At 41.6% G+C, this 288,358-nt stretch overlaps 2 protein-coding genes and 2 long non-coding RNA genes across 7 annotated transcripts; 3 read left to right on the top strand and 1 right to left on the bottom strand.

Annotated features, from left to right (window-relative positions):
* The first annotated feature begins 61,519 nt into the window (after positions 1–61,519).
* On the top strand, positions 61,520–207,050 carry GRB10 (growth factor receptor bound protein 10). 4 transcript variants are annotated; one of them, XM_065629873.1, is made up of 18 exons: positions 61,520–61,671; positions 77,706–77,861; positions 98,556–98,653; positions 121,654–121,747; positions 148,881–149,097; positions 152,182–152,323; positions 181,357–181,513; positions 187,284–187,399; positions 190,203–190,277; positions 192,743–192,880; positions 193,481–193,591; positions 194,659–194,757; positions 197,662–197,739; positions 198,406–198,522; positions 199,400–199,466; positions 200,455–200,542; positions 203,050–203,143; positions 203,941–207,050. In XM_065629873.1, exons 3-18 carry the CDS (start codon positions 98,603–98,605, stop codon positions 204,085–204,087), a joined length of 1,791 nt encoding a protein of 596 aa, XP_065485945.1. In that variant the 5' UTR covers positions 61,520–61,671; positions 77,706–77,861; positions 98,556–98,602; the 3' UTR covers positions 204,088–207,050. The 4 variants fall into 4 exon arrangements, with proteins under 4 accessions (XP_065485945.1, XP_065485946.1, XP_065485948.1 ...); XM_065629874.1 differs by lacking the exon at positions 77,706–77,861; XM_065629876.1 differs by lacking the exon at positions 190,203–190,277.
* Positions 173,389–174,851, top strand: LOC135986101 (uncharacterized). The gene is made up of 2 exons (XR_010605845.1): positions 173,389–173,770; positions 174,155–174,851. It is a non-coding gene; the product is annotated as an uncharacterized LOC135986101 (long non-coding RNA).
* LOC135986102 (uncharacterized) lies at positions 175,796–179,886 on the bottom strand. Its single transcript, XR_010605846.1, has 3 exons — positions 179,652–179,886; positions 178,116–179,167; positions 175,796–177,882 (listed from the first exon to the last, which is right to left on the bottom strand). It is a non-coding gene; the product is annotated as an uncharacterized LOC135986102 (long non-coding RNA).
* Positions 207,051–230,842: 23,792 nt separating the features above from the next.
* Positions 230,843–274,050, top strand: LOC135985228 (aromatic-L-amino-acid decarboxylase-like). Its single transcript, XM_065628324.1, is given in 13 exon segments — positions 230,843–231,058; positions 238,154–238,267; positions 238,599–238,718; positions 244,721–244,855; positions 249,069–249,212; positions 255,528–255,594; positions 257,449–257,543; positions 259,034–259,105; positions 262,797–262,872; positions 266,222–266,241; positions 266,937–267,035; positions 269,675–269,776; positions 273,838–274,050. Coding segments are annotated over 13 exon segments (1,458 nt in total). The 5' UTR covers positions 230,843–230,857.
* The last annotated feature ends 14,308 nt before the right edge of the window (positions 274,051–288,358 follow it).

Below are 288,358 nucleotides of genomic sequence, written 5' to 3'. Positions count from 1 at the left end.
ATGAGCTGTCGTTCCCCTTCGCCAGGTCTTGCCTATGTGTTTATCATTAGCCTGTGAGCTTCCTGAAGCAGAATTTCCCATGGGGATATAAAGCTAGAAAGGGTCATTTCACTCCGCTGCTGCAAGTCACACTTACTGTTACCCCATTCACAGATCATCGCTTTTCTAGCACTAAGGTTTGGAACCCTAATAGCAGCTGAAAGACTCAGTCCCTCCTTCCCTTGTTTAAGCCCAGTCAACATGTGCTCACGGGCAGCTTATATCACTTACACCCTTGGGAAATGTTGGAGAAATGCTGCAAAACTTGTGAGTTGGAAAAAGGGCTACACATTGACTTTCTCTGACTTCGTCTTTACCCACAGTGAGCTCCCAGGGGTGGCTCTGCCTCTCCTCTGCAAGTTCAAACCTTATCCCTATGGCAGGCAGCTGCTGCAGCAGGACTGAAGAGGTTCCTTACACCGAGATCTGAGCTCACTTGCAGCTACGTAGCTGAGAAGCGTATTTGTGCAGCGGAATAGCTGGTAGCTATTGTGGTAGGAATGGGCTCTGTAGTCTGCTCAGCCTTACAGGTAAGTACCTGCCTGCTTAACAAGCTGTTGCTTTGGAGCAATGTTTAGGATCATCTTGTATTACAATAGTCCAGGCTTAGAAGCTTTGATGTCTCTGTGATAGAAACTTCTACTCAAGACAGGTTTTTTTCCCCTCTGTTTTTATTTTAAAAGTGCATGAAGAAATCCTAAAAGGTTTGGTTGTTTGTTTCGGTTTTTTAATTTTTTCAGTCTGTAAGGTAGTTTTATGACACCCTTGTTCATGCCTGCTGAGAGGACTAGTGAAGTGGACTGGGAGCTTTCTCTACCATTTGCTGAAGAGGCAAGGTCATATATTTTTTAAGAAAGCTTCTCTCTCAGCTGCTGGGAGTTCAATGTGTATGAACAAGGAGGTGGGCACATTTGGGTTCACCCGCATGATTGCTTTGCTAGTGGTAGATGTACTCCACAGGCTCTCCTGCTACAGGGCACAGGTAGTTGGCTTTCCTCAAATCCTCAGTGCTCACATCAAGTATGCCAGAAAGAAGCATGCCTGAGAGTCTGAGCTGGAAGGAAAAAAAAAAAAAAAAAAGGCTTCTGAGCTACAGTTTAAAGAAAAGAGGTAAACAGCTTCCCTATCTTTTATGAGATGAGAGAAGCAGTCAGGTAGACTGGATTTTTTGTTATGGTTTTCTTTAAGGCCTTAAAGGAGTTGAATAAAAAGCACAATCTCATATCTTTCTTTTCTAAGGACGCTGAGTATAATAAGTGGTTTTCTCTGATTAAAGAACCAAAATCCTGACAGAAGGGGAAAAGAAAGAATGCTCCCTGATGGCTTGCTTAGCTCCTGCACCAGGCTGTTTGCCTTTGGACATGATAAACTCTGTGACCTCCTCGTGGGAATTAAAGGTGGTTTGATTTTTTTTCTTTTTTTTTTTTTTCCTTACTTCTCCAAGTGATATGAACCTCTGCTGGAGATATTAAAGGAAGTTAAATTACTTGGTTTCCAGAGCTTACTTTCCTTTTTAGAAGGACTGCTTCTCTTTTTTTTTTTAGCTGGATAATTTGTTGCTTCAGTCTGGAGAAAGGTCAGGCTTGCTCACATTGTACAGCATTTCTTTCAGATTCCTGGCTATTTTCTTAGATGGGAAAAAGCTCAGTGCTGGCACCCTCCATGCTGTACAGGTTCTGTCTTGCACTGAATATTGGGAAAACTTCTCCTAGTTGCACTAATAGGATTGAAGTCCATTTGTAGAGGCAAATTGCTCTGTAGAGCGTTTGCAGTGGTGATTGCTGTTTCAAATAGAGATGACATCTTAATCGCCAAGTGCCAACAAATCCTCTTCTTCGACAGTAGAGGCAGCCCCTGCTGAGTCAGCATTCGTAGCTTTCCTGTCCTGACCTGAACACAACAGCCTGAACTTCTCTCTCTAATATACTTCATCAATTATACATATGATACTGGCTAAGCTGAAGCATGAGCTCTTTCTAGGTGGAGGGAGCAGTGTGATAGCTTGGGTCCTTTCCTTCTAACACTGAATAAGGAATTGCATCAGAAGAAGGAAAACTATGGTTCCCGCAAACTTGCCGGTTCCCTGCAGGGCTGGAGTACCAGAGCTTTCCCGGCTTTTTTTCTATCCCTTCTATCCCTTACACTTATTTTTAACTCATATCTGCAAGGTAGGCTTTTTAACGTATCTTCAGCGTGCCACATCTGTGGCCATGCTGGTTACAGCAAGGGGCTTCATGAAGCACGGTGGGTTTTTCCACAAGCTCTTGTGTCACCGCAGCAAAGCCTTGTTCTCTCACGCGATTTGTCCATGCGGTGCAGTAGCCCATGCCTCTGTGGAGCAGCTCTGCACGAGGAGCATAGCCACCTGCAAAGCCCCAGTGTCCACAGCCTCCTTGCTGTGATACCATGTTAGCTCTACAGCTAGCTGTAGTTTAGAAAGGCAGAGAGACCAGGGTTATTTTCTTAGGAGACCGTGAAGAAGAGGCAGGGATAGGAACAACTGTTCCATATATGTTCCCATAAGAACCTTGGTCAGGAGCTTGCACCCAGGTCTGGGGAAGAGGCACATCCTGACCCAGAAGTGGATGAGCACTTTTAATCCACCAGATCGCTCTATGTCTGTGATACCAAGCAATGGTATCAATCAAACCGTTTTGGACATAATCATAAATGAAGATCTCTATACCCTTACATCTTCTAAGCCACCCTCATCCAGTGCCTGCTTGTGACATCCTGGATGCCAGCATTGCTGGTGGGACACCCAGTGTGCCCAGCTGCGTGCAGGCCAAGGGTACAACACAGATCTGCTGCCAGCATCTCCTGGGATCCTGCAATTACTGTGCTTTAAAGGACATCATCTGTTTTACCGCACAGTCCCACTGATCAGTGCAGGCTTCTGCCCTATTCCAGATGCCTTAGTATCCATCTCCACAGTAGCTCAGGTGCATCCCAAAAGACCATCAGGTATTATATTTGTTTAAGCAAGGTGCAATGTGCCTGAAGGCCAGCCGATGCTGCTGACAGGGCCAGCTAGCTGAGCAGCACAGCCAGGGCTGCCGTGGGTTGCTCTGCACTTCCCAGCCCGGCTCAGCACTGTGAGATGCCCTGTCAGTCCCATGGCTCTCGGGAGATCACAGGGTTCAGAAAGGGCTTTGCCCAACCTGACACCAATTTTTAGCATAGATTGATCCTAGGAGGTGTGATCCTATGAGGGAAGGGCTGGATAATCGTATGTCTCTTCCTGTCCCAGATACCACATCAGTTCTTACAGCTATGGCACTGTTTGTTCTAGGGTATATTGACTCTTTCTTCCACCTCCTTCAGACAATGTCCCCTATCTGCCTACCTTTCCCATTTCATCAGCCTGTGCCCACCCCTGCTCTAACAACTTGCATTGATCACTCCCGTCAGCCAAGCCGACAGAGGTCCCTGCCCGATGCATCAATAAACCCTCCTTATTTAAAGCAGCACAACAAAACCACTGGCTTTTTCCTGGAGTCTCTGGCACGTAGCTGCTAAGAAAGAGGCTTTTGCCACTTTCCTTCCCTCAATACTCAAGGTAAGACACTTCCCCCGTGTGATGTCCAGCATGTGGGGACACGCTCCCTTGCAAATCCACAACTCCTGCCACACGCACATGCACACCACACAAATGTTGTGCCACTGCACAGCCACCCTCAGCTCCCTGTCCTCTGTACAAGCCTCAGGGCTTGCCACAGGGATGTGTCCTCAAGTCCACCCATTGCAAAGCTCCTGTCCGTGGCTGCCCTGGTGGCTGGGCCACCTCTCACCAGCATGCCCTGACTCCTCCCCTCCCACTTTCCCCAGGATTGCTGGAATGGCATTTCCAGTGATTCTGGATGAATACTGGCATTTAGAATCATAGAATCATAGAGTCGTTTCAGTTGGAAGAGACCCTCAGGATCATCGAGTCCAACCATAACCTAACTCTGGTACTAAACCATGTCCCTAAGAACCTCATCTAAACGCCTTTTAAACACCTCCAGGGATGGTGACTCCACCACTTCCCTGGGCAGCCTGTTCCAACGCCTGACAACCCTTTCCATGAAGAATTTTTTCCTAATATCCAATCTAAACCTCTCCTGGCGCAACTTGAAGCCATTTTCTCTTGTCCTATCACTTGCTACTTGGGAGAAGAGACCAACATGATTCTTGCATGATTAAATCATATCAGGAAAATACTTGAGCTTCTGGTACAAGATTGAGAGGTACACTTCATCGCAGCAGCCCAAGTGATTAAAAAGTACATTGGGTTATCCTCCTAAATTAATGAGCCTTATTTAAACTGCTGTGATTTTTAAAGTATGTATTTTAGTTTCTCTGTTTCTTTCCTAGTTTTGAAGTCCTTTCAGGGCAGTCAGGATGACTTAGAACTACCATTTCAAAAATGAAAGTTGTGTTTCAAATGATATTACTTGGTCCAGGAGATGCACTGAGCACACAAAAAGAAAAACAAACAAACAAATCAAAAAACACAATGCAAAACCCATTATAAGATCCTGAGCTGTCAACATCGAATACCTCAATCTAAGTAGAAGACCAGACATGTCTAGCCCAAATGGATATTTGATTTACAGCATACCATCACAAATATATACTCACGGGTTTTTTTAATCACTGTTTCTGAAGCAAGGTAGAGTCAGTAGTAACTGCAGGCAAGCTTACTGCCTTCTAGAGATGGGGATGGGGTTGGGAATAGGGACCCCTCTCTTTTCGTTGACTTTGGCTTTCAACAGAGAAGCCACCAGGGAGCACAATGGGAGTCGGGAATTCTTGTTCCCATCACCTTTCACTGGCACTTGTCACATCTTTGGTAACCAAATGACCATGTGGCCAAGCTCTTTGCAGCACTCGTGTGCTGAAGCATTTTGGGTGGGCCTCGCTGTTGGGTGTAGCCTGTGCATAAGTACAAGGAATGGTGGTCGTGCTGGAGCTCCTTTGCATGAAGCTTCTGCCCAGACTCACTCCTCATGGTGGGATCACACAGTTTGCAAGCAGAAATTGAAAAGAAGTCACCACACGAGAAACACAGACTTCTGTGGCATTCGTACCTGCTTGGTTTTGATCCCAGCTCTGCTCAACTGCCCCTTCTTCAAGCCCGTGAAGAGCAGGGAGATGCTCTGGGGTAGATGGGGCATGTCTGCATTAGAATGAAGCTGGAGGCATGGGCAGGGGCTGGGCATGCTGTGTGGGAGAGGGCTTGGAGTCAGGCACAGGGGCTAAAATAAGTAGGAAGAAGGTTTCCCCCCCCGCCCCAAGACAGTTAAGTGAGAAATTAAACCCCCACGTGAGCTGAGGAAGAGTGGAGAGATGCTGGGCTGGGACAGGACTGGGAAGTCACTGGTTGTACCCCAGCCCTGGGCAAGATCCCTTTTCCCCCCAGGGAAATGCAGGGAGGGGATGGGGAAGGGACCAGCAGGTTTGGTGCTGCATCTGCCCTCTGTCCCTGGCAGTTGTGTCTCGGGGGGAAGCAGGCAGCAGCTCCAGCCCGAGGGGGCAGTGGGGGAGCCAGGGGAAAGTGCTGGGAGGGCAGAGGTTCTGGCAAGGGCAGTGGGAGGGAGGCAAGCCCCAGCAAAGCACGCTTTTCAGTCTGTAGTGTCAGGCAGGATCTGTTCAGGGGCAATATATTTCCCCACCGTGACAGCTCTGGCAGACGGTGCAAGCGTGGCTGGTCCAACGCCCTGCTCAGGGGCTCACTTCCTAATTAGGAAGAGAATTTAGGACGAATTCCTGAATTTTTGTTGCTGTTTACCAACACCCTGGTGGTCACCTTGCTAGGGCAGAGCAGTTCTGCAACCTGGAGACCTTTGTTAAAAACTCGCCAGAGGAAAGCTGATGGAGAAAGCATGCGTGGTACAAAAGGTCACACAAAGAAAATGTTTGCACACCAAGGGATGCACAGGCCCAAAGCTGACAAAGGAAACAAACAAGCAATGATTTCTGAAGATGTATTTAAAGCAGAATAATGAGCCTTACAGAGGAAGTAGCCATACTCAGAGTGCAGGAACAGGAGAGACCCAAGCAGATTAGGAGGCAAATGTAAGTAAAATATAGTTCTTTTAAGCAAGGTGCTTTAGACACAACCAGTAATTAACTTGTGGAACTTTTAGCTGCCTCAGCTGCTATTATTGAGGTCGGCAAAGAAATAAGATTTTTAAAGGCCCATGAATAATAAAAAAACACCAAGCATTGCACTCAGTAGAATAACAAATTACAGGGGATATAAATCACCATGCTTTAGATCATAAATAACAATAAGTTGCCCAGTGATTAGAAGGCAACTTTTGCTAGGGGCAGGTTCTTTAGTAATTGCTCATTTTAGCACTTCTTGCCCTTTTTTCCTCTGAACATGTGGTGCTGGCCACTGCCTCAACAAGAGAAATAGGTTTAGATGGCAAGCAGGCATTTTCTGTGCACAGTGTCTTTCAATAAAGAAATTCAGCTTCTTCTCTTATATAAGAACTATTGAAGAGGGAGTTTCCCTTACAGAAACAGAATGGTAGCAGCTGGAAACCTGCAGTATGCTATCGTAATCTGTTATGTTGGGGAAAAAGATTAAAATAAATACATTTTGAATTATTTTCATAGTTTTAGCCTTCCCAGGCTAGCCTTTGTCATAATTTTGTTTATTCGTTTGTTTTGGGCTTTTTAAAGTAAGTTGTAAAATGATTTCCAGATAAACGCTGTGCTTAGACTATTGTATTTTTGTGGCACTTACTTTTGGCTGATTTGTCAGACAAGCTGATTTAGAGATTGGATAAATGCATGTTGCTTCGGTTGACACACCAGAAAGCCTAGACTTGAGCTGTTTAGATTCCAAGTCCTTGCTAATAGATATTAATATAGTTCCCTGAGTTAACATTTAATTCCTAGGCTGCCAAAAAGTAAGTAATTTGAAGCAGCTAAGAGACAGTCGTGGAGCTGAGCTGGGTACAAATTGAATTAAGGCTTTCAGAGCTCCTCTCGCTGAAGCGTTGCTCCCTGGCTCGCTTCCTAGCAGGACGCAGGGCGATGTTACTGGCACGGGCCCTCTACAAAGACTGTTTGTGCTGTATCCCCATCCTGAGCTTTTCCGTATGCTTTCTCCATGCTCGGTCATTAAGTGGGACTCAGGTGGCAGCACGCAGCTGCCATCGGGATGAGGAACATCTGCTTGGGTCAGCTTGTAGCGTAGATCTGTCTGTATAATGGGTCAGACTGGACCAGTGAATATTTCGGTGCCTCTCAGCTCGGCAGGGCTTCTCTATAGGTATTTTAGCCTTTCAGGATGCATAGACTGCAGTCCTTCATATAAACAAGTTTGGGTTTTTTCCTATAATGATTCGTTACTGCCTTCATCTTATTTTCAAAAAAGGTTCTGTTTGAGCAGCAGTTCCATTACTTCTCTGTCTCTCCTCCAGCACTCCCTGAAATGCAGCACTTCACCCTCCTGAGTATCTCTAACCCTTTCCTCAAGCTCAGCTTGCCACCAGAGCAGGGCATGGCCAGCTGAAACCAAACTTGGCCATTTCCCCTCCACTGGGCAGCCAGATTGTTCGAACAGTGGAAACCAGACCTCTGTGCGACACCAAAGCTGCTCCTAAACTGCGCCTGGCTGTTCTCTCCGTGGGAAAGCGTGATCAGTCCTGCCTCAGAGGGAGAAACTAATAATACAGCCTCCACTGTTTTGGACCAGCTGCTTTCCTAAAATTAAATGCACTGGAGTGCCTGGCGTTTCTTCTGAGGAAGTGTTTATAAATGTTAGACGAGGACTTTACACCATGAGTTATCATTTTGCAGGATGTGCTAATAAGGCAATGTGCAACAAAGCACATATATCACTCGTACTGCACAAGCAAAACTAGTGGCAACATTCGTCTCCTCAGAGGGAAAAGAGTGAACAACCTGGCGAGTTAACATTCAGATAATGAAGGAACTAGAAAAATGTACTTACACTGAAGGCAGCCTGCATCTTAACTCTGTACTGAGGACAAACTTTTCAGTTTTTCCGTAGTATTTTTCACACCTGCCCTATTTTCCATACACAAACACACACGCACACACGTATTTACTGTTATGAAAGGTGGGATAGTCATGATCCTTTAATGACTCTTTGCAATTCAGGCCAATGTGGTACAGTACTCTCCTAGCACAGCCCTGGCCAAAGTCAGCAGCTGGCTCCAGAGGTCTCAGTGGGAAGGGGACACAAAGGGGAACGGCTCTGCCCATGCATGGTGACCTCCCGGTGCCACCTTATGAATGGACAGCGTGTGGCCACATGGTATTTACCTGTGAACACAAATGTTTAGCAAGAGGCTTTGGTTTGCTTTATGTAACGTTTCTCTGTCACCACGGGGCACTTATCAGCATTTACCTGATTGTTCGGTGTCAAATAATGGTGTCAAATGGTTCTGCTAACTTTATTCAGCTGGGTTCTTCTCAGGGAAGGACGCCTGTTCCCATCCACCGAGTCCTTGGGACAGCAGTTAAGTCAGCACAATCCAGCCTTTTTTCTGGGCCTCCAGATAATGGGAAAGTAGATGAAAAATAATAGAGCCTTGAGACCAAAGGGACAAGACGATTATCGAGGTTAATGATGTCTTGGATTGAATCGACACAATTTCAGCAGGTCACAGGAGGAATTTATGGTACTCGGAGATGAGACTCTGCACCCACACAGACAACTGGGCATTCCTCCCACGACAACATTATTCGGCCTGCTGCATGTAGCACGTAAATCCACCACTGCTTTTCCATGCAAGGCATCCCACGTAGTACCAAAAAGGCTTGTGGCGGTCATTTCCCTGGCCAGCTCCTCCTTGTCCGAGATCCTCAGCTCTCAGTGGCACTGGTGAGGCGTGGGGGACCCTGGGGGTGCACGAGTGCCCCCCTCTGAGGACCCGCAGTGCCACAGGGAAGAAGTGGAGGATGGAGAGGTGGAAGGCGTAGAGGTTCTGTCTCAAATGCTTCCTGGGGCCTCTCTCCTCCTCTGCCACTGCTTTTCACTTCAGCTCAAGAAAATCTGACTTTTCGCTGTTGGCTGAATGTTATTAGGAATATTGTAGCATTGACAGTTACTGTGAAAATAAACCCTTCCCATATGGCACTGCAAACCAAGTTAGAGAACAAAACACCATCCACAAATCAAGTAAAGTAGATAGTTTCAAATGAGACAATTTTTTTTCCTAACTGTTTTTAAATGAGCTTTTCTCCATGACAGAGTTTCACTGGAAAAGAGCTCGCTTCAGCTATTGATTGCAAACAGATTACCCAAAAATGCTCATTTATTTGTTTGTTTGCAGAGAGAACCTTGTTCCCCCTCTAGAGACTGGGTAAACTGGCAAACCGCTCAAAATGACTATTTGCTCATCCTCATTTAAGGCCTGTAATTGATACACTAAACGACACTACGTTTCTATTCCCTTGGTGCTGTGATTAGACAGCTGTATCTTTTTTCAACAGAAGAATAATGAAATAATGACTAGTGAATAATAAATCCTTGTTTGCATGCTAATACTCTGTTGCATATCAGGTGTGGTATAAAAAGTGGCTATTCCCCAAACAATTTGCTCAAACAAAACCCTTGTTCTGAATTCAAACACTGTTTCTGCCATATCCAGTCATCTGTAGCCGGAGGCTTCGCAGAGAAAGTGCATTTCAAGGAATGATTTAAATGAAAATGGGCGGCTGCTTGGATCATAAAAGAGGGAAGGAGTTCCAAGAATGAGAAACAGTGCAGAAAAAGGGCCAAAATAATAAAATGTAAATTGTGCTTTTAGGAATCGTTCACTACTTTTCAGATAAAAGGAAGCGCTTATCCTTCACTCACTGGGAAGCGTGTCCCTGGCTCTGGGAGGAAAGGAGGTTGTGAGTTTGATGGGAAGCTGATCCATACGGTACAGGGGGAGGTCCCCCCTGAGCACATTCTGCCTCTTCATCGCTGGGTTCAGGCCACGTGGGGCTGTGCCGGAGCCCCGTGCTGCTGGTAGGACAAGAAGATGCTCCAGTGCAAGCCCAAAGGCTTTTGCCTCTTGAGCAGAAGGACACGAATTCTGCACCAGCGTGCCCTGTGATGATGTCATTGCCGATGTTATGGTGGAGATTAAGGAGGAGCGTGACTTTTAAAAAGTATTACAGAATACATACGCATGCATGAGCACCACACATGTGGGTAGCTGCCACAATGTGCCCATGGAATGTGGGTGCATGTGTCTGTGTGCGTGTGTTTGAAGCATCAGATTGACAATTGAAGTTTGTTTCTAAGAAACAGTTTGCTTCTGACACGGTTTGGTGATGTGATAAGTATGACTGTTTGCTGAGGCTGAAGAGTTAAAATGGTCGCATGCAGTGCAAACGATTTTTATATCATTATATTAATGTTAAATTAATTTTAATAACTTTATTAGATTTACTTAGGTATCTGCTTTGTTTTCCAGATTGGATTACCCATTACGAGGACTAGATTTCCTTCAAATGTGGCAATTCGCACGTTGCTATAGCTACCCCGGTTCTGGCTATTTTTTTACGTAAAGCAGTAGTTCTGAACAGCCTTCCTGTTCCAGCATCTGAAACGGTTCACCTATAATTTTTGTATTCATGTGTATCTTGCATTTAAGACTTCAGAAGTTTGTTTTTCATTCTCCTCTTGAGAAATAGTAAGGACCTTCATCCGAGGACATTTAAACTTCACTGAGGTATAAGAGGGGACAAAATGAGTTCGAAGAACACATTTGAAATAAGAATTCACAGAAGGGACAGTACAGAAACCTTGGGGAAGGAGAAGTAAAAGCCTTCCTCTGCAAGAAATAACTAGTGGGAAAGTAAAGAGGAAAGGCCAAAAACTAAAATGCTGCAGAGTTGTAAAAGTTCAGCAGTCAGACAATTTTCTATAAGGTGCCATCCTTTCTATAATGTGCCATCCACTAGGAAATCCTAGAGATGGGGGGAAACACATACAGCCGTTTATGGACATCACTGGAGCTTGTTTCCTATCAGGACCAGGGGACAAATCTGACCTGAGGTGCAATTTCTCCATGCGAAGCCTCACCAGAAAAAATCCTCTGGAGATGTTCTCTGAATTCCAAAGGTCTAACACTGTCTGTCCAGAGTAGTCCAGATGCACACTGCAGTCTGCACTCATCAGCACCCCTCTGACACTTGTACTCAGGTGAGACTGTAAGGGAGAACCCAGAGCCATGCAGGCAGGTGGGTGAAGGAAGGTGTGAGGAAGATGTTTTGTGACTATTATGCAGACAGGGCAGATGAAATTTTCCTGCCTTGGCAACGACCATCTGCCCTTGTGGCCACAAATCCTGTCTAAGCAATCATTCTTCCATGGCTCCTGATGTTGCTTCACCTAGAAGCAAACATAATTTATAGCTCAGAGTTTCTTATGCAATGTGGATACCAACCAGCTGACTGAGAAATATTGCAGAGTCGGTGGCACAAATGCAGAGTGTGGGGTCAGGGGGTGCACCAGACTTTCCCTATTTGTGCTTGACAAGCTGTGTAGACATAGCCTAGAATTATCACCGTCCTCTACTCCATCGACATCTCTGGTATTTCCTCCAAGCTCTGCAACTGGCAGCACTGGATTCTTATTTTACCTGGCATCTGTTGTTTCCTCCAGACCAAATGGTAGCCAGCGTGTCTCATACACTTTAATATCATATTAGCAAAGCCCCAAAATATGTTTGAACACTGAGAATGTGGTTTCCTAAGGTTACACGTTGTCAAGATTTTCAAAGTGCAATTCAAGGTTTTTGAGTCAGGTAAACAAAATAGGGAGGAGAAAAAGTTTCTACCCAAGTAGGAGTACAGTCTGCCTGAAAATCCTTGAAGTTGGTTCAATGAAAGAGTTGGCTCAGTGAGGCACACCCTACCCACTTAAAGTGATCGACTGCCTCACCTCAATCAGCCCCAACTGTTTAGACTGAAGAACTGACATTTAACCTTGATTTCACATTTCGTGGAATGCCAAGTCCAAAGGCTTTTATTATTCAACAGTTCGTCTAAGCAGAAGGGTGTGACTCTGCAGAAACTGAGATTTCAGACTTGATGAGTGTCAAGTTACACCCTTATCGCCCACTGAATTACTTTACGATTTCTAACAGCACAAGGTAGACTTCTTGGGATGTGCAGTAAAATCTCACCATTCCTCAGCAAATACCATAAATGTGACCTTATGTTCCTCGAATGAGCTGTAGATGCAGTTCACGTTTCCCTGACCCAATTTGTCACCCATCTCACCTCTCCTGAGACCTCTCCCAGCTCCCTAAGGGCACCCTTTCCAAGAAACAGGCAGGTCCCTTCACTTCTTTCTCGGTTAAGAGTTAATGATCTCATTACATCTGTCTCCAGGCTATATCTTCATGCCAGCTGAGCATGATGCTCACCCTTTACATGCTGTTGGACCTCCACCTGGAATTCGACTTACGCTTCGGGCAGGCATAACTCAAACAGCCTGCTTCCCTGGAGAGCCCAGTTAGACTTTGGGCTCAGGCTCTCGGTGTGCCTGCTTTTGCAAGTGACAATTTCCTCTCTTCAGTCCTCCAGGCCCTTAGCAGATCACTGTCTTCCAGTTGCTCTCCTCTAAGCTTTGGCAAACAACCCTGCTGTGGGGAGAGCAGCACCGACTGAAAAGTCACCTTGAAGCTGTAAATCTGTTTGAGGGGATGCTGATTAATTAGGGCACTGTTTTGATCTTTCCTGCACCCTTTTTTAGCAACCACGCATGATCTAATGTTAATCATTCAGATAAGGATACTCTGCAACACACATACACTGAGGTTATATAATATGCAAATAAGTAATACATATTAAAGTTCAAACTTTGTGCTGAGAAGCTAATAATCAAGTTACCCACGTCAAGGACACCTTGATCCAGTAACCTAATAGAGACAGCTTCCCTTTTACCATGGGCACAATGCAGACAGCTGTGCTCATGTGCCAGTGCCTAATAACCTTAAAGCAGTGCTTTGCCCAGGGAACATTATTTCTCCTTGATGGCCTTCAGGCACAATCTTGGTCATTGCCCACCGCTCTACTTAAGTCAAATGACTTCTGGATATCAAGAATAAAGTATAAGGGATATGCATCAAAAACCAGTATGCTGCTAAAATGCAGCCGAGACTGACTTCTGTGATCCTTTCTTTATCCATGATAATTTCATGTTTGCTTCTTTCCTCCTCTCCCCCATTGGCATAATTTCCTTTGAAACCAGTTGATCCCACTGTTACCACCTTCTCGTTTTTTCTTGCACATGCATCTTTATAGTACAGAGTACCTTACCTCTCTTTCGTGCTCAGAAAAGAATCCTTGAATAAGAAAGGATTAAAAAGCCTGAGCTTCTGTTTCTCTGGCTCCATGGATTTAAAACTTTCTATTAGTGGGGTCTCCAGCATAACTTATCTGCTTTGTGTTCAAAGACTTTGCTCATCTTGGTCCTCACTTGGTAATCTGAATTTTGAGAATGAGCACTTTGATGCTATCAAGAGACTTTGCTTTAACAGAGAAATATGATTTATTTTCAACTTCATCAGTATGGGGTATTCAGCACTAAACTGTTTAAGAGTGAATTTGTTGACCTTGATTTTTAAAAACAAATTTATTCTTCATATTTTCACTGAACTCCCAGCACACTTGTTTAATCAAAAGTAATGTTGTATCTGCAGAAGTTTTTTAACAATGTGTTACGACTACAGCATGTCATATAATAGGTTATTAAACACAATTGAGAAAGCAATATAAAAACATCTGTTCTGTAGGACAGTGATATTTAACACAAATATCTTTGTGTATTACCAGCCTGCTACAGAAAATGAAAAAAGATAATAAATAAGACTGAATTATCTAATGTTTTATCTCCTTCTAATTTCAAATTTGGCTTTGGCATCTTTCAACTTTCAACCACTGACTGCTCAGCATGGTATTTAAGTTACCCAAAGACATATTATATAATTTATTTATATAATTGGTTCCAGCAATATGCTGAGTGTTGTTTGAAGCACGGTGATAAAAACAGCTCTTGCTGCAAATTATTTACAGTCTACATAGAGGCATGGTCCAATTCCCTCACAGCTTAAAATTTCAAGGCATAGCCTTTAAAACTGTTAAGGCTCATGCCAGTTTCCAGAAATTTCATCCAGTACTAGCAAGCTGACCACGTGCCTTTTGCCCAAGGTCTCTATGGTGGACAGCAGTGTTACATGGGGTTACATTCCACTCTGTCTTTCTGAATCCTTCAGGCACCCTCAGTCTCTTGCTGACGGGCTCCAGCGCTGGACAAAAGCGATTTTGGTTGTAATCCACCTCACGTCCAGAGTGCAGGAGTTCGAGTGCTCAGGAGACACGCGAGGGACCTCCTCCGCTCCTTACGCCAGTGAGGAAAAACTTGTGTAAACCATGAGGGGAAGGGATGGTCCCTGCCTCAGAAAAGGAGTCTTCTGATAAGCGTGGTGAATCATATAAAACACGGTAATGTGGTGGTCATTAATTAAACCATTATGCAAAAATGGGTTGCTTCAGCAATTTACTGGCATCAGGCATTTCTAAAATATTTGCTGTCCCACCCAGATTCTTCATGACCTGTAATCTTGGGACATGTCTTGATCACCAGCTGTGCAGGGGTGACAGCATTTGTCATGCGGTGAATCAGAAGCAGACGAGATGGAGATGATTCCTGCAAGGCAGCTTAAACAGGTTATGGTACCTCATGCTGCACCACAAGAGAGCCTAATCACAAGCAGAGCCTTGCATGAAGCAAAGCTTCAGGATTGCTGCTGTCTTATTCTTACATGAACCAAGCATCATCCAGCACTCACCAGCTATCTCTCTCTCTGAACAATGTTTAATTTATTGAATTATTTCATTTATCACAACCACATGGCTGCTTTAAAGCTTGGAACATATTATGTCACTAAGAAATGCATACCCAGAGAGGCTGAACTCTCCTGCTGTTGCTGTCATTACTATGGGCGTCAAATGAGATGGTCGGAGTTTTAATTGTTCTCCTAATAGTTGCATCATATCTTGTTTGGGTTAGGGCAAAATGCTTTATGGGCTAGTCACCATTCCAAAAAGTGTCAGAAATTAATCATCTGCTGTCTCATTGTGGTCTGTGGATGCTGACCCTAAGGAAAACAAACCACAAATCACCTCTACATCAACGAGCAAGGCTGCTGAGCTGTATGGCTCTGATTCCTCATGTGCTCATAGGAGAATTGGGCCTGACACCACTAGCATTACTAGGAGTGTCCTCTACCTTGGAAAGACTGATAAACACATAACCCAGATGTCTGCCCCTTGTTGTCTTCCCACCAGGAAAGAGGACCCAAAGAAAAGGCTGGTTTTCTTGAGGGCACTGCCCAAAAGCTGAAAACAAGACCATATCGGTTTTAGAATGTAGCTTTCCAGAAGGAATCGGCATGGGTTTTTAACTGGCCAACTGCCTCAAAATGAGTTGCTCTAAATTAGTCCCCAGGAATTCAGGCAATGTAAACCTTTCCTGTCCCCAGCACATGCCAGCATTCACAGCTGCTGAGATGTGGGCATACTCCTGCATCCCAAAAATAAATTGTGACCATAGCCGATATACCCAGCCCTGCACCCGGGGCTGCAACTGTCTTAGAGGCCAGCTGTGGAGAATGCAAGGCACTTAGACAATTAGGAAACACTGGCTATAGAAGGGAAGAGAACACGGCAAAATGTTTTTCATAACTTGAGAATTGAGAAGCCATGGAGACAATAGATTCAAGTTAAGATGGGGCAAGAGCTGAAGTGGACAGAATAAAAGGGATTTGGAGGGCAGAAAGCACTGATACATTGAGCCATCCTCTCCAAACCATTGGCCATGTCTTCTCTGGGTGTCTTTGATGGGGCTACGCTGAATTACACCACCCAAAAGCTCTGACCCAATGGGCTGGGTTGGCTGAGAAGGTAATAATTTCTTAGTCCTTAGGAAAGCAGAGAGAATGGGAGAGTGGCACCTTGCTGCAGCCAAGCAAAGTGCCAGATAATGTAAATGCCCACTGGAGTGTCCCATCACCTCTAATGTGGTGGATGGTCTAGTGACTTCAATTGCTGAGTCATTGGAACTTAGGAAAAATGAAAAGGTAGTGAATAGTGATTTTAAAAGGAGAAGGTTCAAACTATGAATGTGGTAGATACTGCCTTGTATCTCAAAGAACATACCAGCTGCAGAAAAAAGGATTCATGCCCACAGCTCAGTGTTCAGCCCTTTCTGTCCTTCTGATTCCAAGAGGTGGGATGGTTGACAGACTGCCATTTTATACTGGTAAGGGCTGAAGCTGCTCAGCACCTCACAGAGGCAGATCCTGTGCCTATTTCTGAGGAACATATGCATTTAGTGATGATCTTAACCACTAGCTGAAAGGACACTGCAGTCTGCCATAGTCCCAAATGCACCAGATAAAAATGTTAGTAAAAGTTGATTTGCATTTAAATACTTTGTTCTCCAACAGAAAGGAAATCTGCATGAAATACAGCTTATAAAAAAAATATAACCTACAGGAATAGCCTAGACACCTTTTGTAAAAGACAAATCACTTCATTATAAACTGATGTTGCTCAGAGCGCATTCTCCCATCTTTACTGCGATGGTTCTTGGAGCTAAGGGCTTGTGGTTACTCTTTTTAATTTTCATTCTGGGTGGAAGATAACTCTGTTCAGAAAGAAAACAGAAAAGAAATGAGATCAGGAAATTTGAGGGAAGACATCACACAACAGCTTCCCTCCTCCTCCCGATCGCAAAATAAATTAAGTGATAGCTCCTCTACACTCAGTGTTCACCTTTCAGAGTTGGGGATGAGGATTACACAGACAAGACCACGGGAAACTCTGTCTTCCTCTAAAGTAAAGAAAATGACAGGGCAGGTTGTGAATTGCTGACACAGGCCGTAACTTGCTGCTCTGAAAAAAAAGACATGGTTGAAATGTGCTGGATAGAGATCATTGAAAGGATGATCAGCCAGTTCATGAACTGCCTGAAATCTAAACACCGTGTTCAATTATGTGCCCTTTTTCATGCCTGCCCTTTTGTCTGACTTTTCCTGCTGTCTAACCAGATAAAGTACTGCTTCTTTCCCCCCCCCACACACACCTACAGTATATTGGCAGTCAGTAAAAACTTCCTGAAAAAATAAAGCCAATCTCCATTGGACTAAGAACCATCAAGCATGACTGAGGATCCTGAGAGAAGAATATAATTTCATTGTGTATGCCTAAACCCATAGTCTGTTTAAAACATGACTTTTAACCACAAAAGTAAACTTTAAAATATTTTTATGTGGGAAGACCCAGATCCTAGTATTATATGTACCAATGGACTGTGTCACTTGTGATGTGATATGTGGAGTTACTTGTACATTTGGAAATCAAGTATGGATCAGGAAAAACTGAGCCATTCAAATTAACAGTAGCATCTGCCTACCTACCTGACTATGTTAGCAGTGTGCACTGTAAAGGAACTGCTCAGTTCACTGCTGCTCAAAGACTACAGCACCTTGACTTATGTTTGGTATTGTCAATAACTTTGAGTTCACCCTTTCTGTATCTCAATTTGCCTACTAGAAAATCTGAAATGATTATGCACAGTCACTGCATACATTCAAGCAAATGATAGAAATGTGATACTTCATAATATTTAGGGAAAGACATCAAGCAAAACCTCAGGGTCCAGCCATGCTGACACTCCACAGAGGATTTTCTTTTCTTTCTGTTTTCGTTTATGTATTCCACTTTCTGCCTTATCTGCCAGTCTCATACACTTTTGACACCCCTGCCAGTGCATGACATCTCTCCTCTACCAGCCCCAGATGGGACCTGAGCATACGGACTTGGCCACCCCTTGGGTGCACAGCAGCCACCCATTGAGGTGCTGAGACCCGGCTGCCTCCTTTCCTTCCATGACCATCCACTAGAATTCCTCAAAATAATAAGATAATTACACTGAGAAGGAAATTCTGGCAGAGATGCTACCTTTTTTACTATATCCTAATAAAAGGACCATTTGGTGCTCAGCCACATTGTGTGACTAAATCAGTCCCCATCAGACCTAGCGTGTCTATTTCTGCAGGGCCTGTTTGGCTACTCATTTAGTTTTCTGCTGGAAGGTTGTCTTGGACTCATCATGACCAGCATTATAACAGGCAGATAGGAACTACTTGATGATAGAAAGGCTGACCACAAAAAAAAAAAAAAGGCTGGCCTTCTGCACCTCTGGGTTTTCTTGGAGGATGCACAACTTCTTCAGACTCCTACCGACTTTTAATGAGGTTCCTTCAGGAGGGATTCATTCACTGAAACACCTTTTACCAGGAGATAACAAATCAGGCTAACCAGCTCTGTCCGACACGGAGAAAAGACGGTAACATTGCCTGTGCATAACATACTGTGCAGGCTGAAATGTAAGCACAAAGCAGGAGGACATACTGTGAGTCTTCTGTTCACATGTAACATAGGATTATATCACCATAAATTTTTATCGCTTTCTTTTTTATAGTTCTGACAGATATAGAAACGTGTACACAGGACAACGTGGGTCACTGAGTTTCTTTGCATTTATATGCCATATATGTCCAGCTCTGAAATGTCCAAAGATTATCCGTTTCCTCTTAGACCATCTGCAACATCCTAGAACAAACACAAAAGCCTTTTAGTTAAAACTATGCTGCAAGATGCTGCAAACTATGCTGCAAGATGCTGCAAGAGGCAAAACGAAGACAATTCCGATCATGGCGTTGAATTTCTAGCAAAGATACTCGTATTTGCTTCATTTCGGGAAGTGCTGAGTCTACCATGCGATTAGGCAAACTCTTACACATCATGTCCCAGCACTGGAACTCTACTAACTTGTTTCAAATGTGGAAGATGCTCTGACCCTGTGGTCCAGCAGTCTCCTTCACGCTGAACAAAACTAAAGCATGGCACTTTTCTCATTTTCCCTGCTCTAGATTTAGGAAAGATGAATTTTGAAGTGGACAAGAGTAAACAGCACCATTTCATTCTTCCTCTAGATCTGGTAGCCGCTCTTTGCTTCTGTGCAATTAGCAGCTGAAGTCTCATGGGGTAGTTTCTGAGACATAGAATCTGGGAGCTGAACACAGCAAACTGGATTGGCAGGAAGCTTGGGAGATTTTGCCCTTTCCTAAACTGGGATAACATTGGAGAATACAATAGACATCCTATTTCCCTTAGCAATAATCACGTTCCCATGTAGGGACAAAACTATTCAGCCCTTCAGCATTCATCGTTTATTCAGTCAATAAGTGTATTATTGCCTTATAAAATAGGACACCTGTCTCATTGTCTGTTAAATATTAACAGCAGCACCATAGAAATGCACTGTAATAGTTTCATTACAGCAGTGTTCTGGGTAAATCTTATTACAGCGTAGTGTGGATGTCAACAAACAGAAAGAAATTATGAAAACATGGATTTTATAGGAAAATTGCAGACCGATATGATTTAGATGTAACTGCATCCTTCTGGCACAGGTAACAGTATTAGGTGCTCCTCCATCTTTCAGTGCTGCCCTATAGAAATGGTAACGCTTATCGCTTCTGAAGGATCTTCTTTATCAGTAGATACCGAAGCATTTGTCTAGGACTGCAAAAGGCCTCTGTATCCTGCTTCTGTAGCAGAGGAAACCAAGGTACAGACAGCGCCTGGAACCGGTTGCATCAGCCTCAAGAAAACGGGTGCAGAAATAGGTCTGGCACCCTGATGCCCGCTCCCCAGCACCCTCTTTTATCCACTTAACACCGCTTGCTATAAAAGGGACAGCACACCACGTCTACCGGCGATTTATATCCCATGCAAAGCTCATTATGTCTGCTGCCCAGCTCCTGGACTTTAGCAGCAGAGCACACCAAATTGGGGGGTCTGAGAGAGCTTTGCTTAAAAAAGCCACGTACTTTACGCTTCCCCGCTTCAGCCCAGGCAGGAAGCAGCAGTACAGAAATACCACGCCAAAGGCTATTCCAAGCCTGACCCTCAACACCCTTGTTCCTTGCGGATAAAGCTCCAGAAGGACTTGGGCGTCTCCAGAGTCCAGGCTTCCTTGGGGGCTTTCCAGTCGGTCCCGGGTTTAGCTGAGCTGGGAAATCTGCAAGAATAGCTTTTGTCCTACCGCTGCTTTATTCCTGTTTCCCAGCCTCACTGAAACAAAAGAGGCACAGGCAACATTTTTGGTGTTGCAGATGAATAAGATTTTCCTGGAACGAATAAAAAGGTCAAATTTGGTTCCCGTCACAACTCCTGCACATTTCTAGCTCATAAGCCCTTGCCTAGGCACAGCCGCTTTGTGCTCAAAACTCAGCCATTGCCTTTCCTCCCAGTTTTAGTCCTTTGTACAGTAATTTCTCTAAACACTCAAGCAAATAAATTATTTAAGTTAATTTTATGGATCCAAATCAGTGATTAATGCCATAGATGTGAAATAAAACCACTGAAGACTCAGTTTTTGGGGTTTCTTCACATTTCTCAAATAATTTGAGAAAGCAAAGCTTTCAGATTAAAGTAGGGGGAGATATAATAAGCCAGGTTTAGCTGTCCTTAATGTGCTCTGCTCACTCCGGTGGTATCCAAATGGTGCAGCCTGGAATATAGTAAAAATTGAGCTGGGAAATGGTCACTTCAGTTGAAATTTGAAAGTCTGTTAGTCTGTCAGTAAAAGACAAACTACCCCAAATACTTGGCAATAAAATCTTGCCTATAGAGTACCTTCATACACTCTCTGTGTGCTATTTCATTAAGAAAAAAAGGCATCAGATAATCATATAATTCAGAGAAGACTTTTTAATATTAGTTCTATTTTTCATGTGACTTAGTCTGTATTAAGGTCAGACTCCTGTCATACTATGCATCTGTCGTACAGACCTTGAGGGGGGAAAAAAAATCCTGATGAGTAAGTTCTGGAAACACAAAAGCTGCCTGCAGTAGGTTTTCCATACATAAATAACAGTCCTTAAAGCAAAGGAGTTTGAGAAGGAATATGTAACTGTCTAGTCTCTATTTCTTGCCTTGCTAGAGTTTACACCTGGGTATAGTCCTAGACTAAACAGTGTGTGGGAATTGAAGGGAGAGAGGGAATTGCACCTTAAGGATGGGCAGGTTTTGTAGAGATTAGGGGGGATGGCGGGGGTTGGGGAGGGGAAGTTAACAACACTTGGTGTTTGAAGCTCATCAGGGGCTTGTCAGAGCCAGTTCCAGGACAGATGCTCAAAGATTTTTACAATTGTAAGTGCTTGATAAACATTTGGGACTATCCTGGGAGCTGGCTGAATGATGAGGAGGAGATTTACAAATGCATGTGTGAATAAATAACCTTACAGCTGCTTGTAGGGCAGCAGCTTTTCTTACTAGAGCTGTTTGTAGGGTCACAGTATTTGTTCCTTTAAAGTATTTATCTGACCTGAAATTGTAAGAGGTGGTTGGTTTACTGGCGGGTAGTTTGTTTTTTTTTTTCTAATTGCTCTTGAACATTATCCTGTTAAACTTTTCAGTCATCTAGTCCAGGTGCTACAATTATGCTGTATAACCCAGCATGATAGAGCCAGTAAATAACCAGAGCAAACAACTTGCAAAGTAACCATGGGTAGACATGCCACATTCTATACCTTACAGAATTTATATTCCATTATTAAAAAACTGTATTCATGGATACTCCAGTGTTTCAGATGATAAAGTTCAATTCTGCATTAATGAACAGCATGCATCAATGTTATATTATACTTGAATAGACAAATTTTAAAGGATATTCTTTCCGCACAAGATCAGTGTCACATTTAATGCCACAAAGGCCTCACACAGGTATCAAAAATGAACGTCTTTAATTTCTGAAAAGGCTGTTACTTAATAAGTTATTTTTACATAGTTAAGAAGGAAAAAATGGAGAATAGGGAGCTGAGTCCTATGTAACTTCTCTCTGGCTGAAAAATGTAAACAAATAAAAAAATAGAAGCAATAATTCTGTTCAGTTGTGTCTAATGGCAGATAGTGTTGGTGATAAATACTGTAATATGTTCGGCCTTCTTATCTGGAAAGACCACAAATAATGACTAACTACTGATAAAAATAACAATTCCCTTCACAGACTCACTTTTTCCCCCTCCAACTATGTACGGACTCAGTGAACAAGAGCCCTGTGATGGTGACGACTTCTGAGTAACTTACTTGTTGTCTTGGAATAATTTTTTAATTTATGACTCCGTTGATTACCCTCACTGAAGGGGAAAATCTTGGAGCTCCCAAACCCCCACCTCCTCTGCTTTTTCATCCTCCGATGTTTTATTTTCCCAGCAGTCCAGCTGCACTCTCATACTGTGTGTATTGTCAGGATTATCTTCAGCAATGTGAACTATAAACACGGCTCAGTGCAGCCCAGCTAACGGAGTGGCAGAGGGCCAAGAAGGAAAGCTGTCCTCTTCGTCTGAGAGGCATCTGGAAAACAAACCCAGGAAGGGTCTTTCCCTCACTCTACTGGAAGACCTCTGACACCACTCAACGCACACCAGCGCTGTCTCCTCTCAGCCACGGCGTGCTCCACAGGGGATATTTTCAGTAGAAGATGACTTCTGAGTTTCAATCTTATTTTAAAGCTCATTGGTAATGTTTGAGAAATCATCCTTGCCTTGCTATTTAGCTTCTGGAGCAGTTGATTTGGAACATTGTCAAAGGGTGTTTTGACTTTGTGAGTGACAATGACAAAGTAAAGCCCCAAAATAATGGAGCACTTGTTTCGAGGTGAAGGAACACTTCTGGGTAATCATGATGACCACAAGGATTTCTACTTCTTCTTCCTCTTTTTTTTTTTTTTAATTTTGAGGAAAAGAAAGACTTCTCCAAATTTTCCACCAGAGGTAGGGATGTTCTTCAGCCATATTTTCAGAGACCAAAGAGCAGAACTTGAGGCACTCAGTTTCCAATTGCTATAAATTTGGGTAGCGCAGTTCCTCTGTGTCCCATATTACTCACATGTAAACATGGGAAGTAAATCCTCCCACTGGTCTGTAATGTTTTCTCATAGCTGTAATGTCCAGTGCTGAGCATACTGCTATGAAGTATTTTATTTTATTGAAGTCTATCTCAAGAGCAACGATAAGGTCCACAAAGGTTTGAAATCACGTAACACTCCTGTGGAAAACGAATTCCCTTCAAAATTATTGGGTAGTAGAGAACAAAGTGGGAATTAAGAATATAAAGAGTTCTCTGTATCTGTGTCTGTGGTTCTACTGATATAACAAGGCGTACCAGAGCTAGTCCCTAATTAAAAGAGAATAGTTGTCTGATTAATGGGCAGCACCAGATGGCATCAACGGAGGTGCCTTTTTTAGCTTCACTTAGCCATTCTTCAAAAAATGCTTATTTCATGCTGTGGAGAAATTCTGTTCAGTGGGGTATCACCTATAAATGTACGCTTCCTCCGCAAATTCCTCAAGTGCCTGGGAAGCAGAGTTCAGAGTAGGGCAGCTCATCAGCCTTAACAGGAGCTGTCATCAATGCTCAAACTGTATTTTTACATCCTTACATCACATGCAGTTACTTTACAGTTTGGTGAAGGCGAGGGAGGGCCTTCATCTCCAGCCCCAGTTACTGATATGCTGGAGAGCCACACAGACGCTGGAGTCAGCAGCGTTGGAGCACGGGTGTGAGTCCTATCTCCAACAACCCCTGGCATGGATTTAAACTTTAGACTAGATCGAAGGTCAAACTTTTCTTCTGTCTTTTTTTGACTCGGAGAGCCAATGTCCTTGGACAAGCAAGCTATTATGTTTTATTTCATCAGTTAGTGGAAAGCAGCTGTATTGCTTAGCATAATTAACGAGGGGGTCAGACAGTAATGCTTTGTATACAATAGTGTTATATGAAGCACTTGGGCAAGTAATTGCCCATAAAAATGGTATCTTGTAAAAAGGGAGAGAAAAATCCATCTCTCTCGTGGAAAAATTTAGGAGCACAGTACTTCTTTTTGGTCATCACAACATTCCCCCTTCAGGTCCTTCAAAGCCAGAAAAATCATTTACCAAAAATATCCAGGAAGTAACCCACAGCAATATTCACTACTGTTTACTAAAAGTTTGCAACTGACTTTTGTAGTTATACATGAATAACGTCCATGTAAAAGGAAGGCAATTGCACACAGTGCTGTATTTACGACCCATCCTGGTGTGTCCAAAGGTAGTTTAAAAGATAACGCAAGTTGATGTTCCCCATAGTTTCCTGTAAGTTCTGTTGCGGATGGCTTTTGTTCAGCTCTTCTTTGACTGCAAAATAATAGATTTCTCCAGACAGATAGGAGAAAAGCCAGTGGTACATGCTCATTGATGATAAAATGTCTGTTTCGCTCCTACTGAAGCCAACCAAGGCAAGAGCAGGAGGCACACTTTCAGATGTACTGAACAAGCTAACCCAACACTAGCTTATACTGAGTTGCTCATCAGAAAACTGAGAATGCTGGAGAAAATGGCAGCACAAATAGTGTCCCTCTCAAGCTAAATTTCACTGCTTAATTTGTCTTCGATCTTTTTTGATAGAAATGCAGGGTGGCTTCTGAAGAGCCCAAAGGTGCTAAAATTCAGCATTCATGAGCAGCTGCCTGATTCACTCCACTGAAGACGTGAGATTCAGGTCCAGTGAAAGGCCTCTGGCTCGCTACCCTGAATATCTTCTTACAGTAACATCAGACCTTAACATAAAGTGTTTCTCAGATGTCCCTTTACTTAAGAAAGCTGCTTCTGTCTTTGCTGTAAACCAGTGACACCTGAAGACTGTTCTGGCAGACTTTCTCATGCTGACTAGTAACCTGCCTGTGCACAAAATTATTCAACAGGACTGGAGGATGCCAGAATCACAATACGTATTGTGTAGGTTGCAGCATGTACACAAAAATTCTGTATGGACCCTTGCTCTATGTGAACCCTGTGGACCGTATGCCAGGCAGCACCTTACTCCATTTAGAGTTTCACTAATTTTGGTGAGGATGTTCCCAGTGCCATATTGATCAGCGCAGCAGATCTGAACAGATCTGGTCCTGTATTAAAATGTTAGGTCTCCATATAAGAAGGGGTATTAATGTACGAATTCCTCTGGAATAGTCCATTTTGTACAGTTTGTTTGTATGTATTAGGTGGTACTAATTGCATGTGACCCAACCTGTCTAAAAGTTAAGAATCTAGTCCCATCTAGTTTGTAGGGAAGGTCATCCCATCCTAAGGACCTCGTTGACTATAGATGCAATTTAGACAGTCACTTTGGATTAGACACCTAAACTTTGGGTGGCCAAAGCTGGTTGAGATAAATCCTCTCTATCCTCTCAGTAATATTTCACACGCCTCCCCACAAATTTACATATGTAGATATGTTATATATTTTTAAAAATATATTTATGTTATGTATATCTTAGATATCTATGTCAGCATTACTGAAATCCATACAACAAGCTATTTCCCATGTAGTATGTTATTGCAAGTATGGATATACATGGCAAAACTTGTAACACGCTCTTAATGGTGTTCTACATTTTTTTTCCTGATTCTTCTTTTGATCTATGGAAAGTTACCTAGTTCTTAGAACTAAAAGGAAAAAAAAAAAGTTAACTAGTGCTGACTGGCTTTGCAGTGGGCTGCAAAGATGTAAACCATACAGTACAGAGGCAGGATGGTTACTGCCTCCCTCTCGTTTCCCTTCCATCTCTCCCCAGTGCAGGGAAGGTGTCTCCCCCTGGACTTCTGCTCACCATGGCTGGGACACTAGCTCGAACGAAAGGAGCGTCTGGTAGGAAACACACTTGTCATGATGTGCTCTGTGAAAATTTTATGTTGAAAAGACACTTTTATTTCACAGCTGCTTGGGCATGTCAGTGACTAACTTAAGGACTATAGAATGAAGCTAGAGCTTGGGTTGTGGGTGCTTTTTTTTGTTGAAGCTTAGAACATTAGGTAAAATCTCCAGGCATATTTTTCAGTGCACTGAAGAGGCATGCTAATATTTTAACCTAAGACATAATGTTAATAATATCCTTATGGCTGGCTCTTGGACTCCCTCCTCACAGAGACAAATGCTACCCACACATTCCTTCGCCTGATACACAGACAGTCATAACTTGGATATTAGCATGGTTCCAAGGCCTACTGAAATAAATCAGAGAGAAGCGCCACATTGCTTTATATAGACTAATAACTGAAAGCAAGTTAGGAATGCAGCAAAAGCCATAGGAAGGGATATTTCTAATGAGGAGCTCTCTGTCAAAGATAACAGCAAGGAGCACAAGTGACGGATGGCACAAGTAGAGGGTGGAACGCAGGAGAACCACGGAGGAATCTGAAGCCTAAACAGCCAAAGATATAAAGGCAATTTGTAAATTCTCAGCTGATTCTGCCATCTCTGAGATGTGACTAATGCGGAGACAACGACAGCATGTGGATGTCTCAGGGAGAAAGAAAATGGTGCAGGGAGAAGCAGCAGAGTCTATAATTCCTAAACTGAAAGACAGCAGTGTCTATTTCTTTTTTTAAATTAAGCATCATTAACAGAAGGACATCACTGATTTTCAGAAGCAAGTACTCTCCTGGGAGTCGCAAAAATTGGTGTAACATATGAGCAGTGTCCCTGCAAAAAAGCACAATTACCACATAGGAAAAAAATGAAAAATCAAAGCATTCATTTGGCCCTTGCAGGACAGCTGAACACATGAAAAGGATAGTTAAATGTCTTCAAGTATAGAATAAAATGGAGTTGCATTTTGACTCATTTGCAATAAGGCAAGACTAACAAAAAGAGGAAAGAGAAGTGTTGACTTTATAGAGAGTTTTTATATTTTGTTTGTATCCATACTGATTTGAAGGATTTTCTGCTAGTTTTTCTCTTCTCAAAAACTAGCACGTATAAAACACTGCCTGTAGATATATTCTGATTGCTGCTTCATTGATTCAAAGCTGAAATAATGTACCCTCCAAAACCACTAATATTTCTATTGTGACCAGACTTGTCCAGAGTTTTACAATCCTAATTAGTTTCACAGTTGTCTTGTTGTTTTCCTGTACTCCCCCTCTGTCTGCTCATCACCATCTGCTGTCGTCCACAGTAAGATCTTAAAGGAAGGACCATTGCTTTGTTCTGCCTTTACACAGCACTTCACAGAAATAGCTCATTATTGGAACACAGGGCTGAAATTCCTAAACAACACGGCAATAAACGTAGTGGACAGGAAAAACAAAGCGCCTCAGAAACAGTGGAGAAATGCCCAACTCCTGGCTTTTGGGTAGCATCTCCTGCTTTCGGACTCTGTCCCTTGTTCCAGTGCCATTTCTGCCCTACCCATCATAGGAATTGCTGGAAGAAGGAGTGAGACAAGAACACAGAGCTTGGTTGCAATGCAAGAGCGATTTGGGAGGAAAAGGCAGTGACGGATGTGGGAAAAGTGAACATCAGAAACAGTCCTTTATCAAATTCACATCAGGGCAACAGGGAAACCACCTTCATCTGTACCTGTATTTCTGACTCTCTGTTTGGGGGTTTTGTTCTCTTCTTAGCAAGTCAGAAATACTTAAATGAAGACACATTAGATGTCAGCCTGTCTCAATACTGACTTTTGGTGGACAATCAGTGGCTGTGTACTAAAATTGAGCTTTAGCCCTAAGGATAAGCTCTCCTCCTCCTTCAGTAGCTCCTTCTCTCATCTCTCCAAAAGCAGACAGTAGCTCGGCATAATATTCAGTGGATGCTTCCTACTTACTGCTCTTCCGTCCCCCCATCTACCACATGAACTTTATGTTTTGTCATTTTTATGTATTAATACTAAGAACAAAATACTCTGGATCATTGAGTAACTGAAAGAACTGATTCCATAGGAACAACAAAACAAAAATATAATTTCTGCTGCTAAGTGAAAGGGTGACCAGAACTGATACTCTTGCAATTTAGCTTGCTTGTAAATTCTTGTGTTTGAGATCAGGGAGCTTGCTTAGATTTTTGATGAACGATATGGAAAATCTGAAAGAAATGCATATTTTTCACTACCGCTTAATAGAAAAGCCTAAACACAGCGAAGGCAGGTTAGTTCAAAGGCCTTGTTTGGATTGGGTGTGAAATGTGGTCGAATTACTCCCCAAATCTGAGGTTTGTGTATATTAGATATACAACTGTTTGGGAGACAGTGTCTTGAACCTAAATGAATGGGTTTCAGTACTTGAACAAGTCAACATAAAATGGTGAATCTAAATGTTCAGAATTCCTTAAGAGACATGCATTTTCATAGCTGTTCATCTTAAATTGTGGTCCATGGTATTCAGTTGCTTATAAAACCTTTCTAAAGGAAATTGTGTTTTGAAATAAGGCTGAGCTTCCTATTTATAAAGGTTTATTAAATTAGTTCAATTAATCAATTGTTACAAAGTTCGTCAAGTCTGAATGTCGATTACACCCACGGTTCATGCCCATTTTCAGCATTCTCTCATAAAGTACTTATCCTACACAGTACTATAATTTATAGGACCATCATGTCAAGCCTGTAATATTCTTTTAACTGTATAAAAAAATTCTAAATGTATCATTACAATAAAATATCACCTTGATAGGTATTTATTTTTAATGTTTTGGATATTAACTTTTTAAATTAGTATACAAGTCTGTCCTATTATTTTAAAATTATATGACTGATGAAGTAAGTCAAGGCCCTGTTTTAAAGAACTAGATATTATCTCTGCAATACATGCAGTCTATGTTAATCTAGGAAATTGCAAGGTGATTAAGCGAATGCTTAAGTCACACTATTTAGTTGTTTAGGGTGACTTAAAAAGACCAAGATGACTACTCAGAAGATGACAGTGTTCCCAGGGTAGTCCCTAGCAGGGGTAACAGAGCAGTCCATTGTGCAGGGCAGCAATTAGGAGTGCCAGTGCTGATTGGGATCCTGGGGCACATTGTTCTTCCTGATTTTCAGGTCATTCCACCCAATGGGCAGATGCTGGGGAAGTCATAATAGAGATTATCAGTTTGGGGATGCCACTTTAACAGACGACCATGGATAAGTGTGGGGTTTTCACTCATCTGGACTCTTTGCTGGAGGAAATAGCTGCATCTGAGAGAAGAGGGGAAGCTAACTACAGTGAACACTGAGTATTTGGTGTTGTGGTTTTGGAGGTAATTGCCAGTGTGCCTCTGGCACCTTCGGGGAGCCATCCGGGCTCACATTCCTTTCCCTCCTGACACCCTGTAATCACTGGGGTAAAGACTTTCATTACCTGCTCCCTGCAGAAGAGTTCCCAGGACAGGTCAACCACTGCACCTAAAGCCTAGGCATACCTGAAAAACTTCAGGGGAGCAGTAAATGGCCTAGAAAACGCTTGCGAGCAGTCTGGCAAAGCTAGCTTCAGGCAGATTTCTGGGGAGCTGAACACCTTGAGTACCCCCTGGTCTGTGCTGGTGATGCTCAGAGGTCAACGCGGTGCTATCAGTGGCATGTGAGAAAGTAGGAATCGGAAGGGAAAGGCCTCCAAGTTCTGCCACAGAGAAACCGGTTGGTAAAACTGATCTTTTGCATGAAGTGGGGCCCCAGGGCAAGAGCAGTCAATGGTTAGCGTCCCTTATTGAAACGCTCCTTGGGGAGCAAGTTTTTTGAGCGATATCGTTGTGTTCCAGACTAGGAGTAGTGGCACACTGCTAACAGCTAACCTGACCGCATCTCCAAGTGTGATGTTGCTGTTAAGAAGGCACATAAGAGTGGATGAGAGAGCTGAGGGACACGGAGCTGGAGCAGGGAAGAGAGGTTCTTGTGGCTGCCTGAGGCAATACAAAGACTGCGGCTGAAAGGCTGAGGATTTACACTAGAAAAAGGACACTGAAAAGTTGGAAAAGGTCAGAAAAGGGTAACAAGAATGGCTCGGAAGGCTTTGCCTTATAGCAAATGACATAAGGATGCTGATCTGTCTAACTATTTAACAGTGAATGTAATTAATTGTTGGTGCAATTTACTGAAGAACATGGTAAAATCTAAATCACCTGATGTCCTTAAATCAAGCTGTCTGTCAAAAATATGAGAGAGCTGAAAAATGACTTGAAACAATGAAATAACATTGGGTAATCCAGAAATGTTTATACTGGCATCTCAGAGCCACTCTGTATCTTCATTAAGCACAACATATCGTTCTTAGCTAAACCAGTACCTGCGAGCTGAGCAAATTCCTTATGCTTATAAGAAAATACTTCTAATTTCAAGCCAAAGCTTTTTTTTTTCGTGCCTATGTTTTGCAATTTTTTCCACTTGCTGTGCAATAGGTCATGAAGAGGCAGGAAAATTTGTGATCAGGTTTCTATATGGGTGTATAACTGTGCGGTGGTAATGTATTTACTTGCAGCAGATGGAATGAATATGGGAGAACATCTAATGTGGTAATTGACGCTAAAATCCAAGGCATTAATTAAATGTGTATTCTACTTAAGGAGTCAACTGAATGATGAGTGACAATTAAAAACGATGTCTTTATAATTATTCCAATTCCTATTTATGAAAGTAGAGTGTGACTGCATATTAAAATATGATTGAAGGTTTTATGACTCCTTATTCTTTCACAGTTAAAACGTTTGCAATTATTTCTCCCTCAGATTAGAGCAATGCATAGCAATGCAAAGTAAAACAGCGTAGGCTTGATTCTCCAGTCGCTTAACACAGGTTTTACATTGGCATATGGTGACTCCCTTAAGCAGAGCACTCCTCAGTTAGGGTGATTTGAATGGACAATTAAGCTTAGCATGCTGAATACCGCAAATTCAATATGAACATCTGGGGATGTATGTACAGATCAATGATTCTTTTTTTAAAATAATATTTGGTCAGGTTTGGAAAGTCTGCTGCAGCTGTATGGGTGGAGATTTCTCATTCCAGACGAAGCAGTGGGAAAAATCCCTTTCCTTCGCAGGGAGCAAGATTAGCCCATTCATAGAAGTCAGGGTTCTTTTCCTCAATCTGCGTGTGTCTAATATATTTCTTTGAGAATTCTTAATTAGTATAGCAGATTAAAACTTTGCAAAAGGGCTGCATACAGCTTGCTTTGGATTAGGTTAGCTCAAAGTTGTAATTGGTTGTAATACTAAGAGATGTTCTCAACCGAAATCTCCCACACTTCCACAATGACTCCCTAAGACATCAGGCAGTGGAAAACTCCCTTCTCTCACCAAGTTTTTGAAAACTTCTCACAACTGCAGGCAGAATTATTTTTTTTTCTTGCCCATTATGTAACCATTAAGAGTCCTCATTTTCAATTATTTTTCAGAAGTTGTATTGCAAATATTTTTATCCAGGAAGAGAAGTTTGATTTTTATATTACGGCCAAGAATTTCAGGGTAGAGAAAATAGGTCCTTCCTTTATTTGATTTTTTAAAATTTATTTCTACTGTGCATATTTTTTAGCCTTCCTTTCAGCCTCAGTACTTGTTGTGGATGTGCCACAGAACCACCGGTGCATATCTTTGAGAAGACAGCTACCTCAAAGATAGTTGGCAATGCCGTTGATTATTTTTACTGCAACTCTGAAAAGAAAGAGAACAAATAGTGTGTGTATGTGTATATATCTACACGTTTATATACACACCCACTAAAGATAAATATTCACTGAAGCTTTAAACCCAGTGCCAAGGTTGAGGAGCTGGTTTTTGTACAGGAGTCTTTCCTAGCACCCAAGGCAAAGGACTCTCTACCCTTGGCTGCAGAGCAGCAGTGGGGCGTCTTTGCAGCTCCTGCAGTTGCTGCTCTCTGGGTTGGTCAAAAGCCCCACTTCATCTGTCTGCTTTTCTTCCTCCGGTACCATTACCAAGCTTCTCTTTCCAGTCTCCATGGCTCTCACCTCTTCTCCTATTTAAATGTGCTCAGTATTTTGCAATAAAAAAGCCACCATTTCTCTTCTTAGCATCTTTGCTGGCTCCCCCGCCCTGCTAGATACTGGTGTCTTCTCCTGAGTGCTGCTGCAAAACACCCTCGCTGCCTGCCCTGAGTCTTACACCTTGCTCAGTTCTCCTTACTCTTTCCAGGTGCTACACAAGCATTTCTACATTTCCATGTTGTATTTCTGTCCGGAAAACATCTCTCTTCCAATTCATCAGCAGGCCTCAGATATCCCTTTTCTTGTTGATTCCCCAGTCACTTGGTGCATTGCAATAGATCAGCTTTTCTATTTACCTTGTTCGATTAGTTTTTATTCTGCTCCGAATTGGATTTTAGCAGCCCATAATTTGTGAGTATTTAGAATTAGATATATTTTTGTGAGCCATTTGAAAAACAAGGATATCAAGCTTCCAGATGGCATAAAATACTGGTTTCTGGATTTAGTACTTCTCAAGATAGAATCTGTTAAAATCATGCCTGACTGGAAGGGTGGAAAAAAAAGTGAGAGGGCAGTTCAAGTACCATGCTTCTGTTTTGTTGTTTTGGTTTGGTTTTGGTTTTTTTTTTTCATTTTCTTCTTTTTCTTCCAAGTGGGCCTGTTACAGGTGCCAGCTACATGGAAATAAACAGAGATGAGCAGGACAATCCAATCCCATATGCAGAAGATGTGTCTAGAAGGTGTTTGGGACATGCCTGAGAACCTAAACAGATGCTCAGAGACTTCAATTAGTGACACTAGTTTTATTCACATCACAATACAAATTCACTAGTATAATGCTATTAATGACAAACATCTGTATGGTTTAGGATTTTTTTATTTCAATACATGTTAATGCTGCAAATTATAAAATCAAAAGCCTATGTCCTGAAATAAGGTGATTTTTGAGGTCAACTCTCCACAACCCATTCAACCCTTAAAACAAATCTTTATTTTTCATTAATGCCAATCCATTTAGCTTTTTTCCTTCTTCTAGCTTCCTTCTTACGTTATAAAGCTACTGCTCATCAGCTTATCTCCCCTGCAAGGCTCCCCACACCTTTAATCTGTTTAGCCCACGTGTCATGGACTTTCTCCTTTTTTAACTGGTGGAATTCAAATATTCTCACTGACAGCCTATCTTTCTCTGAGAAGATTAGATTATCTCAGGTCTTATAGGCAGAATTATGAATCAGGCACAAAATCCACATCACAGCTTGCTCCTGCTGTGGAGACTTTCCAAGTGGTGCTCCTTGAAGATCTCTTTGTCCCAAAGCAAAGGGCTAGGAACCTTGCCTGGCTTTCCTCCAGCAGAAGACAATTGATGAAACAATATGGGAAAGAAAAGCCTAATTGGAAAGTTCCTATCTGGGGAGGGGAAGAGCACTTCTACCACATATGGCAGGCTTCCAGAGGAAGGCAGGTCTTGAGAAATATGAAAAAGAGTAAAGCTGCAGGATTTTGGACACAGCAGAGAGTAAATGCCAGGAAAAGTCCATCCCTTGGCCACAATACGACTGTGCATGGAGGAGAGAAAACCACTGACTGGCGATCCCATTGAGCAAATGTCCTACAAGAGAAAGTCCTTTATCTCAGCACCTGCTGCACCAAAAACTCTTCTGACAGCTCAGCACTGAATCCCCACAGAAAGAATCACAAGTATATAAATTTGTACGTTTCCCTAACATCAATATCTGCCCATCCACTGTGCATACACCATGCTACATGTGAGCTGCTTCCCAAAAGCCCCAGAATATTGTGCATGAGCTATACACTCCCAGAACCATGTGTTGCAGCACAGCTGGCAAACCCAGGTGTATGGCAGTCTTTCATTCAGCAATCTTATTTTATAATGTTGACAGAGAAATCTCTCCATGTTTGTTTGCAGATCTTCTGTCAGTATTGGGGTATTTATATTATAGATGCTTTTACGTAATATTTATGTATTGGTATTGTTTTCTTTAACCAGTTTTCCTATCTGGCAGTTGGCAATGAGGCTGGCACCTGGTAATTGTAGATTTAAGTGGAACTGTTGTGCTCTTTGTGGCAACAGGTACATACATCTTTGGTGGATGAAAAGGCCAGGTAGTAAGGCTAAGTATGTGGTAGTTATGCTTATTTATCCATGCCTACCTACCAGGCTAAGACAATCTTAACAAGTTTAAAAACATATAATGCTTCATTTTTCTGTCTGATGACAAGTCAGAGTATCACTAGCTTTGAGTACAGACTTACCCCTTCCACAAGTTAGACATACTGACAAATTACTGCTCTAAACTAATAGCAGTGTTGAAGACCTCTCTGCTAACACTATCAGATAAATACATCTACAATCTCTGCTTCCCACATTTGACACTTCTTAAGGGCTTGCCTACACAACAAAGTTGTTCTTACATCGATTTTTAAAAATGTCATTTGGTTTATGAGTGATTTAGTTCAACCTAGTTTAAATAGATTCTTTTGAAAAATATGTGTTTATATAAAACATTGCATGTATGCAAGTGTAAAAGCTCTGCAAAACCCCACACCATCCAGTCCTGGCTTGGATAGAAATTGAATTGTAGTACAATTTCCAGTCTTGGACTCAGATGAAGGTTTGTGCTTGTTTTTTCCTTTTTTTTTTTTGGTTTGGTTTGGTTTTTTGTTTGGGTTTTTTGTTTTTGTTTTTAATAATGATGTCTCCAGGCATTCTAAATTAATGTTAAATTAAAATAAATATGATTCATATATATATGTGTGTATGTAAAACCTCATACATATATAGATCCATATATATATACACACATCTTCTATTGGCATAACTGATGCTTTTATTTAGATGTCCTCATCTGTTTAGAGGCACTGTCACTGAATAAAATGAAAATGAGTATGTGCTATCTGAGACACTCTCTCATATAATCCTATTATTTCTAGACTGAAATGCTTTCCTCTGCGAAATATGGAATCTTTAACAATTCCTTCTCATTGATATGGTTGTAACTGATGTGACACATCCTTTCTCTGTTGCCCACCCAATGTTCTAGCACCAAAATTAAATAAGAATTTGCCCAAGTGGGATTCGTCTTGTTCTGTGATGTAGAAGAATAGCCAGTCATGGTTTGTATAAATTACTTCATAGTCACAGTTATATATTATATAGTTTCCTAATGAGGCCAATTCCCTAGGCAACAGCCCAACCCTGTAAATGTCGAAGCACTGGAATACAGCCAGCAGGATGTCTAATTTAGTTGAATTCAATGGAGATGATTCGGTGCTCATAATCACCTCACCTCCAGGAGCTGTATGCCTGTTCTAAGTAATGTGTTCAGAAAGAACAAGGTATTTAAATACTTCTTCTCAAGTGAATTATTTCAAAACCTCCTCATTTTCCCTGTGTATTCTACTATCCATGTTTTGAAAAATGGTTTCTCTCCTGAAATTCAAAACAAAACAATCTTCAAGAAAAACAGCTAAGAAATTATACTGAAGAAGCTCTAAGTACATCTAACACAATGTCTTGTGGTTTGAGTAACCAAGGAAGTCTACTTGTGAGCATTTTATGTTCCCCAAATAAAAATAAGTTTCAGCCTTTCAAATCACAGGTCACAAACTGATCTGCTTTCCTTTTGGCTTGCCTCTCCATCATTCCATCTCTTCTCCCCCACATCTCTATTCATCTGTGTGCAAAGCAGTGTAAAAATACTTTCGTTGCAAATCAGTGGGGTTTTTTGTATTGTTAGTTCTTGTAGGCAACTTCACATGCATTTTTGCATGTCGCAACAGATGCATGTATTGCACCTCGATCAAAAGTTAGGCTTAATTAATTTCTTACAAGAAAGCTGAACACTAATGAGGTAACTACACATGGTGATGATTTAGCTCATTTTATATGCACTGTATGTCTGTGGCAGCACGAAGTTTGCCTGTGTCCTGACAATATCCACAAACCTGAAATCCGCCATCCACTGGAGCTGATAATTACCAGTGTAGGTCACTACAGTGTTATCGTGAAGACCTGTGTGAAATGACCCCAAGATGGAAGAAAAATAGACTTTGAAGTTATTAACACTGCCTCTCGGTTGTACTTAGTGCTGCTCAGCCCGTCTGTGTCCAGGAACCTGGTGGTCAGAACAGCTTTGCAAGGCTAATAAAAAAAAGGATCAATTTTTACTCCTCCTAGAGGACAATGAAACGTATGTATGCCTCAAAACCAGGATTAAAATAGAGGAGACAGTGTGAGGGTTTTACTAGGTCATAAATGTGTGATTCATTATAACCTGGCTTGTGTGATATGATCGAGCTCACCTATATGTTTGTTGCACTTTCGTTCCCAATGAACTCGCTGCACCATGTAATATTAAACTGCTAGACACACTAATGAAGAGAAGCTTGAGGAACGTACGGGTACGTTGCTCCCTATCTGTCAGAAAACTGCCTAGGGAAATGAGGTCAGCTATCTGCTCAGAAATTGTGCTTGAGCATGAGGGAGCCTAGATTTATTTCTGTAAATTACAGGGGTTTTGGCCTTGCTTCCACCAAAAGTGAAGGAAAATTCCTCATGCACTTTCATTAGAGTCAGCAGCTTTATAAAGTACAAGGATGCAAGAAGCGTAGGGACTTGCTATTTGAGCTGAATACTAAAGTTTCTTTTAACTGTATGTAGCGTTCAGTTGTGTAGTGGTAAAGGAAACACTCACCTCTTTGGTTTTGCCTGATTTTTTCTTCCACTGCCTTGCATTTACCTTTGATTATCCTTACTGCCAAAATCATATGATCCAGTGGAGAGATATTATCCGATATAGACAGATGTCATCAGGAATAAAGAAAAAAGTACTTTCCTTTAGTTGTCTAGGGGGACTGGTAAGGTTTTATGCTCAGAGTTTTGGTATCATCTTGAATTTCCTATTCTGGAGATTTTATTTTCTGCTTGGGTAGATTTGAACCGCCTTTCAGTAACAGGGGAGAATGTCCTCCTAGCTGTGGCTGTTGTCTCTGCTGGACCACTCATTTTGTACATGGAGTGCTTTTAGCTCATTTTAAGCTAGGGATAAAAATAAATACCTGTTGAAAAAGCCTCTATGCTTATGTCTGTTCGGAACCAGGACCTGCTCTCTCCTGTGCAATGTGCTAAAAGACTTGCAATTTGCTTGCCCTTCTAACTCCTACAAAGATAAGAAGAAAATAAAGTCTGTTGTTTCACATTAAATTCAATAGGGTAGGTTAGGGAGAGTTTTCCAGCACATACAAATCGAAGAGTCTTTTTAGGGAATGCCCTTCCACCTAAAAGCCTTTAGTGAGAAGTTCCTAAAAATTGCTACAGAATCTAGATGACTAATTACTGAGGTTGTTTGAGGACTTAACCGCAACACAATACAAACTTGTAAAGTCTGCCGGGCCTATGAATCGTCATACAAGGAAGAAACTGTTTTCCATTTCCCCTGCTTAGCTTTTTCAAGTAGTCTGCCACTGAACTGTGCGCTCGCCTGGAAAGCTGGGACTCTTCCATCTCTCATGTCTAAAGTCTTGCTGTCCAGCTCTGGATTTGGGTGGAGAATGAAGTCTCTCATTCTGGGGCCACTCATTGACGGCTGGAAGACATTAGAGCTGTTGACATCTGTAAAGAATTTCAGAAATTATGAGGATATATAGTGATGAGCAACACAGAGGCCACATCAGACCAGAGCTTCATGGTCACCCAGGAGTTGTGTAATTGAAGAAAATACATGGATTCTTTCCAGAAGACGTCAAATCTAGTCCATCTGCACTGAAGCAGGGATGATGTGTACTGTGTTCAGGCATCCATTCAAGCAAAAACTCAGTCAGAATTTCCATTTTACAGCTCTGTCTGATGTGTAATTCTGCCTTTACTCTAATGGGCTTCTTTACATGTGTATAGAAGCACATTTCTCCTCGATGTCTTTAACAAGGACAGACTTAAATCCACCTATTAAATCCCACGTTCCTTGCCTGGATTCTCTTATTATTGTATTTGCATTCCTCCACGGCATTCTCCTGCATTTGACTTTGTCCTCTTCCCTAGGCAGGTGGGAGAGCTAATTAATTAATATCCTTATTGTTGCGAGTAGCTCAACATGTAGTTGAAAACGAGGGCCATTACAGGTACTCAGATGAGGTATTGTAGGGACTGGGTGGAAAATGCTTAATCAGAAGCCTGGGACCTCATAGGTTTCAGGCAACAACAGTTTCATCCTTGGGTCCTGCCGTTCCAACCTCTGCAGCAGTTACTCACTGGATGTCTGATCCCCCATGGGGATCATAGGGGGATTCTCTGTTCTGGGTTTGCAGAAGCCTGTGCTGTTCTGCAGCATAATGGAAGGCTTTTTGTATGCTGAGCTGCTACGCTTCATACCACATTTTGATTGCATCTCACTTCTTTCCTGCCCCTGCCCCATGCACCGATGTGTTGATTGCAAAGCTACCATTGCAGCTTGCCTGGTGGTTTATATCTGTGTAAACGAGGCACAAAATCCCAGCAAAACAGGCTGCCATAAATTTGTCCATGTCTGATGAACACATTGATGGCCGTGGGTAACCAAGGCGGAAGAGAACAGTGAAGGAGACTGGAGAAAGCTCACAGAGGCTGATGTTCCACAGGTGCTAATTGTGATGGCATGCTTTGATTGTAGAGAACATTATGTTTTCTCTTTCTATCATTATATTATAGTAAACAGTTTCCACCTCTCCCTCCATGCTTCTTGCATTTTTGTAAGATGTTCTTCTTTGCCATAGGTCCTCTTTTTGTACATAAAAGGCATCAACTAGAAATTAAATTCCTTTTTTTCTTCAAAGAGTGAACTAGAAATATGACCACCTGCAAACCCATCCAGTTTTTTGAGGGCGGGGATTACAATCATACTTGCCTGTCTTTCTACATTTGGAGTTTTTTTACACACTGTCATGAATAGCACTTGCACAAACAAGGAAAACCGACTAACTAAAGAGTAAGGAAACTTAAACTATCAAGAGAGCTGTCAAATGTAGTGAGTAAGTGGGGAGGAGCAGAAATTTTCTTCTAATCTCTTTCAGCTATTGTAAACACATCTCACTTGCAACAGCACATCTTATCAACAGATGTTGGCTGTTCTTGTCTCTAATTGCTGCTGTCACTTTAGCTTCTAGCAGTTCCTACTGCTGCGGCTCAGTCATTAAAAGGACACTTCTCCACTAAGTTCTTATTGTTCCGTTATCCTGCCACCCCCTTCTTGGGGGGGGTTGTGTGTGAGGGGTGTGGGTATGGGGGGGGATGTGTGTGTTTGTGTCTGTGTGCCTGTGCGTGCATTCTTTGCAGCTTTCCCTCTCTGCTGCCGTGCTTGCACGGTGGTGCGGGTGCGTGTGGGTGGCTGGCGGTGTAATCCCTCCTTGCTCGGACGGCACCTCTGACTCGAGGGATGAAAACTGTCGTCTCCCGTATGGTCCCCATCCTGGGAGGCCGCAGGAGAACGGTGTGGCAGGTGCTACTTAAAGAAAGCTCTTTGCATGCTCAGACAGGATCCCCTTTTTATCTTACTGCATAAACAGCGGCAAAGTATTTCTCTCCACATCATCCTCTCAATTCCTCCCTCTTTGCTGCTCGTCTTTTCCTACCCCCACCACTGCCTTTTCTTGCACCCATGGGACTGGCAGAATCTCAGAGGAAATAAGTAAAGCTTTCCTAATATAGAAGATCATGTTCTCTGAAACCACTTCTCATTCTGTTAATGGAGTTCTGGAAATGTTTCAGTTCTCTCCCTACACTAATACTTTATTCTTTTCCACTGATAGCTGTCCAAGCACAAGTGTCATCAGTTTTCTTAGCTTTATTAGCTTGTTTTGCAAAGAAATGCACAGGCAGTCTAACAAAATAATAATAAAAAATTGGCTGGGGAGTTTTATAGCTATGTAGTCTCTTTTAAAAAATAAATATGGATCTAGAGACATCTTTCTGAGGCCATTCCTTTACTGGGGTTTTACACTTCACAAATATGTGTGCTCTACATTCAAATATCAATGGAAGATAACCCAGGATGCATAATAGATTTACATACATTCCTTCCCCCTTCCTCTCTTACCTTGATGTATGTTTGATCCAGGGCTCTTCCTTCAGAGCCTTTCCACCTTTGTAGATGTGACATCACTGCTGAATATTTGCAAATCCACTCTTAAAATTTTATATAACAAAAGCATGAAGTGCCTGTAAATCCTCCGTGTGGCAGGGAGTGCTTTTTCTGTGCCTCCCTCCCCCACAGTTACACTTGTTCTGGGGAGAAGCAAGGGAAGCACAGAGCAGCAGACGTGGAAACACTCTTGTTCTGCAATGAGAATAGAGTTTTCCACCAGGGAGAAGATGTGGGTTAGTACTGGGGGACAGGTGGATCTGCCGTGCCCAGCACTGGTTCTGCAGGGGTGCAGCAGAAGATGGAGGGAAGCTCAGGTACCCCTCCTGACCCCTCAGAACCCCAACTTCAAGATGGGAGAGAGGGGGTTGAGCAGGGAGCCTTCCGCTCTCAAAATAGAAATTGTGGGGAGGAAGAATGTGCTAAGGAGGAATGCTTGGGAGGGTGGGAAGTAAGTGGGAAGAGAAGTTCTTCAGAAAAGTGGCATCTGAGGAGGGTATGACTGAACGCAGGAATTATGGGTGGCCAGTAATAGGAAAAATGCTTGCAGTCACCCTCAGAGAGAACTGGTTATACGGAGCATATGAAGCAGGCTCGGTAAGCGCATGCTCGAAATACTCCACCTGCATTTTGGAGGCATCCATAACCACCAGCTACCTCCCTTGTGCCTCACTGCAGTTGCCCAGGGCATGCTTCCTGCCTCTCCTTTTCCAGACACAACACAGGCAAAAATAGGAACCGATTGAGATAAGCACCATGCAAAACACGGACAATTGCTGGCAGGCAGCGCCCTGTCTAAATGGCTTCTCCCAAATGCACAGGAGGTGGGATAGGAAAAGAGTCACCTGGGATGGGCTTCCTTTTCACACAACCTCTTCCAGCGAAGACTAACAAGTGACCCCGTCAGAGGGTGCCCCCGACCAGCACATGCAGAGTTTCCAGGCAGGGTGTAGCACCTGGTCTTGTGGGTATCCTGTCCCTTCATGGCCCATGAAGATGTCAACCAGACAGTTGCTTATCTATGGTAGGGTCTACCCAAAACTGAAAGTGAGGGCAAGAAAAAGGAACTGGATCCCTGCTAGCTCCGTTTGGTTGTATAAAGTTTAATTCGCGAGTTGAATTGGTCTTGATTAAGGCTAGCTATGCTAGCCTCGGAAATTTGAAGTGCGGATTTGGTGATAGCTGTGTGCACAGAGTGCGGAGACAGGAAAAATCTGAGCCAAAAAAGTGTGCTTTCCAGCAGGAACACAGAATTAAGGTGCTACTTTTATGCTGCATTTTTATTAGTGGCATCTCAAAAATATCACTTTCAGCATGCCTTTTTCACTTCTCCCACAGAAGCATGAAAATTAACAACAGCTAACAAAATTTTCTATTGCTCTGGAGGAAATGTTGAGAGTTGTTTATACATTACTTGTCTCATTTGCCTTTTTTTTTTACTTTATCTAAGTCCGGTCGTAACAAAATGCTGGGGTGGTTTTGGTTGGTTGGTTGGTTTTTGGTTTGTTTTTTGTTTTGTTTTGTTTTGTTTTTTAATTTTAAGGCATAATTTAATTATTTCTCACCTCCCAGAGTTTAAGACACACACATACCTCAACAAACAAAACACAAGACCCTTCATACAGAATCATTTCCCATCAAATTTCATGCTGGGCATGATATGCCAGCCCAGGTAAAGTACAGAAGTGAAAGCCACATGCTCTGGCACACAGCTCCCAGGTACAGACAGCAAGCTTGCCCCCTGGATGGTTTGAGAGCGTCTTCACTGATTGGGTTCTTCCACACGCAGAATAACTCATGGAGGCGAGGTGTGGTCACATTTCGAGGTTGCAATTCATTCCCTACGTGTCCTTCATGCCAAGAGAGAGGTGTTTGAGCTCATGCCTTCTTCTGGCTGCTGCTGTGCCACCTGGAGAGGTCAGAAAGGGCCTGCTCCCACCATCTCTCACCTTACCTTTCCCCCCAGCGCCTCTCTTTCCAATGCAAATGGGCTGAGGAGACATTGCAACTGCACATCCAGGTGCACACACCTCTGCAGCTAGCATGGGAGGAGAAGGCACAGCCAAGTCCTGAGCTTTTGTAGCCCTTTCCCTGCTCACCAGAAGCCCAGGACACCACACTTTCCTGTCTTCACCCAGTCTGTAGCTGCACAGAAGCAACAACTAGTTGTTTTCCCCCAGGCTGAAGTGCTACCACTTACAGGTAGCTTATGCAATCTCGTACGTGAGTTAGATCTGCTTCAAGCAGGAACCTAATCAGAATGAAGGTCAGTTCCTGTGAAAATATCCTATGCTGCTCTTGGTCTATCATTCAAATTACTCAAGGTCAGTTTTTATTTAATCATGCTTCCTTCTATGAATTTTTCCCTTCAATATTAAAAAAAAAAAAATTAGATAACGAAGCATATATAACTTGTTTTCTTGGATTATTTCTCAGCTTTTTCCTAAATCGTCACTGCCCCTTTGGACTTTGGCAATGGACTGGGTGCCAGGTTTCCACAGAGATGCAAAACAAATTTTATGCAATAAAATATCATCTCTACATAATTTAAGCCCCAAATGTACATGGTGACAGTTTTATGTTTGAATAATATGAAAATCCAAGATACTGGATGTGAGCATAATTTAGGATTGAGAGCTGCAAATATTTCTGTGCCCTGGAATCCAGTTAAAACGCACTGTTGCACATGCTGTGTTTCGGTGGTGAAGTATTGCTTGCTTCTGATTGCTGCAGGGTAAGAGCTTTATTTTCCTAACTCATGATTTAGTGCTTTTCACCCCCTGTAAAGTGTAACTAACAATGCCCTCTATGTGAGCTCTGGTAGCTGAGGGGACAAGGGGGACATGGCTGCAGCAGGGAGAGGGAAAGCAGGGGAGAACAGAAGGGGGGAAAAAAGGGATGTCTGCAATGGGTAAACACATCCACAACTTGCCTTCTTGAAGAGTTGAAGGCTGGTATTGGGCAAAAACCCCAATTAGATTGTGGCAGTGGAGCTACACTGATTTTGAAGGAGCTGAGCCAGTCTGAACCAGCTGAGAAGCTGGCCTCCACTCTTGCATTTGGTGCCCAAACTGGTCGGAGCAAGGGAGATTTGAAACTGTACTCCTCACGTATCATGGAGGGGCTTGTAGGAATAATGTTTGCTTTGGCATGGAAGTAGGTTAGTGTAGACCTAGCAGGTCCTGCAGTGAAAGGCTCCTTTCTGCTCTGAGTGATGGTAACTTCCATAAAGAGAGCAAATTCATTCGGAGATACGGCTTAACCCGCATGCCTCTTTAATTCAGAGGTCCTTGTGCAGTGCAGACCTCAAGGCAAATCCATGTGGATACTCTTGTCCCTGTTTTCATCCCTGGACGTCCTGTGTTTCCCTGCAGGACACAGATCTTGCGGCATTTTCCCTGGATACCTGTTCCAGACTCCCTCTTTAGGTAGCCATGAGCAGAGAGAGAGTCCGTGTCAGGAGCTGATGAACTCTGATGTGTTTGCAGTGCCTCTTTCCACAGCCGTGGCTCTGGGTTAGGGAAAAGGAGCTGCTGAATTTCTCCATCTTCCCTTTGCCATGCAGAAAGCCCTTAACAGGGGGTCTGTGGGTCTGTGCTAAGATTTTCCCATTTCCGGCATGCTTTCTGAAATCTATTCTCTTCTTCCCTCCTGTCCTCTTCTCTTTTCCCTTAATACCTGATCTGGCTCTGGCTGGTTACAAAGATTATCTTGTCCCAACATGTGAACCTAAGAAGTAGCTGCGAGGAAAAACCGGAGGTAGATAAGAGGCTTCTCTCACCATGGTCAGCCCAGTGCAAAATCTTTCAAGCAGTGCAGGAAAGCCCAAATGACTGAGGGATGCAACAGAGCTAACGTCTCAGGATCCAGCCCACGAAGGCCGCCTTCTTTCAAAGGCATGACTAACAGGGAGAGGACAGACAGACAGGAAATGGTGCCTGATTTATTTTCTGATATAATAACCAGAGGATATAAAAAAATAATAGTAGGCAACAGGTTTAAAATAGACAGAGATACCATGTTATGCAACCCATAAGAAGTAGTTCCACGGTTTAATCACAGAATTTCAGGAAGACCAAAAAATTGTATGGGTTCAAAAAGCGATTGGCAAGTACATTAAACTAAAAGAAAATAACTCTGATGCAGGGAATCCCTGAGGCACAAAATCTGGAGAACAGGGAACTACTGAAGGAAATACCACTTTGTGTTTGCGCTGCTGCTATGGTCTCCCATAAGCATCTACATACTGGCCATCTTCACAGGTAGGACACAGGGCTGGTGGACCTTGGTCCGATCCAGTACCACCACTGGTATGTTCAAAGGCTCAGTCGGCCAGGTGCTACATGCCACCAGACCTTCAGCACTGTTCTCTTGAAGGACTCTGAAAATAGCAGGCTAGTTCAACTTTCTAACAAGACCAAATACTGCCATGGAGTTGTCAATTCCAGCTTCTCTGTCCAGAAACTCTGAAAGCATTTTCCTTCCAGGCAGAGGAAAATGAATGCCCATGATATATACTGACTGTATGTATCAATGAAAATGCATCTAGTTGATGCATATTTGCTACAAGAGAATCCTTACACCGACTCAATTCAATGGTAAAATGGATATGCTGCCGATCCTAGAGAGATATGCAAATAATTCCTTGTTCACTTCATCTGGGTTCATTCTGGCTGATATTCCTCACCTGACTACAGCCATGGAAAAACATCACAGGTGAGAAAAATAAGGCATTTTGAAAACCAGCACTGGATGGATTTTATGTGGCAGAACTCCAAAGACATTATTTTCCCATTAGCAATTCAGAGGGGTAGTGTTGGTACGTATGAAGGACGCATACTTGCTGTGTTCAGGAATGGATGCTGATCCCTGAATGACAGTACTGTTTACTTCTGATGGCATATTATCTCTCTTCTAACATTATTACAACAGAAATCCTAGAAATCCCAACCCAGGACATGTGTCCATTGTCTCGTGGAGGCATTCTGCAGTACCTTGGGTTTGTTGCAGGCCAGTAAATGGTAATCCCATATCAACTGATATTTGGCAATATGTTAAACGTGGCAACTTGAGCAAGACTCTGGGCTCTCAGTCAGAAATGCCAAAGGAGTTACTTTATTCAGGTTGGCTGTTATGTCCCAGCACACCACACCATGATACTGAAATGGTGCTATTCAGGCTTCTCGGGATCTTAGGGATGTAAGTAATATTTACCATTTAAGACCATGCTAGTAATGTGTCTGGTTTTTTGGCAGTTAGCAAAACCTCTGCATTTCTGCTTTACAAGTATCTAGGATTAATTTTTAACAAATGCAGAGCAGATGCCACAGCTTACTACTTACAATTTCTTCTAAATTATAGAATATATGTCATAATGTCAAGTCTGCTTGTTAGGAATAATTGGAATATCTCACTGCTATCTGTCTGGAATAAACATCTTATGTTCTGAATGCCCTGGTGTCAGCTAAGGAATATATTAATATTGAACATGTGAATTTATTAATTCCCTGCTGAATGAGGATTTATGGCCTGATAGCACTTAACAGTGGAACAGATCATTCATCACAACAAACTGATTATGAGCATTTGTAGGAAAATGGGGCAGCATACGCAAATTCTAGATCCGGCCACCCTTCCTCACATCAAACCCTCCCTTGGTGAGTGGCTGTAACACCTCCTGCCTTCCAGAGCTACTCCAGGCGCAGGGATTGCTCAGTGGAGGAGCAGTAGCATATTTACAAACAGGGGACCAAGGAGTGTTTCTTCCACTCCCCAAATTCTCTTGCTTCAGGTCCCTGGTTCTGACTACATAACACAAAATAGAAGCCATATTAATCCCAATTCAGCATGTTTGAATTGGCAAAGGTTCTGTGATATCTGAACTATGAGATGTTGCTTTAGGTTTTCGCAGGACCTACCTAATGGTTCCTGAAGCTAATGGACATGAGGAAGGAAAAATATTTTCTTTCAATGGATTTTATGTGATTGATTTCAATAGGATCTGTAGAGATTCAGTTCACACTACTTGCGAATTCACACTACTGCATGAAGAAACATCAGACACATAGGAAAAATGTATTACTGAATTAACGTATTTATTTAGTGGGTCTCAGTTTGGTGTTGAGGTCTGTTTAATTAAAGTACATTTTCTCCCTTCATCCTGTTTTCTGGTTATTACTAATTGTTTGTCACACACAGAATCACAGAATCATGGAATGGTTGGGGCTGGAAGGGACCTCTGGAGATCATCTAGTCCAACCCACCTGCTAAAGCAGGTTCACCCAGAGCAGATCACACAGGAATGTGTCCAGGTGGGTTTTGAATGTCTCCGGAGAAGGAGACTCCACAGCCTCTCTGGGCAGCCTGTTCCAGTGCTCTGGCACCCTCAAAGTAAGGAAGTTTCTCCTCATATTCAGATGGAACCTCCTATACTTCAGTCTGTGACCATTGCCCCTCATCCTATCATTGGGCACCACTGAAAGGAGTCTGGTCCCATCCTCTTGACATCTACCCTTGAGATATTTATAAACATTGATGAGATCCCCTCTCAGCCTTCTCTTCTCCAGACTGAACAGCCACCTCAAGATAATATCTCCAGGATATTTAAAAGACAAGTAAAAAGCATGTACTAGTGAAGATCCTACAGCTATCTTACCCGTCCAGCTTTTCTTTCCATCTGAGTTTTTTTCATCCTTTCTCTTTTTCATCTCTTTGAGAATGTGTGGAAGGTGGGGAGCAGAAAACTTCCTGTGGTAGAAAGAAGAACCAATTCTGTGCCACCTATTGTCTTTGATCTCCTGCTGGCTGGTCACTCATCGCAACTGCTAATACTACACCACATATCTGTCCTTCTGCCCTTTCTTGTCCTGGTCTACTGTTCTTCACAATGGCAAAGTGCCATACCCTCCATATACCATCTCTTCCACCTTTTCAGCTCACTCTGGTTACCTTCCTTTCTTTCTGACATAGCTTTGTGGCTTGACTATGCACATTGTTATTTCCTGTAGAAGCACAAATTGATGGGTATGGTCTACCATGTGTTTACACTGACTTCAGAGATTTTTGGATGTAATCCCCTGCCTGCAAAGCAATATGTTATTTCTTCCTTGTTGGTTCTAGAGCGTTCCATGTAATACTGCAAACTCAGTCCTCGTCTTGCACACAGCATTCAGAAAGTTGCTGAATGTTGCTTCTGTGCTGTACATTTATTGACTGAAATATTTGAGTTGTTGCTTTTCACACTGGTAATTTTAGAGCGCAGATGCCTAGCATGTTTACTCACATACCAGGGCTCACATTTAATGAGCAAAATGTCAAGTATATTGTTATCCACCATAAAAACTGTGAAAAATATCCTTGCCATCTGCAGTGTGCCTTCTGCTTCAGCGTAGAAGACTTTTACAAGCAACTACATGAAATTAACATTAAAGTCAATATTTATAAATGGAACCACCTCTAAAAGGCGGGATCTTCTCCCCTCCCACACCCCTGTTCCTCTGGGAGTTAATGAGCTGGGGAAGAGGCTGGGTGCAGGAAAGGGGAACCAAATCACGCTTGGCTCCTGGGTGCCATCAGTCCGAATAATCCCTCTGCGTGAAGGAAGAAGCAGAAAGAGTGGCACTAAGTGGCACTGACAGTGTCTGAGGGCCAGATCCCACGCTGATGTAGTTGGCGTGACTTCGTTGTCTTCACTGAAGTGACACAGCAAGCACCGGTCAGCACAGATCAGCTGATTTACGTAGCATGATGTTCGACTTGTGCCAGCTGAGGATGGAGCTGGAAAATAACATTCATGAAATAGATGGTGGATAGCAAAACTGACACTGAGATTTGATAGACTGTCACAAAACAAGCTAGCATCTTTTACAAAAATGTTTTCTATTTCTCCACCAAATATAAGTTTCTCTGGGACAAGAATCAGCTATTTTTTTCTGACTTTTTATGATGTTGAGGACAATGGAGAACTTATCTGCCACTAAAGCTTCCATCTTGTCCTGCAAGAATAATAAAATGAATAACTGCTCCTAAATGTCCTTCTCCAGACAGGCCATGGCCTTTTAATTTTGCTCTTGCAAAGCCTTCAATCCCAGAATGATTAGTGCATTGCAGGACCAAGATCTAAGCACATTTTGAAAAAATGCTGTTGCCCACTGCTGTTATCCCAACATCCAGAAGCAGCTGAAATTCCAGCCGGACCTTTATGGGGCAGAGCTGACAAACCAAAGCTGGAACATGCTCCCTCATAGATACGAGGAAAGATAATTTTTGCCATTTGTTCCAGCTGTTCTGCCAAGTCACCCGCATACCCTCGGCTCCACCAAGCTCATCTGAACTGCAGTCTAGCACAAGCATCGTGAAAGCTGGTCACTCCCACAACTGGAGGCTAATGAAACAGAGAAAGGTAGCATAATTGTATAATTGACACTGCCTTGCCTTGTTCCTTGTACACATGTTGAACAAGAGGATCAGGAGAAAAGTGCTGCAGTAATTAGCAAACATAGCATAAATATTTATTGAGGAAACTCCAGGTCAAATGGATTTAAAAAATTTTATTTAGAGTTGTTTAGATGTAAACATATTTCCTTAATTGGACTTCAAGAAGGGCACTCACATGTTTCCTTTTGAGCGTTTCTAATATAATCATTGCTTGGGCAATTAGGCCACTCGCTAAGCCATAAATCTTATCTTTCACACTGGTGAGTCATAAATAAGGACTGAGTCACAAATAGACCAGACAGACAAATGGTGGTAGGAAGGAAATAAGATTGGCTGTGAATATATTTAGGCTGGAAATTAAAAGATGGCTACAGACTACCTGAGGAGTGCAATATTGATACAGTTTTCTAATTGGGAGGAATTCAGGGGAGACAAGTAACTTAAACTGCTTTATCATTTAGCTTGATAAGCTCGTGAAAGGGATTGTGCCCTAAGTATGAGAATTTCTTAAGACTGAATTAGATGATAGGAGTCCTTCAAGTACTCACAGTTAATGGCTGCCATGACTACCTGCAATTAGAGGGTTAGTGGCCTGATTACTGAAGTTGTCCCAGCCATTTCTGTTGCTATCAGTGGTCCTTAGCTCTTACGCAGCAGAGGCAGATTGCACAAAGACAACTATGCCAGTGTCATACATTCAAGGCTCTATTTAATGCAGGATTTAGGGTTTGCAGCAGTGCGGCTATGTTGCAAAACCTTCCTGTTAGGCAAAGTGAGAACAGCTTGACTTCATATGATGGCATTCAAGGTCAAGTTCAATTATGGGGTATTCAATAATGGGGTGCACCTAATAAGATGGAGATCAGCTAATAGCTCTATCAGCTAATGAAATGTTTTCCACTGTTTGACCAACACAATGACTTTCTGTCATGCAATCAGAGTTCCTGGGAACTGCTGTAATACAAATAATGGGACTTAGGATGTTTGGCTTCTGTATTTTTCAAGGAGAAAGGGAGACTGGAATTTTTGCTGGTCATGGAAGACAATTCACTAACTTCCTTTGTGTAAGTAACACTGAATATGCTGATGTAGCAAATAATATAGGCTGGAAGGATAAGTATGCGAATGTTATCTATTAAATGAACAAAGTCCCATGTCTGTGAAAGCATGGATTTCACAGTGCCTTCCAGTTCCACATCAGCTCTGTTCTGCACCAGCAGCCTTGACTTTAAATGTGATCCTTGCTTTGCTGTGACATGATGTGACTCCAAAATGTTGTGCTTTTAGTCAGTCCCTAGATCGTGGATGCACATACTGTACCATATTGGCTGCATCGAGTGTTTTTACCAGTATATCTAGGGCACAGCCTGCTCCCTCTTGTTCCCTTTCCTGCATGCCCTTTGGTCTCTGTCCTATCATATGATACAGGTACTGGTGTTTCCCAGAGATATTCATGCTTGGTTATGCAGCAGGACTGCGTATGATGTGATGTTGAAATTACATAGCCATGTGATACCAGATGCCTGCATTTTCTTATGATGAGGGCCATGTTCTCCAGCCAGTGCTTTACGCATCTGAATGAAAGGATCATGTAAAGGATGTATGGAAGGAAAGAATGTAAATATCAGGGCTCGCTGGCCACAAGGTTCAGCACTAGCATTTTAGGGTCAGTTACTGCATGTTTGCTGCAAACTTACAATTAGGTAGTGTTTTACTAACCTGGAGAAATACTTGTATCTCTTACTGTTTCTTCACATGTGGTAATTCCACACCTGGCAATAGAAAGGTGCCCTACCTCATTGCCTCAGTATGTGGGAAGGTTTTAAGTAGACAAAAATATAAAGACCTTAATGAATCCCACTTCAATTTCCTAGAAATAAAGAACAATTAAAATATTAGTGTGGAAACAGTTAAAATTAAAAGTGACTTTTAGCTATACAATATGTGTTGCAGACTTTAGAGATGAAGAAATCAAGTCTAACTTGAGCTTGCACTTCGACCTCACTGCGACCAGAATTGCATCTTACTATATAATACAGCCTGCTTTCCTGAAAAGTAGCCTCTCAGGGTATGTGTCAGCACTGAAATACATTCAGATTAATATGCTAATTAAATTCTGTAAAGTAAAACACATAAAATGAAGTATATTTGTTTTTTGCATACTAATTTTCTAAACTGCTAGATGAAAAAAGGGATTTGCCTCTCCAGAAACTTGTATTTTTTTTGTCTCCTATGTGGTTTGCCATTGGTTCAGCATTCTTTTTCTCCTCTGCTAACCTACATGGTGAAGATCATTATAAAAGGATTTCTGTTTTGAAAGAGTCAACTTTCAAAGAGCCCTGAGAAACCATCCTTCCATAAGTACAAAATAAAATCTTTGTGAGCTGAACCCCCACTTCAAATCACACCAAAGTTCCGAAATCTACCTAAATGTTATTTTGAGCTTTGCAAACCATGCCAGGTATTTCATACAACATAGACCTGAAGATAACGTTTGGCTGATACATGTTTTTCTAGCTCCACTTCTATAGAGAGTTTATGCCCACTTAAGGTCTGCTGTTGCGGGTATGAACTGTAATTTACAGCAGAGTTGTTTGCTGTGTGCCCAAAGTTGTTCATGCTTGAGGGTTTTCCTTTTGACCTCACTACATGTAGAATAAGGTCTGAGAAGCAAGCTTTCTCCCACTCTCAAATTAACTTATTTATACCATCCCCCAACATTTGGGCTGAAATTCTTCACATTTCAGTATCATTACTCTATTGGTTACTGCATCAGTGCAAGAAGTAGGAAAATCTTTCTTCTTTTTCCATTGTAAAAATGTCTCTTTCATTACCAAAGAGTTGGCTTGGCCCTGATGAGGGAAGCATACTGACCGCCTGTTTGTGGAGAGTTTCACCATCTCAGCAGGTTCCCTGTATCCATCTATGCTGCAGGGTATAACGCCTAGCTGGTATTTGCTTTCAGAATTTCGGTTCCACTTTAAAAAGTGCTTAACTTGTCAAAGAGGTGCTTTGTGTTGGCAAGTAGTTTCAGGAGCAGCCAGGTACTCCCCGTGGCCTCACGGCCAGAGCCTACACAGCACAACCCTGCACTGAGCCATTCTGGGTCCTGTTCCTGCTACGTGCTTCCATCGGGGACTTGGGAAAGTTTCTTTTTGCCAGTGGCTTTGCCTGTAATTAGCATCCCTTAATTTCACGTGCTTGATATTTGGGTGCCAAGCTTGTGGCAGAATGCTGGCATTTTAGAGACGCTGATGCTTCTTTGGATGGAGAATGGGATCTCTTGGAAAACTGTGGGCATGGGAATGATGTAAACTTCCACTTGCATGGGTTCCCCCACATGCTAAGGCAGTGAAATCCTACTCCCTGTGCTACTGGGGCACTATAACATTACACTTGTTACTGTTTGTAAAAGGCAGCAGGTTTCTTAGATCAATACCACTACTGAAGTACAAAGTAATAGTACTTCTCAAGGAGGAAGAGGATTGCCTTTTGAGTTGCCATCTGCTCCTGGCCTGACTCCAATTGCTTCCTGGTGAGTAATCTGAAAGCAATTTTTTAGAATCAATTTTGTATCACATTTACACAACATGACACATGTAGCTCTAGGTCTTACAGAGGGAGGAACAATCCACCAGTAGTCTGCCTCCCACTGCAGAAGAAAATCCTTTACATTAGAGGAGAGTAATTAGATAGATTCATTGATTTGCTGTAAATATCCTTGCTGTATCATCACTCCATTCTGGTTCACAGAATGAAGTATTTTCTTTTTTTTTATATGGCATTTTCTAAATGATCTCATCCCTGAGGCACGGGTGAAATAAAGGTCAGTTCAAATGCTTCCCAAACAATAACCAGTGTAAAAGGATCACCAAATCTTTGGAGGGAGGAGGGAGAACCTACAAAACAATTAATGTAAGACCAGAAATGTCATCTGACATCTTAGAACAAGGGCTGCATGGAACAGAACCTGCGCCCTTGAAGTGGGCATGCACTCACAGATGAGCCACATTCCTGCTTCAAGGAATCCTCCTCGCTGGAGCCCCAGTCCTGCTGAGGCCTTTTAGTCACCCAGCAGCACATCTGTATCTTCATGGGGTAGTGTATGTTAGAAAGGTGCTTGATCAATGAGAAAGAACTGACCTTGCCTGGTAGCTGTAATTGTCCTGAAAGTCTTTTCTGCAAAGATATTTTCTGTTTGCTTTCACTGATCTTAGAATCATAGAATAGTTTGGGTTGGAAGGGGCCTTCAAAGGTCATCTACTCCAACGCACCTCCAATGAGCAGGGACATCTTCAACCGGATCAGGTTGCTCAGAGCCCCATCCAGCCTGGCCTTGAATGTTTCCAAGGATGGGGCATCTACCATCTCTCTGGGCAACCTAGGTCAGTATTTTACCACCCTCATTGTAAAAAATTTCTTCCTCATGTCTAGCCTGAATCTCCCCTCCTTTAGTTTAAAACCATTACCCCTTGTCCTATCATAACAGGCCTTGCTAAAAAGTCTGTCCCCATCTTTCTTATAGACCCCTTTTAAGTACTGAAAGGCCACAATAAGTTCTCCCCAGAGCCTTCTCTTCTCCAGGCTGAACAAGCCCAACTCCTCAGCCTGTCCTCATAGGAGAGCTGTTCCAGCCCTCTCATCATTTTTGTGGCCTCCTCTGGACCTTCTCCAACAGGTCCATGTCTTTCCTGTTCTGAGGGCTCCAGAACTGGACACAGAACTCCAGGTGGGGTGTCACCAGAGCAGAGGGGCAGAATCACCTCCCTCGACCTGCTGGCCACGCTCCTTTCGATGCAGCCCAAGATACGATTGGCCTTTTGGGCTGCAAGCCCACATTGCCAGCTCATGTCCAGTCTTCCATCCACCAGAACCTCCAAGTCCTTCTCCACAGGGCTGCTCTCAATCCTTTCATCCCCCAGCCTGTATTGATACCAGGGGTTGCCTCGACCCAGGTGCAGGATCTTGCACTTGGCCTTGTTGAACCTCATGACATTTCACGGCCCCACTTCTCGAGCTTGTCCATGTCCCTCTGGCTGGCACCCTGTCCTTCAGGTGTGTCAACTGCACCACTCAGCTTGCTGTCATCCATAAACTTGCTGAGGGTGCACTCAATCCCAGTGTCTATGTTATCGATGAAGATATTAAACAGTACTAGTCCCAGTATGGGCCCCTGAGGGACACCACTCATCACTGGTGTCCATCCAGACATTGTGCCATTGACCACTACTCTCTGGGTGTGACCATCCAGCCAGTTCCTCATCCACTGAACAGTCCACCCATGAAATCCATACCTCTCCAATTTAGAGGGAAGGATGTTGTGGGGGACCACGTCAAATGCTTCACAGAAATCCAGAGAGACGATATCTGTAGTCCTTCCTTTGTCCACTGCTGTAGTTACTCCATCGTCAAAATCCCCTCAGTTAGTCAGGCAGGACTCACCCTTGAGGCAAGACTTTTTGAGGTCCAAATGGCTTATGGTATTATATACTTTCATGCTACTCGGTTTAGAAAAATAGAATAAATAATAGCTAAATCTTGGGTTATGGGTGACAAGCCTTCCTGCCCCAAACTTCCAGTTATGGACAGTGAGAACTTCCTGACGAGCACCAGTAGATTTCTTCTCAGCTGCTACAGTAGCTCCTGCAAGGCTCCTTCAGACTTCTCACTGACTGTCATCCTTCTTGGACCTATAGTACTGCTGAAGATGAACGTCTGGGCTACTATGTTGTACCATGCCTTTGTTTTCCTACTTCATGTCTGATAAAGCATCAGAAGAAAACAATTAGGGGCAACTTGACCTTAACAACTTTAATTACCTTCTTTGATAGCCAAAGGAACAATCCCCAAAAATTTACTTCTCAAGAATGCGACAAATGACACTAGGAATATATGCAGATTATTTGCGTACATCTGACAATCACAGAAAGGATGTCATCTGACAAAAACCAGCCTTCGCAGTTTGAGAAGAGAGGAGATCTGCATTTTGTCAGGACAGCAACTACAGAGCAGTCCTTTCTGTTTTGAAAGATTGCTCTCTTAACAAAGCATGTATATCACAAGGAACAATTTGTCCTCCAAGTTTTTCTCTGTAATAAAGATACAGTAAACGCCTACTTCTGGCCAGGCAATCTGAAGTGCAAGTCCCATCAAGATTTGCAAGTTAGGAATGTGGCCTCTGCTGACTGAGGCCTTCTCTGAGCACACCTACCAGATTCAGCCTAGTACAGATATAGGGAAAATATGACAGATCTGGCCATTCTCTTCTTATGATTAGATTAGATGAACCGTACCAGGTGGAGAAAATACAGTTTAAAATGTCTTTTTTGCTTGAAGTGAGATACACCTTTCCAAAGAAACCGATCCACTCACCAGGCTGGGTGATATTCTGGCAAGAATTTCTTTCAGTCTGTCTTTTGTAAATAGCATTGAATTAAATCATTAACTGAGAAAAGCAGGAAGAATTAGAACAGAATGAGACAGTTGAAAAAGTACATAGTAAACCTTTCTTACATTGGAGAGTGAAAGTTGGGTCTCTCCTGTCCTAGGGAGTGTGCTAACTGCTAAGCCTGGGGGTCATTTTCATGCCCTCTCCTTGGCTGATTAAATATTTTTCCATACAAAAGGGAATATTTCAAATGGGAGAATGACTTCTTTCTCCTCTCATATAGTCAAACCAATAGACAAGACCTGTAGAAAATATAATCTTGAATCACCACAGACACAACTTGTATTTTAATCTAAGTTCGCAATCCTCTGTGTAAACAGCCTACCCACTGTTTGCTATGGATGGAGTAGAAGAGTCTCATCCAGCTAGATGATTTCTGAGAGGTTTGGCTTCATAAGCTAAGGAGAGTTTGTAAGGGATTACAAGTTTATGACATGAGATTAATTTAGATGATAATGCAGTGTACATTTGTTTTGGTTTGGGATTTTTTTTTTGGTAATTCCTGCATCATGAAAGCAAAATATGACTTCCTTTGGAAATGTCTAAATAGAAGAAGTCCAGTCCAGACTTGAATTGACTATCAGACATATGTGTTTTGACCACTTAAAGCAAGTGATGGGAATGCTCTCAAAACTTCACAAAGCCTGCGCTGCAGAGCATCACGAGATGTGAACTGGCTGCTGTGGAGACTGATGGTACCCACGGGGCACAGGGAGAACCTGTGAAATGCATCCTCAGCTCTGCACCCCTACCCTACAAGCCGAGAAAAGGCATGCTGACACTTTGCAAGGCTGTATTGTACAGAGGCATATTTTAATTCAGAGGATGCTGGGATCTGCACACAGCTCAGTGCACAAATCGAGGGAAGATCTGGTTTGGGTCCAGTACAGCTGGATTACTGCGTCTCTTCTCTCAGCTTGGTAAAAATCTACCTCTATATAATCCCTTCTTGTTTACATTGACAAAACATTTCTGGTTTTTGGATGGCACTAGCTGGAAGATCCTCCTACAGCGGTGGTAAACATATGCTCCTAAAAGCTTCAGCATGTGGGGCAAGTTATGGCATTAGAGATTACCTGTTTTGTCTTTATTTTAATTTTATTTTTCACCCCAGGAACCAAGAAAAGACTTGAGATGAAAACACAGTCGCGCTAAGCTCCCGAAGAGTTTTGCCATTGACTGTAGCATGGCTAGATTTCATTCTGAGTCACAGCTCTTCTTGTGTTCTCTCCTCCTCTGTGGCAAAGCTGTGAATGAGCGCTACACGTTTTGAATAAATCCTGATTTCTCATGTCAAAAATCAGAATATGTAGTATAGCTTGAACTGAATCTCCTCCTATTGCAGTACAATTTTGGTTTTTTTCTTCCCATCTAGTGTTATCTGGCATCCTAGTTGAAAACTTATTATGCATCTGGAAAGCTGCTGACTTTGATTTGGAAAAAGCAAAACACTTTTAACATGTAATTTCACTTAACATCTTTGGTGTCCAAAAGTACCCATTTTCTTTATCACTTTATTGGAACTGAGAGAATATGGCAATTTTTAGCTATTAATGTTGAATCAGTCAATGTGTTAATTGTGGGGCTAGTACTGGGAACAGATGCGTTTTTTGTAGAAGGGTGGGCTGAATGTATTCATCTTTTTAATGCTGTTGCTGTTTGGATCATCAGTATTTCTTAAAATTCCCTTCTCTCAACCACCTCGTGTAACTGCCCTATTTTGCACAGCCCAGAAAGAGCACATCTCTCTCACTGGAGCTTAGGACTCCCTCTCAAATTACAAAATGTCCCTGACTATTCAGCCTTTTGAAGAAGCTGTAAATAGAGATATAACTTACCTAGCAACAAAAAGTAGATCTCCACAATGTAGTCTATGAACACAGTGAGTTTATTCAGGTATGGTCATGCCGTAGCTCTTGTTTTTCTGTCGCTAGTCTTTTGGAGACAGACTACAGAAAAAATCTTTTCTATACTCAGATAATGTTAAGCAATCCTCTTGACAACAACTAGGCAGAAAATGAACTATCTAAACTTCTGAAATTAATGTGGCTGGTAGAGTTTCTGCTGGGTCAGGTAAAAACAGAATTGAGTGAATACTGGGGGAAAAACATATAAAGTTCTAAAAACATCAGTCTTTTGGTGAATATTGAAGTACAATCTGTATCCTTTAGCTCATACGGCTATATTTAGTGAATGTTTTTATGAACATATTTAGTTTCTTTCTTAGCGCTTTCCTTTCCCCTTTCAGCTTTCAATCTCTGCCACACAGTGACAAAATAAGTATCATGGAATAATGGAAAAGGATATAGACAGAAAGGAAGGAGAATGGGTTTTTACCCTCATCTTAATATCAAAAAGATTTCTTTTTTTCTTGATAGCTTTACAAAATATTTGAAATATTTGTTTCAACTAAAAGCACAAGCAACAGGAATGTTATTTATTTATTTATCTATTTATTTTCCCCAGATCAAGCCTTATTAAAATTCTAATGTGTTAGAAGACTTCCCGTCTATTTAAGGTGAAAAGCCTTATCCATGACAAAAGAAACTTATTACCATTTCAAAGGTTGGTCAGCATTTTTGCCTATATACCTACTAGGTCATAATGATCATGTTGACCCTTTTTTGATCACTGAAGTCTTTTATCAGTGCATTCATACTAGTTAAAGATGATCCTCAATGCTGACTTTCATATAGTGCTTTCATGAAAGTGCCTTTGAGAATGAAAGCAGTGGCCAGATTCCAATCTCTCCTCTTCAGATCTTCTGCTACTGGATTTTCATTTCCTAAATCGACATAATAGAAGAGAAAATTATGCTCGTTCTCTGAATATATATGAAATCTAAGAATGTTTCTATAGAAAACATCGTATCTACCAGACAGTTTTCATCAGTCAATTTAATAAAACTTTAAAATGACCTTTTTCTGTCTTGGAGCTAACTGAATTGTAGAGCTCAATGTCCTTTGGATAAGTTCCAAAAAGGAAAGTCACCCTGCAGAGTTCAAGTCTCAGTGGAAAGCAAACCAAGACCACTGTACTTGAACTCTTAACTGCCATGTATTATTAGGTCTTGAGTCTTTAATGTAGTGGTAAATAGATAGAGAATGCCTATATTCCAGTTATATTTTGGGCATGTTTCTGAAGCTTTAACACACGAGCAACTTATGTTACTGCAAATTTTGTGAGGAGTAAAAATGTCAAAGAGGGCATTTTCTGATATTTCGAGAATGGTAAATTGGAGAATAAAAGGACGGCCTAAGCCCAGCTGTACCACAGGCCCTGAGCTCGGCAGCCACGAAGCAGCAAGACCCTCTCCAGCTAGGGGAGGACTGCCCGCTCCATCCTCTGCTCCCCCAGCACCCTCGATCCTCTCATTAGTTCTTCCATCAGAGGTCAGTGCAATTTGTCTTCTCTGACCTCAACCTTAACCCCTGCAAAGAAGAAGAAAAGAGGGAGTTGGGATGAACTTCTCTTGGATACAATTCCCTTGCACAGAAGTCCCAAAGGCACCAAGGCTTCCGTGCTGATGTTTGCCTTTACTTCTTGGACTGTCCTCGAGTAGGAATAATGTTTACACAGTTGCAGAACGTTATTGCCATCATAATTTCTTGTGCGGTTTTTCTTGCAGAAAATGACAACATTTTTTTGCGTTAGATAAAATAATTGGCATTTTAGGCTGTTATTTTCATGATACGGCTTACTGTAGGTTTTCGTCAGAGATTCGTTAGTTAAGGGAAAAGAAGATGATTATCATAAGTACGTCCTTCACTGCCATTGAAAGGATGCATTGCTACTTCTGCACTTAACAGTTTTAATGGTGCTATTTTGGATAAACAATTTTATGACAGTATAGTTTTGTCTTGAACGACACAGCTGTAGCCTAGGAAACTAAACATGTCTTTCCTAACGTTTTTATTTGTCATAGGAGCACTTTCAATACTCATGTGTATCTATTTTTTTAACCCATCACAAAATGAAAAATATTATACTACTAAGACTTGCGCAGTCTCTTATTTTTGTATGTATTAGAAAGAAATTTAAGTACAGACACATGCTTAATAATAATCCAATTGAACATTTTATCATTGTCAAAGGCATTTGTAGAGGAATCCATCAACTCTTCTGATTTCCATACAATTCAATTTACTGTCTTCAAAATGTAACGTTAATGGCACTCAGTGTACACACTGTAATCCTTTAAACTAATGTACATGGCAAACGGATATGTTCTCATGCATTAATAATTTAAAAGTTAATTTTAGGTACTTACTCAATATGATTAACTGATGGATCAGCAGTCTTATATAGAGAAACAGTGAGCACACTTAAAGAAAGAGCACGCTGGAAGACAGCCAGGTAGTTTTCTGCGTGATGGTTCAAAAATACCTGGGCTTTATCCCTCCAGGTTCCCCTCAGTGTTGGATTGTGGCACATCGTGCTTGTGAGGGCGGTCTCTGGTTTTAAGGTTAAATGTGTGAAGTGCCTTTGAGGCTGGGCCAGTAGGACTTTTGGGGCAGAAGGGGGATGTTTTGGAAGGTGGGAATCCCCGCAATGCAATCCTGGCAGTGGCTGGCTGGCTCTGCAGCGCCTGCCCAGTTATATAACTTCTCTCCTTTTACTTCTCACTTTTTGAGGACACCGTGTAACGCTGGGCTGTAAACTGATATTCTAGGGTGGAAATACTATGGATGACAAAGTATAACCATCTCATTGCGCAGCTAAAGAATGTACCAGGGCAAATACCATTAAAGTGTGTAGAAGAGGCGTGTATTGAAGCCCTTGGCCCTGCCAGTGGCAGCGGGTTCTGCAAAAGCAGCAAGAACCCGAACATCTGTTGTACAAAAACTGGTCAAATCGTACAGGTACAGCTACAGAGAGGACAGAGGCTTTCTTTTTACAAGGAGCCACAGGGAGCAGACAAGGGGTAAAAGGTACAAGTTGCAGCAACAAATGTTTCATGTTGATGTAAGAAATAAATTGTTTACAATGAGAACAATCATCCACTGGAACGATGTCCCCAGTGGTGTGGTGGAGTCCCCATCACTGGAGGTTTTCAAGATGCGATTGCACAAGGTGCCAGATAATCCCACCTAGGCTTCTTTTCCCATGAAAGTTTGGACCAGACGATCTTTGGAGGTCCCTTCCAAGCTGGGCTGCTCTGCTTTTCTACGATCCACACGTGCAGAAATTTCCTTTTGTAAGCATGAGCAGGGTTGAATGATGCCTCGCAGCAAGTCAGGGCAGAGCGGCTGGGCAGTGGGAGGAGAGGGGTGAACTAGGGGCTGAGAAGCAGCAGCACATGGAGCAAGCTCCCGAAGGGCCAGGCTGGGCTGGGACAAACGCTAGAGGTGCTGACAGGTTGAAGAGCAACGCTCGGCACCGCGTCAAAGGGAGACGGCCGAGGGAAGCGTGGTCCTGGGGAGAGGCCCGGAGGCTGGTGGCATGAGGAGGGTGGGCAGCAGAGCGGCACGTGCCTCTGAGAGGCTGAGGTGACACAGACGAGGAAACCAGAGAGGTTATTTGAGGAGTCGAACAGGGAGAGCGAGTGGTGAGGACAGAGTGAGATGGGAGCAGGGCTGGAAGCACAGGGATGGCTGATAACAAAAACATTCCTTTAAATACAGAAAAGCAGAGCCACGGAGGAAGAAAGAGCAAGAGCAAGGAAGGTATCATGTTACATTTCAAAATACATTCAGCTCGGATGCTCAGCCGCAATACTCCCTGTGGGTGTACACGCAACTGTCTTCGGAGGAAAAGCCCAGAGATTTCTCCCGCTCCTCCTTGATTTCCTTTTATAGTGCTGACCACTTACGAGAGGTGTTTTTGCATCTGGCGAACAGACTATTCCTCTCCTCCTGCAGTACAGTGGCTTGCGTTGAAGTCTATACACTTCAAAACAGTAGCTCTTAGGGGAGCGTGCAGCTTCACGTCTAAAAGAGCTTTTTGCAGTCCAAGCTATTTGCAAGCTACTTGTGAGTAGGATTGCTTGGAGCTATGGTAAAGCCCTGGTGATCCACCCAGCAAAATAGCAAAGATCGCGCTGTGCAGAAGTTACAAGCGGCAGTCTGGTGGCAGCCTGAGGATCCAGGGAGATAAGGGTGTTTTAGAACATACAAGAGCTCTGGGGTAGTCCACCTTCCTGCTCGGTGTTAGTGGAAAGCAGGAAGGACAGTCGAGCAACCTTCCCTGGGCAGTCTTGAGGGGAAAAAAATGTGAGAACAGGGCGGGCAGAAGAAGTTAAAGTCCACGCATGAATGCCTCGCGTTTGCAGATGGCCCTGGCTTTATTTTCAAGGGAAAACAGCCCTCCTCCCCCCAGCAAAAGCACGCGGCGGTACCACCTGTTGGTGAGCTTTTGCGGGAGAGTGGGGGGACCCCTAACAGCCTTCTAACCTGCTGCCCCCAGCCTCTCTCACCCCGGAGACGCTCCGCGGCCGGGCCGCGCCGCCCCGCCGACGCTGGGACTCCCGGCCGCCCCCTGCCCTCGGCGGGGCGGCGGCGGCAGCGGCGGGCGCGGGCCGGGGCTGCGGCTGCGTGCGGCGGGAGCGGGGCGGGAGCGGGGCGGGAGCGGGGCGGGAGCGGGGCGGGAGCGGGGCGGGAGCGGGGCGGGGCGCCGCCGGGACTCAGCTGGGCGCGGGGCGAGAGCGCGGCGCCCTCAGCACCGGGAGCTGCCGGCGGTGGCGGCAGCAGCGGCAGCAGCAGCGCGGGCCGGTAGAAGTTTTCTCCGCAGATCCCTCCCGCAGCCTGGGGTCGTCTTGCGGAGGCGCCAACGTCCCCGTTGGGTGTGTTTTGCCTTTTTTTTTTGTTTGTTTGCTTGCTTGCTTAATTGCTTTTTAATTTTTTTTTTTTTATTTGTTGCTTTTGAGCCGCGTGGCTCCGGGGGCTTGCCCTCCCCCGCCTGTGTCACCTCCACCCCGCTGCCCGGAGGACCCGCACTCCTCCCGCCCTCCCGTCTCCACCGCCGCGCACGACCCCTTCCCCCGACCCCCTTACGCCCGCCCGAAAGTTGGCGGGTGCGCGGCGCCTGGCGGGGAGGGTGCCGGCCGGCCGCCCAGCAGGTAAGGGGGCGGTGTGGGGTGCGCAGGGGGGGCGGCCGCGGCTGCCCCTGGGGAGCCACAGCGCGGGGAGGAGGGGGGTCTTGCCGGCTCCTCGGTGGCGGGGGCCGGTGGGAGGAGGAGGACGAGAGCAAACTTCCTTTTCCTGGGGCCGCCGGCGAGCCCCCCGTCCCCGCGGGGAGCGGCTCCCGCGCACCTCCCGCCGCCCGGCGGGCAGCCCCCGAGGCCGGGCGGGGGGCGGCCGGCGGCTGCTCTCCGCGGGGCTCGGGGAAGCGGCCCTTTCCCCCGGCTCGGGGCTTCCTTGCCGCGTTTTGTTTGCTTGCCCGCTTCGTGCCTCTCCCCAGCGGCGCCGGCAGCCGGGCTTCCCGTCGCCCCGCGCTGGAAGTGTGCGAAGAGCTGCCCCGCCGGCCGTGCTGCCGACACTTCCCCGCGTCCCCCCACCTTGCTCGGTGCTTGCGGGAGGGCTGGCGGACGGGCACTTCGCAGAAGTGCCACCGCGGAGTGCTGCCACCTTCCTGCTCCTCCGCTGTGCGGAGCCGCGGCGGCAGCCGGGGGAGCCGCGTGTGTGCGGAGAGCAGCCCTGCGCCCCGCAGCGCGCCGCCGCCCCCCCGGAGAACCCCGCGCCGCCCCCGGGGACCCGACATCGGGAGGGAGGTACTGGGTTTCTTCTGCCCCTGCTCCCCGCCGGGGAGAGCCGCTCACACACGGCTCTCTCTCGTTGTATAACTGTGGTACTGCAAGCTGAAACCGTGGCATCTTTATAAGAACAGTTTGCAGTTAATTGGTTTGGCAGATGAACTCCTGCAAAATCCTCTTGCCCACTTCTGTTGCTTAAGTGCCAGCGCGCTCCCCCCGCCCCTTCCCCCTTTTCCCCTCGCTTTCCTTTGAAGCGTCGCATAAATCTGTGTTGCCAGCAGGATGGAAAGTGCTGATTCAGCAGTCTGGAGCCCCACTCCATCTGAAGTGGTGGTCTGCCTGAAATGTTCCCATTTGTTGAAATGGGAACATGTGTTGCTAATATGTCAAAACAGCATTGATCAGGTTTTCTAAAACAGCCCCTGAGAATGTGGTTTGCTTTTCCCTTCGCTAAAAAAGAATGAACTTGGGGTTGAGGGGGAAGTGAGAGTGGGATAGGAGAGACGCAGCTAGCTACCACCTTAAATTATACTTCTAAGGGACAGTTGAAATTGTGTTGCCTTGTAAAGGTGCTGAGCAATTGCTCATTCTAACAGAGATTTTGTAGGATGTGTAGCAGTGATGTGTTACCACTCCAACTGAGTGTATTCCTGTGTCTACAGACTAGTTGTTCTTAAAGCTCTAGAAAAGGTATGGAGAAGGGCAATGAGGCTAATCCAAGGATTAAAAGGAGTGAGTTATGAGGACGGGTTAAAAAAAACCATTGCAAACATATGGAGATTAGAAAACCTGCATGGAAAAAGGAAATACACTTGAAACTTTAAATGGCAGCTCTGGCTGTGCTTCATGATCATTTTAGGGCTAGGGAGAGGTGCAGGGGTTCAGCAGGATGCTCCTCATGTGGTGTGCCAATCTTTCTGGAGGGCTTATCTCACAGTGGAGCAGAAGGGGAAGAGCTGTTCTAGAGCCATATTCCTTTGGCTATCTTTGTATTGCTAGATGCTAATATCAAGGCTGTTTGGGTTTTCTTTCTCCAAAGCAGAACCCTTTAAAAATTCAGCACAATGTAGAACAAACAACAAAGCCTGAAGAGCAATGTTTGGTAGCCTTATTGCAAATGGTAAACTGATGGAGCAGCAGACCCTGACGCTTGCCTCCAGTAGTCATTTTACCATGTTATACTTTGATTTATTTTCTTCACTTGGACTTTATTTGTTTTTAAAGTAGGTCTTGTTTGCCCTGGCTATGTATTAAAGATCTTGTGGTACTTCCATGGTTTTCCTTGGTTTTGTTAATCAAAATGTCCCCTCCCTTACCACTGTGTGAGTTGGCTTGCTTTCTCAGATTCTGCCACACCTGGGTTTCAGTGGTGTATTCCTGTGTTCTTTATTGTGTACTCCAAAAGTGCTCCCTAAATGCAAAATGGATCTCTGCATTTCAGTTCTGCTGAAGCATATGCCACGCACTCTGTGAATAAAACAAATATTTGCAGCCCTCTATCTTGCGAGCACTTAAATGACTCCAGCAAGAATTGTCACAAAGGTTTTTTTAGAAATCTTTGGTCGTGTTCTCAGCTGCGCTCGGGGTGTAAATGGGCGAAAAGTATTTGGATCGCTCTGGTGAAGGGATCCTTCCAAGGCGGGGAGTTCCCAGCTGGCAGAGGAGAGGCATAGCTGGGTCATGCGCTGCTTCTGCCAGCAGCATGGGAGTGTTGCGCCGGGAGTTTGTTTTCTGACAGCACCAAGCTAACAGATGTCCCTCTAGACTGTGAGGCACCGTCAGCTTCCCTGGGTGTGTGTAGCGGTGGCAGCGGGCTAGCCGGGGGGCTGCCAAGTGGTGTCACACCGGGTGGGACTGTGCTGTTGCTCCTCTCCTCCCTTCTACCATGCCCCTGTGTGCGTGGTTATGGGCGTTTATGGTGATAATGCTAAATGAGGCCAGATTTCCAGGCAAAACTTTTCCTTAGACCAGCTGAGCTCTGTCTTTGGAGGTGTACTTGCGGGGAAATGCGCTCGGGTGCTTCTTCAGAGACCTGGAAACTAGAGAGGGGGGAGAGATGAAGGAGGTGCCTTTTGATGACCAGGGGTATGCGTTTTTAGGATGCACTTAAACATTTGCTTAGGTAGAAATCTCACTGGTTACAGCAAACACTGGCACAAAAACCTTACCAGTTTCTACTGGCTAAACCTCTACATGAACCTTATTGGTAAGGATGAGGGAAATGCTTTTCTTCATTTTAAGCCAGCACTTCTGTCCAAACTAAGACTAAAGAAGCCTGCTTTTCTTTGGATTTGTCTCAACTATGAGGGTGTTGATGCTGGTTCACAGTGCTGCGTTTCTTGCATGTGCCCACCTGGTCTGGTGTTTTTGCAAACAAGGAAGATAACTCTTGAGACCTCTGCCTCTGTCAGGCTTGCATGAAGCTTGCCAAATGGCTTGGCTACAGTGTGATTGCATAAGCCTCCTTCTGTAGGAAAGCAGACTAAGAAGTTAGGATTGTTTTTCTTGGAAACTGGACCTGCTCCTGGGCATGCCCAAAATATGCCAGTTGTGACTCCTCACCTAGGGAAATCTAGGAATGGAGATCCTTTTTCTAAAAGGTGAAACTCCAGAATCTTTTTAGGAATTATGAGGAATGAGGTTGCCAAGGAATCCTTTTTATAAGTCTTGAACTTAATTTGCAGGTTTGCTATCCTTGCACTGCCTGCTGGTCAGGAGAGTACTTTGCAACCTGAACTTGCATGTGACAAAGTAGTCTTGTTTCCTTGTTTCATTTTTTCTCCCAAACCAGTGGTTGTTGTGAAACATAATACTGTCAAGTAAACAGATGTCACCTCATCGAATTCTCTTTCTTTATAGTTGTTGAGCTGTGCACTTCTAAATTAGTCTTGTGCCAGGTCTTTCCTATTCTCATGCCATCTGTTGAATCAGATAATCTTTTTGAGCAGCAGTTCTCCCCTTAGCTCAGTATGGCTCCTCTGTTGCGTTGGGGATGTGGAGAGGACTATCCAAGGGAGCCAGATTCCACTGTGAGTGCAGCGTAAAAGAAAATTGTTGATCAGCGTGAGGCATCCTGTCTACAAACTATTAATCTCTTCAGTGATGAAACAACCAGAATAGCCTGACTTTATGAGATGTGGTTGGATATACGCTACAATCCCTTTGCTGGCATGCTTTATTCCCCTGGGTACTGTCTCTTCACCAGATACCTGATGTGAGAGACAGGCACTACATTTTTCATGCAGGTATGCTAATCTTAAAGTGATAGTGTTTGTCGTTTCTATCAGCTTTTGGAATGTGCATAGGAGCACTGAAGACTGAAGGATTCATTGAGTCACCACCAGTGCCAAGTTATCATGAAACTCTAATTCTAAGTGATCTTCACATTCACACTGATGTGCATCTGTTGGCTGAAAACTCATCTCCCTCTTTGCTTTCTTAAAGTCTTTCATAAGTTGCAGATCGATCAGTTTGTGCAGAGTGAATGGACATGGTTATCAGGACTGAAGATATTGCAAGTTCAAGCTCTACTTTAGAGTAGTGTGCCCTTGTGAATAGTTCTGTCTTTCCTGGACTCTAACTGAAAGTATCAGCAATTTCGGTTTAATGGTGGAGAGCCAGTGCTGCGAATGAACTTGAAAACTTGTTGGAAGACACTCTCATGAAAGTGTGAGGTTTTGAGCACTGGGTGAGTCATCTTCTGTGAGTAGAAGGTGGTGATGGCTACGTGGCTGCTTGGGTTTTTACAGGCAAACTACCCATAGTGAAAAGGACCAGGAACAAAGACTCAAGTGTGGATTGAACAAAAGTATAGACAGGATGAATCAGGTGGGTTCTTCAAAACACAAAATGAATGCTTGTTTATAAGCCAAGAGAGCTTTTAATGAAATCTGCTAGTTACATCCTAATTAGTTAACCCAGAGGCAGATGAAGATAGCTACTCCTGAATGGCTACAGCAAAATCTGGCCGTCATGAAGACTGGTTTTTCTAAGTGGGTGATCTTTTTAGCAGAGTAGACCTTCTCCAGCAGCATGGATAATACAGCACATGACTAATACTGTGTTAGTGTGAGGGACCTTTTCCTTCTCAAAGCCTTTCAGAAACCTTTGACTACCTTTTGGCTAGTCATTAGATCTTTGGGTATCAAGTGATAGCTTTAGAGCGAGGAAAATGTATAGTTCTGTGATGTATGGTATAAAGTAAAATTACAGGTTGTATCAAGCTTGTAGATTGCTAGACTAGATCTGGCATAATCTAGGCTCATGATGTTAAAGTCTGCCTCATAGGTACTGAGAGAGGTGAAGCGTGTCCCTCTTGGAGCTCTTTGCAGCTTTCAAGACTGGTTCAGGTATGGTGGGATAAGGCCAGTTTGACCTGTTCTTGGAGAATGGATCAGAAGCGAGAAATTTCCCCTTTAAAACGTGAAGGTAGGACAGACCCTGCTGCTTCTTTTGTGGAGGGAGAATTGCGGAAAGGGTGAGAGGAGCTGCAAGTTTTAGTTATACTGTGCATTGTATTTCTGAGAAGAGCTTTGGGACTATGGTGGTAGTCATGGTCCTTGGGTGCAGAGGTGATGAGTGCCCTAGACAAGTTTGCTGGGAACACTGCGCCATCCTTGCATTCTCTTTTTGTAGGCAGATACTGTAGAGCATCTGAGAAGGAAACGCAGTGTTCTGTTGCTGTTGTACTCTTTTGTTGGACTCCAGGAGAAGACTGCAAGAGGTTTTGTCATTATCGTACCCTCCTGCTGCTAAGCTGTCATCCGTAGGCCAACAGCAACAAGTTCAGCAGCTGTGTTGATCTTAATGCCCAACAGTTGCATTAATGATTACAGTATTAACTATTGGACAGTCTTGTTGCTCCAGCAGTGCTATTCAAACAATGTATTTCTTAGGGAGTCTGTTTCAGCTCTTTTGGAGGCCAAACCCAAGGAACATGGGCAAATTCCAAAAAGGCAGTTTTACACGGGCAGGTCACGATGAATGGGGTAATTGTAAACACATGTTTGGTTAAACCACTAGCAAACCAGTCTCTGATTCTTCCCAACCTCCATCAATGCCAGCTTCTACTAGTTCTCAACAGGACAAAAATAGGAAATTACTTTCCTGGCAGGCAAACTGTAGAGGAAATGCCATGCCATCCTGTTGGAATAAACCTATGGCCGGGTGGGAAGGAACTCTGCTGCTGAGCAGCGGTGGGGATTTCTACATTTGTTCACAAAGTAAAACTTCAGAGCGCGGTCCTTGTGCTCCCTTCACGCTTACTGCTGCAGAATTTGTGTCAACAGAGAAATTGGAGAAACCGAGCGGCCGCTGTGAAGCTGAGCTTGTGGTCGCTGAAGGCTGCGCCTAAGTAAGGGTGGATAATACTCCATGACACCAGTATCATTCTTCCATTATGCATCCCTGGTGAGAAAATCAGTAAGCAGAGAGAATCTCTAAGTCTGTAGACTTTTCATGGTGGAGATTAGCACTTGATGAACACTTGGAAAGTTGTTTCAATGCCTGGGATTTGAATTCTGCTATTCTGATGACTTGATCAAGTGGCTGCTGCTCTGCTCTAACTCCTGTTGTTGGTTTGTAGTAAAGGCATAAGTTTTCTGAAGCTCTTTTTTACCTTCAATTAGCTTTATTTCTAGGTCATCTTCAGATGCTAATTTTTGTTTTGAAACCATGGGAAAGGGAATCCTCGGAATGTCACCCAAATCTCTTTCACTGCAGATGCTCCCATTACAGAACGATTTGACACTTGGACATATTCTTGGTCAGGGAGTTGCAGCTGGGCTCTGTGCATGCTTCATGTGTTTTTAGGGTGCTTTAGATTTCAAAACTCACTGGCATCGGGAATTTAGATCCTTTAGAAAAGGACATACTGTTAGAAATTTTTTCCAGGCCTTGGTTTTGATGGAGGACAGTGGGACAAAGTAGTTAGATATTAGAAAGGATCAGACCAGAGGCTTTCAAGAGCTGAAAAAAAAATGTGGAAGAATGGGGAAGTGATTTTCCACCCCCCTCCCGCCCCTTTCCTTCTTTCCAGTGATGTTCATCACTGCCAGCCTACTAGGTACAGATTCAGATAGAACATTCTCTTTTCTTAAATGAGAATTGGGAGGGGGGCGCAGAGGCCTAGAGGAAAGTAAAATCTGTAGGTTGATTTTGCTTAGTGTACTGTTAGAGCTCTAAGCATCCTTGGGAGGGAATGAAGAGCTTTTATTGTATCGAAGCACAAGTGTGGAATTAAACTTCAAGGAACTGGAAAAGCTAAAAATTCAGAAGCTTGCGATATTTTTGTCTTGTGCCAAAGCCTTTCCTAAAAGGCCTGTTTTCCCTTTTGGCTCAAATGTATTAAAGTCCATTTAGGAGAATGTTAAGGGAGAAATATGTATTACGAGGGTATTGATTCTTGCCGAATTAGAGTCTTGTGGATGATCATTCTTCATTCTAATAGCCGCTCATGGTGACATCACCCGAGATGTCAGGCGATTGTCAGAATTCAAGCCTTGATATTTTGCAGAACAATGGCTCGAGCGCTGGCAGACGCTTTCTTGGTGGGTCAGGTTGCTTTTGTTTTTCCTGTCCAGCTCGAACTGTGATGTTCCAGTTACTTGGTCACAGCAAGGAGTATAATAAACAAAATTTCCAAGAGAAAGATATCAGTGCAGCACTATTGTGAGGACAAAATACTACTTGCTGCTAAATCTTATGCTAGAGGCAGATTTGCTATTAGTGTCTATAATCTAGACACAGAAATGCATGCATTTTTAACACATTATGAAAGAGCTCACCAATTTTCAAATCTCTTGTTTGTTTGTTTTGTTTTCTGCTGTGATGAAATATTTAATTCCAGGAACCCTGAAGTCCAAAAAGTTGATGCCGAAAGTTTCTTTTTTTCTCTCTTTTTATGTTTTGTTTTGTTTTTCTTCCCTGGCTGCTGGGTACCTACCTTTGTTTTTTGTTTTTAAATGATGATTCCTAATGAGGGCTCTCTGAGGCAAAAGCAATCAAAATAGCCTGTTATTGTGCTCTAGAAATTATCAAAATAGAATGTCACAGATTATACATGATTTTCAAGAACTGATAGCTTTTGATGTTCTTTACTGGTAGGCTATTATAGCATTACACATAGTCATGACATTTAACATTTGAAAGGTTACAGAAGAGGCATTGGGGTATTTTTCTAAAAGGCTTCAGGAGAACTGAGCAAGGGGGCTACGACATGAGCTGTGGGAGCGCAGAGCAAATGCTGTTTGGGTTGCTGGCATCTCTGACTTATGCTCAAGTTTGTTTTGCATTCAGCATGTTTTTTTTTTTTTTTTTTTTTTTTGTTCTAGAGCTAATGCTAGAAAGGTCAGGAAAAATCTCTGTGGAGTTCCTTGCTAGCAAAGGTGGATTGCATTGTTAACACATGGAAAGTCAGAGGAACATTGCAAAGAACGTTGCAGGTGATGCTGCGTATGACAGGATGACTTCAGGTGTGTGATGATGCTTGCAACACTTGGGTGAGTTGTGGTCTGGTGACTTCCCCCTCCCTCTGTTTTCTCCCAGTGTCCTTTGGAAAATAGTCCTGCTGATACAGTCTTTGGTAGGAGAATGACAATACAAGATGCTTTGCTAGTCTTAACCTGAGCTAATTTTGCTAAGGGTGTAATTTATCCTGGTTTACTTGTTCAACTCCTTTTCCCATCAGTGGGAGAAGTTCTCCTGGGTGTTTGGGAAACAGGCGATTTTGAAAAGCAAAGTGAATGAAGGGGTCCTGTGCTCTTAACAGCCTGACTTGCAGTTTTTCTTGTATTTGTCCCTGAGAACTTTTAGGGACCTTCATGTCCAACAGTCCAGCTCTTCCTTATGAGGTTTGTTCCCCTGATCTGTCTCATTTAAAATTCAGATGAGCTAAGGTGACATTTCTGTAGGTGACCTAAAGTAGCCTATCGGGTCAATTTGGCAGCTCTTGGTAGAATTTCAGGGAGGCAGCTAGTGTGCAGCCATCAGTGATACAAGTCACTTTTTCCATTCTTAGTATGCTGAAATGCAAATTTCTGTTGTGAAATATCTGCAATGTGAATAGATTAAGCTTTTCACCTGGAAGATAGTTCTTCATTTCTCAGAAGATGTGGGCCATGCTAAGAGCTCACTACTGCTGAAAGGTGTTTTTGTAAGAGTGTTTAGGTCTCTTTCCTTGCGCTACTTTGTTCGTTTACTACACATGTTCATGGCCGACTCTAACCGAATAGAAAGGTGTCCTGTGTACTTGTTTTTTCTGGGACTGGTTTTCTTCTGTATTAGAGGATGGGACCAGCTCTTGGAAGCATGCGATGGGGTAGCTGAGATGAGATGCCCTTCCAGGTAAAGGAAGGGAAAGAAATGGGCAAGAGAAGAATGGGTCCCCTCTCCTTTTGGTGGTAGCAAACTGCTGGGTCAGCTTGGCCAGGGAAGCCTAGTGATTCTTCTGAAGACCTAACACAGGGTTTTTCTCTGAGTTCAAAGAAATGTTAAGGAGCTATTCAAGCAAAGAAGCTAAAGACTAGACCTGTCTTTGCAGAATGTCTCCAGAGCCTGCCTGTATTTGCAAGGTTTACCTGTTGAAGGGAGGGTTTAGGGAAAAGAACTGGTGTTAACCTTGCATCTAATCCTTATGCTGCCCTGAAATGTGAATCTAAGTGATGATGTCTTTATTAATGTGTGTGTTTTTTTTTTTTTTAAATTTTTGGGGTTTTTCTTAGGAAAACAGACGTGTTGCTGAGTTGTTTTCTTAAAATGAACAAGAAATGTGTCAGTGCTAGGTGGAGTTTTTTATTGAGCAACTCAACCATAACAAAAATGTTAGTATTGCTCTTGTACATATAAAAAAGATAAAAATATCACCTTCACAGCTTCAAAACATTATGTAAAGTATGTGTAGCTGTATTTTATTATATGATCATCATAAACCAGAGCAACTGAGGAAGTAACTGGTAACAAATCCATCAATATTCATATTATGAGAAATACTGAGCATAACAGCTATTCATACTTATGACAGTGCTGTGAGGAACACTGGAGGTTTGGTTGACTTGCCCTGAAATGTTGTGGTAAAACATACTTGTTTCAGGCCAGTTACCGGCTGAAATGTGTTTTTCCTGGAACATCTTGACAATTCCCAGTCTCATGATCCCAGAGCTGCCTGTGAGCTGGTTCCGCCGCTCTGCTCTGACTAAGAAGGGCTTCTATAGCCAAATGGAGGCACTAGAGGTGTCTGCTCTTATGTCTACTAGGAAATAGTCTTGGTGGCTGTTGGGCAGATCTTGCCCATAAACTCCTATGACTCTTGAGGGGCTGCCTTGGGCAGAGCTGCAAATTTCTCGCCCTTGCTAAAGATAGTAGTCTTTAGCCTGAAAAAAAAAAACCCAAACAACAAACCCAAAACCAACCAAACAAAACACCACCAAAAAACCAACACACCCCAAACCAAACAACACAAACAGCAACAACAAAACCCCAAACAAAACAACAAAAAACTACCCTGCAAACTGAAAACCAAAATAAGTTCTTCAGTAATTTTGGTTATTATTCTTGCCTGCGGTAGAAGTGGTATCATTTTGGGGGCAAGGTGACATATCACAGCTTTCCTTTGTTTTACTAAACAGAGTTTGGGAAGACCTGGAGTTCAGGTTCTTGGGTTCTGGATTGCACAGCAGTGACCGGCATTTCTCTTAAGAAACATTTCTAGTTGGCTTTTTCCATAATTGTAATACACAAAAAGGTTGAGCTAAACTGACTAGTTCAGTCTTTCTGGCTGGGTACCACCTCCATTGTATGTGAACTCTTGGATGGACTGAGGAAGACATCTTTTCTGAGCCTTTGTTACAGGGGTCAGCCTCCATCTAGAAGCAGTTTCTGTCTTTTGCAAAGGTATTTGGAGAGTGACAAGACGTATTAGATGTTTTCCCCATCCTCTTTGTTTTACTTTGAACACTCTATACCAGCTGCTGAATGAAGTTCAGGTTTTATAACAAATGCTACTCATAATGCTTCAATCTCTTTGCACAGCTGTATTAGGTTTTTGGGCTGTTGAGATGAAGGAAGTAATGAATGAGAAGTAATTTTATGGGCATGCTACATGCCCATTTATACAACATAGTTGCATACAAATGCCAAGTTTCTTCCTTTTTTCAGGATATCTGGCCAACTTGTATGCTTGACTTCAGCCATGTCATATATGTACTGACTTGGGCAGTGATTCAGAGAAGACTCATCCAGCCAGAGGAGCATCCATGGGACAACTTTTTTTTTTTCCATTTTATTTATTTTTTTTAAAGTGTGTGAGGACTGAAGCTTTCTTACTGTGCGCAACTGTGGCTTGTCTGAAGCCGATCTGTTGAGTATGGTGGATTTATGTTCAAGTTGTGTGGTCAGAGTGAATTTTTGCCTAAACCTATGGTTGAGCTATGAATCATTGCACTGTGTGGGCAGTGATGCTTTCATCCAGTAGCTGGTCTTAGCTCCCCCCTTCTACCAGTATTCTCTAACTCTGCAATCGTAACTCTGTGAAAGCAAGCAGGGAAGCATGTTCTTTGTGTGAGGAGCTTGTGAACTTTTCTAAATCCTGGCTTGCTATGCAGAAGGAGCAGATGTTCCCAAAATGACTTTCTCTGCTCCTCCTCTTGTCCTGCGGCCAGGGCTGCCTCCCTGCAGCTCCTTCTTCAGCAGTATCATCATCTGCTTCCAGCAGTCTTGTGGCCATGCTGTCTCCCCTCCTGGCTACCCAAATACCCCATTTCTCTCTTGGGGTTGGGTGGAGTGAGTGCATCTCAGGGCTCACCTGAAGTCCCTAGTGGTGAGATACAGGGAGCTGGAGTTGTTGGTGAGCACCGGTGTGGTAAAGCAGAAGAGGAACCATCTCAAATGTACCAAGAGGGAGACGATATAACAGTAAGAGCAGTTTGCCCTGTGTGCTTTGGACTGTGTGAATGTGCTGTGTCGATGCTGTGAGTTAAAGCAGGTTTTTGTGGTAGAGATTGTGTTGGTGCTAGAGAGTTTCTGGAATATCTTTGGGATATTGAAGACTTGCTTATGGAGGATCTTTGAGCACTGATGTAGTTCAGTGATATGCTGGAGTTTGGTATAGGCCTTACAATTCATCTGTAGATAAATCTGACTATTTACATGGTGTGGGAAGATGAGGGAAAAGGTGAAAGGAAGAATGTGTTGCTTCTCGTAGTCAGGGTGACAAACATCCTTCCGCAGGTCAGGATTAGGGCATCATCAGCATGGTTCCAGTTGAAACTTACTGGTTTAGTGAGCAGAGTATGTACTCTGAACATATTTACTGTATTATACAGCCCCTTTATGATGCCTGAGTGGAACATATCTCCTCTGCAGGCTCTTAAAAACACCCAGGGTTTCCATGCTGCATCTCACACACATTAAACACTTTGTTGGTGTCCCTGGGACCTTACAACGAAGCCTTTCAGCAACGTGATGTGCGCAGGGCTGGTTCTTGTCAGAGCGTGCCATGGGAGCTGTAGTTCCAAACTGGGCTTGGGGATGTTTGGCACGGTGACACTGTGGAAGCTTTTCAGCGTTGCGGCCATGTGTGGAGCTGAGGGGCTTGGAGGAAAGAGCTTCGGGTTGTGTCTTCCTACCGCCTTCTGGGATCCTTTTAAAAGTGCTGCTGTAATGGGGTAACTCGTGCTACCTGGCGCTCTAGCCATATTGAGTGAGGTCTCCTAGAAAATCAGTGGGCTGAAAGGGTTGTTTCAAAAGTGACTTTCACTGGAGATGCTGCATCTGAAATCCATTAGCAGTTTAAAATTAGCCAAATACTCTAGGTAGCTTAAATGAATCTTAGTGACTTTCTGCCTTAGAAGAGTCTGTTTACAACCTCATGGCCTTAGTCCAGCCTGGATTGGAATTTTTTTTTTTAATCAATGAAGATGATTTTGCAGCATGGCTGTAATCTCCCTAAAGATATGTCTGCTTAATGAAGAAATAACAGGATTTGTATAAATCAAAACAGAGTAGCCCAAAGCACCTATATCCTAAAACTGATGTAACCAATAAAGCTTTGAATTACAATGTCAACTGCCACCAGGGAGCCCTGCGAAGTCTCCCTGCCCTTCTGCATCCTGTAAGAAAGGACTAAGTCATCCTATTGTTAGGGAAGAAAAACTGAATACAAACTAAAGACCTAAAATTTAACTAAGTTTAAAATTGCCCTGGATTTTGGATGTAAATGAACACCAACTAAAAATGGTTGTGTGTGGTTTTCTTTTTTTGTTTTTGTGATACTTACTGTAAAAGAAAGAATGTCAAACAGATCTTCAAAAACAGCCTCGAATGGTTTCTAATCTAAGTGACGTCTCTGCTCATATATGTGTTTTGTAGCAGTGGAAGGGAAGGGGAGAGGGAGAGCTGCTTTAAAAGAGAGAGTTTGGGAGATGTGGTGAAAGCCTAGAAGAGAAGGCACAAAGAAGGCCAATATTGACACAACTCTCAACTTCTTAATTGACTTTTTTTCTCCTTCAATGTACTCACTTTTCAGCAATGTGAGAGGAGTCAAATTGGTGTCCATAGTCGTGTAGGTGTTTCTGGTGTGATGGAGAGAAAAGGCAAAAGAAGGCAGCTCCCCCTGCCTCAGGTGAAGATGTGTTGGGTGGGGGAGTGTCTTAGCTCACAGCATAGCTAGATCATGGCTCTGAAAATTACTGATTATCTTTTTGGAGTAATGCTTACACTTCCTTGGAACTGCTGTCGAGCATCTGTGTGGGAAGAGCCTGCTGTTTCTGGGCGATGGTTTTTTTGCCCATGTGATGGCTGTATTGCTCTGTGTTCACTACTGTGTCCCAGCTCCTGGAAATTAAACTCTCGGGGATGATGACTGCCTCTTCAAATGTGGAGGAAGTGTCAGGAAGAAGAAAAAAATCAGGAGAGAACAGAGTATTTATATCACAATGCATGGCAAACATCACACTTGTGATACAGGTAGCTAATTCACATCGAAAACTTGGCCTGACTTCAGTCCTGGGCTAAACCACAAGTGTCACTTTTGAGTAGATGTTTATTTGCCATGTCCTGTGGTCTGGTGGCCATTTGGACAGCTGGGGATTCCAGGGTTTACCACATGGTGAGGCACAAGCGCAAAACCGCTACAGCTCTGAATGCAAATGGTGGCACATCTGATCTCCATGAAATGGCAATGCCCGCTCAACTATCTTGATTTAAAACGTCTACACTTCTGTTTTGTTTTGTGTTTTCCCTTCTTTATAATTTTCCAGCCCTGACAGTCTTTAGAAGTGACTAGTGCTTTGCCTCTGCTGGCTGTCAGCCTTGTACTCCAAGATCTCAGTATCTGCAGCTGTAAAGATGCAAAGTGGGGAGCAGACAGTGGTTCCTGATAGTGAGAGAAGGGCACTGGTGCTAATCCCATAAATCCACAGCGGGCCCCTCCCGTGTGTAGAAACCTGATCTTAACTCTTAGATCCTCCTCGCTGTTGCTGTGATACTTAAATATATTTCCTACTTCTTAAAACAAGGTGGGAGGGGGATAGATCTAATCAGATTTAAGGAAAACTGTATGAACTAGACTTACAGATGTTTATCTCGGCATCAGTATCTTACTCTGGGTTACTCAAGAAAAGATGGCAAATAGCTGTCTCTTTGACAGTGTACAATATAAAGCAAATGCAATTCCTAAGCCTCCCTTAAGCCTCTGTGGCATGCTTAAATATCTTCCAGTTGCGTGGTTAAAGGCTAAAATAAGTCTTGTACCCAGGAGTAGTGGATGTGGGAGATTTGTGAAATGCCTGTCCCCAGCTACTTCCATTGATGCAAATGGTAGAGGCCAGACTGTGGTGTGTGGGGAGGGGAACCGGAGAGAACAGACTGGCTGAATAAGATGATAACGCGTGCAGTTACGGCTAATGAGAGTTTGTTTCCTGTAAATACTCCCAGAGGTTTTACATAGTGAGAACAAATGCAAATGCAGTTTGGAATATGCTGGTGGGTACAGCTCAATGTTCACAATCCAAGAGCTAAAAAAAAAAAAAAAAATGGATTGAGGTTTGGTGTGGTAGGGTGTGTGTTTTTGGTTTTTTTTTTAATATATATTTTTTTTCCCACAAACCTCCAGAGGTGCTTGCTACTGAGTAAGTGTTAATGTCAAGCTGCAGAATGATGGAGTTGCACCTTGCCACAGTGACTTCGGTCAATTGTGCTGAGGTAACCACGTGTAGATGATTCTCTTCTACACCCATCTGGAAGAAGAAATTTGTGCCCTTCTCGTACCCTTCAAAAACCTGACAGCCAGTGAAATCTTAATATTTTGATCTACAGCTCATAGATTGTGGTTAAGCATATAAAAATATTCAAGATCCTAGAGTCAAAGTGGTGCTTCTGCTATTTGTCCTCCAGCGTGAGACTTGAGAGCAAAATTCCCAGTGCTGCTCTCCACAGGGTGTTGGCCACGTACCTCTCTGTCAGGTTCTGCTTTGTTTGTAGCATTAGGATGTAGTTGGATCCTTCTGTCAACAGAGGCAAGTGCATGGGGTTAGACTTTTTTAAAAGGTATTTTAACATGTAAAGTTTGCAGTGGGTTGTTTTTTGGTTGGGTGGTTGCATGTGTGTTGTTCTTTTTAAAGGCATTTCGGCTGTGAAGGTTACAGCTAGCATGCAGCTCATTGGTATTCTCACTTTGGGTAATGTCTTTATAGGAGCACACTTAGATCTGGAGAGGAGACTTCAGAGAGGTCAGCTAGTCAATGAAAAGCTGGAGTATAGTTGTGTTTTTTGACGGCAATTTGGTGACAGTGATGGGGAAACTCTGTGTACTCCCCAGACAGTCTGTCTGTTGACTCATTGGTTTTTTTTCCTTTTAGCAATTTTGACTTGGTGTTTTTCTTTTCTCTTTCCCCAGTGCCCTCACACCACGCCCTTCCTGCCACTCCACCCAGTAATGTTTCTCTAAATCTTTTTTGTTGCTCTTTAAACCTTTCTGCTGCTGCTTCTGAAAATCGTGGGCATGGAGAACACTCTTCTCTCTTCTATTTGCAGCAGGGTTTCATATAGTTGAAAGATATCATCATGACCCTTACTTTCTCTTATTTTGGCTGAGCTCCAGTTCATTCTGTTTTTTCTTTTTTTCCTCCCAGATGTCGTATTTTTCTAATTCTGTGACGATCCTGTTGCTTTTGGTTGGATTCTTTCCAGCTGATCTTTTCTGAAATTTGCTGAAGAGTGGATACAACATCGTGCTGGAAGCTTTATCAGCCACAAGTAGAACAGAACCATCGCTTCACAATTTTCACGTATGTTCCTCTGTTTTTTCCTGTGTGGCATTTGCCTCTTTCTCAACCAAGAATTTTCCAGTTTCGAAAAGTTGCTTTGAATTTGGTCTTCCAGCAAGGTGGCAGCTTTACTTTAGCAGCTTCCTCAAGTTTAATAAGTGTCATTATCTCCTTCATTATTCTAATACCGATGATCTAGATAATGTGGGACCAGGACAGATCTCTGCAGAGGTTGTTCAGTGTGTCAGGCTATTTTGTCAATCTTTCATTTTTTTTCAGTTCCAAGCAACTGGTAAATGCAGTTATCCAGTCCCTTTCAAATCTGCCATAAGATGACTGCGGAATGACAAAGTTTTCTTAAATTTTCTTTAGAATGCAGTTTGAATCTTTTGACATGCTTTTGCTGCTGTCAAGATGCAGTGTCTACTGCTTTGCTGTTCCTAAAATATATTTTTCTTATTCTGCCATAGTAGGAAGTTGAGTTGGTTTGACCTGGTTTATCCATGAACAACCAGTTTTTGTTGAATTAGATCTCTTATTTTCTTCTTGGTGCTAGCACGTGGGTTTAATGGCAATCCATATGCAAATAAGCAACAACTATCACTCTTCAGGTTCTTTCCACTCCTTTTCCCCCCCATTTCTTTAGGATATCACTGTTTGCCATTCTCCAGCCTCTATGAACTGGTCAATCCTCTATGAACTCTCAAAAATCACTGCTAATGGTTTGGAGCATGAAGAAAAACCCGAACTGCTCAACATGTTCACGACCAAATGTCATGAAATCCAACTAATCTGAGAGAAAGCTGATTCATCTAAGTAGTGTCTGATCTGTGCTTTCTATTTTCCTTTTTGTTTTGTTTTGGCTTTGTTACCTGTAGCTTTCTTCAGAAAGTGATGAGTGGACTGAGCTTTCCCTTAATGATTATTTTATTGCTGTGGAATTATAGAATAATTTTTTAAAATTTTTATGCCTCTTGCTTCACCTTCACTTTATTTTAGTATTGCAATAATTGTCTTCAGGCTATTGCTTTTAGTGGAGTGCAGATGAATGGACTTTGCTTGACCTCTTCAGCTAGCAAGGGGAGAAGAACTAACTGTTGCTTGCTTTTGGTCATATATGGGCAACAGCAAAACTTAAACATGTTTGGTCTGAGGATTAACTGGAAGCCAGTTAAAAACTGGAGATGAGAGAGAACAGTCAGTGGCAGAGAAAGCTCTCTTCAAATGCAAAGGCAAGTTCTTTCATCCAGAATCAACCCGTTGAAACACAGTGGGCAAATGCCAAAAGGTTGATTCTTCACCGCAGCTGGTTCTGTCAGACTTGGGTTTGAGAACATAATTTAGATGATCAGCTCAGATATAATTCAGAAGCCATGTCAGGTTTTATATATGGTGCTTCTGCTGCTGTCTGAAGCTAAAATAGCTTAAAATAGAAAGTATTGAAATACACTGATGAACCCAAAATGGCTAGATTATCATATGATAAACTGGAGGTTTGGTCCTGTTTCACCACCAGGTCTAGAAACATGTTGGATAAGGGAATGTTCAGAGAGCAGAGACAGTGAACAATGCTAATACTGTTCACAAAGTAAGAACTCTTCTGAAAAGGCACATACATTTTCAAGAACAGATGGTCTAGTGGTAACAAATTTTTGTTGGCTTGCAGCTGTCTTTCAGGTTAGGATCTTGCCTTGAAAGCTCTGTCGTAGAGTCGACATCCTTTCTGCAAAGTACTTGATAAAAGGGCAGAGTAAATTCCTCAAGGGAACTTGTTTTTCCGGGTCTAACAAAAATGAGCTTATGATGAAGGCGCAAGGTAAGCGGCAGAGAGCTCATGGAGGCAGGTAGACATTGTTGGAGCAGCCTGTGGCTATTTCAGATTTTGTTCTGCTCTCCGTGCTCCAGAATTAGCATGCTGCAGGACGGTTGTCACCCCTTTGATGGAAGGTGGGAAGACTGACTTGGAAACATGCAAAAGTCTTTCTTTGATCATCTCTCATTTCTTCTACAGAAGCAGCATATTGTTTGTTAGACAGAGCTTACATAATCCTCCTTCTGTGTGTGTGTAAACATATTTAACACAGGCCTTTTGTTTCTTGACTAGTTTAAATTTATCTATAGTGTATGTGCAGTGTGGAAGGGGATAGAAGAGGGATGAGTAACAGGATGCATTTTGGATGTCTTCTCTCTTCCAGTGCCCCAGAACCGGTACAGACTCATAACAAGCAAAACGGAGGTGAAATAATGTCATCGTTATCTTCTATCCATGCCCTACCCTGCTAAGAGCAAACTGACTGTCTCTGTAACTAATTGGTAGTACTGCAACCCTTGCTCTTTCCTTGCTGCGTTTTCTCCTGTCGCACAGTAGCTCGTAGAGAGGCTTTAAATGCAGAATAAATGTATAAGCCTGTGCCATTTTTGGCCAGCTGTTAGTGTTTAAAGTCTTTAAAGTCACCCACTAAAGACAACGCAGAAGAACAAAAGTCAGCCTGGATATGTGGCATGTGTGTTCTTGTTTAATATCGTAATTCCTGGTATGGCCAGGGATGCATGCCAGCTTTGGCAGTACAGGGCACAGTTCAGATACTTAAGTACTATACTAAAAATAACGGGACTATTTTAGACTGGGACCCAATTAGGGAGAGAATAACTTCTTGCTCTGCAGTCAGTAATCTGAAGTAGCAGGCAGGCTGCAGTGTGCAAGTAAACCTGACTGTTTTGCTTGCAAAGTTGCCAGTTTTGACACTGCTTTCTCACTGTGTTCCTTACATGCTTTTCCAGGTTTTTTTTAAAAAAAAAAAAAAAAATTGTCCTCTTAAGGCAGACTTTGTGTGCTTTAGTTCAGATTTTGATATTGCAGTGTTTAATAGCATTATGTAGAGCTCCTAATCCTCCAGTCGTCACTTAGGAAATTCCTAGAAGGCAGGGAAGGGGAGGCAAGAGTTGCTGCGTGGTGCCCTCCACATCTCAGTGAGCAAACTCCTCCCTGCCTTGTGAAAGGGCAGTGAGGGTGAATCTGGACAGCCAGGGAGCAGAGGGGTTGGTTTGAAGATGGTCACTTTTCCCCTGGTTTGCCTACTGCTCGCTTTCCTATGTCAGTAAGTACAGTGAAAATAACTTGCAAGTTTAAGCATCAGAAAAAAAGCATGACTTTACCCATCAGGAGTTTCTCTCTGATGGTTTTATTTTTGATGCTGCTGCTTGCTGCCACCTTCTATTAGATTGCGTGGATTTCAGGGAAGTGAATTAGGGGGATCTGAATTTCTCCATGCACAAGGCATCTGGGGCGGTGGGGAAGGAATGAGCATGCTCCAGCGTCTGAATCTTCTGGTCTTGAAGGGCTTTTGAGGGATCAGCTGCATTTGGTCCCACTTCTTTGCCGCTCATCAGGACAGGTTTGTGGATGAGGGAATGCTTTACGGAGCCTCATGGAAATGCTGGATTGGATAGGCTTGTGCTGATGCTTGAGATGAAAGCTCAGTGCACCTAAAATTTCTATTTTTGTAGTCTGCTTTCTAGCATGCTATTTTGAGAACATGAAAAAGCCAAAATCTTTTTGGTGTTGTGACACTCATGCTATTTTGAAAATATCTTTTTGTTTTATTCAAAATAAGAAGCTGATAAGAGGTGTTCAAGGCCTTGCTCAGCTGTGGTCTCTTAACAGCTTCCAGTATGATGTTGGGCTTACGTTGTGATTTTTGCGATTTGTGCAGGAAGCTTCATGTTCTTTAAAATCTTAAATTTTTATTTGCTCTTGTCCTGGTCTGAAACGCAAAGGAAGATACCTCCTAGGTGCTTATTATGAAAATGGCACCTTTTTATTCAATGCTGAAACGTATTGCATCCTGGACATATCAAATTCCCATGGAAATAGTGGGAGAAGCACCCTGGTGAAGTGGTTCATGTTTTGTGTTGTAGGGAGCCAGCATTTAGGCATGTGCTTGTCAGCTTGCAAGCTACATGTATTTTACCATCTGCATAGTGCAGCAGCCTGCGGGACTTGCTGTTAAAAGTAAATGTTACATGGAGGATGCCTAGCAACTGTAGCTTTTAGGTCTGTGCCAAATTGTTCAAGGTGCAAATCTGTTAAATTGATGCAGTGTTTTCTGGAAGATGCGATGTGGTGATGCTGAAGTTGCGCTTCCGGACCTCTGTGATGTGGCTGTCCCTCCAGCTCTCCTTCACCATCCCCATTAGGTTAATATCTAGCACCCACAATTCACAGCCAGGAATATAATTTTTTTTAAAGTAGTTAATGATTTTTAATTTGAATGGCAAATATAATTTGCGGCAAAAGGCTATTTTAATGAGCCTAGCCGAGGGGCAAGTAGCTCTCTGTCCTGCTGTCGCCAGTGGGGGATGTGACCTGGAGCAGAGGGACCTGGGGCTGGCTGCTGGGAATGGCAGTGTCTTGAATGCAGAGCTCATGGCTCAGAAACCTGCTTTCTGCTGGTACCTCTGCCTGCTGGATGACCTCAAAATCCTTTTTGGGTTTCTCTGTTTGAAAATTGAGTTAGTACAGGGCTCTTTTAGGGTGGCAAGGGGCTATAATCTGCTTAAGGGTGAGCATGGTTTTGGCTGTTCCTCTTGATGAGCCTAGCTGTAGTGCGCCAGACAGTGGGTTAATCAAGAACAGTTTTGTGTGTCTCTGTACCATCGGTAGCGGTTGCTTAGGTAGAAGGTCTACAAAGAGTTTCCCTCTGCTTTTGGACCCTGCTGCTTCATGTCCAGCTGTGCTGCAGTGCTCTGGAGCGCGCATCTCCGTTACTATAGTTGCTATTCCTTGACAAGCTTTCTCGGTTGCTTAAGCTAAATGATTATTTTAACACATTGATAGGTCCAGTCCCCCCATGGAAATGACTTTCACGTTTCCCATCCACTTCAGCAGATCTCTTGCCTACCCTTTCCTTTTGTGAGGCCTTAGTCATTCTCTGGGCACTTTATGCGTGTCCTCCATAACTGACTAGATGCCTGTCCTCCCCTCCCTCAGCTGTGTCTCTTTTTCTCCATGCTGAAAGATCCACGTCTGTTAGTTTCTGCTTCAGGAATTCCTCTTCTCTATATACCTTCTAATTCTATTTTACCCTTTTAGTGTCATAACAGCCTACAGTTTTCAAGAAGTGGGTGTGCTCTGGGTTTAATGACTTGTCATGATTCTGCTTTGCTTGCAGCAGTTCTTTAATTCTTAATACTGTATTTCCTTGTGAAGCATCGTCTGCCTTTTTTTTTTTTCCTCCTCTAAGAGGATACTTCCAAGGAATACTTAAGATTCTTGACACTTAGTACAGCCGTACAGACAGGCAGGGTTATTTTTCTTTTTGCACGTTGGCACATTGGTTTGTGAAAATCAGTGCTGCCCTTTTGGTTGCCCGTTTGCTTGTGATCATGGGATCATTTCACTATGTTATGCATGAAGCTCCAGCTCCAATGACTGATCATACTGCCTGCAAACTTTGTGTCGTCTTACTCTTTGTCATGTTTCAGAGAGCTTATGGATATATTGAAAAGAACGGTCACTACAGTCACTCTTGAGACTCTCTGTATGGGGAAAAAATCCCACTGTGTTTTCCTGCCTTTAATTCTTATCCTTCAATTAGGTGTTAAGGGGAGGAACCACTCCTCCAAAGTACAGCAGCTCAGGTTCTTTTAGGAGTCCCTAGTTAAGGATAATGTCCAAATATGTCGTCTTCCATACAGTATCATAAGCCTTGGGTAGGTTTGAGTCATAACTTCTGCAAAAGCTGTACCGACTCTTCCTCGTGCCATCCTATTTATTGTCTGTGTCTATCTAGTTTTAACTAGTTCTTTTGGCAAATAAGTCACTTCCTGATTTTTTTCAGTTCCCTGAATTTACCTTGCACTTGCTTCTGAAAACTGATCTGACTTACCATCTTTCATGCTATGTCCAAATCAATTCAGGTGTGACAGAGTATATGTGGCAATTAACAGCTTGGCAGTTTGATGTTTCCCTTCAGACATCTTGGCTGAATTCTTTCCATTCTAGCAGCTTACTACAGTCTCTTTATGCTGCTCTTAAAATGTCATCTATCAGCAGTTGCTTAGTGTGTTTATATATAAAAAATATATAAATATATATGGTGCCTGGTGAACTTTTGGAGATTGACATTGTTTTTTTGTTTGTGTGGGTTGTGGGTTTTTTTTTTGTTCGTGTTTTTTTTTTTTTTTTTTTTTTTAATGAACAAATATAACTTCTCTTAAGGAACTAAACCAAAAATAGCCCTCATGTTTTCTTCCTGTCAAGAAACCTTCAAGGTGTTGGCAGCTAAGGTGAATTCTGGGGTAAGAGGAAGGAAAGACTTGATTAACTGTATTTTGGATTAGAATTGATAGCAGATGCCATTCCAGTCCGGTCTTTGGGTTCAGACTGATGTCCATTTTCACTCTGGGAAATGTTTCAGGGTAACCTTAAACATGAAACTGATCTTCACTATCCTGACTTCTGGGTCTTTTGCCTTAGGTTATAGGGAGTGCCTGTTGCAGCATCAGTACATCCTGTGTTTCATTTCTGAACTTCAGTGTCCCTCCTCTGCGTTGCCTGTTCTCAAGTTACTGGGACACCAAGTTAACATCTTCCAGTACACTTGGCAGAACAAAGTCGGAGGAATGTACTTCTTGGTTAGAAAACCTCATCTCCAGGCTTTGCAGCAAAAAGATGAATACAAAATTTCCCCGCCTGAGCAAGGAGTCTCAGGCAAGACTCCCACTAGCAAAGGAAAAGACCTTGTGTGTCTTTTGCCGTGTTCCAAGCACGTCATGAAATGCTGCTTTCTTGCCTGGTCTGAGAACTTGTTTATGAAATCTAATATTGCCCTGTGAAACTCAACACTTCGCGTCTTAATACTACAGCCTGAGCGATGCTCAATGAGGTGGACAGGGCGCTTTGTGTATCAGCTGTTTCAGGCGTCATCAAGTCTAAATACGGCGCTTCCTTAGCTGGCACTTGGAACCTTCACCCGCTCCCAGGGAGGGGAAAGAAATCTCAGTGTCACAGGGCAATCCTGTAGCAGATGTATCCTCCAAGAAAATAAATAAAACAGCTGAGTCATTAATTCATTCCTTTTCTTCCATGCTCCTGACCAATCCCAATACCCTTGTATTTCACACAGGAGGGAGAAGGCAGACAATACTGTCTTTTATTACTCATACCCCGCAGGACACTATCCTCTTCACAAAACACGAGTGGCGTCTGTCTGTCTCCACTTCATGGGAAAGATTAACAACAATTAAGGTCAACAATTAAGATTGTGAAAACCTTCAAATAACTGCAACATCTGCTCTTATGCTAGAATAAATAAAATAAAGCTGGAGCTCTAATTGCCAGCAGAGTACTTGCTCATATCTGTTTTGTAATTGCGGGCTTCTGAAATTCATAGTTAACCAGTCCCTCGCCGACCAACGCGAATGACCAGCGGTCAGTGCAAGTAGTGGTTTGCCCAAGAGCTACGTGCTGAAACTGAGGTTGCAGGATGAGAAGCAGGAATCTTGTATAAAATTTGGGGCGCTGTGAACCTTGCCATGGCAGTGGTGGTCAGGCAGCTCCTAAAGTGGCCGTGGGATGTAGTCGGTCTCTTGCCTCAAGCATGACAGTTGACCCCCTAAACTTCCCAGGCCATTTCAATGTCAAATGAAGCTGATTTTCCTAAACTGCTGTTGACTCTGGTTTTACTCTTGCTTTGAGACAGAATAGGGTTGTTGGGTAATTGACTGTCTCTCGGCTGACTGTTTTTTTTCCATAAGCTCCTTAAATTTGATGGTGTGAGAGCACCTGGCTGTGTTCTAAGAGGGACATTTCTAGACATAGGCATTGAGGCAGCACTGGAAATACCTGACTTACAATGCATGTGGACCTTTTGCTAAAATATATATATATATCTGTCAGGAAAAAATTACAAATTGAAGAGAATGTTCTGAACTCCACTTTTGGAGCATTCATTCAGATAAAGACATTTTGGGATAAAGGAATGTTCTGCTGTGAATGGAATAGAATATTTCAGTTGGAAGGAACCTACAATGATCATCTGGTCCAACTGCCTGACCACTTAGGGGCTGACCAAAGGTTAAAGCATGTTATTAAGGGCATTGTCCAAAAGTCTCTTAAACAGACAGACTTGGGGCATCAACTACTTCTTTAGGAAGCCTGTTCCAGAGTTTGACCACCCTCTTGGTAAAGGAAATACTTCTGAATATCTAGTGTGAACCTCCACTGACGCAGCTTTGAACCATTTCCACACATCCTGTCACTGGATACCAGGGAGAAGGTTTCCAGTAAGTTGGAATTACATATTTACTTAATTTTGTCTGACTATACAGGGCGATTTCTTAACTTTGCTGATCATTTGATCTGCAAACGTGTGGTACCTTCCTTCCGGAGAATGAAAACTTCAGTGCTGTTCAAGTGCTGGTAGCTGGAGCCTAGTCCTCCTTGGCACACGTTGTCTTTAGAGAGGAAATGGTTTGTGTTCTGACTTGGTGCAAAGGTGGAGTGATTCTGCCCTTTCCAGGGTCCTTTTTTTTTTTTTTTTTTTCCCTTCCTGTTTAAAATGTATCTACCTCATGAAGCATTGAACCTTAAAAGGCTTAACCTGCTAGGCAGAGATCTGTATCAGAAGACTGTTAGGGATCTGTCATCAAAGTCTGGTAGAAAACAGACATGCCTTTCTATCCCCCGGACCATGGGAGAAATTCAAGTGTGGTGTTCCTTGGTTTGCTCAGTATTTCTCTTTCTTCATCTATTGGTAGTGATTTCTAGTTTTCTGGCCAGTGCTGCTACTGCTGTCATGGGAAAAATTATATCCATGTTATTCCTGCTGCTTGCTTGACCATTCTGAGTAGTCCCACTGAGTCTGACCAGAGTGCTGCTGTATTGGGCAATGTATTGTTGCACTTCAGCAAGAGTGGAGTACAGGGATATGCGTGTGGTTCAGGGGACAACACTGGGAAGGTTTACAGGTGGGAACTTCTTTGGGAAGCACGGCTGTCTTCCTCTGACGCGGAGAGAAGAGTACTTCTTTCCTACAGAGCAGCCTTCTCAAACCTGGCTCTGGAGAGGCATCCAGCTTCAGCAAACTTCTGCTTCTGTCTTGTGTTTCGGAGGGAAGCTTTTTGGTTTTGTATAATGAAGAGGTTCTCATTTAGTTAAATGAGACAGTCCTCATGAAAACTCTGCTGCTTATTTTAGGCTGTTGACTTATGAGCTGATTGGACTAGAAAAGATGTGTAGGCAAAAATGGTGCAGAAAACAAATCTGATAGTTCCCAAGTCATGGTGTAATTTGCCCAAGACAAACAATGCCATAAAGAGTATCAGGTGTTGGTGGCAAATTCTGTGGTACTGCTGCCCATTTGAAGCGGGGTGGGAAATACTACAAACTAGGGATTGCTAAGGCTCTGATGCTTACAGATCTCAGGTGAAGATGACAGAAATGCAGAAAGTAGCATGAAAGCCTTTGGTAAGTATTTATGTAAAGCAGGCAGTTGTGTGAAGCCATCTCTTCATGCGGAACTGGGTTTTAATAAAATACTACTACTAATTAGTGAGGCTGAAATGAAAATCAAGACTTTTCTGGTGCATCTGTCAAATTGATTGTATGAATGATGAGTGAACGCTTTTATAGATCAAAATAAAAAGGAACAAAAAAGAAACTTTTGAATCTTTATTTCATCAATTAACAGTAGCAATTGGAAATTTGAAATTTCCGATATTCAGAGAGGCTTTTGCAAGAGCTTATCTGCTGCTTTTTTTTCACAAATCTTTTATTACACTGCAGTGTATTTTGGGAAGAGGAGAACTTTTTGGAAGAGTAAAGTATGAACAAAATCTCTGCCTCAAACAGCAAAGGAAGTTCAGGAAAGAGAACTGAGCTTGTGCGCGTGTGCTCTCTCTCTCAATTTTTTTTTTTTTTTTGTGAGGTGGAGCATTTACAATGCTGAGTTCTGCCATGTTGGCTGAAGGAGTTCTCTTTTGCTTTCTGCACTGCTGCTAAGGAAGCTCTTCATCTGCTTATTGAGTTCATATATGTATACAAGTGCGTGTGTATAATATATGTATATGTACACGCACACAGTGAAATTAAATGTTGCTGGGAGAAGCTGAAGCTTTGTCAGGATTGACTTTGCAGTACAGAGACTGAGAGTCCGGAGATACCGCGGGACTGGTCTGGCATAATTGTCAGTTTTGTCCAGAGGTGCTGAGAGTTTCAGGTTATGGTGCTCTAGACTGGGGAGGGATTCCTCAGGCTGATTTTGTGCCTCTGGCTCCTGGATGTCTACATCTGAGCCAGTTTTCGAAATTCCTTTTGTAGTCAGAAGAGAGAAGCAGGTGCTCCAGTGGTGCGCTTTGCTGCATCAAGTAGGTTGGAAGGGGCCTCCTGAGATCATCTAGTCCAGACCCCAGCTCTGACCTTTTTTAGGTAGCTGCCATGGGGTGAGCTTAACTGCATGTGCGGAGTGCCTGTTTCTCCTCACTGACTTGTGTGACAGTGCAGGGATGTGCTTTTCCCCTGTGCCTTATATACATGCCACCACACGGGGCGTGTGACTTTCTTTATGTCCTATAACAGGGTAATGGGCAGCTCTGTGTGTAGCCTGGGTGTTGCTTTGTTTCTGTGGGCAATGTACTGCAGGTCTGTAAAACGATGATGTGTGTGAGGATGCTTATATACTGTCTTCTCCCTCCTTTCTACCACTGCCAGTACCAGTTGGACAACCTCGAGGGTGGGAGAATGCAGATGGCACCCGTGTGTGGGTTCCAGGCTTGGAGAACAGGCATTTTGTGGGTTAAAATACATCAGTAGGTAGGCAAGCAACCTTGGCTACATCTGGAGCCTACACCCTTTGAGAACAAACGTTCCCCTTCAGTGGCTCTGTAATCTGAAGGTTACCTAGGGATGTTTCTCGTTTAACGCATATCTAGTTAACCTTCAGTGCTGGTGACATTCACTGTTTCATGCCTCTTCTAAGTCTTATAATGCCTGAAACAACATATTTCCTTTATGGCACCCTGAAAAAACAGGGAAGTAGCTCTTAGGTGGCTTGGCAAAATATTATAGTCAAGTCAAGTATTTGGCCTGCTACCCAGCCTTCGATATGTAATCTTTGGGTGCTGCCAAAATACCATTCTAATTAAGTTGACATAGTCTATGAAGCCTGGGTGGTATTACTTCAGTCTTCTTTACTGTGCTTTCCAACGCTGCGTTTTGAAAGGGCTGATGGAAGCTGTGACACTTGCAAACTCACCAGAGTCTTCATTAAGCTGGGATTTCAGTCACCTTGTGACCTTCAGGATCAAAGGAAGGAATATTCTCTTTCTTCCTGTCTCTGCAGGTGCAAGTTAATAGCAATAAATAAATGTTCGCTAATGCACATGAAACATGTGATCAGTTGGCCAGACTTCAGCTTTCCGTTGAACATTAACACATTAACCATTCTACAAAATATTAACCTGTTCTGTAAGTTTATTTTCTGTTTTGTTTACACTTAGTAGGAAAAGCTATGCCCTGTTTGTCCCAGGGTGGTATATTTGCAAGTAGGTCAACACAGTTGCTTTCGAGATGTCAGCTTGAAACTGCTTTTCAAGGGCTGAAAAGCATAAGGGTGTAAGAAAGACTTTTGCATTTCCTGTCTCCTATTTATTTTTATTTATTTTTTTTAGAAATTCCCATCCTGTATTCAAGCATAGAGCACCAGTAACATTTTGGTTGTGTCAGTCGGGCGCTGCTGCAGCGTGGATTGCCTGCTGCTGACCGTAAGCCACCCGTGGATTTGGAGCTGGCGTGTTGCATAACACCAGCAAATGCATCTGAGATTACAGAATGGTCTCTTTGCTCTAAGAAGAGATTGTTGTGATTGGTTAGTAAGGCAGTATGAAAATACGCATGAGGTGTCTATGACATCAGGATCTTAAAATTGCAAGTAGTTTTTTGCATCTGAGTGTACTCCGGCACTGCTGGTGCTTCACTGCACAGGAGTGAATGAGTGCAGCTCCAAATTGTGTACTCCAGGCTGGCCTCGCACAGTTTTTGTGTTCTGGTCAATCAAAGGTGTATGTATTGCTTTAGGTTCCTTTGGGTTATCTTTTGCCCTTGCACTTCTTTGGTATATCCCTCTTGAATAAATGAGATTTTCTGTGTGATTCTTGAGAACAGCACAGTACTTGTTGGACTTGCAACACTTTTTGCAGCTAGAAGCAGAGTTGGCTGCCATCTGCTTGCTTGGGGTTGATACAGTCCAGGGCCTGCTTACGTGGTTGAGTTACTCATGGCTTTAATTGGTTATCTCTTACCAGCTATACTACGCTAAGTCCTGCCTGCCTGTGCATGAGAGGTAAAATGGGTTTGCTTGTTTATTTTTACTACTTACTACTGTTACTTACTCTTTGCTGCATTTCAGCTGATTTGTGGTGTGTTTGTCTTAATTGCTTGAACAGTTGAATTGTTTAGAATAAACCGTATCTGGGAACACGTCACTGCAAAATTCCTTAAAGGGTGAATTAACGTACTGTTGGTATTGAGGAATACGCCTCTGCTCACAGCATGTGTTTTTTTCAGAGGTTAAGCAGAAAAGCTTGCTTTTGAGTGTTCTGTGTGAACAAGAGGTATGTTGAGAATAACCTGTGTACTTAAGTCTACCTCTTATGGTATCTCAAAAAGATACCATCTTAGTGAGTAGCTTGCTGTTTGACTTGAAATGTCTAAACTTGCCTTCCAGCTTCAAATACTTATATGGTATTAGACAATGTAAATAAACTAGTGCTTATTCACTAACATAAATTATAGATAACTGTAAAAGCTTATGTCAATTGATTTGCTTAAAAACCATGAACCTTGCTGTCTAAATAAAAGCTTTTGATAATCCTAGTTAATAACTCTTAAAAAAAAAAAAAGTCTTGTACTAAGAACAGCAAGTGGCACATGTACACTTACTGTGTTAACTATTGGTATTAAACCCTGTAAATCATCACAATGAAAAACTTGTCTAATGTTCTCGCTCTACAATGATTTTTTTTTTTTTTTTTTTTTTTAATCCAAGAAAAGTATTTTAACCCACTTGAAAACTTTGCAGGGCAGGAGAGACCTAAGGAGGAATGTGGATGTTATTTATAGATATCTGCCTATATAGCTTTCTGTGTATGAGTGTGCATTTAGTTCTAAGGTCAGTCTTGTGGTCAGCTCTGTAACCAGTACTATGTTAAAAAACCTGGTAGGTTCAGTGAGAAGTTTTACTGAGCCCCCTCCATAAATCTTACCGAGAAGGAAACTTCCTTGTGAAAAGCATCCAAGCAAAGGAAAATAGACTTTGAATAACTGCAGTGATTGATGAATGAATCATTTGGATGAAACAGACTTTAAAATGCTTGGAAAACAGATCAGTTGGTCATGTGATAAAATATTGCCTTTTGTTCTTTGTTTCTTTTTTCATATATATCTTTGTCTTTTGCATCAGTCAGAAGGGGAGGAAGGGCTTCTGCATGCTCTGGAAGATTCTCTTCCACAATAAGGGAGTGTTGCAAAGAAATGAGGGAACAGAAGCTGGGAATAGAGTGTAGATGCTGGAGGTAGCTACTCTGAGTCCCTCTGTTGTGTATATACGTTTCAACTACTTGCTCTCTGAACTTTTGCTGTCAGGAGGCTGTAGAAGTTACAACTGTGGGGAGCATCCTACCATCTTCCCACCTTAGTAAAGGGCAGTTGAGCGAGCTGGGTAAATCTTGCCACTGCAATGCTTATTGATAGGCATGTAGATTAAGCTGTGGTTTCACCCAGAATCTGTAACGATCTTTCCTCAACAAAAGTGCATTGTACAAAGGCTGATGAACTTGCTGTGTTCATATAGGAGTTAAGTAGAAGAATGTCTCGTGTGTAGTTTAGTCTCTGGATTGGGGATTGGCTTTCAAATCTCACCCCTGTGCAGGGGGAAGGACCATTCACGCCAGTGGCAGGTTGAAAGCATAAAGGCTTACTAGTGTTTCAGATGCAAAAAGCAATGTTTTGTTAAGTATGCAACAAAAGCAGACTTGAGTTGAGTCAGTACCACAAGGGGGGAAGTAAGTGTCATCTAGAAAATGCAACTTTATATTTTGTTTGGAGACTTACCCAAATGTTTTTCTTCTGTGAGATGCCTGGAAAGCAGTAATTCTCATGGACATGCAGTAGGAAAGGTTTGCCAGCTCCTAATGGCAGTAAACAAAGAAAATGAAAGTTCACAGGTTGGCTCAGCCAGTGTAATAGTTGTAGTAGTTTGCTGCTGGAAAGAGGTGATCCTGTTCCCTTCCCCAGCTCATGCTGTCCTGCCATTCACATTGTGCCAGCTGAGCTGCTTGTCAGGTCTAGGTTTATTGCGCTTGCTTCCTTAGCAGACAACTAACCCAGCAAAACAATGAGTTCAGCATGTGCTAATTAACTCATTTAAGGACCATACATGGCACAAAGGGGGAGAAGAAAAGAGTGCCTTGCAGTTGCTGGGAGGAAGTGGAGGAAGAAAGCAAAGCAAGGGCTGATGAAGAGAGTGGGATGTCTGTCCTGTTCTTGGCAGTAACAAGCTATTAAATCATCTTAACTGTTGTATAACTTCACTCCAAGTCTTCAGGTTGGATAATGAAAGCCTAAAATAACAGAAGGAAATAATTATTTAGACTGCTTCCCAAAATTATAAAACTTTGGGTTCTGTGTAATGAGAAATGTGATTGGATTGTGGGAAGAAAAAAAAGGCAAGAAAATGATGTCACAGAGGATAGAGGCAGTATTTTTTTTTTTTTGTTCTCTGGAAGCAAATAATGTAGTGAGGAAGTGTATATACAAAATTAGAGACCATTTTTAGCAGAAGTTGTCCTTGGGCTGCCTTACTATGCATCTCTTGTCCCAGTCATGCATCTATGGACCTGCCCTACCTTTGCATATGGCTTGCTGATGGGATTGTGTACTGTGTGCTACATAGCTCTTTATTTCAGTTTCTCTCTAATTACCATTTTGTTTAGACTTGGGCACAGTCTGTTTAGTTGTAAAAGTTCCTGCTTCAAAGCCTATGGATTTAGCTATTAAGAGGCAGAAGAGGATTTTCAGTGATCAAGGGAGACGGTGGAACTGCAGAGTTTCATAAATATTTCCAAAGTTCATTATAGGTTTGTTTTTTAAACTGGAATACTTCCTTCAGGGACAGTGGGGAAAATCCTTATTTAAATGGGCTAGTTGCAAAATAACTATTTTTCTCCCAGGACTTTTTATCCTTGCTGTCAGTGAAGCTGCCCTGTCAGGAGGTGAGCATGAATTCAAAGGCTCTGAGTCTTGAGGAGCCTTTTTAGAATTTTAGGCAGCTTCAGGAAACCAGAATATGCTGAACTGCATGTATTTTATTCAATTTTATTTTGCAAGACTTGAAGTGGGATGGCATCAGCTCTTCTGTGCTTCTTCTGCAGTATGTATCTGTTTTGGCTTTCAAAAGCCTGAATTGCTGTTGCCAGGATTCTTCACTTTCTGGCAAAATTACAATGGCAAATGGCTTCCTTTACAAGGTGTAATATTTAGACTAACAGCTTTGCAATTAAGAATGGCAAAGAGAATTATATTCCCTTTTTTTTTTTTTTTTATAAGACCAGATTTTTTAGTATGGAATCGTGGGAGTGTTTGGACGTAACTGAAGTGCTTTTGATTGATGGTTTATATTTTGAAGAGTGCTTTTCATTTTAGTGTGCAACACTCACTTGAAATTTTAACTAGAACAATGCTTTGTTTTTGAAGATGTTCAAAGTATTACTCTAGTTAGGAACTTGCTCTGTATCATAGACTTGCAAATGCCTTTTGGGTATGTTTGTGTAACACAATGTGTGTGCACATACCAGCTCATGCAAGGGAAGTGGGAAGAAATTTTGAAATCTGCAAGTATTCCTAATAAATATTACCTGCTGCTAACCTCATTAGGCTGTCAGAATCTCAATGACCATGTCACTTAATCTTTTGCAGTTGGACACTGGTGGCATTCTGGAATGTTTGGGAAGGTGTTTTGGCAGCACAAGAACTTGTTGAAGCAAAGTTGCCCAAGTATTAGTTTTCAGCACGGGAAAACTGGAGACTTTGCATGTGAGAAGGGACGTTCAGAGCTGGGGAGACAAGCAAGCGTATGTTTGGAGTGAGTAAAATGGGGACATGGACAGTAAAAGGTTTGAGATGATGAATCCAGTCTTCTGAGTGCTAACAGAGCAATGCTGTAGTGTTCCTTGTGTAGGAAGCTGCCAGTATTGGTTTGAAGTCAGTCTTTTGGCTGTATTTGTGTGGCAGCCTGGACTAACAAACCTTTGACTCCTGCTGACCAAAAGATCACCTTGGGGGGTGGAGGGCATCCTCAGTCTTGTAAAACGACACAATCTCTACCTGAAACCACCACCAAAAGCAGGGCAATTGCTTTAGAAATCCTTAAATGTACTGATTGCTGAAGCCATGATGGAAACTTGTGACAAACACGTGTGCCACCAAGGGTGCTTTAGCATCTAGTCTCCCTGGTCCAACCAGCTGGGGCATCTGGTGTTACTTTTTCCAGCCCACATGGTCAGGCTGCCTTCTTGTCAGAAGCTGTGTGGATCTTGTTCTTGCATGTAAAAGCACATCTGGGTCCCACAGATTAAATGCAGCTGGGGACACTGTTAGCTGTCAGGTCTTTCAACTACAGAAAATTCACTGGCATGCCTCATGCTGCTCGTATCCAAATCTGATTTCCATTGTAACTATGGCAATAGGAGTAGACTAGTAAGAAAGTGGATGTGTCCTTATGCCCTGTGTTGGTGTAGAGGATTGCTAGAAGCATCTTTTTAACTACCTTATCTGGAAGCCGTCTGAAGTGACTGCGCAGATTGTTTTTTGTATAGACCAACAAGACAGGCTCCTTTTTCCCTCGCTCTTCAAGATGTTAAATTTTAAGTCCAGTAGAACTGACCCAGACAGTCCTGAAGGTGACTTAGGGGAGACTATTGTATGAACTTGGTTGGTTTGAGACTATATTGAAGCTTTATTTCCCCTCCCTCATCCATAGCAGTTTGGTTACAGAAAGCAGAACATGACAGAATAAAAATAGTGAAATGCCCAGGACTTGAAATGGAATAGTATTGAAAAAAATTTTTAAGTTACCTTTCATAAAAGAATGTTAAGTCCAGTTTTCAAGAGCTCCGGAGCTTGCCTTGCAACTCTGCCAGGTTAAAATATTTTGCTGCCTTTTTCCACACCCCCCCCCTCCTCCTGTTCCTAACTAATCTACAAGTGCCTGCTTTTAAAAAAAATATTTTTCTCTTGAATTTAAAGACTTTGACAGATGGCACGTGTAGAACCTGGAAAACTTCCTGAATTGGCAGAGTTGACCATAGCCCTGCCATCCTCCTGCCGCGGTACCGCTGCGTGCGTAGGCCGCCTGCGCTTCCAGAGCGCTGGGTGAGATACCTCTTCCTCCGCTGGGAATGTGCGGAGAGCAAGTGATAAATCAAAAAGCATACCTGGCGACAGGCTTAATTTGCCGTTAATAGATAGCTTAATCTACTGGTTAGCTGGGTAATTTGATCGTGACTAGAAACAACCCATTCAGAGCAGCGGCATTCTCCGGGATGCGTACCCGCAATGTTTTCCGTGCGGGATGAGTATCAGTCTTTGTTTAGATAATGCGAGTTGGTTTAATGCTTTTGAGAGACCGAGATGTCAAAGCTACGCCTCACAATCGACTGTTCGATAGAGAATATCATACCTTTGAAGCTTGGTTTGTCTTGACTGTCCTTCTCTCAGGGGCTCTGTCCCAGGAAGACTCTTAAGCCAGTAGAAGCATGTGGAGTCACTTGGTTTTCAATGTGCATAAGCCGTCTGGCTTGAGGCAGCACAAAAGTTGTTCTCGCCACTGAATGTCCTGAGTTTTGTAACAAGATTGACTACATAGCTGCTTTTCTATTTGCAATCCTTTGGAGTTTCCCTCCCCTGTCTAAGGTGTTTTAGGAAAAGGGCAGTGACTTGGCACTTAAATACCTCTTTGTGATTTGTGCTGTTTAACTTGCATGGAAAGGACATGTGAGTCTGTATGCAGTTATGGCCTCTGACGAGAACTAAAAATAAAGTTTAAAGACAAGAGCAAAAAAAAAAGTTGATTTCTTTTTTCTTTTTAAATCCTATTTTTTTTTTCTGCTGAACACATGAATTGGTATAGAGTTCTGTCCCTCTAAAATTTATTACTTGTTGATGTGGTACAACAGAGTCTTAGATCTTAAAGGTGAGCAAAGGCTTTTTATATTCCTAGAGTAGGACTACTTTGATAAACTGCTTTTAGACAGACAAAAGAGATGCGAACTTAAATCAATGTTAATGTGTGACTGACTAGGAATGATATCATCTAGAGATTATTGCTTTCCTCTGTTTCTGCAGTGTTAACAAATGAATACTCAAGAATGTAGCAGTGAAGCAAATGGGTCTTGATAAATTATGCAGTCTTGACTCCAGCTATTGTTTGAGGTAATTTATGATCTTCCATTGGCGTAATGGGGCTGTGGCATAAACTGCAGCACACCCTAGAGTAGACAAATTGGTCTCGTATTGTTCAGGAACATATTTAATCTATCTTGCTATAAGTGAATCAGTGCCTTTTGCTGAAACAGCAAGAGAAAGACGAGTATTTTGATATTCAGTCCTAAATAACCTGCATTTAAGTTTACGCCAATGGTGCCTTTTCCTGTTCTCTAAATATTGAAATGATAGTAATCATAAAACTGTTGCGATGAAAGGCTGAATTCTTTTGCCTTATCCCTTTACCTAAACTTTATTTAATCTTGGTGGGTTTATGGGTTAATAATACTGTTCTCTTTGTTCTTGATGTGCCAACTTCAGAACATCTACTCCAGTGGTTTGCCCAATTTCACTTCAGATGTACTTATGGAAAACTGTATTCCCCAAAGTGAAAAGATGCCTTTTTTTTCTTCTTATGCATCAGCCAAGATAAGAGGTTTCTATAAATCTGTACTTAATTCTCCCAGAATAAACTGGGCGATTGAGGCAAATCTCGCCCTGAAAGTTAAGTCTTCAGATTCATCCTAAGAACTGACTGCAAACTTTTAGGTTTGGAGCTGGGAGTTAGATGACTGTAGACCACTGTTCATATGTTTAAAGACTAGCGAAAAATACAAATTAGGTATCATGCCTACAGAGTTATACGTTTGAGATGGTATTCTCCCTTTCCCAATGTGAATCCTGTAAGATTTTGGTTTTCAACTTAAGTAAAAAAAGTATGAAGGATAAACAACTTGATTTATGCATATTGGGTTAAATAGATTTTCGAACTTGCTGTTGCCAAAACTGTTTCTTCCTGAGGTATTTGGCTATATGAATTGATCCTAGGAAGCTGCTACCTCAAGTAAACTGCAGAAGCACAGTAAATCCTTCCTGGAAAGAAGCTCCCAGAAGTTTGCATCCCTTTCTGGTAGAGGAGGCGGCTACCTACCATACCTCAGCCCAACTTATCCTGGAACTAGATAAAATAAAGCTTTCTAGATGAGTGCTCGGTTTACGTAGACCATAGGCTGTAGCCCTTCTAGGAGTAGTTTTTCCAAGATGTCTTTTACCCTTGTCCATGATTTGACTTTCCTATTGATCTTGCTGGGAGCTTTGGTTTGGTGACAGTTCATGCCTACTAGAGAGCAGTGAGTAGCCTGTTTAAAACTCAGACATTTATTTTTAATACATAATTGATAATTAACAGTAAGCAAGACAGGAGCTCACTTGTGATAGAAGTCCTGGCTCTGCTTTGCAGTCTGCTCTCGCCCTCAGTCACCCTTTTTTCATCTGCTCGGAGGTGGCATCACTTGTCTTACACAGCAGAGATGTCTCCAGATGAATGTCACTGGTTGGGAGAAAAGCTGGGACCAGCAAATAGTGCTTTATATATTTATATGCTTTTGTTTAGTTTTGTTTCCTTTATATTGAGCAGCATTTAAAATCACTTTATTGTCATCGGCTTAAATACTGCCTTTCCTTTTGCATTTTTAGCTCTTTAGCCATATGCACCTCCAAATATGTTTGCAGTAGATTTCTTTTCAAGCTCCATCTGATCACAGAAGCGATGCTGAAAAGAAAGACTACTTACCTTGCAAAGTTGCTGCTAATAATCACTCAGAAGAGGAAATGCAAGACTTGAGTGCAGATTTGCATGGGACACCTGATTTGATATATTGTGTGAGGATAAATAAAGCCATGAGAGAGAAGGCAGGTGGGAAAGGGTAAAGGGCAGAAAAAGTAGTTGTGTAACAACGTGTTGAAGGCTAATACTGCATAATGATCTAATGGGTCTTTTCCAACCTAAATGGTTCTGTGATAAGTGACTGTCATCCTAACTCCCGGATTTCAATGTTTTCTTTCCATAATTGAAAACACTCTCAGTTGGTGAGGGCCAGTCTTCAAATGGTTAGGGTCTAGGTGTGAAGAGAGACTAACTTTTTTGTCTGAACTGTGGAAATAAAGAAGGAGCCATCCAGCCTGAGAATAGTTATGTTGGGCTTTTGAATGAAATATCAGGTTGAATGTGTTTTCTAGGCTACAGACAGCAAACGTGCAGATTTGCTACTCCAAGTTGATGCGAATCCTCATCACCTCATCTTGGTCTTCTTGGTCTTCTCCCTCCAACTGTTTTCAATAAAAAGTTGATGAAATGTCTTCAGTATGGTTTCTGACAGTTTGTTTGTACTCTGCAGGTCCTGTGAAGCAGTAGATGTAATTTGAAGAAAATTTGAAGGAACAAATGGCTCTAGCTGGCTGCCCAGACTCCTTTTTACATCTTCCTTATCGGATAGTAAGTTATGAAACTGCATGTTCCTGTCAGCTTGAAGCATCATGTTGCTGTGTGCCAGTGATTGATTGTGCATTCAAACTTTTCGTCAAACTGCTAATAGCTGTCTGGCAATTCTCTGGGTTTTGATAATGTTTGGGAACAGAGCCTCTGTTACCATCTTGTATTCAAGACCTGCTGCTGAATAAGTAGGGTCACCAATATATACTGATTAAGATTTGATATCTGTTTGCAAAATTGCCAGTTCATATTTCAGAGAAAACACTTGTTTCCAAAAAAAGAAACCAAAAAGGCTAGCTACAATACCAGTGAAATGCCTTGCACCAAAAAGTATCAATGTTCGCTGAATGCTACTAATATATTTGTAGAGACAAAAGCAGAGATTTTTACACTTGGTGAGATCCTATGTTTGTCAAGTCATTTTGTTATATCTAGGCAGCCAATATCGCATATTAAAAAGAATATATATTAAAAAAATCCCTAAACCTCAGCTCAATTCAAAGGTGCTAGGCAAAAATCTGCTTAGAAGTTCTCTCTTTTTTTTTTTTTCTTTTTTTTCCCCAGGCAGTTGCGGTTGGCATAATGCATGACTTGTATTTTTTATGGAATTGCAAATTTGTTATTTTGGGCATGACCTGTGTTTTGTCTTTTTTTTTTTTTCTTTTTTCTCCTCTTGTTTTCATAGTGTGTTTACCGCCCTAAGGATTCGGTTATGATTTTGGGCCCTGAAGATACGCAAATAATTAAACAGAGTATCATACGACATTGAAACATTTTTCTTTTTCCCAGGAGAAACATTACTAGTAGTGGTTACTACAGTTGTGCTACTCATTTAAAAGAAAAAAATAAACAAAACCACCAACAAAAAAAATCCCCAACAAAATTCTATAGGATTTATACATCTGTTTCGTATCATGCCAGTTTCCAATTTTTTCTCCAACAAGAAACTTCAAATTAGTTAAGACTAATGTTAGTTTATGCTGAGTTGTCAGTTGAATGTACCCGAATGCTTTTTCTGATAAGAGGAAAAGCAGAACAGTTCCTTTGTAAGTGCTTTTGCAGCTATAAAAACAGAATAGACTTTGAGAAATCGCATGTCCCAAAAATCTGTTATTAGACATGGATCTATGATTTTTTTAAAGAATATATGAGTAAATGTGCCCGGACTTCAAGAAATTATGCTTCCATTTCATTTAGAGCATCATCTGAGTCATGATATGGAGCTGAGGGAGAGGAGAGCTATGTAAGACAAACTTGACATTGTAGGCAGTCATTTTTAAACTGCAAATTATTTACTGGTTGTCAATCTTGCTCGTTTAAATAGTGCCTTTTTTTTGTTCATAAGCAGTAAGAAGGTGAATTTTCTTTCGTACTTCCCCCTGCTCTTACAAATCCTGTAGATAATCTGCTTTAGTCTGGGGCAGTCAACGGACGAGAAGTGTCAACGCAACTTGGGTGACTTAAGACTATGGGAAAGTGACTCCTTGTTAATTAATTATTTTTGCTCATAACTTGCTATGTGTTAACTATCCTAAGTGCTGGTAACCAGTTTAAAGACTATCTTTGAAAGCCCATTCACAACTACTGTGCCTTCTGTCAGAAGTGAAGTTCTCATTAAAAAAAAAAAATCCTGAACATCTGTTTTTCCACCCCTACTGAATCTGACTTAGAAGCTTTCATCAACTTGTCTTTCAAATTTGGCTACAGTGCCAGTATTGTGTTGGTAAAGGGCTGAAAGAAGGTTAAACTAAATATGCTCTAGATTAGAGTGTGAAGAAGTATTCTATTTTTTTCAGTACATTTTCTTACTCAATAGGAATGGAAGGCTACAGAGAACCTTCCTCCAGGGTCCCCAAAGCTGGGACGTTAATGCTGTAACATCATTGTTTAGAATAAATTGACACATTAAGAGTTTGGGAAAATGAGAACCTGGATAAGCAAATGTGCACTATAGAATATCTTTTAGGATGCCTTGTTGCCAACCCCCTCTGCCCTTCCTTTTTCTGTTTTTGGGAAGACAGGCAAGGTATGGATATCTGAATTTCTTACTGGGCTCTTTGTTTGCAATGTTTGCTGCTTTTGGAAGCTTTCGGGTCTTCTTTAAGAGCTGCCTTTTTTTTTTTTTTTTTTAAAAACTTTCTCAGGAGTTAGCACATAAACCAGTCACACTGAGTGCATTCTCCTAGAAATAATCTCTAGCTTTGTGGAAAAAAAATCAATACTACCTTTTAGTGGCTTTCAGGAGCCCTTTCCAAATTCTCGAACTCTTCAATAAAAATCCAGCAGTGAGAATTGGCAGTGTTTATCTTCTTTTCCTGGAAATTCAGAACATAGTCCCAGAATTTCTCAGAAAAAATGGGATGATTTACTGTGTTTCCGTTCTTTTGCAATCTGTAGTCACAACAGTATTTATGTGCAGTGACTTGAACTCTTGGGGAAGATTTGGTTCTTTAACCCTTGGATGGATGAATTGTGCAAGTCTCAGTGACATAAATAGCAAAAGGATGTTGTTTTTCTCAGTTTCTGAAGATAAAATTCTGGGCATGTGGGAATGTTCTGTTCATCTATTTTCTGCCTTCCATTTATTTTCTCATAAGCAAGATGCAGGCACGACTTGATTAATTATTAATAGGATTTGTTTTCAGGGAGCTGAATTATGATTAGAGAAGGCACTTGTTCACATCATACTCATCGTCTAACTTGGCATAAAATGCACCACAACCACTTGGTCACAAAATAGGGAGAAAATGGAAATTGCTTTTTCCTACATGTACAGAGCTGTGGATTTCAGGATTGCTAATAACAGTCCTCTTTACCGGATAAGAAAGCAGAATATTGCACATCATACTTGAGAAACTTTGTGCACTTCAAGACCAGGGAATTAAGTACCTAAGAGAATTAATCAGTTAGAGGCTAGCTACTCTAACAGAAGCCTCCTTTAATGTTGTCAGATTTTTGGATGCCAAGATGATGTGACTTCTGTAGTTATGGGAGTGCATTTCTTTTCCTTCAGCTGAAGGAACAGCTAGGCACAGGCTCTCCAGGTTTTAGTATGGCAGCTTTGATCTTTGTTTTCTATAAAATGATACAGTAAGTTGAAAGCCACTTTTGGAGGTAGTCTGATCCAAGTCCATGGCTTACTGAGATTATACTTGTTTTCCTAGGGTGCTTTGTCTTGGTGAGTGTGCATTTTAAGGAGACTTACTTTTTATATTTTCAGGAGTTGTTTGCTTTGGGTGGTTAGAATGGGTTTCTGTTTTAGAAGAAAAAAAATAAATGCTCATATCTATAACTCAGTTACCTTGGTGGATGCCATAGTCCTCATCCCTATGAAATCCATATGCCTTCTATATAGCTTCAGAATTGAACAATCTGATCTAGGTATACATGCTGCTGTCTGAGTTTGTGTGATTAAAATATCTTTTGTCCTAAAAAACACAGCATGAAAAAAATCAAATTGCAGAATTTGCGTCTAAGTAGACTGAAAACCTATGTGGGAAGGGCTGTCAAGACCCATGTTGTGGCACTCATCATCTGCCTGACACTGAAAATCTTCATTCACTTGGCTATTGACAGTTGTTTATTGAGACTATGGATGGCTGTCTTACAATTTGTGGTGGGTTGACCTTGGCTGGACACCAAGTGGCTGCCAAGCTGCTCTATCACTCCCCTTCTCAGCTGGACAGGGGAGAGAAGGTGTAATGAAAGGCTGGTGGGTTGAGATAAGGACAGGGAGAGATCATTCACCAGCTACCATCATGGGCAATACAGACTCAACTCAGATAAATTAATTTAATTTATTCCCAATTAAAATCAGAGCAGGGTAATGAGAAGGAAAACCAATTCTTAAGCACCTTCTCCTCACCCCTCCCTTCTTTCCAGGCTCAACTTCACTCACAATTTTCCTATGTCCTCCTGCCCTGAGCAGCACAAGGGGATGGGGAACGGGGGTTGTGGTCAGTTCATCACAAATTGTCTTTGCCGCTCCTTCCTCCTCAGGGAGAGGACTCCTCACACTCTTCCTTTGTTCTAGCATGGGGTCCCTCCCACAGGAGACAGTTCTCCATGAACTTCTCCAACGTGAGTCCTTCCCACGTGCTGCAGCTCTTCATGAACTGCTGCAGTGTGGACCTTTTCCACAGGGTGTTCCTTCAGGAACAGACTGCTCCAGCATGGGTCCCCCACGGGGTCACAAATCCTGCCAGCAAACCTGCTTCAATGTGGGCTCCTCTCTCCATGGTGCCACAGGTCCTGCCAGGAGCCAAATTCAGTGTGAGCTTCCCACAGGGTCACAGCCTCCTTTGGGCATCCCCTGCTCTGGTGTGGGGTCCTCCATGGGCTGCAGGTGGAGATCTGCTCCACCACGAACCTCCCTGGGCTGGAGGGGACAGCCGGCCTCACCATGGTCTGCACCACAGGCTGCAGGGGAATCTCTGCTCTGGTGCCTGGAGCACCTCCTGCCCTCCTCCTTGACTGGCCTTGGTGTCTCCAGAGTTGTTTCTCTCGCATATTCTCACTCCTTTCTCCGGCTGCAATTGCACAGCAACTTTTTCCCCTTCTTAAATATGTTATCACGGGGACACTACCACCGTTTGTGCTGGGTTTGTCCTTGGCCAGCAGTCGGTCTGTCTTGGAGCTGGCTGGCTTTGGTTCTGTTGGACATGGGGGAAGCTTCTAGCACAGAATGTAATTTTAGGACTGTATAAATGTATCTACTCCTACTCAGGCCTTTGAAGGCAACTGTAAGGCTGATGTGGCCCCTGGTGAAAATGAGTTTGACACCCCTGTGCTAGAAGCTTCTCACGGAAGCCACACGTGTAGCCCACCCACACCAAAACCTTGCCACATGCTTTTTTAGATTAAAAATAAATGGCAGCTCAATTTATTCTCATTAGGCTTTTAAATATACAAGGAAGCTGCTTGTATAGAATCTGGCCCGGAGTTTGGGTTTTTCATGCTAATGGGCAATATGGAAGGACCAGAGTGCGCAAGCAGGCTTTCCAAGTCCTTGGGCATCGCTGAGTGAAAAACACCAGAGGCATTATTGCATTGCTTCATTCTTCTGCATATTGTATAAAGAGATGAAGCTAAAGTGTTGCTACTATCAATGCAGAAAGTCATCAGATTTGTGAAATATGGTGTCAGTCAACAGATATTTTGTTGACGATGCTCTTGTTTTAACAGTTTACATGTATGTGGTGTAGAGGGTTGACGGACTGCAGCAGACATGAAGTACAAAGTAGTGAGAACATTGGTGAATGTTTTTACAAGACACGTTGCCTCCAATATGAAGTTATGAAATCTGTCTCCCTCAGTGTAGACTGCAAATGTTTTTTACAGATAGAGTTGATGCTGGAGCATCAACTGGATGGTTTATGTTGAGGAACAACTGGAACTGGATTTCTAGCCTCCATCTCTTTTTCTTGAAAATAAATGTTTAAAAAATTGTCCCCAAAGCAGTCGTTTTCATTAACATTGAAATAAGTATGGTGCATACGTCTTAAAGAGGCCATTGGCAGTGCACTTGCCCCCACTGTTGTGTCATCAGACTATTGTATATGAAGCAAAACAGTGTCAAATGAATTTGTATATCTCACTAAGCTTTTATACAGTTTATTAGTTTCCCATCTTACAAGAAATACCCATAAATTAATTTTTTTTTGCTGTACCAGTTTACCTTTCTGCAATTGCAATTGGAAGTCTGTACTTAATTGTTTGCATTTCTACTTTTGTATTCTAATTTACACAGGAGTTGGTTGGCAATACATGAAGTCTTTTTTGAAGGCAAATATAAGCAAGAAATTTCAAGTGGCTAGGTCTGCATTTTTCAATCACGTAAGATTTTTCAACCCACCAAAAAGACTCAAAGCACTCAAGTGGTCAGTCTTACCATTTACTACTTACATTACTGCTAACAGTGGTGAGGAAACAATTACAAATAAAGAAGCCTGATTTTACATCTTCCTGTTAATGGTTTCATGCTCATACTTGAAAAGTAGACTGAACCTATCTTTTAATCTTGTTATGTCATCATATCCAAGCAGTATCTTAAATTTGTCCCTTGATTTAGCCCTGGTTTTGGTACATGTTTGAATCTACAGTTCACTACTTTTTTACTTAAGAGAAAGCTGAGGCGGAATCTTATGAATGTATATAAGTACCTGAAAGGAGGGTGCAAAGAGGGCAGAGCCAGATTGTTTTCAGTGGTGCCCAGTGACAGGACAAAAGGCAACGGGTACAACCTGAAACACAGAAGGTTCCCTCTGAACATCAGGAAATACTTTTTCAATGTGAGGATGATCAAGCGCTGGCACAGGTTGCCCAGAGAGGTGGTGTAATCTCCATCCTTGGAGATAAACCAGAGCCGTCTGGATATGGTCCTGGGCAACTTGGCTGTAAGTTGCACTGCTTGAGCAGGGAGGTGGAGATGACCTCCAGAGGTCCTTTCCAACCTCAATCAGTCAGTGACCCTGTGAAAATCAAAAGAGATCTCTTTAGGTTCTGACTTCTGTGCAACTTTTAAGATGCCACTTCGAAGTTGTAGAAACACCCATGTTGATAAAAACAGGCCATTTTCTGGTGTTTTCTCACAACACTTAATGAAACTATTCTGAACTAACGGTAACAATCAATTTAGCAGACTATTGCATGAAACTAAATCCAGTATATTTTTTTTCTTATGAATAGGATCTTTTCCAAATGAGTAAATATTTAACAAGCTGTTAACCAACTGGTTATTTTGGAGAACTACCAGTATGAGTGTTTTCGTGTTCATAACAGCTCTTACTTGATGGAAGAGTGAAGCTGATGTACCAGTCCTAAGACAGCTTCATACTTCAAATATCTGTGTAAATGTAAGAGAATAGAAACCTGAAATATAAGAGAATGGAAGTATATTTTTTGAATTGTCATTGTAGTAGTCAACTGGAATCATGTTAGTGATAGCTTGGGGTTGTGTGCTTTTAAGGAATCTTCCTCCTACAGATGTTCTGTGCTCTACATATGAGTAAATAATAACCACTAGAGAAGATTTTTTTAAGAGGAAGATAAGATTGCTGTGCATTTGGAGCTGTCACTTTCTTGAAAAGTGCTGTGGCTCAGATAATTCTTAGTGTTGCTGTCCATGCCAGTTGGCTCAAAGAGGCCTTTTCTATCCTTGGAAAAGACTGGAGATATAATGTCTTATACTTAAGTATTTCCAAGAAATATATCTAGATCCAGACCTTGCTAAAAGCTGTGCACAGTAGATTTTCTTGCCTTACACAGTCTAAAGGGAGTCTGCTTGATCAAAGGACAGTATTTCGTAAGAATTTAGGATTTTGTATTTTTTTAAGTTGAAAAAGGAGGGGAGAAAACGAACAAACGACGACAAAACCAAAAAAAACCCCACAACCCCACAAACAAAGCCCTGTAATTCTGCATGAAGTAGTTTAAATGTGATCAACTTTGAGAGCAGAATTTTTTTGTTTCTAAGAAGAAACTGTGGGTACGGTACATTATTGTTAGTGTGATGCCTTATGGCAAGGATCATTTTGTTTCTATGCTTGCAGAACATCTAATCATAATGCTGCAGCTGAGTCCTGAACTGAAGCTGCTGATTCCACCAAGAGCAGCCTAAACTCACCATGGCTTCAGTGGTGGAGGGTGACGCTCAGCTTTGCAAAGCTAGGGATGAATCAAGTCCACCTAGCACTAGCTGTGACTGAAAAGGATCTTCAACTGCTCGTTTTGCATTCTGTAAGATTTTTTTTTTTTAAGTTTCTAATATAATGCACTCTAAAATACTGTTTCAAAAGTTCTCCCTAGGTTCCCACAAAACTCTGCCCTTTTTTCAGGTGTATTTCCAGTGTGGCAGGTACATTCCCTTCTCGGATATGTGGCATGGAGAGCAGGGCACAGAGCAAGGACATTGTTCTGGATGAATTTGCTTTGCTTTTTCGGAATGGAATTTTACCAAATTGATCAGCTTTCAGGAATCCTTCATGTAGAAAGGGCCAGATTATTGGTATTAATGGCCTTTTATGCTAGATAGTATTGATATTTTAATCTGAGGCCTTAAGATACGGTGTTTTTCTTTCTGGTTTTGAAAGAACAACAAGCAATCAAAGGTAGAACACAAATGCCCAGCAAAGCTCTCAGGCTTTACTGCTATTTTAAGATAGCTTTGGCTTGCGTACTGGTAAGACCAGCGTGCATATTTGAAATTCTAGCCTCTACAATGAAAAGACAAGCCCTCGGATACAGCCAGTGGTTTTGGAGCATGCTTGTCCTTTGCAAGTTGAATGTTAAACAATAACTTAAGACTCTACTACACACTGGCTGTAGCTCTTGATGTCTTACACACTGGCTCCATTTTTTGACATAATTTTGGCAAGTGGAGGAACCTGGCAATCCTTCATGCTAGAGGCCTTAGCTCTAATAAAGCGCTTTAGTTATTAGCACAAGTAAATAGTTGTCCATTTGTGCTTCATTAATGCATATTAGTCATACAGTAAATACTGTCATGCTGGCAAGTTCCCCAGAATACTGAATACTTCTGCACAGTTCAGGAGGGGGTTTCTGACAAAGTGGTGTTGGCACCTTTCTTGAAGAAGTTCTTGAAGCTGTTAGTGTAGAAGAGTGACAGACCATTATTTCAGCTCGCATGGGTTTTTGTAAAACTGATACTTCAGTGAAGGCTAAGTAGTGTTTTTGAATGAGTTTTATGCTGTTGCAGTAGGTCCTTCTCAAGTTTGCAGTTAACTTCTACAGTCTTTAGCTTCATCTGAGGCAGAGCGCTTTGCGCTGTCGGGCGTACAAATGAAGTGCCTACTTTTCTAATAAAAATAATTAAATGCTCTAGAATTCCTTAAGATTGTCCAATATTGTAAAATTTTAACTAGATAATTGAAGAACCTAGCATGCACAACATTGTAAGGATATCAAAAGGCAGCACAATGATCCATGTAAGTGTTTTTGTTTCCTGAGAGATGCGACCCTTAATATAAACAGTATAAAATTGTGAGCTGAAATGTCAGGTATGCTTTGTTCTTTGGAACACCCAGCATACATTTACAAATTGCTTTTTTGTCCTTCACGTGCCTGGCAATGACTCCAGGAGGACTTGCTCCATAGTCTTGCCAGAAACCAGGCAAGGCTGACCAGCTTCTGGTTCCTCATCCTTATCCTTGCCCATTTTGAAAATGAATGTGATTTTTGCCTCTGCGGTCATCAAGGTCCTCTTCTGATCAGTGACATTTATTTGAAGATAAGGGGGAGCAGCCTCAGAGTGGTATTGGCCAGCTTCATTAGCATCTTCTGATGCATCCCATCTGGTCCCAGGGACTTGGTCCAGCTAGCTTGTGTGATCCATAGCTGTCCTTCGCTGTGAGAAATGATGCCGACAGTATGCTCAAAGACCTGGGAAATGTGAGGATGAACTTTAGTAGGAAAAATTGAGTCAAAGAAGTTGCTGATCTTTTGTGTCCTTAGATGCTGGGTCCTGTGCACAACTGAGCACAAAATAGACTAATATTAGCCATATTTTTGCCCTTGCTGACCTATAGAAGCTTTCCTTGTTGTTCTTGGAATCCTTTTCTGCTTGGGCAGTATCTCTGCTGCCCCCCATGCCTGGAGTGTGAAGAGGCAGTGCAGGGCAGGAAGTTAGAGCTGACACAAGCCTTGAATTGCATGAACTGTTTTATTGATTGTAAAGAGACTGTGCCTGGCCTGGCAAGGCTAACATCTCCCTTGCCTGCCTGTGGATTTTGTCTCTTCCACCCCTCTGGCAGGGACATGAGCTGTCCAGGATTTCTGTGAGCGCTTGTGTGCAGGCTGATGGAGAGCAGTGCTTGGGGGAGCCTGGGAGAGGACATCTTGACCCTCCTGGAAGGAGATCACTGCCTTTTTCTGGAGGACATCTTGGCAATGATGATGTCAGGAGGCAATGACTGTACCTGTGACTGGTCTACCTCCATGGGCTTTTTCCCACAGTCCTGTGAGCTCTTGTCCTGTTCCGCCTCTGCATATCCTTCTTCTTCCAGAGCATCTCTCTTGGGGTCATCTTTCCTTGACTAGCAAGGAAGCAAGAACTCCTTGGCAAGCCAGGAGTGGTTGCCATGATCACACCACCAGGACCTCACCTGTTGGAAAGATTTCTGCAGGATCATTTCTCTAGGATCCTATGTATATACATGTTCCTCCGTGTTTCCTGTGTGATTTGTACTTGTTGGATCACTTCAGTTACTTGATGTGTTAGATCACTTGAATGTTGCAGATGCCCATTTATTAGTGCAACTTATAGCATGTTTACCTGCCCACACATGCACACTCAATTTATGCTAATTTTTTGTTCTTTTAAATGCATGACAGACTCAGAATTTTTCAAACCAAATATTAATGTCAACATCTGAGGCAATCACCATGAGGCTTTTGTAGCTGGAGGCGCTTGTAGAGCCTGTTCTCTAAGGTGAATGTGAATTAACACTTCAGAGTACCCATTTCTCTACTTCTGACCATACAGAAGTATAGGGCAGCGTGTTGTAAGTTTAATGGGTAAAATGCCTTCCTACATATGTGCTGATGAAATTTCTGCATGAAATATATATATATTTTTTTTTTTTCCTGACATGAGCAAGTGGTTAACCAAATGTGCTAAAGATGTTCTGAAAAAGGCATCTCTTGCAATCTTGTGTGTTGTTTTTTTTTTTTTTTTTTGAGGACATAATGGACTCCAGAATGATGACAAACTGCTGGCTGTTGAACATTAATTGGCTGGACGGTTTAGTCACAAACCATAACTGCTATCCTAGATGAGAGCAGATCGGAAAAATAATTTTCTGACAGCATATCTTTTTAGAATGTGACTTGCCCTGCACATTAAAATAAACCCAAACCCACAAGACCAGAGACTTCTTATCAACTGTCCCGCTGGCCATCTCCTGCAACTGGGATGTTGACACAGTAATGTGTGTTATTAGGATGCAAGGTTACACATCTGCTGTCAGTGTTGTGGTGGTGTACTGATGAACTCCCAGGTAACTTGCCACAGTTAATTTTCTTGTTTTAACTAGATGTGTAATGGTCTTCATTTCAACTGCATCCAGTAAGTGGCTTGTTCCTCTCACCCACAGCTTGCTTCTAAAGCTTAGTTCAAAGTTTTTTTCTTCCTCATCCTACGATTCCTTTATTTTTTTTGATCTCTGGTTTGACTTTAATCTCAGTAGGAGTCTTTTCCACTATCTTTAGTCCATAGATCTGCATTTCTGAGTTAGAAAGAATAGCTCAACACTAAAGGAAACAGTATAATAAATACTGGTTGTGCTGCAAAAGTTACCACCCTGAGCCCTGGAGTTAATCACCATCTCAGCAGAAGCATGGTAGCTGCCCATGCACAAGATCCTAGCCTCTTGGAAAATTTAAGATTGATTTTTTTTTTTTTCTCCCCTCATCTTCAGCAGTGGTTTCAAGGAAGAGAAAAGAAGAAAAAAAGAAGAAGAAAGGCATTTCAAAGTCACTTTAATACTGATTTAACAGCAGCTCATCTGATTGCTTCCTATTTCCTTGGAGTGAACAATAGAAATCCATTTGCAGAAATGTTCTTGTGGTTCATAGCTGTAGTGTTTCAGCCTTGCTGAATCCAACATGATCAAATGTTGCACACATGGCAGTATTATAACTAGAACTTCTTTAACTTTGCTTCTGGCTAACCAGCTTCGCAATTTCAGAAATCTCTCTCTGTTTGGAGACCCTGTACCTGAGCAGGTCTTGTTTGGGGTGGTTTGCTTGTTTTGTTTCATATGCTGCCTGGGTAATTTTTGGCATGCTGCACCTTCCTCCAGTAACATACTGGTAGTTTTGAAAACTTTTTGATCTGTTGAGGCCTTAACGTAGCCCAGTATTCAGAGGATTTGTGCAGAATTAAGGCGGCTGCTGCTGCTAACCATGTTGGAGTGTTGCAGCGTATGTTCTGATGTGTTGTGGGTAACTGTCTTGGATGTGTCCAGCAGGCATTAGCAAAAAGTGGGGAGAAGGTGTACAAAATAAGTGGTCTCTTGACACACTTATGCTCTGAACAACTAGTTAGAAAACAAAAGCAAAACCTTCCAAGTATAAAGAGGGGATTGACATGCTTGCTTTTAGTAAGCAGGATTTTATTTTAAGTGCTGGTTTGGGCAAAAACTAAAGATTTACACTTTGTATTGGGTTTTCCTGGGAGAGCTTGCAACTTTACATGTAACCTGTTACTATTTAAATGCAAATTACTGAGTTTTTGTGAATTTTCTTCATTTTGAGAATGTTAAGTCAAAAAATATTTTTTGATAAAGCCATCTTGATGCTGGGTAACTGGTAGAGCTACCTCTTATTAGCTTGCTTTCCTCAAGGAGGACAAAACATGGCAGCCACTACATTAATATATATATGTATAGAAACGTATTTAGTAATACTCGAACAAGCGTACCAATTAAGCACATTTCACATTGTGCCTAGATTTCTGAAAATCAGAGGGAGATAGGTAAAGTGTCCAGAGCACTGAGAGAAGTTCTCAGGCTAAAAGTACCTTTGAGCTGCTTGGATTTTACTGTAGTCACGCTAATTACTACTTTTAAAAAAAATTTTAATAAGTACCCTGAAGATGAAGAAAATACTGCAATTTTCTTGAGAAATGGGGATAAGACAGTGGTGCACTGAAATATCCAGGACGATCTCTATTCTTAGTCTTAGCTCAATTTTTATTTTGTGTTCTTTCCAACTGCTGTGAATTAACAATTTGTATGTAGGCAGCACTGCAGCATAGTTTGTATTAGAAATATTGTCTCACTATTTCTAACACTTGGGAGCAGTGGCTTTATGTATGATCTCTATCTCTAAAACTGCAGGTCAGACGAGGTTCAAACCTGATTAAATGCAGAAATACAGAGATCTTGTTTTATTCGCAATCATTGGTAGTTGTGTGTGGGGGGGGTTTTTGTTGTGTGGTTGTTTTTTTTTTTTTCGGGTGTGTGTTTGGTTTGTTTGTTTGTTTTCTTCTGAGAGCTTGCAAAGTAACCTATTACTGCAATGTAAGCAGTACAAATGAACTATTTAAGTACCCTTATATTGTAGACTATTTCTTGCACTCCATTTTCTTTGTGTAAATTACATTACTGATTTGCTCTGAGAGTTTGGAACATTGCTGTTTGGTTAGAGGTCTGTTCCAGTACGAGGTTATAGGAGACCGTAGCTGTCTGTTCCAATACGAGATCTGATGCTGGGTCGTTAATCATGAAAAGGCATGATTGTTGTGCTTCAGAGATGTGTCTCTGATTTCTGTGGTTTTGTTTGTTTGTTTAAGAGTTTATGGAGCTGTCAACTGAGGTGTATAAATCTTTACCCCATATCTGAGATCCTTAAATATAATCTTTTTGGTAAGGCTTGCTGTTCTGGAGATGTGTAAGGAGTTAGTTCTGTATCTAACTGGAAGCAACTCACCTAAACTACAAATGTCCTTGTCTGAGGTGGGCAGCTAGTTCTGGGGCAGATTGCACCATGTAACAGGTAAACAGTTCTTTATCTAAGCAGAAAGGTGTGTAGTCAATATAATCAGGATCACAGGTTTGATGAGATGGGACAGCCATTTCTAGGCCTAGTTAATTACTTATCTAGTGCTAAGGATCACTCTTCAGGGGAGGAGGGGAGGGATATCAAGCACACCCTAAATTGCAGCAATTTGGAAAGCAGGGAGATAAGGTCTGTATTGCTGATAGTTAAAGCAAGTAGGGATAGCAAAGTATTCTTGTATATGAAGTTGTGCAACGTGACACTTGAAATTAATCAGGTTTTCAGTTCGAAGTGAATTTTAATGGTCTGTGTGAGCACAGTGGCTCTTGCCTTGCAGGAGGCTGGTCATTTTATCAGCTCTGTCAAGGGCTGTAAAGAATCATCTTCCCGTACTGGCCTGTTCAAACCCTCAGTTTGAACCTGAAGCATCAAGAAGACAGAAGGGTATAGCAGTGTTGCCTTTAAGAAAGCAGACTCACTTTCAGATGGGATAAATTCCTTTACTCTGTGTTCCATGCTACTTTCATTCCTTTGTTATAGTTTCATGTAACTCAGGTTATCTGGCTGGGGTTGCTACTTCCCGAAGCAGAAAGATTTGGATATCTATCCTTAAAGAGAATGTATTTATAAGCATATAGTAGTTCTTCCTTTTCTACTCTCTCCCCGGGCACACACAGATATGTTGCTGCAGTGGCAGATGCCAGAGTCCACCAGGTCACTGAGCCTTCCGAGGTTAATGCAGGGCATCCTTAGCCTGCGCTGGGACAGACTGTACAAGAAGGTTCACAGAACGTCTCCCTTCCACTTGGTGCAAGGGTGCTGTCAAAACCTGACCCCCGAAGCCAATGTTCTTGGAAGCAGCTGGCCGGCAGCGCTGCTATAACCTGAGCTCTAGTAGATTTGATGCCAAGTAGAACAGATGAGCTACCTTGTATTTCACAGGTCTGAGCATGGGAAGGGCAGCAGGTTGGGGAGGATCAAATATCCTGTACTTTCTTGCTGCATGTTACAACTTCCCTGAAAAGAACATGTGAAGATTTTCTTTTTTCTTTCTTTTTTTAATGTAGGCTAAAAAGGTAATTTTGAAGACATTACAGGTGTGTTAGCAGGTGTGCGACATACTGAAGTTTTCCACAGCACCTGGGTACAAATATTCCCATTATGTTTCTCTTCATATTTCTGATGAGGAAGGAATATAGTCTGACCACATACTCCAGAAACTTGGACAAAACATAGAAGTCACTCTGGTAAAAATTCTTGACTAGGCTAAAGGTTTTAAGAGCAGCAGCTCATCGTTATGGGTTGCATTACTCCCTTAGAGTGCATGAGCATAATCCACTCTATTAGTTAACACATATGGATCATTAAGTTCATTAGAGCCTTGCTGTGCTTTTAGCTCAGTTTAATTGGTGTAGTGTGTTATGTATCAATTCTTTGATAAGAGAATGATGCAAAATCTCACTGAAAAGCCTTTTTAAAAGAAGAGGAATCTGACATATTACTGTAGTTTATGCTTTCTCAGAGTAAAAAAACCTCTTTTTTTTTTTTCTGTTGAATTCCTATTGGTAAATACAATTCTCTCTGATAGAAAACATATTTTTCAGGGACTTCATTGGTGGAGTTGGTATTGACCAAAACCAAAGAGCTTGGAACATGCAATAAATTAGGGTTTTGGTGGCTTTGTCAGTGGCAGTCCCTTGCCAGTGAGAGTGACTTGCTTTGGAGGTAAGGCTAACTGAAAATTAAATATGAGCTAAAGATACATTATCAGGATACATGGGGACCAGCAGAAGAAACAGAATTTCCACATAAGCGTGTAATTTTCTACTGTGAAGAATTTCCTAAGATAAACTTCATTTATTTAATGGTGTTTTGTTAGAAATGAAAAGGAACTGAGTTTGTTTTTAAAGAAGCAGCAAAAAGGCATTTTATCAGGAAGTAACTGCTTCATTTTTATAAGTGCATGCTAGCTGAAGACAGCTCCAAGAAGTGATTGCTTTCACCAAGAACCTTGTGCACTTGTTCTTTTCTGTATTTCAAGACTTTATTTTAGCTGTAAACCATGTAAACTGTCTCTAACAGCCACGGTGGTTTTAGTCTTATTAAAAATAGAACAAAGGCTTTAGCATTTCTGAGCCTGTCAGTTGGATTCTCTCTGTGCTAGCTGATTAAAAGACAGCAACCATGATGGCATTGAATTTTTTTGTACCATAATAGGTGGCAGTCTGGTCCAAAAAGTGCACACTGTGGTAATATACTGTCCATTTTCTCTGTGCAGAGTACTGGTATACAGCTAAATTCTTGCAAAAGCAGTTTGTACTAAGAGAGGACTGCATCTCATGAGAGGAATTTAATTTGATGTAGTTCTTGCCAAATTCTGGTGCAGTAGTGTTGAAAACTGTGATAATGCCAATTTTGCAAAGACCAGCCTAGAGAAGCTGAATCTGTAAAGCTGGTGTCTATGCACGCTGTAGAAGTGCATTGCTGAAGCTGTCAGCTAAGGTGGTATGTTCCTTCCTGCCTTACCAGAGAAAAGCCTTTTATGAATAAACTGCTGCTACCAGGTACTGTTGGAGGCTGCTAATTGTGGTCCAGCTCTTGCCAGAGTAATTTTTTTTTTTTTTTTTCTTCCTTGGGGTGGCTGAAGAGCCACTTTGTTTTTGAAAAAGGAAGAAACTGGCTAGTAGGTAACAGTAGTTTTTGGTGTGAAACCAAACTGCCCTGATAGCAGTTGCAGTGCAGGTAATGACAAGTCCTGTAACTGGTAATCCTTAAAATAAATCTGAAACACCTTTATAAAAATAAATTTCTGGCTCAGCTATAGCAGTATACTTTATAAATGTGAGAGTCTATGAAGTTATAAAGCTTTTTGTTGGTGTAGGAGAAGAAACCACTGATTTTGACACATGCACACTGCAGGGCTTTGGTGCTGACAACAGGGTCCAACCCCCCAATTTTTTGCTGAATTGAAGGACTTTCTGGTCCATGGGTTATTGAAACCCAGACAGGGTGCTGGAATAAGTTCCTCCAAGGTCAGACTGACAACCCTTTCTGCCTTCCTCTGTATCATGGGATGTAATATAATTCCTGTGATTCATTTAGCGGGTTTCCCAGCCGCTGCAGAGACACAGTCCTTGGACCCAGGTCTGTCTGTCCGTCTCATTTTCCTTCTTTATTTGCTGATTCCTGTTAATGTTGTATTTCTTGTAGCTATTGTATATGTTGTGTGGTGGGCTGGTAAGTCTGCAGAGGGTGGTATGGATGTGTGGATAGCAATAGGTCTGTGTACCCTGCCAGGTTATCGTGTGATTTTGCTGATTTGCAGCACCGAGGATCGGAGGTGCTGCGGTGTCTTGGGAGGAAGGTGCCTGCTGCCTTTGCTGCTCCCGTAATCCCAAGCTAGGTTTGTTTGCTCCTGGTCTCCAGGATTATCGTGCGCAGTCTTGACAGCCAGTACCGTAAAATCAGGATTCGTGCCGTTAGTAGCTTTGCTGCTTCAGGAGAGAGAGCGGGACTCTTGACAAAGCTAAGTGGCTTTATTTTAAGCCCTTGTTTATACAAGCTCTCTTAGCAATGGGAATGCTAAAATTCTAGGGTCACGGTTACTCTGTTGACTTACTGAGCCTTTCACTTGGCTTTTACCTAGTCAAATGACTATAGTTAAGAGGCAGGAAACCTAGTTACAGGTCTTTAATTATGTAATATGCGTGTTGTCTGAGAATGCGCTTCAAAGTTTTTTGCCTGGTGTGCAAAGCCTGGTGTGTGTGTTTTTTTTTTTTTTTTTTTTCTTTATTTCTGTGACATGTTAAGCACTGGCCCAGGGAAGATGTGATTGGAGCTCTAGGAGAAGACAGTAAAAAATATGAACTGTGTTTGAGTAAACTTGATATCATTTGCAAAGCAGTGACTTTAGGCAAACCAAAGAACCTTGCTCTTCCTTCACGACTATACTTGGGACAAATTTCCTCAAGCTCTGGGGGTGTCAGCAGGCTGAAAATATGTTGTATCAAACAACTGTCTGGTAGGGGACTGTGCTGCTGGTTTTTAGCCACTAGAAAGCCCAGTGACTTAAGGAGCATCATGTGCATTACTAACCGATCTAGACTGTGGAGTCTGGATTGGAGCTTGAACATTAGTCTGGATCTGTCAGGTGGATTTCTTCCTGTAATAGCCTATGTGTTTGCTTTCACAGGGCTAAGAGTAAAATTGAGTGACAGAACAGAAACTCTGTGGATGGCTGCACATACCAGTAACCTATAGGAAAGTTTGCTTAGGTGAATAGCTGGCCACTCAGCACTTAATTGTAACCGAGTCTATTCTCCTCCTCGTACATTTGATGCTTTAAGTAAACCAAAGCTGCAAAATCATGGCATAAACAAGAAGCATTGCTTAGAAAACAATGCAGAAATTTACTTTACATACATGGAAATAGTCTTTTGTCTGGGAAGTGAAGGACCATATGAAGTGGTCCTCAGAAGAAGTGCGGCTTCATCTGTTTGTTGCCTAAGGAAACTCCAGAAGCATGTTAAGAATCACAGTACTGGGTCAGGTAAAGAAGTGTTCATCTACTTCTGTATCCTTTGTGTAAGAGTAACAAGTTGCAGATACAAAGAGAAAGCGTACTTTCTCAAAGTATTCCCTTCCTGTTTCTTGAGTATGGAGCTGTGTCCACTGTTTCACAGCCCTTGGGGGACACATCTTCAGTGAATTTTAACAACTGTGGTTTTTTGGAAACCTCTTATACTTGAAGACTTCGCAATAATTTCCTCAGTCTATGCTAGCAGAAGGTACTTCATTTTGCTTTACACATGTTACCTGAACAGAGTAAAGCTAAGGTGGCTCAAGTAATGACCTAGCTAATTTTATGCTCGACTCGTTTCGAGACATTTACCTCGGTGTAGCCCTGCCAGGTAGGCAGCGAGCTCCTGGGGCGGCAGGAGTGCCTCTGTGCAAACTGAGGTGTATCTGCCTTGATATTCTCCTAAACCGCAGTGGGACCTGTCAGCACATCTGACTTGACTCACTGTTGTGCTGGACGGTGTACAAACATCAGAAGTATGTCATGATCTTAATTTGTCGCCGTGGGACTGCTGGCATGAGTACGCGTGACTCTTGCTCAATTGAACCTTTTGTTCGGGGGCACGGCTGTGTGGGTTTGTAGACAGCTACAGTAAATCCAAAACCAGGGACTGTTGTCTTGGTGGTCTGGATGTCCTTGGTCTGGCCATGCTCCCAGGAGCTTCTGAGAAGCTGTGCTGCTACTCGTAGCCTTCCTTCATCACATATACTTCCAGTGACTGCTCAAATTGGAAGAAGTTGAAGCCTTCAGTAAAAGGGGATTTCCAGACCTCTAGAGAAAGCTACTCTGTTAATGTCAGGTCCCTTTCTTTACAAAGAAAGAGGCAGAGGGGAAGTATATATGATAGCTTGTTATTTGTACTTTTGTATCTGCTTCTCTAAGCCCTGTTTACCTGTAAGACTATCATAAATGACTGACTGGATAACCTGTGCCGAAAGAACCAAGATGAGAGAAGAACAGAGCAGTGGCAACATGCCGATCAGCCTAATAATGCTGTCTGGTCCTGATACATACTCCTCTGAGCTGAACTGCAGATGAGAACAGTAGCACTTGGAGCTATAGAAGTGATTAAAGAGCACATGTGCAGACAGCAGAGCTGCTATAGTATATGGCTGTCTGATTCTCTGATTAAAACGCCAGATTTAATGTTTTCTTTGATAACTGAAATGCTTATCATGCTAGCACAAACAGGAGCAAACATTGTATGTCATAGTTGAAGGAGTGCAACTTGAAAGGCTTGGTTATATATTGAAAAATAAACCCAGATTGTCCTGGTTACTGATACATAGAGATAATACTGCCTATGAGTGGACTTTGGCTCTTAATGCGATGGAAGCATGTCACATTTTGCATCGTGCAATGCAGGTTTGCCAAAGGACACTGAAAGCTAACCTGTAATGATGGTGTGTTTGGCTATATGAAATGCTGTTGCTTTAAAGGACTCTAGAAAAAAAAAAAATAAACCCCGCTTCAGATCCTTGTAGCACTCTTGCTAGTCACTCAGTTAAATCATCCTTGGTCACAGATGCTGACTGCCAGAGAAAATAGTACATGCAAACAAGTCAGCGAGGGCTAATGCTCAGCCAGCTTCTAAAAATACTACAATAGCTGGATGGTACAGTAAGTTAAGTAACATGCTTTAATTTCATATTGAGAGCATTTATTGGAAGAGGAGGGAGAGCTGGGGATTAAAACATGGAGCAAACACATGACTTAGCAGGAGGCCGGTTTCAGCAGCAGTGGGGGGGACAGTGATGGACCAAAGCAGGTGCCCACCTTGCTGAGGGCCTTGGCCATGGCCCCAAGCGGGGCCCAAAAATGAGGCCACTGGCATGGAGCAATTGTATAACTCCCTGCCCCCTCTTTCTTCTTTTAACCTTGTTCCAGTGTCTGTCTGATCTGTGCTGCAGCTGGCCAGGTGCCACTGTTTGTCTGTGCACAACGGACACAAACAGATTCTGGAGGGTCATGTGAAACTACCCTGAGCTCTTTAAATCACACCGCCCTTACCTTTTCTCCTCTGCTACCTGCATTGCTTTAACAGGCGTGGCTTTGTTTATGCACGTCTGTCGCTTTACTTTAGCACCTGGGTTGTGCTGGCCCTCGGTGCCCGGAGGAAACCTTTGGTTCCACGCTTTGCTCAAGCTGCAGGAGAACTCTCTGGACCTTCTGGGTAGGAGTTTGCACCTAACAAAATAGGCAGGAGTGTCAGCTTTGTAAAGGCAGCACTGGCAATCATTTGTCAATGAAACCTCTGCTTCTGAAAACTCTGATATATCTTACTGTGACTTTGGCATAAGCTTTGTGAATAAGACCTGTGGTTCTCAGCACCTTCTGGTACAGCTGTGAGGTGATTCCAGAGAGGATGAATCCTATTCCTGTAAACTATTGGTGATGGCTAGTTTAAAAATTAAAAAAAAGCTGTTTTCATTGAAGAGTTATGGACTTGCAGCCAGCTCTAAGCCTGAAATAGGGTCTTCTGAGTTAAGCGTTTGTGTGTTACTGCTGTGGGAAACTCAAAGGTAGAAAGATGCGTCTTGGCCACATCTTATCGTGTTACTACATAGTATTGCATGAGTCTAGCCTTCCACTAGGGGCTTTTATATCTTGGGACAACTGGAAACACATTTAAGTGTGTAACAAATAGCCTATAACGGGTTTTCTTGTTCAGCCTTCCATTTCTTTTGGGATGCCCTGTTACCCTTCCCAGCTGAGAGGCAATAAGCAACTGCATCCACGCATCGGATGTCCGGACTCGTTCCTGGGAAGTGGAACTAAAGCTACTAAACTGTGTCAGTGGGGTTTTATCTACCTGGTATAAATATGTGATGTTGAATTGCATGGGAGGAAACGCACAAGGAAAGCTCTACACTAGGATGAAGGATGCTCTGCTGCTTTGTTCTTCATCCATGCGTTGTTCACCTCTCAACCTTTGTACTAGGTTTGAAATAACCGAAGAGCAATCGACTTCGGCTTTAAGTTTTGACTGCAACTTTTCCTAGATAAGCATCTTCTGCCTACTGTTGTCCTTGGAGCCTTTGAAAGAATTATGCTAAACTTTCTGAGGACCAGACTCTTAATTTAGTATGTGCTTTCTGCTGCTTGCAGTGGCCGCCTCATGCTGCAAGTCCCTGAAATTTAAAATTGAGATGTTGTAGACCAGGTCAGTGCTGGCTGTGTGGTATCCCCGAGAAAATGAGATACATCCAGTGAAAACAACTAGTGCTCCAAAAGTGGTAATAATGTTAGGATGCCATACCCTGTGGTTGCAAGGGATTTAACAGAGACAGGAGCTCAGGAGTTGCATGTTCTCAACACCACTCAGCTCCAGGGAAAGAGCTAACAAATACTGCCATGTTTCAAGAAAGTAAAAACAAATACAGTCGTGCTGACGGGAAGTCTGACACTTTTTTTTTTTTTTCCTTGATTCCTGAGAGACAAGTACAAAAACTTGTGAGTTTAACTAGATGTGGCTTATGAAACAACAGTCAGTGTTGTGGAAATCGGTGGCAAGGATGTAAAGAGCTGTAACAGGAAGTAGCCAATATGGAGGCAGAAGGTTGAGTGGTCCCACTTACATCTGGCGTAGAATGATGGATGCCATATGTATCTCACCATATATTGTTTACTCGTTAAAACCTCCCTTAGTCATACCACTGTTGGCAGTCTCTGTCTTGTAAAAGCCTGTGGGCTACTGAATTGATCCCTGATGGTGAAGGCACTTGAGTGGTGCTTGAGTACTTGAGTCAAATCTGCTGTTTGAGATGGTCTCTTCAAAGAAGAGATAATGCGATTTATTTTGTATCCTTTATAACTATATACAGTTCTTATCACCAAACACTACATCCGTTATGTTTTTTAGCATTAGCTTGTATTCTGTGAATTGGAAATGTTGGGCTGAGAGCTCAAGGTTGTACATAGTTGAATTGCTGCTCGCCACGTGCATGTTGTTGCTCTGCCATAACTACAATGTCATTTGCTTTGAAGGTGGTTCCTATGTTTTGACATAAATGCAGGTCATGCCGTTGTGTACCTATCTCACACTTTGGGCACAGCAGAAACATGTATACAGTCACGTATGTCACTGCAGCATGGTTCATGGGCAGTGATACATTAATGTGGTCAACTTTATGCACTTACTTCTGGTTTTCCATACCCACCCTTAACTGGTATATGCAAAGGTATGCCAACTTTGTAGAACTGTGCACCTGCACTAAATTTCCTCCTTGTGTTTCTAAAACTCAGTGTGACTTATCTTGCCTTTCTTATTTTTTTGTTTATATTGCAATTTTCCTGCTTTCTCCTAGTCTTCTTTTTTTGGCAAGTTCTGTGAGAAACTGCAGTATTTTAGACTTAACCAAATTCAGTCTGTGTTAGAACTTCTTGAAACCTGATCTTGTGAGAGTTCTAGTATGAAAAAAAAAAAAAAATACAGGTTGGCATCCAGAGCTATGGGTGTTTATCTAAATTGAACTTCTGATTCCACTTGAGGTTTCGTAGTTCACTACTGAATCTGTTTCAGTCCAGTTAATTAGTTACAAACCCCTAAACCACACACTTGGAATTAAAGAAAACAAAACCCCAAGCCTCCACATAATTTGATGCAAGAAGAAACTTTTGTTAAACTAGAAAGTGCATTTACATCAATGTTTCCCAGTTTGAAATGCAAAACTGATGTACAGATGAGCCAACAGCAGAGTTATTGATTCTGAATTTGTGACACCTGTTTTGATATGATAGTCTAGTGTCCCCCTAAAACCTACTCCCCTCCCCACCTCCTTCTCTAACATTGGTTTCTCCTTTCGGAGGTATGTCAGGGATGTTTTTGTTTGACTCTGTGCAGCGTAGCTTACAGGGAGTACAGGATGCCTGGTTTTGATAAGATTTTCTTCTCTTCTGTTTTTAGGACAATGTAGATCAGACTTCGGCTCATGGTCGACGGGATCTGGTGGAACCGGGTTTCCAAGAACCATCTAACCGCATCTCCCTGAATCACCAAGGTAGGGAACAGTGGGTGGGCATCCAGGCTCATCGGGGGAAAGCTGGGGTGCTGCATATGCAGAGATAGTTTTACCTCCATATTCCCATTTCTCCTTCTCACTTAAAAAAAAATAAAAAGAAAAAAAAAAAGAAGAAAAAGTTCTAGGTGGTTGGAGGAGGAGAGCTGAGAAATAGAGTTTTTTGTCACAGCTGTCCTGTGAGGGGAGAGGGGAAGGGAAGTACTGAAATTGAGTTCAACATTTGTAATGTTAAAGTTGCATTTGAAAAATCTTTTATTGCTATAAGAAAGGTTCAGGGCTGTGGTCAACTTTGGCAGTAGGAGAAAAGTATGTTTACTTGCCTTGCATGACAGAAATCAGCTCATTTGAGCTGATAAAAATAAATTTTAAAAATCTTTCTTTGCCAATTTGTGTCTGTTCAGATATGTAAAGGAAGACAGTTACTATTATAGCAGAGACGTTTTGGCTTGGCTCTATTTGTTTTGCTTTGAAATAATTAATAATAGAGTGCCATCTGAACCAGTGAACCCCCTTACCCTCAGGGTTCACGATGGCTTCATTTGCAACCCAGTCCTTGAAGGGCATCTTCAAATTTTGTTTCTTCAGTGCAACAGCTAATAGTATTCCAGTCAGCACAAGGCTACTGAAACAAAAAAGATCATGGACTTATTACTTAAAATATTTATCAAATATGATATGCTTAGCTTTTCCTTTAAAAAAATCAGCTGCTTTTGTTTGCCAAGAGCAGCAAGACTGGAATTTCATGACTTGTAGATCCTCAAGACTATTGAAGTTTTACAAACAAGTCCCAGACTTTAATGAGGATTGTATTTTAATTTACTCCCTGCCCCCTAAGTCTTCCAGTTTTTTAAAGCTTTGCCTTCAATTGAAAATAGAAGATAACAGGTTGTCATGTTATCCAATCTAAAACTTGCAGTAGCGCAGGCAGTGTGTTGTGCCATGCTTGCATGCTTACAAAACCAGGTTTATAAATTCCATTTTTCATTCATATTAGAATGGTACTGTTACATTAATCTCACCTACATGGGATGCGCAAATCCCAGAGCAGATCTATACAGGTAACTTCTTCTGAAGTTATTTGTAAGTATCCCCATTCAGTTAAGGGATTTTTGAGGGGAACACATTGTTTGTGGTCTAAGTTCATGTGTTAGAGTGAGAGTATGTGGGGCTGCTGCTCATGAAGTTTGATCATTTATTGAAGAGAGAGGTAGTATTCCATTTTGATGGCAAAATGTTAATTTTATAGCCTGACATCTTTCTTAGAGAGTAGTACTTCCTTTTCAGATCCTTTTTTTCCTCTGTGAATGTTGCAGTGCTGCAGAAGGATCTGTACGGTGTCACCTGATGTGTGGCTCTGCCTCAGCTACTTTGAGACACATGTCTGTATGCAAACTGGTCCAAATTGATTTAGGAAACAGCTATCTTTAAACAGAATGCTTTTCACAGAGGTACTGGCTGTTTGAGGCCTATTTATAAAGACCCTCTTAATGTTTTTCACAGTAGTTTCTGAAGTAAAGATCACTTTTGCACTGACAAATGATTTAGGATTTTTTTCCTACAACAGCAATCAAATCCAGTATTTCTAAAATCTTTCCGATTTTTTTGCTGAAGTAGGTATTTGAGCACGTTATTAATCTTGCCCACCCTCATGACTGTGAAATGCTGTTACATAAGTGACAAGGATTAAGAACTGAAACCTGACTTCCCAGAGGAGGCCGCTGATGCTGCGCTGGGCTGCAGCACTTCTGTCTTTTTGCTGTGTCAGAGGGAAGCAATGTGCCTTGCAGGCATGAGACCTGCTGCTTCGTTATCTTTTTAAAAATGGAAGTGACCGTAGGCGTGATGTATGTCACGTCTTCTGTGTTTGTTCTGTCCAAGTGTGAGCGTCTGCACTATTTCATAGCATATAAAATACACGTTCTTGTCTAAGAACTTGAAAGTACAAGTATTTTAAGAGCTGCTGTGTATTCCAGTAACTGATTAATGAGTAGTACATAGAAAAATATAACATGAAGAGCTTCAGAGGAGTCGTGACATGGTCTGAACTAGCTCCCATGCGGTCATATTAATCACACAATAAATAGGAAAACTAGATTAGTAACCAAGTGGGTTTTTAAGTTCTATGGCAGCTGTTTGCTTTGTTTTTGTACTCTTACATTGAACTGTATTAAAGCTTTACTGGCACTGACTTTGATGAAAAACTTAAGAGTAAACCCGTGTCCAGAAGTAATTTGCAGGACTACTTTTTGTGTTCAATAAATGAATCTGGTGATATGTGTTGATTATGCTGATGATAAAGATACTTGCAACAGACCATGGTAAATTTTGCTTCCTGTTATATACCACGTTACTTGCTGACTTTAGCTTATACCGACTAGCAGGTCTGAAGCTTTTGTTCCTGTGTTTTGCAAGACTTTTAGGGAAAACTGATAGGCTTGCAACATAGCTGGTTTGATACATACTTATCGTGAGCAGAAATTGTGGAAGCATTAGAATTGGCTAAAATATTTCATGTGTTAGGTGCTCTCTGCCTTTTTCTCTTTAGTGTGCTGGGCCTTAAATGCTGCAGCCGAACTTCGAGCAACCATACTTATTACATTATTTTATGAATGCACTTCCAGTTCGTACCTGCCCGCGTTTCTCAGTGAGTGCAGCGGATTTGCCAGTTTCTGTTGAACATTAACTTATAGCCCTTTGCTTTTCACTGGGAGAGCTTTGGTACAGGCACTTGCAATTCTGAACTATACACTGGTTTCCACGGCCTATAAAAATGGTGATTAGCTTCCTCCCGGGCATCTGAATCCCTTCAACACAAGCTGGAAAAAGAGCATTCAAGTGGAGACTGAGATATCGCTGCCAACTGTCCCTGCATGAATAAGCTCTTTCTTGTGAAGGGTATTTCAAGTACATGTTTCCTGCTGAATCACTCTTTTTACACAAGCAGATGCTTTAGAACTGTTCAACTTTTTTGTTTTAAAATAATATCTTGTAAAGGTTGGGAAGCAGAGATTATTTTTTTCAAAGTGAGGAGTCTTCAACATAGGCAGCTTTCCTGTGAAACAGATGTGAAAACTTAAGTGCAGACGTAATAGTATTTTTTCCTAGAAATAGTTCAATAACTGCTTATGTCTGAGTATGCTGATAAACTCTTACTTTAACAATAAGTATTTTTATATCTAGGCCATTATTTAATATTAACTTTTCAATGATTCTGTTAGTTGGGCAAGTTTTGTAAAGGTATTAAATGCAGAGAGCAGGAACTAGAATTTCTTACCTCTATTCCCCAAAATATACTGGTGAAATTAAACGCAATAGGAAAGAGTGAGCTTCATTCAGCTGAACAATACTAATACCTACTGATGTAAAGGAACAGGTATGCTTCAGCTACCTACTGAAAGTTACAGAATATTAACAACAGCCAGCCAGGATCTGGCATTTAATCAACAGCAGATCAATTATATCTTGAGCAGTCCTTCCAGAAGCTGTAGTAAAGCCTCTAGGCTTGATGAAGAAAAATACGTATAAACTATATGACATTTCCTGAAGAGTTAAGCAAGGAGGTGAAGAAACAATCAAAACAATTATTTGCCATCTTTAAAAACACCAAGAGGAAGTGAGAGCATGCTTAGGATGGGACAAGTAGAGTTATTTTTATAAAATTTTCCCTTCAGGAGTAGAGTGTGGAGATGAAGGAAACTGTAGCCTCCTCAGCCGTATGTCACTGTGCAAAACATGTAGCACTCACAAATGTTTATTATTTTGCAATGGCAGGTTCTTTGCGGTGTGTAGCCTACAGTGTTTGTACTCCATCCAGTAGCGAGGGGCAGAGCTGGGGGAGCATAGTGGTGATTTTAGTCAAAACACATTGACGTGGATGTGCTGTTCTGAGGCGTTTTGTAGAGGTGATGGGCTCCAGCACTCGCTCTCTTAGTCCCATCCCAAAGGATGCTGCTGTTTCTCCTCTCTTCCCAAGCACCTGGGCCCTGCAGCCTCTGTTCCTCCTGGCTGAGTGCACCGCACTGCAGTGCCACCACCGTTAACTTCTGGGTTTTGCTTTGTCGAGGCGTGTTTTGGAACTCATATTTTGTTTGTTTTTCTAGCAAGCAGCAAATAGTGCCAGCTCCAGTCCTGGTCAGAAAGTTCATGGGCAGTACCTTTTATTAGTACTTGACATGTACTTTTTGAGGTTGTGTAGCTACTTCTTATTCAGGATTTTGAAGCCAGGCATAAATAAGATGTATTCTGTCACCCTGACTTTTAGTGGAAGTATTAGACGTGCAGTTCTGGCACTTTCTGTATGTGTGTACTTGCGAGATGATTGTCTGTGCAAATGTGTTTTGCCATAGGCCTTTGAGAGATTTATCTTCCTTTTATTCATATATTCACGTGGCCTTCCTCTCCTGAAGTGCTCTTGGCTCTTGCTCAACTTGATCCTTTTTATCACAGCAGTTTGCAGGCAGATCTGGGCTAATATTGTGGTACCTCTGGCTCCATAGCCAGGTGGCTCTGGCAGCAGAAATAAATAGGTGATGTGAGTTGTTTTAGCCAACAGCTGTCCTTTATCAACAGCCAGCTCATCCTTTGGTCTTTCTTGCTTGGTCATGCTAGGAAATGTTGCCTGCACAGTGAGACAATGAAGATGCTGTGTTTGCCAATCAGTCGCTGTTAGGTTTCTGTGACGTTCCTACACCTGTGGACTATGACTTGTTCACACCAAACCTGAAGGGATGCAAAGCAGCTGCCGACTTGTGTCACACTGAGGCCTGCTCTTGAGGTAGATGGCTCTGCCATATCTCGCTGGCTAGTAACTGATACGTTAACTTTTATAGATATGATAACAGTCAGTGATGGTGGAAACTACCATTCTAACACGCTGCCTGTGTCCAAAAAACACAAGCCTGTGTAAATATGTATGGATTTCTGAATGAGTATGGGTTTAGATGAAGTATTGCCTGGAGGCTGGATGTCAAGAGGATGGGACCAGACTCCTTTCAGTGGTGCCCAGCAATAGGATGAGGGGCAACGGGCACAGACTGAAGCAGAAGAGGTTTCATCTGAATAGGAGGAGAAACTTCTGTACTTTGAGGGTGCCAGAGCACTGGAACAGGCTGCCCAGAGAGGTGGTGGAGTCTCCTTCTCTGGAGATGTTCAAAACCCTCCTGGACACATTCCTGTGTGATCTGCTCTAGGTGAATGTGCTTTAGCAGGTGGGTTGGACTAGATGATCTCCAGAGGTCCCTTCCAACCCAAACCATTCTGTGATTTTGTGATTATGATGCTTAGGGTTTAGCCCAGAGAAATAATCTTCTGTAGTCCTTTTTCTCCATCATTGGTATTATTACTTGCTTTTAGTATCTTTTCTTCAATATCTGTCTCAGGACAGGCACATGAGGTTGAGGTGATTTTGTTATTTGTCCTGTAGCTGAGGAGCAGCATGTTTAGTAATGGCCAGTGCTACTTCTGCTGTGCTTCAGTTGTGGGATCCCACTGGGATGAGTCAGTTATTTGGTGTATCAGAACTAACCCATGTTTTTGCAGAATCCAGCTGGTACTGAATTGAAAATGTAGAGTGAAAAACAGATAGTCTTGTTTGTATTGCAGAGACAATACCAAAAGCTGCCAGACATTCATGAATTCTCATGCTTTGTATGAATGTTGTTGTCATTGTGCAGCCTTAGGAAAAAAAAATCCCACCATTAGTGCCAAAAAGATTTACACTGACTACCCTTAGGCAGAGGGATGAGCCCCCCCTTCCTGCCTAGCTCATTCCAGTACCTTTGTCTTGTTTGGGAGAAGGCTTCCATTGTACTTGGTGATGAATCTTGTTAGCACAGTTACTAGGAGGATACCCATAATAGCTGCAGAAGTTTAACTTCTCTCATTATATTAGTTCCCAAATGCTTGGACCGACAGAACTCTGGAAAAAAAATGTAAAAAAGATGGAAAAATAAAACAAAGTAGGTTGGCGTTTAGTACAGATAATTTCAGATATTTGCAGCAAGCTACAGGAAGACAAAATAGACCAACTAATTGAGTTTATCAGGAAGAGACTGTATGTAAGGCTGCTAATAAAGATTGAGTGAAATCAGTGAAATGAGGAGAAACAGACTACAAATGGTCTTAAATGTTGCATGTTCACAGTAACATTTGCAGGTGACTGACGGATTTTTCTTTTTTTTTATTGTATTTTTTAATTTTATTTTTCGTATATCGACTTTTTAGTATCAGCTTCACGAATCTTCGGTTTTGGACACATTTAAAATTAAATGTGTTCCTCTGAAGCCACCTGATATGAATAAAAAAAAAGCTCAAATATAGTTGACAAGCATTGGATTTTAGGCCTGCTTATAATCTCTCAGGATTCAGCGTGTAAATTTTGACGACATAGGATTCAGTGCAGGGAAGGAGCCTTCTGTCTTGGTTGTATAGGGTGGAACATGGTTTGCCTTGGGGCCCTTATTCTTTGGAATTTTTACAAGTGGAGGTGTAGAAAAAATAAAGAGAATTTTAAAGTAAGCCTAAAGCAGGGAGTATTACAGTATTAAAAATTAATCTTTCCCTCTTTATGTGGTGGTCAAAGTAAATTTTAAGGCTATGTTCTTTGGTGGCCTATGCAGAAATGGTGAAGTTATTACCAGGTTTGTAATGAACTTCTTGCCTTGTTGGAGGGGAGGTGATTAGTGGGGCAGAGTGGTTGCTTTGGGAGAGCTGGTGGAGCTGGGGTGGAGTTGGGCTTCTTGCTCAAGATAGTCTGTGGCACCCCATACCCGTCCCTTGGGGGCTAAAGCTGTGTAGATGTATGATGTCTGAGAAAGTGTTTTTTCTTTTTTTCATGTTGGAGATAGAGGGATAGCATTCCTCCACCTTCTCTTTCAAGATTTGTATCTCTGGTTGTCTTGGGGGTGGGGAGTAGATTCACAGGATGTCAATTTAGGGTGGTTAGAAGCGGTGTCTCGTTGTTACTGTTAAATTCTTGTCTAAGGCTTTAGGAGGGGAAGGTATAAATTGGGCACCTGGCTGGGGTGATTCTGTTGCTTCTTTCCAGATCCTTCTTGTGCAAGAGGGCATTTCCCTCCCTCACCCCGTATGTGTTACCTATTGGAGAACAAGTTGCCTTAGTACTAGCATAAGCCTAAAGTGATGACTCTTTAAGAAACTTGCCACCAATCAAATAGGAAGAGGGAGACACTGAAGTAAATTGTAAAATAAAATGTCCTTTTTCATTTACTTTTGTCCTTAGAATCATAGAATCATTTCGGTTGGAAGAAACCCTCAAGATCATCAAATCCAACCATAACCTAACTGGCACTAAACCATGTCCCTAAGAACCTCATGTACTCATCTTTTAAACACCTCCAGGGATGGTGACTCAACTACTTCCTGGGCAGCCTGTTCCAATGACTGACAACCCTTTTCTATGATGAATTTTTTCCTCATATCCAATCTAAACCTCCCCAGTGCAACTTGAGGCCGTTTCCTCTCATCCTGTCCTTAATACTGAGGGATGTGCACTTCTGCGACTAATGAAGCAGAGCTAAGACTGCTGGAGCGGTCGTCATTTTGCATCCGTTGGCTAGGTAATGCAATGGGTAGCGTAGGGATGTCCTCTCTTCTTGTCCAGGGGTGTCCCTTCTTGGGCATCCTTGGAAAACTCTCTGCGCTGCAGCTATTGCACAAGAACCAGCTGAGCGAAACGGCACGTTTTAGAGGGCAGAGGGGGTGCCATGGGGTAGGTGCATAAGCCTATTAGCCTGTTACAAGAGTCTGCTCTGTTAGCAGGAGGCAAAGGTTCACCTCATGTGTTTATTTACTGCTGGCACGCTTCCCCCGAGGTAATATCAGCTCAGCGAGGTGATGTCACCGGCGACACAAATATCGTTCCTGTCCTGGTGTGGCTACCACGGTTGTGTTGGGGCAGCTGGCCGCTTGCCGAGCGCCTGTTTGCCGGCAGCCTGATGCAACAGCCTTGCCGGTGAGCGTTTGGCAGGAGAGCAGCACCTTGCATGGGCTGCGAGAGGCCTCCTGCAGGAAAAAACAACCTGCAAGCCCTTTGGGCAGGTGACATTGTCCGAGCTCTTCATTTCTGGGGCTTGAGCTGCCGAGTCCAGTGCTTCTGTTGGCAATGATGTGCTTGGGGAAATTCAGATACCAGAGGCAAAGTAGTGTCTCAATATCTGCTCATGATACCCAGGTACCTGAGCTGAGCTCGCTTCTTGCACACCTATCTCATGTCTGTTGTGATCAAAAAAGTCCAAAATCCTACAGGTAGTACGCTCTCTTCTCTGTAAAGGTATTTACTTAGCAACTTGCATCATCTCCATCCTTTCTGTAAGCATCACTAAAGCAGTCAAGTGCAATAGATTTCCCTTTTTCTGTTTTATTGTTTTATATACTTATTTACTGTCCAACATGCATGCGGAGACTTGTGGTCTCAGGTTGTTCTGTGCCTCCTAGGTGGCTTATTTCTTCCATTTGAGTTAATGGTCCATAATTGAGCTTAGTGACCTGAAATGCCCTCTTCTAATTTAATCAATACAACATAACTGTAAGATCTTGGGATGAGCTCATATGTTTTCTGGAATAACTTTATTGCCTCTATGTTTTCTTTTGTAATCCAACTGAATTTATACTGTCGATGTTAAGAGAGTGAAAGGATGGAAACTGTTACTCTCTTCGGATAGCTTCTGGAGGACATTTTTAATGTGGCTGAACTGAATTCTTGCCCGTGCCACTCTACTGCTTTCCTCTACATCATTGGGTTCTGCATATTATTCCCTGTTAACAGGCATGTCTTAAGTGTATTTGGCTTTATGTAAGAACCTTTTGAATATTTCAGTGAAGGTGTTATAGCCAAATGTCAAAACATGGCTGTGGGCACTTGAATAATCTCAGTACTAATGAGCTTTCCATCTAGGAAAGTTGATTCATTATGTAGCCTAGTTTTTAGTCATGCTGTAACAATGGCAGTTGTTCTGTAAAAACAGCGTCTGTGCAGCATCAGAATATTAACTTCAAGTTCTGATGCCTTAACCAAAATAAAATCCTAAATTTCAAAGGCAGTTTGACAGGTAAAGAGGAAAAATATATTTAGTGGTGGAAACAATCCATACTCACTGCAGCTATACTGCCTGTTATGAAATACTGCTTAAAAGGCCATTTTCAAAAGTGTAAGTATATCTGATTTTTTTAGATAAAAGTACAATGTCACGATGCAAAGTCAGCTTTAATGGAGAGAGAACTGCCTTTTGGTATCTGATTACATGGGAAGCTCTAGGGTGCTAATCTGGTTTCGTGACTTATGTTCAAGTCTGAAATAAAGCTATTCTGCGTATTTGGACATTTAAGAGTGTCACCTATAAATAGATCAGAAATTGATTGCTGTTTATCTGCAATGCATCTAATGTCTGAAATTACTGTGATGGGGGGAGGTATTTTCTTTTTAAAATCTGTCTACCTTGGAAAAATCTGTATCAAGAGCACAGTGTTACTGTACCCCTCTGTGCTTTCTGAAGGCAACGGCGGGGGGGAAACAGACACCCTTTCCTAAGAAACTTGTTTCCAAGAGTGTGGTAGCAGTGGTGTGGTAAAGTAGAGGCAGTTGTAATGCCAGAAGCTGCTCCCTGAATTCTTGAGATTGGCTGGACTTGAGCTTTGCAAGAAATCTTTCAACAGCCTTAGTTCACCAGTATACTTAGCAATTTTGGGACTAGATATATTCTCCCTTTCCTCCCTGCAAATGAAATCCATTTAGCTCCTTCAGATAAAGCCCTGAATTACTCCCACCCTCATTTAAAGTATTCTGAACTCATTTGTGTCCTGCTGCTGGTCAGCCATGCACCTTTGATCTCTTTTGTGATGGCAAATAATTTCTAATAGCTGACACAATCCAATCCTCTTGTCTGCGAACAATTCTGAGACACATGTATTCAGTTTTTTAGGTTTTTGTTTTCCCCTGACCTTCAAGGTTATATTTTTGGTCTCTGTCAAAGTAGTGAGAGGGTGGAGAACAGGCAGTACAGCTCTTGGTTTCCTTCCATTGTTTGTCCTAACGATAAAAGTGTCCTAACCTTTGGTTTCTGCCTCTTCTTTCCAGTGCTGCAGGTGGAGCAAAATATAAGTTAATTTACTTTTTTTTATGAGCCACGTCCTATAAGCAGAGCTTTTATCATCTTAGGAATGAATAGAGGAATTGACTTTGCTCCTCTTTTTAAAATATGAAAATAATTAAATGAAAAAATAGATAAGCATTGTCTAAATCTGTAACATTTCCAGGAGTAAGAAACAGAATGAGAGCAAGGTAAGACTTGTTTGCAAGAGTGAAATGGGGCATATTTGTGATACAGCAGTTCTCCCGGCAAAGGCTTCTATTGCTTTAGGATTCCTTATGAATCAAAAATTTGGTGCCCTCCCTTTTCAGTTGTTAGCTGGTCTTAATTAGAGGAAGAATTGTAAATGCTAAACAAAAGTTGGATTTGTGCTCAAAAATTGAATGGATTTGAAAAATTGGCTGACGCTATTGCAGCAAATTTAAGTTAAGCTCTTAAGACAAGTATAGACTTAGTTTAAGGTTTTAGTATCCTTATCTGCATATTAGAACAATTTTCGTGAGTTTACGTACTAGAAAACCAGGAAAGAGGTAACGAGTCTTATGACTGAGAGGAAAATGCCCAATTCAAGTTATAGCTTAAACATCATCTTTTTTAGAAATGTTTTTTCTAATCTGTTTATAGAAGAGATTGGCTCTGCCAGATGACTGGGAAATTGAGGACTGCGGATTTTAAGATTTTTTCCAGCATGGGAACATATTTCCTTTAGTTGAGACAAACAAGTTGCACTGGAATGTGCTCATGGTCTGTATCAGCAAGTAGAGCTTAACTTAGTTATGTCAAGAAGAATATATACGGTGATATATCTGAAAAAATGGATGTCACTAAAAATACCTGGCTAATAAATTTCTGTGGTGTTGGGTGAATGTGAAAGTAGGCTTGCTTTGTGGCAATGTTGTTTTTATTGAAGTATCGACATGATTTTCTGTGTTTAAAAATGATTAAATGTTCAAGACTGAAGTCAGACTTAAGATAGCAAGAATCATGTAAAATGGTACAGGGTTTGATTACAACAACATGCTTGTTCTTTCTGTAAGCCCTACATCTCTGTGGACTGTACTGTCTGTCCTCACAGCCAGTCCTCACTGAAAGAAGGCGATTTGATGGCAACGAGTGCCCTTGGGCCGGTTGCCTACTTTATTGATAGCAGGGTCTTTGTTGGGGGGGATGGTTCTTTTGTCACTTGTTTTGGAAGTTGTGTGGAGTAACAAACCTCCAAAGTCTGTGCTGTGGAGTTGCACAAAGACTCTTACTCTCCTATGCAAACTATAGCAGCTGATGATGGCAGCAGCAGACCTGACTCCCACGTGTTTGTTGTTAGTTAGCCATCTATACCCCAGGCAGCTGTAACTGCTCAGGATAGTTGGAATTACCCAAGGTGCTGATGACTCTGGGCCACAGAAGTTATTGTGAGATGCTGCTAAGTGTGTGTTCCTTCAGGTGAGCGCACAGAAGTAGCGATGGGCTCTCTGCTCCACGACCCCCTGTAGCAGGAGATGGGAAATACTTGCTGGGGTTGGCCACTGTCCCTGCATGGAGTGGGACGAAGAGTTAGAAGCGTTCTTTCAACAAATTAGCTGTTACATGGGATGAAACAAGTAACTGTAGATGTCTACCTACATTTTCGCCATCAGCAAAATGAAGATATTGCTGTTGCAAAACTTCTATCAAGTATGTGGCTGAGATTTGCTTTGTAGTCTGTGTGCTGTTTCTGAAAATGAAGTCCTTCTTTGTTCATGGTATTATGTTGAGAGCCAGTTCTGAAGAGATGAAATCAAGACTGCAATGTGAACATATGTGAGATCGTATCCTAACAAACAGGGTAAACCGTAGACTCTTACTTTGAAATAATGGATAGCCTTTCTGTAGATCGACTTGTTCGTATCCAGTATATGACATGGAAGTGGTGAAAGATAATGCAGCTTCTAAGTACCATAAATGTGCTTTGATTGAAGGTGCATAATTCTTGACTCGTAGTAGGGAGGGGGTCATGAGTTACGCTGAAGGGTAGTTGAAGCTTTCTTTTTGTGCATATGGGGGTTGAAATCAAAGTTGGGAACAGTGACCGGACTTGCAAGTTGACCTTGGAACATTTGCTAAAAAGAAAAAAAAATAAATGTCATTAAATGTGGAGTAACGAGATAAGGGAAAACTGCTTAAGGCATAAAGCATGGTGAAAAGCCATGGAGTTTCTTTAAGATACTTTTAGTATGTAGTTGAAGTGAAACTATTGAAAGAGATGTAATTCATTTTCATTATTGTAGGAGCTGTGACGTCTGCTAATAGAATATTTATGTTTGTGGTAATATCTTTCCACCATTATGTATTTCTATAAACCACCTGTTTAAAAAACTGACCAAACAAAGCAAAACATCAACAACAAAAAAAATATCTCAACCCTCCCCCTGTATGGCAATAGTGCAGAGCTCTTTGGGCCAGGATACGTCTCCTGTTGTGTTAGGCTGGTGAAATACAAAACAGAGAGATCTCTTTCTGAAGAGCAAGTTTAGAGATTAATCTGGCAGACTGCTGGCTCCAAGGCAAACTGGAGAGAAATTTGTTGAAGGCACGAATTGGGTGAATGCCTCCTTTCTTACAGTGAGGGTGTTTGAGCAAGAGGACTTGGTGATCACGGCATTGATGACTTTGCCCTGAAATAACATGTCCTTTCATGTAGGCTGTTCTCAGACCATTTACATTCCCCAGGGTCTGGTGTCTCCCAGGGGTTTGGTGGTACAGCTGTGCTGGTACACTTCCTAATGTACTTGTAATAGCAAAATACCACTTTCTCTAGAGGAAGTTTATTGTGGTTTGACAAGTGAAGTGAAACGCAGCAGTAACAACAGCGTTCTTAGACACTTATACTGGACTAGGAATACAGATATTTTAACTGGAAAAACAGTTGAAATGTGGAGTCATTTCTACTGAACTGGTGGTGAGCAACCTTTCCTTGTATTTCAGGCAAATGTGCAGACCTATGGAGAGTGAGGGCAGTGAATTCAAGAAATTAATGATGAATGTTGTGTGTCAGCTCCAGTCTGAAATTAGTCCTATTGATGTTTTTGCCATACAAACACAGAGGAAGGCTCAGCCCCTTGCTGACAACTCTGACACAGGAGGGATAAAGAAACACTTTTGTACTGTTAAATCGGTGGTTTCAAGTCTGTGAGGTGGAAGAGAGATTTTTAATGCCATGAGTTAAGTAGCTTTTAAATAGGCTTGGAAGACACTTAAGGGTTAATCTATTCCCAAAACTTTTATGGATATAGTATTACCAGTATAGGTTTGTGATCCGCTTACAGTATTTTATACTTGTAGTGAGTACTTGTATATAGATTCAGTTGTCCTTGAAAAATGCTGCTGTTTATCATACCTGACCTGATCAAAGCAATATGAGTGCTTTTTGCACATTAATAAATGCCTGTCTGAAAAACACTGGTCAAAGTACTTGACATGTCTCATGTAGGCATCTAGATTACTTGAAGATGCATTTTAATGGGAGCATGTGGGAAGAGTCATCTAATGCATCCTCAGTTTTGGAGAGGCCAACAGACAGACTAGCTAATGAGGGCAGAATTGAGGGGTATTGTTGGCAGAATGCACATTACAGAGGTTAATATGGTAGGAAAGAGCATCGGTGGCTCTCAATGAAATGGTACCCACTGTGGTGAAAGAGGAAGGCAGTAAGAACCTGAAATTCATTTGAATCAAGTACAAAAGACAGCATGGCTCTTCAGCTGGTGCAAGATAACTCAAAATTAGCTCACTGGAGGTTGATGGGAAGCGTATGTGGGATGTCCACTCTGGAGGTGTGTCGGGGACAGAGAAAACTTTGAAGCGGGTTCTACTGCGTTACATAGTGCAGAAGCTCTTAGTGCACGTCTTTCCTCTTCTCAAACTGTATGTCGGGGTTTTATCCATTTTACAGTTAGAGTTAAGAATGTATAGGTGCATGGACATACCAGACAACAGGAGGAACCTTCATGTATTTTTTACTACTAAAACTTTAAAATATTTTCAGGTAACTGTATATTCTGATGTTATGCTGCAGCTGCTGTGGCTTGTGCTTTAAGTTGTACATTTGTCAAATAAGGAAAGAGGAGTAAAATAGTGAAGGATAATATTCTAGTGTTGCATTACTTATGGTGTCTGTAGCTTTTAAAAAATCTTGTGGTATTAAGACTGCCCTAAAATGACCTGGAACAGTACACTCTAACTCTGATTTCTCACATTGTCTATAAAGCTACATAGATAGCTATAAAATGCTAAGCCGGAGTCTTGTATGGAGCTCACATAATAAGGGGGGTAGCGGGGGAGAAAAAAAAAATCACATTTCGTAGCTTAATGAAATAAGCAAAATCTGTAGAAAAACAGCGCTGTAATTTGATGTCAGTTCTGCACTAAGATTTTTCATTACAGTGCAGCATTAACAATAAACCTCAGTCATCACTGTCTTTGAACTTATCTGACTATGATAAGCAGTACAGTATTTATTTCTGCCTTTATGTAAACACTGCTGCAAGTGGTTCATGACAACACTTCAGTATGGCAAGCTGTGCCATGTGAGGATACTTTAGAAATGCATAATTTCAAAGCAGCTGGCATTCTTACATTGAGGACGAAGAAGGTTGTGGCACTTTTGTTAAAGCCAAGAAGCTTCAAGGGGAAAATCAATCTGAATTTGTTAAAGTATTCGTCTGTTTGTGCATATTAAAAAGGACAAGGTTCTGTCAAGCTGGCTGTATTTTCAGCTAACAAAAAACCAAGCAAACAAAACCCACAAACAAACCAGAAAACAAACAAACAAAACCAACAACAAAAACAAATGAAAAACCTCACAGACTTAAATGGGGCAAAGCAGAAAAAAAAAAAAAGCATGAGATGTAGCTAAATTTGGAGTTCTTAACAGCAAGCAGCTGCTTAAGTAATTAAAGTATATAAGGTGCTACTGACCAAAGCAATTAGTATGTAATTTCATTAATGGTATTAGGATTGCAGTAACAATTTTTAAGTCTTTCTGTCCAAATCAAGATTGCGGGCAATTTGTGACATGTACAACATGAGGCTAGAAGCAGTGTGATGTTACAGTGTGTTACAGCACCACTGTCTGAGTGGATTTGTAACTGCACAAGAATGTGTCTTAAATAAACTGGCTGTGTATCTTCTTATCACTCCTAATTGGTGTACATTGCTTGCAAGTTTACATATACATGCACTTGTAAATTTTTATAAGCTTGTATGTTTGTAAGTTTATGTATGAAAAAAGGCTTCATGGGGGCTGCTAATTTTTTGTTTATCTTTGCAATTCAGTTATGAGCTCGCTGCTATTCAACAGCAAAAGAGAATTACACTTTTTTCGTATATGTTTTTGTGGTTTGTCCTTAAGTGGTTGAAAAATCCCGGAGAGCTCAGGCACAGTAAAATATTCCAAGTCTCTGAAATCTGAAGTGCTGCAGATGATGGGTTTCTGAACTACAAGGTCTGCAACTCAAAGACAAGTGGATGATGTGCCAAGTGACCGCAGTTACGCAGCTTCTATCCTCAAGAATAGCCAGAAATATTATTCAGAAGATGACAACAAGTTTTAGAGGATAGGCTGAAAAAATAAACACATCAGAGAGTGTATCTGAAATATACTCAAGTCTGAATACAGGTCACCTCCAAGACTAGGGTAGCATCACTGAAGAATCATTCAGTCACGTAACCGGAGCAGTGAAAGCTTCCTACTGGGACATCTGTGGGTATTAATTACTACCACCGTGGCTAACCTGGAGCTGCTGACATGGTTAAAAGCCATCGAGGGAAGTCCTTCACAGCGTTAAGGCTTTATAGCGACACTTTTGGCCTACCTTAAGCTCCGTCCTGTTCATGCGTCGCCTCTTTCTAGGTCTAAGGCTTTCTAGGTCTGTAAATGCGTGGGTGTGCTTTTGGCAGAGGAACCAGTCTTCTCTGCTTCTCTGGGCTGCATTTCAGATGTGAAAAGGAGCGAGGTGAGCCGGTTTTCTAACCTCTCGCGAACGCTGAACCTGCACCCGTGGGTTTTCAGGGCATCCTTCCTAAGAGGAGTGTTGGGGGTTGATTTTTGGGAGGTGCAGTGCGGGATGTCAGGGCCCTGCAAGCTTGTGTGGGTGTACTGACGACATGTTGTCATGCGGGGTGAAGGAACTGGAGACTTACCTGGTAAGAAGCGATGGTCTGCTGACAGAGTACCCTTGGTGGGGAAATGTCTGGTGTCCTGCTTCCAGCATTGTTTTGTGGGCGTGCGAGGAGGCAAGCCTAGGTGGGGGCTTGGGGTCCCTGCCCGCAGCCTGGTGAAAACCCACCAGGCAGAGAAGAGCAGCAGGCTGGCTTCCCAAAAATCACAGGGCACCCTGAGTACCCCAACCGGGAATGCACATACCATGTAAAATCAGGTGTGTGGGTCTCTTAAGGAAAGCAGGTGTAAGGGGCAAGTTGGTTTGGACTCACGTCAAGCTGTGCTGAATCTTCCATGTAGCTTTCACTTTTGGGTGAGCCTGATCCTGACTTCTTATAAGCAGTGCAGCATACCTGTGGGATGTTAAATCGCGAAGGACCACCATTCAAGTAGCTGAATTTAAAAAAGGAAATTCGATTCAGCAAGTCTAGAAGAAACAAATAATTTTCCATTTTTCTTGGGCCCAGATGAATTTAGGCTGATGTGATAGCTCTTCATTGAATATTTGAAGGGTAAATTTAGTTCAGTATACTACTTCTTCTGTGTCATTGCTGGTCTCCAGTGATTGACTGTAATGGTTTGGTTTAGCTTTGTTTATTTTTTTCCACTTTTGTGTTTTGATGTGATGTTTGGGGTTTTTATGTGTGCGTGTGTATTGGTTTTTTTGTTTTGGTTTGGGTTTTTTTTTCCCTTTCCCAGGGTGGTGGTGTTGGTTGGTTGGTTGTTTTTTGTTGTTGGTGGTTTTTTTTTCCTCCCCTTTTTCCAGGCTTGGTGGTGGTTGTTGTTTGGTTATTGGTTTGTTGTGGTGTGGGGGTTGGTTTGTTTATTTTTTTAAAAAAAGGCTGGCTAACAGGAGCTCTTGGTGTCAGTGTAGTCATGGCAGAGGGAAGTGCCACGGAAGCTTTTAGAGATGGCTGGTTTCTGCATCGGCAACGTGGGGCACGGGCGCCTTCAGCAGCGGCTCCACGCCGCCGTTTGGGATGCGACTGCAGCAATATGCTCTGCCATCTGGGCATCTGTGCGGCAGGACTGTGGCGTTCCCTCCTCACGCGGCGGAGGTTCGCTCTTCCTTACAGCAGTGGTTCCTCTCAAATTATCCGCCCTTTGCTGGCAGGGCCGGGGAACATCATCTTGTTCCTCACCCAAGAGGACTACATGATTTTCCGACACAACGGCTAGGCTTGTGTGAGAGGAGAGCCTAAAATAGACAGCCAGCTCAAGGACAGAGCATCTGTGCGCGCATGAAATTAAACGCATGCCCCAAAACGTTGTTCCCTTAGTAGGGCAAAGAAACGTAGGGAGAGCTTATATCGAGGTGCTGCCAAGGCAATGAGAGGACATCTGATGGCAGCCACCCTAATCCGTGAAGCGAAGCTAAGGTAGGCAAGCCTGCTGCTTGTTATTAATATATGTCATGTGCTGGGTTTGGAAGTTCCAAGTCGGGGGCTCTTAGGAGGCTTTTTTGATGCAGTGTTGCAATTCCAAACAACTCTCCCCCAGTGTAGTCTCCTGTAGATAATTTACCAAAATGACAATTGGAGTTAATACTAAACTAAGAATCCAAAATGACCCCAGTGTTAAAGCATTTTACTTTTTCATATGCCTTCAGTTCTGTTAACTAAACTGACTTGCAGTACCTTAAATATTAAATATTCCTGTTGTCTGCTTTGTAAGTACATGGGTCACAGCTAGGTAACTATTATGTGCTGAAAACGCAATCTTTAATTAACTTGGAGGAACAGCTGATTCATTAATTGCTGTGTGCCACTTTTGGAACTTGTATTACATCCTCTTAAACATGCTTTATAAGCCAGCAATAAACCTGTTCAAAGCAAATTTTAAAACTTATGGTTTAAAGTTAGTAGGATTAAAGGTTAGCCTGGGTATCAAGTGATGAGGTATGCACTTAATAATAGTAGTGTTTCAGCATTAGCTCTGCAGACCCATCGCTTTCTGAAGAGAAACGCTAACGGACTTTTTGGGTTAATCGTGCCACTTTTCACTGGAAAGCTTTATTTAGGTTGTCGCGGAGTGGCTTTGGAATGAAACTCCCCGTGCAAGAAGCCTGGGGTTTGCTGTCGGCCAGGCGGGGGGACGTCCCCGAGCAGGCAGGCGATGCTCTCGCCGAGCAGCCGCCGGAGCTGGAGCTGCACAGCAGCACGTCAGGAGGTTGTGCACGATGTTTCCCGGAGCGGGGATAAAGCTTGGGCTTTCTTGGCAAGACAGGAAGGACTAATCCGTGCAGCGGTACTTATATCGATTTGTAAGGATCGTTCAGCTGGGATTATTCGGCTGGGTATTATGGTGTTTAATCAGAGAGGGAGAGCCCAGGTTCTCTGAAGGAGAGCAATAGATGCTTTGACTGTGTTTTTAACTTGCCATTAGTAGCTTTAGACTTGTAAGACACATGGTAGCTCTTCTCATCTGCCTGAATTTTAAACTCGTTTTTGAACCGTGGCTTGTCTATTACTGTTGTTTATTTGTATATATTTGGTTCTCACTCTTTTTTTCTGACATGGGCAATAAGAAGAAGATAGCTAAGTAAGATTTGAGAGAAGCACTACAAGCAGAAATATGTATATAGGAAATGGCAGAATAAATTTTGAAAAAATAACTTTCATTCATGTAAGCATAAGGAAAACACACTATTTTAAAGCTTTTTATTCAGTTTCCTTAATGTGAAAGTATGTCATCTTAATAAATAAGCAAGTAAACCTGACCTTTGCTGTGTCAAATTGCAGCTCTCACTAATACAGGATATCCTCTTAAAGCCATTCACACGTAAATATGACTGTCTAATATAAGATGCAGTCTACCAAGCATTTACCATGTGGCCAGCAAACAGTATTTCAACTCATCTATCGATTTCCATCCAACATTGTGCTTCCTAAGTTATGACTTGGAAGTACCTTTATGGCTCAGTAGGTCAGCATGGTTTTCTGTGTTATCTGGAAAGCTAAAGTGGCTTTTCTGTTTGGTTTTGTGTGGGGTACACAGGCTAAGAGCTGTTCTGCTGCCCAGGTGTTACCCCGACCATGTAGTCTTGAAGGATGAGCGACGATCTTTCTGTAATCATAGAATACCAGGTTGGAAGGGACCTCAAGAATCACCTGGTCCAACCTTATTTGGCAAAAGTATCACTTTGGGGTATGTTGCCAGAACTTTGCTTCATGGTTTTGCTATAGAGGTGATGAACCAAGGCTGAGACATCCAATTAACCTTACAAGGAAGATAAGACTTGAATAGAGAATCCCTGGATCAGTCAGTCCGCCTGTGTCTCATCCATTCACTCACACTGACTCTCTTTTTTGCCCTGAGTAAAGAAAGGGCCACAATAAGCCTATATGTGCATGACTATTCCTTGCACAACTGTGACTGAAGCTCTAAATTCCCCTCTGTTCATATCTCCTTTTGGGTCAGGAAAATTAATCTGGCCTGTGCACTATGTGGCGTATGATGTCCTTCACCGATGCAACCACTACATCCTTCTCAGGGGTCCCTTCTAATTCCTAACTACTCTGTGATTCTATTTGGCTTTGGGTTCAAACTTTGATCTGAAACTTCTTTTAAGAATGTATGCTTTTTTCCTACTTTTTTAAACACACACACACACACACACACACACACACACACACACACACACACACACACATATATATATATATATATATATATTTTTAGCACTGCAAATTTCCTACTAGAAAAGGGGTATTGGGAAGATAGAATCCCAGCTCTGTGTTTTCTAAATGGGGTGTGGAGGTCTGGAAAGGGGACTGGCTATAACTTATGTATTTTACCTTATAGTTGTAATAAAGCTGGCATGTATATGCATAATCAGCATTCTAGATGTTTTCCTTGGGTGTCAAACCCATCTCTCATAGCAACACTGTTAGTGCTTCAATACCTGAATGTGCCTTAGAGTCAAGCAAGGGCTCATCGGTGGTAGTGGTGATACCCACCTATAGCAATTGTCTGTCAAGGTCACGAATGCCCATCTGCTCCACAAGAGAACCAACGTGGCTCTGCGGTTCTTGGGTTAGAAATGGGAACACGCACGCTGGGAGGTGCTTCCGAATGTTGTCTGTGAATAATTGCAGCTTCCTCAAGGGGCAAAACCATTAAAATCTTCATCAGAGACATGCTTTACCTTAGTTTGTGTCTGGAATTAAACAAACCAACCCTCCTTATCCCCCGTCTGTCCCTGCAAATGCCTAGCTTTCATCATCTTTACTCTTCATGATGTCAAGCCTTAGATGTGTGAACTAGACAAGCACTGCATTTTCCATTCTTCAAACATCAATTTTTTTCATCAGAATTCTTGAAACTTGTTTTATATGGTAAGGACTCGTCCAAAGGTACAACTTCATTCCTTCCTGCTGTCAGGGACGTATAGCCAGTTGCTCCCATTACACGTTAATGCTTTGATTTTTTTTTTTTTTTTTTTTTTTCCTCCTAGCACTTTTCATATGTAGCTTATTCCTATAGTTGTTACCTAGCAACATTAATTTTGTTCAATTTAGTTTGTGTCTTCTATTTCAAAAAATCTATCGAGTGTGTTTTAAGAACGTTTCTGGAGTCCAACCATGAACCTTTAGTAAAGAGGTGTTTATGAAGTGAATTCTCTCTACCACCTGTAATTAACGTACACACATTTGGTGTTAGCTGTCCCAGCCTTACTGGCAGAAATGGGAATAGTTGCGTGTGGGATTTAAAAATTACCTGGAGAATACTGGAGCAGTTACAAGTTCGCTGTTGACTTCTCTGTATGGTGTTCCAGTGCGCTCAAAAAGCATAGATACCTATCTCAATTTCATGCTCTCTTACTGACCAACATCTCTGCTTCTTGCTCTTCTTTCCACGGCATTGTCCGTTTACCATTTTGGAAGCTGCACGTGCACTGATGTGACATTTTGTAGGCCAGATGCCATCGTTACAGTATATTTTACTTAAGCTGATGAATGTTAGAAAGTAATAAAGGAAAGGACTTCTTAGTGCAGAGTCCCATAAGGAGACTTACAGGCAACACAAAGTTCTGGAGTTTTGGGGTTCAGACTTGTCATTTTTAATTCAGACTATGACCACTCTGGAGTTGCTGATGTCTCTAGGATACAAAGTTGGGTTTGTCTTCTGCGCTCACTTGAAATGAACAAAAATCTAATTTTCTAATGTACAACCAAGGCAGTCTTGATGTTTTCATAATTGGTTCTGGTAGAAGACCTGGAGAATAATGTGAAAGCATAGGATTTGCAAATGGTTTTCATGTTGTCTTTTTGTTTTTTGGGCAAAACTTATATCTATATGTAGGTTTTAATAAAGTAGGAGAGATTGCTCAGACTTGGAGTTGGTATTGGGAACTAGCAGGTGTCATTCAGCTGCAGCATCACTGTAGAGGTCACTGTGGGGTTTTTAAAAAATTGTAAGAAATCTGCTTATTATCATCCACCTTCTGTTGCGTGCATCTCTCAGAGGTGTGGAAGCTGCCAAGTGCTAAATGGATGCAGCCGTAGGGGGGCTGTAGTAGCTATTTTGAGTGTACAAGAATTGCAAGTCTGAATAGGCAACTGGTGCCTGTGGCATCAGTGGAAGCTGAAACACCCCTTAATAAGGGCTTATCTTGTAAAAGGAGTTCGTATTCACATCTCACTGTAGTAATCTTTACCTGCATTTTTGGTGATAAAACATGAGATTTCCACAATACCAAAAGCCTTGAAAAACATACTTGTATCACCAAAATGAATCAGAATAACTTATGTGTAGTTTTAGGAAACTTGGCACAGGATGTTGAGGTAGATACCACAAGTATTTTTCTATGTCTTTTTTCCACTTTTAAGTTCTGGTGAAGTCTTTCTGTTCAGTTTAATGTAAATGTGTTTTCCCTGTATTATGTATAATTTACATAGTGTTTCAGTGCTTCATCAATGCAGGGTGCTAGGGGATATGCAACTGTACGTTCCTTTTCTGTCACTGTTTCCATCTGTCTGTTTGAGGGTTAATTAATGTGGGCAGGGCTAAACTTGAGTGAAATCTTACATTAGTTATATCTTAGCTTCTTTACTTTGTCAAGCTGGATCTTGAGCATGCTGCACTGAAACTCATTTTGGGGAACTAATTGCCGGTGTTAGGCTGTCAAATACGAATAGATGATCAATCAGCAGCTTCCTTACTGTAATATCAAACACTTGTTTATATATGCTTCATTTAGTATCAGACTTACTTCCGTGGTGAAAAGAAAAATGGTATAGCGTTTTTATAAATCGGCTGAATTCCTAGTAGCGCTCGCATCAGTCTTCTCTGTGAACTGAGACATAATGCTGGATAATTAAATTCTGAAATGAGCAAACAAGAACAAAATTATTTATACATGTATGCAGTAAAATCCTCTTAAATCACAGCTCAGTTAAGTGTTGTAATGTTTTTAATAGTATTCGCTGTGGACTGCAGAACATATGTAAAAGGGAAGAGTTTGCAGGGCTGCCACTTGGGGACACAAAATTCATCCTGGTGTGTAGTCCAAAGCCGGGATTCTTTCCGTGTTCAGTTTCCTCCCACCCCCACCCCAGTAAACAGTGCACTGAGCCCCTTGACAGCAGTGGAAATACCTGCTTTCTTCAGGAGGCTGGCATGGACGGAGCTGAGCAGGGCTCATTTCAGCTTTACGTCGCTTCAGAATAAGTGGGATCCTGCTTAGTCCTGTTAGCTGAGCTTGACATGTCAAAGCCAGCAACCACCAAAATAAGTAAATAAATTAGGATCAAGGAGATAGAGAAGGGCCAGAAGCAGACAAGTGGGTGGGACACGTTTAAGCACAGATTAAAGTTTGTTGAGGCCTAATTGAGGGGTTATCATCCCTCCTATGGTATGCTCGAAAACATTCAAATCATATTCGAAGTGCTTTTGTTTTTGTGGAACATGATAGGTTAGCTCACTACCTCAATAGAGGTTTAATAACAAAGTTTTCTTTCCTTGAATTGAACTTTAATTTTTTTTTCTTGTAATTGAAATGATGATTTACCAAAAATATTACTTGCAACATCCAGTGGAGCTGGTTTGTGAACAAAGCCGAAGTTTAACAAGTTGTGGGCAAAGGAGCAAAATGAAGTTCAGACAGCTGCCAGTGTGTGCACTTTGGTTCTAGTTTAAGAAGGAACATTGCTTGCAGACGTACCAAGTATTTACTTATTGTATCAGAAGTCTAGAAAACTGCCAGTACTCTGCCCGCCACCAGAATTATGTCAGAGCTAGGTTTTGCCAGTGTTTCCCTTTAAAAATTACTTCCAAAAGCAAAAGGCTGCTTGCATGTTCGTGCATGGAAGTGATAAGGTAGCCTCTATGCCGTTCAGTTGAGAGAGGAGAGAACAGACCTGGAATATCCACTTTCATACTCCTTGATCTTACGGCAGAATTCAATGCAGATGAAGGAAAATAGCCTTTGGTATCCCTGGAAGCACATGTCTGCAAGATAGCTGGAAAACTGGAGGCTCCTCTGTTACCTGCAGCTCTGCCTGCTAGAACCTGCTAAGGTGATTCTCACCCACGTCAGTTGCAAAATTTGTGTGTGCATACTGAGAGGACCGATGTGATGCCATATTGGCTCAAAGCCCAATGATTTGCAAATGTTACTGTTACGTATTAAGCCTCCTCAAAATCAGTTTTGTCAGCTTTTTTTTTTGTGTATGATGATATTGATAGAGGCCGGATCTCACTTGTTGGTAGAGAAAGATGCTTTGAAGAATTGCACTGTATATGAAATATCCTTCTGAGTAGTATAGCTGCAAATGGTTGAATAGGCTTATAAATTCCATGGATGGCATACTTTATTTTCATTTAGTTAAGCTCTATAGAGAGCCATCACAAGTAACATACTGGATTACTTGGCAGGCTGAGACATCTGCTGGTGCTTCCCAGGTAGGCTACAGCAGCGAGGTTTCCTGTTGCAGCATGCTGAAATCTTTCCAAAATGTAATGGTTTTTAATAGTAAATGCTGTTGTGTAGAGATGAAATTGTATGAAATTCAAGATTGCAGGCTTTGTCTTCAAAAAGCTTAAGGATCTGCGCTCCTGCAAAAGTTTCATAGCAGGACTGAGGGCTGTTATTAGCAGTGCTGCACCCGTGGAGAAAAGGAGCTGACAGAGGAGTGAAACCAGATTCTGGACTTCAGTGCAACATATTATTAGGGAAACTCTGTTATGTACCTTGTCAACGCCTGTCCTCTTGGAAATCAAATTTAGGTGTGTAACTGGTATGCTTAAAAGCCTGCTAATGGTAATTCAGTGCTTTAAGCTATGTACTTGGTTTGCTTAGTATTTTGCACGAAGTGCCTCATTTTATGCATATTAGACTTCATATCACATCTTTGTGTCTACTTGATTGTTCAGGTATAGCTTTAGCTGATTCTTAATCATTCCTCTCATGTTACAATCAGCTGAAAATGTAATGATCGTGCATGCTAGTAGCTTTGTCTAAGTTGTTAATAAATTAGTACCCTTGGGGACCAAGCCATACAGACTTCCATAGAATGTGTGCCTTGTCTGTCTGCTCTTTGTGCTTTTTACCCTGCTAAACAACTGCTGTTAGTTGCTGTAATTTACTCCCTGACTCTGTGGCCAGGGTCTGTCTTCTATGTCTCCTTCTTCCAGCTCCTAAGCTTTGACTTGACAGCCATCTGACACCCTACAGCTCGGTCTTCTGGTACTTGAGATGAAAGATAAAATTTAAAAGCCTTGTAATTCAGCCTCCGTGTCTTTATATTCCTACTCCTGTGGTTCCCTTGTGATTGCTCAAGAAGTGTTTTCGATATGTCCTCCTCAAATAGGATAAGAATCTGGAGGATGGAATGAAACTTAAATTGCAACTTGCCTTGCGATTTCTAAAAATAGCAGGGAAATGATTGTAGACTTTGTCCAAGCAAAGCAAAGTCTAGATTATCGAAAATGCATGCACTAGCTGACAGACAAGGAAGATGGTGTCGCCCAGTGAGGGTGAGTCTTAGTAGAGTTAATAGCTGTTAACTACAGAGACTAAGGGAAATAACCATAAAGAAATGAAAGGAAGAAACTTCTTTGTGGCTTGATAGTTTTTGTTTGGTTTTAAACACGTTCAAACTTAGAAATCCTGTGAGTGTGTTTCAGTGAAGGCTAAGTGGCTTTTACTTTAGTAAAGGGCCCACTGACTTTCAGTGAGGAACGTAGTATTTCAAGTCATCAACTAGAGCTCAGACGTAGGTACATGACCAGCACTCATTTAATTCTGAGCAGATCTTTGGTTCATCCAACACTGAGAACTGGTGGTCTCGGCGTCTGAAACATTTGCTGTGTAGATGCCGTGTTCAGATCCTGTTATGGTTACTGAGGCTTGGTGGTGGTGGACAGAAATAGGGTGGTGCTGTTTCGGACTATATTCACATGAAAGGTGGTATTGGTACGAAATCATTTATGGTATCTCAAAGTACTGTAACTGGTCACAAGCTGAATAGCTGCTCCTGGTGGATCATCTACCTAGAAAACATGGCAAAAGAATGAGTATCAGAAGCTATTTGGGGTGAAAAGCATATTTTAGCTGCATAGTGCTGTGTAAATGCCTGCTAGCTCCATTGCTTGGCTCTAGTTTCCATCCGTGTCATGAGGAGTTTGGCGTGATACAAGGTTTTCAGGCAGCAATGGTATTTTTTTTCCCAGACCCATTGGTAGAGCTGGAAAATAAGGGCACATTTTTGGATGCACAAAGTTGTGTTTGGTCTGAAGTAGCTGTTCAGGCAGTGGCTGTGCAGTAACCAGAAGTAGATACCAATGTGTGTGTTCGTCAGCCCACTGAACTCCTGATAGGGAGTGATGTAACTTGTGGTGAGGGAGTAATTACAGTGCTCTGCAACAGGAGTTCAGAGAGTGGTTAGTGCAAAGGGCTCGCAGAGTTTTGTTGTCTTGCTGAGTAATTATGATTGTTAAGGAGGAACGAGTGTGCACAACTTATTTACTGCGAGGTAAGGTGACATATATGGAAAGGTTCCCACACTTTTTGGGACTCATGTTTCTCCAAACACCCACACCATGTCCCTGGTTAACTTACTTTGAGCTCTTTAAGGTAGGGGTTTCTCTAACACATGTCAAGAGCAATGATACAGATCTCCTTAGAGTGAGAGTTAAAAGCTTGCATTGCCCTTCAAAATACCATATCACAAAAATAAACAGAAATACAGACGGGGTTTTTAACAAACTGTAATGATTGCTTTCCAACGTATGCAGCAGAGGAGTGTGTCTTCTGCCTGTTGACTTCTGCAACACTATCATTTTGGTTGGTTGGTCGGTTTTTTGTTTGTTTGTTTTTGTGGTTTGGTTTTGGTTTTTGTGTTGTGTTGGGGTTTTTTTTCCCCTTCTAAATTATTTGACCTTGCAAAGTGTTTGACAACCTAACTTGATACCTCAGTTCAGCTTGTCAATGTATTTGTAAGTGATATACTTTTGGAATATATGTCAGTTCATCAATAAGTGAAGTGGTGCTTCACATTAACATTGACATTGTTAAAAATTCCACCAAATTTGGGTTATAAATACATAGCAAATACTATAGGAGAAATATTTAATTCTCTATCAGTAGCTTTTCACCAAGGATGACAAAATAAATGTCCATCACTGACTGTTACTAGCTGCATTTTTCTGCTCTAAAATAAATGTCCTCTGCAATAAAAATTTGCACCCTAAAAATAGTACTATAAAATTACGTGATAACTTCACAGAAACTTAGTCTTTGGTCTTTCCAGACTTCTTGTATCTGTGACTTCCAGATGTGTCATGCTGCCTTTATTTTGTCTTGCAGATGACGATGTGGACCTGGAAGCTTTGGTAAATGACATGAATTCCTCATTTGAAAGTTTATACTCCGCGTGCAGCATGCAGTCGGAAACCACTCCGCTCCTTCAGAACGGCCAGCTCAGCCGCAGCCAGCTGGGCTCCTCGGGACCCGGCGCGCTGCAGCCCCTGTCCCCCAGGCAGAAGGTGCAGCGGTCTCAGCCAGTGCGCATCATGGCAGTCAGGTAGGAACCGAGGGACTTGCCTCCTTTTTGCATCTGGGCAGGAACAACCCCAGGTTCCAGTATAGGTTGGGGAATGACCTGTTAGAGAGCAGTGTAGGGGAAAGGGACCTGGGGGTCCTGGTGGACAGCAGGATGACCATGAGCCAGCACTGTGCCCTTGTGGCCAAGAAGGCCAATGGCATCCTGGGGTGTATTAGAAGGGAGGTGGTTAGTAGGTCGAGAGAGGTTCTCCTTCCCCTCTACTCTGCCCTGGTGAGACCTCATCTGGAATATTGTGTCCAGTTCCGGGCCCTCAGTTCAAGAAGGACAGGGACTAGATGATCTTTCAAGGTCCCTTCCAATCCCTAACATTCTGTGATTCTGTGACTTTTGCAAAGGAAAAAAAGATGTAGCAGGTAGGCGAAGGACATGAATTTTCCGTGTATTTTGTAAAATGCAAAAATGTCACATTCTCAACCTTCTTTAAATCAATGCTTGATGTACCTGTAGTAGCACACATGTGCAGAAGCCTATCATTGGTAGCAATATGCAGAAATGATGTGCGTATTTGGATTTATTTCCGAACGGTTAAGAACTATTTTCTTGGGTATGATGCTTACTTGACAGCTTCTTGGTTTTATAAAACATAAGAGATCATGTAGATAGATGAGGGTGCAATTCAGCTAGTTTCGATATATCAAAAATATCTCTCTTTGTAGAGGTTTCCTTAAGGGTCCAAGACAAACAACAAAAGAGCACATCGAAGTTATTTAACTGCCCTTCCTAGAGCACTTTCAGCTCTTTCACTTGAGTGCATTATGTGCATGATTTGTGTTGTTACAAAAAATGAAGGGTTTAAATTGTCTGCCTGTTGTCAGGATGGGGGCTTGAATTCAAGCATCAAGTGCAGTACTGTTGGTGGTGATGAGAGAGTCTGTAGGTGATGCTGAGGTTCTTAAAATCTTATCTTCAGCCAGTGGGAGGAAGGGAGCTCTTGTCAGCATGATTAGGTAAATTGCTGAAATCAGAGATTTAGAGTTTGCCCTTCCAGTTAACAGTGCCTTCTGCAAAAGAAGTGAGAAGTAATAATAATAATAATAAAATAAAAATCCCAGATGTGGAAAGGATTGTTCCTAATTCTTTATGCTGATGTATTTCCTATAGGAATGGTATTCTTAAGACAGCTTTTCCATATGAATGTGTAGTATGCAGTAACTGCAATACAACCAAGTCAGCTAATGATGCAATCGTTTTTACAAGTATTGCATATTTAACCTTAAATAGGACTGTACTCGAAAATGCACTCTCTAGAGTATTATAACTGTTGATGTTTTGTAAATATCTCAATCAAAACACTTCATTTAAACTATTTTTGGCATTTCAAAACTTCTCTTTTCTGAGAACACTCTGCCTTTTTGAACTCTGTACTTCCATACGCACAAGAACATCATGTATTTATCATTAAAGAAAATAATGGTGAAACTTTTCTTCAGGGTTATCTATGCCCCCTTCCCCATAGAGGGGGATGGCGGCGTCTTTTTTTCAGCCAGAACAGGATGGTTGACTGTCGCAATTTTCTTAAGAGCACAGTTTTCTGTGTGTATCATTCATGGAAGTAATTGATGCACTGCGGCAGTACAGGCAGAGCAGAGCGCAGCATAGTGAATGCTTGTTTTGAGAAAATCACACCTTTCTCATTGTGCCGAGTCTGTAGTTCCACTTCTTACAATGGAGGTCAGTCAAAAACTTGCAGTAGAGAGCACTATTACACAGCTGCTGAGATGACAAGTCTTCTGGGCTGAAGAAACCTTACACTGTCCTTTACCCTGTGCTGTAGGGAAGTGCATGCATGGGCAGCACGAAAAAAATCAAGTAGATCAAAGTAGTTGTTTGCTTGGCTCATAGTTATGGTCGGAACCCTGTATTCATAGCATAACCCAAATCTGTAAGGCTCATTCATGGAACACCAAGGCAAGTAAATTGCAGAATAGAGTCACCTGCGGAGCAGATTTCCCAGTGGTAGATTTATCAGCCCCTGGGTTCTGGGACAGGCAGAGACAGTGAGTGTGCCCAGAGTGGGACATGTTGCCAGAGGCAAACCCAGCAGTTGTCTCCCTGGCAGCTCTGTTAAGAAGGCTCTTCTTGCTGAAAACGTGTGAAAAAGTGAGAGCAAATTGAGGTTTTTAATGATTTGCTTTTCAAATCCAGGAGTTAGTTGATTTTTCTCTGGAAACTTTCAGGATTGCCACTAGATGGTGCCTTCTGCAAAGGTGTTGCAGGCCAGCCTGCTGCGGAGTCACCCAGTACATCTTCAGCAGTGATTCCCTAGCAGTGGGGAAACCTCAAACGATCTGTGTGGTCATAAACAGGTCTTATATCTTTTCAAGCTTTTCTGTGGCAACTGGTTGGCCTTAGTTTTCCTTTTCTTGGTGTGGCAGTACAGGTGTATTATATAAACTGGAACTTGAAACTCTGTTGGTCCTACATAGACTCATGAGGCATATCTCAGGAGGTACAAACTTGTCTGAACAGTAACCATACAACTAGCATAAGGTGGGATGATTTGATCGCAGTTTATTGCTCAAGCTGAGTCTTTGCGTTTCCATTTCTCCAGGAAATGCCAAGTTGCTTGGAGATGGAATCTGGTATTCTGATGAAGTGACAATATTGGTTTCAGTCTCAGCTTAGAGACTTCAAAGGGGTACACCTTTATTTGCAGATCCACATGGAATTAGGCCCCAAGTGACTGCAGTTGTCTTTCACATGGGTTTGGAAGAGCTTAACTGACTTTCTGGCACACAGAGCTTAAGCTTGTAAACTAGTGTTTACAACAGCGAGTACAGATGGGTACTTCTGTTTATTTTACATGCACAGTTACCTCACCCAAGTAATCAAGTTATAAGCAACAAAACAGGCATAGATGCCTGACAAGTCATTTTTCACATGCAATTACCTACTTTGTGCTTGCAGTTGCTGTAACGGTATAGTAGTTGCTTAGAAAAACAAAAAGGGTTTGATTCCTTTTCATTAGAATCATTATTGTAAATGATGGGGCAGGAGATGCCACTTTGCTCCTCTTAATGCTTAGTGCTTCTGTGTTTATAGGCGCCTTCAAGAAGAAGAACAGCAATTCAGAACATCATCTTTGCCGGCCATCCCAAATCCCTTCCCAGAACTCTGTAGCCCTGCAAGTTCTCCAGTGCTGGCCCCTGGATCTTTACCTCAGAGTCAACCTGCTAGTAAGCATGTGAGTATGGGATGAAGCTCTGGGTCATCTGTTTGCGTTCAAACCTGCAGTGGACTATTTCATTTTGAAGGCAGAAAGTTTCCAGGTAACTAGGCACACTTATAGGCTTTGTCTGAGTAGGGCAGCACTGGCCGAGAGAGTGTCTTTCAACAGATTTCAGACCTTATTTAAAAGATTTGTAAGAATGAAGTGTAAAAATTAGGCAAGTCTCTTTCAGGTACGTGCATATTGTGAGTGAAGCACTAATGCTTAATATCTTTCAGATTTTGTTATCCAAGGTAATGACTTACTAATTCAGAATTCAAGTTAATTAGCTTGGAGTTGGAGGAGGATCTGTGCATGTTATACTGCATATTCTAGGTGTCACAAAGACACTGAACAGTTGTTTTCTTTAAGGACATGTTGCTGCTTTATTTTGCTCTTTTTCATGAGGCTGCTCAAAAAGCAAAATAACGTTCTTAGAGCATGTAACTAGGCACAGCTCCTTGTAATGAGACTTAAGGGGAGAACTGTCCCATGGGAAGCTGGTAGAGTGGCTCTCTGGGTTCTTGCTGGTGGAGCTGGCACGGACCGAGCTCCCACATGGTCCAGAGCAATAACCTCAGTGACATTGCAAACAGTTTTTCTTCTCTGTCCTACTCCACACTCTGAGAAATAATCATCTTGTTTTGTATTGATCCTTGAGCACGTTTAAAGAGTAAAGCTGGGCTCAAAAACCTTTATTTTGTAAACTGTGCTGGGTTACTTGGGGAAGAAAAGATGAGTTGCTATTACTGACTGTTGGCTTAGAATGGTTCTGTGCTTTGGCACCCACAAGTGTGATGATGTTCTGTATGCTGATGCTCAATTTATAAGTAGCTCCTACATCTGTTCTGAGTGATAAAAGGGCTTGGGTGGATAGTTCAGCTACAAGCAGTAGACCCTAATGTACACACCCTCGCATCTTCTGTACTGCTCTACATCGCCATGAACAACTGTCTGCTTTCTTGAAAGACAGTTCATCTTCATTGGTTTTAATGTGTTTCCTATATGTACAAGACAGATAACTAAATAATACCCTAGGAAAAAAATTGAGTCCTCCCCTTGGGATTTTAGCAGAACCTCATCAGAGGCCTGGGTACTGGCTAAGCAGAGAGGCTGTTTTGCCAAAGGAGTGTTAATCTGATTCCAGGGAGGCAAAACAAGGGGTAATTCTGCCTCCTGGCACTTGCTGACAGGACAGCAGCACAGCTGCCTTTCTGAGACCAACTGAAGTTGCTGAGGAACCTGTGTTTGCCTTTCCAAATAGTCCCCGGGATCAAGGATTCTTTGCCCATTAGCTTTATGTTTTACTAAAATTAACCAAGCCACCCTAAAGATCACTCTGTAAAGCATTAAGAACCCTAAATGATCCGTGCATCAGTTTTCAATGGAATTTAGAAACTAGTGGTTTAACAGCACATAAATATAAAAATATATAAAAACCAAACTTTTAGTGTATGTAAGAAGATGGCTATAAAAGCAGAATAAAAGGAGATTTTTTTTTTCCCTAAATTTTATGTTATAATTTGAAAACAAAACAAACACACCCCCCCTCCAATCTACCTAACTTTAAAATGGAACATTTTCATGAGCCTTCTGAAAGCCTAAAATGAAATAAATATTTATATTGCTTAGGTATGCTTGCTGCTGAAGTTTTTAATCAAAGACAATCCATCACAGTGGTAAAACCTTTTAGTATGTGAGACGAGGAGGTAAAGCCTGTTGGACAATAGTGGCTTCTTCTGTAGGTGTAGATATACTGTTTTTCAACTGATGGTAGGCAGATGAGAAACACTGGCTCAGAGTGAGAGAAGGATAGTAAAGTGTTCTTTTCCTCTCTAATGAATTATTTTCCTCTCTTTAATGAAGGAGTACAGGAACAAAACTAAGAAAAAAACCCTCTAGTTTTAAAGTATTGATGGAAAAGTAAGAAAAAAAGAGTACGTTCAGTTTCTTCATGAAGGAAGAAAACTTATTTTTAATACTTCAAACGTGGAGTGTTGCTGGATAACAAAAGAATCTGTCTGTTCCACCTCCTCATAGGATGGTAGTTGTGTTTAATCCAGCTCTAATTCTCTTCAGTAGAGTCTGCCAAGTATCCTGAATAAAAAATGAGTAACTTAAGAAATATTATACATCTTTCCAACTTCATCCCATTAAAAGAATATATAGTTTGGGAATTTAGTAAATTATTTTAAGACGTTTTTTGCTTAGATAAGCGTCCATACATACAATATAAACTACTGGTTAACAAAATAAGTGATGAGTTTAGTTAAAGGACTGCAACAGCACATTGTAATGGCTGGTAGTTAGTGAAAATGAGCTATGTTTCAAGAAAAAATATAACTACAATGTTAAATGTAAACCAAGGTTAAACATAATGATGCTTAATTTAAGGTTCTCTGCTTGCAGATTACAAACAAGTATTAAAATTGGAGATTGGAGTGAACCATTCTGATTACACGGGATATATGAGGTGTTAGTGAAAAGCAATTCCTTTCATGCCTCTTGAGCATTTGTGGGTAAATAGGCAAATAGTGGTTCCCGCTGGCAGTGCTGCAGCTCTGATCACACAGGACACCGTGGCACACGCGTGGCGTGGAGGAAATGTTGCCTTTGGCAGTTCATATCTAGGGGATCTGAGAGGGACCCAGGTTAAAGTTGTCTTAGGGGAATTCAAAAAGGAGTGGATATTTTGTTTGATCCTGTGGAATGGTGGGTGGTCACTGGGAAGCTGGGATGTCTGAGATGACTTCATAAGAAACAAAGTGTCATTACTATTGTTCCGCATGGAACAACTCAGTCTTATTTTTTAATAATTTCAAAATACACCTCTGCAATGATAAGACCTGGTAGTGGTTACGCAAGAGGAATTTAAATATCCGGTTGTGTTAAACACAGAAGAGTCTCATGTCATATTGCCAAGCCTTGGGCATAAAGAAATGCCACTTCTGTCCAAGTTCTACTGAATTAAAACTTTTTCCTGGTGTATTGTTCCCTATAGGAGAAGGATGCACATGTGAAGGAGATTTCAGGTCATAAAGCTTGAATTATATTTGCAGCTGAAAAAATGGATGTTGCGTTTTTGCATATGCAAAACTTTATTCATGTAGCTGGAGCTTGAGACATATATTTCTTGTCGAGATACTTTTGATCCTTTTAATTATTTTTTTCATGCAGTTGCCACTGCTTTTTTTAGCAAGTGGTTCGCAACGTTGCTTATGCACCGCTCTGCGTTTGTTTCATGCTTTTTCTTGGCTCAGCAAAGAAAGGTAAAAGCAGTAAAACAATGAAAACCAGCTGTAATAAACCTTTCTTACTTTTTTTTTTGCAGTAGTTTCTTTTTCGTTTTGTCCTGATGATGAAGTCTCATTCAAAGAAGTGCACGTCATGAATAATTTTTTTTTTTAAAATGTATTTTCTGAGATCTGTTGGGTAATGGTACCGATTTCACCACTGCAAGAAGCGGGATGCCACCTCTAGCTCTGCTGCTTATAAAGCCGATTGTTGCAGGAGCTTCCACAGCTGCTCCACAGAAGACCAAGAACAGTGAGAAATAACAAGTCTTCTGTACTAGCACAAAACTAAAAACACATGTAGGCAAATGGAATAGTCATTTAATGGGATCATCAATATATCAATCTGGGACGTAAAACGGGAACGTTAGGCTTATTGAAATCATTGCCGATTTTGTTTTTTTTTTGACTCTGGATAATCTTCTCTGCTTTAGGAAAAAAAAGCCTAAATTAAAAGATTTTGTACATACTTTTTTTCTTTTTTAGCTCATAGGTTGAATAACCAACCCATAGTTTAGTAGTAAAAGATTTAGATAGGAAATAGCTGTGACCCTTTAGGTAACATTTTGAAGGCTATCCTGCACTGAAGCAGCCTCCGCGGTGGCGGGGTCTGGGCTCATACTGTTGTGTGACCGAACACATCTGGTGGTAGAGCTTAAGAAATTACTTGTAATTAAACAGACATATGCTCCTTGCGAGTTCAGTGCCACGGTCCTTTATTACAGTTCTGCAGGTGGAAACAGCCCGCTTTGAGCTGGTTTATAGTGAGAAATGTTAGATGTCAGCCTGTTGACAGTGAACGGCATGTGGTTCTGTGAAAATTGGCGCCACTAAAGTTTTAGTAACGTGGTCAACCAGCTGGTGAGTACCTGGGCAAAAAGTACCAACTGGCTGTGCTATTGAGTCAGTAGCTACTTCAGCTCCTGGTGGGGTGAGCGAGACATTGCAGTGGTCTCATGTTTGGAGAAAGTATGGGCGTTCAAGCAGGAGCTGCCAAAAAGCTCTTATGTTCTTGAGTTGAGAGCAGCGTTGTCCTCCAGCTTGGGCAGGAGGAGGCTGGTGGGAGAGGAGCTACCTGATCAGTGCATGCCAAGCGTTTTCTCCTTCATCGTGTGCCTTTGTCCTCGCAGTGCCACCTGTCTGTCTGTCACTACAGAGCCTGGCTGCGAGCTGGGAGAAACTTCAGGCCTCTGTGAGCACGTAAGTGCTCCCACTTTCCTTGCTGGGAAGGGCAGGTAAAGGTGAGAGCAGAAAGGACACTTTTTGGGTGACTCCATGGGGCACTGCAAGACTATTTGATTTTTTTTTTTTCCCCCCTCTCTGTTTTCGCCACATCTTTGTTTGTAAAACGCATGCGCACCTACAAACACAGGATCAGCCCACGTCTGAGGGGGACAGCGATTGTGGGCTGGGAGAAGGGACAGCTGAAAGTTTTTAAAACATCATTTACTTAACAATATAAATATGTTTGTCTAAGAAAAATGGAAACCGAAAAGTTACATCAAACCAAGACCAAATATTTGTCCAAAAGATTGCTAAAAACATCAGACAGCTAGGTTACCGCTAATTGAAGTCCATCTTTGTGTTACTGGTATAAACTAAGAACTGGTTGGTAACTTAGGTTATAATTTCTGGTTGTGTACAAATATTTTGGAAAAAGCATGCAATAATTACATGTAGGTCACTGCAATGCCACAGGATATTAGGCTAAAGTATCTTGTGTGAGTCAATGAAGCTTTCAACTGTAAAAATAGGGCAAATTTCTCACATCCCCCCTCTATACAGCCCAGGCAAACTTCCAAATAGCAGTTTGATGTACCAAAATTATTTACTCTTCTATTAAATTCACAAATGGGTATGAATTAATGCCATTCTTTTTTTCCAGATTTAGTTATCTTTCAAGGCAACTCCTGTAAACCGACTTAGTTTTAATTGTTTTAATTACATGCTATAATGCACTTGAAAAAATCTTTTCCTTCCTGTAAAACATTTCTATTAAGCTCTTTTGAAACAAGGATGTTGATTTCCAACAGAGAAGCTGTATAAAAATATGAACTTCTTTATAATGAAAACTTTCTGTACTAAGTTAGGTTTTGCGTGTGTGACAGCATATTTTGTACTTAATCCTGCGGTTGAATAACCTTTAGCAACAAGATATTTTGAAAATAAATACTGACATCAGGTTGAGTCAACAGGACTTTACTTCCTCTTAAGAGGCCAAATCCTGTAGTGGGATTAATCTGGACAATTCTTTAGGTCCAGGTCCAGGCACTCCCTTTGACCCAACTTTAAAATATGGGGTTTTCTGAGTATCTGTCATGACATATCATGTTGTTTCTCTCAGATCTTTCTTTGAAGCGAAGTGCTTAAACTAGCTAACTAAATAATACATAGATTGCTCTGTGGCATGTTTGATGCCTTTCTTTATGGGAGTTGCTGTTGTGTTTGGGAAAAATTGGGAAAGATCAGGCCTCTGCTGCAGGGCTGTGATCTAACTGTATTAAAAACCAAACAAACAAACCAGGCCTTGCACTTCCTGGGTGCCTTTTTCTTGTTTGGAGATATAACACTTTCCCGCACTAAATGAGCTAAATTTGATGGACAGTCTAGGAAAGACGTTGCGTTACTTGCCATCTTGTGTCATGCGAACATCTTGTCCTGTTACTCCTGAAGAAACTGGGGCGGGTGAGCTCACGTGGTTTTGAAAGTCTCATTTGCTCATTACTGCAGAAGAGAGTAACGAATAAGTGAAGACTAATGAGTCTGCTGGACTAAACTGAAGACAGACAGTCCTCAGTGCTGTCAGTGCTGGGCAGTCAGTGGGTCTCAGGATTTTCAGCTGGAGCCCCACACGTGGTCTTCGGTGTCAGCATGAAGTCAAAGCTGCCGTTTCTCCTTCCACGTGTTACAGCGAGAGGTTTAGTGGCAGAAAGGAGTCTCTTCATTTATGCTTTTGGGAAGTGCCAGAACAGTAGCAGTTACAGTCCCAACATGAATTACTGGAAATATTAAGGGCACCTTGCGCTCAAACCCAAAAGTATGTTATTTGTTGGGATTTTTTTGTTGTTTTTAATGACACAAACCTGGCCACACTCCCCAGAGCGTTTTGGCTCCCTACCCATAAGCGATGCTTTGGCAGTGGATGTTGTCATTTCATAGCATGCTTGGGACTGGCGGCAGCATGCTGGGGGACGCGTTGCCTGGCCAAGGGTGGTTTGTCACACTCTGAGGGACGGGACCAGCCCGACCCAAACCTGCCCTGCTGTGGATGTACTGGTAGCCACACCAGGTGTTCAGACACACAGCAATGCTTGCGGATGTTTTAAAAAGCTGTTTTACAGTAATAACACCATTGCAATTAACCTCTAGGACTGCCTTTTGTAAATACTGAGCAGCCTGTAGTATAAACTGCAGTAACTGTGAGCTAGTCTGTTCACACTAGATTTTTGTGTATGCATCTCGGTTACGCGTGCCCTTGCATATTTTTGTTGTGCAATGTTATTCTTGCAATATTTTATTAATGGTACAGTGAGAATATAACTTAGCTGTTCTATGCTTTGATCAGGAACTGACAAAACTGAGAAGCTATCAGGCGGGACAGTGTGGGGAAAAAATGGGAAAATGTAACATGAGAGAAATGCTAATTCTCTCTGTGCCTAGCGAGGCAGGCAGGAGTGGGTTTGGGTGTAAACATCAGTGCAGTAGGGAATTAAAAAAAAAAAAACAACACACAAACCCAAAACAAACAACAACAAACAAACCAAACAAAAACACCCCCCCAAAACCCCCCAAAACCCAAACCAAAACAAACAAAAAAACCCCCAAACCAACCAGAGCTATATTGAGTGACTGTAATTGTACCATAAGTGAATGGTTGAGATGAATCAGAGATGTCATAACTTCATACCGATAGCCTTTAAGGAGTCGCTCAACATAGTGGGAATAGCTATGCTGTCTCAGCTCTCGCTGCTGTCGGGAATCGAGATGTGAGTTTGGGTCAACTTTAGACATTTTGGATAGAAACCTTTTTGGACCTCTGCCACCCAGTAGGACAGATGCAAGGAAGCACCAACTCATAGGTTAGAGCCTCTGCTGTGTATCCTACATGACCTTGCAGCACCATGTTGCTGCCAGCAACTGGTGGGCGAGTTGACCACGGGGTCCTTTCGGAGATGAGCCCAGGCCCTGGATGTATGTAGCGCAGGACTGGGAAGATGCCCAGTTTCTTGCTTGTGTGCTGGCATCTACTTCTATGGATGGAATGCAAAGCCGGCGTCAAAGCCAGCGTTTGTTCACTTCCAAACCATCAGCACAGTGGTTGCTTAAGTATCAGGAGTGATGCTGTTGATTCACAGCAGGAAAAAGGTTTCTTTGGGCTTGCTGTAATGACCTGGACAGTGAACTGTGCCCACGTTAAAGTGGAAATCTGTTTGAAATGTCTGTCTTCACTTAGGTGGTATTTGTGTGTGGATGCACAGGGGAAGAATGAACTTGCAGGTTTGTTTGTTGTGGTAATGGGATGCTTATGCATTGCTCCAGAGCTTGCAGATACGGTTTTGTTCCATTTCATAAACAGAGGGGATGTTAGTTGGAATTTAATAACATTTTTGCATTAGAAGAATATTGCTGAGTTAATTAAATCATTGTGGGATGAGTTTCAATTCTCTGTTCTCTTGATTGATAGTCTCCTTATTGCTATCAAATTCTTATTTTATTATTCCTCTAATAGGAGTGCAGAATTACTGTACTAAAAAGAGATTTTGTTTCATTAATGTAAGTACCTCCAATCTTTTGCTTCAGCCTGGCTGTAATCTGAACATCATTTACAAAACTTACATAAAACTGAGTTTAATCTGGACTTGTAAAAGGCAAACCATCACTGATTTGGAAAAGCTAAATGTTACGTTCCTCCATTGGCATTAGGATTTCTTGTTCTCTCCAGTGGTAGACCCTGCTGCCCTCATGTCAGGCTTACTGGAGCTGGATTCTTCTGGTGCATTTCAGGAAGGAACAGAGTTGGAATAGCACTCAGAAGCAAAATGGATTGACTATCAGTGAGGACTTTGGATGTGAGATCCCACCTTGAGCATGGATTGGTTTGTGGATAAAGCAACTTTGTTTCAGCAGACTTATTACAAGTAAAGTTAAATTAAAAGCAAAGCAAAAACTGTTCTGCAGGTTTGTGTGTGTTGTGTGGTGTTTTTTTTTTTTTTTTTTAATATGGGAAAGGAGTAAAGGCGAGAGAGACCTTTAAAAGCTGTTTTTGTTTCTCACCAAACAGGTGCCACCTTAATGCACCCAGATCTTTCCAGCCATTCCCTTTATCTGCCTAAATCTCTAGTCTGGCCAGAGTGAGGAACTGCTCTGCTTTTTGGAGATATTTAGATATGAGCTATATACATTCTCAGTGGAGACTGCCTTACCCTGCACACACCTGGTGTCCACGGTGAGTGATGCCCATCCAGATACACCTGGGAGCATCATCCCCACCCACGGCAGGGCGGGAGGCACTGGGCTCCCTAAACCCAGCTCAGCAGCTGCAAAGGGCCCGAGCACCAGGAAGCGGCTTCTGGTGCTGGGAATGATGTCCCTGCCCTGCAGCCACCAGGGAAGATTGGCTGCCTCGCCATAGGGTGGCCTTGCATGCGTTCTTCCTCTCGCCTTTTTGGGTTCACCTCTAAAAACCACATTTCCCCACTATCTTTGCCCAAACAAGTAATGAGAGTAGGAACAAACCATCGCTGAGTAAAATAATATTGCTTTTTTAAAAAAAATCAACAAATGAAGTGCAGAACATGACAGTCAAGAATATTCTAAGTTAAATAACAGCATGCTGATAGTAAACCACCAGGATTTAATTTTACAGACAATTTGCCTCAGGCTTCCATAAGTCATTTTTGAGCTTGTCCTTGCCTGAAAGCTGTTAAGAGCAGCTAATTATTCTGAAGTAACTTCCTTGTCATACTGTTACTGGTCGCACTTATTTTCCCTATTGCTTACTAAAATCCACTGAAAGTGAGCCAACTACAGTATTTCCAGACCTTATAAATAGCTTCACAGATGTTTGCAGCAATTCCCATTCCCCAAGTACTCAGTTATGTAGAACAAACTAGACTGAGTCTATGCTAAACATTGGGTATCAGGTGCACGGTTTTAGCATTGAAAAATACCTGCCGTGCTTCAGATTAGAAATGTTGTTTACTTAGTTATCTCAAACTCCAAAATACTGTTGTTTTTAAGTGTATGTGTGTATATATATATATATATATATATACACACATATATGAGAAGATGAAAAGATTGCTTGAAATACTGTCATATACCTTGTAATTGATTTAAGGAACAGCTTGAAAATATTACAGCTTGGCAAAGCTTTGTAAAGCTTGTCCAAGTGAGGCTAAGCCTTGCCCCTTGAGTTACAGCCTTGTCAAATGAGCGTCCCCTGATAGGCAGATTCAAATGATATCCAGTTTAAAAATGTCCTTGCTGTGCTTGAAGCTAATGTTGTTCCACTTGTAGCATTTAAAAAGTTCTAAATATGTTTGAGAACCTCCGATTCATTTCCTCTCTTGTCTGCTTCACAAGAGACGCCAAGGCTGGGTTTTACTCATGGGTGTGGATCCAGTCAATGTTTTAAATGCTATTTGATGGAAGTTTTGTTTATGCTCTTTGTTTATCTTTGAGTGTACTTAGCAATCATGATTTGCATCCTAGTCTGTTGGGGCTTTTGGTTGGTTTTTTGTTTGGTTGGTTTTACTTTTTGTTTGGTGTTGGTTTGTTGTTTGTGGTTTTTTGGGTTGGTTTTTTTTTTTTGGTGGATTGTCTTTGTGTTGTGTTTTTATTATTATTATTAGTTTGTTTGTTTGACTGCACAGATGAAAAAGATAATCCAAATCCCAAATCTTTTGTCTGCAGAGGGAGGCTGTTATTCCAAGGGGAGCGGAGTGCTTATCTGCTGGGGCGGGGGCAGGAGAGCAGCAGATTCAGCTCCAGGGATAGAGAATGTGTATTTCTAACCGTTTGTACAGTGTGACACATTTCTCAATATTTTCTAGGTTATTAATAAGTAGGGGAAATCGGGAGGCAGCCGGCTATATTTGTGCAAATGTACCTTTAGCGTGATTTCCCTTCGCTCTCAGTGAACATTTAGTTCTGCTTTACACTGCATGCGAGCTACAAATGAGCATTTGCTTGCAGGCTAATTAAGCATAGCTTAGAGCAGTACTTAATTGCAACACTTCAGGCAATACAGAAGAACTTGGAGCCAATCTGGCTAACAGGAAATTAACTTAGCACTCTGCCCAAGGTTGTGCTAGCTGCTGTAAGGTTTCATTGCCACTTACCCTCACTTAAGTGCGTGGAATAGCACTTGGGCAATCTCCAGAAGTCACTTTTTTGTCTAGGAGAAACCTTTAGGATTTAAACTACTGCAGGAAATTCTTGAAGAAGTGAGACAGGGTGAGGGCATGGCGGAGTCTTTCAGTGGGTAGGGAAATTGCTTGTGCAGCAGACGCTGGCTTTGAGTGTCTCCAGCAGTTCATCCATCGAACAGATGTCCAAACGGGTCCAAGTTGAAAGACTCCGCTATGTTGATGTATAACCATTAAAATGAAAGAGCTGAATGAACTTTATAGAAAGCTTTCTATATGTTACTTTTATCCCTTAAATAAATAATCTAGTAGTTCTGAAGATGATGAAGTAAATTTTACAGCACTGTAAACATGCTCACATCAATTTCTCCTCTTTTCCTCTTTCTCAAGCCTTCTCTAACATGCAGCTGTAAAAACTGTGGTGGTGAGCTGATTCTTGTCTAGTAAAATGCTAGAGGATTATGTGCATGCAAATGGCTTGTTTTTCCCCTAAGCCAGAGCCTTACAAGGGCTAATCACCCTCCATTCAAATAGCAGCTACTAAAGAAGGGGAGACCCTAATAAAATTCCGGCAAAAATAATGTAATAAAATGTTCATAGCACCAAACACATTCACAGTGACTGCCTTCCTTTATGAGTTTGCAGCAACCTCTGCTTTCTGCATAATTGATTTAATCTCCTACAATTATGTCTTTTCTGAACATACATCTGCAAAGTATCTGGAGGTGCAACTTAAAGGCAGTATCTGGGTATAAGTACTGATGGCACATAGAGAAATTAGTGAGGTTTTTTTTAACTACTTCATTATGCTTGTTCTAAAATCTGTTAATGTAGGGAGGTAGAAACTATTTTTTTCCTCTTAAATAACAAGAAAAAATGTTTAAATGGAATTTCAAACCAGTAAGGGATCACTGAGTTCAAGAAATACATTAAATATTTTCTCTTCAAATATTTATAAAGTCTGAGTTGGTGGCAGCTCAGATTGCTTAGCTTAGACTTGCATGTCAATGCAGAACTCTGACCCTGATATAAAAGGACTTCTTCTGTTGTGCACAAAACCACCTCTGCTGGTGCACAGTTTTTACAAGGCTGGTTTTGCTGCATTGACTTAGCAGATCTTTTGAAAGGTTGTTGGAAAGTATTTCCTTTCTGTACTGAGCGATTCTCCTTCCTCACTACAACCATAATAAAGTATTTTGGGAAGGACATATTTGACTTTGGATGACATGGTTGCATGGTATGCTGCAGCTGAACTACCGCTATCTGCAATTAAGTACCTGTATGAATGCGCTCATTTTATAGTTCAATGTGCAATCAACACAATACAAACTCAGAGCTCTTTACCTACAACAGATAAACAGTAGGAATCGCCATGCTTTTCATATTATTTGCTATGCAGTGGTATTTTTTTTTTTTTTTTTGGCTGCTGGAAAGTGGCATATAGACTAACGAACAGCATAGTTGTGTTTCCCAGCTATCGGCAACCCTTTCTTGAATCTCAGCTTGCAAGAAGTGGAGGTGAAAATCTTTTAACTTTGGAGGAGGATACTGGGATTTCTTGCTGAAGGTAATCTTCACCTTTTTGTGTCTGACTTGGTATTGTGAGTGTTCCCATTAGTGGTTGGCTTGAACTCAATGTACAAGTCACACATGGGCTCTGACATGGAGCTGGATTTAATGAGCCTTAGGTTATCAGACTCCCGCTGTCAGATTCATTTGAGATAGGTGTGATAGTCTCAATCTTTTACTGTCCTTCTGCTCAAAGACCTCTTCAGGTAGCTGCTTTCTTCATGTTAAAAACAACTTAATAACAGCAAGTGCTATTTTGGGAAGGTGCTGCATTCCACATTTTGCTTGGTTAGTCTCGTGTTTGACCAAGGGACCTTTGCTTGTGCTCCACTCATCCCACTCTAAGTTACATTGGTCCATACAGGGATAACAATTTCTCTTACAGAATTGTATCCATTTGCCTTTAAATTTATTCCATAGTAAAGCTGAAACAAAGCTTTCTAACAAATGACCACTACTGAGCAGATCTTAGGTAACAGGTTTTTTTACATTTAATGGTAAAGAGACCAGGGAATGTAATATTAGGCAACCACTTATGGTAGTTTTTCACAGTGTCAAGAAATATGACCACCTTTAAGCAGCCTTTGGGTGGAAATTATTTCTGTGAACTATGGTTATGTAAAAATCAAATATTTGAGTTGCTTGTCGGGATATCTTCAGCCAGTGGTGTGTAAGAGTACCTTTTGAGTACATTCATGCTACCTTAGGGTAGCAAAACTATAGAATATGATAAAATGCACTGAAGTGCCTGCTTTACACTAGCTACAGGGGAACCTGAATCATTAGTGATGACTAAATGTGCTCAGATTGAGGTGGCTAGTAACAGCTGAAATGGCTACCGTGACTGTGTAGCTTTGGTGGAATACAATAGGTAGTGATGGAGAATATCCTTTCCTTCCCCTAAGTTACCGAACTGTTTGATTAGGACCAAATCTGGCCTCGTTTTGAGGTAGGAAATGTTTGCTGACCATTCATTCCCCTGAATGGCCAGCCTCCTCATCAGTTACTCCCCCAGCAGAAACAGCAGAGTTTGTTTATCTGGAGAGATGCTGGCAGCTGCAGGGCTGATTTTTTCCATCAGCTGTTAAGTGCCAGTGAAAAATGATCAGTTTCTAACGGCATTCTTGTTTTGCAAATTAAAGTCTGCTCTTCCATGCGTCTACTTGGTGTTCTAACTTCAGTATGCCATGTTCAGACATCTGAGGTAGCCAATTTCAGTAGATATCTATATCTATATAGATAGGTATCTAGATAAGATATATATATATTTTTTTTCAATAGATATATAAAATTTGGGGAGGGAATGCAGGCTTTCACAAGCAGATACATTTAGCCATTGGTACTTGATACACAATAGTGATGCCAACTCTTGTGAAAATATATATATATATATTTTTAAGGAACAAATAGGATTCTTTGAGAAGCAGGAGTAGGCTGGGAATCTCCTCTTCAAGAGGCAGTAAGCCCATAGGGGAGAGTAATAGCAGGAGTTTCAAAGGTAGAGGGTTGTGGAATTGAACCACAGTTTCAGAAAATAAATGGCCTCTGATATGCCTACTGATTTTGTGCTAGGGAAAGCTATCCTCAGCTCTCGTCTTCAGTAGAAAACCACATGCAGGGTTGATTCCCCAAATTAATAGTCTTTGTAATGGATTATCAAAATCATTAGGATGTCTCTGTTTTAGATAGAAAAGCTGAATTTGCCATCACAAAGTGGTTTCCATGTTGAATCCCAGAATGAAGCTACCCGGTAATTTATCTAAATCAGTCTGTATGCATGAAAAATAAGGATCTTCACAGAGAAGGTTAAGCTGTCAGGCTTAACGCAGCACTATCCATGGAAGGGCAAATATATCGTGTGGCACCTAGAACAGGATGAACCTTTTCAATGATTCTTTAAATGCAGTTTTCATGGTATAGCTTGAGTAAGTTCATGCACTAGCTGTTTTGTTACGTTTCAAAAAGTGAAATTCATGGAGTGTAACAGGTTGGCAAAGCCTCAGTTGATGTGAGCCAAGCAAACTTGGGTTTTTTTTCTGTACAGCTGGGTGTACTGAAAGAAGAACCTGCAGAACTCTGGCAACAAACGCACAAAACCACTTATTTCTTACCAGTTACACTTTGGGTCTGATCAGCGTCTGTCATGCTGAAGGGCGTATGAGCAACAGTTGAACTGAAAATAGTTTCAGTACAGAGTAATTTTTGTTAATACCCTGCAGCTAGCCAAATTTTTTACTTTTGCCATGTGAAATCTTGTGCAACAAGATGGGAGAGTTGTGGAAGAAGCAAATGTTGTGACACTTTTCTCCACTGTACAAAAGGCAAGATAGATTTTTGTCCATTAAGAAACCTTATGGTGGTTATGCTAAACCACCATCCGAAGACAAAACCTTTGGAAGCTGGAAAGGGCAATAAAGGGTTTCCCACGTGTACAATTCTCTCTACGTAAATGAACAGAGTGATAAAGAGTGACATTTGCTGAGGTCAGCAGATTTGTGTTGGACAGCGTTAGAAATGTAGTAATAATTATTAATAGCTAATAATTAATTTTTAATTATTGCCAATTATAATTATTAATGCAATCTGGTTTTAATGGACACTTTTAACTTCAAAACAAATTAGTTTTGACTTGTACAGCTATGTATTTAACCTAAGAAATTCTACATGGTGGTTGAACAGAAGAAATCTATACAATGAAATCTGAATGTATGGTACTAGTTTACATAAATGGAAGACTGCAATAAGCACATAGTTTAAAGGAAGCAGACCTTAGTATTCAGTTTCGTACGAAAACCAAGCTAATAGCTGGGGCAGAGGTGAGGCAGGGGAATAAGGTAAAACACTGTTTACATTCATATATATTTATTTATAAAGTTTTGTCTAGAAGAGACTATTAAATTATGTTGCTCAGGATCCTAATCTGAGATGTTTACATGTCTTTTGTTATATGTTGATCTAAGTTGTTCTTTTGCCCTTTAAGCCTAGCCTTCTTCAAGTTGTTCTCACATAGCTGGGTCTGTTTGCCAAGTGCAGAACATTTTTTAAAAAATGTTTTATTTTGGATGGGAATGGAATTAACTCACTCATGGAAATAGGAACTTCATAACAAGAAAGATGTCCAAAGGTTGATCTACCTTCTGCCAGTCAATCTGGAAAAAAAATGAGCTTGTGAAAAGGCAAAATAAGCCTGACATCAGTGCCTTTACATTCTTTTTCAGTTTCTCTGTGGTTCAGTTTAAGCAGCTTTCAATGACCTAGATTTTTCTCAGCATAATTCTTAAAGAAGATCCATGATGTAAATAGAGAGCCATCAAAAATCCTTCAAAAAAACCTTGTTATTCGTGCCAGGATGGAAATAAAGTCACTAGTGTCTTTTCATGGTGGATTTCTTTAGCTTATTGCCAATAGTTTAGGGAGAGTGAGAAGGGGAAGAAGGGAGCACACTTCAAGGTGATGTCTGGTTTATGTTATCGATAATGTATAAAAATACAGAGTCAACTCCCTTGTCATTGCCTTTCTGGGTCTTGGAAATTGTTGATTTCTCCACATTCAGCAACAGTAGTAAGGCCACTGCTAAAAAAGATTTCCCATTTAATACTGTGGGGAACTGGTTTCTAAGGAGTGTCTCATTGTCTTAAAGAAAAGATTCGCCCAATATTTGGTCTTTTCCTCTAGGAATCTTTTTCATATTCATTTGCCAAACAAAGAAACTTGGCAGGCGAGCTATTTGAATATAAATGTCTTTCTAATGCAGCTAATTATTTTAAATGTTTAATGGGAGTCACATGAAAATTGTTGCATAAACGTTTCAATTAGAGAGAAGGCTTGTTGATTGCATTTGTGCAAGATGTTTAATTGGGTGGACAATGCAGAATAAATACATTTGGAGATTATATCAGATTACTGGCTTTTCGGGAGATGCCTATACGGAGGAAACAGATTTGCTTCCAATCAACTTCAAATATAAGGTAGCTTAATTGGAAGCTGACTGTGCCTTGACAGCTTCAGAGCAGCAGTGACTTCCATGTAAAATAATCTGAAGCAGATGCTGAATGAAGAAGTAGCATTTTATTCCATGCAAGCTTTGGCATCAAATCTCTAGAATTATGTTATCTAGTTCTATATCAGGAAGCATTTTTTTATTGTGACATTGGTTTCAGCACACTACCTCATATTTAGACTTACACAGTTAAGCTCATCAGCCTTTGAGAAATGGACTTTAAGTGCTTCTGAGACATATGAGGCATATGCAGAGTCCTGCACCTGGGGAGGAACAACCCCAGGCTCTCGGAGTTGCCCAGCTGGAAAGCAGTTTGGCAGAAAAAGGACCTGGGTGTCCTGGTGGACACCAAGTGGAACATGAACCAGCAATGTGCCCTTGCTGCGAAGGCGGCTGGTGGTATCCTGGGCTGCATTAGGCAAAGCATTGCCAGCAGGCTGAGCGTGGTGATTCTTTATTTGGCACTGGTGAGGCCACATCTGGAGTACTGGGTCTAGTTCTGGGCTCCCCAGTACGAGAGAGACACGGACATACTGGGGAGTGTTTAACAAAGGGCCACAGAGATGATTAAAGGACTGGAGCACCTCTGCTGTGAGGAGAGACTGAGAGAGCTGCAACTGTTTAGCCTGGAAAAGAGAAAGCTCCGGGCCATCTTATGAATGTATATAAATACCTGAAAGGAGGGTGCAAGGAGGGCAGAGCCAGATTCTTTTCAGTGGTGCCCAGTGACAGGACAAGAGGCAACGGGCACAACCTGAAGCACAGGAGGTTTCCTCTGAACATCCAGAAACACTCTTTTTTAACTCTAAGGGTAACTGAGCACTGGCATAGGTTGCCCAGAGAGGTTGTGAAATCTCTGTCCTTGGAGATGTTCCAAAGGCATCTGGATGTTGTCCAGGCAACGGGCTCTAGGTGGCCCTGCTTGAGCAGCGGGGGGTGGACCAGATGACCTCCAGAGGTCACTTCCACCCTCAAGCCTTCTGTGATCCTGTTCTTAAACTTCTATAATGAAAAAGAAAAAAAAGGCATGATGATTTTGAAATGTATCATCTCTGTGTTATGTCTTTAATATTAAGTTTGGAATTATGATGGTAAAGCTCACTGTTAATTCATTTATAACTACTGAGTTTCTAAGAAGGGTAATCCTTTTACTTGCCTAGTGTGTGCCAGCATTATCAACATAATCCACTCAAACACCTTGCAAGAACGCTGTTTACATTTACTTTACGTGGGGAGATTTCTGTGTTGCATGTTTGAATCTTATTTGACCATCAACAGTACTGAAATGAAGAAATTGCAATCAAAGTATACCTAAATATCTGTGGTACTTCATACATCAGGAAAAATAGAGAGGAGCCAGTCGTCTGATTTATAAATGCTGAGAACCTGGAGCAGAGCACTCAAAGATGATCTTTCTCATGGGAAATCCTCAGCCTTGGAGGCACTAAAAATGAAATCACTCAAATGCTTATTCAACTAATCATAAAGGATAGTACAGCTTTAGAATGAAAGATTGCCAGTTGGAAAAAAAAAGATGATGGAAAACATTTAAGGGCTGTGAAATGAGGTTTATATGATTTATATGATATGATGTAGCTTTGCACTGAAATCTGTTTGATAAGTGTCAGTGGAATACTGATAGTGATGTACCCACAGAGGTGAAAGCCTGGTCCAGGAGGATGATGTGAATCGCTGGAGAGGGAGGGTGCGTTGATGTCAGGGTAAGAGGAGCTGCTTTGGAACAGGTGTCCGTGTTGGTCAGCAGCAGACAGCAGTGCTCACGTCTCCGTGGTGTGACCTGCGATGGGAGATGCAGAGAGCTGACATGGTGTGGCCCTCAGGGATGGGCTCAGGAGAGGAGTTAAGGGTGGAGTAGCTGCTGAAAACCATGTGGAGAACGTGAGAGAGGAGAGGCTGTTACTGTTCAGAGGCAGCAACGTGGCCACAGGTCCTTTAAAGCAACTTGTGTGCATGTCGCTGAACATCTTATTCACTGTAGCTCTAGCGAAGTAACCTTCTTCTTAAAAAGTTGAGTGAAGGCTGCAGACTTCTAGCCGAATAATACTGTCTATAATGAGCTCACTACTTCGTATTTGAGCCGCTGCTGCTCCAGGAATTAGTGCTTGGAAATTTCAGTACACCTAGACAATAGAGGAGAACATTGTTGTAAGATTGTATAGAGGACTCTTTAGTTGCCTTTGTTTCTCAGCTTCTGGTAAAAACTAGTTGAATCGTTTCAGTTCCTAATAGGCTGTGTTCAGATACTAAGCTCTCTGTTTCTATAATGTCATGTATTGCTTGTTCGGCATCTTTTTAATTAGTGACATTTTATTTAGTCCAAATTAAATATGCCAGATGTAGCTGATTTAGTGGCTAACAATGATGAGTGAGGGGAGGGAGAGCTAACATTATATAGCCGTCTGTTCTCAGGGAAGTTGTGTGCTGCTTTTTTTTTTTTTCCTCATTTCTAGTTCTACAAGAGAAGTTGGAGTGGTAACCATGGCAGCAGGGAATTTGTCCCTGTAAGCTCAGCAAAGGGTTGGGTTGTGTGTGTGGGGGGGTTGTGTTTGTTTTTTTGTTTGTGGTGCCCCTACTAGGAGGAAGGGGTGTGCAAAATGGTCTGGAGCAAGCCCTGGAGAGGGAACTTGGAGTAGATAAGTCAGAGGCACTTGCCATGGAGTTAAAACTCGTGCAACGGTGCTGCCGCGGCGTGTGGGGATGGACGGGTGCAGCCGTGAAGCAGAGCAGTGAGAGATGTGAAAAATTTCTCGGTGACTTGGTCTCACTACACTAGGTGTCTCGGGGCAGGGTGGTTAGACACTGTATGCTAATTAATCTCGCATGATTGTGTTTGGGTTTTCTCCAGTATTTTTCTCACTTTTTTCCACTGAAAATGAGTAATTCTTAGCAGGTTGGGAGTGAGATTTGCACGGGGCTAGCTGCATTCAAGAGAGAATATCCAGCTTAGTCATGATGACATAACCCCAGATTTTGCATCAGCCCCAGAAACTTTTGATCTATCGGTCTTTAATTGAGGGAAAACCATTGTTTGATGTGTAAATTTACTGAAAACTAAACAGTGGAGCAGTTTCCCATTAAAGCAGTTGCTGAAAATGAGAACTATACACACGCTGAGCAGAGGATAACGTGAGCCCTCGTCTCCCACTGACATTAACTTCTCCTGGGTTGAGATCTGCAGGGGGTTAATTCTGGCCACACAATCAATGCTTACGCAGTTGCGCAGAAATACTCTCCCAAGGCGAGCAGCTCTGTTAAAAGCATTTATTGTGTGCGCGTGACAAACTGACCCATAAAACATCCTGAACGTTGCGGGCAGCAACAATTAGCTGATACTGGCTGCTTGAAATCGTCGGCTTCCAGAGCCGGCAGCTGGGGAGATGGGAAGTTGAGCAATATTGCTGAATACTGTACAGCGAGGGGGCAGCTGACAGCTGGGCATTAGGGATGCTTTGCCACGCTGCTCTAGTTAAGCCTGTCACCTACTTGTTATAAAGCACCCCTGTTTTATTGTCAGAGCAGTATGAACTCAGCCATATTGGGAAAACCTATTGTGGGTTACGGCTGATGCTATGAGAGCGCAGGAAATTTATATTTCCAAGGTGTTTGAACTTTTGGGATTTTCAGTACATGGAGGCTGTGAGTTTTACAGTGTATTTATACTTCAGGTTCCCATCATTAAATGGTGGTCATTCTTTGAGTGCCTGTAGGTTATAGCCAGTCTTCATTAGGAGTCTTTCTCCGTGTTTTGCCTTTTCTTCTATTACCTTTTTCACTGCCCTAAGTTGCTCTCATCTTCATATTTTCAGTGCTATACTATACTTGATTCTTCCCTGAATCAAGCTATGCATATTCAGTTCATAGAGTTTTTCTTAAAACGTTTCATTTTTTTTTCATTTCCAGCTTCCCCCTCTCTACTGGCAGCTTTGGTGTAGCCTGCCTAGTCTGGCATGTCAGTGATGGTTCATTGGGATGTGGAGGGGAATAAAGGGACTCTTGTAAAGACAGATAATTGATTATTTATTTATTTATTTATAAATCTAGTGCACCTCTGTATGTGTTGTGAAAACTTTTTATCCTGCTGTCATCAATTCTGGCAAGACTTGTCAGATTTAGGAGCTGGGGCTTCAGCTAAGAACTTGTTTTCATTATTTTTTTAAATTCATTTTAGTCTTCAAGACTGCAGAGAAAACCTTGGGAACTCTGCACTTTCAAGTACCAGGGAACAAACTCACAAGTCTTTAAATCCTTGACTTTTTCACTCCTTGTGATTACTTTTTTTGGGAGCAGGGAGGAAGAAACAGGAGTGGGAAGAGGGTATATGTTTGTCTTCCTCTGTATTGCATTCTAAGTTTTTGATTTCTGTCCAGCTCTGCATCTTACACTTGCTTAGGTTCCTTTGGTACCAGAATAGGTAAACTGGATTGCAGTTGTTAAAGACAAATTTCATAACTACTGGTTCTTAAAATAATGTGTTCGTTTTGTCATGTCTGGCCGTTCCAAATACAGCTTATTTTACATCGTCTCTGATTGTTGGGCTGTTGTTTTATTTCGCTTACTACCTCAAGCACAGTCAAACTCCCAGGGTCCCATTGTATCAGATAAGAGACAGTCACTGCCTGAAAGGTTTTCCTTAGAAATGCACATATTTTCAAATACTAATCCTCAGTTTCCAAAGATGTCTTTGAAAATGATCTCTGATCCCTTTCCTAATAAAACATGGCTGGACAGGTGCATGCAAGTGGAGGGCTGGAGCCAAGTCCAGCTATATATACAACCCTTAACGGTGTCCCTGTTTTCTGCTCCGCAATCTCTCTGTTCTTTTCCCCCTGGAAGAGCGTGCAAGGGAAGGGGAGTTTTGTGGACTATCCATGTAGAAGTTGTACTTGGACAATAGTAAATCAAAGTGAGGAGTCAATTGAACGTTGCCGGACCCCGTGCTGAAATGGCTCTCTGGCTCATAGCATGGTCTGGGCACTCGGATGGCAAGTGCCTCAGCTGCAGTTGTCACAGTGTCCTACTGAGGAAGAAGGAGCCATACAAGTCTTCGGGACCTGCACCATTTTTCTAAATCCCATGGGAAGCTGCTCCCTGGAGCCTTGTTGCGCTGTCTGCCAAGCTTCAAATTAATGTGGTTCTTGTGGTTGAAAGCCTGTGCAGCAAGGAAGATGTGGTAATAATTTCTTTTCTACAGTGTAATTTATAATGGCAAAACAATTTAAAATACTCAGTAACTAGTTTGGTTACTTAAGAATTTTAATCAAGAAATTGTTATGGTGTTCTTTGTATTACCCTTTCTATGGTTGTTAGTGACTTAAATTGTGTTTGCAAAAACTTTTCTATTAAACCTTTCTCTTGGAGCAAATTCAGATGATAAATAATGCATTCTGTAAGCACAGCTGAAGAAGATTGCAAACTGTCTAGGGATAAATTGCACAGTAAAATACATGAAAGATAAAGGTTAATGCCAGCAACATCACTTAATGTCTTTCATTACATAATCAAAGGAGTATAACAATGCCTGTAACTATCTTCTTTTTTTTTTCCATACATAAAGGATCTCAAAACTAGAAAGGATTTTTGCATGAAGAGCAATTGCTGTTGGGAGGAGCTGTGTGGTGAGAAGGGAGCTCATTCACAGACTTATAATAAAAACTAATGACAAATGCTGGGTGGGGGAGGAAGAAGATGTGAGCTTGTCTGTGCTGTGACCACAGGAAGACCCCGAACTCCCAGATTTGGGACTGCGTGAGCGAGCTCGCTGTTGTTGGGCTGCCTTCTTACTGGTGTGGACTGGTACTCTTGTCAAAGGCTCCTCAACCTGCTTCCCAAGCTTGCTTTCTTCCAGCATCCTGCAAATACCCAGAATCTTCAGCAAAATTCATAAAGGCCTACTGTTACTCTTGAAGGGATTGAAAATTAGCCTTTCTCCTTTCTTTTACCTAAAAATGAAAGGCAAATGAGGAATCGAGTGGGGAAGATGTGAAAATGTCAAACGGGTCAAATGATTTATCTGAACACATGAGCATTAAACCAAAGTGAGGAGGAGTGAAACAGTTTTGGAGATATTGTCACGAAATCAGTATATTATCACGAAATCAGTATATTGTCTGGTTTTAGGTATGTATCACCTAAAACTGCATTCTGCTATTTATTTGTAAAATATGGAAATTATAGGGTAGCAACTTACAGTTTCCAAACTTTCAGCCGCTAAGTATGTGAACACATGTTGGAATAAATCTTTTGCTCATGCAGGCAGTGGTTATGTCTTGAGAACGTGCTCTGTGTACAGTATTTTCTTAAAAGTACATTGCACAGTTAACACCTTTTTATGTAAACAGCTGATATTTTTGAAGAAGCTTTGATGCAGTTGCTATACAAGCCTAATTCTATACAGAGGGCATTAATACTTTAAGTTTTGAGAAGACAGAAACAGATGAGTATAGACTTCATCCAGTGTCTCCGTAACAAGTAACCATTTTCACATGTAGTTTTTAATTGGAGAAGGAAAAGTTTTGGCTTATTTTTACAATATTTGGGGTTTACATTTTATTAGTACCACAATCTTGCTCATTGTACATGTTCCTTTAAATGTGCTTTGTGTATATGCAACATCACACAATTCGCTTTTCTTTTTTTTTTTTTTTTTTAAAGCTCAAATGTCAACAATTGCAGTGTGTAATTATGCCAGTAGTGCAGAGAGACATGTTTGCTTGATTAGTCACCGCAGCCTGAATTCAGCCAATATAGCTTACGGCATCCAGCTGAAGTCCGGAGCCAGGAGCCTGGATTCCCTCTGCAGCCAGCAGAGAGACACAAATGCCTTTGTCATGTGCTTTAGATCTTAAGTTACCCCATCTCTCTCCCGTAGCTTCAGAAGGAATTTAACTCTCTAAAATTACCTGGAGTGAACGTGGGCCTGGGTGTTTGTACATGCCGAGTTCAGAAGCGCTGACCATCCAAATATAGATGCTGACATGAACCTGGCGCTAATCCTGCCCTGCCCTTCTCTGCCCACACCGCTGGGATTCCCAAAACCTGTCTCACTGGTACGACCCTCACAGAGTTGATGCTTTTAGTATTGCTGTTTGATGACCGCTGAACATACAATGATGCTGTGATTCCCCTTCACATCAAGTTATTCCTCTGACTCACGGAAATTGATTTAAAATTCAGTAGCCCAGCAAAAAGGGACAGAATCAGGGTTTTTGTAACATGGCCAACTTTTTTATTTTTTGAAAGATTGCTGTTCTGAATATGAAAGTCAAAGCCTGAGATCTTGATCTTAGAACAGTCGTTCTCCTTTGTTGTTCATAGGCTCTTAAATGTGTACCTAAATATAGTATACACCAGAGGAGAGAGTTAATGTTGCTATGAGAACCTTAACCTCAGCTTTTCCTAGGGTTTTATGTTTATATGTAGGAAAAAAAAAGCAATGAACAAATAACTCACGGTTTTCTTTTATAAGGAAGTACTGTCTGATGCCTTGTATATAAGTGATCCTATCTGCAATGTATTGCCGTTACTGCTGCTGTTTGTCTGAAAGGCTTTTTTCCTGCTCGAGCTGTGCAGCAGAGGAGGAAAAAAGAGCCATAGGGTTGACCTATATATTTATTTCATTGCAGCAGTTGAAATTCCTGTGTCTTACAAAGCTGCCTTAATGCTGCTGGGCAAGTAAGGGGGGACTGGCTGGTGCTCCGGCGTGTAGATGTGATAGACTGTGAGTTGCTTGCCTGTCAGGTGTGCACAGAGCATGCTTAGAGGCTTTTCTTTATCAAAGGCTTGCAACTTTGGGAAGCAAAACCTTCTTTTTTTGTTATGTCTTCAACTAGGCAAATAGCAGTTCAAGGGTAACCTGCATGCAGAGCTTGAGTCTTCAGCAGCTTTGAGCTGACTGATCGTAATTGAAAGCTTCCCCATTCCTCCAGTGACTGCGACTCTGCTCTTGTGAGCCCATGAGCTTAGAGTATAGAAAGCTTGGGGAAAAATGATCTCATCAAAACAGGGTTCTGGTGAAAACAGCAAGTACGTGGCCTGGTACATAGGTGTCTTCTGCAGTAAATTGTTCCTCCTGCTTGCACAAGGTACATGCATTTCAATTGAATTTTCTTTCTGTTTGCCTCACTGGTGGTTACAGTTCTCATGTCTGAACAATCTTGATGAGTGAAATCAGGAGATGAAAGTCAGAATTTGCTGGACTGATTTTTACTTTGTGCAGCTCTTAGTAGTTACTCTTCAGTGTATTTTAATGGCTTTCTATGTTGTCTCTGATCTTCATCTCTTACAAAGGGAAACTCTTGAAGAACTAGTGTACTGAAACCTTTTTTCTATTAGATTTCAGTCAGAGAGCCTTCTGATAACTGGTCTCTCTCCTTGTACTTCGTTTGGAGTCATAATGCAGGATAATGAAGGTTGGTTTGCACTGATATGAATTACACTGTGATTAGTTTCAGATTGTAGAATGCAAATGTGGATCTGTTTGTTGAAGATTTTCAGCATAACATCATTTAAAAGCATGAATTTTTATGATAATCGTAAATTGTAATAGGTTTTATTTTGCAGCAAAAGGGAAAAAATAGCACAAATAGAAAAGTGGAGAAGAAGTAACATGACCATGACATGACTGGGTTTTTTTCTATCCTCATTCCTAATAATAGTTGCGTTACTTGATGCACACAAAATACTGCAGAGAGGTTGAGGAACTGAGGTTGGAAGATGAAACAGCCATGAGGTAACTCAAGATACACGACCCATTATGTGAAACCACTGAAGTGATGAATATTAATGTTCTTTTAAATTTTTCATTTTCAAGTCTGTCTGTCTTTCAAAAAAGAAATTTAAAAAAAAAAAAAAAAAGCTTGGGGGAAGAGTTCTTCCCAGAACAATGGTGCAGTCTGTTATCTGCTCCTTTGCACTGTAAAGCACTGAATGTTCAGCCAATATAGTGCTCTGGTTGGCTTAGCATTCTTAACCTTAATTTTGAATAGAAGGTGCCTTGTGCTGCTGACGTAATTAGGGCCTTTTGTAAATCACTGTTGCAGGCAGTCTGCTGTTGCATTTCACTGCATTTCGTGGAGGGATGCAGAGCAGAAGCGTCAGACTAACTTTCTGAACCTCTCTTCAGTCCAAGTGTTTTCATTACTGGAGTATTTTATTCAGAACCGATTCTGCTTTATTTTCCTTTATAGATAATAATCCCCAAATCAATTTTGCAAGTGAAAGAGTGTTTCTGCTGGAAGATGTTTGAATAGGGAGCACTTAACATCTTGAAGTAGGAGAGGCTTCCTAAAAAAAAAAAAAAAAAAAAGAAGAAAAAAATATAGGAAATGTGAGAGGGTTGGATTATTTGACCAATTGACTTTAAATTTAAGTCCTCTGTGATACAGGAATATTATCTGCCTTTTTGTCATGGAAACTGTCTAAAGGTTTGAGCCAGAGCTTTGTCACCGAACTGGTTTCATATTTGTGGTTATACGTCATGCTCTGCAACTTCGTGTGGGGGCATAAAATCCCCTTACCTTCCGCATAAGCCTCTTAGGGACTGTGGCAGACTCGCCTCTGCAGAGGGACGGGGTTTTGTCCCACTTGTGTGTCTCCCCTGTCCTCTAGGGCCAGGTTCGGCTCAGGCCATTCTGTCCCCTCCTGATGCAGTCTTTTATATCTGTGATGTCAGCGTCGATACACGGCCTTGCGCTGTCCTTGATAGCGAACACAGCACTATTAATAGTCAGTGAAGTTAACTTGCTCATTTCGGCTTTCACGCCATCTGCCCGCTGCACGCCAGTCCCTGGGCTTTAAAGGTATCATGACAAACGCCACCGCTGACAGGCCCTGCGAAGGGCCGTACTCACGTTCACACCGTGCCCCCCACAGTCGCTGTGGTGTGGGAATGGCGGGGGGCCTGGCTCGTGTGACAAGGGGACGTGGTGTCACAGCCGGGTCGCACAGTGAACAGCAGCCGTTGTCCATCCTGTACCTGCTCTGCGATGCTGTTGTGCCTTCAGGGTGGCCGGCATGGGCTCAGGCTCTGGGCAAGGAGCGGAGAGGGTGGGATATGTACCCGTGACCCCTTCACACGGAGGGAGCAGAGCATCAATCAGCATAAAGGACAGCGCAGCTTTCAGGGAAAAGTGTGCTGTTTGTCCTGCAGCTCTCTCTTTTTCCACCTGCAAGGACTGGAGAAGCACCCTCAGCAGAATGGTTTTCCCTCTCTTCTGGGACTTGGCAGCGACAAGGATCAGGTGCAACCTGTCCTATATCTCTGCCTTGTTCCCAGCAAAACCGCAGGGAAGGAAAAGAGGGGGTTTTGTGCTCCAGGTGTTGCACAAGCGTCGATTCTGCTGGCGTATGCCTGGTGCGGGCTCCCCTGCTGAAGGCTGAGGCGGAGAGCACGGGGCTGTGCTTCTCGGTGACTAACGAATGAATGAATGATGTCACCAGGTTGGTTCCTGAGTCAGGAAATCCATCCGAAATACTTTAGTTTCAATACAGAAAGTGGAGTTAGTTACTTGCAACAGAGTAAGCCGAAAGTAGAAAGGATTTCCTTTCACCACCACCTCCTTTCCAATCTCTTGTGATTAAAAAAAAAAAGGAAAAAAAAAAAAAAAAAGGTGTATTAGTCCCTCCCCATTCCCTACTACACCAAAACCAAATAAAATAGCGATTTTCTATGTTGTTGAACACTGGCTTTTCAGCGTGCGTGCAGGTCCGGAGCGGGAACTCGAGCGCTGCGCTGCGCTGTCGCGAACCGGTGCGATTTCACACGGCGGCTGCCGGGGGTCGGAGCGGGCTGGTAGCGCTGCCGCCGCCCGGGCGCTCAGCTCGGGGTATAATGCGCCGTTTTACTGTAAAATGGGTGCTAACTGCAGAAAACAGACTTGCCCGCGGGACAAAAAAGCACCCCCCCTCCCAACAAATTTCTGTGTACACGAGGGTGGTTAGGCGGTGGCAGGAGTGGGAGTGCAGCTGTAACATGGTGCAGCATGCATGCCTTCCCCAGAGCTACAGCAACCGGGATTCCCCACTCCCCTCCCCTCCTCTCCTCCAGAGCCTACTTCTGAAAGAGCTGGCTCATCCCTGCTGTCAGATGAAGCCGTTTCCTGAACGCGCGGGTTGGAGTCACTTGGGCTCGACGAGGCTTTAACTCCTCCCTCACTGGGCTTGAATTTGTACGTAGCCGGGGGAGCGGGGTGTGTGTGTTGTGGCGGGGGGGAGGCGGCCGGCGGGCTCTGGGCGTGCGGCGCTGCCTCTTGCCGCCGCCCCCTCCTCGCCCCCCCCGGGCCCGCGGCACCCAGCCCCGGGGGCAGCGCGTCCCGGGAGCCGGCGGCGGGGCCGGCCCAGCCCGGCGGGGAGCGGCGGGAGGAGAAGTTCAAGTGCTGAAGTTGCAGGCAGATGACATCAGCCGCGGCCGGGCCGCGCTCGGCGCCGGGGCTTCGGCTCCCCCCGCCCCCCCCCCCTTTGAACTTCGGGGGTCTCAAACACCCGTGGGTGGTCATAAAAACAAATTTCCTTTGTAATTCTTCTTCGGGGGGGGGGGGGGGAGGGGTGTTGGGGAGGGGGGGCGGGAATAATTTGGAAGTCTGATAGTGTGTGGGAAATGATTACATCAGTCGGAGGGAGGGCTAGGATTGGTCTACCCGGTGTGGTTTGATTCACTACCGCAAAGATTGCGTGTAACCCTTTGAGTGGAGCTCTGGCAGAGTTGTTTCCCTCCCCAGAAACAGTCCCCATAGCAGGGGCTACGTGACAGGTACGGTACCGCCGTCCGCCGGCACCCCGGGTGCGCAGCCATAGGCTACCAAGGGCCGGCGGAGGCAGAGAACAAACTCTCTCCCAAGAGGCAATCTCTATTTAAAATGCCATCTTGTTCTTCCGACTGCTGCCTTTTACATGCCGTTGAGGTAAGATTTTCCATATCAAATTACCCTCCGGGTTTTTGTTAGATTCACTTTCTCTTGCTAGGATGCGGAGCGTTTCAAATGCAGGATCTATTTAAATCTCTCACCTGCACATTCGCCCGGAGAAATAATTTTGCGGCAAGTGTCTCTCGTTTGAGCAGAACAATACAAAGAAGAAAGCATCTGTATAATTCAGGAGGTGGGGAGAAGGTTCCTGACTTGTTCTCTCATCTCCATTAATATTTAGGATGTGCAGCATATGCACATTCAGTTTCAAACTACTTCCAAGCTAGGATCAAAAGAGAAGTTGGGGCAGGGAGGGAAATGTGTGGACTATGCTAGCTATAAGTAATCCGCCGGCAAACTGCAAGTGGGACTTCCCAGGGCGAAACAATCAAAAGTTAGTGGGGAACAAGAGAGCCATTTTTAATCTTCGGGGTCTTGGCCTGCTCCCCTGTGAATGCTCAGAGACCCCTGATGGGATCGCAAAGAAAATTGTGTGTGTTTGACTGGATGTAATTTCTCTCGCCCACTGTTGCCGAAGTACTCTCTCGATGTTGTTTCACGTTTGCTTACCTTACACAGCCTTATACGGAACCTGCTCTCTCACCTTTTCTGTGTATGTGGTCATATTAACCCTACTGAACCTTTGTTTAGTGCAAGGAGGTGTTGGGGAGGGGGGAGGGGAAATAGGGCAAGAGGGCATCAAGAGAAAGTGTTATAAAGTGAATCACCCATGTTGTATGTCCTGGCTGCCAAGGTGCTTGGAACCGTCACGCCAAGAGGATGCTTTTCTACGGTAGCTGTGTGGTTTGCCTATGTTCAGAGCTGTTGATCTGTAAGTGTACCCTTTATGTTGCAGGATGTAAAAGTCTTTAGTGAAGATGGAACAAGCAAAGTGGTCGAGATTCTAGCAGACATGACAGCCAGGGACCTCTGTCAGCTGCTCGTTTACAAAAGTCATTGTGTGGATGATAACAGCTGGACTCTAGTGGAGCATCACCCTCACCTAGGATTAGGTAGGGAACGGTCAAAGGGGTGGCATGGTTACCTGGGAACATAAAATATGTATAATTCGTGTTAATGTGCTTCCAGCAAGAACGTTTTCTTTCCACTGCTTTTATTTGTACAATTAGCTGAAGTCATGTACATGCATTTTGTATATTACAATCTGATGTTAAGCGTTTAAGCCATTTTAGGTCCTTCTCTTATTTCCCATCCTCTGTTTTTTTATTACGAAACAAAAGAAAGAAAAAATAATTGTCTAATCTTCACGCTACTGCTCTGTTGCTACCTTGCTGTGTCTGATGCTATTGCAAATAAACAGCTTAGGCAAATTAAGCTTGATCCTTAGAGTACCGGTCCTATGAAACAGCTCAGCTCATCACCAGCTGGGAGACCTGGGTGAACAGACTCAGCTTTGCATACCTACAGTAATGCTTATGAAAGCTAGACATGCTGAGGGTGGGGGAGGGGGTTGGCTAAACTTGACTCCAGGCAGGGAAAAAATGGTGGCACCACCCTCAAATCCATGGGCAATTTCTGGACCAGCAGTGGCATCTGCTCTCCAGGCAGCAGCTCCTCCACCTGATTGAAATTAAGGTGTCATGGTTACAGTTTCAAGAAGGCAGCAAGGGGAAGAACTGTGGAGAATTAAATAATGCTGTGAGTTGGTTTAATTACGGTACCTGAAAGAATCTAATGTCATTCAGTCTTGCTTTTCCTGTTATTTTGTGGCACTGATTAGTTGCTGGGTTCTGCTGTGCAGCTTGCAACTGCATATCGCTCAGATGAGCTATCTCTAATTCTGCGTACCATACAATAACGCTTTAGAAAGTGTAGCATTTGGAGTATCAGTTGATATACCTCATGGGGAATTTTTTCTAGAAAATAGAGGAAGACAAACCGTAAGCTGTGACCACCGACACTGGAATTGTGAATGCTATCTGTAGCTGACAGAGGGTTTTTCTGTGTAAAAATGTAATTCAGAACCCTCACAAATGAAAAAAGGAAACTGTTTGCTGGAGAAGTAATGCCCTAAACTGATACTGTTAAACACAGATAAATTCACTGCTCTACAGAATAGCGCTCAAAAAAATAATCATAGGGTATCCTGATTATTTAATGCTTTTATTGGGTATGTCTCCTAGTATAGAAATATGTGGAAAAAATTAACATGAAACACCATTTGTATATGTCTGCGATACACTTTTCAGTTCTGAGGACACAGGATGAGGTGAAGAATTAAGGTATAAATTACAGAATCTTTATCTCCATAGCTTTATATGCCACAGGCGCGCTTCTAACAACCTTCGCAAATTTTCACTTTTATCAATGCTCATTAAACTACCAGGCTCTCTTTTTCTATATTCTCTTTCCCATCATTACTGATTACCAAGGTATTGTGTAAACAGAAGCCTTCTCCTTTGTAACCAACATCCTTCTCCTGCCAGATTCATTCAATGATGCCACAATTCAGTGTTTGTGACATCACAATAGCTTCCATGGTGACTAATTGTGCTGTCAAACTCTGGTGTGTGACATCTCTGAATGAATCGGGCAGGAGGCTGATTAGGAAATCAAAAGCTTCTGTTTACACACAAATAACTTGGTAATTAACAATGATGGGAAAAGAGCAAGATACTTATCGGGCTGCATTTATATACATGGGGACCTGCCCGCCTTGGACCTGTTTCACACTGAAGCACAAAGCGGGGCCCCGGCTGTCCCAGAGAAACGGGGTGTCCAGGTTGGGGCTTCACCGGCCTCACCAAACTTTGTTCCCCAGGGACTGCTCCAGGGCTGTCCTCTGTGGGCCACGCAGTACATCTGTGTGAAAAGCAATGCAGCCTCTGAGAGTGTAAAGCGAACAAAGAAAAAAGTCTTAAAGCGACAAAAAAAAAGATGTCAGGCTACAAATGTTGCATATTTGAAACGGTGTGGACAGAAAAGGAAATAAAAGAGCTCATTTAACGAGAGACAACAGCATCCAATTTCTTGTATTTGGGAACCAAAGTATACACTGTAAAATATTCAGTAAACTTCAAATACCAACTTTCATGCGTCCACCCAGTTTTGGTTGCAGTTTGAATTTTTTGTTTTACGGCTGCCTATTCTAGCTTCTCAGTAGCTCAAATGCTCCGCTGTATTTCAGAGGCTGTCAGATCAAGGTAGTAATCTGTCTGCACCTTAGGTGAAGTTATTATCAGGTGTTTGATGTTCCATAGTTTTCCCTCTAGAAATAAGATTGCTATTATTAAGTATGAAACAATGGGTGAATAGATACTTAGCAGTGTGGAGAGAAATACAGTTTAAGAGCAGTGAGGATTGTGTGTTTCCAGAAGACATTGTTTCTTACTCAAGACATCCTTGCTGACTTAATGCTGTAGGTGGTAATCTTGAAGCCCACCAAAAGAGGCGAGTTCATACATTAAGTTCACTGCCATTTATTTTATCCCTGATCTTCCCTAATATTACTTTTCAAAAGAGCTCAGTTTGCAGAACCGGTTAAACTTTTTACTATTGGGCAGACTGAGGGCAAGCAAATTTTTGAAGCCAGCTGCATATTTATGATTGTAGTGATCTTCCAGGTCCCAGTTTTTAAGGAACCTTCACCTTACTGCTTACTTTGCACACATAGCCAAGTGTATTCCAAATAACATGTGTGCTTGCAAATTACTTCAAATAGCTGTTGGACTGCACAAAATATTCGTGTTCTCACTGGAGGCAATACTGTGACAGTTTACCATCAGACTTACTTAGATTTGACATGTGGAAATGGTTTTTACTGCACTGTACCACTGGTATCTAAAACACTTTCTGGTCAAGATTTAAGCAGTCTGTGAAACATGAATTGGTTCCATTATTTCATTTGCAAATAGAAATACACCTAACCTGTTCATAAAATGTGGTATTCTCCCTATGTGCTACTCCATGCCTAACTATCGTCAATTTAGGATGAGGACTCAGATATCTATATTGGACATGAACAGAAATAATAATGATGATGAAGACAGACTGTCATGATAGTATGTGTCTGGGCAGTGAAAGAATCCTTACCTACAGACCTCATTTTTCCAGGTCCAGAACTGACTGTGCATCTTATTTAATACAGTTGAAGCAGGAAAAAAAAGTAGTAGGGCTCTGAAATATACGTAGGGTTAGAAGGAATAATTTCTGCATGGTTTTGTACATAGATTTTTCTTGTTTACATGTGCATTGAATTTGATTTGCCTTAACCTGGATGAATTAAAAGTGGAACAGTTGGACACAGTGCTCGATAAAATACAGAAACAGGGCCGGCTGTTTCACACTTCGGTCTGCCTGTCATTTGTAGTGATTCTCTAATGGGGAATTTTGGGCCATGCATGCGAGTTTTTCACATTGGAATCCAGCACCTTTTTCCATCTTGTATTACTTCTACAGTTCTGTGGAAGTTTAGATAATAATACACAGCGATTTTGGGTAAAAGAAAAAGTCTGTCCTGTTCTTCTAGGAAGTATGTAGAGGAGATCGAGTTGAGCCTATCAGATAAACTAAAAGGAGACATTTCTGATCACTTCAGCTGCAGTGCCACCTGAAGACAGACTGACCTACTGAACAGACCGAGATCTGTGCATCTGGTTTTGTAGCAGGAAGCTCAGAGCAAGGCTGAGGTGGAGTTGCTGGTGCGTCAAGCGGCAGTTCATCCCATTTATACCAACCGAGTGCAAATTACCAATGACTTCCCAAGTGTACAACTTCTATGAAGCAGCAGCAAATTGGCTAGGACTGGCTTCCTTTTTACATGCACGTGCTGTGAAATGCTGCCTGTTTTCTTCAAGGTGGCTTTCACCATCAAAATAGAAATGCAAACCACAGAATCTCAAAAGGGTCTTGATTCAGTAAAGAACTACAACTAGGTCAGTTGCCTAAAGCATCTAAGAAACAGTCACTGGGTATATTACACAAACTAGCGATCAAAATACAAAACAAATTGACAAACGTTCATCTGTACTGTATTTCCTCAGGATAGAATGAATAGGTTTGTCCCTGCCCTTAGCTGAGCAATCTTCAGTGCGCGAGGAGAGCGAAGACCACAGCTTTGTGTGATGGCAGAAGCAGGACATGTGGTCTTTCAGGGTTCATACTGTGATGAAGATTCATACCAATTTGATTAAATGTTTTTTGGGGGAATCATAATGTAAAAAACCCAAACCAAAACAACAAAAAAACCACAAACAAAAAACAAACCCCAGAAAGGCCCTCTATCCTCATAGGCACACTGTCCTCATCACGGTGTGGAGGAGATTTAACTTAACTGATTGCCCATGACAGCAATACCTGAAATTTCACCTGTGAAGCCCCTTGATAATGTGGAGGTTTAGGTGATGAATGCTCAGGTGGTGCAAAACGTCCTTAATTGACTGCTACCAAGAGCAGGATTGTTGCATACATTGTTTGGAGAACTACTCCTTGAAAGTGGTGTTACAGCTAATGCACTAAGCATTTATTTGAGACCAGCTCAGTATGGAAAATCTTCAATGTCAACCCCTTGAAACACAACTGTAGCAAGGCTGGACACTGCAAATACATGATAAGTGAAGTCATCAATGAGTTGGTCATGACTGACAATCTAAATGCAGGTGAAAAAGACAATGGGATCATTCAGAGATAGGTTAAATTTTCAATCAAAGAACTTATATTAATCTGCTAAGTTGAATAACTGGACTGACATTCAAGAGCTTGCTACTTTTTGAGATACCAGTGACTGCTTGCTTTCTATCCTGAGAACACCCCAAGAGAATTTGGGTGGCAGCCTGACGTTTCTCACCATGGGAATGCGAGGATGCAGGAACACCAAGTGGGGAGGGGACTCTCCGAACTTCTTCAGCCAGCAAGTCACATGCATTTTGGATAGAGCTTTGCATAAGTTATTTTTTGTTTGATCTCTTTTTTTATTTCCTATTATATAAGGGATGAAAGTACTGACTATTAAGACTTCTGAAAAATATCTAAATATTTTCTTGGAAACTTCTGAAGATTCGCCAAGATAATGAGTTCATTAAGTAGTGCGCACTTAGCTCAGTTGCCTTCTTTGGAGTTACTGCTTTCAGTGAATTGGATTTGTTAAGCTATCTGTTCATGCTTTGATGTGCCATTCTTTTGACCAGAGAAGTGGTGGTTATGGGGAGTTACCTTGTAACCAAATCTAGAGCAGAAAATTGCCCTGTCATGTGTACAAAACATTTGTTTCTGTCAGTATTCCTGTAAAGTAGATCCTGTGACCTCTTTCATAATAAACCCTATTGTGTAGCATCTACAATAAAGGCCTGAAGTTCACCTTGAAATCAACTGGTTTTATAGAGTGTGATCAAACAGGACACTATTTCTGTGATAGTTCAAGACCTAGTAGTGGCCTTTCCACAACTTTTTTCCCCTTAAATCTGTTCACCTTGCCAGTTCTACAGCATATAACCAGCACCAAAAGAAGACATCCGTGTATATTATTTAAGCTAATGCACAAAAATCCCTTATGTTCTTCCATTTCTCAAAAGTCTGTGCTTATGAAGTCCTGATGTAGGAAATTTTCGAAGAAACACTGCTGTGTAGCATTAAACTTTGTAATACTCACACCCTAGTTCCTTTAGATGCCTCATGGTAGTATGGTTTGAAAGCTACAATATGTTTTGTTGACTTCTTAAAAGGTAATGGAATTACACTGGGTTGTTTTACTCCTGTTCTTTGGAAGTTGGTCTCTCTGCTTCTGCTGGTTGGCTGTGTGTTAACATCATGTTCTTTTTTTCACAGAGAGGTGTTTGGAAGATCATGAGCTCATAGTTCAAGTCGAGTCCACAATGGGAAGTGAAAGTAAATTTTTGTTCAGGAAGAATTACGCAAAATATGAGTTTTTCAAAAATCCCATGGTGAGTCTCATTGCTTAGTTGTTTACACCACACAGAGAGGGATGGATTGCAATAACATTGCTGGGCACTGTTATGTCTTAAACATCTATTATGGAGAAAAAAAAAAAAAAGGCAATCAACAAACTGAATTCTTTCTGAAGAAATTTTAACCAATGTTTAAATTCCTTGTACTCTTCTCCAAGCCTAAAAGTCTCAACTGTTTTCAAGTTACCAAATATACTTGTTTCAAAATGGCTATTGTTATGTTGGAGAGTGACCAAGACAGGGAAAATTTTGTTAGTTTAAGAAAAACAATCAGAAGGGCAGTTTACTCATTATCTTCAAAGTTACCTGATTTGAAGTAAATTGATCACGTGGCAGGCTGTATCCAAACCTTTTAATTTCTGGCAGTAATAATTTTTAAAAAAAACCCCTCTGGGTAACCCCTAAAACACTTACTACATACAAGGAATTTTCAGTTTATGGTTATATATGTTGGACATTGTCTCACTTGTGGATGTGCTTTACTAGTGTACTCTGCCTTCTCTACTGCTCACAGTAACTCACCTTCTCTGTCCTCATATATATCTGTGCTTGAAAGGTATTATATATCATAGCTATACTTATTCCTGGACTTGTAAGTTCCTTTGAATGTTGTAATTTAAAACTGTTTGCAGTCTAACTGCTTATTTGGGGATGATTTTTCACCTTTTATCTAAACAATTAAGTTGGAACAGGCCATTGATGTAAACCGATGTCAGCTGGTGTGACCCATCTAGATAGCTAAAGAAGGATAATCCAGAGGTGGCTTAGGTGAGAACAGATTTTGGGTCAGTCGGGCATTTGTGGTGCCAGAAGAAAAAAGATACATGAGGTCACATGAAAACTCATTGCTAAAGTTACTGCGGATGATAAATTAATTCCTTTCCTCATAGGCGCTAATGCACAGTTGCTGCATCCTCGCACATGTGCTTGCACGTACATTTGTCATCTGCTCGTGCTTGTTTCAGAGGCTGTGCCTTGACTTACTCTGTGAAACATTTCTGTACATGGAGTGTTTGTAATTTTTCACTTCTGTTGATCTTCCCATCTGATAACGTATGAGCATCTGAGTGTTGTACAGAAATTTTGGTATCATAGGAGCTAGCACATTGGTTTCATGTGGTATACTTTAATTAATAACAGAGCATGGGAGTAAAACCCAGAATGCTTGGCATTCAGTCCCAGGCTCCTGTAATCAGAGAATAAATCATTCTTCTGGTGTAAGAATGCGAAGGCTCCCTATCCGTTGCATTAGCTGTTGCCATATGGCACTGTTTCTACTCAAGAGAGGCTGGTAAATGTTAGCTTTCATAATTCACTGTGCAACTTACCTGGCAGAAGGGTGATTCCTCTTCAGCCCTTCTCTTTATGCTTTGAAGACTGAAAATTATATTGCCTGAAGAGTGGTGAATGGTCTAAACTGGAAATGTTTTTGTTGTGATTCATCCTGTTGATCAGTTGTTGTTTTATTTCAGGCATTTATTTCTGGATGTCTTTGTGCTTCAAATAAAATGTTTAAGAACTTGCCACGTGTAGTAAATTCAGTGTACCGAATGACATAGGCATTTTTAAACATGGCAAATGAAAAGAGGGAACTAGGGGGAAAAAATTGGAAGTGAAGTCACCGATCTAGCAGTCAGAAAACCGTCTGACTTTTGTCATGCAAAGATTCAGCATGAATGAGATAATGTACCGGATGCCTGAAATCAAAAAGCTCTGTAGAGGCACCTGTTTGTGTGTTAAACAATATTTACTTCTGTGTTTGCGGGATGGGGGAAAGGAGGTAGATGTCTGCTTTGCAGTTATTCAAATCCAGCACGTGAAACAGGGCATGTGACACAGAGCCTAATTATTACGTGTGCTCGTTCAGTTTTCATTATTTCATTTCATGGAATGTATACTGGCCTATCCTTACAAGAAAAAACACTGGGCTTTGTTATCTTGCCCTGAAATATGAACATATAGGGGTAGATTTTGCAAAGGGCTTTTCTCCTGACAGACTGAAGGGTTTCAAGCCCTGAGCATAACCGGGTTGTTGAACAACCAAATGGAAGCATCAACAGTCACATATGAGCTCTTTGTCATAATTCAGGTCTGCAAATGGCAATTCGCATGGAGCCTTCTGAGGGACTGAGCAGGTTTTAGTGTCAAGCAGATACAGCACTGACGAACTGTATTTTGGATAGAAAGAGTTGTTATCAAAGGTGAAGGTGTACATTCTGTAGAACCTGCAGCATCCCCATCTGAGACTTCTTTTAATGCATTTGCATCCAGCTTGCCCTTGTGAGGGTAGAGAAAACTTGTTATTTCTGCTCCTCTGCATCTTCCACATGGAAAGTGGAGTCGCAGAGGGTTTGCTGAACAGCCTTTCTGGACGAGGAGGGAAGCCCAGAAGTTTGGTGGCAGAATATGCAATAATCCAGGAGTCACTGAGTACCCTATCTGCAGGTCCATTCATCTTGTCCTTTCTTAGAAAGTAGAGGCTCTTAGAGATCCCCAAAAGCCCTCAGTAGAAGAGGAAACAATGGGAAAATGCACTTACGAAATACTGCATATCAGATATTTCAAAAATCCACCTTCTGTCTGCATGGGCGTTTGGTGAGCAGAAGGGAAGAATTGCACTTGAAAAGTCCTAGCATGATTTTCTGTGTCAGGGGATCTCCAAACTGGTTTAAGGGTGATAGTTTCAAAACATTGATGACTGGAAGAAAATTCCACTTGTTCTGTGTGAAAGTGTTCAAATATGATGTGATTTCCAATTGTCTTCTCTTTTTGTGTCTAGAATTTCTTTCCAGAGCAAATGGTTGCGTGGTGCCAGCAAACAAATGGCAGTATCCCACAGTCACAACTTTTGCAGGTACTGTAAGTTACCTGTACGGACAAAGAAAGTTTTGGAGCTGGAGGGGAGAGGTTGAGAGGAAAAAAGGGAGAATTCAAAGGTCTGCAAATAGCTGGTCAGAGAAGGACCGGCGTCGTGAGTTAGCATATGGTACTAATGTTGAAAATATCCGACCAAGATTTTACCCAGTGACACTGAGGTGTAAGTTATAAGCACAACGTATTCATAGCTATGTTCACACATATTTGTTCCGCTAATATTCAACTTACTCTGTGGGTACCTGGTTTGGCGACCTCGTGTTGTTCCTAAAACGGTCTCAGCAGATGTATTTCTAGAAAAACAAATATACCTTGTGAAAAGTGAAACAGAAGTGCTCTTCTATACTCCGCATCATAGCACAAATAGATGAAGAATGTGTACATACAAATAACTGATTTTAGCTTGGTTTCTGTCATTTTGCATGTTTACAAATATGCACTGACTCTCTGTTTAAATTCAAGTTTCCACTGACTTTTGAACCAATGTGCTCATTTTGTCCCATAACTACTTAAATCCATTAAATACTGGCTCCACACTCACTGAGAAGAATTTAAAACGTTAGCATATATTGCCCACTGGGAAACCAAATAAGAATCAGACCAATATCTGGCATTAAAAATAAAAGTCACGTGCAACGAGGCTGCAGTCAGGAACCAAAACTGGCGCGAACAGGCCTTGCCGCAGGCTGGTAGGAACAGAGGCGTTCACACCTTGGGCCCTTTTTGTCAGCGAAAGTGGAGAATTGAGTTTACTTTTTAACATGAGCAGTGGGACTCCGTAAAAAGAGCAACATGTTCTTGAAGACGGAAAAGTTTCGAAGGTAGGGTAACTCAAGCAGTAAGGAAAGGAAAACCTTATGGCCTTGTGAGGTACAAGAGTTTGCTTCTGGGAAGGCTCAGTCAGGTACCACGCAGGAGAAACACAGGTCACAGGAGTTAACAGTGCGAGAAGGTAGGGGAAGGAGGATGGGTACGTTCTCTTTGGTTTATTGTTTAACCATAAAAAACAGTCTTCCTTAAAGCATTTGTATTAAATACCCCTTCCTTTCAAAAAACACACAACCATTTTTCATCATTTCAAAGACAGCTGTAATTTGTTGAAGGTAAACTTCCTGCAGTCTAGTGGCCATTTAACATGTTGCATCTGAGGCCACCTCAAACATTGAGCAAGTGCGCTGTTTTTAATTACATGTTAAATAGGGAAGAATATTAAATATCATCTCATATATGGCATAAAGAGCTAGTATTTTTAGTCTTTAACAATAGCATTAAAACCAGTGAGATCTGTTTTCGCTAGTGTCAGGCTGGCTCAGATATGCAAAAAGCTTGCATCTTAGTTTACTTTTGGTTTATCTAGCTGGACAGAGAGAATATGTTCCTCTTTTGGTCTTTGTCACAGTTGAGAAGTGGATTCATAGTACAAATAGTGGGAAGATTGACTAAAGATTGACTAAAGATTGACTATTCTTCTCCATTCTGTTGGAAGAGATGGGGAGGAGGACTGGAAAAAAAAATAAGGTTTTAATGCGACTAAGAATTCTGACACAGGGCACTCATTTTTGATTTTGTTTCCTGTGAGCATTATCCACGAAATAACACCAAAACACAACTTTCAAGAACTGCAGAGGCATGTAGGCCAACCAGGTTTATGCATTTTTCTTCTTAATACTGAGTTTATTAGTTTGGCATTTAGCTTACTGAGAAAGCCCTCTATCATGTAAAAATCTGGCCCATTTTAATATGGCAGCCATCCATCAATTCACTAACCATAGTTAATACTTCCTTCCTTTGATGAATCGCAAATCAAATTATTCCATATGTGGTCCCTCTAATAATGTCAAGAACTTAAATACTTCTGAATCTTGAAGTCTGGTGTAATTACTGACACTTATTTGTCTGCTCTGTGTTTCATTTTGAGTTAAATATTCTGTTGTCTGTCCTACCTCTTGTCTTGGGACAGGTGCATGTGCTATGTAAGAGTTTAACGTGGGAAATCCCAAAATAGGTTGTTCCCGTTCTAAAATCTGGGGATAAAGTTGAAGATTTTGGCCAGTGTTTCCAAGTTAGACTAGTTGTCTGAATTGTTGTGACAGTGTATGATTTTAAGAATTAATAAGCTTACTTTATGTCCCTTCAGGCCAAGTGCAGGAGGAACAAGGATACAGAGAAATGGTTAGCCTTTTGGAGGTTTAAGTATTGACACAGAGAACAGGAAAATGTCAGTGGCAGGAGGAGTTAGCTTAGGTAGATGTAACAGGAGGAACAGGAATATCCATTTCAGTCGTAAATCTCTTAAAATTTCTAGGTCAGTTTAAGCATAATATGAAACTGTGCCCCAGGTCAGCTAAGTGATTTGCCATTTGCTTCTCTGTTCTGCAAATACAGTGACAATTTTGTGATCCATCCATAAGACACAATTCTCATTCACATTTTCTTCTCCAACAGAACTTTTTAAACTCCAGTAGCTGCCCAGAAATTCAAGGTTTCTTGCATGTGAAAGAACTGGGTAGGAAATCGTGGAAGAAATTGTATGTGTGTTTGAGAAGATCAGGACTTTATTGTTCTACAAAAGGAACTTCAAAGGTAAGATTAAAAAAGAAGTTGCACAGTACCGGTATGTAAAAGCATTTTCTGCTTTTACAGTGGGTATTTTTTGCTGGTGATTAAATATCTGCACGCAGCATTCCCTTTTTTTGTCTCATAGGAAAGGATAAGCAAGCCATGATCAAATGACAGTCAAGCCCTGGGCTTTCAATGCATGAAAATAGCTATATAGCATTGTTATATAATAAAACCAAACTAGCTGGGCAACACAATTGTGGCTACTGAAGTTGTGCTAACAAGGTTAGCGCATGGCTCATGAATTTAGTTTAAATGATACCGTAAACAATATTTTATATTCTCTAACTTTCAGATTTCTCAGGAGCAATGTAATAGGCTATGCTATTTTTAATGTGATGTGTTTGAATAAGTATTTTGTCAGCTTCTTCTCTAAAGCACCTTCTGCTAGGAGGCTGATATTGAAAAGGTGACATGCCCTGTGGGCTCCAGGCTGCCTGAGAGAGGAGCACAGTGTTCAGACACTGCCCTCTGTTGGAGGCTGGTCTTGAGAGACTGCGAAGCTTGCAGCAAGATCTTCCAAAATCATACACTCACCTATGATAAAACACGTTATTTCCCCAGGAGCCAAGACATTTGCAACTGTTGGCTGACCTAGAAGACAGCAATATCTTCTCGTTGATAGCAGGCAAGAAGTTGTACAATGCACCTGCAGAGTATGGATTTTGTATAAAGGTAATTCTTCTCATGAAGTTCTTCCGAAGTTCAAGACAGGGTTGGTAGCTCAGAGTCCTCCCAGCCCGCAGCCAAATGGGGTTTGTATGTAAAACTCTGCAAGCATTTCTGTCATGAGGACTTGATCTTTAACATCTTCCATTTGGCAGGCACGTCCTGTGAATCTTGCCATCATTTTAGGTGACGCTTTTAACACTTTATCTGGTGCTCCTTTGGCTTGGGAAATTTCTGTGCAAGAGCAGCTCAGTGCTGAAGTGTGGTGTGCCTGTGAGGTGGCCTTGGTTCACCTCACAGATGATTTCTTTTTTTCAACCACTGTAACTGAATAGGAAAGTTTTATCTGGACAGTGAGCACCAAAACTATATAGCTACAAAGGATCAAGCTCCGATTTAGTGTAATTGCGTTTATTTGAAGAAGAAGATTGCCTTGGAAAATTAAAATAAGAATAAGCAGTTGCCTTTGAGGATTTCAAAAACTGCTGTGCTGATGGATAGGTTTGGAAAGTATTTCAAAGCTCCATGTAATTGTCTGAGAAGCAAAAAAGGCTGGAAGCTGGTTAAATTGACAGCAGTGAAGTACTCTCCTTGCCAGTAGCCATTCCAGAGCTAGACAACAGTGGGTTTGCCTCAGAGAGCAGAGACGCTGCGGGACAGATCCTGAACTTACAGAAGCAGACTGGCAGTAACCTTCAGTTACAGAAACTTTGGTTCTTCTTCTCAAAATGCGGGCTCATAAAAATCAACAGCAAACCAAACAACAACAAAACTCACAAAAAATACAAATGCCTTCGTTCTGGTTCTAGCAGGGCCTGAGTACCTTGTTGCTGCAAACTGCCAAAGCTGCAGGGTATTTCAAAGGAGGCACTGACATTTATCTTACTGGACCCAGCTGAGAAAGTGATTTCTTTCAAAGCATGCTCAGCTTCTCCTGAGCTTTAATTCAGAGTGGTGTGACCTTTTCCTGGCCAGTTCTTGGGCTAATACTGTACCTGCCTTTACTCTGCAGTAAACTTACATGTTGTTGGTTTTCTCCTGAATTTAGCTGACTTCCCTCTGATATTTTACAGCCCAACAGAGTGAGAAATGAAACTAAGGAACTGAGGTTGTTGTGTGCTGAAGATGAGCAAAGCAGGACGTGCTGGATGACTGCCTTTCGACTCCTCAAGGTACCTCATCTCTTCTATGTGAATGGAGCTACCCGTGTAGTTAAGTTGCATTGGTCATTTTGTTCATGAGAAGATGCCTATATTTTCTTAAACATCATCTGCCTCCAAAGCGATACAGCCAAGAGCAAAATGGCAGGTAGACGTGTCCCTCCTAAGCTTCTAAGGACAGTGCTGAGCTCATTTCCTTCCACTTATGAATCAAGTATAATTTTAATATATGTGAATGAATCAAAAAACTGCTTAGCAAGGTATTCGCAAGTTATCATAGAGCTAAAGAAAATGTTTTGAAAATGGTAAGTGTTTAGCTTAATTAGAACAGAGTGCTCTCTAGAGCCTTTGCCTCAGTTTTCTGAAGGTTCTATTTTAAAAAGTAAAAAAATAAGCAACTCTGTCTCTGGGTGAAAGTTATTCATATCTGAGAGCAAATGATGAGATTTCTTGTAACATAGTAGGAGGCTTCACAGGTTTCTTTCGAAGAAAATCAGCACAGAAGGAACTGACGAGAAAGTTGACTATTTCGCGCTCTTTGAAGCAGAGGACTTCCTGATCTTCATAGCGAAATGTGCAGATTTTTTTTTTGTTTTGTTTGGGTTTAAATTTTTCCCTGAAGGTGCTGTTTTGTGAAAGGGAATATACATATATATTAAAAAAAATAGGAAATATGATGGCTAATGTGTTATACATGAAAATCTCACCTCTCTTCTGCACAGTTATCCCACTCTCTAATATTCTGTGTTAGAGTGCAGCAAAATGTGATAAAAAATAGAGACACGCACGAAGTGCTAGTGTGGTGCTTGATACATGTCCACCAAAACAGGGTGGAGAACTTTGAGCTCAGTCATCTTTGGCTTTCCCCGTAGCAAACAGATAATTTCAGATTTGGAAATGAGGCGACGGCTGTTCCTCTGTCTGCTGCGGTCAGCGCTCCAGTGTCCTGCTGGTGGCTGCTGCGTGCCAGACTGCGCCCAAAATGGGACGTGTAACTCAGGGGCACTGTGAGCAGTTGTCCTCTCTGTCCGGAACAAACAGTCACTGTTCCTGCCTAACTGGCAGCCTGCATTGGCAAAACCTTCACACCCCTCTCTGCCAAAATGCCCCTTTCCCCAGCAGCATTTCACAGCCACCTGTCGAAGAAGGCGCATTCCTGCAGCTTGTGTCCAAGGAGCTGAAGGGGAGTTGGGGCATCAGAAGGAGCATGAGGTTTTATTGCTTCCCAGTCCACATGTGGCATTGACTGAGAGAAGCCACAGAGATTCCCATTGCTGCCTAGGCATTGTTTATTCCTCCCCTCCCTTTCAAAGCTAGTTTCTCTAATTTGTTCATCCTCAAGACATGACAAATGTTTGCTACAGTTACCTGTTCTAGGGAAAGCAAATCAGACTCCTAGGCCTGTGGGTATGAAAACACAACACCTGTTCTCCATCTACATTAGGTGATCACCTTCCAAGCCAGAGCACATCTCTTTGAGTGTTCTCCAAATATTATCTCATTTGTTAATCGTAAGAGATGTTGTGTTGCAGTACGGAAGTTCCTATTTTAAGTTGTTAGAAAAGTAGGTGCGTTAGCCATAGTGTGGGCCAGGATGCAAGAAGCAATCCCAGTTACAAGATGCGTATTTGATCTCCATGGAGCTGATAGGTCTGTTGACTATCGTAATCCACTTCCCAGTTACTTTGTTTGACTCATGTTTAATACACATTAACAATTATAGTAAGAGTTTGAGTCCCCAGACAATTCCAAGTGCTTCTTCTCAGCTGTCCTTTACTTTTCCTAATTACACAGAATTTTGCATAGTGGGGAAAGCGCTCAAACAAAGGATCAGACAATTGTAGTGAATTGTGCCTTGAGGATGCCACTTGCTCTGAAGAAATTAGTTACACTGGTCTAGGCACTAATGTTCCTGAATGGCAAGGAAAAACCTTCAGTGTACAGAATTAGCTATTCTTACCCAGTAGGTAGACATGCATCCTGCTGGGAATCTTTCTTTGCAGTGCGGCCTGTGGCAGCAATGGTGCTGTATGGCAGTAATTTCTGTATACAGGCACATAAAATTCACCCTTAAGCAGTTAACGCTAGGGGGGGAAAAATGGTTTGTTTTTAGGGAACACTAAATGAACATTAAAGGCGTATAGTCAGGGAAAATTAAGGGTGTGCCAGAAGGCTGTGGCTGTGACCCTCCTTTTTGTTTACCTATTGATTTAGCTTTCCATAGTCACATATTACCCTGTTTAAAAAATTATCTGTACCATTTCAATTAGAACAGTCAGTAAGCAATGTTGCTACACTTCAGCACTGTGCCTCTAAAGAAGACACTGAGTAGGTTTTTTCCTACTGCCCTAGCTACTAGGTGTTGCTAAAAAAATCATGTTCAACGAGGAGCATGACTGGAATTCAATCACCTTATTTTTACTAAGATGAGAAAAGTACCAGAAGTGTTATTTCCTGCCAAAATTTATTAAAAGATCTAGTGAATTAGAAGGGTTCTTATTTTTTAATCACTGTGAAAACCGAGTTTGAATGGCTTATGAAAAATTTTTGTTAAGTTCACATTACTAGAGGGTAAAAAGGAAGAGTTAAAATATGTGTTCTGACCTCGAGTGAACGCATGTATTCTACAAGGTAAACATGGTGATAGCTGATAGTGGCAGAAATTACCTGTGTATTTCACTCAGGCTTGTAAAAGTGTTGTCTTTTAGATAAAACTTGTCGTGCATATTTACTGCTCAATTGCCACCTGCCAATCACTGTTACTCACTGCAAATTGCTTTGGGACAGCTTCTGATCCTGAAAATAATAAACTGGTGATACCTTGCTCCAGCGTAAGTGGTATTATGAAACCACTACAGGTTTTTTTTCCCTAGGGTATATATTTGAATAATAATGTCCTTGCATTTCTATTGGCAGTATGGAATGCTACTGTATCAGAATTACAGAATTCCTCAGCAGAGAAAAGCCATGCTTCCACACTTTTCCGCTCCTGTAGTAAGTAAAGAACTTTACCTCATTAATGTATGATGTTGGAAAAGACGCATTTGCTCTTGCATTTCGAAAGTGGAAAATTTTACGCTAACAAATGCAAATCCAGCATTGTGTAGCAAATCAATATAAAGTTCACATTTTGCATGAGTACAGTGTACATGGTTGGCTCTCCATTATCTTAGGCTTACGTGATCCACATGATTGAAAAATCCTGGCTACGTCAGGCACTTTGAGAAGTACAGTACAGAGACATCTGGCTGTCTCTGCACAAGCCAGCTTGGGTCTGGCAAAACTAACATGTAAATTTCCTAAAATATGTTGGGCCAAGAGCTGACTGTTAGCTATCTAGAAGTGAAAATCCTAAATTTGGATCCCAACTGGCCCTGAAAATGACGGGAGTATAGTAATAGGGCAAGTGGGCAACTTGAGCAAGACAGATTTTATTCTCAGCCATTGAATCCTCTCCCTCTCCTACAGCCTAAAAAGAAAAGCCATCTTTTTTTTTATGTTTGTGAATCTTTTGGAAGGGGAAAAAAAAGGAGACGTATTTTCTGTGCTGTTGAAGGCTAACTTAGGACAGTCTTCTGAAACCAAAACATTTTGAAATTAAACTCTCAAGCTGGTTTTTTCTTTCCCTGTTTTTTGAAACAAGTGAAAATTCCTTTTCAGAGAAGTGTATCTGAAAACTCACTAGTAGCAATGGATTTTTCGGGGCAAATAGGAAGAGTTATTGAAAATCCTGCTGAAGCACAGAGTGCTGCCTTGGAAGAAGGACATGCTTGGAGGGTAGCTATCTTCTCTTCTTTTCTATTTTTGTATTAGTGTCTGTTGAGAGCCAAACCACAGAGTGTGCTATGATGTTAGTGCAGTGCTGGTCACAGTCTAGCTTAGCTCCAACCTGAAGCAATCACACTGCAAGCATGCAGATCTGAAAGTCAATATCCATCTTTAGCAAAACTGTCACATTCACAACAACCTTCTACCACTGCTTCTCTGTCCCCCTAGTGTCCAGAGGAAAGTTGAGGGGGAAAGCAGACCCACCAGAACTTTACTGCCAGTTTGCAAAACCAGTCTCTGAGGAGGAATATGTCAAATTAAATGCTTCCCCACATGGAAGAGGCTGGGGCTCTGACTAATGGCTTGCTCCCAGTAAGTTTAACTGCAGAATATACAAGAGGCAGGACCTCTTGCAATGAAAACTGATGTAACTTGTTTATAGTGTCTTGTGGACAGACAGCTGCAGTATAAGTTTTCCCACATGCTCGTCTCTTAGGGAATAGGTGTCATTACTGAAGCACTACCTGGTGCTTTATGTATGGGAGGGAAATACTGCTTGATTTACTGAGTGCCTGGTGTTTTGCCTGAGCAGAAACATATCAGACTTTTCTTTTTTCTGTCATTTTTAAAATTTCTTTTCTTTTTTTCCCTTTTCTTTTTAGATACTGAGCTTTCATCATTAACATCTGGCTTGTGTTTTAAGCCAACTGAAATGAGCCACTGCTTCTAGATTAGCCCCCTTCAAAGCTGCATTTCTTTTTCTCATCCTTGCATTAAACTTGCCCAGCCCCCAGTTTCCTGTAAATTAAATCTGTGTTGCATGTGCGCTAATTCTCTTCTGTTAAAGCTTTAGTGTGGTTTTAATGGTAATTCATTTTCTCTATAGAAACGTAGCACAAGAATGAACATCTTGGGTAGCCAAAGTCCACTCCATCCTTCCACGCTGAGTACAGGTAAATTCTGCTGGTTTGTAAGCATAATACCAGAGGCCTCTGTGGTAAATAAAGGTTATATTTCACGTAGAGACAGAGTACAGTTGTGTAGTATTAATGCAACAATGTCAAATACAATGTTTATGTTTATCGGTAGCTTCTGTGCCATTAACATGCTTACTCATACAGAGACAGTGAAAGGAACTCGTTTTAATTTGGAGGCACGCTCAAGCTTTTCTTCAATATTAATCTTTTGAAATCGGGATTTTATAAAAATAAAAATCATAAATGTTACATTTAAAACAATCCACCAGTCACTTCTTTGTTTTAGACAAAGAAAGTCAATGAGTGATCTCTTAACCTTTAAGGAGTAAAAATGAGACTCTTCAAAATAGCATTCATTCCATACTAACTGAATAATGTAAAGTTACAGATGCCTTTAATGTGAGTCCTGAATATCTCTTTGAGATTGTAAAATAGTAGGAAATTGCATATTAATATATCCTGGACTTCTTGGAGGAAACACAGCTATTCTCTGTTTATACTCTGTTGAACAGAATTTAAAAATGCCGTTTGAAAAACAATAAAACAATAACCATAAAAATATCTGGAAGTAACTCCACCCTTGAAAGCACAAACTAAAGTGCTTTTCATTATTTGAGAGTTAGAGACTTAATTCTAAGTCGTTAGCTTATACATTGTATTCTAAGAATTTAGTCCCAACACTTTCAAGAAGCTATGAAAAGGCAATGTTATAACTTAGTCTTGCAAACCAGAAAATACATGAAGATAATGCCTGTCTTCTTGGTATATTAAGTAGATGCAGTAGCTGGTGCATTTTTTTCATATTGATTCATTTTTATATAGATAGGTGAAAGATATTTTATATTCTGTAACAAAACTGTACCCACTTTTAAAATGTTTAAATAATTAGTGTGTGGAAAAAACTGTCGCACGTGTTACTGTTTTTAACAATCCTTTCTTTCCCTCTTTTCCCTCTCGCCTCCAGTTATTCATAGGACACAGCACTGGTTTCACGGCAGAATCTCTAGAGAAGAATCTCACAGGATTATTAAGCAACAAGGGCTTGTGGATGGGTAGGTATTCCTGTTGCTTAGTATTTATGATCTGATGGTAAGTGTTACAGACGAGCAAAACTTCTGATGTAAGGGTTTACAGGTTTGTGAGCAGCCTGATTCTTGACTAGTCCCTTTATAATTAATTCCTGTGATCTGCATAGAAGACATATTTTTCAGGCAAAGCTGTACCTAGCCATTTGCCCACAAATTTGTAATCAGCCATTTGGGGTTTTTTTGCATGAATCAGAGCAGTTAATGATTATTTCTCCCTATTTATTTCTGTTCTAGAGCAAAGAGAGTACCTGTGCCAGCGGTCTCTAAAATGTCTGTAGTTGAGATTTAAGTATCTTCTGAGCATCTCTGTTTCCCTTACTTGGATGTAGTTATGGTTATTGAAGGGAAGTTGCTTGAACTGTATTCAGCAGTTCTTTATTTGTGGAATGGGAAGAGCACAGTTGCCTTCATTTCATTCATCTCACTGCTGGCAGGGTTAACGTAGAAACTTCCATGTTGGCTTCTCAGGAGACGGGCAAGTTCAAACCTTTCTTGGCATTTTCTGATTCAGCAGCATCACAAATCTTTGTGAAGGATGAAATACATTGGAGAAGTAGAAATTGCTAATGCATGTACATACTCCCAAAGCAGAGCTTTTTTACTGTTTTGGATTTTTTGCTGGGCTTAGGCTATTGAGTTTTAGCTGAGTAGGTCAAACGGAAAAGCTGAGAAAGCAAAGGACCACTGCTGACTTGTTGGGTTTCTGGTTCTGTCACGCTACAGATCTTCTTTACAATCTGGGGCTCGTTTTGACTTGTTGCCTTAGGAATCTAGTGGCCCGTCCTTCTTGGGGTTTTCATAAATGTGTTAATGCCTTTGAGACGGTGTTGAATTTGTGCCCAGCCATCTTACTCACTGTGGAAGGTAAAAACTGGTTAGTTTGGCTGTGGCAAGGTCAGTCAGCAGTGGCAAAAGAACCATGTTACCTGGGTGCTCTGAGGTCTAAGGATCGTGGTTTTCAGGACAGAAAAAGTCCTGCCTGTGTTTTCCTGCTCTGTGTGTTCTTGAACAAAAGGAGGTGGAAAGTTAGTAGTCTTCTGGTGGTTCATGTAAGGTGTTCAGCAATGTATATAGGCAGCTGATACTGCTGTCATTAGACTGTTTCTGGAAGGTATTGTTGAGGATGCATCCATCTGTATAGTCATTATTTGTGTGGACAGCCTGTTGCTTTCCAGAGGTTGAGTAAACACCTGCAGGATCAGTTGTGCTGAGCTTGGCTTTGTGCCACCAGCTTATGATACCAGGCATTATCTGAAATGGCTAGATGCAAGGTAATGTAGAGATAACCTGCATGAAGTGCAGTAACCACAGAGCAGGGAAGAGATAGATCCTATGTGTAAAGTCCTTGGTCCCTTTTCTACACGTCTGGTCTTGCTAGGACTAAAAAGGAATGTTCAAATACCATGCGTGGTTTCCGGTGGTGGCAAGACATGCCTGTCTCTGAGTAGTGCACTGACCCTGGTTATGATGGTGCATTTTTGTGGTATTGACATTTCTCAATTGATTCTGAGGAGCTGGAGTAAGTTCTGTTGGGTTCGTAAGACTACAAGCAGTTCTTGCAACTCAGCCTTGGACAAGTGTGTTCCTGGCTTAGTGGTTAGCAATTGGGAGGGATTGAGGCCTCCCCCAGCACTGTGCTTGGCCATTTCACAAATCCACTAGTGATTAGCACTGTGAGACTCATGCCAAAGGTATATTCTTGTTTCCTGTGGCATGGAGAGGTTCTTTTTCTTTAGTTCATAAATGTCAAGGGGAGGAAACATTTTTTTACTAGATTTTTTTCTCCTCTTCCAAGTATGTATTTAACCATTTGAGTTAGGACTCCAGTTTTGTGGGTTGACTTAAAAGTGACAGTTGCATAGTGGATGGTGTTGCTAGCTATAGTCCTATGTTATTTTCCAGTGATCTCAAGGAAAAATACTGTGACTGTTTTAGAGGAAAAACCAGTGTCTTCCCCATCTTGATAATGTGGATGCTACTTAACTGATAAGTTGTTTTAAGAAAGTACTGAATTTCTGTGCAATTGTGGCCATTTAATTTAAAGGTAATTTTGCTGATAACTGGATTTTGTAAACTGGTGCAAGATCCTGGAGAGTGGAAACAGATTTTCATGTATTACTTTCCCATCTACAGAAATCCAGATTTGCTTTGGAGTTAAATGAGAACATTTTCTTCACAAGAGTACCTATCAGTAATGGAGAGCTCAGGCAGAGATACTCTTCAAAAAAGCCTCATACGTACATTCATAGGGGAAGAACTACTGCCATGTATCTTTCAGTTTGTATTTCTTCATGTATTACTGTTGCATAGCCATGGTATAAAAATTGAAAGCAAATTGCCAGTTGTGGAATCGCCTGTTAACGCAACTAAAGAAGGGTTAGGCAATAGCACAAAATGACTTAGTAGTTCTGATTATTTATGAAGAAATGGATTGTGTTATTCAGTGTGTACTTAAAAATGTTCTCTCCTAGACTATTTCTTCTCCGGGACAGCCAAAGCAATCCAAAGGCATTTGTACTTACGCTGTGCCACCATCAAAAAATAAAGCATTTTCAAATCTTGCCGGTAAGCAGATTATTTTTGATACTGATCACAAAAAAAAAAAAGAACTTACAAATTATAAAGCTTTGCCAACATCTGAAGAGACCTCTTATTAATTACTGATGTAATTAACATGGATGTTTCCATTAACAACTGTATTAGCAACTATTCTTTAGAATTATCAAATGCCCAATTAAGATTCTTTGTTAACATTGCCTGAAAAAACAGTGTAAGTCATTTAGATACAGATGTAATGCAAATAACTTGTTCTCTATGACTGACAGCAGCAACAGTGGCAGTTGTCACCTTGTCACTTAGGCAAATGTAGAATAACTTAGGGAAACTTTAAAAACTCTTATTCTGAAGGTTATCCAGTAACATTGGGCTTAAAGTAACGTTACACTGAGATGTCGATGAACTATCTGATTTTTATCTTGGTCAAAAAGAGCATCAGAAGTTTTAAGATCACGTAGACCTCTTTATTGGTCCAAACCTTCTTCCCTTGCTTCACCTACCAATTTTACAAACAGCTAACAAATATTTTGGGGGTATTTTTGTTTTATGTAGTAAAGACCAGTCTATGCAACTTTCAATTACTCTGCCCATGAGCTTTCTCTTTAATAAAGAGAACATTTCAAGTTGTGTTATCGTACATCACTTTATAGTGCTGCGCATGGTATCATGAAGATCTCTGGACACTAGGTTGTTTGGGCAGTGCCTGGCGTTTATCTTACATCACATGCCCATACTTTTTATGTTTTGCCACGCTCGCATTTCTTCATGTGCAGCCTAAACTTGAAAAGGATGTTTTGTTTCCCCAGTGTGAAGATGATGGACAGATATTTTTCAGCCTGGATGATGGGAACACCAAATTCAGTGATCTAATCCAGCTCGTTGAATTCTATCAACTAAACAAAGGAGTCTTGCCCTGCAAACTCAAACACCACTGCATCCGAGTGGCCTTATGACCTCAAATCTGACTCTCACTGAAGACTGGATTTGCTAGAAGAGTAATTGTAAGACAACGTTGACACTGGGGAATTGGCAGATTTGTAAGCTGGTAAAAACAAATAAAAATATTATGCACCTTGGGACTCTGAAAGGGATGGATTCGACAGGTGGCAACAGACCAAGATTGCTGGTTTGTCTAACGCCTAAGAGTGATTGCTGCTGAGTGTCCCAGCATCCCAAAAATGGGGGGAGGGTATGTGAAACCATGAGTAAATTTGAAAGAAAACTGGAAACTGTCTTGGCTGGGCCACTTAACAGGAACAAGTGTGAAGAGAAATCTTTGGAAAGAACTCTTGCCCTGGAATAATCTTGACAATTAAGACTAGTGTGTTTACTTTTTGTATTGATCACTTTTTTTGCACTCCTACTTTGTTTCGGATATTGTATGCAGCCTATATTAGGAGCTGATGTGGCTTTTAAAATTCATGCAGGAGTTGGGTAGTAATCTGCACCCTAAAATGTATGGAATGCTTCAGCCTAAAAGGATCTAGAAGAAAATCAACAAGTGTGTGTGTGTGTGTGTGTGTGAGCGCGCACTTGTGTGTCTCAAAACTTCTCTGGAGACCTGAGGTTCGTTGATCTGCAGATGTCTTTGAAGAAGCAATGAAGATACAATTCTAAGAGAACATACCACCATATACATACTCTTAAAACTGTTGACTTGTAGCATTATGGCTGTAGTATGTCGATGGCATACTGGTGGCATCCAGTCATGGAAAGACTGTATTAGATTCTATGCACAAATTTTTATTATTGGAGTGGTGGTTTGTTTTTTACAGCCTTTTGACTGTTTTCCTGAGGAAACTTACTGTTACTAAATAGAATAGGACTGAGTGACTACACTTGCATTTGAAACCACCATTTTTTTTGTGAGAAGATTCTTCTGCAGGTAGTCTTAGTATGACAAAAACACACACAAAAAAAAACAACCTGTGTTTTTAGCTTTATAGCTCCTTGAATTTTCAGAATGTTTCAAAGAGCTCTTTCCATATGGTACAGCTACAGTGACACAATGCTCTTCTGGGGAATAGGGCACAAAAAGAACTGTACCCCTTCTGATTTTGGTAGGGCCATGAATGTTTACATGATGAGAAGGAACATACTGGGAATGGAAACGTATTTGATTGTAAACTAGCTGCTGGCAATATCATCCATCGAGGGAACTGGTGATCCCTGTGTCACACACGTAAAAGCACACCAGTACCTATGGCAGACAAGCACATATCCTGCTCTGGTCCTGGTTTGTCATCAGAACTACTTCATTGTTAATGTTTAAATCAATTATTTAATGTTTACACCAGAACTCTTTCTGATGATAAAGCAGTATTAGACACGTCCCACCTTGATCCTCCAATTGCAAATATTCTTTCAGCAATGCGGTTGGTGCAGAAACTGCTACTGAATTAACTTCCCAGTACTTCGTGCAGTTGGCCACAGTGAGGATATTCCACCCTGGGAACTTGCAGAACGGAGCATTCTGAAGGTGGTAAATTATTTCCACAGGCTACTTCATCCTTACTAATATTTGCCACTGGGTTTGAAATCCTAGCCATCTGAAAGGGTAAAGAAGGAAAACCAATCCTACACCTTTAGGTCTTCATGTAGTGTTGAGAATAGCTTAAGACAAACCATAACCTGCCTGAGTTGTCCATATCAGCTTATAACTATGTCAATGGTATAGAAACACTGTATTTTAGTTTACAGAACACATGTAGTATTTTTTTTTCCATTTAATGTCTAGGTATTAAAAATGAAGAAACTTGATTTTGGTTTTAGTAGAAGCCTTTTTTTGTTTTCTTTTTTTTTTTTTAATTGTACATAGTGAAACGAGTGTTCCTGCTTTCTAGACAATGTATTTTAAAACCTCGAAATTAAGCTAACTTAAGTCTGACTTCACTTTGCATGCTTCTATTTGGCCCCTATTAGGAGAAAAAAAGATCCTCGTATTGACTACATTACCAGTTAAATAAGACCATTTATGCTGTAGTTTTAAGTTCTTCTGTTTACATAGCTTAGTGACAACCATGCATTTTTCCCAGTAGGCGGATAGTATTTGCAGTGTTTCATATTTATAAAAAAAACCTTGCATCTTATTTAAATTGAGACTAAAAGTTTGACTATGAATCATGATTTTTGTATGTAGATGGTTGACTTAGTATTTTGTACTTTTCCCAGCTAAAGTGAGCTGTTTTGAGAAAGTGACCACCTTCAAAGTGGCAACAATCTTACTTAAGCAGATCACTGCTTTGTCTTCTTTCTGCTGGAAAACAGTCAATACCACCTTAGTTTTCCAACAGATTCAGCTGGCTGCCAGCTCAGAATACCAAGGACTGAAGGACATTTGACTCTTATTTTTGTATTTAAATGACATGAATGTAAAGGGGATGCTCAGGGTTGTTTTGGAGCCTGTTGAATTTTTATCTTTTTGCCTGTGATTTTATTTTCTAAATGAATACTTCATGTAGCAATCTTGAATATGTTGAGAAGGAAAACGCCAAACCGTTTTGGTAATGAGGTTACTAGTTAAGTTATGTTACGATAGGTGTTAAAGTACAAAAAACTTTTTATTTGTTAATTAATCTTGAAGAAACACGTGCCTCAGTTTAGATGTTTTGTCTTATCTTTTCTGCACTAAATACCTGACAGTTTGACCAATCAATGCACCTTTCCAGTGGCAAGACTTGCTTATCGTAAATTATATTGTCACAATGCAAGATTTAGTGACTGTAAAATGGAATAAAGTTTAAAGTTTCAGGGAATGCAAAAGGTATTAACTTAAGAGACAAAACCTTTATTCAATATGCTTTGCTTCATACTGTAAATAGCTTTTTGGCTTGTGAACCTAATTGTAATCTTTCAGGTATTTTTGTACAAATAAGGGACTGATATTCTGTTTCTTGTAATTAGAAATAAACGTTAATACAATGCTATTCATTTTATATTGGAATGAATGTCTTCTGTACATCTGTACACCATGTGTCTCTTGCCTGACTGCTGGGTGATTTGGGGTGGGAGTTAAGAGGAAAACAGAATCCCCAAGATATCTTTATTCTGACTGTTCTGTCATATGATTCCTATTAGGACAGACTGACCTTTATTTAAAAAAGAACTTGTTCACCCTTTTTATTTGAGGAAACTTGCTGGGGATATTCTGCTGTGATGTTTACAATATTCATTTGGGTAGGTTGCTAGAATCAAGTCGGGAAACACAGCATGAGCATCTTTTGGGTCATAAAACAAAGCTATAACTCACTGAAAATGTGCACTCTGCATAAAGCACTTCATTGGCCTGATAGCTGTTGGATCAGAAAACTTTTCAATAGTACTTTCAGAAAGCACTTATCTACCCCTGTAATCCTTGTATTTGAGTGGTCCATCAGCATTTGGGTGGAAAAGCACATCTGCACAAAATCTGTTTTTACTTAAAAAAGCCATGGGGGAAGGGCAGAGACTGGTGGTTCTTCTGGTAGATACAATAATAGACAGTTGGCAAGGTTTCACTTTTTTGTTGGACAAAATCCTTTCCCGTTTGTGCCTTGCTAATTTATAGAAGCCATCAAATGCATTCCAAAAATGTTTCTGTCTAGAAGTATGTGTCGAAGTGCTTAGAGTTCACTGTCCTGCATGCAGCAACTTATTCTTTCACTGGGTTCCGCAAAGGGAGCTGCTTGCTTACAAAAAGTTCGAAGAGGCCTGCTTCTTGCTTAGCTAAAGGAAGCTTAAAGGAAGCTGTGCTGACATTGAAACCACCCCGCTCTGTAATCATTAAAAGTCAAGGACTATAATTCCACACAAACCTGTAAAAAAACCCAAAAAACCCCAAAAAACCAAATAAACAAACCCCACCTTACTTTATTGCATTTATTACGTTTGCAGCAGACAAGAAGATGGCATGAAAAAGAAGCAGCACGGTAACAAGGTGTTGTTAAGCCCACCCAGTGGTAGGGCAGTGTTGCCTGCATGTTTGTCCAAACTCCCACAACTGTGGCCAGTGCAAAATGTTACCTGTAAAATCTGACCCTAGATATTAACAGCAGGTACCTGTGCTATCAGAATAAAATCAGTCTGGGTCAGAAATGGGTCTATGGCACAGGTTTCAATTAATGACCTGATAGGAGGTTTGTACTGCTTTTATATTAGTTGGAGGACAACAGACATAATCAGGCGCTTGACCCCACATGAGGCCTAGTGTGAAGTTCACCTGGCAAAACCGCTTCAATACATTTAGACCTCCGAGTAAGTGAGTATCAGACTAGTGTTTTACAGCGTGTGGCTGCAGCACTTCTATCCAGATATACAGAATCCCAGAGTTAGGTTTATGTTAACACCAAATTGCTTCTTTGACCTGTACCTGCAAAACCAGATGAGTAAAACATCACCAGATAAGCCATTTCCCTTCAAGTAAGCTGAACTTTAGATGACTTTGGGATTACATTACTTCTAATTTAGAATCATAGAAAATAATCGTAGACTAGTTTGGGTTGGAAGGGACCTTCAAAGGCCATCTAGTCCACCCCCCCTGCAAAGAGCAGGGGCATCTTCAACTAGATCAGGTTGCTCAGAGCCCCGTCCAGCCCAGCCTGGAATGTCTCCAGAGATGAGGCATCTACCACCTCTCTTGGCAACCTGTTCCAGTGTTTTACCACCCTCATTGTAAAAAATTTCTTCCTCGTGTCTAGCCTGAATCTCCCCTCCTTTAGTTTAAAACCATTACCCCTTGTCCTGTCAAGTGATGTTTTAATCTGGTTTGTTAATGTCCAGCTTGTATATTGCTTTGTGTCTTGGGCGTTGTTTGTCTATCATCTTGGAAACTTCAGTAACGACATCAGCAAATGGAAAAAAGAGAGATCTTCCTTTGAAATATCCATGTTGCCTTAATTTGGGTTGCTTCTGCATCCTAAAACTTATGTCTTCCTTCCTTAACGTGGAGCACAATGTAGTTAGTATTTGAAAACCAAATATAACCACAACTATGTCCAAGAGCTGTAGGATTTTTGTTAGATATTGTGATTAGTCATGTCTGAGACTTCAAAATGTATTACTTTGTTTAACACTCATGTCGCATGAAGACGTTCTGTTCTCATTGCTCATCATTTTGAACAGATACTTGCAGATGTTTAAGCAAGAAAGATTGGTTCATCACAAGACACTGAGCTCTGATTAACAGGGTCTTACAACACTTGTTTGTTTACCCAGGTCTGGATGCTTTGCTATAATCAGGTGCTTTCTATCTGCTGGCTGCAATAGTCTGGCACCGCAATTGGGGAACAGGATGGGGAAATTATCAGCGCAGCTTCCAACTCTGAGTCAAAATCCAGACTGGGTTCATGGGCTCTGAACCTCAGCTCAGCTGCAGTCAGAGCTGTGACTCTCAAGAGGGCTCAGAAGAGGTAGACTGGGAGGGAAATGAAGTGGAGAAAAGAATTGCTCTTGGGCAGCGTTGTCCAAGTGGTGGCTTGGGTGTGACTAGGAACACAGTGAAGACAGTGGTGTGACGTGGTGAGTGCTGCTCACCAGTCCCTTGGAGTCAGCTTCCCCTCTTCTTCCCTCTGGCTTGTGAAGATGTACGTACAGGCTTCCACTTTTATTTGCCTTTTGAAACACATTGTCCAGAGGTATGAGGATTGGCATTTTGGCTTACTGAGCATAGAATTAGCTATGGAATTGGTGTTCTCTACAACCTGCCCATTCTCCAAAACAGTCTGTCCAACAGCCATCAAGAGAAAAGGAAGGTAAAAGTAGGGTTCTGCCAACAATTATGAGAATAATTAAAGCAAATCGCTAAGCTCAGTACTGAAAATGCACAAGTTCGTTGCCCCACAGAGAATTCTAGATACGTCCTATTTTGAAATGTTTTTAGTCAGTATTTGATTTCTTCCATAATACTTGGAAGTGTTATAATAATACCATAATAATATCATAATACTGCTGCTGAATTTGTGCAGGATATTAATGTGTTCTGTGTGACTTTTACCAGTTCTTAGTTTTTCAGGTTACTGTAGCAGTCTCAGAATCAGGTCCAAGACAAAAACAAACACAGAAACGAGGCAAGCTGTGAGGATTAGAGCTTCCTGAAAAATTACCTCACAACACAGCTAGTCATGGAAGAAAACAAATGGCTAATTACAGAATTGGTAGGTAGAATAATTAATTTGGTTTTTCACTAAAGGCTATGTGGTTTGTGAAAACAGCTGGCTAAACAAGGATGAAAATTGTTGAAGGCTTACAAAGTTTGCCTCAAAATATTTACAATCAATTGCTGGAAGAAGTGTTTGACCTTCTCTAGAAAACAGAGCGCTGTGAAGAACGGAGTGTGTCTGAGAAGGCATTGTATCCTCTTGCTTCACAAACGAAATCCTAGAAGCTGCTGCCATTGAAAGGATGAGGGAGCAGGAATTCCTAGGACGGGAACAGGAAGGAAGGCTTAGGATGCAGTAGCAATGGAAGAGGTACAAGGAATTGCAAACAAGGTGGTTAGAGGAACCATCAAATACAGCAAGATGGTTCAGCCAACCAGACAGCAGAGACTGTAGGTAGTATAACAGACTTGTAGAAAAACGTAGGCAGATGAGGAGAATACAAAACATTTAATTATGATCCCTTTCAATACAAATGTCGCAGAGCATCACCTGAAGTGTGCAGGGGCCCAGTTCAGGAAAACCAGTATTTCTTCATAGATTGCTTGTGTAAGCTCCAGTGTTCTCCACCACAAAAAGTAGCACGTGGCAAAAGTTCATGTGGGTTCATGAAGGGTTTAAACGTAATGACAGTGAAAACTCAGCTGATGGGCATTAACTACAAAATACCATCTTTCGCTCTGGAAGATCGTGGGCCACGTGTCACCAAGTGCCAGGAGCAGCCTTTAGGGGAAGAATACTTACCTGGGTGCCCATATTTCTCCTCTTTCTTCCTTGTATGTCCATTACCAAGTGTTAGACAAGGTATTGGGCTAGGGAGATCGTTTATGTGATGCAGTACATGTGTCCACAGGAGGGCCAGCTCATACAGGAAGAACTGGAGGCAGCACTAATAGCTGAGGAAAAACCAAGAAAAGCCTGTGCTACAATCAACTGCAGGCTCCCTTCAACTTAATTAAGGCTGCCCTCAGAGAAACAGCCATGTAAGCATTGAATTTGCTCGCTACCACCCCAGAAGGCGATGCCTCCGGGGTCTGTGACAGCTGTCCCCCCCACACCAACCTGCCACCGGGAGGCTTTGCTGGGGCACAGGGGCTGCCTGGTTCAGCTGCTACAGCTGGGCAGAGCCTGTCAGGGCCCTGAAGCTGTACAAGGGTAGTGTTTGGCTTGATTTAGGCCCAAAACAAAATGATAAATGACAGGAACTGAGCCGAGTTATGCCATGTCCTCTGAAATGAGCGCTAGACTGAGAATAGATCCTGCTCACTTGCAAGTCAGGAGCAGGTATCCTGACAGTTGCGCTCAAGTGGATATCGCTGGACTTCTTTGTTTAGCAGTGCACAGGGGTGTGTTGTGAAGGCTTCTCCTGGGTAAAATGCAACTTTTCCTCCCCCTGTGAGGGAGGCGAGGAAGAGAACGGGGCACACAACTGCTGGAGCCTGGTGTTTTCTCACAGAAAGCTGCGGTGCAGCAGGGGAGATGGCTGTGCTGGGGTGGGCTGGCCAGACCTGAGGGGGGCCAGGGCGCCCTGCGAGGCTCTCCTCAGCCACCACTGCTGCTCAGACAGGGAGAGAATGGGAAGAGCAAATGCTGGTTTGCACCCCAGTTACATCCCAGAGTGTCTCTGGAACACTGACTCCCAAATGGCCACCCCACAGCACCCCCGATATGGTGGCCGGACACAGGACGTGTCAGGTGGTCTCTGGCCCCAGACACCTGCTGCTCTGTGAGGGGCTCGGAACCCATCCAGCGGGGAAGGACAGGAAAATCCCATTTTGCTAATTCCCGTCTCCATTTCTGGCTGGTTTATGTCCAGGAGTGACTCAGGACAAAAAGGTCAGCCCCCCTTAGAAAAAATAAGTAAATAAATAGGTAGACAGATAGATATGTCTGACACATCAGTGCAGGCCTGTTGAAACACAGCCTGGACTTTGCGTCATCCCCCATCTGAAGGAAGCCAGGGTTGAATGCCAGAGAGCTCCAGGCAGGGAGAGGCCCCCGTCCCCTCCCCTGTTCCCCTGACCTGTGTCCTCCACTGCCCTCGGCAGCCAGGCCAGGCTGGCAGAGGTTGACTGTGGATGGGTCCCATGATGGAGCCTGAATCAGTGGGGTCTCACGGTCCTGTGTTAAACATGCGACGGGTTTTTTTTCTTTCTTTCTTTGGTTTGCTTTGTTTTATGACAGCCACGGAGCAGGGCAGGACCCTGGGCTGTTTACAGCAGTAAAACAGCTGTAAGCGAAGGTTGGGTGTCCACCAGCCTCCTGTGGGGCACTTGCTGCAAATGGCAGCGCCGGCCAACGGGTGGGTAACGGCCGGCAGTGCTGCCCAGGACGAGACCGACCCTGAAAGCAGCAGGGTGGCCGTCCCCTCATGTTCCATCCCAGCCCCTGCCAAGGGGACCACGTCTCTGGTGTGTGAGTGTGAGGGTTTCACCTTTCGGCAGTGCCAGGGTGGCTGGGGCAGCCGTCCAGCCTCACCCCGGCCATGAGGCACCGGGACGTGGGAGCTGCCACCAGCCAGGCCCTTGGGTGCAGCGAGGGCAGCCGCTGACCCAGTAGTTTGCCTTTGGGTTGTCCCTAATTGTCCCACTTGCTATCTAGTGTAAACCACCAGACGTTTCAGTTGTGTAGGCGGTTTCATCAAAGTAATTCCCTGGTTTCACATCCTCAGAGCCAGTATCTGCTGGGGCTGCTGGATCTCTCTATTCCATGTCTCGTTGGCACCCAGTGTATTTTCACTGGAGGCTCTGTGAGTAAATGTGAAGTCCCATGTCCCTCCCATATTATTGCCTATGAACTGCCACTAAATGAATTCACACGTTTTCTTTTTTTCACTTATTGAGAAAGAGTGACTGATAAAGCTAAATAACATAGTGCTACACATGGTTAGTGATTAACAAAAAAGTGCAGGGTAAGCACAGTAGCAATGAAGACCAGAGGGTTACTGGAAAAACCCTAGAAATTTCTTGAGATTAAAATTCCTTAGTTGTTTCTAGTGACCTTTTCCTCACAGGACAGGAGAGTATAAGGAACTACAGAAAACGCTTCTTTCCAAAGTGCCTGGAAAAGGAATGAAATCTCCAAACAGGTAAGGAGAAACTCACTGATGTCTGAAAGTGAAGTTACCTCTGTACTTTCACCAAATAATCTGATCTGACAAGTCCACATAATTTGTTAAGTATTAAGCTAGTGAGCATTCAGAAATGCAGCATAATATGCTAAATGTAATTCTGTTTTAATTGACACATACTTAGGACAATTTTGTTGACATAGTCAAGAGCTCGTGAAGTATTTTAAAATCAAAACTTTGCAATTCACATTTTTGAATCTCTTCTTAACTACTTCTAAAAATTGGCTTGAGGGCACTGATGGTAAAGTGAAGCCATCTGGAGGGGTGGCAATACCTCTGAATGATGGCATACTGAGCAACCTGGGAGCTGAATCCCAGGTGACAAGAGAATTTTATTAACCTTTTCAGACTTGTTCAGGAAGAAAAGTTCTTATTTGTTTGAAGAGTCCGTTCCCCTGCTCCTGTAGCTTAGTTTCATTGTAAATGTGTCACATTGGGCTTGTTGTTTTGTAGAGGTCCCGCTTATGGCACAAGGACTGGACCCATCTCCATACATTGACATTACAATTTTATGTGTGGCTAAATGTAGAACAGCAAAAATTATCTCAACACTGGTGGGGTTCAGAGAGCAAAAAGATGATGAAAATGAAGCTACAGATCATAGAGATATAGTTGGAAAAGGAAAGGGGAACAAAATGATGATTTTTACCATTTACCATTTATGTTACATAAATTTACTGTTTATGTCAATGGTAAATAAAAGGGAAAAATGTGGTAGATACCCTAATGAAAGTGTGATGAAAACCAAGTTTCCATTACAACTGTGAGACATGCTGAAAGGTTTCCTCAGGAGAGTGGCACTTGACGGAAGATTATCATGGAAGTCTGACATTCAAAGTGCACATCCCCCATCGGTAACACATACTAAAAACAAAGTGAGGAAACTGAAATGTCTGTTGCAAGAACAGGGGATTTACTGAGACAAAGGGAGTGGTCTGTGGATTTTTAATTATGTGGCCATGTCCTTCCTACACACATAAGGAGGTAAAACTATTGTTCCACACGTAAAACAGAGACTGTCATCTCTACTCTCTGTCCCATGCTGTGGAGTTATAATAGCAAAATAGCAGGACTGGGGTAGGTGGCAGTTTCATCTGTTTATCTGTTTAGAAGATAACATAAAAGTTCTTTTTACATAGAGGTTGCTGACACCTCGTGTTTGGGAGTAAGGAGATGGAACAGGACAGTTTTCAAAGGTGGCTGCAAGCTGGCATATTAATCTTGTGAAAGTGCAGAAAACTAGAGATGTATTTTGCCTTCCCCCTTTGCCAGTCAGCTGGCTTCTGTTGAACTTGTGTTTCATGGGAGGTAGGCAGAGCCAAGACAAGTAGGTGAGGAGATGGGTAATGGCATTTGGAATGGTGAGTTGTTACACTGTAAAGGAAAGAAAATTGCTAAAGGTTGTTTAAAATTGTCAACAAGTTTCTTTGGACGGTCAGTTGACACACATTCCTGGGAAATTTCCCTGTTGCTTGATATTCTTCCTTTAGGATAAGTTTTTTAATCTGTTCCTTCCAATATACATCAAAAAGTGGTCGCTTCATTCTTCTGAGGCACCAAAAATGACATATTTTTTTCAATCACACATAATATATTGCTTTGTTGTGGTTTAAACCAGCAGGCAACTGACCACCACACACAGCTGTTTGCGCACATCCCCCTCCCCCAGTGGGAGGGGGAGACAATTGGAAAAAAAGGTAAACCTCATGGGTTAAGGAAAGGATAGTTTAAGAGGACAGAAAGGGAAATAATAATAATAGAATTTATAAAACAAGTGATATACAATGCAGTTGCTCACCACCTATCAACTGACACCCATCAGTAGTTCCCCTAGCAAACTTCCCACAAAATATGATGGCTAGAGAAAATCTTTTTAAAACATTTGTCATGAAAGGTAGGAACTAGGAAGGTGTTAACGATGTCTTTAAATTAAACAGTAAAAGGTTAATAATTAAAAGCACCCTATTGATGATCTAAATCTGTAGGGAAAACCCCTTGTAAAAGTAAGTTTACAAAATAATGTGTACATAAAATGTAATGTTGCAATGTAGATGCAGAGGAAAGGCTTGATTATAGAGAAATAGCTTGGAAATCTCTGTATGACTCTACTTAATGCTATTTAATATTAAGGACCACTGATTAACTACAGTATTCAGTATTCATAACAAATGTAGATACAAGATTATCATTGCCCAGAAGTGTAAGTCCTGACATCAAATATATTTTTTAAATTAATTCATTCACCTTGGTTAACTAATTGAACTGATTAAATCAAACTAACCAAAAAAATAATGGAAAACATATAGAATCATAGAATAATTTCGGTTGTAAGAGACCCTTAAGATCACTGAGTCCAACTATAACCTAACTCTAGCACTAAACCATGTCCCTAAGAACCTCATCTGGATGTCTTTTAAACACCGCCAGGGATGGGGACTCCACCACCTCCCTTGGTAGACTGTTCCAACTCCTGACAATCCTTTCCATGAAGAATTTTTTCCTAATATCCAATCTAAACCTCCCCTGGTGCAACTTGAGGCCATTTTCTCTCGTCCTATCACTTTCTACTTGCGAGAAGAGACCAACACCCACCATGCTACAACCTCCTTTCTGGCAGTTGTAGACAGCGGAAACGTCTGCCCTGAACCTCCTTTTTTCCAGGCTAAACAGCCCCAGCTCCCTCAGCCGCTCCTCATCAGACTTGTGCTCCAGATGCCTCACCAGCTTTGTTACCCTCCTCTGAAATCTCTCCAGCACCTCAGTGTCTTTCCTGTAGTGAGGGGTTCAAAACTGAACACAGGATTCAAGATAGGGCCTCATAAGCACTGGGTACAGGGGGAGAATCACTTCCCTGGTCTTGCTGACCACACTATTCCTGATACAAGCCAGGGTGCTGTTGGCCTTTCTGGCCACCTGGGCACACTGCTGGCTCATATTCAGCTGGCTGTCGATCAGTGGCCCCAGATCCTTTCCTGCCAGGCAGCTTTCCAGCCACTCTTACCCAAGCCTGTAGTGTTGCATGGGGGTGTTATGACCCAAATGCAGGACCCAGCACTTGACTTGTTGAACCTCATACAATTGGCCTCAGCCCAATGATCCAGTCAGTCCAGATCCCTCTGTATGGCCTTCCTACCCTCCAGCACATCAACACTCCCACCCAACATGGTCTCATCTGCAAACTTCCTGAGAGTACACTCAATCCCCTCATCCAGATCATTGATAGAGATATTAAACAGAACTGCCCCAATACTGAGCCCTGGGGAACACCACTCGTGACCGGCCACCAACTGGATTTGACTCCATTCATGACAACTCTTTGGGCTGGGCCATCCAGCCAGTTCTTTATCCATCAAAGAGTACACTCATCCAGGCCATGAGCTGCCAGCTTCTCCAGGAGAATGCTGTGGGATACTGTGTCAAAGGCTTTACTGAAGTCTAGGTAGACAACACCCACAGCCCTTCCCTCATCCACTAAATGGGTCACTTTGTCGTAGAAGGAGATCAGTGAGAGCAATGCAGGGGAGAGGGACCTGGGGGTCCTGGTGGACAGCAGGATGACCATGAGCCAGCACCGTGCCCTTGTGGCCAGGAAGGCCAATGGCATCCTGGGGTGTATTAGAAGGGGTGTGCTTAGTAGGTCGAGAGAGGTTCTCCTTCCCCTCTACTCTGCCCTGGTGAGACCTCATCTGGAATATTGTGTCCAGTTCTGGGCCCCTCAGTTCAAGAATGATAGGGAACTGCTGGAGAGAGTCCAGCGCAAAGCCACGAAGATGATTAAGGAGTGGAGCATCTCCTTTATGAGGAAAGACTGAGAGAGCTGAGGAGAAGAGGAGACTGAGGGGTGACATCATTAATGTTTATAAATACATAAAGCGTGAGTGTCACGAGGATGGAGCCAGGCTCTTCTCGGTGACAACCAATGATAGGACAAGGGGCAATGGGTACAAACTGGAACACAGGAGGTTCCACTTAAATATGAGAAGAAACTTCTTGTGAAGTGACAGAGTGAAGGTGACAGAACACTGGAACAGGCTGCCCAGGGAGGTTGTGGAGTCTCCTTCTCTGGAGACATTCAAAACCCGCCTGGACGCCTTCCTGTGTAACCTCACCTAGGTGTTCCTGCCCTGGCAGGGGGATTGGACTAGATGATCTTTTGAGGTTCCTTCCAGTCCCTAACATTCTGTGATTCTGTGTGAGATCAGGTTGGTCAAGCAGGACCTGCCTTTCATAAACCCATGCTGACTGGGCCTGATGAGGTGGTTGTCTTCTATGAACCACATGATGTCACTCAGAATGATCTGCTCCATGACCTTCCCTGGCACTGAGGTCAGACTAACAGGCCTGTAAGTCCCCAGATCCTCCTTCAGGCCCTTCTTGTAGGTGAGTGTCACATTTGCCAAATTCCAGTCAACTGTGACCTCCCCGGTTAGCCAGGACTGCTGCTAAATAATTGAAAGTGGTTTGGTGAGCACCTCTGCCAGCTCCCTCAGAAACCTTGTGTGGATCCCATCAGGCCCCATAGACTTGTGTGTGTCTACATGGTGTCGCAGGTCACTAACCATTACCCCTTGGATTATTTGGGTTTCATTTTGCTCCCCATCCCTGTCTTCCAGCTCAGGAGGCTGGGTACCTGGAGCAGAACTGGTCTTACTATTAAAGATTGAGGCAAATAAGGCGTTTAGGACCTCAGCCTTTCCCTCATCCTCTGTAACTATTTTTCCCCCCAACATCCACCAGAGGGTGGAGATTCTCCTTAACCCTCCTTTTGTTGCTGATGTGTTTATAGAAACATTTTTTGTTTCCTTTTGCAGCAGTAGCCAAATTAAGCTCTTGTTTAGCTTTGGCCCTTCTAATTTTCTCCCCGTATAACCTCACAGCATCCTTGTAGTCCTCTTGAGTTGCCTGCTCCTTCTTCCAAAGATATTTGGGAAGTTTTATAAACAGCAAGAGCATAAGCATAGCTTTAAGGAATGTGAACACTGAAACAGAAAACACTTCACACTCCAAACAAGAGGTGCAAGCACAGGCATCCCCAAGCAGGCACAGTGGACAGCAGGGCCCTGTCTCAGTCCTGAGGGTTTCACCACTGGCCGTGTGGCCTGAGCCAGAGGAAAAAAAGCCAGCTTTCACTGGATGAACACATTCCACATACTCCCATGTTTGTCCATTCTTTCTGTTGTTTTAGCATTTTGATGGGTTTTCTTCTGGCATAATCTCTCTCTTCAGTGTTCTTTTTCCTCCAAGGAAATTTATATTTAATGTTGGCATCTGTCCCTAGAATCCTTCTTTTTATCATTTCCTAGAATTTAATTATTTAGTGATGCCTTCCTTGTCATGTTTGTTGAGAATGATGACATACTGTAGTACTTTACAGCCTTTACTCAGGTGGGTATGTAAACACATGCTGATATATGTTAAACTCCTGTTACATGCCAGAAATTTTTTCTTGGTCCTGCTGACTGGGATGATGATGTGTCTGCTCATGTACCTGCCTGCCCAGCTTTTAAATGGGCTCATATCATGGCATTATGTTCAGATACCTGGAGACCTGGTACATGGGTGTTGATTCCAGAGTAAGTATTGTGGGACCACAGGTCTGGGGCTGCCACACCTGTTGGGACAGGTGCCTTATTGTGCCAGGCTACTGAAAATAATGTTCATTGCGATGCAAAGTTTAAACGCAAAAAATAAAACCCAGAGCTTTTGTGCTAGTGGAAGACGAGACATACAAAAAAATTTGAATACATTAATATGATTGTATGCAAGTGTAAGGATTCTTTGTAGCCCTACCAGCAGCTTAGCCATTTACAAGGCTGATCTGAAGAATATCTGCCCATGGCACACAACTTCTGTGTGAATCTATGCCCTGGGTTGTCCTTGTGCCTACCCTCGCCTCTTCCTTTTTGAGGTTATTGATGCATATTTCTATTGTACATCCTGATGAGTATTCCCCTGGCTTTGGGTGGTTTATTTTCTAGCACTATCCAAGAATGTGAAACACAAACAGATTTTTTTTTCCCATTTAGTCTTCCATTTAAAAAAAACCAAAAGCCAAAAACCAAAAAAAACCCCAAACCAAAACATTACAGTAATTTGTAACCATGCTGAATGTTGTTCACTTCAGCCCAGTAATAACTTAACTGCGTACTAGTCCTTAAATAGCTTTAAGATTGAGTAGTGAACTACTCATTTGTTACTATTATGGCTTCCTCATGCATTTCCTTCCAAGGTTTAAAAAAAAAAAAAAAAAAAGAAAAAAGTAAAAGAAAATCTCAGGTTTTTTTCTACAACTTTTTCTTTATTTTGGAAGCTCCTGTGGGCAACATTTTTCTATTTTTTCAAGTGCAGGATGGAGATCCAGAGGAGTTTTCTTTTTTTTTTTTTTTGCTTCAGTGGGCAATGGGAATAGATTTAGACTGATGTCTTGTTGAAAGAGGGAAACTGAAAATATTATCCCCTAGAATTCAGCAGAAGCTATAGGCAAGTAAGGTATTTTGCTCCATTATGCGTTGCAGTGGATCTAACATGAAACGTGGTAGTGATTCTCCTTCTCTCTGCACACTTTCTCTCTGTTCTGTATTCTCTGAGTACTGAACAAGAGTAAAAAATGACATTTCTTAGCCACTTTCTGCTGACAAAAGTTTGCCTGGTACTGGAGGTGGAAGGGATGTCTCTTAAGACTACACAAATCAAGATTGCTCCCAAATAAAAGAGAGAGTTTGTTAAAGAGTTAGCAAGATGAAAAAAGCAGACATTTGAAAACTCCCCAAAGTTTTCTAGGCTGTCTTTCAGAGAATGATGCAGGATGTCAGGCTGCTGGAAGGGCAGGTTGTTCTAGATTGGCAGCATCTGACCTCAGCAAACAGAGGTTCGAAGTTGGTGCCTATGAGCAGAAACAAACTCTACCAGAGTGTGGGTGTGTGTCGCAGGGGAGTAATTTAAGGTTCTGCTTGCTGCAGAACAATGTTTAGATTTCTTAAAGAGAAGTGCGACATTAAAGATTTCGGTGGCAGGTTTGCTCTCTTATTTACTGCATGGGGGAGATATACCAAGCCAAATGCTCCTTACCTTCTCTCCAGGTGCCTGTATCCCTTCACGAAGCAAACTTTCAGGTGTCTTCTTTCCCTGATAACCGTTCACTCCAGAGGCTGTGTTTTGAAGCTCCGGAGGCAAACTTTCAGCTGAGGCTTATGTCCGTCATGATGCAAATGTTTGGGATTCTTCTTCCCCTGATAACCGTTCGCCCCGGAGCCTGTACTTAGAGCTCCAAAGGCAAACTTTCAGGGGAGACCCATAACCACATGCAAAGCAGGCTTTCAGGAAACAAAATTCTCAGAAAATAAAAAATTTAATGGAGTAGGATAGGAGAAAGGCTGGCTCAAGCTGGGTACCCACAAAGAGGTCCACCTGAGCATAGAAAACTACAAACTTTTATATCTTTACAGACCATTCATACCAAGATCCAGTACAATAGCAAAATTTCACCACCAGGTCCTTTGCTCCCCATTGGACCCTTTTTCCCTGACTCTACATGGGCCTCTGTTTTGTTCAGTTGTTAATATTGTTTTTGGTCCATATACTTGAAGGTGGTGTTTTGTCTGGATAAATCCTTTCTTCTCAGCAAAGTGCAAAAATAGGCTCTGCTTTGCAGATGTCTTTGATGTCTCTGCATTAGCCTTGGATCATTGTTTTCCCAGTCAGTTCCATTTTTCCCAGCAAAATGCAAGCTAGACTTTATCTTGTAGGCATTTAGTGTAGTCTGCAGTTGCTTTTGCTAAATACAAGCATAAAATTTTAGCAAATCTAGTCTACTAAGTAACATGAATCAAAGAGCATATTAAAAATCGTACAACTTTATATCTCTAAATAATCCATTACATTTGGTGTGCATCTACTTAAGCTAAGTGATTAACATTGAACTTGAATTGGGCTCATCCACTGACCTGTGAGTAGTAAAATCATTGCCATACAGCCCACTTATTTAGCAGGGAGAGCTCAAAGTGTGCTCATCCAGGCTGTCGTATTTATAGAATGCAGTAGTTGACTCGTAGTCAAATCGCATACAGTAGGAAAAGTCTGCATGAGACTCCCTGCGCCCACAAGCCACCAGCGTTCAATGTGCCGTTCTGCTTCCCTGTGGGTCTCCTGGAAGGAGTTCTTGGCCTGGCCGTGGCTCAGGCCTTTACCTCCTCTGGAGCCTGGACCAAACTGCTGCTGGTTTGGCTGGGGGGTTGAGTGCACCCGCCACAGTGTGGAGGTGCTGCCACTTCAAACCTGGCCTAGATTTATGCCATTTGGATTCCAAATGCCATTTGGATTCCATTGCAAACTGGAGCTAAATGTGGTAACACAGAAAAATAATCTGCAAAAGAACAACCATTCCTAGCAAAATATTTTATGGAAGCTGCCCCTGAGGGTTTACTCAGAATTGTACAGCATATGGCAAAGACTTGCATCTGTACTTGAAAACAAGAACTAAGGTGTCTGAGCACAAAGGTAATTAATGCATCGGACTATCCTTATTTAACTGCCTGTCTCCTCCAGTCACATGTAAATCCTGTCTAAATGAGAGCCTGTGTCTCCTAATGATAATGGGGAAGCTGTGACTATCTGAGGTGTGGAAGTGGACAGTATCATAAGGAGACCAGAGGGCAGGCAGTTCTGAGTGTGGACACGGCTGGTGGCACTGCAATGAGGCTACCTGCAGCAGCTTGAGCTGTTGTCTTTCCTGGCTGGCTGTTTTGCTTCCATTTAAGACCTGATAGCAGTTCATCTATCAGCCACAGCTTCTGTGAGGCTCACAGTGGTCAACACTTGAGGAAATCCCTTCTGTGGGCAACGTTTGCCTGGACAAATGCCCCAACAGCACCTGCACCCCTAGGTAAGCACATCTTTGCAGCTCACAGCAGAAGCTATTCCTACCTCTGTGTTGGAAGAGCCTGCTGTGATTGCAGCCTGTTCTCACTGTCTCTGTGACTCTTCACAGCCTGTCAGGTTTTCTATTGACACTTTTTTGGTTCATTACAACCTCTCTCTTTTCCGTAGGCTTGCTTCCAGAAGAGTAAAGTGCTTAGGCTGCCTCCAACCAGCAAGTGGTACATTAACTCCTCCAAAGCTGTGTGTTTGAGACTGAGTCCATGTTCACTTCATTACCAGTTTTACCCTTTTCATCCTGCTTAGGTTTACCTTCACATGTTCACACAGACAGCAATACGGAACTGAACTGGGAAAACAAGCCACACATAAAATATTCAAGAAAGATGTGATAGATACTTCCCCAGTTTGTCAGCTCTGTCTGAGAGTCATCTCCTGGCTAATCTGTTGCAAAGTCTACTTATGTTCTGCAGGAGACTTAGTTTTCATCCTCACACAGTGCAAGTAATCCGTCTATTTGTGTCTGAAGGCTTTATTTAATCTTTACTTTCTTCCAAAGGAAATGCACCCTCTGTTTGATCCAGAAAATTATTAGTAGCAACAGTGAGGGAAGCAGGAAAAAAGGCCTGCAACTTTCAAATGGCATCTTCAAACTACAGAAAAAGAGTAAACCAAATATTAGGTTGGTGCAAAAGTATTTGCAGTTTTGGACTGTGGATTTGAAATCATTATACCTAGGCTCAAAGACATCTTTACTAATCAAAATAGGGACCCTTTACGATCAACACATTTTTGCCAATGAGAAATAAGTTTGTTTACTCCTGTAGCGTAAAATTCCATGCTTCAGGATATGGTGAACTCTTGGACAACATTTTCTGCATCCTGCTGGTGTGGAAGCATTTTCCCTGCCAAAAGTTGTCAAGATGCTTGAAGAAGTGGTAGTCAGTTGACGAGGCATCAGGTGAACATGGCAGATGAGGCAAAACTTTGTAGCCCAATTCATTCAACTTCTGAAGCGTTGGTTGTGTGACATGTGGTTGAGTGAGCCTTTCTGTTGACCAATGCTGACTGAGGTGTTGCAGTTTTCAGTGCATCTCATCGATTTACTGAGCACACTTTTCAGATGTAATGGTTTCACTGGGATTCAGAAAGCTGTAGTGAATCAGACCAGCAGCAGATCACCAAACAGTGACCATGACCTTTTTTTGGTGCAAGTTTGGCTTTGGGAAGCACTTTGGAGGTTCTTCTTGGTCCAACCACTGAGCTGGTTGTCACCTGTTGTCATATAAAATCCACTTTTCGTTGCATGTCACAATCCAGTCGAGAAATGTTTCATTGCTGTTGTGTAGAATAAGAGAAAATGACACTTCAAAATGACGATTTTTTGGGGTTTTGGTCAGCTCATGAGGCACCCACATATCGAGCTTTTTCACCTTTCCAATTTGCTTCAAATGCCGAACGACTGTAGAATGGTTGACACTGACTTCTTCGACAACTTCATGTGTGCTTGTAAGAGGATTGGCTTCGATGATTGCTCTCCATTGGTCATTGTCAACTTCCCATGGCCGGCCACTACGCTCCCCATCTTCAAGGCTCTTGTCTCCTTAACGAAACTTCTTGAACCACCGCTGCACTGTATGTTCATTTGCAGTTCCTGAGTCAAATGCATTGTTGATGTTGTGAGTTGTATCCACTGCTTTATGATCCATTTTGAACTCAAATAAGAAAATCACTTGAATTTGCTTTTTGTCTAACATAGTTTCCATAGTCTAAAATGAATATAAAATAAACAGCAAGTAAGAAGTTAGTAGCAAAAAAACCATAAAGCAGGAAAAGCACATCAAAATGATGTATGACATAACCACATTTATTTTAGAATGTATTGCAATATCAAATGGCAAATTTCAACAATGCAAAAAACCTCAATTCCTTTTGTACCAACCTAATATTAAGCAACAAATGTTTTTCCTTATGCTTGGGCAACATTGACTGTTCCTTTGATAGCAAATGCTGAAAACATGCACAAACATTGTGCTTGTACAATTCCTAATTGATCGCTTCAAGTTATTTCTTCAGTACCTAAGATGTACATGATATTACTGCATGTGCACAGCATCATATATCATCAACAGGGTGACATAGCAAAATCATGTTGAAGCCTGTCTCATGTTATCTGTGGCTAACAGGACCTGTTGGTTGCTCATCAACAAACCTTTAAACCTTTTAGAGTCATCTGTTATTTCTCACCCACTGGTGTCTTGAATTTCGAAACAGTTTGGCAGTAAAGGGGAGATCTCTATTCCTTGTGTGGCAGCAATAAAAGAACTTCTTCTCTGTGAAGGAGCCAGCACACCCAAGGGTCTGGAGCACATTCGCAGGGCCACAGCAGCTCTGCCTTAGCCAGCACCTGTTAGGGAAAACCTCATGATCTTGCTTTTGTCCTCAACAGAAAGATTCTCTTACGGAAAGAATTAGTGATAAGGAGAATTATGAAAAGTAGTATGAGGCAGAAGAACTATTAGAATTATACAGACACACAGGATATGCCTTTTAGGAGGGCATTTAATTCCCTTTTTCCAACTTGCCTGTTGTACCTCTCATACTTTAGTTACTTTTTCTTCCTGAGGAATTAAAAAAATATTATTTCAATATAACATGCAATTTTTGGCTGGTCACAGAAACTTTTCAGGTAACTTACAGATACAGCAGAGAAGTAAAAACACATCAGATAACTTTGAGGTTGTATTTCAACACTCTGATTAAACCAGCATTTTATTACTCCAATATTAATATTAGTTTCAATTTTTAATTTAATTTCACAGAGTCACAGATGAAAGTTATTTACCTTTTGCAAGCCATTTAGATGAAACATTGAAGTTAGATTTGAATTATCTTTATGCTTACTAGAGACATCTTCAGTTTCTACGTCTCTTATACCCTTACAACATATTTTGAATTTTCAGCCTTTTCAGTCAAATTCAGGGAGAAAGAAAAAATAGGAAGAAACTCCTTTCTGATGGGGTCCCATTTTCTCCAGGCTGTGACCCAGCACACGCAGGAGTTCATTTGCAATGGGAAACAACTGAGAGCCAGTGGCAGCTGACCCTGGGATTTCTGGATGCTTTCAAGATTATAGACTGGTCACTACGCGGACACAATCCAAGAACTGAAAATGCAAGTCAGATCCCACAGTAACATCTAGCACAACAAGCGCAGTGAAATCCTCAAGCTGATCTGTGAATTTTATGTCCTGTTTTTATTTTGAACAGGCTTTTCCTGATTAATAATTGGCCTTGCATCGTTATAAGAGAAAACACAGCCATGACAGCTTTAAAATATACGACAGCCAGCACTTCCTCCTCCTTCACGAAAAGGTTGGCTGTAATTCTGCAGTGCACTGGAGACCAGTCTGGGAGCCGTGGCTGTCCCAGATCTCCTGCTGCACTGCCTGGCTATAAGCTGCTCAGGACTATGAAACACTGACAGTCTTCTTTAAAACAAACTTGAATTAAATAAAAATGATATGCAATTACCTGGATTCATCCAGAAAAGAGAACCCTCCAAAAACTTTTCTTTCATAACGGGGCAACAAATCTTTTTACTATTTACTATTTACTATTTACATTTACTATTGCTTTACGTATATGTATGATGAAAGGGAGGAACTGGAAAACATCAGATACAGCATATCCGAGGATGTTAATCCCACATGTATCCTGTTTAGAGTCTGCAGTCGCTTGAGTGGTATTTCACCATATCGGTGTTTCTTTCCTGAAAATAATGTTTCACAGAAGTGGTTTGAAGCACTTGCTTTTGACGGCAACAGCCAGAGCAGAAATGTCCCGGAGCGTGTAACACAGAGCGGGAGTGTGGGACTCAACACGGGCTGTCAGACTCGTTAACGGGTTGATGGAAGGAAACACACACCAACCACTTCCCAGCTAACAAGGCAATGGCCGTTCCTCACTCAGCTCCGTCTGGCTCTCGGGTAGCAGCTTGTTTGCCGAGGATACTTTGGAGGAGGCGTGGGAGGAGGGGGGGATGCTGCTGCATGTTCAGCGCAAAGCGCTTGGCTGTGATAGGCTGAGGGACGAGGATTCTCTGCCTATATCTGCCGGCAGCTGCATCCTCTGCACTTTACAACTGGCACAGAGGAGCAAAGAAAGACAGTGAGGAGACAGAGGAGAAGGAAAAACCTGACCAGCTCACTGTAAGTAACACTGTTTGTCCTTAAAGCTTTGTGATTGTTGAACTCAAGTAGGTGCCTTTGGATTAATTAAACAATTGGTTACTTAGAGGTGGAGCTCAGCTAATAAACAGCCAGACTGCTATTTAGGGGACAATCTGGGATGCACAAAAGCATTTCATTTTAACCTAAGTTTTCACAATGTAGTGTGCATCTCTCATTTTGTGTTTACTTTTTTTTTACATATGATGGATGTCAGTTATAACTGTTTCTGTACATTTATACAGAATCCCAGGAGTCCCAAAGTTTATGTCTGAACAACTAAGCAGACCTTGAGAAATTCTCTGCCCAATATATTGAATACTGATATTTTCAGGATAAATTCAATCCATGACTTCTTAGGGTGAGCTTTTCTTTAGAAATCACCCTCTGCCATCACTATAATAACACCTCAGAAGGGATAATTCCTAAATCGCAGGCTCCGTGCCAGTGACAGTAATGAATAAAACCAGCAACTTCTAACTGGAAAATGAAATTTTTACATGACTTGTAGGGCTTCTAACATTTATACCTAATTCTTGGCTTGTGCAAAGGTAGAAGTACAGAGTAGATCCAGTTCATTTTACTCATGCTGAGATAAAATTCATCTTACAGTCCTTCTTCAGGCAATACTCCTATTGCCAATAGTAGAAGTTGAGCTTAACAGTAGCAAGAGCTACAAAAACCTTCAGGTGTGTTCAATAGCAGAAAGTCCTCATGGCTTCAGTGGTGCAACTGTAGCACCACAAGCCTTCAAATTACATTATATTCTGCAACAATCAGTTGGCAGAATAGAAAGTGCACTTGTCTCATTTATTGGAAAGATACACAGTTATTACTTTTTTTCTGAGCCAATGCAGAAAACGTGCTGTAAATGTGTCTATGCTTTCTTCCTTTCTGTATCTAACAGTAGGAGCTGCTAAAAGATTTTAGTCTGTTAGCTGTTTTTTATTTAATGAACTGGAGAACAGGCACTCATAAAATTGTAATATGTCGAGCATACCTCTCTCGTAATTTGTTCTCTTTTTCCTCTTTTTTCCATTCTTTCTCTTTTTCTTCCTCATAACAAATTTCCTGGTAATATTTAGATATCTTTTACATTTATATTTAGTTGATAGAAAAAACAGAGTCTAAAATTACAGACAATACTTTTTAACAGGAATAATGAATAAGCTCAATGCTATCTACATAATATTTAAAGTATAAATGTATTTCATATGTAATTGTACATAAACTGCTTACATTATACTGAATATACAATCTAAAGACTAACAGCAGGTTTCAGTGACTTCACTAAAATAAAATGTTGCCATGTTCTAATTTCTGTGCACTGAGGTAGAAGGAATAGTTTAAACAAAGCAGCAGAGGATATGCCAGCTTTAGATTGTGTTGTGTCCTTGTCCTGTGACAAATTCCAGCAAAATTATAGAGCAAAGAGTTTATAGATGAATGACAATAAAAATCAGAAAAATACACTGATATCATATAAAGTTTAACATGGTTATTCTTCTTTTTACCTGAAGTTAAGAGCGAAACTCAATCTTCTCCAGTAAAGTAGGACTTGATTTGAAGAGGTATGCAGTGGTGACAATATCTATTGATTCTTGCTGGGAACAAAAGCACTCAGACATAATATATGTTTGATAAAATTTGATTTTATCAATCAGAGTGATGAATTTGATGAATTTGGATACAGAATGTGCTTACAAAGGGGTAGAGGTTGATAATGAGGCAGGATGCCTCCTGAGAAGCTGTGCTCTTCTCACTTGGGGTTCATCTGGCAAATGTTGAATATAATGAAATTCATCCTGGGAGGTGTGGGATCCCTGACAGCATTGAGCCTCTTTACGGGCCTTTATGAAAACAGACCACTATTAGGTACTTTAGAGAGAGGCTCAGTTTCTCTGAAATTTCCATTTAGTTTTGGAATCTCAGCCTGCAGTATTTTGCAGTTTAAGTCCCTTCAAGTTAAGTGGATATTTTGAGTACACACAGATTCTAACACTCAGCCCTTCAGAAGACATGGATGCTCTCAAAAAGTGTTTTCATTTTAGACCCTAACAGCTGAGGCGACTGAGATATATTCTTAGAAAATCACATTCTGTATTTTTAAGCTATACTGGCATAGAGGGTACTTCTATGCATTGTGTTGCTGCATTGTATGTGTGCTGAATATGCATGTGAGAGGTAGAAGAGAGAAATATTCTGTACTAGTAAAGAGGTGAAGTAATTTGCATTTTCATAGGACCAACTGCTAAATGTTAGAATTGTCAGATATTTGGTCTAACGGATGCAGCTTCCACAGCAAGTAATACTTCCAAGCAGATGAGATCTATAATGAGCAGCTGAGGAAGAGAATACAAGTAGGGACGTGAGTGTAAGTGGGTCTTGTCACTCACAGAAGAACAGATATAAAATGGGAGGTGAAAAGGAAAATTTAGGTGACCGCTGTGTTCCTGCAAGGAGAATGGCTTCACAGTGTCCAGTGAGATTTGTGTTGCGGTAGGTAAGGAATTTTCAGGCAAGGACTTTTAGGAAAGAACATGTGTGACTACAGAAAAATAGATGTTTAGATAAATTTTAATTTCTCGGTGTTGTCTTTGGGGGAAAGAAGAAAGAAATATTGTGCTTCAGATTGAAGCAGATATATGTATTTCACTGGATGAAACTGAACTGAAAGTTCATTAGAGGTTTACTAAAATCAACATATCTGTTTGCTTAAACACAGTCTTTCAAAGGGGAGATGACACACAACGCTGCCCACCAGAACACTCTGAGGACCATAATGACTCCTGGTAATGTGTTTCCAGCAACTTAGCAGCAAGATCAGAGAAAGGCTCTAATTCTCCTTTCAGAAAGACATAGAGAGTGCCAAATAAACATCATGGTGAAGTAGAGTAATATAAATCTGATAGAAGAGCAACAAGAAGAGCTTTTCTCTGGGGGTCTAGAAGTCCCTCCTGTGCACGTTCCTGCTTTCCCGGTGGTTCCTGACCTACAGCAGCACCCTCCCTTCTTAAATAGCAGCTGCAGCTGCTCCACACAAATCCCAGAGTCTCTATTTCTGTTTGTAACAGGAGCAATGTCTCTAGGGTGGTGTTTATCAATGATGTCTTTCTTTGGTCATGTGGCAGTACTAACTTAATCAAGCCTAGAAGAGTCTTTTTTTTTTTTCTCAAAATTATGTCCTCAGTTAGGAATCCTTAGCACAAAACTGATATCTAAGAAATTGTCTCTTAATAACATAATATTCGCATTGTGCTCAAAGTGAAGATCTGAAGGTACATGAACTAAGCATAGTAATTCTTTACACCAGCAGTGAGAATCCTTGTTTCACTTGTCAATTTTCTTATTAGATCCGCAGGAACAGTATCACTCACTCGATCGGAGTGTATAAAGATTCTTGGATGCTTTTCAGTCACTGTGGCCTCAACCTTGTATTCACTGACTACTCCAAATTCAAAGGCACATACATTAAAAAAGCTGGGAGGGCCAGGATGGCAGGAACAGGCACCCCAGCAATATGGATTTAAGTTTGCAAAGCACTTTTCAGGCAAACTCCAGCTCATGTCAGCCGAGCCAAACATCACTTGGATGTGCTCAGACATTCTCGCTGAGCTCGAAGGACACCTAGAGCTCCAGCCCAACTTCTTGGAAACGGGGACAGGCCCAGACAAAGCTTCTTCACATCCTCCTGCAGAATTCAGTACAGATCAACTCTAAGTGGATAAGAAGAAATAAAGTTTTATAAATGGTGCAGCATGTGCATTTACAGAAAAAGAGTAAAGAAGCTAAATCGTGAGGCAAGACAGGAGGCAAGAAGGAGATAAAATGACAGGACAGCACAGTGGATCACTGTGATAACTCTGATTATTACAGCTTGTTTTTATTGATTCTAATAGAGACACAGAGGTTGCTATTTCCTTAGACCTCTTCTTTGTAAGGCAGGAGGGAGCTGATTATGTGCCACATAATGGTGCCACGTCCTTGTGTCAACCAGCAGCAGTAGGGATTAAATCCATGATTTCTGAATCTTCACCAATGTGCCTCTACTGCTCTTCTGTGCTAAAGATTCAGTCTATCTGTAATCATCTAATCTACATCGGGACCCAGACATCAAAGATTTAACCGTGTGACTTCTGTACCATGTCCAGCTCATACTGGAGTGGAGCAGAATGCAACACTGCATGGGCATTGGCCTTACATGCAGCAATAAAGGAGCATATGGTCTTTTCAAAAAGGCCATATGAGTTATTTTATAAAATATCTGAACAACAAGTTTAAACCCATTATTATTTTCTTTCAAAAGTGATATTTTTTTTCAGGGTTTTTCTGATAATAATTCCTATACTCGGACACCCATGGATGCTGCAGAGTTCCGCAAGAGAGGGAAGGAGATGGTGGACTATATTGCAGATTACCTGGACAAGATAGATAAAAGACAGGTCTTCCCAGATGTGGAACCAGGGTATCTAAGGCCCCTCATTCCAGACTGCGCACCCCAGGATCCTGAGAGCTTTGAGGATGTCTTTAAAGACATTGAGAAGATCATTATGCCAGGGGTAAGAAAAATGGATCTGTAGTGCAATGTTCAACACTGCATTTAGGTGTTCAAAGACTTTAAGGAAAGTGTAGATTGAAGGCTGTGGACCTTATGAACCTAAGTGCCCACACTGACCAGCTTTGCAAAGGCAGGAGTCTGCTTTACATCCATAATTAAATATGATCTAACACTTTACAGAGCTAATATTTTCTGTTCTTGATAGAAATTATCAAATCATTCTTTTGCTTCATGCAAAAGTTAAGGCAAAGCTTCATAACTTTCAGTTTCATGTCATTTTTTTGTGACTTGAAAAGCACAGTAAATATTTTATAGAATGGGATTTGTATTAGTCTTGTCTGCCTGAAGTGTTCCTTCAAGCTGATCTTTAAATGTTAAAATTCTCTTTGGAGACTTCTTTTTATTACAGAGTTGACTAGGAAGGATTTTTCCCAATTCTGTTCTGTTGACTTACTCTCCTAAATGGCAACTTCTTCTAGTACCTTTTAAGGCAGACAGCCACTACCAAAGATTAGTCCTTGGATAGACAGTGTTGGAAAGACAATGCAAAAAAGGTGTCTGGCATGTATCCATTTCTGAATCTTTCTTCGTTTTCTACTCATGGTATGCTTTCTTTATTTTAAATATATGCTTGTATCCTAATGCCTGTAAACAGCCTGAAGAGGACTGGATTATTAGTAAACGTTAATGAGGAATCTCTCCTTTGGAGAATTAAAACAATGTAGACTAGATGAATGAATTATGTCTAACACACGCAAATACTTGCATTGCTGCTCCCAGATACGATTGCCTTTCCTTTTTCATTGAAGAAAAATACTGACCATTTTTTTTCTTTTTTTGTGAGGTAGAACAGAAAACACTTTGCTTTGAACACTTGATAACATTCAATAAAATAATAACATATTAAAAAATAAGAGATGAATCATCTGCATATAGAAAGTGAGACATTCAATTCCAATTAAGTCATCAACATATGATGTTCCCTTTCAACTAAATTGTTTTTTCCTTTATATTTGCCTGTTCTGCAAAGAAATTTACTTTCACAAATTGATATAATCTGAAGAACAAATGTTCTATCCAAACGTTTGCTCTGTTGTGAAATGTTAGTGTTTGTGACACAAAGAGCACAAGGACATAAATCCCTGTGTTGTTTCTACTAAATATTGAAGACTCACATGAGCACAAAATCAGAAGGTCATAGCTTAGTAGAGCTTAGATGGCATATGTAGAGATTATTTAGTCCACCCCCACAGCTCAGAGCAGAATCAGTTACAGCAAGTTGCTCAGGACCATGTTGAATTGGGTGTTGAACGTCTCCAAGGACGAAGTCTTCACAATCTCTCTGTTTTCCTGTTCCAAACTTTGCCCACCTTTACAGTAAAAAAAAAAAAAAAAAGCTTTTTCTTATGTTTAAGTGGGATTTTCTGTATTTCAATTTGTATACATTTCTTCTTGTCTTGTCACCGGATACCACTGAAAAGAATCTGGCTCCATCTTCGTTGCAGCCTCCCATGAGGTGTTTGTACACATTAAGATACGCCATGGTATTGATTCCTGGGGTACACCACTGGCCTCCAGCTGGACTTCATGCCAGTTATCACAACCCTATGACTCTGGGGGTTTAGACAGTTTTCAATACCCTGTCCACTTATCTAGTCCATATTTCATCAGTGTGTCAGTAAGGATGTTATGGGAGACAGTACTGAAAGTCTTAAAAATACCCTGGGCTCTCCTCTTATCCACCAAGCCAGTCATCTTGTAGCATGCCGTCAGGCTGCTTAGGTATCATTTCCTCTTCATGAAACTTTGCTGACTAGCCCAAATCACCTCCTTGTCCTTCATATGTTTGGAAATATCTTCAAGGTTCGATTGTCGTCCCTGGGATTGGGGTAAGGTCTGTAGTTTCCCAGATCCTCCTTCCAGCCCTTCTTGAAGAAAGTGACATTTGTTGTGCTTTTGTGTGTGTGTGTTTGGTTGGTTTTGTTTGTTTGTGGGGTTTTGGTTTTGTTTTGTTTGTGTTTGTTTGTTTTCCAGTGCTCAGGAACATTCCTCAGTTGCCATAACCTTTCAAAGATAAATTTGAGAGTCATTTCAGTGACACTGTCCAGCTCCTGCAGTGCTTGTGGGTGCATCCCATTATGCTCCATGGACACATATATGTCCAGATTATTTAAATGTTTCCTAACCTGATCCTCCTCCAGGTGAGGTCTTCTTTGCTCAAGGCTTTGCCATGCATCTCAGGAGCCCTGGATTCCTGAAGGCTAATTTATCTGTAAAGGCTGAGGTGAAAAAGGCATTGAGAGCCTCAGCCTTCCCTCTGTCCTTTTTCACCAAGTCTCCAAGCCCATTTGGCAGCAGACCTACATTTACCCTACTTTCCTTTTAATGATGATGAACCTGCAGGAGCCTTTCTTGTTGTCTTTCACATCCCTCATCAACTCCAGATGGCTTTGGCTTTCCTAATCCTGTCCATACTCAGACAGTGTCTTTATAGCCCTCCTTTTCTCAGTCACGTACAATAGAATCATAGAATCATAGAATCACACAATCATAGAATTATAGAATCATTTTGATTGGAAGAGACGCCTAAGATCATTGAGTCCAACCATAACCTAACTCTAGCACTAAACCATGTCCCTAATAACCTCATCTATATGTCTTTTAAACACTGCCAGGGATGGTGACTCTACCACTTCCCTGAGCAGCCTGTTTCAATGCCTGACAACCCTTTCTGTGAAGATTTTTTTCCTAATATCCAATCTAAACCTCCCATGGCACAACTTGAGGCCATTTCCTCACATCCTGTCACTTGCTACTTGGGAGAAGAGACCAACACCCTCCATGCTACAACCTCCTTTCAGGTAGTTGTAGAGGGTGATAAGGTCTCCCCTGACCCTGCTTTTCTCCAGGCTAAACAGCCCCAATTCCCTCAGCTGCTCCTTGTCAGACTTATGCTCCAGGCCCACCACCAGCTTCATCGCCCTCCTCTGCAGTCTCTCCAGCACCTCAATGTCCTCCTTATGATGAGGGGCCCAAAACTGAACACAGTACTCAAGGTGGGGTCTCACCAGCACTAAGTACAGTGGCATGATCACTTCTCTAGTCCTGCTGGCCTTTTTGGCCACATGGGCACACTGCTGGCTCATAATCAGATGGCTGTTGACCAACACTCCATATCTTTTTCCACCAGGCAACTTTCCAGCCACTCTTCCCCGAGCCTGTAGCATTGCACAGGTTTGTTGTGACCCAGGTGCAGAACCTGGCACTTGGCCTTGTTAAACCTCATACAACTGGCCTCAGCCCAATGATCCAGCTGGTCCAGATCCCTCTGTATAGCCTTCCTTCTCTCCAGCAGATCAACACTCCCACCCAATTTGGTGTCATCTGCAAACTTACTAAGGGTGCACTCATCGAGATCATCGATAGAGATATTAAACAGAACTGGCCCCAATGGCCCAACTGGCCCCCTGGGGAACACCACTCGTGATCGGCCACCAACTGGATTTGGCTCCGTTCACCACAACTCTTTGTGCTAGGTCATCCAGCCCATTCTTTACCCATCGCAAAGTACACCCATCCAGGCCATGAGGTGCCAGCTTCTCCAGGAGAATGCTGTGGGATACAGTGTGAAAGGCTTTACTAAAGTCTAGGTAGACAACAACCGCAGCTTTTCCCTCATCTTCCAGACGGGTCACCTTTTCATAGAAGGAGACCAGGTTGGTCAGGCAGGACCTGCCTGTCATAAACCCATGTTGACAGGGCCTGATCTCTTGGTTTTCTTGCATGTGCTGTGTGATGGCACTCAGGATGATCTGCTCCATGACCTTCCCCAGCATCAAGATTAGACTGACAGGCCTGTAGTTCCTCAGATCTTCCTTCAGGCCCTTCTTGTAGATGATCCTCCTTGCTTTTCTTCTCTGCTTCCTTTTTATATTTGAACATTGCCAGGAACTATTTGTTCATCTCTAAAGGCCTCCTGCCACTCTTGCTTGACTTCCTGCTTGTGGGGTAGACCATTTTTGAACTTGGAGGGAGTGATCCTTGAAGATCAACCAGCTCTCCTGGACCACTCTTCTCTCCATGTCTGTCTCCCATGGAATTCTTCCAAGCAGGTCCCATAATAGGCCAAAGTTGCTCTCCTGAAGCCCAGAGTTATGATCTTGCTTTGTGCCTTTGTTCCTGCTCTTCTGATCCTGAACTCCACCATCTCATGGTCACTGCAGTCAAGGCTACCTGTGACTTTCACAACCCTGACCAGCTCTTTCTTGTTTGCAATTGTCTGGAATCATAGCATGTCTCTCCTCATCAGTTCCTCCATCACCTGTGTCAGGTAATCATCAGCAATGCACTCCAGAAACCTCCTGGACTGGCTGTGGCCTGCTGCTTTGCCTGTCCAGCAGATATCATCTTGGTTGGAGTCCCCTGTGAGGACTACAACCTCTGAACATGAGGTTATTTCCAGCTCTCTGAATGCTGTACTCATGTACTTCTTCCTGATCAGGTGGTCTGTAGCAGACATCCATCCAAATGTTGCCCATCTTGAAATCTCCACCAGACCTGACCCATAAGCTCTTGACTGGCTCACTGTTCATCCCAAGCAGAGCTCCTTGCATTCCTGCAGCTCTCTTGCACGAACAACCACTTCCCTGTCTCACCTTCCTGGCCTGTCCATCCTAAAAAGCCTGTCCTCATCTACTGCAGCACTTCAGTCATGCGAGCTATCCCACCACATCTCTGTGATCCCAGTGAGATCCCAGCCTTGTAGCCACACACAGCCTTCTGGTTCCTCCCGTTTGTTCTGTGTGTCATGCAGTAGCATACAGGTGCTTCAGAGAGGCACCCACTTGTGCTGATTTCCTGGAAAAGATATGAGAGCTTCCCTCTATAATGCTGTCCTCTCAGCACTTCCTTATTTATGTGCATACACCTGGGGTGGGTCTGCTTTAGCCCTATCTTGTTTTCAAGATCTTTCTTGTCCACATTACCCTTCACCCTTTGCTTACCAACTCAGTCCACCTTCCTGTCTTGACTGTTGGTTTTCATCTCCTTCTCACATCATTCCTAGTTTAAAGCTGTCCTTAACAGGTTAGTCAGCCTGTCTACAAATATACTTTGTCCCAATTGTTCAGGGGATCCTGTCTCTTCCTAGGAGATGACCCTCAAAGAGGGCCCCACTGGTCTTAAAACCCAGATCCCTGTTGTCAACACCAGAATCAACACTCAGGTTGCTTGAGTGTTTCACTAGACACAGCAGGGCTTCCAGCCCATCTGCTACCAGGACACTGAACCTATTCTGTAGTTGACCAAGTTTAGTTGTAATTGCAAATATCAGTACTGAAGATGTTAATTTTCCTCACATTGGATCCATTAATCTGTGACCTTTCAGCTGAAGTGCCTGTCCTCAGCATGTGATAGACTCTTGCTTAGACTAAGCAAGGCACAGAAAGACAGACATCCTTAGAAGAAATCTGGGAAATAAAACGTCTCTGAGTAGCATTAGAGTGGTAATTACTGACCCCAAGACACTTGTTTACCACTCTTTGTCAGCAGAGGGTTGAAAAAACAAGCATTAATCATGTCATATTCTTTGCAATATTTGACTGTGTCTGTTCCAACATGGCAAAATAAATTAATTTTACAGCTGCTTCAAGCAGAGGCGAAGAGGAGGCAGAAGGAAGAAGGAACTGCAGCTCCACTTGCCCTAGGGCTTTTGGCTTTTCTGCTTTGTGTGAGTGGTGCAACTGGAATCTGCTGTGTTTCATCAAACAAATGGCTCCCAGGAAGTAGGCAGTTTAACTTGATTAACCCAAGATGAATGTCACAAGCCTTACAGATCACAGAGGATTAGAGCTGGAGAGATGAACAGTGGCAGGTCTGGCTCATTATGGATGTCAGTGAAAGTCTACACAATTTCTCTAAAACTTTGTTGCAGCAAAGAAAGAGATCCTGGCCAGTTATAAGAACTACAGCTAAAATGTTCACAGTGTCTTGTCTTCGGATACCTGATTTGAGTAGGTTTGGAGCTGTTTACTGTTTAATTTGAAATCTTGAACATACCAGGTACAGGGCTAGTTTAGACAGTGGAAAATTGTACTGGATAGGAGCTGGTTTCATATGAAACAGAGAAATCCAAAATATTGTAGATGATATATAACAGCAGAGAAAGTGATATCTGATTCATTGTGTACACCAGAGTTAAGAGTTTCCCTTTAGCATGGAGCATGTCATAGAATCGTAGAATTATAGAATCATTGAATAGTTTGGGTTGGAAGGGACCTTCAAAGGTCATTTAGTCCAACCCCCCTACAATGAGCAGGGGAATCCTCCACTAGATCAGGTTGCTCAGAGCCCCATCCAGCCTGGCCTTGAATGTTTCCAGGGATGGGGCATCTACCATGTCCCTGGGCAACCTGTTCCATTGTTTCACCACCCTCATTGTGAAAAATGTCTTCCTCATGTCTAGCCTGAATCTCCCCTCCTTTAGTTTAAAATGATTACTCCTTGTCTTATTGCATCAAGACCTGCTAAAAAGTCTGTCCCCGTCTTTCTTATAGGCCCCTTTTAAGTACCAAAAGGCTGCAATAAGGTGTTCCTGGAGTGCTGTCTTGTAGAGGCTGATTTGGCCAGACTCAGTGCCTGAATTTTAGCAAATAACTCCAGAATGTCAGGCAAGAGAGTTCTGCGGACCTCTGCTGCACTGAAGACACCCTTGCTAAGTCAGTCTTCTGACAGAAATGAAAGAACAAAATACCAGAGTCCCTGAAAGCAGAGTCTCAAAAACAGTGCCCTGCACAGAAACTCACGCTGCCACTGCCTGTGCAATTCTTGTCTTCTAGGCAGACAACTGGAGAACTCTGATTTTGGCACTGTGGGGAAGTGGGGGCAAGAACTAATTTGCTTCTGATTTGTGTAATATAGATAAAAAACTGAGAATAAACAAGGCAAGCTTTTCTAAAAAATTGTATCTTCTGTTACAGCCAGGATAGAACAGTAGAGAACTCTTGACCAGACCCAACCTCTAATCTTTTCCAGTTTTGTGATAATTTGTTTCTGCTTCCTGTATTAGTTAAAAATTACTCTTTTTCCCTTAATACAGGTGACTCACTGGAACAGTTCGTACTTTTTTGCCTACTTCCCTGTAGTCTCTTCCTTCCCAGCTCTTCTTGCAGATATGTTGCCTGGTGGAATAGGATGTATGGGCTTCTCTTGGGTAAGTTTACTGGGGCATGTATTGCTTTGTGGTAATGGTGATTTTAAGCATTTCAGTAACATTCTTCAATGAAATTATTGATAAATAGCAGTGAAGTCACAGGACTATTTTTATAGGTAAATTTCCTTGACTAAATAAGTGTTTTCACATAGACACCATGAAGGACTCCAGTAATAAAAAGCTGTTTCCTCCTAGAAGTTTTGCCCTTGAGAAATCAAAAGCATTTATAAGTAGTGGTAGTACTTCAAACTTACTGGTAATTCATTAAGTAGTACGAGTGTTGCCTGTTACCCTGTGGTGTTACTTCCTTCTGTTCTGTTTTTCAACACAGGCTGCAAGTCCAGCTTGCACAGAGCTGGAGACTGTCATGATGGATTGGCTAGGGAAGATGATTAGTTTGCCTGAAGAATTTTTATCTGAGAAGGGTGGCCAAGGTGGAGGAGTCATTCAGGTAAGGGGGGGAAGTGAAAAAAACAATACAGGATGAGTTTGTAAAACCTTAATACCAAGACACTAGTAGAGGAAAGGTGTATTTTTTGTGCCACATGGGTTCCTTTCAGATTTTCATAAAGACTGATGCTCTGCGAGAGTATTCATAGGTAGACAGGATCATTGATGAAAGTAATGGTTTTCTTTTCAGAGCAGCTGAATTATGAAACACTATTCTTTGTGAAGAATTGTTAGTAGCCCAAATTAACAGCACAATTTGGGCTTAAAATTAAAATCATAATGTTGAAAAGTCATGTAGGATGAAAACTTTCATTTGTTAAACAAGTGAACTCATATTTACCAACAATGTGCAGCAATGTTTCATGGCTGAAAACAAATAAAAGCTTCTCAGCTAGAAATATATCTGAGGATTTTGAGTACGGGATCCAGAATACTGGTTACAAAAGCTTCCATGAAGCCACCTTAGACATGTTCAGTTGTTTACTTCAGTCAGTTTCCAAAACAGACTTCCTTTTCTTAGAAAAATGTGTCAGAGATCAAGCAATGGATAAGAACATAGGAGAGAATCTTCTATTAGTAGAAATAAGAGAATGTGATAGAAAGTCCATCAATCTTTGTCAAAGAAGTTGAAATTATTTTAAGAAGTTTTCCTTCTATAACAAAATGAAATACTGGACTATTAAAATAAAATGAAGGGCTGTTTAAAATTTGAACCCAAACAGTTCTATCAGTAGATAATACAATTTTCTGACTATGATGGAGTATCTGAAATAGAACACAATGCTCAGACTTTGATGTTCAGTGCTTAATGAAAGCCTACAATGACTGAACAGAGGATCTGTAGGATAATGAATATATCATCAATGGGCAAACTTGCGTGCATAAAAAAGCTATGTTGTTTATCAACCATGGCTCCAATAGCACATGGCCTTTCTACAGACTCTGGCCACAGCTTTTAATCTAACTAAAATGGATCTTTACTGTGAAAAAGGCTGAATTTTAAGCAATTGTTCTGTGCTCCTTTGGTAATCTCTGGAGGTCGGTCGTGGGAGGCCAAGGCACAATCCATTTTATCCTAAGACAGGCTTCTAAAATGCATCTGAATTACATGCTAGAAGTGGGGGTTCCTATCTTTGATCTCAGCTGTGAATGCCTACAGCATATTCCAGTGAATTCTTCCCAACATCTTCCCAGGCAAGCATGAATTTAACCCAACTGCTCTGATCCTCCCAGGTGGAACTGCACCTACGCCAGTGTATTTCCAAAATAACTCTTTACTCATCGGCTTGCTCTGTTAGCATATTTTTCATTACAATTACTAGGGACAGGGTTATACTCAAGAAATCAAGCTTTTGTCATGCATCTCCACAGTATTTCTTTTGTATCAGCGAAAGCAAGCAATTATGCCCGATGGTTATCAGCAGGAAATATTGCCCTTCCAGGCTGACAATGCTGGATTGCCCATAATTTTCATCAGAAACCAGTCAGTTTCAAGAATCGAAAGTGGGCTCTGTGTTCCTGCTTACAATGAAGTCATTTGTGCTGCAGATTGTCTTGTCTTGCTCTTGAAACAATAACAACACCAATAAGAGAGCGTGATGCAAAGACAACATGAGCATGTGAAAGTGCCAGTCATTCCCTTGGTAAATACCACGTAATTATGGTGGTATCGGGTAAAACCGAGCCTGTGAAAATTGGCTCTTAATTACATTTGAAAGCCTATGTCAATATGAAGCACTTTGTTGTTGCGTGCAGGATGACACTTGAAAGTGGCAAAAGATGAAAGAAAATTTCAGTTCAGAGCGCTGGTGGACATGAACATCAGCTCTTGCTGCTCTTTCTTCCACTTCTTGAGCCTGCTTGCCATGGCAACCTTTGTTTGCTTGCGGTAAAAGGAAAGGTATCATCATCCTTCACCTAATGTAGAATACAGCATTCAAGAGGAGAAAAAACAGCTTTTAAAAATAAGTGAGAAAGCAACTTTCTTCCTGAAGCTTGTATCCTGCTGTTCATTCTAGACAGACTGCTGAAAAGTGTACCTCCTTCAAATTTTAAAGAGTTTTCTTGCTCTGCAAAGAAAAGGTATTTTAAGGGTGAAACAAACTGAGATTCAGCCTATCTTGGGCCTGGCAAAAACCACTGCTGATACGTCTTTCTTGTCAGATAGCCTAGTAGCCTTTAGGTTGTGTCCCAGCTCTGGATCAGGAGGCAACGGGCCCTTTCCCGTTCATCCTTCTTTCTGTGTAAGGAAATTCCTACAAGAACTGTCGCATACATGAACTGTGCACCAGCCTGGATGAACAGCCAGGATGCCAGGACATCTTGTGGCTCTCCTCAGAAGGCTGAGGCTGTTCTAGGTCATTTACCCACCCAGACAGGCAGTCTCCAGAATAGAAGGAGCTTAAATTTCTAGATCTCAAATTAATGCCTTAACCTTTGTAATTTCCTACAGCCATTTTGTTTTATCTATTTGCATGCATTGCTTCAATATGCATACTCCTTACATGTCCTGGAAAGACACTAACAGTTTTACAGGGCCTTATCATTAAACAACAACAAAAATCCCCACAACAACAAAAGCCCACAAAGAAGAAAAAAAGACATTTTCTCCACATATCTTTGAAAGACTTTTAGCTGTCCCCTTAAAGATATATTTTAAGAAAAGTATTAATTAGTCTTACAGTTCTACGGGGCCTTATCATGAAAAGAGAAGAGAGGAAGGGAAGGGAAGGGAAGGAAAGAGAAGGGAAGGGAAGGGAAACTCCATTTTCTCCATATATCATTGAAAGATTTTATATATTCTCTTAAAGATATACTGTAATGAAAGTATTAATGAGTGTTGTTTCTCACATGTTAAATGCAAAGGTGCTAGAGTAATCTTTCATGTGAAAAGAACAGGTTTAAAAGGTGGTTTTGAGTGATTTGCCCAACACAAGATGGATTTAGGTCTTGCACACAGGCTTAATGTTGCCCAACTTCATTACGAGGACATACAATTTACCTGAAAACCTGTTTGAACATCACAATAAGTTCCAGTGGTTTGCACAAATGAAAAGTATTGCCAGGTGCTGAACTGCTGGAAAGCGGATTATTTCAGGCAACATTGTCTGAGAATATATGGCCATTATGCAGGTCTTCTGATTATGCAGGGTTCTTTAGAAGATTATATACTGCTTGGAAAACAAAACAAAACAAAGCAGGAAAAAAATCCCAGCTTCTCAGAAGAGAGGAGATGTTCTTTGCTGTAAAACATTCCTCACACTTGCTGGACACCCAGGACCTGAGTCATTATATTCTAGTCACAGGACTGTCAGGAAGCACAGGTAATTTTTTTCACTGTTACTTAGATAATATTGTGCTGAGCATGGCAGAAATAGTTTTACTAACATGGACATGATGACAGAAGTTTCTCTTCAGGAAACTTACAATACGTGAGATTCCTCTCACATTTTGTCAGCTAAAGTTGAACATACAAGAAGGTACATTTAGAAGAACTATTTATCTCAGTCCAGAATATTCGCTCAAAATAGATGGAATTATTGCTTTTTGGATATGCTTATCTCTCTGCACTGAATGCCAAGGGACCCTAAACAATTATTTTATCTCAGATATTTAACTTTTTAGATAGATACAGTAAGATGAATCAGATCTTGGAAGTTCTTTATGTGTAAGATGAATATAATTCTCTGCATATACTCTTGCATCATGAGTTTCGAGAACTACAGCCAGGCATGACTTCTCAATATTCTGATGAGTATTCTAAGTATCTGGCTACAGACCATATGCAGAATAAGATTAAAATGGTAGACTGCCAAATTATCTTTTCTGTAGCTAATGGACAGAATTTCTTTCACCCCTTGCCTCCACGAGGAAGTTCTACCTTACTTGACCCAAGAGGGGTATTTGTTTTTCTGTACCATTCTGCACCTCTACCATTTGCCTCAGTTGCCATAATGCTGTATGCAGCAGCAGGAGCTATAAAAAATGCACAAAACTGTCTCTAGCTTGTCTTTATGCTCTGATGCAGACCCTGGGGTCTACAGTCCTTAAATCCCACACCACAGGAAAGGCAGATAAAATACATTTGTCACAGCAATACATTTTTTTAATGTTTAGGGACTGTCCTTTTTCCTAATTACTTTGTTCATGAAGCTGTTGAATTTCAGCTGCATTGAGTTCACTCACTGTTGAGACGCTGATGTGTGTAGAGGGCAGCTTTGTCTCATATAAATAGTATACTCACTACTATACTCACTCACAAATAAATACTCACTACAGTATTAGGAGAAAATATGACTTCACTGGGATCATTCTCATGTATGAAATCTGTAGGATCAGGCCCACGTGGGAGAGAAATGACACTTGCCAAATATTTAGACGTTTGTTGTAATTAGTGAGTATACACAGGTTTTCAACAGAGGTAGGATAGCATTTTGGTACAGGAAAAGAAACATCACTGCAAAGAGTGGAGACTAAGGCGAGACCTCATTGTGGTCTACAGCTTCCTCACAAGGGGAGGAGGAAGGGTAGGAGCAGATATCTTCTCTTTGGTGGCCAATGACAGTACCCAAGGGAATGGCAGGAGGAGGGGAGGTTTAGGTTGGACATTAGGAAGAGGTTCTTCCCCCAGAGGGTGGTGGAGCACTGGAACAGGCTCCCCAGGGAGGTTTCATGGCCCCAAGCCTGGCAGTGTTCAAGAAGAGACTGGACAAGGCCCTCAGACACATGGTGTGAACTGTGGGGTTGTCCTGTGTAGGGGCAGGAGTTGGACTCAATGATCCTTGTGGGTCCCTTCAAACTCAGGACATGATTCTATGAAATTTAGCTTGTTGATGCTGGGGATATTTCTGAGACACACTTATTAATATAAGCAACTGTATTCATTGCACTGTTATGTGCCTGGCAGAGGGAGATTCACATGACAGTTGTTCAACTTTAAAGTACCTAAGAAGTCGATCTTGCATATGAACACCCAAAACCATTGAAATTTATGAACACATGTCTACAAATTGTTACTTATAGTTTAAAAGAGCAGCTTAGAGCATATTCCATCTGCCTTTTCTAGAGGAAAACCATAAAAAGAATTTGCAGGAACTTGTATTCTCTTGTGAAATTTACAGATCAATTGATAGAAAAAATTTCCCTCTTTCTTGTCACAAAGCATCCTAGACACAATTTAAACTCATATTTTGTGAGTCAAAGTGCAATTTAGAAAGAGTGTGTGACTATTCATTTCACCTGTGTGTTTTTATTGAAGAAAACACACATAACTAAGACTTTGAAATACAGTTAGCCATATTTGATCATAGCTTTTTTTGCCTTTTCAGTGTTTTTTTTTTTTCTCTTTTAGCCACAATAATTGACCTGCCCAGGGTAACCCTAAATATTAAATAAGTGTTATAATTTTGCATGTTGCTTGACAGAAATGAGAGTTGACAGTCAGATTCTGATCTTCAAATCACTCTTATCTTTGTTAAAGGAGCAGACTGACCTGAAACTTGTCCACTGATCTACATATCCTTGGGTTAGTAATTGCTGACAGGATTTATGTATTTTCAGGTTAGCAGTAATGGTAATGGTTACAGAAATGAGAGTTGACAGTCAGATTCTGATGTAAGTTAACTGTGCGGAAATCCAGAGTAACAGAAATCAACAGTTACTCTGCCATTGTTACTGGCTAACGAATGATTAGTTGCTGTGTTGAGAGCCTTTTCACATACGTTTTAGTCTGTGAGTTTAGCTTTCTAGCACTGATTGCAAAGCTGTTGCCTAAACTGAACAAGCATAGAGATTAAAGAGAGCAGACAGAGGCATCAGGAAAGAGACCAAGATCAAACAGACATTCTTCCCTTGCTGTCACATATATCCTTAAAAAACATGAGATTTCATGGTTTCTTCTATGCAGTTTCTGTTAACAACCTGGCAGGTTTATACAGAAGAAAATGTTGCTTTTCTTCTTCTGGAATATCTTTCTTTTGAACCGTCCTTCAATTTGTCTCACAGGGAAGTGCAAGCGAGGCCACTCTGATTTCCCTGCTTGCTGCAAGGACAAAAACCATCAGACGGGTGCAGTCAGAAAAGCCTGAGCTAACAGAAGCTGACATCATGGGCAGGCTGGTGTCCTATGCATCTGATCAGGTGAGTATCTCTCAAAACCACGGAGATATGGGGACTAAACTTAACCATTTCAGCCATCTCAATAGGCAGGTGAATTAAGTATAAACTCTTTGGGTTGGTAATTGTTCGGTTTTGCTTGTTTCAATCTTACTGTACATCATAAGTAGGCTGGAACCTTGTGTGTTCTACCATAATACTAAGAACAAATATCCAGAGGCCAGCATTATGGAAGTATTGATTCTGTATAAAAAGAGCTAATTTGAAGTAAATAAAGATACTTGAGTAAGGTTTTAATTTCAATTGTGTTGAGTAAGTCTAGACCATCTTTTGTTACATCTAGGCTTGTGTGTCTGTGTGCACACACATTATTTTCCTCCCATATACATGTACAAACAAATAAACATACATTCTTCCCCTGTATGCATGCATGGGTGCAGGTGCACGCACACAGACAAATCTAGTGCATGAATATAAAGCAAATTGGTCACAGTACTTGAAGAAGTCCAAAACATCACTATTTTTTAAAGAAAACATCTCCTAACAACTCCATGTTATCTATTAAGCTATCTTGTAAGAAAATAGAAAATATAGTCCTTGATTTCTGGCTGTGAGTGGTATTTAGCAGACTGCGTTAGGGTAAATTCTCAGCAGGCCAGGATCGTGAGAGGCTTTTACTGTTAATGAAAGCAAATTTTATTTTTGTGAGTTCTGCTACTTTTACCTTTCTGACTGCCTAATCCTACTGAAGGGCCAAGCAATGTTGCTTCTCTTAATAGCTGTGACATTTTCTTATCTAAATGTCAACGAGATAGAAGGAATTTCCTTAGTCCTTGATGTTTAGCTTAAGTAATATCTGATTCTGCATAATAAAATGGCCAAGTTTGAGGCTTACCTTGATTTAATACTAAATGTAAGTTAAAAAGCACTGAAGAACAAGTCCAAAGTGCACTTGCCCTTTGCTGGTGGGAAGAGGGGCTACCCTTGTAGAGTGAGAAGAGTCACAACAAGAAAATGTGAGGAAAGAGAGCTGTTTTTAAAAAGCACAGAGGATATTTGTCCTTTTTGTTTTGTTTGGGACCTAAAGGTCTGTGTTGCTCAGACTGAGAGTCCCAGAGCTCAGGCTCTGACCCAGTGATGCACAAAGCCTTTTATTATTTTTTTTTCATGTTTTTGTCCCATGTAAGTGGCTGACCTGAAATGAGGACTGACAGGCCTTCCTATCCACTTAAGATCAGATAATTTTATGTTTACAGGAGGATTTGCCTTAAGATATTGCTGGCCTTTTGAAGCAGATTGTTGCAGAGCTCACTGGTCCTCCTGCATTAAGAACAAACCTGTGTGACTCATAAGCAGTAATCCGCAAACGGAAGTAAGCCTAAGCCATTCTGCCGGAGTGTTGCGGTTTAACCTACACTAGAAATCTAACCATGATATCTGCTCTCTCACTCCCCACTCCCCATCCCAAATACATGAGAGAATCGAAAGGGAAGGGAGAAACTGGTGGAGTAACACAGTTTAATAAAATAACAAAATAATACTAATATGTCACTACTACTACTTATACATATAAAATGGAAAATAGAATATAAAATAAAAGATACTCAGTGCAATTCCTCAAGAACTCCGCCCATGCTGGGCAGCCACTCCCAAGAAGAGAGCACCTTGGTCCTGAACAGCTGATCCTAGGGGAAGACAGAAAAAGACAAAAAGGCCCAGAGGCTTCTGCCAAACAGCAGGGTGGCAAAAGGCCAAGCTAAAGGAAAACTCCTGAATGGAACTCAGTCACAACGGAGCACAACCGGAACGGGTCTCTGTCTCCCTAGCCAGAAAATCTGACTCTCGTTAAGTATGAAGCATGACGCTAATGGCACAGAATATTCCTATTGATCAATCTGGATGTCAGTCAAGGTCTGCCCTATCTATGCCCCCTTTCCCAGCTGCTTCAAACCTGTGGGCAGAGAGCTCAGAGACCTTGGTTTGCAGATAACAACTAAGATAACAGTAAACTCTTACATTCTCTTTGTTCCAACTCAAAGACACTGGAAAGTGTCTCAGGGTGTTATCTTGTTATTCTCAAACTCAATTCAAACAACGACCATGCTCGCTATGAAAAGGATTCTAACTGCATGAAGAAAATTAACTTGCTTTCAGTCAAACCAGCACAGGGAGAGAAAACCACTGACAGAGCACAACACTGCAAGAATGCACAAGGAGGGAGGTAAAAAGTTGGCTGGTAGGGAGACGCAGAGCAGAAAGCTGAACTTTGATCTCATGTATCTTGGGAGGTCATTTAAACTTCTTGGCATTTTGGGAAAATCGTTATCCCATTGAAATGATTTTGCAGTGTGTTAATGAACACAGAGCAGGACTGGCAACAAAGCTTTCCCCAATAACTACTTCGGCATTTCCTCTTCCTCAACCGAAGAGGATCCCCATCGGTTTTAGTGCCCGGGCTATCCTGCCTGAGGCTTCTTTTGCAAGGGACAGCCAAAATGAGACCTCAGAGCTGAGAGCAGCATCTAGCTACCCCTGACAGGAGACACCTGACTGTTTCAGACCAGGACAGAAGTCAGGGTAGCTTTTTGATATTCTCAAATTTTCTCACGCCATTTCCTTCATCATCCTTTTTCTGACATGTTTATTTGGCTACCTGAAGCAGCTGCCCACTCATTTCAATTATTTCTGTTTGGTTCCTTGCTCTTCTCAAGGGTGGTGGGAGGTTCCTGAGTATTTTGATGAGCACCAGGAATTTCGTGCAGCATCAAGTCACCAAAGATTCATTCTAATGCGAAAGCATCTTGGCAGTTTTAACCTTAAGCTTGTGAATGGCTGTAGTTACCAGAGAGCCTTAGTACAATTTTGGAGACTTGAGGAAGGAATTCCGGGGTTCTGACTGGCTAACAGCCTCGGTGTAATATTATAGTTTACTATTGATAATTCTTGTATAAATCAGTTATAAAATACCTCTTTCCATTGTACAGTTGAAGGAAGTTTGATGTTGCTGTGGTACACACGTTGTTTTTCACTTCAAAAGCAGTTAGTTCCATTTCAAGTCTAGACTTCTATATTTGCTCAAGCTGGTGCCTAATTAGTTTGCCAAAGTACTTTCACAAAAGGCACTGCTGAGATACAGATTAGTAGTCCATTTGCCTTTAAAACACATCATTCCTGGGATATGTAAAGTTGAAAGGCAGAAACTTTATCTTCAACTGGTCTTCAACCTGTGTTTTGACTTAATATTTTCCATGATTCTGTGCTAAGTTAGAATAGAATTAGTGCTCTCGGCGGCACTAGCAAGAACCTACAAGGGTAGGACAGAGATTATGAATGAGAATTGTCACGATATGAAAACATGGGGAATTTTTCTCTTTCAAATTAATTATGATTAATTAAATCGTAGAAGGTAGAAGGTAAAATAGCTCTTTTATGTTTGTTTTTAGTCATGCTTTAAAGGACATTATTTTGTGGCTATACGTACCTTTTATTGTTAATAGAGGTATTATAGTATTGTACTTCAGAATTTCATAATAATTTATTAGTGGTATTTTTGTTTTTATTTACTGACACTTGCTTTATGTTATAAAAAGTATTATTTAAGGACAGTTCAAGTAAGATGAGTTATAAATCAAATAACATATTGGGAATGATCCTTAATTGCCTACCAAAATGCATGAATGACTGAACCACAATCTAAAAAAATGGTAACGTAAGAAAATATCTCCATGTATAATATACCGTGATGTATATTTTTTTAGGCTTTGACAATGCTGTATGCCATAAAAATATGCTAGTGAGCAAATTAATACTTATTAGGCAAGCTGACTATTTGCATTTCTTTTGGTTGATTTGGAGCCAAATCCAGAAGCTCTTAATCAATGCTGCCAGAGTGTGAAGATGTTAATTAAAGCTCTCACTAAGGGTAATTGAACTCTTGCCTGAATGACGCCATGGCAATGGCTTCAAGAATACTTCAGGATTTCTATTATTCTATTAGTGTATTTGTGTATATGTGTGTATGTATGCATATAGATGTGTTTGTACTTGTCTCCATCTGTCTGTCTGTCTATCTGTATGAAAGAGGGAGATGTACGTATGTGTTACGTACCAGCAACAGTCCCAGGATCTCAAGTACTTGCTTCAGTTGAAAGAAATGATGTTGTCTTTTCAAATCCAAATTAACTTCTTACATTCTAAAAAAAGGTATCTGTCTTAAAACCTGCCAGTTTCCTTGTAGGCGCATTCATCAGTGGAAAAGGCTGCATGAATTGGTGGTGTGAAGATTAAAAATGTTTCTTCTGATGATAAATTCAGTGTTTGTGGTTCAGCCCTGAAGAAAGTTTTGGATGAAGACAAAGCTTCAGGTCTTATCCCCTTCTTTGTGAGTACTGGATTTTAATTAATCAGTGGATTTATTGCTTCTGATAAGCTATTTTTGACAAGAGTAGGTGATCTCATCCCTAACAGAAGGATTCATAGGCAGCCTAGCTCGAATACTAGGACAGGTTCCATAGTGTTCTTTGCACACCTTTCTGTGAAGTATAAGTATATTTGAGCAGCTGGTTGCACTTCTCAGATTTTTAAAAAGACTTAAAGTTGTATTAGACAGTTGAATAAATGCATGCAAATTTTGTAGTTGCATGTAATCCTGCAATGCTATAATCTCTTAACACATGAATTCTAAACTGCCTCTTTTACAAATACATGCTTTTAGTTTTCAGGTTCTAACTTATCTCAAACTTGAGTATTTTCAAGGAAAAGTAGTTTCTCCTCCTCACTACTTTAGCAAAGAAATCGACCTCCATAACATACTCCAAATACCAGTACGATCAGACTTTGTCAGACAGGTATTTGTCAGTACGTGACTTATCTCTAACAGGTGAGCTACAGGGAACCTGGCCTTGAAAGTTTTAAGGTAAAATTTCTTGTTATCTGTCCACTTTTCCTTCCAGAGATTCCTGCTTCCACAGCAGTCCAGCAAAAGCAAATGTTGATATCTCAATAGGTAAAGCTCATAATGCCCCAATTTTTGGCACAGAAGAGTGTTAGATTAGATAAATTGCTGAAGTGTGGTTCTAATATGATAAGTACCTGATTGAAAATAATATTTACTTATTCATCAGATCAACTCCTCCTGTCAGTTTAAAGCACTATCTTATTATTTCAAGTTACAGCAAGATTTTACCATTTGTTCTTTTCATGGAGTAAGTAACCTCTGTTGTGTTTTTGTACATCATCGAGAAAATTTTTTACTCATTTCCAAGCACTATGCCTCTAGAAACTTAGAATAATAGAATAATAGAATAATTTTGGTTGGAAAAGACATTTAAGATCACTGAGTACAACTGGTAACGTAGCACTTTCAAGTCCACCTCTAAACCATGTCCCTAAGAATCTTACCTACACATTGTTTAAACACCTCCAGTGATCAGGACCCAGCCACTTCCCTAGACAACCTGTTCCAATGCCTGGCAACCCTTTCAGTGAAGAAGTTTGTCCTAATATAAAATCTAAACTTCCACTGCTGCAACTTGAAGCCATTTCCTCTCGCTTGTTCCTTGGGAGAAGAGACCAACACCCTCCATGCTACAAACTCCTTTCAGGTGGTTGTAGAGGGGTTATAACGTCTTCCCCACAGCCTCTTTTTCTCCAAGCTAAAAATCCCCAGTTCCCTCAGCCACTTCTCATAAGACTTGTGCTCCAGATGCCTCACCAGCTTTGTTGGTCTCCTTTGGACACACTCCAGGACTTTAATGTCTTTCTTTTAGTGAGGGATCCAAAACTGAACACAGTATTTGAGGTGAGGCCTCGCTAATGTTGAGTACAGGGGGACAATCACTTCCCTGGTCTTGCTGGCTACACTCTTTCAGATACAATTCTGTTGGCCTTTTTGGCCACCTGGGCTCATATTCAGCTGGCTGTTGACCAACACCACCATATCCTTTTCTGCCAGGCAGCTTTCCAGCCACTCTTCCGCAAACCTGTAACATTGCATGGAGTTGTTGTGATGCAAATGCAGGACCCACCACTTGGCCTTGTTAAACCTCATACAACTGACCTCAGCTCAATGATCCAGCTAGTCCAGATTCCTTCCTACACTCAAGCAGATCAATGCTTCCACCCAATTTGGTGTCATCTGCAAACTTACTAAGGGTGCACTCAATCCCATCATCCAGATCATTGATAAAGATATTAAACAGAACTGCTTCAATACTGAGCCCTGGACAACACCACTTGTGACTGGCTGTCAGCTGGATTTGACTCCATTCACCACAATTCTTTGTGCTAGGCCATCCAGTCAGTTCTTTACCCAGCAAAGAGTACGCCTGTCTAAGCCATAAACTGCCAGCTTCTGCAGGAGAATGCTGTGGGAAACAGTGTCAAAGGCTTTACTGAAGTCTAGGTAGACAACATCCACAGCTTTTCCCTCCTCCACTAAGCAGGTCACCTTGTCATAGAAGGAGATCAGGTTGTTTCAAGCAGGACCTGCCTTTCATAAACCCATGCTGACTGGGCCTGATGAGGTGGTTGTCTTCTATGAACCACATGATGTCACTCAGGATGATCTGCTCCATGACCTTCCCTGGCACTGAGGTCAGACTAACAGGCCTGTAAGTCCCCAGATCCTCCTTCAGGCCCTTCTTGTAGGTGAGTGTCACATTTGCCAAATTCCAGTCAACTGTGACCTCCCCGGTTAGCCAGAACTGCTGCTAAATAATTGAAAGTGGTTTGGTGAGCACCTCTGCCAGCTCCCTCAGAAACCTTGTGTGGATCCCATCAGGCCCCATAGACTTGTGTGTGTCTACATGGTGTCGCAGGTCACTAACCATTACCCCTTGGATTATTTGGGCTTCATTTTGCCCCCCATCCCTGTCTTCCAGCTCAGGAGGCTGGGTACCTGGAGCAGAACTGGTCTTACTATTAAAGATTGAGGCAAAAAAGGCATTTAGGACCTCAGCCTTTCCCTCATCCTCTGTAACTATATTTTCCCTCACATCTACTAAACGATGGAGATTGTCCTCAGCCCTCTTTTTGTTTCATAGAAACATTTTTTGTTTCCTTTTACAGCAGTAGCCAAATTAAGCTCTTGTTGGGCTTTAGCCCTTCTGCTTTTCTCCCTGCATAACCTCACAACATCCTTGTAGTCCTCCTGAGTTGCCTGTCCCTCCTTCCAAAGGTCATAAATTTTCCTTTTATTCCTGAGTTCCCACCAAAGGTCTCTGTTCAGTGAGGCCGGTCTTCTTCCCCACCAGCTCATCTTTTGGCACATGGGGACAGCCTACCCATGCGTCTCAAAGATTTTCTTCCTGAAGAGCAACCAGCCTTCCTGGACTCCTTTCCCTTTCAGGGCTGCCTCCCAAGGGACTCTGCCAATGAGCCTCTTAAACACGTCAAAATCTGCCCTTTGGAAGCCAAAAGTACCAATTCTGCTGTCTGCCTTCCTGACTTCTCCAAGAAAACTCAGTCATTTAATGATCAATATGCCCAAGGCGGCCTCCAGCCAACACATTACCCACAAGTTCCTCTGTTCACAAACAACAGGTCTAGTGGGGCGCCTTCCCTAGTTGGCTCACTGACCAGCTGTATCAAGAAGCTGTCTTCCATACTCTACAGGAGCCTCCTAGACTGTTCCATCTCTGCTGTGTTGTATTTCCAGTAGACATCTGATAAGCTGAAGTCCTCCATGAGAACAAGGACTAATGATCATGAGACTTCTCCCAGCTGCCCGCAGAATATTTCATCTGCCTCTTCATCCTGGTTGGGTGATTGGGTGATCTGTAACAGACTCCCACCAGGATGTCTGCTTTATTTGCCTTCCCTCTGATGCCATAAAAACTTGACCCTATCATCACCCTCATTAAGCACTCCAGTTGTGTGAGTCATCTCACCAGGTTTCTGTGATGGCAACTATATCATAGTTTTTCTGCTGCACAGTGGCTTCCAGCTCCTCTTGTTTGTTGCTCTTGGTGCGTGCATTGGTATAGCTGCACTTCAGCCACCTTTTTGCAGTGAGAAGCCCTGATTCCTTTGTGACCTTTCTTAGGCGCTTCTGTGGTTTCTAACAAATCTATAACCCTTGTGTCTTTGCTATTATGCCGCATGGCTCTCCATCCCCTACCTCCACTGAGACAGCAGACCGAAGGGCCTTGCTAGCACCCCGTCCTTCAAACTTGGGCATGCCATCCCCAGGTTCATCTCTGCTGCACCTGGATTTCTCCCCTTCCCCCTTCAAATCTAATTTAAAGCTCTTTCAACAAGCCTCTCTAACTCCTGTCCAATGATCCTTTTCCCCCTTTGAGACAGGTGCACTTCATTTGTCACCAGCAGGCCTGGTGTCATGTAGACTGACCCACGATCAAAAACCACAAAATACTGACTGTGACACCAGTCTTGCAGCCGGGTATTTCTCTAGACCTTGATCTACCTGTTGATCTATTTATCTTTATATAGACCATGATCTGTATAGATCTATAAAAGGGTACAGTATGGTACCAATACTATGCTTTTACTTGTCTCCCCTGAAGAAAAAAATAGAAGAAAAAAACTCTGTTTCAGAAATTGAGAACTTTAGAAACGGGATTTTTTAAGAGTCAAAAATATGTCACAATTTTTTCAGAAAAGTCATGTCTGATGGCCATTTATTATTTTCTTTCATGTGGTAACATTTTGAAAAGGGCTAATGTGACTTAAATTTCTATTAACTATTTTCAGAAGAATTAGCAGATTAAGCTTGCTTGTAGTCATAGATAAATGCCAAAAAGGACAAAGAAGCTTAAATTTCACCAAGTTCTTTTGAAAATGTAATCTTTTTCCTCTTTGTATTATTAACCTTTAGTGTCTGGTTTTATGTAGTATGAGGATGACTAGGCTGAAAAGTGTTTTTCCTATGTGCAGAATGCAGATTTCTAGCCTGCCTATAACTAGTGAGCCCTTGGGATGACCAAGCACATCTCGTCAATTGCTTTCCAATATAGTAAGACTATGACTGAGAAACAAAGCATCTGTAAGGCTGCCTAAAGCAACTTCTGTGGGCTGCAACTATTGAAGTGAAGATGTGCCTCAAGGCTTGTTTTATTTCTCTGTTATATGGTACCACCTCATTATATGTTATATAAGATTCTACTTGATTATCTTATTGTTAATTTTGAAGTACAGCCCTATATCACATTTCCTTGCACTAATTACAAATTTAATGTGTTTTTTCCTCATCTTTGGTCCATTAACAAAAAAACGCAACTTGCCCTACATCAATATTCATTCCTTATTAGTTTTTCCGTGTGTACCAAGAAGAAAAAAAATTTCTGTTTTATGCATTCAGTGACACCTTTACAAAGGATGATTTAACTGCTGTTTTTCTTCCTCTGTTTGCTTAGCTGTGCCTAAGAGGCTTTCAAAGACAGGAGAGGCTCAGTCTGAGTTAATATGGCCTGTGCCAGGTCTTCCATTTATTTGTATACATAAAACATGTCAGCTTAGATTAAACTATATCTCATTATCTTTATGGTCAGCCTCTCAGCTCAAAAGGTGTGTTAATTGTCTGTCATGCTGAGCAGCAGTCCACGCACTGCGTTAGTGCTCCTTTTTCTGGCTTGCAGATTTCAAAAGCCTTTCCATTTCTTCCGTTCTTGAGTAATTTGGTGCTATTTTATTTTGTTCTGGTGACAAAGATACGCGCATTGCCAAGGAAACACCTTAGGCCACTTTATTCCTTGTCTCCCTGTATTCACTGATCCTTCACTAAGGGGAGTGATTCAACAGCAAAGCAGAAAGTTTAACAGAAGAAATTCTGCCAGAAGAGGCAGCGGAGACATCATTCCTAATGAAGAGATCTTGGTTGTATCCAAGCTGATGCAGTTTCCCTTGTCAGAAAACAAACCAAAAAACCCTCATGAAAACCACCACCACCAAAAAACACCACCACAAACTGTAGGTGATTAAAGGTGTTGAGGCACTAAATTTGCCTCAATTTACTGAGGAGCAATTTCCAAGTGTGGCTGATAGGCAGCCCTTCATCTGGCCACCAGCTGATGGGGGAGCTGTAACACGTGCTGAAGTCAGGTCCATTTCATTAATATTAACCGGTGGTTAAGCACAAGCATAAATGCCGCTCTCAGTTGGGCCCTGTTCTTCCAGCTTGAGACAGGCCTCTGTTGGATGGATGTTGACCAGGTTGCTCAATTGTGGAGACCACTAAGCTGAGCACGGCTAAATTCAGAGGTAGGGTTTGCTGCATTCCAGCCTAGTTCACTTGAAAGTATATAAGTGGCCTGTGAGCTTTATGCTGACTTTTGTAAATCAACACTGATCTGTTGCAGCTGGCATAGATACCGTACAACAACCGTAGAACTTCAAGAATCCTATCCATTATAAAGCTGCTATAACATAATCACCTTGCATGTGGAACACATAGAAAATATATAAGAGATAGCATGAATATAATAGTGTGACTATATTACATTACCTGTTGGTCATTTTTATATTAACATTTGAATATATGCATCGGTCTCGTGGGAGCTTTGAAAAAGGAAATAGATTCTCAAAAGTTCCATTGAAGTATAAGTATTGGCTAAAATCACTTTATTTTGCCCTATGAAATCTCTTCTCTCTGTTTAGTGTTCCCTTTGCAGACAGTTTTTCTTATTTGATAATTTTCTATGCTGTAACACTTTTTTTTTTGCTTTTTTTGTCCCTGCAGTTCTGTGCAACACTTGGAACCACACCTTGCTGCTCCTTCGACAAACTGTTGGAACTGGGTCCTATTTGTAAGTCTTTACCGCTACTTTCTTAAACTGCAGATACCAGTTTAAGCCACGTTGAGCCATTTCCAAGTCATTGTGCAGTGTCAGTGTCCAAAATCAATAAGGCTACTTATAGATGAGACCTTCAGTTACGGTAGCTACAGTTTTCTTTCTAACATTAGGCCAAGCAGGAAGCTTGCATTCTCAAACTGTTAAACAGTAGAGAGGACAAAAAACCTCAAAGTTTGCGTGTTGGTTTTGTTTGTTTGTTTTTCGGGGGGTGTATGTTGGAACATTATCGGTTAAAACTCACTGTAAGTGCTTCAATTTGTAACATTGTTCTTCAAGCCTGTCTCCCTGCCAGCACATCTAAAACAGTGGTGAAGATCAGGACAAAGCTGAACTCCAATGCTCCTCTGCACCAAGTGTTTCCTTTCTGTCTGGTTTTGACTATTAAAAGCAGGGAAATATGCTCCAAAAACCCACGCGTAATGTCCTTCCTCTCCCTTCCCCAATTTCCTTCCTCTTGCAAGAAAATAGGACAGGTATCAGGGTGTTTGATACAGTGGTTGAGCCCTGGGCTCTTCATAATATTCTGTGTTCTATCCGTTGTGCCAGCTTTGATCTGCAGCAAGGCCTGGTCAAAAGAACTCGCTGGCTGATGGCAATGCAGCAGAACTGCACCGTGTCTGGTCAAGTGTACATTTAGAACAGGAAATTTATAGCTATAAGCAATTGGAAGCAGCCTCACAGGAACACGGAGTGATTTAATGTTCCACTACTTTATTCAGGTGGGGTGTAAAACATTTGGGGTTTGTGAGGTGGTGACTTGCTCTGGGAGGTTTGCTGCCCTTCAGCATAAACTCCAGAGTCCCAGTTTCTCCCAGACCTCCTTTCTAAAAAGTTTTCTAGTACTCTGCTTAGCAGCTAGAGATTATTCTGCTGTTCAGGTTATTCCTGTAGACCTGACCTAATAAAATAGTGATACCAATACTTTTAGGAACAACAAAAAATCCTGTGTGTTTCACCACTTGCTCTCGATGATTTCCTACTGGTGCAGCAGAGACCAGCAAAAGATTTATGCACTACTCAACTCACAAGTCTCATGGCAGCTTTTTGGCATGCTGGTGAATTTTCATCTTTATATACATGAGCAGTACTCCCATGAAATAAAGGCAGTGTCTGAACCCAAATATATCTAAAGATAAATAATCAGTTGAATTTTGAACATGTTTTCAAATAAACCTATGTCCTGGATGTCATGAATAATATTTTAGTAACTTTTTCCAGACATATATGCAAAAAGAAAATGCAGTTCACAAGAATGCCAATTCCAGCATGAACTTGGTGCCTAATTGCAGATCTGAATAGATATACCTCTGAATGTGGAAATACCTATCAGAATTATTTGGTGACCAGTATAAAAATCTTATGTGGGCTTCAGTCATCGACTCAGAGACCAAAATTGTTATCGTATGCATTAATACAGATGACATATAGCAGAGTGTGAACACTAAATTATAGAGAATATATGGGAGGCTCATATGCTAAAATATTTCTGTAGAAACTATTCAGTGACTAACCAAAATTAGCACTTTCCTAACCTTCCAAAGCTTGCTCTTGCATACGTGTCTCAGTCCTTGAAATAGTTTGCTGCAGATGGTTCAAAAGCATGTGCATGCACATCTATCGACATGTAAAACATACTGTTTAGAAACCCAGATGGTAGAAACATTTAATCCCTTAATTTAATTTTAAATTGGGAAAATAATAACATCAAAGAAAAATCTATCAGGTAATTGGTTTCATGCAAATTAGAAGGGCTTTTTAATCAGCTGTTTAGTTTATTTCCCCTTTAATTACCTTTTTTTTTTTTAGGCAATAAGGAAAGTATCTGGATGCATATTGATGCAGCCTATGCTGGGAGTGCATTCATCTGCCCTGAATTCAGGCATCTTTTAAATGGAGTAGAGGTGAATGAAGTGTTTCTTCTTTAGCAGCCTGCCTGTATTTTCTATTATATCACTAATGTTAATATATTTTTTACTTTTTTTTTTTTTTCTGGGCATATGCAAGTTACCACTGAATGTAAAAGTTTGTAATTTGGAATAGCAAGTAGTCGTGAATCAACAAAGTGTCTTACAAAATAGAAAGAGGAGTTTTTTCTCAAATATCAAAAAAGGCATGTTTATAATTATACCTTACACAGGAGAAAAAAAAAGGAAAGATGAACAAACTAATGAGCTTATTATGTCTGATATTTTGTTTTCATCCTGGAAGTCATGTAAGATACAGCCAGCAGCTGTATCTCAAACAGACAGGGTTTAATAACCAAGAGAGCTAAATGAAATATTTCCCCAACCGCACTCCTGTTCCTTTTCCCCCCTCGCTGAGCTACGTGGCATTCAGTTGCTCAGATAAGAATGCTTCAATTTCCTGCTGCTCCCTCAGACACTCAGATAAGTCCTTGTCTTCCATGTCAGTGGAGAAAATATTGCTGTTTGGTAAAGCCAGAAGTTCAAACACAGCACTGATATGCTGTGGCTAATGCAGAAAGGGAGGGAAAACCCCCTCACAAATAAAGCATCTCTTTCTGACTCCTTTTTTTTTATCAGCAAATGAAGCTTGTTGCAATTTCCTGTGGGGGAATATTTTTAAAATTATTGTTATTGGCTCCTGAAGGAGATGAAACAGCACCCCTTGTCTGGGCCAGCATTTGTCATAAGAGTAAGTAATTAACAAGCATTAGTAGGTTTCCTACCTTACATAGTACAGTGAGATAGATAGTCAGACAGATAATCTCACACGAGGTGAAATAGGCCTGTTACATGATTTATATGAACATCTATTGTGAATGCTTATTCTATGTTGGTTTTTCTTTTGACTTAGGTGAAAAAATGACTTTTACTAAAGGAAATCACCCTGTCAAGAAAGTAAAAAAAAAAAAAAAAAAAAGTAATTTCCTGGTCAGTTTTAGTTTTGTGAATGAATGCAATATGCAGATTCTGAACTAAAGATATGATTTGTCTCTAAGCATGAATTTTGCATGTATGTGTTTAATATTCGTGGAAATCGAAAGCTTAGTGAGTTGGTTTTGGAAACTGGGATATGAACCACAGGTAATGTTCCTGAGTATGCAGATTTCTTTTTAGTTTACACCGAGATATGTACTTTTCCATAACATATGTATCTAAAAAACATAACTGTTACCAAATTCTCAATATGTTGATAATACAAATAGCCTAGCTGCACACCTAACCTGAATTCTAGCACCCAAACAAATGAAGATTTAATAACAATAATTATTAAGCAAGGTGATGTCAGCATGAACATTATCTAAAAAGCCCCAATTCAGGAATTAATTTGTAGATAAGGTATACTCAGACAATTTGAGCAACTGATGTTGTTAGCACATGGATCCTTTTCTCTTTCATAATTCTGTTTTTTATTTATTTATTCTCAGTTTGCAGATTCATTTATGTCCAATCCTCACAAATGGCTCCTAGTAAACTTTGACTGCTCTGCTATGTGGTAAGTATAACAGTAAAAGAAAACTTTACAGGAGACAAAAATCCCATGTTAAATTATTCTGCCTTCCTAGCAGTAGACATTTATTTACATTTCTCGATTGAAATGAGGAGTTCTGGATAGCTTTAACTCTTGTAAATTATTTACAAAATTCACTCTTTCATTTAATCCAAGTTTCAAAAAAATAAAGGTTAAAAATAGGCCTGAGGTCTGCCTTATGTTCCAGAGAGAGGGAAATCCTAAAAAGTCTGCAGATTCATACTTGCTCCATTTGGGACATAAATGAAAAAACTTAAATCAAGGATGTTAATGCAAGGAAGAGCATGCTAGTCAGAGCCCTCTATTCTTTTCCATAAGATTTCTTCTTGTTTGAGCCTTGATTCAAAAGCCTTTCTAAAAGTGCTTGGGATTGTTTATGCAATTTCGTACTGAATTTCAGTTTCCCCAGATGACAGTAGAGATGACCTTTGGATATAAAAAGATGCCAAAGTAGGAACTCGTAAACATAGTTTGAAGCAAAGTATCATAGCTGTAATAATAACAGTAACAACAACATCCCATAATAGATAATATGATTGTGTCACAAACTGGAATCTCTAGAACCTAGTGTCTACCAGTATCACAACTAATTATAGCTAGCAAAACAGCTGTTCAGTAAATGCAGACTATTTATCAAAATAAAACAAAGCATTAATTTCAATTATAATAAATGAAAAAATTAGTGTTAATGAGAAGACTCTGAAACATCATCCAGAAATAGGTCACCCTATTTAAAAGAAGAGATGTGGGACAGTGATCTCGCAGTTGCCTTTGGTTAACCTTCAGCTCTTTAAAAATCCTCAGCAAAGTTGGCTTTTGCACAAATACCTATATTGTTCAGATAATCCATTATATTTATGAATATAAGAGTTTTCCCAAGGTAGGCACTTCAAATATTCCAAGTAATAATGAATTTTATATTTTTCTTAAAGTAAGTAGCTTACGTTTGGATTCTGATTCATCAGTGGTGGCAGTGATTAACCCAAGACTCCAGTTGATAAGTACCACCTAACTAGCTGTCTGTCTCTCCCTGTACGTGGAAACAGGGAGAAGATAATTGGTAGTTTCTCACTTCTCTTTCTCATCACTCCAAGACATTGTTAAAAAAGTAGCCACTCAGAAATGAGAAAATAGACCATCATTCTCTTTAATGTTTGTAGGACAGTTAGGGCCCAGAGTCTAGTCCCTACCAGTTTAATTTCTCAGTAAGTCTGCTTTCCCCTGGAACCTGTGGAACTGGGCTAAAAGTGTCTTACCTGGCTTTCCAGGAAAACAAGGCATATACAATCACACCATCTGGAAAGACTTGGGAAGGTATTTTTTGTTTCTCGTTGTTGGTGGGGTTTTTTTGTTTTGTTTTGGTTTGGTTTTTTAAATAAGCCATTGCATAAATGCTTGTTTTCACGTGTAGGATGATTCCACTACAAGGAATCTCAAGAGACCTTGCATCATGTCTCCTCACTCAAAGCAAAAGCTTCACAACTGTAGCCATTTAGGCTTCATTTCAGCAAGGCGTTATTCACTTAATAAACTGAATATGTATAGGTGTTATTCACTTCATAAATAATGAAGTACACATTTAAAGGTAAACTCTTTGACTTGAAGCCAAATCCATTGTCCACTAATTTGTTCTACTGTAATGTATTTGATATATTCAGCTACTTTGGTATTTTCATGTTTCACTAGTTCATTCCATACGCAACTAACTTTCCCAACCAAAATTTAACACTTAAATCTTGAAAAGAGTAACAGAAGAAGATGATTATTTTCACTCTCTCTGAAAGAAGACACTTCCTTGTATTTCATAATATTTCAGAGCACCAATTAAACAAGTCAGGCAAAATTGTCTACTTCTAAAGCCCATGTCCAAAATTGTCTACTTCTAAAGCCCATGTCCAAAATTCACCTCTATTATCAACTGTAACACTGCCTGAAAAGGTGAAATGGAATAATAAATGATGTAGAAACCTGCTGAGAAAAAGTAACTGTGAAGGATACTTAGTCCTCTTTGGATTCATGGGAAGTATTAACTATGGTATTGTCATAATACAGACAGAGCTCAGTAAACAGTGAAATCCATTTCAGAATGAAATTAAGCTGGGACCCATTGATGGACAGGCTTCTAAATCACTCAGGCTCCTCAGCGCGGTCTCCAATAAACATTCCCATTTCTTTTCTGCCAGCTAAATAAGATGACCTAGCCATTAGATCTGTAATGTAATTATTTAACTACTTAGTGCAAGACATAGCACTGGTATTGTTTGGGATTTGGAGGGAATTTCAGTATAAACCTTTTGTAAAATATTCTCACGCTTCTCAATGTACAGAAAAGACCAGTCAACTTCCTATAAAAAGCAATTTAATATTGCCACTCTGTGAGGGTCATATTTTCCATATTCAAATGCTGGGGTGCTTTAGAGACTGTGCCTTGACACTACCAGACAATTTTGCCTGACTTGTTTAATTGGTGCTCTGAAATATTATGAAATACAAGGAAGTGTCTTCTTTCAGAGAGAGTGAAAATAATCATCTTCTTCTGTTACTCTTTTCAAGATTTAAGTGTTAAATTTTGGTTGGGAAAGTTAGTTGCGTATGGAATGAACTACTGAAACGTGAAAATACCAAAGTAGCTGAATATATCAAATACATTACAGTAGAACAAATTAGAGTTTGTTAACAATATCTACCATAATGAAACCTGTGTTCAGATAATAATGTCTTCCTTCTGTCCACTGGATACTTCCAACACACAAATACATTATTAATTGTTTTTATTGAGAGTATTCGGAATGATTTTACCTGTCTCTCCCTTCCTGATTTCTGTTTTTTTCTTTTCCTGCTTCTGTAAACGCCATAATTTGTAGAGGTGAGGCCATCTTTCAAGTGGGATCATAGAACTGTTTTGGTTGGAAAAGACTTTAAAGGTGATAAAATCTAAGTGAATCATAAACCAGGAAAATCTTGCTATTAGTACTGGCAAAATGTAGTTTATTCCTTGGAAAAGGCTTTTGAACTCAGTCCAGTCACACCACTGATGAGCTGGCAATAGGAAGGACACTTCATTTTCACCTTGGGCTGTAGTATGTCAGTCAGTACTTGTGCATTGGACCCAACCAAGGGCATGGTGGTACAAGAGGGAAGCCCAAGTCTGGACTGGGTGGCTTGTCCCTACCAGTGGCTGCTGCCACCACCACCACAGCACAGACAGACCATGTCCAGCACCCCAAAGCCTCAGGGTGTCTGCACTCCATGTCTGGGAAGTCACAGCTCTTCCCACGCAGCTTTGTACTGCAGTAATTTCAAGGCAACTTCTGTTGACTGCAAACACGAACATTGCTTCAGCTAGTCGCACATTCTGGTGTGAGTGTCTATCACCATAAAAAGATCCTCTGTGTCTGTTTCTTGTCTGTTTTTAAATATGCAATCGTGCAGTCATGCTGCCCGTTCCTGCTGAGCCTTACGCTTAACTGCTTGTAAGTACAGTACTGACACGGCTGTGAAAAAGCACTGGAAATGGCACAGGCTGTGCTCAGGAAATACGTCAGTTTAAACACATTCAATTTGCCTTCACTTCTTGTGGAAATTTAATCCCTTAAATTTTAATTCTTAAATTTCTCAATTTTATTCCTTTTTTTTTTCTTTCTTTCTTTCTTACACAGGGTGAAAAAAGTTCTGATATAACAGGTGCTTTTAAATTGGAACCTCTTTACCTGCAGCATCAGCATCAGGAATCTGGTAATTTTGTAATTAAATGAGATTGTTATGATTTTGTTTGCAGACTGATATTTAATGGGCAAAAAGAATTTAAGATCAAAACCAAAATTCTTAAAACTACCTAAGTTATTTAGGAGCCTACTTCCGTTTCCAAGTGCCCCAGGGAGTAAAGCTTATTGAAGTGCAAATACGTATCTAGTTAGAATTTTATTAGTAAAAAAAGACAATTGATGGAAAGCCATTTTATAAAGCATTATATGAATACTTTTGTACTGGTATTTTCCCAGGTCCAGATTTACCACTGACTCTTCTTATAAGCGTTGAGAAAATTCTTAATTGTCTTTTGATAGTCATATAAACATATTGGGTACTGTTTATGGAGTCCCTTCACCTGCCTTTGCCAACATCTCTTTCTCCAGAATGGTTCCAAGATCTGGTTTGGTTTTAGGGTTTATGAGGTCTGTGACCTTTTTTCTTATCTATGCATGTGAGCTCTGATTCAAATGTGCAAATATCCCTGTCAAGACCAAACACTCCCTGAAACCACACAGAAAAGGTGAGCTGTGTTTGATACCTGCGCTCTGGTTTGAGTTATAGCAATCTGGGGCATTATCCTGTCGCTCCGATGATCTTACATCGATTGTAGAGGGAGGCATGCTCAGGCTGTCTGTCCAATACAAAATGCTCACGAAAGCTTTTCACAAAATGCTGGCGAAGAACCAACAAGTCTTAGGCCCTGCACAAAGCTCCTTAACGGCTTAGTGCCACTCCTTGTACATACCTGGCAACTGCAGAGTGGCATTTGCCATCCTGAAGATGGTCTTTACACATTTGGTTAATAACTGATCTATTGCGAAGAAGGTCACAGCAGCGCAGTGTCAGCATGTGGTGCAAGTTCCCTCATAACTTTCTCTAGAGGGTGAACCACATGTGGATGTTCTTACCCTTTAGTCTCCTGTTTTTCCCGGAATTGCTGGTGCTGATCTGTGTTCAGAAGTGTATCTCAAGTACTTTTCTGTCTATTATGGCTATGACCTCATTGACATTTAAATTGATACCATCCAGAATTCCACCATTCACTAAAAAGCCCTGGGAAAAATACATTCCTGTTTCTTAATTCTGAACTAGCAGATATTTTGCTTTTTACTCCTTTACTGCATGTCCAAGAAACGCAAATATAGAGCAGTACAATAAACAGGACAATGTAGTAACTCTGGAGCTGAGGTTCACCCTCCAAAGGGCTAGAATTGCTAAAGAAAATATATGTATACTACTTTTTTGCTTTTTAAAATGAAAAATACAAGTTATGGCAAATGTACTTAAGTCACTAGCTTTTACTTAACATGAAAAATATTTATCTTCAGGAGGAAAACTTCAACCTTAAGTGAAAATATGGTCATGTGAATACTGACAGTGCTGATCTAAGAATCATAGAATTACAGAATCATAGAATCGTTTTGATTGGAAAAGACCTTTAAGATCATCATGTCCAACTGGTAACCTAGCATTTTCAAGTCCACCTCTAAACCATGTCCCCAAGAACCTCATCTACATGTCTCTTAAACACCTCCAGGGATGGTGACTCAACCACTTCCCTGGGCAGCCTCTTCCAATGCCTGACAACCCCTTTTGTGAAGAAGGTTTTCCTAATATCCAATCTAAATATCCCCTTGTGCAACTTGAGGCCATTTCCTCTTGTCCTATCACTTGCTTCTTGGGAGAAGAAAACCAACACCCTCCATGCTACAGCCTCCTTTCAGGTAGTTGTAGACAGCGATAAGGTCTCCCCTCAGCCTCCTTTTCTCCAGGATAAACAACCCCAGTTCCCTCAGCTGCTCCTCATAAGATGTGCACTCCAGACCCTTCATCAGCTTCATTGCCCTTCTTTGGACATCGTCCAGCACCTCAATGTCTTTCTTGTAGTGAGGGGCCCAAAACTGAACACAGGATTCGAGGTGCAGCCTCACCAGTGCCGAGTATAGTGACACAATCACTTCCCTGGTCCTGCTGGCCACACTATTTCTGATACAAGCCAGGATGCTGTTGGCCTTCTTGGCCTCCTTAGGCCTTTCCAAGGTTAAGCAACACCAGAAGAAATTCAAACCAAACCTTTCTTAAAACTAGATGCTTTCAGTGAGGCCACCTAGTTGACCTGAAATCTTTATCTCCCCAGTTGGATAATAAGTTGTTCAGCCTTTGTCTTGCCTTCAGAAACTGTGAAAGTATTTTGTACAGTCTGGACATAATGATTCACAATAGATCAGCTGATTACCAGCAGTTTAGTGATGCTAAATTTTTCTGCAGTCTATTCCCATTTGATATCTATTTTCCAAAGAGCTAGACTACACTTTGCAAATGCAAATGCATCTAGTTAAACTGTTAAATCAAATACACACCTATGCTTTCAATAAAATTAGCCAAATCGGCAAAGGTCCTAGGCTGTTACAATCCCTCTTGATCCCTGTGTGATTTATGGGACATTGGCACTCCTGGAAACATGAATTGCCTCATGCAGGGTCTTATTTTCTGAGTAGGTCTCAGGTCTGAGAATTCCCATCATGGTTTACAAGGTAAATGAAGTAGCATTTTTGAATTTGCTCATCTCTCACTCAAGAATTTAAGTGAGCAGAAAAATATCTCTATCTGTGAGCAATTACTCTTAATAACCATCTGGCAATTATGTGTGCCCCCAAGGGGAAAGTCTTTATTTTGTCATTAATTATAATTTTATGTGATTTGCACATCACACCAGGAAGATTATACTAGCTCGCCTGGCAACCCAGGATCTAGGTCAGATTCTAATGATGGTGTTAGAAGAATGCAGCTTTACACTCTGTAGTGAATGCCACATACGCTCCCACAATGCAATTCCTCCTGGTTAAATACAGATGTGAGACTAAGGCCTGTAATCAAGGACTAATCATTGACTGCATTCTGCTCCACAGCTTGTGAAAGGTGTTGTTGTGGATCATTAGACACAGCCCCTTACAGGAACGTAGGATTATTTATCTATCACCAGTTGCTTTACTCTCTTTGCTACTAGTCCTGCACACAATTTTTAGTCCATTATCTGCATAGGATCTGAAGTACAACAGAAAGGAAAACTGTGTTTCTACTTCTGAAAACTGTTTAATTTGTTACTGGTATATTCTGACTAGCTAAGGAATGAAGCTCACTTACAAGCACCTCCATTTATCGTGCTGGCAGGTATCCTACTAGGTGTTTAGTGCTCCTGTTGACAATGGTGATATTGCAGTTGGTTGCAAACATAAAGGACAGCAAAGATACAGCTTTTTTAATGGCATTAGAATGATTGTAGGTATTGGCTGTTGTGATGAAGCAATGTGAACATTTTCTCTTTAACTTCCAGGCCTTGTAACAGATTATCGGGTATGTACAGCATCAATGTAATAACTCACATTATTACTTGTACGCGCTGATATGTCTGGGACTTTTATTTTCACTTACTATCATAGACCTCAAAAGTTGATGTTTCTTTCCAGGAAGGATGCAACTTGCTAAATTTGTAGCATTCCGCAAGCTGAAACTGTAAATTCTATCTTTTTGAAAGAAATTGTTTAAAAGCAGAAATCGTCTTGCATGTGTAACATCTCAAGGTTTAAGCAGTAGAAGGAAATGTCCTAAAGATTTTTTTCCTTAACAGAGTAAATAATATACTTTTTCTAAATGCACTTGTGTTTTAACATTTAACCAATAGAATCCATGTTGTTTTGAAATGGAAAATGGGCCAGTCATTGTAGATGTGAGCCCCACAACTGTAAGCAACATGAGTTTCAAGGAGAATTTAGGATGCACAAAGAAAATTTAATTTGCCTTGTGACCCTACCATTCTGGCACCAATTTCCTTTTCTAATTTTCATTTGAAAAATTCAAGTATGAAGCAGTCACACCAGGGAATTAACCAGGACAGGACATTTCTATTACCAATTGACCCACCTCCAGCAATTGCCTGTAGAATGTGGCAATGTGGAACGCCTCAAATCATTGCACGAGGTACCATTTCTGCAGCATCACTGCAGGGGTGACTTCTAACGTGGGTGCCCTCCCTTCTCCTTGTCTTGCAGAACTGGCAAATCCCCCTGAGCAGGCGGTTCCGCTCCCTGAAGCTCTGGTTTGTGCTGAGGATGTATGGGGTCAGGGGACTGCAGGAGCACATCTGCAAGGTGAATGGAATTTGCTTTCTTGGATAACCCGTGGTGGGAGGGCAAGGGAAAATGAGCTTCTTATCACTGTACTAGGCTACCATTACAGTTTCTAGTGGGTTTTTCTCTCACATCAGATTTCTGGAGACTACAATTATTTTAATATGATGCCAAGTTTTTAAGTAATGCTAGATCTCTCATTGGGAAAAGAAAAGGTTTGAAACTCCATATTAATACATGGCCTTTTTCAGGCTGATTTGCATAGGTCAGTATTTACATTCAACAAGTTCCCTCTTTCCCTGTCTCCCAGACATTTCCCTGACTGTCCTGCCCAAAAGTGCTTGCCGTGCTATAATCAGAAAATCTAGGAACATTATGTCCAGATTGTATAAGACTGCTAGTCAGGCTTATTTTGCACAACTAGGTGTTACTTACAGAGTGATTTGAGATTTTCAATAGTGATGAGCTTCTAACTTAATATAGAGGGAAAAAACACTGCATATCTGTAAGAAGCCACACTGTTTGCTGTGTGATTGGCAAACTTCTACATGGAAGGCTAAAAATATCTGCAATAATCTCTTCACGAACTGCCACAAGAAAACTATTTGATTATTTCTTTATTTTTCTTTTTTTTTGTCTCTCTCTCTTTTTATTAGTAAGTTTTAAGTAAAAGATGTTTGTTATGTTTGCAGCCTTAAGGTCTGCATCAAAGTGACTAGATGTAACCTGGCATTTACTTTTGCTCAGAAAGGCATTTAGGAACTAAAATATTCCTGGGAGACGAGAATGTGTGACTTGGATTTAGATGCAGTAACTTCTTTTGTTTTCCAAACATTCCAGCTATGCACTCCTTTCCCACAGAACACATAATATTTACTTACCTATGGCAAAGTATAGGCTTTAAAGCAGTGGTAAAGGGGAGGACAGTCATCTCTGAAGGATGTGGGGAACAAAAAATACAGGTTTTGGAGGTAAGTCCCAAAGCCACAGAGGAGATGTCGAAAGACTGCAAAACCAACAACAGCAGTCTTCTGGACTGATTGCAAATGAAAGTCAATATAACTGTGACATCCAAATGGCTTATCTGTAAATGGCCCGTTTGCAAACTGCTTGACTGTGTATCATGCCTTTGTCGGTTTAAGTGCCCTCCAAGAGCTCAGAAATAATTTGAGAAGTTTAGCAGTTAACGTTTTTGTATGTGATCCCCACAAGTATTTGAACTCAGACAAATCCTCCACAGGACCAGCAGAAATCAGTGTACCACATCTTTCTTTCTTCACTGAGGATAATGAATTCCATTACAAATCAGCAGCAGAGACTGAGGAACTGGAAATGTACAGAACAGCAACGCCAGAGAAAGCGTTTCATCTGGGGAGTGGCACAATCCAAGCGACTCTTGAGAAGACTCTTTTGTCAGTGTGTAGTGGGACGTGAGCTAAGGCAGGCAGAGAGGTGAAATCTATAGGAGGAAACATATGAAGTGATCAAGGCTAGGCAGGTATGCTGATTTACCTACACACATTAATGTACCCTGACGCTTCAGAGAATGTCCCCTCAATCAGAACCTATTTTAGTTTTTAAAGGCTTTGATTTGTGTTTTGCTGACTATTCTCGATTTTTCGTAGCTTTTATTTCTTTCAAATCCCTGAAAAATCCTTCAGTGCAAAGAGTGAGACATAGAGAAATAAATACCAGAGTTTTGGGGTTTTTTTGCAAACTACAAGCAGTAAGCCAAATCTTAATTTTTTGTTTTATTTAGTACTTACCCATGGAAATTAAATTCAGTGGCTGATTGTATTCAGATGAACAGTTGTGAGATTCTCATCCTCTTGAACATGATTTTTTTGATGACTTTGTTTTCCAGGACCTAGTACATGCAGTGTGAAATGTTGTGGAGCTGTGTAAAAGACATCGGTTTGGTTAAGGCTATAGAACATGAGGAAGGAGGAGACAGTAAAAGATGATTACGACACATGTGAATATTTCACATATGTTTTCCATACGCTTCAAAATAATTGCTCTGGCTTGGTGTCCAGTGTCACTCTTCATTCCCCAATAACTTTTAAACAGATTGGCTGAGGTTCACTGTCCTCTTTCCTGATTATACTGCCACCACTTTTCAACAGAACCTGAGCACCCGGGTCGGAGGAGTGAGCACGTTCCATCTTTCTTCACATTTACTCTCCTATTAAGTGAACTCTTCTAAAAGCGTATCTTTCCAGTTTATTTTGCACTGGAATCATGATAATTTTCTCTATATACCTCCGTGCAACTCCCCCTTTGCCCACAAGCAGTTTTGGACTCTTCAGCCATTCTCAACCAAAACTGAGAGAGCTAGAAGGCCTAAAGAAGAATTATAATAATTATTTACTATTAATCTGGTATCATGACCGTTATAAAACCGTGCTGAAATGTTTCATGAAGAAACAGCCTAGTACGGCCTAAGGCAGACTGAGTGGCTAGTATAGTAATGGCTCAATATGGTCTCTGAAAGTCATAAATGGGATGTAAGTTAATGTAAACAGATGGCAATATGTGAAAATTATCACATAGCAGAAGAGGGAACTGAGAAAAAAGATTAGACATGGAAACAATTTAGTACATCTTTTCTCCTGATGATTCAAATCAATACAACACAGATACTATCTTTCTCTTCTCAGCACATCAGGCTGTCACATCAATTTGAAGATTTAGCCCTTCAGGATGAAAGATTTGAGATCTGTCCTGAGGTTGTCTTGGGACTAGTCTGTTTTCGGCTGAAGGTAAGGCAGCTGAGACCTCCTATGTCTTCTGTCAAGTTTCATAGCAATAGAATTACCTGCAATAGAAGGTAGTCTTTGCAGTTAATATACTTAATTATTTTTTAAGGAAAGTAGTGGGAGTTCATGTAAATTAAAGCAGATTAAGGAAAGAAGCTTAACAATTTTGTTAAAACTTAATCATATGCTTAAGAGAAATTAAAGCATATTAGGGTATGGAAATTTACAGTCAGGACAAACAAATGCTCTTAGTCTACCCAGTCATACACAATTACTGTTATATGTTTGATGGATCTGATGAAGTTTATTATTTTAATATATTAATATTTTCCTAGACATTTGTATATGATGTGTGTGGATGTGTGTGTATTAGATGTTTCTTGTCAACTTAATTTTGTGTGTATATTTAATATATAATTACGTATATATTTATATATATATATATAATGACTATCATGGATAAAGACTAGAACAGTAAACTTTTTAAAAGTTTTCTTTCAAGAATACATTTTCATTTATAAAATCCTACAGTCAGACTGGACAAATTGGAGCACAATCTGAGTAAGAACAGGTTGCATAGGAGGCCAGATTTCCAGCTGCCCTTGGTCCTGGTCTCCTTTTTTTTTTTCTGAACATGATCTTTTTGCCCCTCTTGGCCTTTCATTCCCCAAAATCTCTGTAAGAGACCTCCCCCAACAGGAACTACAGAACCCTCTCTGCACTTAGGGCATAAGGAGTTGGGAGGATTCACTTGTTTCATCAGACATTACAAGGGGATCAATGTGTTGTTTTGGGTAAAGAACTCATTTAACACAGGAGCTTGCAACTAAAGCCTCTGTGAAGGGCTGGATTGCGACACTAAATCTGAACACCCAGCAATAATAGTAATAACAGCACTGGTGTTTGCTAGTTCACATGATACCTAAATCAGCTTTTAGCTTTTCTGAAGGCTCACAAGCACATCTTGGCTCTTTCTGGGTAGTGTGGTATCACTGCTTCTCACAAATTCTTTTCTCAGTCACTCAGTTGCCCCAGTTACCTGAGTTTGATGCAATTGGCTGAAGGCGTTAACAAATCTTTAGCAATAAGGTAATAGTGAATTTCTCTGGAATAGGAAAATGGATTTGCTTGAATTTATGTTGTTTAAAATAAAAGAAAAAAAATGGTCTGTTGCAGGGGATCAGATTGATTATAGAATGTGGAGTTTTTCCAGGAAGTGGGAACATGAATGGAATTTCTTTCCTAACAAGAACTTTTTAAAGATTTTGAGGAATAGGTTGTCTGGCTTTTATTGCTCAAAAAAACCCGTTAGCTGTAGCCCGCCCTCTCACATGGAACAAGCAAACACTAGTTTTGCAGATCCAGAGACAGCTGTTGGTCAGTGCTCCACATTTACTTTAAAGGAACAGCCTTGGTGAAATAGAGCATAGCAACACAGGAATTGTCACTTTTGATCAGACCAGTGGTTCACCTACGTCTGTTCTCCTGTAGCTGACGATCTGTAGAAAAAAATCAGGTCTACAGGGAAAGACAATTTTTTAAAATAGGATGCAATTGTTGGACACCTAGCTAAGAAACTTTTGAACAAGTTGTAGAATAACCGATGTTGTCTTCTCTGTTCAAAAAAGAGAAAACAAAACTAACAAGCTTTTAAATGAAGAGCATTTTATAGTTATTTTTTCAGTTTTATTTGCTTTTTTAAAACCACTTTTTAATAAATCTTTCTGTGATTTATGCAATTCATATTAAAATGCATTTTAGAAGCAGGATACTTGTAACATTTATGTAAATACAGAAGGACTGATGGACAGGGAACTTGAACTGTGAGGCTGCACAGCTGTAAAAGTATGAAGTATTTTTCCTTCCTTTGTTCTTCAGAGATAATTCTTCACTTTTTTTTTGCTCATGTCATAACTATTTCATCAAATGTATAATGCAAAATGGTTAATTTTTGGCCTCCTTGTCATGTCTGCAGATGAATACAAGTCAAGCAAGTCATTTCTCCAGGGGGTAAGAATACTGTCTTCTTGGAGCTGACAGACACTCAATCAGAGCTGGCTGCTGCTTCTCAGAGCTCTGGGAGAGGATTAGTCACTTCTAACTTCAGTTTGATGTGACACCCAAGTATCACAGCAGCCCCTACATGCAGCTGTGAGAGTAGAACAGAAGACAGATAGATAAATCTTTCTCGTCCCTCCCATCCCCCCAAGCCAAAGTCATTAACTTAACATCATATAACCCCTTTATTGCCTGAAAGTTAGTGCTGTGCATTTCATATTAAAGGCAAGGATCATCATTTGAATGATGGATTGCCTTTGATAAGAAAGCATATCAGATATGCATATCATTGTCACCAGACTGACCCATAATGGCTGGGGACTTGCAAACCACCAAAGTTGATCTTTTTCTTAGTTAGGAGCATTCAAATTGCATAAATATCTCCTCGAAGACTAAGGCTAAGCCATGAGTTTCAGACTCTCGTCCAAATTCTCTGACAACTTGTGCTAAGTAGGATCAAGGTTCAGCTCTAACACTAATACAATCAAAACCCATGAGAATAATACATTTATCCTCAATGTCAATGGGAAACTGTGTCTACCTTATACTTTGTTTTTATATGGAAAAGGCTAAGCACAACTGCATAGATTTGAGAGAACATGTTTTCTGATATGGGTGTTTTCAAGAAGACCTATACTGCTACAATAACAAAGCTGCTGCTGAACAGACAGATTTGTCCAGTTACATCTATTGCAGTCAGCATTCAGTAAGTGAACACTGTGGTAAAAGCGCAGATGCTCCTAGCACCTCTTGCAGTCCTGTGTTACCAGCAGTGTAATAGAAAGAGCAAAGGTTGTATAATAGCTAAGATACTTCTCCAAAGAATAAAAATATAGAACTCAAGATCAACATGCTATGTCCAAAGCTATTATCGCAAACTACCCAGAAAAGCTGAAGCCATCACTCACTCTGCTGATATAAAAGTTAGACAGATGGGTTTCTTTAATTTGGGTAACAAAGACTGACAAAGGCATGCAGCTAGCACTTTATTCTGTGTTGCTAGGTGAGAAAAAATGCCAAGATTTTTGGGATCCCTTCTTTCATTGTTTTCATTTAAAGCAATTTACTTCTGGTTTTGAAAATCTGATGATATCTCTTGTTATTTTCTCAAATACTGATGGGCATGAACTAGGAAAACCATTGATTCAGCATGAGCTGAACCTGCAAAAGATGCAGTCCTGCTTCTTTTGAGGATTGATACTAAATACTTACAGCTGCTCCAAGGGAAATCCTCACATTTCACTCTTTGAGCACAAGGAGAATGAAGGACACAAGAAGGAGATAAAATTCAATACTGCATGAGTGTAAAGTCCCTTTGACCTTCTGTGAGATATTTAACATTTCTATCTTTGTTTCCTGGAGTGCAGAAGACTCTTTACTTCCAGTGGGAGGGTCAGTTTACCATGTTTCTAAAATTTCTTGAAAAACTCACTCTGTAGGCTTCTGTGGTGAACACTTCCTACAGAAGGGGTTCTACTGGTAGTATGAAGCTTACTTATGCCAGGGATACATTACCTTCACTATTTCTTTACTAAGGGTAAGATTTCCATCTTCATATTCAAAAGACTCTCTCACAGCAGCCATGCTCAAGTGAAGACTGGAGGGTTTTTCTTACAAATGTTGGTATAGTTCATTGCAAACTTTCCTCCTATGTTAGTTTTATTTAATCTAAGAAAAGTTTAATGAAATGGATACAATCATGAATGCTTTTACATGAAGCTACATAGCTCACATCCTTACGTCACAAAAAAGCAGTTGGCTATCACAAATGCCCCAGTGTGAACACTGCTTCGAAACTCCAGTTAATCCATGAGTCTCCTTGTGGCTGAAAAATTTTCTCTTGCGCCCTCATCTTTTTGTAATCCTTTGATGCCAGAGCACTGGGAGATGCAAAAGTGGTTACATGTTACTAGTGGTACTTGGGCTTGGCTGCTTGGTGCGATTTATATATTCCAAACTTGCTTCTGGAATTCATCACCATATCCATTGAATTACAATGATTTCAGGGCTCAAATGAACTAAATAAGGAGCTTCTTAAAAGCATAAATGAGGCCAAGAAGATTCATCTGGTCCTGTGCCACCTGCGAGAGAAGTTTGTGCTACGTTTTGCTATTTGTTCCCGGACCGTGGAATCCACCCATGTCAAGTTTGCGTGGCAGCACATCTCACAGCTGGCAACTGATCTTCTGAAAGCATGGGAGCAAAACCACCACCAGTAGGACCAGCAGTGAAGTAGCAGTGGGGAGGAGGAAATTAACTGGCTTTTTCTGTGTTACCAAGCTTTATTTTAGGGGCAGGCAGGAAAGTGAAATTATGTAGGAAATAAATACAAAACCTGTTCTTACCTAGCCCGGCTGCAGTCGCAAAACCCTTGCCAGCAAGTTGTGTTGTAACCTTAATCATTCCTTCTCTGTACTGTACTCTTTCTCTTCCCTGTTTCCAAGACACAAATAGGCATGGGAGCTTGAGCTGTCAGTTGTTACTACTTTGTAAGCAAGAGCATTTATTGAACCAGGCAATGGAAATGGAAGGGCTAGTGCTCCCTCCGCTAACCTCTAGCACAGCCACTCCTTTCTTCACAGATGAAACCGTGTTGTAACCAATTAATTTAACATTACTGTGACTTCAGAAAGAATCCAAGTTGGGAGAAGTTCAGCAACCGGGTGCTAACACTGTTCAGGTCCTACTCAAACATGGCTGTTGTTGTCATGATTTGGGGCACTATCATGTCATGACACACTTGCTGCAGTCATTTTATATGTGAAGTTAGGACTTCAAGACTTCCTTCATGACACAGTCAGACCGGGGGGAGAGAGCACTAAACGAACTCCAACTGGCCTTACGGCAGGTTCTCTGCTTCCTTCTAAAGGGTTTGCTTTTAAAACAGCCATTTTGTCAAATCTCAGCAAATAGTTGGTTTTCACTCTGATGGTTCCTAATGAGGCCTCTTATAAGCTCCTTCTTAAGAGTTTTGTCAAAAGCCATGTGCTACCTGGTATTCCATATTTTAGCCAAGTTATTATAAGCTTTGATTACTTGAAAAAAGCCTGTAAGCTATGTTCTGTGAAACAGAGTTGTGATTTCTTTTCAGGGCTACCATTCTGCTTACTTCATTGTGTAATAAATCTTTTACAAAAGATGCTAAGAAAAAAGGTTGGAAAAATGTTACTCATTGCTTCTCAAATTAGCTAACAAACAAGAAAACAAATTACAATATAACCAGAAATTAAGAGAACCCCAAAATATGCTGTGGTGCTTTTCTTCCATTAACAGTGAAGCATGGTATATGAAAACATTGGAAAATATTTAACCTTCAGAGAAAGTCAAATTATACGTACATGACACAAACCATTGATATGTCATCCTGTGAAAGGCGGGTGTAGTAAAGAGGTGAAAAGCAAGTCAGGAACAGTGTTTGACTTTTGTAAGTACTTCTGCCATTTTGGAAGCGTAATTTCCAAACAGTTATTTCTCCGTAAAGAAGAACAAAATAAACAGGTACTCCGAGAAAAAATAATCTGTAGGAATCATTTCTACATTTGCATTTATTTTCCTTTTCCCCTTTTAGGGGTTATATTAACTTCTACAGCATCTTGAACAACTTGCACAATTATGCAACTTTCTTCCTCCCTCTCTTACAAGTATACCGCCTACATCTGGAAAGTTGCATGTAGACCACGAAACATGGACCTGGAAGGTGGATTTGGCACATAGTCTGCTCCTACCCACTGTCTCTCCAGAAGGGATTAAAGCAGCTGACTATGGACCAGGTGCATTTTTCTGGTGATTCCTAATCACCTCACTTGTGCAGTGCAAACTGGGGAAAGATTAGTATTAGTGTGATGTGCATTAACCCGGGTACTTCTGAAAAACAGACCAAGCTCTGCATTTCCAGCAGGTCAAGCTATGTGACTAGGGGAGGCGGTGGCATTCTGCCCCTCTGTAAGGCTAGCCAGGAGCTATGTTATCCACCCAGGTGGAAAAGCTGATCACTGTTTCTTTAAGGAATTGATCTCACAGGTAACAGATGAAGCAAGACATGAATCTGGCTGTTGTGATTTAGCCCCAGCTTCTCTTACACCCAGCTGTCAACTAGAACCACATACCACTTGCTCACTTCTCCCCCGCCTCTGGTGGAATGAGGTGGAGAATCAGGAAACAAAAGGCAAAATTCATAGGTTGAGATAAGAACAGTTTAACAGAATGCTTGTGCAAAAGTGGGGTTGTACAGTGGTCACGTTTGGCAGGGGGAATCACAAACCACTAGAGATCCCTAAAGGACCAGCCAACACACATCTGGGACCACCGACTCATCTCTGGGACCATCGACTCTCTTCTGGAACAACCTAAGACTACAACTGCTCAAGCATCCTTAATTAGCATGAGAAGCAAGAGGAGGGAAGAGATGAGCCACCGTCTTCTATTTTGAATGCAAATGAACTAAGGTATTTAAAACACTTGGGAGACTGAGCATGTGCTTGCCACCTGAGGACAACAGAGAGTGTCACTGGATCCTTGGGATGTTATTTCCTCTTTTCTTATCTACCTCTCTGTTTCTAACTTCATTCTGGGTACATAAAGGTTTTTTTTTTCCTTGCGAGTTATGTTGTTGAAATCTTGTTAAGTTTTAGGATATAGTTACTAGTTTTGCCAAGCCACTATCTGCTGTAATTCTGCTGAGTTTTAAGTAAATTCATTATTTGATTGAACCTCTCGAGTAACTGTCATGACTCCCGGCAACCGCACAGAGTATTAAAACGTTAATCTTGCCCTCACCCCACTGAGTGCAGCAGGAGACCCACTCTTGGGTAAAGTTCTGCACAGTGCTGCAACTGGATCTGCCACTGGAACCAGCTGCCCAGCTCCAGCTTTGGTTTGCAGCTCAGGTGCCCTCAGGCAGGACAAGGCAGGGTCCAGTTTCGTCAGCCCTGCCCGGCTGCAGCCGATGTTCCCGAGGGGACCTCGAGCTGCAGGCGCCTTCACTCTCTGCCCCTGTCCCACCCCAGGGAAATCAGGTGAGCACGACTCAGGGGAAACTCCACGGCAGCAGCGTTATGAGCTATAAATGTTTGCCCAATTGGGTCTTAGATGACACCTTGCATAGCAGCACAGACAATTTAATATGCTGTCTGCACTAGTAGTATAACAAGCTTGATGTCTAACAAAAACCTGACAGTAACTGTAAGAAATGTTTCTCATGGGAAATTAGAAGCTCGCCCACACAGAAGTGACTGTGTTAATACCAGAGGTGTAACTGCAGTGCAGCATGCTAATTTGCATCTAGGTTGGTGCGCTAATTTGAACGTGCATTGGTGTGATCCAGTCAGGGACTCCACGACCAGGTTTAGCTCATAGGAGACATCCCCCTGGGCCACCATCTTTTACTCTGTGAGGCATCACCTTATTCATCTTGTCCCTCTGCCAGAGTCCAGCTGCTGCTTCTGAGACTTTGAGCAGAGCAGTTCTCCAAAAAAGGCCCGTTGAGCAGCTGTTGTTCCCAAGGATCTTAGAATCACGAAATCATAGGGTGTGCTCAAGGGCCTAATGTCTGCAGCAACTCTGGAGAATTCTTTCTTTGGAGAAATCAGTCCAGTGGTTTCTTCAGTCATGAAAACTGCCTGCGGTGCTAACCACAAACAGGCACGGCTTATGCCGCCAGGATAATTAAGTCAAACATTAGCAGAGGGATCACCCAGAAAGTTAACTAATTACCCAGCACGTAGGAGTTCTGTCTTCTGGGACTTCTGTCAAGTGGGTCAGGAGAAGGTCCCTGCACCACTGGGGTAAGAGCAGTGCCAGATGTTCATCCCTCTTACAATAGCACTGATGATTTCTACTTGTGGGGCAACACGAGGAGAGCAATAAATGCCATCTGCTATCAACCAAAACTCAACTGAATTGAGATTGTTGAATTAATTGGACTCAGCTCCTATTAACTACCTGTTATGTATCTACATTTCAGTCCATTTTCAGGATCTTCTGGCTGGGAGACTGCTCATAGCTGCTCATTTACTCTGCTAGTAAAATTCCTAAGACTGAGGATCTGTTTCAAGACAAATACACTGTATTGGGATTTTCACCTCTTTTCCTGTCCCCAGTGTAATATTACAGCTTGAGACATAGAGGTAAAATTAATCTTTAAAAATCCAGTCTTTGTTACATAGGACATTATAGAGACGTCTGCCTGGTTTTCACAGCTCCCCAAAAAAACTTATTAAAAATCAAAATCCACCCAGCAAACCAACAATAAACCTTAACAAAGTGCCAGTAATGAGTCATTAATACTGCATGATTTTAAGTGACCAAACAAGGCATCATAACTTTGGCTACACCTGGGCTTTCCTTAAGAAACTGGGTGGACTTCTTTGGGAAAAGATCTCCATCTGGTGGCAGGCTATAAAAAAGATCAGGTCAATATTACAGTTGTATTACTTCCCCTTGAAAATTCAGAAATTCAGTGCATTTGTTGTGGATAAATTTTTCTCTATAAATTTCTAAACCTTATATAGGTTTGATTTAGCAAGGAATCTTTTAGTCTTGCTATGTCTATCCTAAATATATGTCTAGTAAAAGCACTTGAGCTCATCTGTCTCACTTATTTCAGACTAATCACAGAACCTGAGAAAAAATTAGCTATTACCTCCAGTCATGCCCGGGTGGAGAAATTGCAGTTGTTCTCCTTTTTCCCAGAAACCCAGAGTGAGGAAGCACTGTGTCATCTCTCTGTCAGCCAAAAAGCACATTCGGTATCTTGTCAGCATCTCTGTAGTTGTCACTCACTTTCTTCTTCCTTCAGCTTCTGAAAGAGAACAATATGGCCTTTTGCTTGCCGCTGCAACTTCCTCCACAAGAAAACAACCTAATATTCCTCTAGAACAGGTAACGTGCCTTGGCAATATGAATACAAGACATATCTTACCTTCTCTGAATCTTCTAACTCTCAGAAGATATATTCTGAAGAGAGAAATTATTAAATTATTGTAACACTAGTGCACAGTTAATTGTAAAACTATATTCCAAGTGCAGCTATAGACAAATGTCAAGGTCACACCAAAGAAGATTTCATAGAAACATAGAATCTTAGAATTATTTAGGTTGGAAAAGACCTTCAAGATCATCCAGTCTGATCGTTAAGCTAGCACTATCACTAAACCACATCACTAAGTACCTAATTTACATGTCTTTTAAACACCTCCAGGGCTGATGTCTCAACCACTTCCCTGGGCAGCCTGTTCCAATGCCTGACAACCCTTTCTGTGAAGAATTTTTTCCTAATATCCAATCTGAATCTTCCTTGGCACAACTTGAGGCCATTTCTTCTTGTCCTATCACTTGCTACTTGTGAGAAGAGACCAACACCCTTCATGCTACAACCTCCTTTCAGGCAGTTGTAGACAGCGATAAGGTCTCCCCTCAGCCTCCTTTTCTCCAGGCTAACCAGCCCCAGTTGACTCAGCGACTCCTCATAAGACTTGTGCTCCATACCCTTCACCAGCTTCGTTAGTCATCTTTGGATGCACTCCAGCACCTCGATGTCTTTCATGTAGTGAGAGGCCCAAAACTGAACACAGGATTTGAGGTGCAACCTCACCAGTGCTGAGTACAGGGAGATGATCACTTCCCTAGTCCTGATGGCCACACTATTTCTGATACCTCACATGTGGGTCTGTCCTGCAGCAGTATCAATATTTTCATTAGTAACTTAAGTGATGGAAGAGAGAGGCTCCACTGCATAACTTTGCTGTTGAAACCAAGCTGGCAAAGATGGGAAAACACAGCAACTTCGTAACAACGTTGCTGAAGATGGCCTACAAACTGAAAAGAGAAAACAAGCACCATGTCCCAATGAAAAGTTCACCTATCTTCCACCCTGGCACCCATATTCAGTTCCTCTACTCTGCTTGAGCTTCATCGCTTATCACTGATGAGCACTGTCCGGTTTGGAGTCCCACAACACAGGATAGATGCAAACTCACAGAAGTGGTCACAAGTCTAACCAACAGGATGTTATTAGAAACAGTAGAAGAGTGGTGTTTATTTAGTCTAGGTAGTTTTGTAATGCCAAATGACAACAGAACTCAACTGTTTAAAGTACCTGCTGCAAAGGTACTGTAAAGGTACTGTGTCTGTAAGCAATATAGACAGGATGAGACACAAGAAATTTGCATCATAGCAACAGAGATGAGGCTTTTGGGAAGAATTTTGCCCATCTTTGATCTGGCTGAAGAAGAATCCAGGCAAGAAGGCCATTTTACTAACGGTTAACATGAAGTATTTACCAGATTGTGTTTGCATAGCAGCATATACTGTATACAAGAAGTCCTGAGTGCAATCATATCATCACTTGTATAGGTTTGAACATTCAATGGTGAAAATGGTTTAAGTCCAAAAAGAGACTGTGGATGTGTGCCTCCCACATCCTCCCACCCGCCTTGACCTGGCCTTTTCCCATAACTCTGATCAGGTGATAACCACCTGTGGTGGTCGTGATGAGTGCATCTGGTTTGATGGCTTCATCCAGCTCAGGGCTCAAGGTGGATTTGGGCAAGACAGATAAAAGCACAACAGCCAACAGGCTGATTTATCATAATGTACCTACCTGGCCACAGCACTGGCCCATGCATGTGGAAGAAACTGGCATCTATGGTCAGCATGGAAATGTGACTGTGAGTCAATCATCTTGCTCAATAGTGGACAGTCCAGAGCCCTTTGAGCTCTCCTGCACTGCAGTGGGCTGCACACCAGGATCTCCCCTTGGGTAGGGACACTTCTTAAAGTTACTCCTTGAGGCTGAGATAATCCTTATTGTATCAGTCAGCGAACTGGGAATGAGTGCACTGAAACTTTGTAATCTTAGCTAAGTGACATAAAGAATTGATTCCACATATATAATCCTTTAGACATAAACTGTTGACCATGTCTGAGGCTAAGTCTGGATCCAGCTGCACCCAGCCTCCTCTCTGAGAAAGAGTTTAAAAAGCAAGGGGGTCCTTTCTGAACCTCACAACTTAATGGGAGGGTCTCCCTGACAGTCTTGTCTGACCCTGTCCCCTGCCATTGAATGTTGTTAAACCACTGTCACATTTACTGTCAAACTTTGTTATCAATAAACATATTGCTGCTTCTCTCTTACAAGTGAAGTTCATCACTCCACTTACGACAAGCTCTGATTTGGTTTAACTGCACCATTATCATGCGCCAGATGTCTGCATTTAGTTAAAGAAGATTGTCTTGGAAAACAGAAATAAGAGTAAGCAGTTGCCTTTGAGGATTTCAAAAACTGCTGTGCTGATGGATAGGTTTGGAAAGTATTTCAAAGCTCCATGTAACTGTCTGAGAAGAAAAAATGGCTAGGAGCTGGTTAAACTGGCAGCAGTGAAATAGTCCCCTTCCCAGCAGTCCTTCCAGACAACAGTGGGTTTGCCTCAGAGAGTAGAGATGCTGTGGGACAGATCCTGAACTTACGGAAGCAGACTGGCAGTAACCTTCAGTTACGGAAACTTTGGTTCTTCATCTTGAAATGGAGGTTCATAAAACTCACAGTTCTGAAAACCAGAAAAAACAAATGCCTTCATTCTGGTTCTAGCAGGGCCTGAGTACCTTGTTGCTGCAAACTGCCAGAGCTGCAGGGTATTTCAAAGCAGGCACTGATGTTTTTCTTGTTGGACCCAGCTGAGAAAGTGATTTCTTTCAAAGCATGCTCAGCTTCTCCTGAGCTTTAATTCAGAGTGGTGTGACCATTTCCTGGCCAGTTCTTGACTAGTACTGTACTTGCCTTTACTCTTCAGTAAACTTACAGTGGTGTTGGTTTTCTACAGAATATGGCAAAACAGACTCCTAGGCCTGTGGGTATGAAAACACAGCACCTGTTCTCCATCTACATTAAGTGGTCACCTTCTGAGGCAGAGCACATCTCTTTGCGTGTTCTCCGAATATTATCTCATTTGTTAATTATAAGTGATTCTGTGTTGCAGTACGGAAATTATTATTTTAAGTTGTTACAAAAGCAGGTGCATTAACCATAGTGTGGATCAAGATGAGAGAAGCAATCCCAGTTACAAGATGCATATTTGATTTCTGTGGAGCCGATACCTCTGTTGACTATCATAATCCACTCTCCAGTTACTGGACTTGACTCATGTTTAATACACATTAACAATTATAGTAAGAGTTTGAATCCCCAGGCAATTCCACGTGCTTCTTTTCAGCTGTCCTTTACTTTTCCTAATTACACAGAATTTTACATAGTGAGGAAAGCGCTCAAACAGGGGATCAGACAATTGTGAATTGTGCCTTGAAGATACCGCTTGTTCTCAAGAAATTCTTTACACTGGTCTAGGCACTAATGTTCCTGAATGGCAAGGAAAAACCTCCAGAGTGTACAGAATTAGCTATTCTTACCCTGAAGGCAGCAGGATGCCCATCCCCTCATGTCCCATCCCAGCCCCTGCCAAGGGGAGCAGTTGTCTGGTGTGTGAGTGTGAGGGTTTCACCTCTTGGCAACGCTGCGGGCGGCTGGGGCAGCCGTCCAGCCTCAGCCCGGCCATGAGGCACCGGGACGTGCCCACTGCCCGGGGTGGGTCTGGCTTTGGTGTGTCCTTAATTGTCCCACTTGCTTTCTAGCATGAGCTGCCAGACATCTCAGTTGTATAGGCGGTTTCATCAAAGTAATTCCCTGGTTTCAAATCAGCAGAGCCAGTATCTGCTGGGGCTGCTGGGTCTCTCTATTGCATGTTTCATTGACACCCGGTGTGTTTTCACCTGAGGCTCTGTAAATGTGAAGTCCCATGTCCCTCCCATCCTAATGCCTGTGAACTGCCACTAAATGAATTCACATGTTTTCTTTTTTTCACTTATTGAGAAAGAGTGACTGATAAAGCTAAATAACATAGTGCTACACATGCTTCGCATGGTTAATGATTAACAAAAAAGCACAAGGCAAGCACAGTAGCAATGAAGCCCAGAGGGTTACTGGGAAATCCCTAGAAATTTCTTGAGATTAAAACTCCTTAGTTGCTTCTAGTGACCTCTTTCTCACAGGACAGGAGAGTATAAGGAACCACAGAAAATACCTGTCTCCAAAGTGCCTGGAAAAGGAGTGAAATCTGCAAACAGGTAAGAAGAAACTCACTGATGTCTGAAAGTGAAGTTACCTCTGTACTTTCACCAAATAATCTGATCTGACAAGTCCACATGATTTGTTAAGTATTAAGCTTGTGACTGTTTAGAAATGCAGAATAATATTCAAATGTAATTCTGTCTTAATTGACATGTGCTTCAGCCAATATTGTTGAAATCGTCAAGAGTTTGGAAATGTTGGTTCTTCTGTTCCTCTAGCCTGGTTCCGTTGGGCTTGTCCTCTCGTAGTGGTCCTATTTATGACACAGTGACTTCTCTGATTCTGTGTGACCAATCTCCATACATTGACATTACAATTTTATGTGTGGCTAAATGTAGAACAGCAAAAATTATTTCAACAGTGATGGGGTTCAGAGAGCAAGAAGATGATGAAAATGAAGCTACTGTTCATAGAGATTTAGTTGGAAAAGGAAAGGGGAATAAAATGACAATTTTTACCATTTACCATTTATGTTACATAAATTTACTGTTCAAGTAAATGGTAAATAAAAGGAAAAAGATGGCAGATACCCTAATGAAAGTGTGATGAAAACCAAGTTTCAAATATAACTGTGATGCATGCTGCAATGTTTAAGGAATGTGCACACTGAAACAGAAAACATTTCACCCCCCAGCCAGGGTGCAAGCACAGGCATCCCCAAGCAGGCACAGTGGACAGCAGGGCCCTCTCTCAGTTCTGAGGGTTTCACCACTGGCTGTGTGGCCTGAGCCAGAGGAAAAAAAGCCAGCTTTCACTGGATGAACACATTCCACATACTCCCATGTTTGTCCATTCTTTCTGTTGTTTTAGCATTTTGATGGGTTTTCTTCTGGCATAATCTTCTGTCTCTTCAGTGTTCTTTTTCCTCCAAGGAAATTTATATTTAATGTTGGCATCTGTCCCTAGAATCCTTCTTTTTATCATTTCCTAGAATTTAATTATTTAGTGATGCCTTCCTTGTCATGTTTGTTGTGAATGATGACATACTGTAGTACTTTACAGCCTTTACTCAGGTGGGTATGTAAACACATGCTGATATATGTTAAACTCCTGTTACATGCCAGAAATTTTTTCTTGGTCCTGCTGACTGGGATGATGATGCGTCTGCTCATGTACCTGCCTGCCCAGCTTTTAAATGGGCTCATATCGTGGCATTATGTTCAGATACCTGGAGACCAGGTACATGGGTGTTGATTCCAGAGTAAGTATTGTGGGACCACAGGTCTGGGGCTGCCACACCTGTTGGGACAGGTGCCTTATTGTGCCAGGCTACTGAAAATAATGTTCATTGCGATGCAAAGTTTGAATTCAAAAAATAACACCCAGAGCTTTTGTGCTAATAAAGGTTAGACACACACACAAATTTGTATACATGATTGTATGCAAGTGTAAGGATTCTTTGTAGCCCTCCCAGCAGCTTAGCTAGTTACAAGGCTGAGCTCAAGAATATTTGCCCATAGCGCACAACTTTAGTGTGAATCCATGCCCTAGGTTGTTCTTACACCTACCTCTGCCTCTTCCTTTTTGAGATTATTGATGAATATTTCTATTGTACATCCTAATGAGTATTCCCCTGGCTTTGGGCGATTTCCATTCTAGCACTATTCAAGAATATGAGATACAAACATATTTTTTGCCTATTTAGTCTTAATTTTAAAAAAACCCACCACCTTTTTTTTCCTTTTTTAAAAATTACAGTAATTTGTTACCATGTTGAATGTTGTTCTGTTCATCCTAAGGACTGCATGCTAGTCCTTAAATACCTTTAAGATTGAGTGGTGAACTACACATGTGTTACTACTGTGGCTTCCTCACACATTTGCTTTCAAGGTTAAAAAAAAAAAACCTCAGTCTTTGCTGTTATATACTTTTTCTTTATTTTGGAGGCTTCTGTGGGCAACATTTTTTTAATTTTTCAAGAGCATATCTCTTATCCTTTTCAATATATATTTCTTAAAAATATATTGTGCAATTTTGGAGCAACAATTTTTGACATAAGACCTCTTTATGAGTAGTCATTTTAAGGACACATAAATTTAGGCAAAATTTCATAGCTGGCAGAAGCAGTTAGGTATTAGAAATGGTATAAGGAAGTCAGTGCTATTAATCTTATAAAATATCAAACTTTATTGCAGATCAGTAAGTATTGCTGTTTGTTAGCACCTTCTTGCTCACCTGTTCTTATTTATCCTGCAGTTGAAAATGGCTGTTGAAAAACATGTTTTAGTTACCTTTCTATTTGGAAAATCATCCCCAAGTCTAATGTTTCATTGTTTTTGAAACTTAAAATGGTCTCAGTGCTCTGCAGGTTCTCTTGTGGACCTATTGGCTTGTTTGTGCTGTTTTACTAGGAAAGGCATGTTCACACACCTTTGATTTATCTTACTTGTTGCTAGCATGAAGTGTAGCCTCCATAGCCTCATTCTTGAAAACTCCATGTCACTAGTGAATCCAGCACTTGTTTTCAGAAGAGAATTGGTCTTTTGAAAAAATACAGTTCCTACAGAGTCCTGGTAGTTACTTGAACACCAGAAGCCTGTGATAAGTAGTGAAGATGCTATGAAATTACTAAGATGATGCATCAAAATTTTTAGTATCCAAAGTAGTATAAAACATCCTTTTGCTCAAGAAAAGTATATGTAAAAGGAAACCTGAAGGAAAACAGAGCAAACGTAGACCTAGAAGCACCATTCATTTATCTGTAAAGCAGGAGGAAGGTTATGTTTTCAACCAAATAGGAAACGGTACAAATATAAATGGCTTACGCAGTAGGTATTAACAGAACAGAGAGAGGAATACGAAATGGGCAGTGCAAGACGACGGATTGTGGCAGAGCTGTGAGTACAAGAAGTTGTGTCCTCTGCTGTAATTTGTACATTATTCTCTGCTTCACTGCACAGTGCCTCTGAACTTACAGTTTCCATCCCAATCCCAATATTCAGCCCATTTTCCCTGGAAAAAAAAAACAGATGTAGATGCCTGATGAGGATGTGCACAGAGCTTCACTGAAAGAAAACCCACAGGTCCACCTGTCTCTATTCCAAATTCAACAGGCAGACACGTAGCGAATGTTCTGAGTCTTAACACATGTTCTGGGTCTCTCATTCCACATGCTGGCTGAGGGTGCTTCTGCTCACCTTGCCATCAGTTTTACAGCTTGTCTTTCTGGGTATCAACAGCAGCAGCCAGCAGAGCTGTAAGCTGTACAGCTGAAGAGAAATTGTCTTGAGGATCTAGAAATACTGCCAGACTTTTTGTGACAGCTCGCTATCCTAGGATTGGTAGAAACCAATGTTTTTTTATAAGTGTCCATCGAATACATAACACTATTTGAATGTTTTTGCAGCAAATAGGAAGTGTCTTCCCTTGTAAGGCAGTGATGTAATTCATGCTGTGTTTAAAATAACATTCACTTACTTCCTTTACCTTGGCAATGTTGCAGGCTTGGAATATGCTTGACGTGTGTTGTACTTGCAGTTGAAGAATCTTGAGTCAAGCTTTACTTTTTTTTTATACAGTATATTAATTCAATTCTTTTTCTTGAAGACTGTGGTTACATAACATGTAGACTACTGACCTGGGTTGTCTGAGTTTATTATTGTGTAAGATAACAGTAAATAAATCATAATTTTGATGAAAGGTTAGTGTGATTTTACATGCTGGACACACATATCAAGAGACAGAAGTAGCAACCAATGTCAAATATTAACTGCCTGTAAATCATTCACAAGTCAGGAATGTAGATGCAGAGCAGTTTTCTTAATTTTTGCTTCAGTGGGCAATAGGAAGATGTTTAGACTGGTGTTTTGCTGAAAGAGGGAAACTGAAAATATTATCCCTTAGAATTCAGCAGAATCTATAGGCAGATAAGGTATTTTGCTCCATTATGCATTGCAATGGATCTAACATGAAACATGGTAGTGATTCTCCTTCCCTCAGCATACTTTTCCTCCATTCTGTATTCTCTGAGTATTGAACAAGAGTAAAAAATAACATTTCTTAGCCACTTTCTGCTGACAAAAGTTTGCCTGGTGCTGGAGGTAGAAGGGATGTCTCTTAAGACTACATAAATCAAGATTGCTCCTAGATAAAAGAGAGAATTTGTTAAAGAATTAGTAAGAAGGAAAAAACAGACATTTGAAAACTCCCCAAAGTTTTCTAGGCTGTCTTTCAGAGAATGATGCAGGATGTCAGGCTGCTGGAAGGGCAGCATCTGACCTCAGCATGCAGAGGTTCAAAGTTGGTACCTCTGAGCAGAAGCAAACTGCCAGAGTGTGGGTGTGGAGGTGCTGCCACTTCAAACCTGGCCTAGATTTATGCCAGTTGGATTCCAAATGGAGTTGGAGCCAAATGTGGTAACACAGCAAAATAATCTGGAAAAGAACAACCATTCCTAGCAAAATATTTTATGGAAGCTACCCCTGAGGGTTTACTCAGAATCGTACAGCATATGGCAAAGACTTGCATCTGTACTTGAAAACAAGAACTAAGGTGTCTGAGCACAAAGGTAATTAATGCATCGGACTATCCTTATTTAACTGCCTGTCTCCTCCAGTCACATCTAAATCCTGTCTAAATGAGAGCCTGTGTCTCCTAATGATAATGGGGAAGTGAACAGCAGCATAAGGAGACCAGAGGGCAGGCAGTTCTGAGCGTGGAGACGGCTGGTGGCACTGCAATGAGGCTTGAGCTGTTGTCTTTCCTGGCTGGCTGTTTTGCTTCACAGCTGGAGATGATCAACTTTCTTACGGAGTTGGCAGGATGGAGCATGTGAACACTTGGTGGCTCTGTCACCCAATGCTTCAGGGACAAGCAGGTCCTTTTAGGAGTCTTTGGTAGAATGGGGACTGGCCTCAGGGTTGTAGTTATAATTAGAGATTGATTATTACATAAAATATTTAATTATCAGCGTAGCTTATTGTTATCTAAAATTTATGGCATTTAGTGTAACTTACATTTGCACAAAGTTTTTAGCAATTACCATACTTGCACTTAAACAAAATTTTTCATGATCGGTGTATCTTTCTTACTATCCAGAGTCTTTAGTAACCTAGAGTTTTAGTCACCGGACCCTGTGCAGATGGGGTCAAACTCTTAATAATCATGATACAATGATCATACACTGGCCTCAGACTTTACCAAAAAGAACCTTAGTCACTCAGTCATTGCAGGAAGAGGACAATGGTGGATGCATCCCAGACCACTGAGGGATCATGGGTTTTGCTGTCCAACAGCAGGACTTGCAGGTGGTTGATTTTATAGGCCGTAAATTGTGCTCTTACACTTCCCTGTTCCATAATGGAGTCACCACATCCCGCTAGCAATGCTTGGTGGGCAAATAGTCTTGTCACAGTGCTAACAGGGGATCTGGCCGTTCTATATCAGAAGTCATCACATCTTGGTGACGA

The sequence above is a fragment of the Caloenas nicobarica genome, chromosome 2 (genome assembly GCF_036013445.1).
Source record: "Caloenas nicobarica isolate bCalNic1 chromosome 2, bCalNic1.hap1, whole genome shotgun sequence".
Classification (NCBI taxonomy): Eukaryota; Metazoa; Chordata; class Aves; order Columbiformes; family Columbidae; genus Caloenas; species Caloenas nicobarica.
This window is presented reverse-complemented; position numbering and strand designations above follow the sequence as displayed.

Bases quoted from the DNA above. Each gene is read 5' to 3' on its own strand.
- GRB10 (XM_065629874.1), top strand. From the start codon at position 98,603: ATGGCTCTAGCTGGCTGCCCAGACTCCTTTTTACATCTTCCTTATCGG. The intron at 194,758-197,661 runs GTACCTCATCTC...TTCTATTGGCAG, and splicing joins CTGCCTTTCGACTCCTCAAG to TATGGAATGCTACTGTATCA. The intron at 198,523-199,399 runs GTAGCTATCTTC...TTTTCTCTATAG, and splicing joins AAGAAGGACATGCTTGGAGG to AAACGTAGCACAAGAATGAA.